At 39.6% G+C, this 245,782-nt stretch overlaps 15 protein-coding genes across 18 annotated transcripts; 7 read left to right on the top strand and 8 right to left on the bottom strand.

Annotated features, from left to right (window-relative positions):
- The first annotated feature begins 4,639 nt into the window (after positions 1-4,639).
- On the top strand, positions 4,640-5,656 carry map1lc3cl (microtubule-associated protein 1 light chain 3 gamma, like). Its single transcript, XM_084718392.1, has 4 exons — positions 4,640-4,824; positions 4,920-4,975; positions 5,085-5,191; positions 5,317-5,656. The coding sequence occupies exons 1-4, from the start codon at positions 4,767-4,769 to the stop codon at positions 5,480-5,482; spliced, it is 387 nt and encodes a 128-aa protein (XP_084574518.1). The 5' UTR covers positions 4,640-4,766; the 3' UTR covers positions 5,483-5,656.
- A 6,051-nt stretch (positions 5,657-11,707) lies between these two features.
- ehd1a (EH-domain containing 1a) lies at positions 11,708-30,489 on the bottom strand. The gene is made up of 6 exons (XM_084719019.1): positions 29,678-30,489; positions 21,655-21,752; positions 15,837-16,078; positions 15,037-15,207; positions 13,141-13,305; positions 11,708-12,802 (listed from the first exon to the last, which is right to left on the bottom strand). The coding sequence occupies exons 1-6, from the start codon at positions 30,064-30,066 to the stop codon at positions 12,269-12,271; spliced, it is 1,599 nt and encodes a 532-aa protein (XP_084575145.1). The 5' UTR covers positions 30,067-30,489; the 3' UTR covers positions 11,708-12,268.
- A 6,141-nt stretch (positions 30,490-36,630) lies between these two features.
- On the top strand, positions 36,631-43,656 carry LOC146326698 (heterogeneous nuclear ribonucleoprotein U-like protein 2). The gene is made up of 11 exons (XM_084719017.1): positions 36,631-37,294; positions 38,544-38,620; positions 38,826-39,068; positions 39,192-39,304; positions 39,418-39,684; positions 40,520-40,642; positions 40,789-40,890; positions 41,013-41,181; positions 41,526-41,753; positions 41,830-41,885; positions 43,217-43,656. Exons 1-11 carry the CDS (start codon positions 36,777-36,779, stop codon positions 43,289-43,291), a joined length of 1,971 nt encoding a protein of 656 aa, XP_084575143.1. The 5' UTR covers positions 36,631-36,776; the 3' UTR covers positions 43,292-43,656.
- nudt22 (nudix (nucleoside diphosphate linked moiety X)-type motif 22) lies at positions 43,488-48,431 on the bottom strand. Its single transcript, XM_084719018.1, has 7 exons — positions 48,310-48,431; positions 47,030-47,178; positions 46,213-46,774; positions 45,277-45,396; positions 44,877-44,974; positions 43,931-44,024; positions 43,488-43,827 (listed from the first exon to the last, which is right to left on the bottom strand). The coding sequence occupies exons 2-7, from the start codon at positions 47,113-47,115 to the stop codon at positions 43,684-43,686; spliced, it is 1,104 nt and encodes a 367-aa protein (XP_084575144.1). The 5' UTR covers positions 47,116-47,178; positions 48,310-48,431; the 3' UTR covers positions 43,488-43,683.
- Positions 48,432-49,640: 1,209 nt separating this feature from the next.
- Positions 49,641-56,074, top strand: dnajc4 (DnaJ (Hsp40) homolog, subfamily C, member 4). The gene is made up of 8 exons (XM_084719016.1): positions 49,641-49,726; positions 50,262-50,331; positions 51,338-51,462; positions 51,574-51,664; positions 52,547-52,728; positions 53,959-54,126; positions 54,584-54,670; positions 54,806-56,074. The coding sequence occupies exons 3-8, from the start codon at positions 51,371-51,373 to the stop codon at positions 54,900-54,902; spliced, it is 717 nt and encodes a 238-aa protein (XP_084575142.1). The 5' UTR covers positions 49,641-49,726; positions 50,262-50,331; positions 51,338-51,370; the 3' UTR covers positions 54,903-56,074.
- Positions 56,075-59,279: 3,205 nt separating this feature from the next.
- Positions 59,280-76,711, top strand: vegfba (vascular endothelial growth factor Ba). The gene is made up of 8 exons (XM_084719015.1): positions 59,280-60,458; positions 65,997-66,048; positions 66,147-66,343; positions 66,434-66,507; positions 66,596-66,631; positions 71,687-71,773; positions 74,767-75,000; positions 75,800-76,711. The coding sequence occupies exons 1-8, from the start codon at positions 60,381-60,383 to the stop codon at positions 75,819-75,821; spliced, it is 780 nt and encodes a 259-aa protein (XP_084575141.1). The 5' UTR covers positions 59,280-60,380; the 3' UTR covers positions 75,822-76,711.
- Positions 76,712-87,351: 10,640 nt separating this feature from the next.
- stx5a (syntaxin 5A) lies at positions 87,352-95,988 on the top strand. Of its 2 annotated transcripts, XM_084719012.1 has the most exons (12): positions 87,352-87,455; positions 88,847-89,076; positions 90,098-90,168; positions 90,587-90,642; positions 90,754-90,824; positions 90,938-91,054; positions 91,689-91,745; positions 91,868-91,949; positions 93,098-93,184; positions 93,334-93,437; positions 93,625-93,746; positions 94,603-95,988. In XM_084719012.1, exons 2-12 carry the CDS (start codon positions 89,014-89,016, stop codon positions 94,760-94,762), a joined length of 990 nt encoding a protein of 329 aa, XP_084575138.1. In that variant the 5' UTR covers positions 87,352-87,455; positions 88,847-89,013; the 3' UTR covers positions 94,763-95,988. The 2 variants fall into 2 exon arrangements, with proteins under 2 accessions (XP_084575138.1, XP_084575140.1); XM_084719014.1 differs by lacking the exon at positions 93,098-93,184.
- Positions 95,989-97,279: 1,291 nt separating this feature from the next.
- Positions 97,280-101,328, bottom strand: LOC146326693 (protein RD3). The gene is made up of 3 exons (XM_084718391.1): positions 100,999-101,328; positions 100,498-100,805; positions 97,280-98,356 (listed from the first exon to the last, which is right to left on the bottom strand). Exons 1-3 carry the CDS (start codon positions 101,002-101,004, stop codon positions 97,993-97,995), a joined length of 678 nt encoding a protein of 225 aa, XP_084574517.1. The 5' UTR covers positions 101,005-101,328; the 3' UTR covers positions 97,280-97,992.
- A 4,293-nt stretch (positions 101,329-105,621) lies between these two features.
- Positions 105,622-131,159, top strand: LOC146326692 (uncharacterized). Its single transcript, XM_084719011.1, has 19 exons — positions 105,622-105,826; positions 107,758-107,848; positions 107,978-108,151; positions 109,586-109,782; positions 110,131-110,231; positions 110,534-110,598; positions 111,913-112,177; positions 115,739-115,932; positions 117,147-117,272; positions 117,422-117,550; positions 119,845-119,967; positions 120,696-120,831; positions 121,478-122,961; positions 123,594-124,451; positions 125,330-125,631; positions 126,656-126,755; positions 127,068-127,662; positions 128,618-128,749; positions 130,115-131,159. Exons 3-18 carry the CDS (start codon positions 107,990-107,992, stop codon positions 128,734-128,736), a joined length of 4,956 nt encoding a protein of 1,651 aa, XP_084575137.1. The 5' UTR covers positions 105,622-105,826; positions 107,758-107,848; positions 107,978-107,989; the 3' UTR covers positions 128,737-128,749; positions 130,115-131,159.
- Positions 131,160-134,447: 3,288 nt separating this feature from the next.
- Positions 134,448-148,622, top strand: kcnk4a (potassium channel, subfamily K, member 4a). Its single transcript, XM_084719010.1, has 8 exons — positions 134,448-134,761; positions 137,329-137,501; positions 139,838-140,121; positions 141,824-141,941; positions 143,368-143,528; positions 144,284-144,470; positions 145,719-145,852; positions 146,775-148,622. Exons 3-8 carry the CDS (start codon positions 139,933-139,935, stop codon positions 147,870-147,872), a joined length of 1,887 nt encoding a protein of 628 aa, XP_084575136.1. The 5' UTR covers positions 134,448-134,761; positions 137,329-137,501; positions 139,838-139,932; the 3' UTR covers positions 147,873-148,622.
- Positions 148,623-160,032: 11,410 nt separating this feature from the next.
- tgfb5 (transforming growth factor, beta 5) lies at positions 160,033-174,378 on the bottom strand. Its single transcript, XM_084719009.1, has 7 exons — positions 172,380-174,378; positions 169,668-169,831; positions 168,005-168,137; positions 167,791-167,901; positions 164,001-164,181; positions 163,382-163,535; positions 160,033-160,497 (listed from the first exon to the last, which is right to left on the bottom strand). Exons 1-7 carry the CDS (start codon positions 172,738-172,740, stop codon positions 160,339-160,341), a joined length of 1,263 nt encoding a protein of 420 aa, XP_084575135.1. The 5' UTR covers positions 172,741-174,378; the 3' UTR covers positions 160,033-160,338.
- Positions 174,379-177,162: 2,784 nt separating this feature from the next.
- On the bottom strand, positions 177,163-184,444 carry trmt112 (tRNA methyltransferase activator subunit 11-2). The gene is made up of 4 exons (XM_084719008.1): positions 184,239-184,444; positions 182,243-182,344; positions 181,279-181,371; positions 177,163-177,553 (listed from the first exon to the last, which is right to left on the bottom strand). The coding sequence occupies exons 1-4, from the start codon at positions 184,311-184,313 to the stop codon at positions 177,452-177,454; spliced, it is 372 nt and encodes a 123-aa protein (XP_084575134.1). The 5' UTR covers positions 184,314-184,444; the 3' UTR covers positions 177,163-177,451.
- A 2,667-nt stretch (positions 184,445-187,111) lies between these two features.
- atg2a (autophagy related 2A) lies at positions 187,112-218,461 on the bottom strand. The gene is made up of 42 exons (XM_084719007.1): positions 217,812-218,461; positions 217,271-217,433; positions 215,800-215,949; positions 214,654-214,756; positions 211,440-211,584; positions 210,659-210,874; positions 210,454-210,553; positions 209,319-209,483; positions 208,485-208,627; positions 207,913-207,991; positions 207,458-207,707; positions 206,744-206,885; positions 206,081-206,179; positions 205,138-205,293; positions 203,697-203,970; positions 203,303-203,375; positions 202,945-203,119; positions 202,705-202,847; positions 202,104-202,216; positions 201,776-201,933; positions 200,423-200,555; positions 200,083-200,267; positions 199,918-199,998; positions 197,751-197,857; positions 197,564-197,656; positions 197,355-197,425; positions 195,953-196,029; positions 194,220-194,390; positions 193,909-194,035; positions 193,266-193,489; positions 192,549-192,778; positions 192,233-192,368; positions 191,246-191,473; positions 191,065-191,166; positions 190,664-190,748; positions 189,647-189,800; positions 189,379-189,448; positions 189,150-189,232; positions 188,857-188,978; positions 188,405-188,559; positions 188,089-188,247; positions 187,112-187,524 (listed from the first exon to the last, which is right to left on the bottom strand). Exons 1-42 carry the CDS (start codon positions 217,980-217,982, stop codon positions 187,288-187,290), a joined length of 6,048 nt encoding a protein of 2,015 aa, XP_084575133.1. The 5' UTR covers positions 217,983-218,461; the 3' UTR covers positions 187,112-187,287.
- Positions 218,462-219,586: 1,125 nt separating this feature from the next.
- nxf1a (nuclear RNA export factor 1a) lies at positions 219,587-233,895 on the bottom strand. 2 transcript variants are annotated; one of them, XM_084719004.1, is made up of 22 exons: positions 233,817-233,895; positions 232,061-232,120; positions 230,739-230,946; positions 229,502-229,679; positions 229,333-229,416; positions 229,064-229,168; positions 228,712-228,792; positions 228,130-228,199; positions 227,692-227,780; positions 227,421-227,528; positions 227,212-227,321; positions 224,757-224,793; positions 223,549-223,617; positions 223,317-223,372; positions 223,080-223,187; positions 221,896-221,954; positions 221,671-221,786; positions 221,523-221,565; positions 221,353-221,431; positions 220,197-220,379; positions 220,052-220,112; positions 219,587-219,957 (listed from the first exon to the last, which is right to left on the bottom strand). In XM_084719004.1, the coding sequence occupies exons 1-22, from the start codon at positions 233,884-233,886 to the stop codon at positions 219,919-219,921; spliced, it is 2,013 nt and encodes a 670-aa protein (XP_084575130.1). In that variant the 5' UTR covers positions 233,887-233,895; the 3' UTR covers positions 219,587-219,918. The 2 variants fall into 2 exon arrangements, with proteins under 2 accessions (XP_084575130.1, XP_084575132.1); XM_084719006.1 differs by lacking the exons at positions 232,061-232,120; positions 233,817-233,895 and adding an exon at positions 232,191-232,460.
- A 3,362-nt stretch (positions 233,896-237,257) lies between these two features.
- LOC146326686 (inositol-trisphosphate 3-kinase A-like) lies at positions 237,258-245,470 on the bottom strand. 2 transcript variants are annotated; one of them, XM_084719003.1, is made up of 8 exons: positions 244,647-245,470; positions 243,572-244,477; positions 241,865-241,949; positions 241,432-241,645; positions 239,871-240,075; positions 239,649-239,750; positions 237,768-237,839; positions 237,258-237,562 (listed from the first exon to the last, which is right to left on the bottom strand). In XM_084719003.1, the coding sequence occupies exons 2-8, from the start codon at positions 244,472-244,474 to the stop codon at positions 237,311-237,313; spliced, it is 1,833 nt and encodes a 610-aa protein (XP_084575129.1). In that variant the 5' UTR covers positions 244,475-244,477; positions 244,647-245,470; the 3' UTR covers positions 237,258-237,310. The 2 variants fall into 2 exon arrangements, with proteins under 2 accessions (XP_084575129.1, XP_084575128.1); XM_084719002.1 differs by having other exon boundaries at positions 243,572-245,470.
- Positions 245,471-245,782: the final 312 nt, after the last annotated feature.

The raw sequence follows: 245,782 nt of genomic DNA, 5'->3' as shown, positions 1-245,782 counted from the left end.
CAGGCACCATGACTTCCTGAAATATTGCATAAACTCAAATAAACTAATTTTAGGATAACTGTGAAGCTGTACTAACTTTCACTTTTCCACCTGTTGTAGCTAACTTGCTAACAGAAGCTAATGGTAGGTTTCGCTAACAGTAGCCAGCGGTAGTGTGAGCTAACAGTAGCTAACATAAGTGTTAATTTAATCCAGCTGTTTTTAATTGCTCTTATTCAATGGATGGCAGATTCTTAGCTCATTTTCTTTTATCCCCCAAATTAGCATTGCTGTAAATTTCCCATAAGAACATCTTTTGCTCTCTCCAAGTGCTGTTGCTAGGTGGCAAAATTTGCTAAGCAATGTTGGATTGATCATTAACAATTTCCTAACCTGAGAGATATGATGAAGTAAGATAAGATTCCTGAAGTTAGTTAGGATTTGCTTCTTTAAAGCCAAATTGAGAAAAATCCTTTCATAGATTCTTCCTCTTTGAACTTGGGACTTAAGATAGGAAGTTTCTATAAAATGGCCTTGATATAGATTTTTTTCATAGCAGACATTTTCACATTACATGGTAAACACAGGTGTTATCAATGATACTAATCAAGGTTCATTCAGGTCATCCGGAGTCAGGATGTTGCTATTGTGCATGTTGGCTCACTGGAAAGGCTCTGCTTCACTACATGGAAAGAGGTTAATTAGTATCACTGGTAACACGTACCCTGCTATTTCATATTATTATGGCTGCCAGTGAAAAAGGTCCATTGTTCACGCTGGTTCACTGTCACATTTTCATGACTTAGGTTACTACACTTGAATAGAATGCAGCCATTGTTCATGGTATTAGTAACACTGTGCTTTTCCTGTTATGACAAGTCAAAAAGGCGTATTTGCAGCATGAGCACATGGGAGTGTTCAAGTGGTCCTGTCTTTCACGATGGGCTAGTGTCTAGATCTAGACCTTTATTATTATGGCACGTGATACCAAACAGAGTTGTAAGTCAAATTGAACTGACACACTGTAAACTCAGGGTGTGCATTACTCAAGAAGCACTGTTTGGTCTCTGTGCAGTCTGGTATGTGAATGAGACTTTCATGATAACTTGGAGGCCAAAGATAAACATGCACATGGTGTACAAAGGGTGGCAGGTTGGGAGGGCAGTGTTTTTTTGTTTTTTTTCCTGAGGCTCCGCAGCAGGTGAATCTGGCCATAATTCTGTAATGTAAGAAGATTCAGATTCTTCTTAACTACTATGAGTTTTTGAATGGTTATGAAATCACAATTTTGTCTTCAATTTTTCTTCTTTAATTATAAATCTGAACTTTACATGTTTGACAGGTGCAGTGCACTTTGCTCTAGTGCCACCTTTCAACCAGCAGAGGGTGGTCTCATCCACTGAGAGCAGCTGTCCCCTGATGAGGTATCTGTAGGCTGGTGGCTCACTGCCTCTGGTTTCCAACTACATGTAGATTCAGTTGCTAGTTTACTAAACGTGAAAAGGGCACATAATTACTGTACAATCACAGCAGTATAATGCAAAACGATTCAACAGCACCACAAACTGCACACCCCAATATGATCATAAAATTGAATCAACTTCTCTCTGTAATTTTAGCAATGATTAACTTGCAACTGAATGTACATACTAAAACACAGTAAGGGACAGTAGTTCCCATAGTAAGGGAAGAAAAAGCACAACAAACAAAACAAAAACAATAGTTGATGTATGTATGATACATGTTTCTAAAAACGTAAACTTTTCATCCACATTTAGTTCAGTTGACAAAATAATCTCAACTTGAGGTTCATGTGGTAGCTGCTCTGAAGCTTTTGACCACATCATCATCCTTATCAGCAGTTAGAGTTTGCCCAGTTCCAGAGGTTGAAGAAGTTCTCAGATATTTTACTTAAGTAAAAGGAGCAATACGACAAAGTAGTACATGTCCTGCATTCAATTTCTCATTATGCAGGAAGGCCCATAATATTATTATTGGATATATTGGATCATCACAGATGCATTATGGACTACACCACTTTGAAACATTTTAATGTTAATTTAAGGCTTCATTTTAACTAATTTATATAATTAGTCTGCTGGGTAGCTCATGAATTTTCCTCATAGATCAGTTAAGTTTAATCTTAATCTATAATATTACATCACAATCTATTTGTTGATTATATTGTGTATTATTAATTTTAAGCTTCAAAATAACAAGTAGCTAAAGTTATGAAATAAATCTAGGGGAGTGAAAAGTACAATTCTTCTTGCTTCTGAAATGTATGAAATAGTAAGTAGCATAAAATTGAATTACTCAACCAAAGTAAAAATACCTCAGAATTGTCCTTCAGTACAGTGTTTGAGTAAATACAGGTTTGCTTATGTTACTTGCTCAACTGCCCACTTCCTATCAAATTTCAAGTACCTACAGTGATCATGAAAAAAAGGAAAATTGTACATCCACAGTCCATAGCTACATCCCATATCACATACTTTTAGACTTTTAGAACATGACTGCAGCTGTCATTTCAAAGTACATACTGTTGCATGCAGTATGCATATAAGTGGGACATACTACTCCATTATAACATTGTGCCTTGAACTTTGCCCCTCTTGCTCATACAGTACATCCATCGCAGACGGTCATCTGTCATTGTGGCTTCTGTCGTCTGTCAATGAGCTGTCATCCGTCTGTGCTCTCTTGGCAGCTCAGTAGATATGAGTGGGGTGAGAATAGCCATTAAAGCATGCTGGCTTGCATTCTGCAAAATGTGACAGGATGTAGTAGTACAGACTGGTATTTTTGGGATACTGCATTTGGCATATTATGTACTGGGACATACTAAACCTTTTTCAGGTATATACTAAATAATATGGCATCATGGAACTACATAAATAAGTAAAGGTGAGTAAGTAAAATTTTATTTGTATAGCACCGTTTTAAACGCAGGTTACAAAGTGTTTTATGTCGACATGAATACAGGAACGCACAAACACAAATCACATACAAGATAAGAACATTTGACAATCAATAAAGTATTGGTTTTGGAATGACAACTGAGTAAACTCCATCAGCTGATGAAGATCATGTGATGTGATCGAAAGCTCAAGCTACTCAATGGACCTAGAATCCAACATAAATCCAACATAAAGGTTTCTACACAGAACCCGTCTATGATGATGGTTCCATCTAGAACCCTCTCTGGGTGTCCATAATCTTTCCCTCTCCTAAGGATGCTAACACCCGCCACCTAGGGGGGTTCTACCAAGAACCCTTTTGTATTGAAAGGATTTTAGCTAGATCCTATCCAGGCAGTTCTTCCAAGAACCCTTTAATATTATGATACGAAGAACCCATGAGGAACCCTTAATAAAGGAGTTCTTCAAGTTCTTCCAAAAGAGGTTCGTTGGATGAAAAGGGTTCTTCATGGACCCCTTAGTCTTACAAAGAACCGATGATGAATCTTTTCTTTGAAAAGGGGTTCTTCACAAGCAAATGGTTCTTAGAACGTCAGCCCTTCAGAAGCGACCCGTTTGGAAGAGTCTGAAGAACTGATCTTACTTTACTGAGCTCCGGTTGGAAAAAAAATGATAACAAAGATCATTTGTTTGCAATCAAAAATAAGTGGCGGTCAACAAATCCTAACTGCAGTTTGCAAAACGTGTGTTTGAAATAACAGACAGAGACACAACCACTTCCAACTTTGTTTGACAGTTGAAGCTGCACAAAGAACTTTAAGTCAAGTCATTAAGTCTGCTCTTGAAATGACAATACACGTGGTGAAGAGTGCATTATGCAGGGCCGACTGCTGGCATAAACACTCATTATGGTTTAGTGCCACAACCTATCACACAATCAGTGGGATTTTTTGTGTTGCTCGTTCCCCTCACTTTGTATGGCTGTAAAATATTTAATATAAGTTATGAACAGTGTATGATATATTTGGTGGTCGCACTGGAAGTGGTTTGGGGCCACAAGCAGAAACCTGTATACAGCCACCAAACTCCTAGGACCAGTCCCGGCAAATGTCAGACTCGGGGCTTGTTTCAGGAGTTGCCTGTCTTGTCTTGTAAAGACTTGAGACTTGCAAAACAATGTGTTGGTTGTCAAGTGAGTGACATGCCTCTCAAGGTGTTAATGATTCCACAAAGGTTAAATACCTGGAACCCCCAACTAGTCAGTCAGAACTGAAGAAGCCTCTTGGATAAGAGGAGAAACGTCTTCTATAACTCTACCAAATCCAGTTTCCTACAACAACCCTTTCAAAGGTCAGGAGTTAAGGTCAGGAATGTGTGTATTGATTGTATTCAGAGTAATCAAGTCTCATGATTAAGGTGGCACCAGGTTAGTCTGGGTCCAAGTTCCTCTGGAGTCCCCCTGAATCATGACTGTCATGAGTTGTTTCTGTTCCTGACATGGTGGACTGCCCTCATTACACTCTTCTCTTCATGCTTGTACCCCTCTGAGTGAATGTGTACGTGACAACAGCACCAACATCGCAGGCAGATGCGAGAATACACTGTGAGATAACCAGTACCTGTGAATCTGAACACACACACGCTGCCCGGCAGGACGAGGAGGACAGTGTCTTTGTTTGTTGGTGTTACATGTTTTGACTCCTCCCAGCTGCTCTGTCTGCTATAAAACAGCAGCAGTCAGAGCAGCTCGGTGGGGTTTGCTGACTTCCACCCAAGGGGACTTCACCGTCAGCCCGGGCAAGACCACCACACCGGCCTCCATCACCACCGCTGGTCTCTGCAAACCACCCTGAGCAACACATAAACATGGCGCCTTTTGAGAAATCCATGGAGACGATGCCTTTCAAGCAGAGGAAATGCCTCGGTAAGTCACATTTTGAGATGATTCTTTTCTACTCCTACATCCGCTCGTATCAACTAATTGGTTTAGAAATTTGGTTGTTCTCTGTTTCTTTTTAGAAACAAGAAAAGATGAAGTGTGCAGCATTCGCTCAAAATTCCCCAACAAACTGCCTGTGAGTTACTTTTTTCTTGGGAAACGCGTATTTAATCACCAAATTTACACTTTATATTGCATGTGATGTGTCTTCCAGCTGATGCAGCTCATGTGTTTTTTATGGTTAGGTGATCGTTGAACGTTACATCCGTGAAAAGACTCTTCCCCTCTTGGACAAAACAAAGTTCCTGGTTCCCTTTGAGCTCACGTTGGGACAGTTCCTCTTCCTGCTCAGGTAAATCATTTATTCATGGACTTTTGGATTTTTCAGGCCTTTTTCCATCCCTTTTCTCCGTTATCTCCTTTATGCGCTCAGATTTTCTGTTCCAACTGTCTCTTTCTTGCCTTTCTTTCTGTTAGGAATAGGATTGCACTGGACTCCACCCAGGCCCTGTTCCTCCTGGTGGCAGAGAAAAGCATGTCCTGCATGTCTTCCAGCATGGGGGAGATTTACTCCCGCTACAGAGACACCGACGGCTTCCTCTACATCACCTACGCCTCGCAGGAGATGTTCGGAGCACCTTGACCAGCAGCCAGGCCACTCTGCTGAGCCCGAAATACCCAGATATCATGAAGTGAACCCTGGACCAATGGTGGTGACACACACCACACAACCAATCTGGGAAAAACAGGACAAACTGAGCCAAGCCCAGACTGTTTCTGTCCAGTTTTTTTTAACAATAAACTGCATATGAGCCTACCTCATGAACTTTTCTGGACTTTTAAACACAGAAATCACTCTGTTCACTGGTTTTCATGATCTGCCGCCTCAGCGAGGTGGAGAGAACTCACTCTGATGATGTCTTTGTTTTGTTTTTTTAACTTAGAAAGCAGTCAAGATGATTCAACAGACTCTAAATAGTGTGATCATCCTCCATTGATCTAAAACTAGGTCAGAAATCTACTTGCCCAAAGACCGCCTTTACTCTCCCCTGTACAAATTGTTTTATTTATTAGCAGTTATCAAATAACAACAAAATGTAACTGTAATTTATTGTGATATGAATCTAAAGCGGCAGTGTGTTTAAAATATTAGAAACTGTCTTGTTTTATCAGCCTAAAAACCCAAAGATACTCAGTTTAATATGATAATAAATGAAGAAACGTGAGAACTCTCCATATTTGAGAGGCTGAAAACAGCTTTTTCTGTCATTTTTGCATGAAAAATTACTTTTGCAATCAATTGATTATCAAGATAGTTGATCTATTTGCCCAGTGTGGCATTTTACTTGCCCCAGTTAAGCAGGCAATCCTTATTGTTGAGCCCTCCCCACTTTTCCTCGCTGCACCACAGGGGTGAATGTCTTGCAGGCAATAAGACTCCCTCTCAGCACTTATCTTTCCTTCCTCCTCCTTTTTCTTTGATTGATTGCCTCTTCATCCTCGTGTTCCCTTTAAAAATGTGAATTTGTGCCCCAGACTCTTGAGGCACTTGCTGAGATCATGTATATGGATTCAATGCTGCTCTGATTTGTTCTGTATCCAGTTGTCGGTGTACCAAACAATAAATTCTTCTCCTTTTAAATGATCGACTTTGTCTGATGTTTAGGGTTTATGATAGATCGTATGCTAAAAGTTACACAGATGCACAATCAACTGTTTGGGTGAGGTAGTTTTGTTACTTCTTACATGACTTTAAAGGTAGGATATGCAGGATTTGTCACAAAAAAGATAATTGATTGTTAAGGTTCAATCCCAGGATGTCAATTACTGATGTTCTGGATTGATAAAGCTCCACGATCAGAGCAAAATAATGAGAAAATAAGAAGGTATGGACAGATTGGAGGAGAGGGATGATTTTTGTGTGCTGTTTTTGGGAAAATCCTGCATTGTGTGCCTTTAAAATTGCTGCAGTTTTCATTTGATGCTAGAAAAAAGTACCTTCAAAAACTTTTTGAGCAACAGTTGTGTTGTTTAGTTTGAATTCCAGATGTTTTGAGATCATTGAATGGAGCTCAAACCGGTTACAAGTTTCAAAAAACTCCAAGGCACTGTCTTTTCAAACAATTAAAAGGCCTGTATCGGCATGGTCATGATGGACCTTAAGACAAAATAATATAATAATATAATAATAATAATACAAATTTATATATATATATATATATAAATATACATACATACATATATACAAATATATATACATGCATTTCAGCATCAAACCTTTGTCAGAGAGATTTTAACTCAGGATTTTGTCTTAACAGAGAGTTTTTGACTCCCTAACAAAGGTTTCACACTGAAATGCATCAGAGTTTGTTTTAAACTTTAACATGACCATGCCATGACCATAAAGCCTTTTAATTGTTTTAAAATAGAGTGCCTTGGAGGTTTTGTGTCCCTATCCAAAGAGCGAATGAAACAAGCACATTTTGGTTCCAGGAAGCACTCCTACCCAAACATTTTTGGGGTTATAAGTCTAGTCAAACAACAGAAAAAGTATTTAATCCATTGTGTTGAGTTAAAAAAAAAAAAAAAAAAATAGACACAATGCTTTATCACTTTCTGGGCTGGTTAAGGATCTGCTATATTAACTCCAGCTCAAAACAGATTTTCCTGTTTGCTCATACAGGTGCCTCATTCCTCACCTTCCTCTCAGAAGTGGCACTCCCTCCACATGACTGTGTTATATAAGCTCGACCCAGTCAACTGTCTGCAGAGGTCAGTGTGTCAGAAGGCCGGAGGAATTATTTTTGGACTTACAGTAGAGTGGAAGGGACAAATGTGACTAAGACAGGGGGTTAGAGAGAGAGTGAGGGGAGTGACAGGAATCCAGATGAAAAACAAAGAAACAGAAGCAGAGAAACAGGGGGACGCTGCTTTCTGTAAACAGTGGAAGAAAAGGAGCGTTAGGGGTAAAAAGATAGTGATGGCCAGACAGAGGACGACAGGAAAAAGGAAGGAGTGTATACGAGAGATATACAGTGGGGGACAGAGGCAGCAGCTATCCAAACACAGTGTACAGAGACGCGGGGACGTGCAGTCATCAAACCTCGTCTCACTTCACACCGCTGAGTGAATTCCAGCAGCTCTCTGTCAATACATTATCATACCAGAACAAGAGGAACCCTGAGGCTGAACTGCAGGCTGCAAATCATCTGTTGTCACCACAGACGCATTTCAGTTTGCAACACTCAGAACATAACATGATGTTCATTTTGGTCTCTTGAGTTATGCTGTGAATAAGTCAGTAGTCTAAAATGTGACTAAAGAGGACAGTTCACCCCAAAATGACTTTTTCCCCTCTTACCTGTAGTGTTATTCATCCATCTAGCTTGTTTTGAATTGCTCCTTTTTGGAGATATCAGCTGTAGAGATGTCTGCCTTCTCTCAAGATCATCCAGAGACCCTGTTCAATTAGGAACTACTTTCTTTCTACCGAACTACACCGGCCAACGGGAAGCGTGCATCTACTCATGGAAGAGAGGCTGTGGAGGACACCAGTCATCTCTATGGCCGATATCTCAAAACTCTGCAACTCACCCCAAAACAATCCAGATAAATAAATAGTGTGACAGGTGAGAGGAAACATATAATATAATTACTTTCCCTTTTAGTCAAACATACATTCCTAAAACGAAAAAGGAGGATTTTGACTGTACTTCAATGCACCGTTTTACTTTTCCTGTTTGTTTTTATTCAAGACACCAAATCTCTGAAAGAAATTGCATATGTAAGATGCTTCAGTTCAGACATATAATTTCAAGATCCTCTTTTCAAGCGGTCTGTGTTTTAAAACATTGTTATATGGTTTGAATATATTGTTAGAGATAGCTCTTATTTATCTGTTTCAGAATTTTATTTATCTACTGTGTATTTATTTTGAAAAACTAAAGCTCCTGTGTATAAAATTTTGGTGGATATATTGGCAGAATATGGCAGAAATAGAATATAATATTCATAAGCATGTTTTCATTGGTGTATATTCACCTGAAAACAAGACACATGGTCTTTTTGTTATCTTAGAATGAGCCGTTTATATCTACAGAGGGTCGGACAAACCAAACACTGCTTCTAGATACAACCTTTTGCGTTTTTAACGGCCACTACAGGTTCTCCTGCATGAAAGAAGGGGAGGGTGTTTGCAATCTGCAAGGTCCAATCCTACACACTGGTCCTTTAATGCTGTTATTTTTAGTAATTTAGCATTTTTTATCCTTCTGATGATACCTCTTTTATTCGGAACTACTACTCTTCTTCTATCTTGAATATTGGAAATATTTTTTTCAATAATACTGTGTGCTTTGGACATTCCCTGACCAATATTTTTTGCACATTCCTGCATAAACCTGCACAGCTCCTTCAGTTCTTTACTTCTTTGTCTTCATCTTCTTCAAAATACTGGGTAATTTCACTTCTTGAGGCCCACAAAATCAAACAAAAACATAAGAATCAAAAGAGGGAAATCACTCTTTGGATGAATTGCCTGCAATCCATGTCTACACTGGGGCGTAAACTTGCGATGATGGATCACCAACGTAGGCCCTTACTGAAAACACTCAAATGGCTGGATCATGTTGCAGGTATCCTCTGTTTTTCCTGAGCTTGGAAAATCCAGTTTTTCCTGTTGTGCACCTGCAGCATGGAATAACACACAAAACAATCTAAGGCTCACCTCATTTGTAACCTTCAAGGCAATTTGAATTCAAATAAAAACAATCTAATTTTACTTGCAGCTGTTCTTGTTTATGATTTGCTTTAAATTTTTTTTATTGCTTTAAGGCTTTATTATTTTAATAATTTGGCTTTTTATGTTCTTTTTTTTACTTTTTAATAGCCAGTTTCATATCGATGTTTCATGGCATGCAGGATCTTCTGTTTATTTTTAACTCAGCTCTACCTCAATGTATTTCCAAGTTAAAATAACAGTTGAAAGAATTATGAAAAAATAAACTTTATCTTCAAGGAGTCACAATTGATAAACGGCAGGAACCACATCATGTTCAAGCAGTGGCCCTGTATACTGTAGCTGCAGCAGAGACATAAGACATACTGTTACACTGGCATTAATATCAGCCTATCCAAACACAAGAGTACCTGTAATAACTTATCAAGACACAAGAGAGCGCCTCTGGACTTCATCGAAGCTGAAACTGCCGGTGAACGTCATGAGAATGTGACTCTGACTGATAATCTACTGAGTTAGTGTGCAGTATCTCAGGAGGCTGAGTGTACCGATGAGGGAGGGACGCATGACTCTGAGTGCAATGTGAAAATGAAACCTAACATTGTGTTTGTGAGAGATAGGTGCTCTCCAAAGTCACAAGAATGGGAAAACAACCAGGTGATGTTTGAAGTTAAGGTTGTGGAAACAATGTGGAGAAATGTAAACATACATGAGCAGACATGTAGTCGAACACAAACAGCAGTAGTGTGGGAATGTGTTTACACAATTCTTGGCTTTGTATCAATCATGTGGTTGCTGTTCTCTTTAGGTTCACATGGGAAAAACATCTAATTGCTTCATATTTACTATCAACTGTTGATGTGCATCTGCTTTACATGTCAGTTTGTTAAACCTGCGTGTGATTTGAATTATGCAAATGTGCCTCAGAACAGATTCTGACTAGTAGGTGAAAGTAAATTGAGGTTATCAGCTTCCAAATTCATCTCTATTCAGGCTCCAGTAAGACTTTAAAAAACGCTGAAGCTTCCTGTCTTTCTGTTTATGATTTGTGTTTGTCTGGATTGAGTTTCCAGCTTTGCAGATTGTCTCCATGTGTCCTTGAAAATGCTCCAGAGAAAGTCACAAGTGTCTGTGTCCACTGCTGCTTTCAATTTGCCCTGAGAAATATGCAGAGGCGACTTCTTTCATGGGCAGATGGCCTTATATGTCCTGTGACAGTGCTGGCAGTGATTCCTTCTGTCCTGCAGAGGGCAGTAGACTGCACTGAAACCATTCAAATGAAGGCATTTCAAAATAAGAGTAGATGACCTCTGGATGACACAGCCCTTGACATGACCCTCTATGACAAATGACTACAAATTAACAGCACAGCAACTCTGAATCAGTTCAGATTTATTGAACAAATCTAATTCATTTCCATATGTTTTTAATTAGCAGCTCTTCCAGTGAGACTCTCTTCTGTTACACTGTTAGTTACACTCAGACCACCCTTTTACACACTTAATAAATGGCTCGTAATTAGGTTATTAATTAGTTGTAAACAATTTATAAATCATTAAACAGCTATGATCAAGGTTTAACAGTTTTCACACATTAGTGTCAGCTCACTTTTTGGCAAAATCCAGTTACTACTTACTACAAACTAATCTTACTAATCTAACATTTACAGCTAGCAAAAGCAGCCTCTCCATAACATGTAAAAAGGTGCATGCTGAGAATGTCAAGGTAAACAATTTTGCCAAAGCTTTAGTGCGTGAATCTGATCATTTGCAATATTAATTTGCCAAATGAATCATTTGATTTTCTATTAAGGCATGCTGACAGTGATTAAATAGTTACTTATTAACAAATACCTGATGAAGCTTACCGGTAAAAATGCTGCAAACGGAGAACACAAAGCTAAGTAAACAATGAGTTTTGAGGATCAACCGTACAGATAATGTGGGCTCACTATTTGGCAAGCAACAGGTCACTGTTGCGCTTTTTATCTAATGTGTTCTAATAGCTTATTAATGATTTATCAAGTGTTTACAACCTAATTAGACACATTTATAAATCATTTATAAAGATATGCTTATAATTTGTTGTGGTACTGAATGGTTCAGTAAAAATCCACAGGACCACTAGTCAGATGGTACAGTATTCCTTTTTATTTATCTGGCAAAATAATAAAAAGGGAAGCATTTGGAAAGAGTCAAAGTTAACAGTCAGGAAATACAAAAATATAGATAAAACAATTGAAACAGCTGTTTTGATTTATTTCCTCTTTCTCTCTCCAAATGGGAAAAAACGATATTTCTTTGGATCAACATATAATAATATGGACTGTATACTTATAAGACATCTTTTACACAGGATGCACAAATCCATGTTCAGCCCGTCACGCGACCTTCAGCTCACACATCAGTTCATGATGCAGTAAAGTCCTTTCATCTGTTTGCAAATCAACCTTCCCTCCCCCCCATTTATTTCTCATAGATATCTAAATATTTTCCCCTAATGCACAAAGATGGACCTCCCCTCCCTCCCACCTCCAGTCTCTCTCTGGTGATCACAGCGACATCTTCTTGTGGTGTGTGAGGACGCCTGGAGACTTGCAGCTCGATGGAGGATGATGCTGTTCATGCTCATGGTCTTAAACATGATGCAAAGCGTTGACTTGGCTCATCTCCACAGGCTCACCCCCCTCCTCTATTCTTCCTGGACTGTCCCACGTTTGGACGGGGGCACCAGGTGAGCTGGCAGCGTGGCAGGCAGCTCATGGCCCTCCAGCTTCACCTTGATAAGGTGGTTGGCCAGGGCGAACTCCTCGTCATCAAGGAGGCCGTCTTTATCCACGTCTGCTAGCTTCCAGATCTTTCCCAGGACTGTGTTGGGCAGCTTAGACTTCACCATCTCCTTCTTTGCAGCGTTGCCGGACACTTTGCCATTAATGGGAGAGAGGGTGTAAAAGATCTCGTCATATGTAGGCTTGTCACGGCCCACCACCCACTCCAGCTCGTCGATGCCTTCACTGGCACCTTCTCCGTAACCGTGACCAAAGGGGCCGCTCATGGTTCCCTCGAAGGCTCCACCCTTGACAGACTGGGTGGGCATGGCGGCCTCTTCCTGGCGTACCATGGCCATGAGACGGGCAATGTCGTTGGCGAGCATGTCTTCCACCGCCTCCAGCAGCTTGGGCTTCAGCGTTGCGAACTTAGAGAAGTCCTGGCCGTTGAGCAGCTCCTGAAGGGATGGGGGGGTTTGGAAGAAAACAGGAATTGGTGATAGAAATAGATCAGTCGTCAATGGCTACCAACAGGAGCAGCGTACAAGAAGCAGGATTTCCTGACAAACCAGGAAAAATAAATCTCATCCCCGTCCTGGCCCATCCTGGAGGGCAAGGGCAGGAAAGAAGGGCAGAGATGTGAAGAGAGTAAAGGTTGGAAGGTCATTCTCCTCCGAACCTTTGTTTCTAACAACTTATATAAGAGTCAAATCTGTTATTTCATCAATTATGTAACTCACAGTCACCTGAGTAGGTGGATAGATTTATCTCTAGGTTCATCTGATTTTAATCTCACCTGCATTTTGTCGAGTTTGGGAAAGTCTCCAGGTGAGATCTGGTGCTCCTTCTCGATCTTATGGTAGATCTCTCCCAGGTTGTTGATCAGCTCCTTCTTCTTGGAGTCCTTTCCAAACACACTCGGCATCTCCTTTTTAAGGGAGCTGATGATGTAGGCATGCACCTGTATGCCATGACAAGAAACAGAGCAGACATATTTTAGTGATTATTGAACAGTGCTGGGAGTTGAATTATTTATACAGTATTTTTTTATGATTTTGAGTTGTTTCTTTGAGGTAAAACTTGAATTTTGAACTAGTTAATAAATTGAATTAACTGAATTTTGTTCTTTAAAGGTAGATATCTTATATGGATCTGATTTATTAGTATATTACACCAAGAGAGATCTGGCTGGACTCCCCACAAATGGTTAAAAGTGCAGTAGCCATTCTGGAGAAAGATGGTTGATTGTTGTGTCACATTCTCAGGATGTCAAATACTTGCCTTTTGGGAATAAGACTCAGCAATCAACTATTTTTCTGACTGTTATCTTTCTCTCAGACCACTTGAATTACATTATCCTCAAAGGTTATTATGGAACTTTTGCCCAATGATGACAAAAATAAACAGCCTATGCCAGCTTTGACAGGTCACAAAATGAACGTCTAAATAATGGGCTTTCTCATATGACCAACAAAAATGTGCAGTCTTGCTCCAATCAAAAAACTGGAACTTTACTGGGAGGTCTGAGCCTCGATGTGCAGGATGAGGCATGTGAGAAACTAGAAGTCCGCAATTTTATGATATTACAACTAGTTTAGAGGCCAATCAGGGCCCAATAAGCAACTTAGACATGTGTGATGTGGAAACTTGAAGCCTCCAGTAAACATACGCTGAGAATGAGGACTAGTTCAACTTTTTTCAATATTTGCATATTTATATATTCTATTCAATTTTTGTGGAAAACCCGTATCGGAACTACATTATTATTCAGAGCAGTGTATTTTCTTGTGTCTTGAGACACGTCTGGGGGGATTTCCGATGTTAGGAACTTACGAAATATATGTATAGACTGATAGAAGAAATAACAAACAACCCCTGTTCTCTTTCTACGTGTGACATGGTCAGTGGTTTATCAAAATACAATAATTATAAAACATGTTGTAGTCACTTCTGCCTTTGGTCTTGAGAAACTGAAAACTAACAAAGTTGCATAAAACTGATTTTTTTCAGAAAATTATTATGTAATCTTCCTCTTGTGGGTCTGAAGGGTGTAGTTGTGAAAGAAAGAGGAAGAAAGAGAGTGAAAATAAGAGTTGATGCAGCTTTTTAATCTGGTGTTTGTTAGGCACCCTAGCAGCGTGACTCAATGGATGGTAATGTCAGTCCGTTCACCTCTTTGGTTCAACAATAATAATAATAATAATAACAATAATGATAATGTTAAGAAGAAGAAGAAGAAGTAGTCTGTTTTATGTGTAAATATGCAGTTGAATTATGGATAACCTATTTTTTTTTTTTTATTTGAAAATACTGCTACTCGTCCTGTTTTTCTTTTATTCTCTCCTGTCTGCTCTGGTTGCTGGTTGTTAGCAGCCACCTGACGCATGGAGGCATGGTGGGTTACAAACCCCCCCAAAACATGGGAACAGGATGGGATGAGACAATAATTCTTTTTACATTGTCATGGAATTGGGACGGGACAGGAGTATTTTGGTGGGAGTGGAATGGGACCGTGCTGAAAATCCACTCTCTAATCAGCATGTTCGCACTGTCACTGTGAGCATGTCAGCATGCTAATATTAGCCTTTAGCTCAAAGAGAGAGATTAAAGAGATTTAAGATTAATTTAATAGTAATAGACAACCAATTCATAAATCATAGCTGCTCTCATTTTGCATCTTGTTAATACTGACCTTTGCAAGGCGAGCTCGTTTGATGAGGTCATTGAGTTTGCGTAGTGCTGCGTTACGTGGCAATGACTGGATGTCCAAGAACAGGTCCAGCTCCTCTGCCTCAAACAACTTCCTGTTGTCTGGGACCAACAGGGGCTGGGCCCAGAATGACCCAATGTATACACGCACCACCTGGAATAAAGTTTACCCAAGTTAATCTCACCAGGTTACTCTTTACTGCCCACACCCACACAAGAGAAACTCTTTCAGGTCACCTTCATACACAGGAAACTACAATCCAGTTGGAATGTGTAAGCAGACACAAAAATATATTTGTACACTCAAAATAGACGTGTGACAATGCAATGCAGGACTGTAAGGTTGACAGTGAAGCAACAATAAAATGTTTAAATGTGTCTGTTCTGTGCTTTGCATCCTGTAGAGAGGCTTCATAATACAATGCACTCTCAAAGTCAATGAATGATTCTCTACATGATCCAAAGGTTCCTCTGGAATTGATTTATGAATATGGCCCCAGATCAAACATTAACTAAAGAGTCAGGGAAAAATCACAAGACGAGCTGGGTCACACGTTATCAGGTAGTACACAGGGTTTAAGACAGATTCACTTTCATTACATTCAGACATTTCGGTTCTTCCTTGTGTCTTTTGTTGCAAAGACAAACTGAGAACATTAGCTAGAGCAATCTTAAAGTCCAACCAGACTGACCTCAAATCGAATGGGACTGAAATGCTGTCCATTTAAATAAATTTGTCAATCACACAAAAGCACAAAATGTGAAAAACAAAGGCTTTTTTACCTCGGGCGTGTTAATGATTTTTCCCAGAGACCACATCAGCGCTCCATAGACCCTCATCAGCTGCTGTGTGCTGATCTGGTCTGCTTTGTTCAGCACCACACGCATTTTGTCCTCGTGGTTCTTCAGGGCTCGGATCACCTCTGAAAACTCATCTGAGATGTCCAGCTTGTGGGCGTCAAAGAGGAGAATGATGCGGTCCACGCGCTCTGCAAACCACTCCAGCACGGCCGCGAAATCGTAACCTGGAGAGAGGAAAGTAGAGAAAGGCAGGAGAATAAAGATGGGAGCTGCACAGACACTATTATACCCCCTAATAACTTGCACTGTTGCCCTTTTACCAGCTTTGTTTACAGTCGATTCACTGGATTCTTTCCCCACTCTGAACTGACAAGGTCAGAATAACATTAAATCTTGTCTGTATTTAGGCTGTGAACATCTGTCAGACATTAGCTTTCCAAAAGGAGCCTGCATTACTGTTGCACATTGTGAGTAAGGACAAGTAGTTTTTTTTTAAGATTCTCTTTGTAGACTTTTACTGATTTTTTGTGGGGAGTTTTAACACTCCGATAACCATATATTGCCTGATAAATATAAACAATCTTAATATGGATCCCATAGATTAGCATTTCACATTTCTAAACTGCTAAAAAGCTGACATCTACACTGATACTCAAATATCTGCTGGAATAAACTAATATACACCAATATATCGATCAAAATACTTTGAGTATTAAGTTTCTTTGAGTATTAATTCTGCCTTTACATGTTTAAATTCTGGCTTTCCAAATACAGGTTATGGCATTGTCTTGATTGATTAGGTAGTGTAATCAACAGCAGTGCATCATATTCTATAAAATCATCATACAGTTTGTCTACACTATTTGAGAATTTACAGTGTGTTATTGTAGAAGAAGCCATATCACTCCAATGATAGCTTGTACCAAAACTCCAGCAGCTGCGTGCTTTATAAGATTTAAGATTTTACCTCTTAGTGTGGAGTTTATTGGATATCTTATATTAGGAATATACAGAACAGAGCTGCAGTTTACTGACCCAGTTACGGAGATCACCCTTGATAAGAAGCTCTTATTGTGAAGTGCCTTACTGTTTGCATATGATCAGATGACAATCACCAGTGAAACATAAATCCCGGAGGCTATTCATAACTGTTGAGGATGATTTAAAGTGAGGCCTAAGAGCATGTTTATTAGCTTACAATGGATTGTAATTGTCTGTTTTCCCACTCATGTCAGAATCAAATATGACAAGACAAAGACAAAACTGTTATGGAGAAATACAAGACTTCAACCTAACAATAATTAGTTAATAAATTGCGTGTTGGAACAACTTTAATTGTGGGTTATCCATTCATATTCCACGTCATGTTGATCCAATAATGTTTAGATAAGAGCTTTGAAGAGGCAGGCCTTTCTCCCCTGGTTACCTATTAACTAAAGACAGCTGGGACCTAAGTTCTTTTGGAAAAACATGACTTGTCACTCTAAAACATATATTAGCCTCAGGCATGAAATGACCTCAGTCAAGGACAGTTTTCAGCAAAGTGTTCTATAAACAACAACTTGTCAGTAGTGACAGATAAAAAGGAAGAAAGCGAGCACACTTTTGAGATAGACAGCAAATACAGGGGTTGAGAAGATAAAATGCTACGTAGTGTTGGTTATGACAATTAAACCAAAAAGTATCAAGCCTGAGCTGGACTGTGCTACCAACACATTTACTGTTAGAATACAGAAACAGACTACACTACTCACTTCCTTCAGTTATTTGAGAAACAGGGAATCTGACTCAAATTACATAAAATGGGCCTTTCTCCTTTCTCTGAGCTCTCCTTTGCCTCGAGGAGCTGCGGAGGAAGTGAGGGAGAGAGAATTATGGTTTTGATTAGTGTCTGTGTATCATCTGATCAGAGAAGAATGCAGTTGCTCTAGAAGCTCATCTCGGCTGTCGCACAATCAGCGCCAGATCTGCTGCACATGCATTCCAACATGGCCGGCTTTTGTCTGTGTCTGAGCACATGTATACAAAAGAGAGTCAGGGCGACATGCCGACAGATGGACAGTTAGACAAAGTGCGACAGTGATACAGATAGATGAAGAGGGAAATGGACAGTAAGAGTAAAATAAGGAAAGAGAAAGGGAGATAAAGATGGGCTGGGGGTGGGGTGTAAAAGTGAAAGTAAATGACAATGAATGTAATAAGAGATGGATATTGAGGACGGACACAGGAAAACACCTTGGTGTTTTTGCATGTTTGAGCTCGTGATTGCATGAGAAAGATGAGGGGATGACAGGGGAATTTTTAAGTCCAAGATCCCTGTGGGAGCCAGCCGCGGACATTTGCGCATTCTCTCTTAAGTCTGCTTTTACCACACACGTAAGGGAACCACACAGAGGGACAGCTGCTCGAGCTTAGACTTACTTATAGCACATAGCATCAACAACTGTTATGTCTCTACCACATGTAGTGATACACACACTCACACATGACATATTTGGACAGGCCTCAAGATCATCTGCTAATCACTGACAGAAAAGTGGGAGGACCAGGCTGTAGATTTTTTTTTCTTTCAAAATCCCTGGATAATTAAAGGAATAGCTCAGCATTTTGGGAAATACATTTGTTAGCTTTCTTGCTGAGAGTTAGATGAGATCAACGCCACTCTCATGATGGTACAATAAATGTGCAAATACAGCCAAGAGATGATTAGCTTAGGTAAGAGATGGCTCTGTCTGAAGGCAACAAACCTGAAGGCAAAAACCCTGTGGCTAATCGCCGTAACGCTTGATAGTGTATGTCTGAATGAGACAGTTTTAGGTTGTGGCTCAGTGACAGTGGTAGACCATGGTGACAATAGCTGGTGAGCAACTCTACTTTTCTGTCCCCTTTTCTACAAAAATAGCTAACAGTTCATGTTGCTGGCTAGCTACCATCATGCTGGGGCTATGGAAGTATGGGTTTTACAAACTCCTACTGGAACCCTTACAGAGGTGTCAAGAACAAAAAAGGCGGACTGAAAAAACAAAAACAACAAAAATTTAGGAGTGAAATGAAGTAGGAATTTAAGTGGCCAGAATTAATATGACACATCTAAGGACGTACAGTGCTGTGCCACCAGTTTCCTCAACTAGCAGAGAAGTCTAACTTGTTTTTCATTAGAAACACTGCTTTCAGGGAAAATCACATCACAACTGATGGGAAATGCAGAGAACACAAGTGTCACAGTTAAATAAGATTGTGTTAAGTTGTGTTAAATAGGCTTTTCTATGTAACTTTCACACAAGTTTACTTCTGAGACAACAAAAATGTACCAATGACCAGTGGCCCATGGTGCCAACTTCAAAATTTTAGTGTCTATCCCTGGAATATGGCTCTGGTATGGACACAAGTTCTAAAAAAATTCAACTAAGCTTCTGAGAAATCTTTCTTTCCTGTCATCTAAATTTGCTTAACAGCATTGAACATGTCAGTATTCCTGTCCAGTCATCAGCAGCAATAATGGGAAAGACGCCAACCAGTTCTGCAAAATCACAGTTTCATTGTAGTTTTCATCACTTCATGGTTCATAAAGGAAGAGGCACTGAGCCACATGTGCTGAGCTCATCAAAAATGAATCCACAATCAAAGTATTATGCAATAAAACGGTTTGGTGTGCATGAATGAACAACACTATTTCGCTGTTTCTGCATGTTAAGCTGTTATACTTATAGAAGACCTTCACACCATGCTGGTCGATCGAGCCGTAATGCTGAGCACTGACACACACACACACACACATACACACACGCCCGTCACACTTCAGCTGCACAATCAAACCCGTCCTGTTTATATATGACACAGTCAGTACAGTATGTCTGGGTAGTACAGTATTATATCCGTGTTTATACAGAAACAGTTGAGAGGTTAACATGCGTGTGAGAGTGCATGACAGCTTGTGTGTGTGAGAGAGAGAGACAGAGAGAGAGAGAGAGTGTGTGTGTGTGTTGCCTTGATGGTAAGAATGCATAAGTATGTATGTATGGAAACAAAACTGTCTGAGGTATGTGGCGTCGGATTTCGTCTGCTTCTCCTCTACTGTCACATGAGCTGGTCTTTTCATTCATAGATACACACTTCCTTTGGTTTATTATCAGATGCCACTCATTTACGCTGGTATGTTTACAGTCGCTTTTTTGGCCTTTTCAGTGTCTCTGCCAACCATCCATACCATTTCCGTCTCTCCTACTGCTTCATATTGCTCTGCATTTAACAGATATTTTACATTTTACAGATATTATAGATATCATATCTAGAATATGTGAGAAAACAGTAAAGAAATGTCCATAAAAACTTCCTAAAGCTCAAACAAATGCTAGTTGTACACACATACAAATCACAAAGATATGTAATTAAAGCTATAACATGCAACATTTCTGCATTAAAATGTCTAAAACTGCTAGACCAATGTTAGATATTTTGTTAAGTTGTACGATGACGTTATCCAAAATGTTTAAAACCCAGAAAGAAATAATATTTTACCATATTAAATTTTTATATTCTATTCTATTCTAACAGCTTACCCGACGCTAATTCTTAGAGTCTTTTGTTGTTGTTTTAATGTGAGCAAGACTCCTAGCAGCAGAATCTACATATTATGCGTTTAACAGTGATATAAAACAGAAAAAAGCTGCACAAATCTTACAGAACAGCTTTCTTCAATGTATTAAAAGATTAATCAGTTATTAAAATAGTTGCATTTTATTTCATTTTCTGGTGACTGAGTGTCATTTAAGCTCTACTTCTTAAAATTTTTCCTGTTTCCTTCTTGTTGTGTCTCATGAGAAATCAGACTCTATAATAAAGAGCAGATTGACTGTGTATCAGCACTCTGCGCAACACAGATGGTGGTGGTAGGAGGGAGAGAGGCAGTCTTGGGAAACACTGCGCTGTTTGCCATTTTACTCCACATCCTTTCCCTAGAGTACACAAAAACTCTATTGCTGTATGTGTGCTTCCTCTTAAAGGGGCTCAAGGCAGGTAGAAAAAGCAGAAGCTGTGTTCAGCCTGACTGTTATCTTCTGCCTGCATTCTGTCAGATCATCAAAAGTAAAACTGTTTGTGTGGCAATTCTGAAATAACCCTGAAGGTCACAGAATTGTTTGAGCACGTGGAGAAATGGATAAAAATATGAATTGATTAATTTCCACAGAGCAGAAGGAAATGACTCAGATATAAAGTGATGAATGATACAGTAAAGGACAAAAAGAGAGGGAACAAAGCTACATAGCGAAAATATTTGCAACTACTGTTGTTAATTCAGCCTTTTGATAAAAATGAAAAGAGAATGACAGAAAAACAAAAAAGTGAGAACATGAAAGGAGACGGGGCTACAGAAAAGCACAGGTACAGAGACAGGAAATGGACTTCAAAGTGCTGTGTGCCCGCTGCTACTGTCAAGCTGTGAGGGCCTCCATTGGATGTACATGACCTATTTACTTCGGATTTGACCTGAGGCCGTTAAGAGTTAAATACGGGTTTGACAGCAGTGTGAGACTGCTGGAGGTGACTCTGTAGAGCACATGCCAAACAGAAATACCAGAAACAGACGTAAGAACAGGAGGGGTATGTAGGTTATTTAAGCATGTTTCCTTTTCATATTTGAACTTGTGACTTCCTGTCGGTTTAATCTGCATGCCTGCGAGGCTCTCTGTTTGTCAGTCTTTCAGAGTTTTTGAGCACGGAGGGTGTGGCTCTGTAAACAGCTGTAGTACTAGTGAGTAAGAGAGTAAGAGAGAGTGGCGGGTGTTTACGTCAGGCAGACCTCTGCTTATCCTCTGTTTCTCCCCAGACAGAATTCCAGGAGTATCGATGATACTGATGCTCTCCAGGACGGGGTTAGGCATCTGGGCACACATGAACCTAGATGAGAGAGGGGACAGTACAGGGCACAGAGGCGAGAAAAAGAAGTAAAAGAGAAAGAGAAACAGGATAGAGAGTATGGGGGCAGAAAGGAAGGGTGGTGCAAAAAAAAAAAAAAAAACAGTTGGGTGAGTGTTTATACATAAGCTTGCCATTAAACAGACATTATTCTGGAGGTTTTCAGTAACAACTTTCAGGCTCTAAGGCACTAACATTAGTGGAATAACATTCCTGGGAAAGATACACAGCTAAAACACAAATTAGCAATGGGCGAAAAGGAAGGTTCAGCCACTATCGCATTTCAGAAGTACTGAATCATTAGGTCTGTAATATGTTAGAGAATAATTTGGAGTTTGACATTAACCATGGCCCAATAAAGTTACTCTGTGGCCACCAAAAAATCTATGCAGGTGGCCCCCTGTGACCATTAAGTTTTATTCCAATACAGCGAGCCTTCCCCAACCCAACAGTTTTAGTTACCATTCCACAGATAGTAGTTTGACATCCCTTCTTAAACAGCCAACATTACTTGTTGCTGGCTATGTACTGACATGTTTAGGCTACTGAGTTATCTGTTTGCCAAGCCTACTCAAACTACTAACATGATCCCTGAAAAAACAAGAGGCAGACTATGTAAAACCAAAACAGAAACAAAAAAAATTAAGAAGTAAATTGAAGCAGGAATTTAAGTGGTTAAGTGGTGTGTGCTGTCAGTTTGCTCAACTAGATGGAAAGTCTATCTTGTTTTTCATCAGAAACAACGTCTTTACGAAGCATCACTTCTCAATTCATAGGTAAAGTGAGAAACACAGGTGTCACAGTTCAGGGATACTAGATATTGGCTTAGATTTTGGACATTGTTATATTTTAATTTGTCATAAGTGCTATTTTTTCCTGGTTTCAAAGGCTGCATTATAGTAAAGTAATATAATTCTGGGAACGTACGTTAACCCGCTTAATTTTTTATATTCACTTTACTGATGATTACTTATCAAAAATCTTGTTGTATATTATGAAAGCACCAATGGTCATCCCTACAATATTGTCATATCTATTAATAACCGTAGACGTGTTTGGTCAAAAATATTGTAAAGTTTGATTTTATCCATATCGCCCAGCCCTATGCCGTTCAGTTTATAATCAAATACAATGAAGAAAAGCAGAAAATGCTTTGTATTGCTGGCACAATTGAACATTTTTGTACCTTTTCTTGAAAAATAACATATTATTACTTTGGACACTTTGGATCTAGTTTAGTATTTTTTCAGTCCACAAAAACAATGAAACTACATGATGATATAGTCAGGTTTTCCAAACAGTGGGGTAGGGGTTGGGGGGCTTTCTTTTAGGAGGGCCACCACTGATGTAAGAATGTTAGGGAAACTCTGGGACAATACATTATGAGTTATGAACTGTAGGTGTGAGTCATTCCCAACGCAACATAATTCACACAATGCACTCCTTCAAGCTGGGACACTGGGGTTTCAACTCAACAGAAATCAAGCCAAGACACACACACTCACACAAATACAGACAGATACACACTATAAAGGGAGAGAGGATGAGTGGTTTTGCATAAACCCACAGCGTCCCACTCAGGACAAAGAAGGGGACTGTTAAGAAACCCCACAGCTCAGAGTACTACTTCTCGCTCTGCTGCCCTTTCACTCAATCTGAACCGATACTCCCAACATGAGCTCGGAGGCACTGGGTCATAAGACCGGGAGAACCGTGCTTTTACATTCCTGCTGCAACCACACTGCGTGCAGACACACATACAGAGCACAAACCCTAACATACCTCACGCAGGGCGGAAAAAGGAAAAAATCCAAGGACAATGAACAAGTCAAAGAAATATGAGAGAAGGGAGATCCTATGCATGCTATTACATTACACTAACAGTGACTGCAAAAAGATAACAAACACGCAGATCTTTCCACTCCCTCTCATAGATGATGGCGTATGATATCCTGTTGGAATTTTGGCAAAGGTTTTCCATTTAACAATCTATCCTCCAGTTTCCACACAGAGCTAGTAGGAAAAAATGCTCCAATGAACTCGAGCTGGAATTCTTAGAAACAAAGCAGACCCTACCAGGGCAGCCCCGGGGGCCTCAAGAGCCTTGAACTATCTCAGATCCTTTGCTGTCTCATGTCTCGAGAAAGTGAGAAACCCACCATCGCTGGCATGAAGGCCTGGGTTAAATCCCCACATCAGACCTCTCATGTGATTGGTGGTCTGGCTCCAGCTCATTCTGGAAGGTCTTCCTCTCTTGCCCCACCTCCTGACCTATGACCTTCCTTCACATCATAACCTCAACTTCCTGTAGAGAAGAGGAAACGGGGAGGCTGTCGCTAGCACTAGGGATGTGGATAGGGAGGTCACAACTGTGTCACTTTTCCATGCTTCCTCTAAAATTTTCCCTTGTGTCTGTGTTTGATTAAATTATCTAGGTTTATATCTAATATAGCTATATCTACACAGATGTCCATATATTTATTTTTCATGTGCTCTGTAAGGCTGTACATATGTCAGGCCCTATCTTTGTAAAGTGCAGAGTCAGTGTCCTGGAATAACAGGCCACAAGCAGGACAGGACGGAGCAGGACAGTGTAGGCCAGGGTGGGCCAGTGCGGAACTTAAACTTTGCTGACTAATGGTTTCACTGACTAATGGCTTACAGAGAGCACACACTCTCACACACACACATACACAGAGGCCCTCTGACTGCAGTGGTATTTTAACTAGAAGGACACAAGAGCTACAAAAAATGCAGGCTTGTCAGGAGGTGGAAAAGAACTTACTTTTACAAAAAGATGTTTGATTTCGGCCTTTGTGCAAATCAGTGCGCATGTGATGCGACTAAGGATGTCAGTTTCAGTTAACTTTTCTTTCGTTAATCTGACACCCATTAACAGATAACCAAATGGTTAATTTTTAAGATAAAAGAAGTGAAAAGACACAAAATACTAGAGCCTGTCTAACATGTGCCAGACAGAGAGGCTCTGAGTGAAGTGTACACTAGACTGCATGTCCCAGTCAGCATTAGTGAAGTGACAGGAAAGTTGGACACCACCTGATGACATCTTTTCCTGGCCGAAAGCAGTCATAAGCAGTCAATACAGTCATAAGTAAGTAACTGAAGGTGTGGGCATCTAGATCAGGAGTCACCAACCTTTACCTTTACATTTTTCCAAAACAGAAAAAAAGACGCAACCATTAAATTCTGTTTTCCTCAGAAACTTCTCTTTTTTTGGATTTGGCATCCATAGCTAAGGGAGACTTAAGACTAGCCACCTGCAAAATTTAGAGGAACAAGTGGCTCATAGGCTAAGTAGTTACATTTTAGTTGATGATAGTAAGATTTTTTATTTGGTGTAAAGACTGTTTTAATTTTGTTTAACAACTGAAGAACATGAGAGACCTACAATAACAAAAAAATAAAAGTAAAATGTTAAATTAACATTAATTTCCATATAATTTTTTGTCAAATTCACAAGAGTCACTGGAGAGGGGCAAAACACCTATATGCAGCTCCAGAGCTGCAGGTTGCTATCCTCTGAGCTAGATGTATTTAACTGTATTTTTAAATGTATTTTCTTTGTGACACCTGTCTAGCAGTCAGTGGTCAGAGCTAGCATCACACAATTCACATTTATAATTTAGATTTAATTTTTACTGTGTTGCCTTTCTGGTATAAATGTTCCCACACTGAGCTTCATTATTACTTCTGAATGTTAGCTGGTGAAACCTCTAACGTGTGTGTACGTAACGAATCAAAAACATTCTTGGTGGTTGGCACGCCTACATGGGACAGTGACACAATTTGTAACCAGGCTGCCACAAAATAGAAGTATGGAAAACTGAAATATTGGTAAGCTAGTACAATACACCAGCTGTTACCTTTGGGTTTCAAATCCAAGAGCAAATTGTAGGTGTGTGAATCATATGATTTCTGTTTACTCTCATCATAAATAACTGATTATACTGAGGCTAAGTCCTATCTGAGGCTGGTAGTTAAAGGCTAATCTGCAGATTGAATGACTATGGTTATGAGCTACACAGTGTAGCTCCCATCACATTGCTGAACAAGATGTTGTGACGTGGTATTTTCTCCTCCACCTATAAACCAGTCAATTAACAGTCTGATTATCTATATCTCCTACCTGCTTTTATGAGCAAAAACACTTTCAACAAACCAACAGCTAAAAGGCCAAATTCAAATACTTTTGGCCTCCTGAGAGGAAAATGGAAAACTTGCACAATGTGAGCCAAAAACAGCCCAGTTCCAAATGTTTGTCTGGATGGAGTTTTGACAGAAGTTTTATCAGATGTAGGCCCGATCTGAGCAATGTGCCATCACAAATGATTATTATGTATCATGCCTAGTACACATACACAGAGTTGTTCAAACAGGTAATCCACCTGCAATATTCTCTCATGTGTGATCACATGAGCCTTTCTTTAAGCCAATGAACGACCCCTCCAGCCTGAATATGCTGAGTGAATTCATAGGGAACAACAAGTCCCATGATATTGCAGGACTGTGTCCAACATCTTGACAAATGATGTTAGAATGGACAATAGCCTTTGTTTATACACAATCTAATCTGGTTTCCCCTCAAGCCTGTAATAAACTCCAGAGAGGTGAATTGTGGCCTATGAAGTCTAATACCCCCCACCTTCTTAAAATGTTATCTGAACTGCATGAGTCAATTTCTCTCACTTTGACTGATTCTGTTTGGCAGACGCTTGCACTCATTTGAGATAACACAAACACTTCATATAATTGAGGGAAGGGATCCCAATGGACAATAGGAACTAGGTCGTGTCAACTGGAGTATTTGTACTCATACAGTATGATAATCTGAACCTAGTAACAGATTAATATCAAGGCTGTCCATAAATTAGTCATTTGTGTATTATTCGTCCACCTGTTTGGCTGGATATTCCTATGGAGGAAGGGTGACGCAACACCAGCCACTGTGGAGGGAAGGGATATACCTACATCCTCTACAGGAAGTGTCACCATCAGCGATTGGATGTTAGTCATCTGATGTCATCACAAATCCACACACAATAGATCGGATAAAGATGTTTCAGCTTTCACCAAGCATCGTCACATTGGCTGTGACTCATAGAAACTTCCTTGTGCTGTCTCACCTTGCACTGTGTTTGAGAGAAGCTCATTTCACAATCTCAGTGAAACACTCAGTTTTTCCACTGTCCTTCTTAGCTCTCATCCTGGTTTAAAATCACACCACTAGAGCCATAACAACTGGATGATCAAAATTAAATTAACTGTCAAATATTCTGATAATCAATTAATAATTTCAGTCATTTTCAAGCAAATATGTCAAACATTTGCTGTTCTAGCTTCTTAAATTTAAGCATTTGCTGCTTTTCTTTGTAATTTATGATAGTAAATGAAGATATTTTGGGTTTTAGACTGTTGGTTGGACAGAAGAAGCCATTTGAAGACATCCCTTTGGACTGTGGGAAATTGTGATGAGAATTTCTCCCAATTTTTGATATCTGAAAAACTTTTGAAGACTTTAATAGCACACTTTAATTCAATTTCATGCCAATTTTCAAAATAAAACTAAATATCAAATATGAATATGTAGGCATATACTCGTCTGAGTAAATACATATATTGTCAGTTCAAAACTATAAATGAGACAAGTGACAATATCTGGCTGAGCTAAAGAACATTTACCCAAATATGTTTAAACAGCCTAAAAGACTGTAACAGGATAACAGAGGCATTCACTTTATACTCTTCTGCTTAATTTAATTAATTTTTAGACTTTAAGGACCTGAATACTCAAAAAATTAATCAATAATTAAAACAATCTAGTTGCAGGCCTATCCACTATCAACCAAGGTTTCCCTCTATACTGTGTGTTTGTTTCAGTTTCTCTTCTGCTTTTATTTTGCTGTTACTGCTGCTTTTGGCAGTTGTTGGTCCCACCTGAGCATTACTTCTGTTCCAGTTCTGACTCACTGGAGGTTTTGTCAAGTTTTTACATCAGCCTGAATAGCAGACTTCAGTATCATTCTGAGTCATTCATAAAACTCTGGGAAGTGCTCTGGGAGTTTCCTCAGAATCTCTGGATCATCAGACATGAGGATCCAACTCCAATGAGATGGATGTCCTGACACCCTAACTATAACCTCAGTACCTGAAATACCTGCTGACTCAATGAAACACTACTACAAGAAGAAAGAGTTGCACCAAAACCTTTAACCCTTTGTGATAAGATTTCACAAGGCCTGGCCCACTCACAGGTAGTGACTAAGGGAGTTGGCTCGTCGGCTTCTACTGATGGAGTAACACTTATATGACCAGGGGATACAAAACTCATGACACTGACATCTGAGGACAGGACAAGGTCAGCTTGTTGCCTAGCAACATCATTACAACTATTTTCTTGCTCAAGGGGCCACACTGACAAAAAGATCTGTCACCAGTGACTCTGCCAGGTGCTTTTTAGAAGAGGTGCCTGATGAGGGGGAGAGGTACAACGTCAACTGGCAGAATTTTAGTCCAAAGTGAAAGCACTTCCTCGTCAATAGAATACAGTGGCGGAAAGCACCTTCCTGTCCTTTGCTTTGACATACACAGAGTGGCTCCTCCACCTAGCTTATTGACACTAAACACCCACATTCTCTCAGGATGATGAAAGAGGGAAAACTCGCACACTCTTAACTCTAAGAATGCTGGTAATATTGTGCAACAGCATATTGTGACTCTACCTTGAAACAGAGTGGTACAAGTAAGGACTTGTAGGCAGGGCATTTAAATCAGGGATGATGTGTTGTTATGGCACGTTTCTTAGCACGGGGGTTCCCAGACCTTTTTTATGTCAAGGAAAAAGGCCCACAATAGATGAACCTTAGACCACAGACCCCAAATCTGAGAGGGTTCGTTTTAAGGAATCCTCTCTGAGTTTTTATTTTAACTTATTGGTTTGAAGATAATAAATAAATCATCATCATCATCATCATTTTAGTGGCTCATTCTAAGGCAATTCTTATTTTCAGGTGATTATTCATTAAACAAAACATACCTAGTATAAATTATTAATATATATTTCTTTTCCACCATATTCTGGCAATAAATACCCATTAATCTTTCACAGTGGACCTTAAAAGTAACTTGTTCTGTTTCTGTTTTTTAATTCTTGGTTATTCATAATTATTAGGCTAAAAATACCTGTAAAAGTTTACTGCTTCAATGCCTTGATGTCATTTTGGATTTCAGATATATATATAAAAAAGCAGAGCTGCAACGATTAATCAATTATTACTAGATTAATCACCAACTATGTTAATAATCAATTAATCATTTTAACTCATTTTTTGATTAAAAAATGTCCACATTTTCTATTTTCAGCTTCACAAATGTTCATATCCTCCAGTTTCTTTAGTCCTCTTGTGAAAGTTAATTTAATATATGTGTGTTTTGGACATAATAAGATATTTGAGAACGTCAACTTGGGCTTTTTGAGAACGTCAACTTGGGCTTTGGAAAACAGCAATCAAGCCCAGAAATCCATTATCAGTTGGGTTCTAATAACAATCAATGAAAACGCCCAACCCTATGTCTTCCCTTGTTCCATCTTCCAAAAAGTCTGATAAAAGTTAATAATATTCTGTTCCTTCTTTTTCAGGGGACCCACTACAATCCACTCAAAGGTCCCTATTAGTCCCAGTGTGAACACCACTGTCTTTTACACACCGCTCTGTTAGGGTAACTAATGATATTTCAGGACAAGCACTGACATGACATATTTATTCAAACATTAACGCTAATGAATACCTGAAGGGCTCAGCTCCTATAATCCTGGTGAATAACATAGTTCACATAGCTCAGTGTAAGCTCTTTAATGTGGTCTGGGGGGGACATGGCACTGGTTTTACCTGTTGAGGAATGCGTTGCCAAAGGCGTTGAGTTTGCGGAAGGGCTTCTTGGGGTCGACAACCAGAGCGTTACCCGGTATCACCCCCTCTTGATCACCGTGCATCACCGCGATGAAAGAGTCCGTGGTCGGCTCGGGGCCAATCCGCATTCCGGGGAAGTCCTGCTCCATGAGGTGCCGGATGAAGGTGGTCTTCCCGGTTGAGTACTGACCCACCAGAAGGACCATGGGCTTGTTGTCGAAGTCGGCATCTTCCAGAGCTGGAGAGTGGAAGTCGTGGAATCGATACGTGTCCTCCAGAGGGAACAGTTTGGTCCGGTAGAGCCGCCGCAGACCCTCCGACACGTTCTGAAACAGCTCCGGGTCTTTCTTCAAGTTTTTCCTGAACATGGTAACTGATTTTTGCCCTTACTTGACACAACTGTGTCGGCCTCCCCTTGAACAATTAGTTAGCTGGCTTGGTGGTGTGGCTCTCTCACACCGATCAAGAGAGTAGCTGCCTGCTGGAATGAAGCAACGGAGCTGGGCGAGGTCTTGGAAGTTTTGTCCCCACCCTCCTCTTCGCTAGCTAGCCACACACACACGGCGACTCCGTCATTCAGGGAGGACTCCCTCTTCAGCTGACGTTGGCGAACCCAAGATAGTCAGATATACTCCACCACAAATATCTAGCCTCAGTCGTAACGTTACGCAGCTTTATATAGTCTAATGCTACAGAACTATGACCGTAAAACCGTTTCAACTTCTCTTAACGGTTGGCTAATTCGGTTAGCAGCCGGCAGGCAGTTGGTCAACCCCACAAAAAGCAAGCTGGCACAGGGTCGTGTCTAGACGGGAATTCTAGATTTGTGCAACTCTCGCGAGATCTGTACGCTGTCTTTATTCATCGTGCACGTTGTGCATACGACTTAGTTTCACCTGTATGTTTAACATCTGTGATAGGCTGAGGGACAAAAACCACAGGCAAACGTTAAAGAAAATCATGATTTGGGTTAAAACTATCATTCTCGCGAGATCTTTCGCGGGTGTAGGGTTCCTTTCAAGACATGACTCTGGCACAGGGATACCGGAAAAAAACTGAAACATTTTTCACAATAAAAGCCTCAACGAGGACAGTCAGTCAATTCTCCCCGATTTTATCTTATTTAATAATAATAACAAAAATTGTTGTTGCTGAAAATGGATAACACACCTCCATTTACTTAAAATTATATAATTAAGATTATGGACAACTTGGATGAGAATATTTCTGACACTCTCAATCTTGCAATTATTCTGGGTAAATATCATAATCATACTTTTAAGTGGACTGAAAATACTCCCTAGTTTGCAGTGCTTTTCTGCTTTTTAATGTCTATTATACCTTTCTTCTTTGTTCTCTCTTTTTGTGTTGTTTTCACCATTGTTGATTGATTGATTGATTCTGTTCCTAACTTTTTAAGCCTATATTTGCTATGACTTTTTCTAAATAGTTTATTTAAAATGGTCTGTTTTTGCCCCCAACTTTATATTTCACTTTTTATCAGCACTGGCCTCAGTTGGAATAGCCCAAACAAAATTACACACATGAATTGGAATCTTATTATAAAAGCGTGAGTAATCATTAATCATTCTCTCAAAAGTACTTTTTTGCAACACTGAAATGTCGGTGCAACTTCCAGTAAGCTTTTACCATTATCATAAAATCCTGCTTTTGTATTCTGTTTCTGTTTTATTTTCAAATGGCTAATGATCACTGATATAGTTAAAGTGATACCTAAATCTATTTTCACTTTTGCTTTTACTTTTGCAGTATTTTATTTCCTGCAGTGTAATTCATTCTTCAATGACACTTGAATAAAAGTATTTAATTCATTCATGCTCTCAGTATAAAAACTGAAAAGATTACTTATCCTCTGGGATGTTGTTATGTCAGTATGAAAACATTTTGTGTTTTAATTTGTTAAATTCATATCTAACACTACATGTTCTGACATACAATCAAAATAAAAATAGAGTTCCATATGTTTTACTTGTTCTCTTTTTAGTTTTATCTTGCTTCAAAATATAATGTAAGTATAGGTTATGACACCTCAGTAATAGCATTCATTCATTCATTCATTTATTCATATCAGTAAAAAAAATCCTGTAAATTTCTACATTTTATTAATATGTTGCTTTTGGTTTTGGCTTTAATTTCAGACTGGTGTGTATGAAACTGTACATGCATAAAGCTCCTTCTAAACTGACGTGTCTCTCAATATCATGTCTGTCTTTTACCTGCACAAAAATGACAATAAAAACATGGAAAGACAATTATGTAGTATGTAAAGGATCGCTTTAATTTTATTTCAAATATCAACCTACACAGAAATGAGCATAAAAAATGCGCAGAATAAGGAAAATTCACAAAATAGACATCAATACTGCACACAACCCAGTGGATTTTGAAAGTCAGATATGTGAACTGTAACCTACAGAGAGCTTTTCCCAGCAGTTTTTCGATGACAAGAGGCGTCCCTCCACAGATAACAGCAGCTCCACTGGAAGCCAAGTTTTTCCATATGGAGATGCTGTTACAGCTGGTGAGACCCACAGAAACAGCACAGCTGACAGCACGTGCAGAGCATGACAGCGTGGTGGTGGTATTCATTTCAACACATGATTGGTTGTACAGTTTCCTGCTGACATCTACCATTCAGTGATACAAATAGACCGAGATTGCTTTGCAAATATTTATTAGGTGTGATTTTATATTTTGACCCCTTATGTGACTGTGTTCATTCAACTAAAATGCACATTAAACATGCACCTCTGGCCTTTGTCATGTGTGTTATATAGAGTGTGAATTATTCCCAGCAGAGACCAGAATCATTAGATTATTGTTATAATGCTTTTAAACTGCTAGACCCAGACAATAGAGCAAAATACTACACATTTGAGCTACATGGCACCAAAGGTTTCACACATATGAAATCATGCTGCCCTCTTTTGGCCGAGCCTCACTTACTACATGACATCATTTTAGTGTTTTTTTTTTTTTTTATCCAAGCCCTCATGTGATAACACCACCCACACCTAATAAAAAGATAGTAAGATATCATCCACCATATTCTTATTTTACTGCTTCTAAGTAACATGTTACCCTTATGACACCAATAAAATCAGCGTCACTCACTCTATCAAAGTGTACGAGGAGTCATATCGATGAATGTTAGCCTTTAGTCTATTAAAATTAATGTTTTACGTACAGGCATTGATAAGGCTTTGGTTTATAAGTTGCAAACAGGACTGTGCAACATTTCCTTGTGTCCCCTCCTTAGTTCCCCATAATCTCTCTTAACTTATCCTGACTGAGCTTTGACCCTTCACCCTCTCCTTCTGTAAAAAAAACAGACCCATAAAGTAATTTAAGGGTAGGCTAAAGAGACCTTCACCCCTATTGTCGCCTTCAACTTTGTCCACCCAGCTATATATTGTTTTACCAGATAATTGAACTGTGAAAATGTTATCAGTGCGCCGTGAATCACAGCTCTCAAATGAGAATGAATGTGTTTATGATGTACTGTAAAAAAAAAACACACACTGAAATTTAGTGGAATCAACTAACCTTGTCTCATTTACTTAATGTGAATATATAAGTTTTGTTTTTTAAGTTGTTTGAAATTTTTAGTTTTCATTTTCAAGACACTTCAGAATCTATAAATATGTTCCTCAAACTTGAAGTCTTTTGACTTAAAATGAATGTACTGTACAGATTTCAATCAACTCATTAAATTAAGTTTCTGAAGAAAAATAATCAGCATATTATCTGATTTCCCACCATGCATAAGTTGTGGTTGCTTGTTTTCACAATAATGCAAACGCTGCAACCCCTGATGAAGGCTAGTATTGACTTCAGTCCCTAACACCTTACACATTTAATTAATTTGCTGAGAGAAATTTCACATATTGTCTTTGTGCAAATACTGGAACAAAGTAGCTCAAATAGGAGCTGAAAAAGTGACTTTTCAAACTGAGAAAATTGTTAAATTATATCAAATTTGTTAATGAGTGTGACTGAAGAGTTGTTTGCTCAACATAATATCCTAGTCTTGTTGAACACCTGCATTAATACCAAGTTTATTTGACTAGAAATCATTACAATATTATATCACCTTCTGTTTTCAAATTCAACCAACTTAAAATTTTAAGACAGCCTGGACACTTACTTTTTTAAAGTTAAAAGAAAGAATAATAACAGACATTCTTACCCATTTGACAGAAGTCATGTTAGTGTCAGGTGTCAAAATCTCCAGAGATGACCTTTTACATCTTAAGACAACATTATTTATGAACAGATATAACAGGGACAGGGATTTTGAAGACTCTTTTACTGATATCAAGTGTAAAAAGTTGATTTTAGCCCCATTACCAGCTGTGCAAATGAATTTTCTTGGTCAACACAATCATCCAACAACTTAATTTACAGCATAGAAGCACATTTGTTGCCTAGCAACCAATAATTCCATCAGGAGTTTATTCAGTTTTCAGTCTTTTCATTAATTTCCTCAACAGCCATTTTGGGTCTCTCTTCACAGCCATTTATTTCACTTCAAATGAGACTGCTCAAATTTGATTGCTTGTTACTGATCAGAGAAACTGAATGCACTCCCAGTGACTCGCTGCTGAAGCTTCTTGTAAAATGGCTGCACAGTTCAAATTCAATCAAAGCAATATAAAAAACATATTACATGATAGTGTTGGTGTGAATGCAAACTGTAGCTGTTTTGTTCACATGTCCCATAGCACAAATTAAATACAAAGTGACTGAAATATGATGAATTAAAACAGCTTCTTTGATTACTCTTTTCCAGTTCATTATCCATATTGAAATGTATTTATAAAGAAAATGTCATACTCACCAAGCAAATATCGCAAAGGTTCATTTCGGTCATTTAATTCTGTGGGAAAAGTCTGAAAATACAAAATAAGACGAAAGATGAAAAGTGCGAGGGAAAGCAAAGCCAGACAAATTAATGTTAAACAGAAGAGAAGAACAGTTCGTGGGTGAGCTTTTAGAAGAGGGTGAGACAGACAGAAGTGAGCTGAGACGGAAGTCTGTCCCTGAGTAATGGTGGACTCTTGAAGCAGAGCTGCTTAAGACTGTGTGGGGGAGAGAAAAAAAATTAATCATTACACTAACTGTAAATATGTAACAGGCCCAACCTGCCCATAAAAGTCAGCAAATTGCATTGTGTTTGAACACCCACAGACACATGAGGATGAGGACCAAATCATACAAGATGGAGAGCAGCCAATAAGAGACACCATCAGAGCACTTCAGCCTCCTCACACTCACTCAGGCCTCTTCATTCACTGTGATTACTTCCTGCCTCTGCTGCCGCATTTTCCAAACACTGCAGAGAGATATACCACTCTCAGGGCCGAATGTAATTATAATTAATCGATCAAATGATTAAATGGAGAGAAAGTTAATCACAGCTGGTGCATCCAAGAAGTAAAAGTCAAAGACTGTCTCGTTTTCTTTCTTTCCCTTGTTAAACACAGAGCCCGTTGGATTTCTGTATAATTGAATAAAGTTCCCTCAAAATCTGATATAAGATCAAAACTTTTATGACATCTATTCTTTTGACCCCACCCTTCTCATTACCTGTCTAAGTATTATTACCCAGGCAAAGAGAGTACATTGAACACTACACGCAGAAAATGATAAATCTATATCCTTGTAAGAAAGAAACTGAAAGGGTTCCAGTTTTGTTCTGGTAATGTCCTGAGATATCTGCACTGGTCTATAAAAACAAGAAACATTCCCAGAATAAATTACATTTCTTTTTGAAGGAAATTAATGGAGCAGCTTAGTGAAATGTTTATTTTTCAAAACATGAATACTGAAACAGTGAATGGTAGTGGAGGAAAGTAACTACACTGCATCAGTTACTTTACTTATATAAACTTTTAAGATATTGTACTTTAGTATACAGTTTGTGATGCTTTATACTTCTACATTTAGGCAAATGTTGTGCGTTTATATTATTGTACATTTTTATGGTTTAGTTTCCGAACAGCACATAAAATCATGAAGATTAGCGCCCTCTCAAATAGCTGCAGAATTAAAATGCTGTTCACACATTCTTTCATCAATGTTGAGCCAATAATATAGAAAATATAATGAAATAACATTTCAGTAATCAGAGTTAGTGTATTAGAAATTTGTATTTGTCATTAGTTTTTAGTTTAGTTTAGTTTCCAGAGCTTGCTTGTTTCAGTTTAGAAATATTTTGTTTTAATTTAGTTTTTATTAGTTTCAGCATGGAGTTATTTCTCAGAGGCAAGATTTAAGAAGTTTGAGTAATGCAATACAAATACAACATTTTGTTAAAGGGCCAGTGCCTCTGCTTTTGTAACACTAACTTTAGACTCACTCCTCCCCCACCTAATCTTACATAAAGAGTAATACATTTTAAACCAAACAATATTTTAAAAGTGGTATATTTTAGACAAATTTGCCTTTTAACAACTTATTTATTACATTCTGAATCATTTCTAATACCTTTGTGAATTCAAACATGGATGAAATTGCGACATAAAATATACAAAGGGTCTCTCAGACAGTTACAAGAATTTTTCTTCACAGTTTTTTTCATTGAGAGTTTCAGGGCGCCTATGGCAGTATATCATATTGATAGAAATGAATGCAACACAGTACAAGTTTACCCAATTTGTTTCACTATTCTGATAAAACCTTCGGCACGATCAATTTTAACAATAGAATAAAATAATTAATGAATAAATGAGAAATATATAAAGTAGAGAGGCAAAAACAAAAAAGAAACTGAGGAGAGAATATTATTATTCTCAGGGTCTACATATCTGAACGGGAAATCAGTTGTAGTAACATTTCTAATCGTATGGTGGCAGTAAAAACTCATCCTGGTGTCTAATCTACCGATAATTACAAGGCAGAAGAAGTAAAGAGCCAATCACAAACCAGGGCTCCATATTGAACCGATATTTTGATCCAAGCTGCGGCTCTTCTCTTTCGAATAGTTTAGTTTGGGTCTGTTTTTGCTAAAGAGAACAAAACTAGAATAAGTACATTTTACACTCGCACGATAACAATGAAACTAGCGGACATTAAAAAGTTAAAAGTGGCCGAGTTGCGGTCCAGACTTCATGATCTGGGGTTGGACATTAAAGGGCTGAAGGCTGAGCTGGTCAGCAGGCTGTGGTCTGCTTTAGAGGCAGGACAGAGTGAAGAGGACGGCGAAGAAGAGATAAAAATACAAACTGACACTTCACCGACACCTCCAGAACCGACCGAAACAGTACAACCCCGCGCTCCAGCCCCATCACCACCCACAGGCGGTGGTGTTACTGCGCCCTGTAAAGTAGACAGCAGCAAAGAGTTGACAGACTCTGCCACACAGACAGAGACAGACACCGGTCTGACAGCACCAAAACAACCGGGCTCTGAGTTTATCCCGGGGAGTGAAACACCAGTGAACCAGGTGGAAAAAGATGGAGAGCCTGACAGACAGCCGGGAGATGGAGAGAGGGGAAGAGCTGAGTCCTCACCGGAGATGATGGGCAGAGGACGAGCTTTCTATGAGTTCAAAGAGGAGATACGATACAAAAGGTAACTTAAAATGCACTGGAGTTAGTAGATCTGTAGAAAAGCATCCACAAATGAGATTAGGACATTTAAATGACTCAGTTTCAGTAAAAAAAAAAAAAGTACTTTAAAGGGATAGTTCACACAAAAATGAAAATTCAGTCATTATCTACTCACCCTGATGCTGATTGAAGGTTGGGTTTAGTTTTTTAGTCCACAAAACAGTGCTAGAGTTTTACAGGAAAACGGCATTGCAGAATCTCCCAAACGCTTTAACTGAAGAGGAGAATGGTGACCAATTTTCAAACAGAAAAAAGCAACCAAAATAAATAAATAAAATGCAAGTCTCCCAAAGACCTGATATGCCTTTTACACGCATGCGTGTGCTGGCACATGTGAGTGTGGCTCCAAACTAAGGATCCACAGTGAAGATTTCGACTAAAAACATGGTGTAAATAACATCTTTCAACTCGGCTGGGCATGTCAAGGCTTTGGGAGACTGGGATTACACCAGACGAGTGGTATTGAGACATTTTATGTTGTTTTTTTTCTGTTGTTTATTGACATTTGAAAACTGGTCACCTTTCTAGGTCCACTAGGTCTTTGGATTATTTTGAATAACTGATGTCTAATCTCTGGAGAGAGTCACTGGTGCTGAGTTCAACAAGTAAAACTTTTTTATGCTTTTAGCACCACAAGCCAAGTGCCATGTTGTGTGTATCACCACCATAGACTATAGCTGTTGTGTTGCTGGACAAAATATAGAGTTTGCTGACAAAGATACCCATCTAGCACCTGAAAATAAGAATTGTTGTATTTTTGTTACCTTAGAATGAGACATTTTATCAACATAGGCAGCAAGCCCTCTTCCACAGAGTCCCCCATGTTGCACCACCGTGTTTGTACAATAGCCTAGAGTGGACAAACCAAACACTGGTTCTAGATGTGGCCTTCAATGTTTTTTGGTTTTTTTTGTGAATTTCACAGCCACCATAGTTTATCCTACACATCTGGCTGGTGAGTTGGTTGCAATATGTTATTCCATTGTGAGATGCCACTAGTCTAGTCACATGATAGGTAGATGTGTCAAAATCTTAAAATGCTAAAAAAAAAAAAAAGGTGTAAACCACATGTTCTATTAGGTTTTATATACTTTATATACTGTATATCTCTTAACTACTCCAGTTAGGATAAGTCTGTCTGGTTGTGGGTTGGAATATAGTGAAATTATCCTAAACTAACCTGAACTATTTATCTCTGTCTCTTCTCTCAGAGCCAAATCACCACGACCTCCAGTGGACAGAGTGGAGACAGAGGAGGACGATGAAGACAAAGTCAGACTGAATCAATGTAAGTCTTTGGCAAACATTCGCTGCTTGTCTAGTGAAGGAACATGAGCCAAATCACATTTAGTTACAGTGTTTTCAGCTATGATTAGTTATGTTTATGTTAATAAAAAAAAACAAAAAACAGAAGTTTCTAAAGATAAAATGTGAAGTCATAAGATCAGTGTAGAGACATTTTGAATCCTTGTCTCTCCTTGTTGTTTGCACAGATGATCGTCACCTCCACTTTGAGGTGAATCCTGACTGTTCGTGTGGTCAGCCACTGTTTTGGGCTCGATTCCCCTCGCTGTGGTCTGGCTGCAGGCTGACCCATGGGGTGCTGCAGGGCAGGGTGGGTTTTGAGGTGAGGCTGGAGAGGAAGTTAATAACTACACACCTGGAGGAACAAGAAGACATGTGTCCTTATGGCCTGAGAGTCGGCTGGTCAATAGCTAACAGCTCTCTGCTGCTGGGTAAGGATGAGGTTCATCATTAGGTTCATTTTAGCTTTTTCACAGGAGAATTTATTGTAACAGAGAAACATTTCTGGAGATGTGTTTATTCGTGTTAAGATCTTTCTATCTGTCTCCTACCAGGTGAGGATGACTTCTCTTTTGCTTATGATGGATGTGGTAAAAAAGTGTCACGTGGGGCAGAAGAAGAGTTTGGAGAATCCTTGTCAGAGGGGGACATCATTGGCTGTTACGCTGTGAGTTTCCTCTTCAAGTGTTGTTGTCTTGTCACATGAAGATCTAGTTTTGTTAGAGTCAGAGGACATTTTTCTTTTCTCCCATCTCTGAACTTTGTGTCTTTATGTGACAGTCTTTCTCTGCAGATGGTGCCGTTGAGCTCTCTTTTCATAAGAATGGTCGTTTCATGGGTGTGGCCTTTTCCCTGGATGCCTCTGTCCTGCAGGGGCGTGCTCTGTTCCCTCATGTCCTCTGTAAAAGCTGCTCAGTCAGGTTCCACTTGGATCCCACAGCTCCTCCCTGGTACCCCTGCCCTCCAGGGTTTACGCTGCTTACTGGTCTCTCTGCTGGGCAGAGGGTGCGAGCCATATTGGGTCGTCCCTGCAGAGCACAGTGTGAGGTGAGACACTGTTCTATTCACGGTGTTTTCTGAAGTAGATAATGGGCCTCCATTTAGCATCAAAAACATTTTGTTTACATCTAAGAATATATGTTATCTTTTCCATTATGTTTGACACCATATCTTTAATCCACGTCTGATTATTGTCCCGTCAACATTTTTCCAATTTAAGAGCAATTACATGTTTAGCTTGTAATATACACGTCTACAACTGTAAACTCTTTGCTTCGTTAGTGTGGGTCGATCGAATATATACCCAGAATAAAAAGCTTAGGATAACACACTGATATTTACCAGGTGTAACACTTACCATGTTCAACATCTTGGCATGTCAGCTTGCTAACATTTGCTAATTAGCTCTAAACCCAAACCACAGCTGAGGCTAATGAAATAGTCATTAGTTTTGCAGCTATTTGGTCCAAAGTATTGGACAGATTTGACAACATTTTAACCGGACGATAGATAGAAGAAATGCCCACGAAAAGTTAGTACAATTCATACCGCAGGGGACAATAATGTATGTGCCAAATGTCATAGCAATCCATTCAATAGTAGTTGAGACATATAACTTAAAACCACAACTGTCAGCCTCATGGTGGTGCAAGAGGAAATGTCAGGGGATCTCCAAAGTCAGTAAGGTTCTTCCTATGTGGCTCACAAATGTATGTATAAAACTTCATGCTGATCTATCCAATAGCTGTTGAGATATTTCAGTCTGGACCAATGTGGTGGACTATCTGACATGGATGTCAGTGTGGCTAAAAATGTTATTTGGTTGTTTTTAGATATTAAAGTAGTCATTACGAACTGAATCTTCTCTTCTCCCTCCGTGCAGGCGTTGTTGATGGTTGGTCTTCCTGGTTCTGGCAAGAGCCACTGGGCCAAGACCCACATGAAGCAGCATCCAGAGAAACAGTACAGACTGCTGAGCACAGAGGAGCTGCTCGTATGTATGATGGTCAGTCAAACCTCCAGTCTTTACTCTCATGTTTTATATTATATATATATGTATATATGCATTCAAAGATGTCTGATCTGCTGATTCAAAAATCTTCAACCTTTGTGTGTGTGTGTGTGTGTGTGTGTGTGTGTGTGTGTGTGTAGAGTGGTGGACAGAGGGACCGCAGGCTGCAGCAGGCCTCTCAGTGTTTAACTGATTTGATCAAGATGGCTGCTCAGACTCCTGGTAACTATATCCTCGACCAGGTAACTCCTCACTGCTGAACACATTTAGATTTAACTGTCCTTGAATTAAATATTCATACATTTATGTTTTGTAATTAACTGGTTAATGACCATATTATCTTTGTGATGTCTCCGTTGTCCAGTGCAACATCCTCTTCTCTGCACGGCGTCACAAGCTGCAGCTGTTCACAGGCTTCAGGCGGCGGGTTGTGGTCGTCTTCCCCTCAGCAGATGAGTGGAAAAGACGATTGTCCCTGCACCACACGAGTGATGGGGAGCAGATCCCTGAGACCGCCTTGCTCAAACTCCAAGGTCTGACTTGCATCTCAGGTCTTATCTACATGTATACTGATATTTTTTAATTGGGTATTTTCCCCTCGCTATTAAAAAAATCTGTCAACACAACCCTCTTTTAACAAAATATCTCTGTACCCTAGACTGAAAAAATTAATTCAGAATGAAGAAACAAACATGCTTGGTCACTGAAAGGCATTTCTATTAGAGATGGAAACTTTTAATCAAAGAATATTGACATCCAAACATAATTTTATCTTTGGAAGTCATCTAATCGACTCACAATATAAAGAAATTAAGACAGAAACAAGGGCATCACTTCTGCCATCCTTCCACAACTTAACTTGCCTTCTCTTGTCCAGTGAGCTGCAGTCTTCCAGAGCAGCAGAGCGGCCTGCTGGAGGAGCTGCAGTACGTCGAGCTGCCTCAGGATCAGGCACAGACGCTGCTGCAGGAGTATAAAGACGAGGCTCGCAGACTTCTGCCCCCCGTCCCCAAACAGGACAAGAAGAAACCCAGACTTCACAAGAAAAGACCCCACCCTCATGGCCCTCCACCCTCATACAGGATGCAGGGGGCTGGACTCAATGGTCAGTGTGAGAAATGATGGGCTGTCATTTGATATGTAAAGATGATGTTAGTTAAATGTCATCGTTGTCTTTGTAGGGTGGAACGACACGAGATACAACATGCAGTCATGGAGGCAGCAGCCAAGATACTATGTGAGTGAAATCCAACATATAAACAAACAAATACTGTGCTGACATTATTTGGAGTTCTTGCTTTGTCATTAATGTCACTTCAGTTAGATCCCCATCACTCAGAAATTTATATTTTGTATGTTTATATCCCCTACAATGTCTGATCTTGACTATACTGACTTGTAATTGTGCAAAGTTTGCCACTAAACAGGTGTTTTCAAAGAAACCTGAAACCTCCAGAGCAGATTTGTAGCAGCACAGAGAGCAGGGATTAGCATTGTCAGTCATTGCTAGTTACAAGCTATCCAACAACATAAGGAAATAAAAGGTGCTAACTACACTAACAATTCTGATACATCTGCTAGTTGCCGATTTTGGAGTAGACTCCTCATCTGAGTCCGTGTCTGTCTATGGCTCAAACATGGATAGCTAAATATCTCGAACGCTAACACTAGCCATCTTATTGCACACTGCTCTTTCACTGGTCCACCTAACACAAGCAGCGATGATGTGTGGTGTTCAAGGCCACATCCAGAATGTCTTGATAAGGAGAAAGAGCAGATGTACTTCACTTTTTAAAAAAGCGATCTGAAATGGCATCATGTTGTGATGTTTACTGACACAAAACAAACCTTCATTGCTGCTGCACCTGTGCCTGGGAGACTATTGCTAACTTTGGTTGATGCTGGACAGAGTTTTTCAAAGCACAGTAATTAGATTTGAAGCATTATTAACTGTCTGAAATTTTATCATGGTTTATCATGAAACCAATTACCTTTTCAAGTATTTTTACATAGTTTAAAAAATGCTTGGAGGGGAACTTTAAGGTTTAAACATTTTTTTAAAGTTATGTTTTTGGGCTTTTCTTGCTAGGATAGCTGAAGAGTAGACAGGAAAGGGGGTGAAGAGAGAGGGGATGACCAAGGTTTAAACATTTTGTCTTGAACTAAATCACCCGAACGCCACTGGAGGTCAAACCTGAGGTTTATCTTAGACCTCTGTCACTTTTATTTATTTAAGAAAATAAAGCTGATTATTTTGTCAAGCCGAAGAGATAATTCATAGTAGCTGTCAGTAGTTCAGGACAGTGAGACACATGTACTGTATCTCACCTGAGGCTGTCACCAAGTCAAAGGAAGATAATAATAAACAAATTAATTCTTTGTCACTTCAGGTTCAGCTGATCCTGAGCTTGTTTCGACATTTAGCAGACACTGTAGCTGCTTTTTAAGTCACTGAAAGTCCTGGTATATAAATCCCTTCTAAACTACAGCTAAGGTTGTCAGAGGCTAAGTGACATCCAGTCCGAGTAAACTAAATCATGTTGTGCGTTTGTGTTATTTACATTTCAGTGGAACATGGCCTATCAGGACCAGAACTACTACTACAGAGACTTTGGTGATGGCAGTTATGAAGGCTACTGGTGAAGAAACCTGGAACGAGGAGAAAGAGATGCCGCTGCACAATCTGTGTTTACAATGACAATAATTCTGCTGATATAATTTAATTTTAAATAAGAGAACTTACTACATCAGTAAGAAATCTTAGATAGAGAACTGCAGAATCACTGCTTTGGTCAATCAGAAATGATCTGTTTAAATAATTTTAACACTGAAAACCAGGTCACTTTTTGGGATTTTTTATTCTAAATAGTTTTACAAATGTATCCTGTTTTTATTGTACAGTGTACAAATGATGAAAATATACAGTATTTTGCACAGTTTTAATATCAGTATTGGTCAGCGAGTGCTTAAAGTCGAAGAGTAATAAAATCTCTGAACTTGAATGAAAAGTTTCTCTATATGATATGTACATTTGATCATCGGGATCCATCCGTGTCACACCGTGTGCTTTGGTCTCTCTCTCCGTCGGGCTTCACTGTCTGATAAAGCAGCACAGCTCCTTTAGCTGACGGACACAGCTCCGCCCACAGAGGGCTGCTTCTGTCCAGCTGCAGCACCTCCTACAAACAACATAATACAGTCTGAACAGTGTTTCTCAAAATTTGGTGCTTTTAGCTATGCAGACAGTCATACATCAATAGTTATAAGTGATTGACTACTCACCGTTCTGCTGAGGAAGACGATATCTGTGGACTCGTGGGCCTCTGCTCCTCCCTTCCAGTACAAATTTCTGACTTCACCAGACGTCAGCGAGCAGCTAAGGGCAGACAAAGATAACGGTCTCTAGATTACAACCTTAAATATAAACAACAAAGCCATTCTAGGCAAACTCCATCATATCTCTGCATCAGATCACAGCAAATCTATCTGCTGTCCGTCCATAACACAGTGACCCATTTTTTAATATTCTTGTGTATGATCTGCCACATGGCAGCTGTTGTGTCAAATCACTCTGAAGGGGTTTATTTCACAATAATGACCTGCTCACCGTATATTATCCCGCTTATTATACGGTTACTTACCAAAATACATTTTTTTTTAAATTGACACAAAATATTGATTTTAAAATGGATTTTGTTGATTTAAAAATGATTTAATTGTTCCTCCAGTCTATGATTGGAACTGTGTCCATAGCAACGGTCTGTTTCACAGAAATAACTAACGCAAAATACTGCAACTGACCGATCAGAATCAAAGCCATGCAATAGGTATGTTTGCATTTTTCAAACCACACCTGTCGCAGGAAGGCACAAGAGCAAGTGTAGGTGACTAATGGGTTTCCTTTAGAAAAGAAATTGAAACCTGACCTCTTATCTAACAATGTAACCGGTGGACATACATTTACTCACAGCCTCCATTTATTATAAACATTGTGACAAATAACTGCAACAGGCTACTCTGCAGCCCGCGTTCCTGGTTAAGCTTTGAAATTAAGGGGCTAAAACAACTAAACAAATAAATAGATACAACAGAATCAAGATAAAAACACAACAGATCAAACAGACAGTGCACATGTGTGTTTCTATGTGTGCATGTAGCCATATAGAGGCTTGATCACTCAAACTGGGGCGTGGGGCACCTAAAGGATAAACACTGAATGAATAAGTACCTGACGTAAAACTCAGCACTCGGTCTGCCAGCGCTCGTGTGATTAAGAGCGACGCCCATCAGGACAGGCTCTCCGAGGGAACTCAGAGGAATATTCACCTGCAGATGGACAGAGAGGAGACGTGAGACATTAAAGTAAATATCACAGATTTTAGTCTCTCTGTTTTTCATCCATTCTAAACATCTGGTTCGTCATGTTCTAACGCTGACTGAGTTCTCCGAGGTGTTGGAATATCCAAATATCCAGAAGTTTTTGTATAAGTGGCTTCCCCTGTCATAAAAAAAATGTGGTTTGGGGACGTGAACCTTTACTGGTTTCTGAAGGGGAGCACGCCAGAAAAAGTTTGAGAACCACTGCTGTAGCTTAACATCAGTTTACAGTGGTTTTCAAAGGAACCCACCTCGTCTCTGATCTCAGCACACACAGATGAGAACAGTTCTGAGACCACGGCCCTCTGCTGCATGATGTCCACGCTGATCTGCTCCTCACGCACCGCCTGGCCCAGACGCTCACACACCACCTGAGGAGGAGGGAAGCCACAGTAGAACCAACACATCAAGCATATTAGTGACTTCACTCACTTGATTTACAGTTAGAAATATAAGTTCTTCCTGAAAAGCTGAGGTTCTACCCAAAACCATTTCCTTCTGAAAACCCCCTTGACATTTTATTAAAAGAAAACCTTGGAATATAAAACGGTTCTCAGTAGAACCTCCTGAGTGGGTTCTACATTAAACCCTTGGAAAATACAATGGTTCTCCATATAACCCTTCAGTATGTTCTTGATAAAACCCCTGGAAAACAAAAAGATTCTGCCTACAACACCCCGACTATGTTCTAGATTAAATATTCTTTGTAGAACCCCCTGGAGAAGCTCTACATTAATCCCTTGGAATATAAAAATGTTCTCAGTAGAACCCCTTGATGGGTTTTAGATAAAACCCTCAGAATATAAAAAGGTTCTCAGTACAACTCCCAGGGTGGGTTCTACATTAAACACTTCGAATATATAAAGGTTCTCGGGAGAACCCCCTGTGTAGGTTCTTGTTGGCACCCTTAGTAGGTGGAAAGGTTCTGGACAGAATCTCCAGAGAGCATTCTGAGTGGAACCATTACACCATAGAAGGGTTCTATGTAGAACTTCTCCTAAGGGCTTCTGGGTGAAACCCTTCATAGGTGGTTCTTGGTATAAACCTTTATGTTGGGTTCTAGGTAGAACTCTCACAAAGGGTCCCAAGTGGAACCTTTAAAAAAACATTGTGATGGGAAACAAAAAGGGTTCTCCCATAGGGACAAGCTGAAGAACCCTCTATGGTTCTAGTTAGAACCTTTCCACCTTTGGCTCTGGGTGTCCTCCGGGGATGTCCAGCAGCCCTCCTGCCTCTGCCACCCTCTGGCTCCTCCTGATCAACACCACCTGACCGTCGTCCGTACACAGGATGGCGCCCACACCCAGAGGCTGAGCCAGCAGCGCCACAGGATCACAGAACTCCACCTCTCCACGCCGTCGGAGCTCCGACACTCCACACGACCAGTTTGTTCCCAGGTAGTCCTTGTAGCACGTCAGGCCGAGTCTCAGAGTGAGGAGCGGTCCGGTCTGTCCGTCATCTGTGTTGCCTGTCTGATTCACAGGTCCGTTCCTTTCATCCAAAGCGTTCTGATCTGTGTGATGCACACAGTTAAATCCCTCCCCCTGGTCCTCCGTAGGGTCTGAGACAGGGATGTGGGGTGAATGAGCGCTGGGTTGGTGTTGAGGAGAAACAGAGGATGATGAGGCCAAGCAGAAAGAGTGCAGTCTGAATTTGGACCCATTGAAAAGCCACGGCTCCTTGGACACCCGCTCTGTCCACACGTGCTCTATCTGACGCTCCAGAGCCGTATCTGTCTGCCTGTTGAATCTGAAAAGAGGGAGAGGGAGTAAAACAAACTTTTCAGATTACTACAATTAGATTTTTCCCCACCATCAAACTACTATATTGAAGAGGCTGGTATTATTCTTATTTTTCATACTGTCAGCAAATTCCAACCCCTGTGCCCACTGGTTCCTATTGAAAATGTAAGTCTTTAAAAAAAATGAGTCACTAAATATCTATCTATCTATCAAATAAGTATTTAGTTTCAACCCATTTCAGAGATTTGATTGATGTTCCTACCTTTCAGAAAGCTCCACCTGTACATGAGACTCCTGCAGCCCCCTCCATGCTGCACAGTGCAGCAGCACAGACACCTCAGAGTCCATCAGCTCTCACCATGGATTATCATTGGTGTCCTCACTTCTCTCCTCGCTCGCTCTGTCAGAGTTCTGTAAAGACATAAAAATAACAATACCAAGTGTTTGAAACTGTGAAAAAAATGCACAGCAAAGAAACAGAAGCTATAAACGTGTTGTAAAGGGATGAATCCTTAGACGTTTAATTGCTGTAAATAACAGCATCAGGATAAAGGACTACTACTGCTGACCTCTCCTTCCACTGCTCAAACACAAACAGACACACCAAGAACACACACAAGCAGGAAGCACGAGTTCTTTTGTTCATACATGTGAAGAAATGATCTCTGACTGTAGCTATTTTTATAAGCTGGTACTGGAATAAGTGCTTGGGAGACTGATCTAGTGATGCGTTCCTGTCTTATGTTGTGTCCTGGAACCAGATCAGTGAGTGTTGGAGACGTAAAAAACCCGTTTGATGTATTTAATATTTTTACAATGTTGAGAACTGAAGTTGAGAACTGAATATCTGGTTTTAACTTTGTCTCTGAAGCCATTTTTAAAACTGGTGAGTGAACACTCTTACAGCTGCTACTGCTGTACAGTTTTCTGTCTGAGTTGAAATTGTGAAAATTGTGCGGTATGCCACACCCGTATGTTGATGTCACAGCAGGTATTTTTTGCCTCTTAACACCTGAAGATTACCTGTTGTGACATCACCAGGTGAGGCTATGGGAAGAAGTGTAATTTACCTTTAAAAAATATTAAATACATCAAACAGGTTTTTGAAAGTTGACATAATATAAACTTGTTTGCCCTCACTACAGCTGATCTGAAGAGTAAGCAAACCCTCAGCCAAATTTCAAAGATGTAGTTAATCTGATTTGACGTGTGTTTGACCCCCACCACTACTCCCCTGGTTGCACGTTAACGTACACTATAACATGGATCACACATAGTTAGCTATGCTAATGCTATGCTAGAGTTACTTCAATTAGCCTAAATGTTGTGAACTGTTCCGACTGATAACTGGTCAAAGTAATTGACAACTTCAGTTTCATCCTGGAGCTAAACACACAGAAGAACCGTTACTAACTACAAATCACACATTATTATGTAACACTATAATGCCGCCGGTATTTCGTAATGTGCAGCGTTACCACAGTAGCTTGGACAGCCGTTTATCTGTTAAATCATTGCTCAAACGTTATGGTTTTATCTTACCTTCCTAGGTGGAAAGAGTCTGCAAAGCTATCCAAGAGTTTCTTCCTCTTTATTTGACAGATGGACAGATGTGCTCATCATCACCACCCAGCGACCAAGAATCAGAACTGTAGGTGAGCATCAGAATAAAACATACATTGATGACAGCGGTGAAAAATATAACTTATTGTGAATTTAAAAAAAAATGGTGCATGTGATATTTTGTATTCAAGATATACTGGTAAGCTTCAGGACACTGTAGAAATCCTGTATTTCATTTCTGTAGGTGAACACGGCAACAACAGGGTTAAAATCCTGGGGAAACAAACACGTGCAGGGGCGTGTCTGTGACGTGTTAAGATACCTAAAATCAACGACAACTTCCGGTCATAATCTAAACAAAAATCCTGGCCCATGTTTTGTTAATTACAGATATAGTACTACAGAAAAATAAAGTATCTCGGTAAAATGTATTATGTTGTTAAACAAAGTACAATTATTAATTATTAATTTAAATGACAGCAATAGAATTTAGGCTTATTCTGTTTAGTCAATTATTCTGTTTAGTCAATGTATTGTCTGGTAAACAGAATCAAAAATCCGAAATATATAAAGAAATTACTCAATAAATAGACAAATATGTCATTAAATTCACCATAAACAATATTATAAATACATATATAATTAATTTGTAAAATGTGACACAAATGGATTTTTCTGTTTTAATTTGTTTCTGTATTTTTCACCTGTGTTAAATCCCCTATTTATTTACTCTATTTAATTTATTTATATTTATTTATTTAGGTAGTATTTTCTCTTTGCATTTCCACCCCTATTTTCTTTTCATATATTTTAATGCATTTATGCAAATGTGGATGCACTGTCATTCAACGTGTGTCATGATGTCAACTTTTTTGGACATCAGAGTCCATCGACTATAGATAAAATAATAAATTAAAAAGTACATAAATCTGAAAATGAATAAGTAATAAATGACATGGGAAATAAAGTAAATAGTGTGAATTAATACAAAAGTAAATACACAGAGAGGCAAATTTTATACACATTTTTATAAATTAATGTCTACATTTGGTTTTAATTTTATATTTAATTTTATATTCGGTGCATTTAATAGCATATCCATTCATTCATTTGTTCATTCATTCGTTCATTTTGGCAGTTTCAGTCTTTTATAGTTGTTTTCTCTGTAAAATATTGTAATTCATCAAAAAAAAAAAAAAAAGAAAAGAAAAGAAAAGAAAAAACAGACACTCTATATGAACAATTGTCCCTCAAATGCCCTGTTGTAGTAATAATCTGGCGCTTTATTTTGAAGGGGATTACTCCGGTGTTCCGGTTTAATTGTAGCTAGCTTGATTCAGTGAATTTATGCAACGGCTCCTCGGCACAGCTACTGTTATGAAACTGAGTTCTGCTGGTATGTTACTTTTCTTTGTTAAAGTGCTGACTTTATATTTTGTGCAATTTTGTATCATAGCTTCGGGTTTGCTCTTAATCTTTCACACAACACCGCTCGCTAAATTAGGTCATTGTTAGCAGGCTAACAGTAGCACAGAATTAGTCGAGCATTTGAAGCCAGTTAGCTTTAGCACTGCTGCTCAGGTAGCAGAACAAAGTGTCCTCATGGAAACTAACTGCCACTGTTTGCTCTTTATTTTGTCAGTTTATTTAATACAATGATTCATGTGCAAACTAAGCAGTCATTCTGTAGCTGGCGGTGTAGCTAACGAAAGTAACTAATTTTTAATTCAAAGTCGTTTGTGCAAAACTAACTTAGGGTACACAGGGACAACACCCCCCCGAAAACCAAGCTTGCGTGGTGTCAAAGTAAATGACAAGTTTCGGCAGATAATCTGAGAGGACCGAGGACCAGCTGATTATGTTGACTGGGTAGTATTTAAACCCACCTTTAAAAATATTTCACTCATCTCGTCCCTTGTTGTTGTCCTCAGTCAGGTCACGTGTGAACAGATGAGGGGACAGCTGCTGACAGCATCACTTTCAATGGAAACACACTGAAAGGTAAAGAAAGGAAGCCTGAATAATAGCAACGTTAACCACTGATTCCACCAACGGTGTTTGTCTTTATTTGAGGCTAATATGTTTTTAAGGTAAATGGTTGGCTTGACATGGGCAACTCTGGAATTAAACTGGATCAGGATCTTTGAATAACAGACAGTTAAACCAATAGGTATATATATAGGCACATAATAACAGCATTAACAACAACACCAATAATAACAGTGACTTTATATATATAGAACATTTTAAAAACAGTTTATAAAGTGGTTTGACAGACAAAGAAAGGCAGGGTAGTCAGAGAGCAATATAACAACAGAAGCCAAACCATAAGACCAAACAAAAGTAAGACAAAATGAAGATAAAGGTAAAACAAGAAGACAGAAATATGCTAAAATGCAAGATGCAGAATGTCAAAATAATAAGTACAGTATAAATCAGTTTACTTGATATGTAGTCAGTGCTGAAGAAAAAACTATAAAGTGCATTTTTGGATGGATGGACAAAACAAAACAACACTGAATGGAAATGTCATTGACTTGTCCAGCCCATATAGAATTCATAAACAGTTACTGATTGGTGTCCTTTACACCCAAACAAATTGCTCCCAAAAAACAAGAATCTGTCCAACTATAATGTGACAAAAAAGCTTTTAAACCAAATAATTAACTTATCTCTTTGGCAGCTTTTTACACATCTGGTCAAATTAACAAACAAGTCTGCAAGATAAAAAAAAGTGATCAGCCATTTTAAGCACTCTGCTTCCACTGAGTTTGTTTGTATACATTTCGACTTCAGTGTTATGAAACACCAGATTATGTCCCTCCAACAGAAGCAGATTTGTAAAATTAGAGTACAACATAAATATATATATAAAATGCTCTAAGGTTTTGGTCTGGAGTCTCCCCACATCAAAGTTAATATTTTGGTTTCAAATGCCTCCTTGCCTCTCCTGTAATTGTTTTTCTTTGTGTGTTTGCTGATGTTAACATCTGCCTTCTCTGCACAGGTTTTCTGTGTGGAAATTTAGGAATTCACCATCATGCAGTTGGAGGCTCAGTTGCGTCTATGTCAGAATTGTCTTTGGTACTGTAAGAGTGGGCTGCGCCTGCTTTCCCAAAGCTACGCACACAGGTAGACTTTGTGTTTAGATGTTTGTGATCAATATAATCAGAATGATTGACCACAACTTAGCGATTGTGTTTATATATACCTGGTTTTGACTTCTTTGCTTTCTTGCCACAGAAAAGCTGTGAACTACTACGATCTGCTGGGAGTCAAATCTGATGCCAGCTTGGAGGAGATAAAAAATGCATTTTTTGACAAATCAAAAAAGGTAAGGTTGTCAAAAGTATCAATACTTAAATAATTTTTCAATAGCACATGTTTAAAGTGATACAATATCAGTTGATTATAATATCAAAAGTGCTCCTTCAAGATCAGAATTTTTTCTCTTGCCTGAAATTTTGCTTGCAGCAAAACCAGTCAGTATTCAGTGACGTCTTCTGTGCCAACACTGTGTGCAGGTTGTTAATTAAAAATAAAAAAAATTCTATTTTCTCTGCCCAGAACTTTCATACTCTTTGCCATAGTATTGAAAAGGGTTTTTAATAACAGTATTGTATTTATCTATACAGAACTCTACCAAAAACAATGCATAGACTCATCAAAATAATCCCTCTCAGTCATCACCCATGTCCCACCAGAAGTGCATGGTGGTGTCTGTATCTGTACAAACACCCACCATCTAGTCCTACCATCTTATTTTAATGCAAATGACACTCGATAATCAACAACTCAATAACTGTCTTTCTGGTGCGTTTACAAACTGACAGATCCTTTGTATTGTACCTCTAACAAGCTGAGCATTTAAAGAAAACGTTTGGCCACATGAGGGCAGCCTTTCACAGCTTTGTTTGTACTTTTCAGCTGTTCCCACAGTGGGCTCCCTGAGTGTTTGTTTTCATGTTGTGGCTCACAGTGTAAATAAGGATGTGCATGTGTATTTACCTTGTGGTTCTGGCATAATTGAGGGGTGACACAAGTCACCCTTTACAGAAAAAACATGGTTGTGAGTGCAGGCTATATATGTCCATGCATTTGTTTCACAGAGAAAGCAGATTTTTTTGTGTTAAGCAACATATCTAGATAAGCACATCTGCACCAGAATGTCTCTTGGTTCACCGATCGGTTTTATCATTACTATAACATCATGTAGCTGCACCCAGACAGCGACCCATCCAACCCAGCACTGCACAGCCAGTTTGTGGAGCTGAACGAGGCCTACCGGGTGCTGAGCAAGGACCTGAGCAGGAAGGAGTATGACTTCAAAATCAGACATCCGTACAGCGGGAGCCAGGCCTTCAGATCTACCTCCAGTCACACCAGCTACAGAGCCAGGTGAACATACACGCTGCTTGTGCTTATTAGTCTTACGTAACCTGACCTTCGTCCAGATGCTTTGACACAGTTGGGGTGGAGATAAAACTATGCAAAAAAGACAATTGGCTGATGTTACACTGCAGCAGGAAGGCACACATAGTAGTTTTAATCCAACTATGGCTCTGCTTGGTATCTTTTGCTTACTGTAACACTATAGGAGGACATGCTAATCTTGTAAAGACTGATTAACTGAAAGCGCTGCTGTAACACTAAATGAAGAATTCATCTAATCAATTTTTGATTAATATTCTAGATAATCCTTGATGGGGGTTCTGTGTAGTTTGATATTTCAGGTTTTACTCAAATTTTAGCACAGGTCTAAAAATTGTGCTTTAAACTTTTGCTTTATTTATTTATTTATTTTTACAAATTATTAAATATCTGTAAAAAACACTTTTAAAACAGTTTTAATATCTCAATTTTTTGAGAAAATGAAACATGATCTATGAGAATTTACTGTCTTCTAACAGCTAAATGGAAGAATCAATTGGAAAAACATTCTTGTCCAACAATTTACTACTTAAATGGACTGTCTGAATTATTTGAAGCGGGCTTGTGTGAATTACTTCTTGATAGTCAGTGTATTACTTACAGTAATGGTGGTGGACGCGTCCCCAGTTAAGAGAAGCAGAGAGGAGAACCTGCACAGAAGCCAAGCGATGAACTGCTGTGAACAGGGTCATCAGCAAAAGGTATTTTAGCCTCTTAAAAAAAACTCCACCTAAAAAAATTAGTTTAAGTGTTCACTATATTCAGAATATTTTCACTGCTTTATTTTAACGTTGGACAATCTTTTTAAATAGGAAACCACCGTTATGTAACCCAGATATTCCTCTCTCCAAAGCAATCGAACTTCATACGCAAGATCAGTGATTTTACCTCTCAGAACACAGAAGCTGCTAGTCCGCCACCTTAATCTGTTAGTTTGTGTAATTGTGTGACTTTGGTGTTTTAAAAGGATAATTTGGATTCACTAAAGTCACTAGGGGCGTGCCAACTGGCATCTACTGCTAATACACTGACTATCCATAAGTACCTCATAAAAACTTACCTCAAATAATCCAAAAGTATCCCTTTAATAACTATTCGTCCCTCACATTTGACGCTTTATTATAGTCTTTATTATCTGTTCTACCTCTATTTTTGATGTCATCTATCATGATCCTTTTAAAACAACTCAACCATCAGTGCGGACACCCAGGAGAGCATGCGTTACTGGGAGCAGTTTCGTCAGCCTCATTCACAGGACATGACGGCAGATGAGTGGCAGAGAAAAAGGAGCAGGAACTTCCGCTTGGTGGGATACTGCATCGTCGCCATGCTGCTCAGCGTCGGAGCCCACATCGTCTTCTTCAGGTAAAAAAATGTCACGACTCTGTGTGTGTGTTTAGGTTTTTTTTGTTTTTTTTTAATGTTATGAAGTTAAGTCTTGGTGTGTTCACTGTGCCACCATTTATACTACATGTTTTAACTGGGCTTCCCACTGCAGCCATCTTGTTTCCTGAGTTCATGTTTTCTTTGCTGCATGTTCACATCCAGATGAATGGGATTGTTTATGGACGCGTCTCCATGCCTTGTGTCTTGGCACAACCTCGGTGCTTGTGTCCTTGTATTTGTTTTCACATACTGACGCGGTGCCACTTGTGTTTGTGGAGATTCATGTCTTTGTGATGTGAAGAGCTGTTATAACAGCTGCACAAACTCATAAATACATCTGAGCATACAGACTGCCTGCAGAGCAGCGAGTTTTTAGGTTAAGTAAAGTTATTCTGTGTAGGGTGTTTTAACTCAAGCATTTCTCCGACTCTCTCAGGAAATTGGAGGAAGTTCACACTAACTTCATGGACGAGAAAGATCGAGTCATCACAGAAATTTACAATGAATCCAAAGAGAGGGCCAAGTGAGTACAAGACCTCTTTTAAATTAATCTGTGATTTTCCTCAGTTTGATGCCACATTGGGCTGGTAACAGTAAATTAATGCTTGATGCTTGATATTGGAGCCGAGTAAGAAAGTGTGTCTGTGCTGTTTTTCAGGGCCAACGGTTTTAAGAAGCAGACAGAAATCCTGCGGCAGAAACACGTCGAGTTTCTGGAGAAATACAAAATCCGCAACACTGGAGAGGACAAGTAGGAGAGCCTCCAGCTGTGCTCAGTGATGATGGAGTTTGAACTGCCAGCAAGGGGACGGCAGAAGTCTGAACGTGGTACAAGTTTTAGGATTTTAAATTTTTTTGTCTGTGTTTGTCCTCACTTGAAGATGAGGGAAGGGTTCCTTGGTTCAGACAGGTGTTTCTTCATGATGAAGAACTGAACTGTACGTCACACTGGACTGGTCTGTTTTAGCATTTATAGTCGGTAGAATATTTGAAGTGATTCAACACTCAAAAGGATCCAACTACAGTATTTCGACAGACCTCGATAAACAGGTATTTGCATATGTATGCAGAACCTGAGGGCAAGGAACAAGAATTTGGTATTAGAAACATTCTGGTTTCCTTTTGTAATCCATTTGTAGTCCGAGTAGTATTGACCAATTACATTTGAATGGGTTTTGGTTGCATGCGGGCAAACGGTCAACGTGGAGAACAAAAGAGGCGTAACGAATTGGCCAAAATATAATCTCAGAACCCATCAGCTATCATTTGACGTTGACTTAGCTTTTTAGTTTTTTTTTTTCTTAATTTATCTGCATTCATGTCTAGATATCTGTTTCTAAATATTAGCTTCCAGCTCCATTCTCACGTCTCAAGTTGCTTATCGGACTGTAAACAGTGACGAGTGCATGGAAGAGGAAGTCTTGGCCTGGATATCCGCTGCCTGCACAAGGAGCCCCGAAACACTGGCTTTTGCCTCCAGAGGTTAGGTTGTTGTGAGAAGATAGCCGATGAGTTCCCAGATTGTATGTAAACAAACCTCTCGCAGCTAAAATACATACTGTTAAACTGCCTCTAATGAACTCACAGAAATGTGTTATTTATTGTCCTCAACCTCATTTCTTTGGTGCACAGCATGCTGGCTGACAGATAACCGTGAATTAAAGGGTGACTTTGGCATTTTGGAACCTGGACCCCATATCTTAATGTCTTTGTGCATAAGTGGCCATTTTTGAAATTGGTACAGTATTGAGGGAGGACGCTGCAGCTGGCAGAATGAACAGAGCTGCAACACTGTCCCTCCAGGCAGCTGTGCACTGTCAAAGTATGTCCACTAAAAGACCTAGTTTTTACCACTGACAGGCTCAGATTGTTATTCTAAGTATCTAACAACATTAAGGAAAGGATCATGACCGAAATAGACCTTTTTTTTTAAATAAAGAGTAAGATGTGTTTTGTTTAACCAGAAACAGTGGTTTTATTGCTCTTGCCAAACAAACCAGACTCCCTTTGCAAAACTGTAATAATACTCTGAGTCAGTGGGGAAAAACAAGCACTTTTATTGGAGTTACTTAATGAGTTGACTGTGGGGATTAAGTTGTAGTTAAGTTTCACTGCTGATGGCTGTGACGCTCCTCATCAATACTGAACAACTTTCAAAAATTATTGTTCCCATTACTAATGTTGACACAAACGTGGGAAAAGAGGGTCCAGGTTAAAGTTATCCTTTAGTGCCAGATGACAGCTGATGAGTTGATCAAGCCAAGATGAGACAGACTACTGTAATGCCAATATGTTTTCCAGCTGGAAGAACCTCATATTGATTAAAATCATGTCTGGGGTTGCATTCAAGAGGACGCTCTGTAATGTCCTCTCAGCTTGGTTGAACATGTTTGGGGGATCAATGAGGAGCGTGCAGTATAACACGTGCAGAGTCAAAGGTTCCAGCAATAATGGGAAGCAAAGTGTTCATAGTAACGGGTCTTAATTCCTCATTGTTCCCTCTGTTCAGTCTGTGTGTTGATGTAGAAATGCAGCTCCAGCATTTCCAGCCAACACATAATAAAAGGTTTATTTATTAGAAATGGATATCAATCAATATTATGACTTGAAATGAGTGAAGCTGACTAATTTATTTACAGCCAAATTATTGTAATAATATTGAAGCTATGAAAATATGGAAATTAAATGAAAAGGTGGTTAAAGTTCTTTCACAGCCAACATTTACCATTTTGCCTCACAGTTTTTAGGATGTTAGGGTTTGTTGTCATTTTTCTGTTTTTGACTGCCTTATCTCTTTGTCAAAGAGAACTTATTAAAAGATCAACTTTTTCTCTCATCACCAATCATTCTCATTTGTTTCGGCTCTCATTCACACACACTTTGGTTCTGGCTTTCTAATGCAGAACAGACTACAGACCCCACTTTTCAAAAATTGAAACTCCTTGCATGTTTTTCTTATTTCTTACAATAAACTTATGATTATTTCTTAAGAAACACCTGTTAAAAGTTTACTAACCAATATTGCAATATCTTTCTACAGTGAAATTCCTTTCCACTAACTGACTGAGTTAGCAACAGGCTCAAACATCCAGATGTCGACTTTTAATGGGCAACCACACAGGCAAGTCAGTATTGTTGTAATTAGATAATTATTTATCTGCTCTGCTTCAGAATTCAAACGTTTATTTTCCATTATCTCACTGGTCGGACTTGAACTGCACTTTTAAACCTAGAATTTCATTTGGAGCTGCAGATGTGATTAAGATTAACTGACTTTGCAGATACAGCACACAGCATATTTATTTGCATATTTACATTCACATGAAAGTTCTGAAACAATTCATAAGAACATCCTGGATACATAACATTTATTTGCTGGTGACATCATGGAAAGCATGCCTGTTTTTTTCAAGTATGAACTGAACTTTCATGGGAATTTTAAGGAAGCTTTTTTCCTTCTCTGTCTTCAGCCCCTGTCCTGAGACTACGGCAGGAGATAACACATCCCTGCATAGCTTACAGACACCCTCACCCTCATATGGCGTGTGAGTGCCCTGTCATAACCCAAACACACCATAAATGACTGAGATTCTGGTGTTGGCATGTCTCTACACACACACACACACATGAACTGATGGGAGACAAGCTTCATGAGAGAGGCAGTTGTAGTCCTACACAGGAAAATTAGCTTTGAAGACAGTTTTGATTGACTTTTATCTTTAGTTTAATGAGCTGCAGGGGAAAAGTGTGTCAAGTCACACACTGAAATAACACTGACATGCATGACCTCTGGTTTATTACTTAGAAAACAACAGATAGTGATATAGAGCGGGTGAGAAATCATAATAACAAATTGACCCAATTGATTTACAAGCTCTTACAGATGGGTATTGTTAGGATTTTATTTATACTGATACTAATGCAAAAATAGATGTGGCATGAAAATAAGTGAAAAGATAAAACAGTTATTACTTTCTTTTTGTAGAAATAAGTTAAATTGTTTCCTGAGTTATTGCATTCAGCTGAATTTTCATTAGATGTAGTAAAATGAGCGCATGCTTTTGAACATTTTGCCCTGTCAGCTGTTTTTCTAGCGTTATGAAAACACTGATAGCAGTATTGTTTGCAGAGGAACTTATCAATATTTATTTATATTTTATTACTGACTACTCAGGAACCAGTTTAGTACCGGTTCTTGATACCATACCATACCACATTAAGTTTTCAAATGTGACATAAGATATTTTGATGTGTCACAGGATGAAAAACACAGGTTAAAATAATAAAATTTATAATGGCTGAATGTATGTTGGAGATTTAGGAAGGTTTATAGAGATTTAAAGGTTAATTTATCATGGCATTCATTAAGATTTATTCTCCACATATGTTAAATGGTAAGCTTAGCCCTAGACAAACTCTGTCTCTGTTTTCCCAAGTAGTGCCACATGAAATGGCCCCTTCCCGAGAAATTATTTAACATTAGGAGAATTTATTAGGTAATTATTAAGAAGTTTTTTTTTGGTTTTTTTTTAAAAAGTATGTTATGACCCAACACGAAGGCTTTGACAACATCTTCTCCACACTGCAACTTTGGTGGATAAATACTGAGTCTTTTATTGTCTTTAAAAATCAGAAGAATTCCTGGTAAAGTAAAGCACGTTCGAATGGCTGTGACCTTAGGGTCAGTCCACAGAACCTGCAGGCTGTGGGTCCATGCATCATCATTTGTTGTGGGATTGTCAATGGGTTTTTAAAGACGTTCTTTCAAAGTAGGGGCCCCGGCCATAAGCTAATGCTATTTGGGGGGCCTTGGCATGGAAAGGTTTGGGAACCCCTGGTCTAATGTGTAGCAACAGCTTATTTAATTCTTTCTTTTTTGCATTCTGTGCACCACAAGCTGAGTTCTGTGTAGTTCCATTATATTTTTAGAGAAGACTCTCCCCAGCTGATATCTTCAAAACTCAGCAGCTCACAGCAAAAAAATGTAGCTAGATAAATAGCACTTTTTGGGGGTGAACTGTCCCTTTAAATACAAGACTCAAGAATATATGCCCATGCGGATAGCCTAAACCTGAAATGTCCAGAAATAATATTGAGAGCATGACCTCGGTGTCCTTAGTGTCCCAGTTCCCCACCTCTTAGTTCCCCCTGACCCCCCTCTCTGGGAGCAGTAGAGACGCTGCACCTGTATCCAGTGCGCCTGTCCTGTTTGGAAAAAGTTGGCAGCGCAATGGTTACGCTGCGTGCGTCTCAAGGGCAAAGGAAATGAGGAAACGGATGACAACAACTAATGAAGACTGCTACCTCTCAGACCTCTCTTGACTGTCCGCGGACTGCTGCTCTGTACCCTCTCTGCGTGTTGTAGCTGTGCTGCCATGTCAGTGTCAGTGGAGGAGGTTATTCCAGTCATGTTTCTAGGAGGATAAAAGATGATGCTCCGGGAGGGGAAACGTCACATTTTCAGGGGGAGCGACAGTGTGGACAGACTGTGACCGAGCCGGGGGGAGAGAGAGAGAGAGGAATATACCGCATACTGTCCCTCTGCACGGCGGACCAAAGCGTCGGATCTGTACCGGATAAACGTCCTGCAGCTGGATGATGTGATTTATTTCGGCCACACGCAGGATTTTATGATCGTTTTCAGCGGGAGTCTGAAGGCTCCTCAAGTCACGCCACCGCGGACCCCGACACCGGCTTCATGGGAGCGGGACCAATAGACTGACGGTGCCCTGAAATGAATAAATACAGGGAGACATCACTCAAAGTTTAAACAAGTATCGTTGAAATGTCAGAATTGGAAGGTTATGATGTCATGTTTGGATATAAATAAGTAGGCTATTTGAGAATGGCACATTTTCTCAGGTCTATATGTTAAATTACTGGAGGGGTTGTTATTTTAGACAGAACAGCCTGCTCCAGTGGCTCACTAATTAAATAGAATATAAAAGTCTGGGCTATAATTAGAGTTTAGGCTGGGGACTGACTCTTGGTATAGTTCAGCAATCATTTGGTCTTAAATGCAACAAGGCAAAGTTAATTTTCCAGCACTGAGGATGCCACCCTGGGTGTCCTTTCAAGGGAGGGAGACTGGAGAATGAAAGCGGGGTTTCTGCCGCTTTAATCGGACTATTAATTAATTGGCGACGCGACTGGACCTGCCACCCTCTTTTTTTTCTTTTTTTGGATTGGTCCAAAAAAATATTTTTTTGCGTGCCCCCTTGGACTCCTGCACAATGGGGATTATGCTTCAAGTTATTCTAGGAATGTTTCAATTCCTGCTGCTCACCAGAATACCGACGTCTCATGCCAAGGTATGTATGTATGCATGTATGTTTAACCCCAAAAGACTGCCTGATATCAGCTACGATCTTATACTGATAGTGATTGGATTGGCATGAAGTCGCCTAATGTCCTTTTTTGAATGAAGCTGGTCTGGTGGAGAACATGTGGGACTTTAAGCTTTGTGGAAGTTATCCCCTGGGTCAATGACACCTGTCACTTTTGGTCCAGTGACTAGAAAATTCACTCTAATACCCCTGTGGTTTATTATATGTTGACTGTGGTTCTCGGTAATGACTTTATAGTGACACTGAGGTATTTATTGACTCCTCTCACTATCATAATTCCCTCTGGTGAGACGCCTTGTACAAAGAGTTTATACACTGTAATAAATAATTCACTAAAAATATGTAGATCAGTTATGAACAGAACAACTTTTGGGTTGCCAGGTTGTGGGAAATCCTCCTCCAGCATGGCACTTACTTTGTCATTTATTTATTCATTTATTTATTTATTAAGATACATCTTAAAATATCAGGAACATTTTTACTCCTTGCCTTTAAATAAAGGGCTGAATGACATTTGGACCCAAAGTCCATTCATTAACAACATTAAAATCAAAGTAAATGACGTTTGTTTTTAGCAAAAAAAGGCTACTAGAAACAGGCGAAACAGCTGGCCTTCCTCTGTCTATAGCTATTAAAATCTGCCTACCAGCACATCCAAAATTCACTTATTAATATGTGTTTTTCTCGTTTTAATCTGTACAAAAAATTTTAAGTGTGAAAACTGCACTTTGGCTGAGAGCAGTTAGGTTTCCTGAATCTCTGATGGTTGCCTAGCAACTGCCCCACCCCACCCCCCAAAAGGAGGTCAGTTTTGTCAGCGAAATTTTGGGGTAATATGCGGGTAAATTCAGAGAAATTCCAAATATGTTGCTTTGTAATTACCACCAACTACATGAAAGTAGTAGTTGGTAGTTAGCACATACTCAACAACCACATAATTTGTGAGTAATTTTCTGAGAAATTTCAAATATGTTGCTTGGTAATTACCGTCTGTTTACCATGAAATGATGGGACCTGGGAATTGAAGGATTACCAACTGTTGTTTTTATTCATTGTTTGAGTGTGTGTGTGTGTGTGTGTGTGTGTGTGTGTGTGTGTGTGTGTAGTTTAGAAATATAACATAAAACAAGTTATTTAAAGGGATTTAGAAGCGCTGGTAGATGGGTCTTTTTAACAGTTGAGCAGAGCTAAGCTAGCTGTAGACAGTTCTTCTGCTACGCTAATTGATGGTTGTCTGTTAGCTTTTGTTTTGTTTTGCAACTGTAACGCAAGAGGCTTTTAACTGATTTATAAAGATTAGTAAATTAGAAATTAAACATCAATAAAGCCATTTATGGCTGTGACTGACCATTACTCTCATTATCGATTCATTCGTGGATCAATTTTTCCTATTAATAGAGTCATTGATTAGATTGTAAAACATCTGAAAATAGCAAAAAAAGCTAATTGGAACTTTTGATAGTCTACAAGTTGCATGTCTGACCCAAGTCTTAAACCCAAAGATATTCAGTTAGGAGTGATATAGACTACAATAAACATGAGATAAAAAAAAAAAAAAAAAAAAAACAGCAGCAAATTCTCACATTGGGAATGATGAAATAGGAGAATTATTGTTAGTTTTGCTTGGTAAATTGCTTGATTTTTGAAAATTGTTGCCAATTAATCTTATGCAAATTGACTAATAGACTAAGTGACTAATCATTTCAGCTCTAAACCATGAATTAACCATTATAAATACTTAACACAGAGAGCCTCATTAGAAAGTGGTGCTTATAATTCTTTATGGACTTGGAAGCTTTGCTTTGTATAATATAAAAACAGTGTTATTAAAGCCCAGTTATCATTCATAAAAAAATGATATAACGATTGTAATGACATGGTCCTGAGTGTGACATATGGGCTCATTTTACGCTCACACACACACACACATACATAAAGCTGCTGGATCACGTACATGAAGCAACCTGCATTTGCTGTTTTTTTATTTATGTCTGGAGACTTGTATCAGGAACAGGCAGTGCTCTGCAGCAGTGTGGGATCCGGCTCTGACTCTCAGCTACTCTATAATGTGGTGTGTTTTAGAGATGCATCATCCCAGACACTACATGGCACAGAGTGTGCACCAAAAGGCCTCCTCACCTGCCCGTAGCTGTTTTCTCTCACCTGAAACTCTTTGCTTTCATGCCGTCTGCTTCTCTGACAGCTCATTTGAAAAAAGGGGTCATCCGTTTCTTCCTTTAATGATGACGTTCAGTGTGGGAGAGATGGTGTATGAGTAGGACACACACGTGATTCTTCTGTACAGTGTGCTCTGGGAGTGGCTGTGAGTAAGACATGTTAGACAGTAGACAGACATCAATACCAGTGCAGATGGCACTGGGATGGCACTCAGGAGTTTGTGTGTGTGTGTGTGTGTGTGTGTGTGTGTGTGTGTGTGTGTGTGTGTGTGTGTGCCAGCTTCTTGCAGATACGGCTGCCAAAAGGAGGTAATCTTATCCTCGTCTCAAAGACTGATAGAGAAAAGACACACTTACTTACACTCACATCCTACCAGTCACAAAATGGCCTCAGTCCCAGCTTAACTCAGAATCAATGTGGGCCAGTGTGTGTGCATGTTTGTGTGTGTGTCTGTGTGTGTGGGTGGGTAGAAGGGGGTGGAACAGTTAAAGGGGGGCAAATGGACAAAGTCTACATTCCCTTACAAGTGGCCTTGGTCTTCACACGAATTGGTCCAATAACGGCAATGTGTGTGTCAGAGAGCTATAAAATTGAGTTTCTCTTTCTGTGTGTTCTTTCAGTAGTATAAAAAGTATTAAAACAATGTAAAAGTCCTGTCTTCAAAAGTCTCAACACTAAAAGTCCTTGTTCTGCAGTTAAATATCCCCTGTCACTGGTGTATAGTTATAAATGACATTAGATTTTACTGTCATAGCTGCTGGAGGTGAATTTTACCTGTTTTATATACAGTTTGGTAGTTCAGTTCTGTGGTTCCCAACCTGGGGGTTAGGCCCCTTCAAAGGGTCACAGGATAAATATGAGGGCTCCTGAGATGATTAATTGGAGGAAAGCAAAGAAACAAGAAAGTTCTGCTACACAAATTTGTTTTAATTTTACATTCTTTTGTCAAATAGTTGCTGTTATTTGTGAGATATTTTACCTCCGTGGGCCTCAAACAGTCTTTAATGAAACCATCTGAGAATTTAAGAGGTGAAATCTGCTCACTGATATCTCAAACATGACAAGAGGCCTCGCTGAGTTTTTTTTTTTTGACAAGCCAGACAGGTTTAATATTTAAAGGTCCAGTGTGTTAGTTACAAGGGTTTATTGTTAGAATAGCACAGAAATGGAATAAAATATCCATAGCTATGTTTTCATTAGTGTATTATCACCTGAAAAAAAGGTGAAAAAAAAGTGTTTTCATTACTTTAGAATGACCTGTTTGTATCTACAAATGGCGGGGGTCCTCTTCCAAGCAGGCTGCCATGTTTCAACAGTAGCCCAGAGCAGGCAAACTAAAACAGTGGCTCAAGGTACAGCAATTTGCATTTTGCACAAGTTTCATAGCCACCATAGCTTCTCCTCAAGTGACGACCTCCAGGCTGAAAACTTAAGCCAAAAACTGTAGTTCCATCCTTGAATCACGACTTGAGGTTCGCTCTAAAAGCACATCAATAGTCTCCACAGCAGAAATAAACATGAAAGCCTGGTGCAAAAACAACACTCTAGTCTCTATGGATAAGTTCCCCGTTCATGACAACTGTACAGGGGGCAAATTTAATTTAACTCAGTCATTTAGATTATATTAAGGCTTAAGGCAGTCTGCAAGAACACCACGAGATGCCAATAAATGCTACTCACTGATACTTTAATACTACATGGTATTTTATAAAGTTAATATACATTTTTAAATGTAAAATCTGCAAACAAGTAACTATAGTTGCAAAATGTGTGTAATGGATATAAAATGTGTAGTTGTTTAAAAATTGTAATATTTGTCTCTGAAATCATGTTGTGAAGAAATAGCAAGTATGTACTCAAGTATGTCAAAACTGTACATAAGTACTTGAATAAATATACACAGTTTGTCTTCACCTGTGATGTTTTTTTCCTAGAGGTGACTGCAGTAAAGTAAACTACACATGGGCAACACGAGGTGACATAAAACAAACTGAAAGAGGTCAGCTCAATTTTATAAAACAGTAATAGGTTTCTTGCTGTTGCATTCATCACTGAGGAGTCCAGTGGCAGATACTCTCTCTATCTAACACTGTGTGGCTACTGAAAGTATTTCCAACACCATAATCAGGTGAATCAGTTGATAGAGCTGAGGACAAAGGTAGCAGCAGGCACACCTCGTTCAAAAACGTAGCACAGAATGGACCAATGGACCCACACGAAATATTTCATAATATGAGCTTAAAATAACGGATGTTTGATGTAGTTGTCATACTCCTGTTGGCTCACTCGTCATACGAACATGCATGTCTGCATATCAGAGTTCAGAGTTTTCACTTTCCCCCTGGCATCTATCACCATGCATTGATGAGCGTTTCATGTTCAGATGCCAGGAGTGAAGTATTGTGGTATTCATTAACAAGAATACTTTGATCTGTTGATATGCACCAACAGATCTCCAAACAGGACATTGCAGGCAGTAGCTCGGTAGGTAGATGACTGGCAATATAATGGTTAGTTCAGAAATAAATCTTGATTGATGCATATATCAAGGTATCAATCAAAGCATCAAGGTATTTTTTTATTGTTATACAACAGAAGGTTGCACAACAGAATTATAGTCCCATACACGTATATGACCAGAAAATAATTCTGTAGAGTGTTTTTTGAATTTGCACCTGGGGGAATGTAAATAGCATCAACAAGATGGTGATGATAACATGGTCGACATTGTCAATCAACTGTGGAAAAGAGCTCTGTTTTTAGGTTTGCATGATTATATATTCGTGGTATAAATCACTGGACACACACTTGAGGATATATGAGGATATTTTAGGTATAAAAAAATATTATTTTTTATTATGACCTACCAAAGTACAAATAAACCCAACTTTGACTAATTAGGCCTGCTATATATCTTTTAAGTAGTTAAAAGTTTTTGCTTATCTAACATTGAAAATATAGTGTATAATATTTATGGGCATTTATTGGCAAAATTGGAATATAATATTCAAAAGTATGTTTTCATCAGTGCATATTCACCTGAAAACTAGAATTGTGTTTTTGTTAACTTAGAAAACCTTTCGTATTCCTTCGTGGCCACCATAGGTTCTCATGCACACTTGGATGGGGAGAATGAGATAAGGTGTCTGCAATCTGCAAGCTCACCAGTAGATTAGTCTAAATCCTACACACTGGTGCTTTAAACCACTGATCATGACTCTAAAGTACAATCCTGAATGTTATCTAACAGGTCAACTTGACCTGGAAACTCTAACGTTATTGAAACAGCACTTTTAACATTAACTTTTTTGTTTCTCTCTCCAGCTTGCTCACTGGCGGCCGGCAGACTCCCCAAAATCCAGGGAGGGTCGAGAAGGTACGCTCCCTGTTTATACAAGTCCTGCTCTACGTCATGGAGCTGATAAATAAAATCATAACTGCACTGATTTGTGTGTGTCTGTGTGTTTCCACCAGTGCGGCGGTGGTTGGAGGTTTATTCGCGAAGCGGCTGTGAGCCTCGGGACACTCTGGTGGAGGTTTGGCGGGAGTTGCCGGGGGAGACCCACCATCTTTTTGTCCCGTCCTGCGTGTCGGTGAGGCGATGTGGCGGTTGCTGTGCTGACGAGGCCCTGGAGTGTGTTCCCTCGCTCACACACACACTCACCATGGAGGTAGACACACAGACACAACAGTAGATAATAATTAAAAACAGTGAGAGGATGATTGTAGTTTAACATGATTTTTTTCTGATCTGTGTGCAGCTGATGAGAACGTCCTTCATGAGACATGAACTCATTGAGCTGCCATTCATCGAGCACAGTCAGTGTGAGTGCAGGTAATAAAACACTGTCAGTGTCTTTAGATGTATAATATACCTGATGTTTAGTGACCTCACTGACCTCATCTGTTTTATCTGTGTGCAGGTTAAAAGAACAATTTCAGCCAATGCCTACTACAAGGTAACTCTTCATTTCCTCCAACTCTTCTCTTCTTATTATTCTGGATTTAATTCCTATTTGTCTGTTCATGTTTAATTGCGTTTAAGTGAGCTGTTATTGTGAAACATCATGTCCCATCATCTCTAATGAGTTTTTAAAACTCCACCCATGTAGCCAAGTTCACTAATGATGCTCTTAGAATTCTGCTGTTGATGTTATTGATGAGGAGCAGGACAGTTCCAGTCAATAACAGCTTTTATTATGTCATTTTGGTTCACCTTATTTTCATTTTGTAAAGGGCATGAGCAATGAGTGCAGACAAAAATGCCTCTGCCAACTGGATTGCCTTACAACTAATCAGAGCAAGAAAACATATGACAAAGCTCTACTTGACACACACAGGTTAGGGTGATGATTGGTCCTTTTTTAAGCGGGAAAAAAATGGTCATGAACTTTCTCGTATTACAGCTCAACAGTGCACTAAAATGTGTTTCTGAGGTGTTTCTTGAGGTGGGAAATAGGCAATGCAGTAACAGAATCTTGATTCATATTTGATTGGCACTGCGTAATTTCACTGTTATATCTAATTTTCATGAACCTGGTGCGTTTCACTTGATCATGCGATGTGTGACTTTTTAAATGTTGACCGGTCACACTCCTCTGTCAGCCAGACCTGGCCCATAGATCAGAGCAACCTGGGCACTTTGCTTCTGCATCATGCTTCATATCCTTTTCAAGTGAAAGTAACTGCTCTAATTTGACGGCTGGTCAAAACACATTTGGGGGTCTTTGCTAGTTTAAACACATAAAATTAGAAAACTGCATCACTGTTGAGTTATTGGGGGCCCAAATCCATTCATGTGATCCATTCATTCAGGTGCACAATGATGCTTTGTCTTTGTCAATCAATGGTCAGCATCTTTACACAGAAAAAAATGAAAGAAATAGAGGTTAATGAGTGTCTGCTTCCATCAAAGTGGAAGAACTTCACTGAGTGGTCGGAGGTGATATATCCTGACATATATGTGTACTTTATTGAATCTCCAGGTAATGTATTTGCCACACTCTGCCACTTTTTAAGACACAATTCAGCTGTTTTAGTAGTCTGTCCTCTGTGGCATTATGATAAACTAATTACATTTCCAACATTAATGTGCATATGAATGACATTAGTCTTCTGTATTTGGCACCGGCACTTTAACACTGCTTGTTTCACCCAAAATCGAGGGGAGTGACATGAGGCTACTCTTATCCATTGTGACTGGCCAGAGGAGATTCAGGGCAGGTCGAAATCTCTCTAAATGGGAGGGTGGCCAGACATATTTGACAGTGCAAATGAAACATGAGCTCGTAGATTCTCAACTTCACCCATTCCGAGTCACGACCCCTTGAAAAATCAGGTTGGTGTTTTGTTCGCACCACTCATGGCCCCCATTTCCCATCATGCTTGCTTGACCGAGTAGTTTAAGTTTGCTACTTTATGCTTGTCTTGTCTTGTGTTTGTCTTTGTTCAGAACAGAGTGGTTGGCACTTGTCATTTTTGTGCTGGTTTATAGTTTTAACCATTGGTTAGGTGGCTGTTACGTGTCTTGAGACCAGCAGAATTTGACATATTTTTGTATGCTCGTCCCTTTATGGTGAATGTCTTTAAGATGCTGATGTTGCTGAGAGTTTCTCGCATTTGTTCCATATTGCTTGCCCCAAAATGTTATTTTATTTTGCTCTCCACTGCCTCTCCATTATGTCACAAGCACTCTGGGGATCCCAGTCCCCAGATTGAGAACCATTTGGCAAGTTGATTGGACCATTTTGAAAACTCTTCCTTGCTGAAAAAATCTAACATGTCAGGCCTGTGTCTCACTTGTTGTATCCAAGACATTACCAAATCAACCCATGAATCATGTCAGTGTTTGCTTTAAATAAATGTCTTGAAAAATCAACTTATTCGCCCTCGTTTGACAATATAAAAATGATAGGAGAGTGAAACACAACAGCGCTTTGGTGCAGCCAATTGTAAAGCGTTTTCCATACTACTTCAATGGAGTTTCCTAAAGAGTTCCTAAAGTCATAAAGTGAACTTGGAACTGCAGCACTTTCATAACCAAAAGAGGATGTTTTCGGAACGTCCCCAGTGTTTACGTTCAACAACATCTGTCACCTTTTGAGAACTTTTAGGGAACGTTACCCAAGGTCCCAAGAACGTCCCCTCTGTGGGTTCACTGTGATGGTTTACTTAATGAAAGGCAAGCAAGTATGATGTTTCAGTGGACTGAAAGATGACGGAAAACTGTTCATTTGAAATCTCTTGACTTCAGGTCAACATGTAGATGCTAAAAGTGAATTGTTCTTGTTGAGGCGGTAGCCACCGTGCTGTTCAGGTTTGGTTGGGGGTCAGTTGGGACTAACAACTGTACACTGTGGAAAGAACATTTCTGTTGGATTCCTGAAGTTTGTTTGTGTACCTCATACTGGCAGGTCAATCATATGATTGCATCTTTAATGTTTATGTCCCCCTGCTTCCTGTTAGGATGTGGACATAAATAAAGGATTCCAATGTATGTGTGTATGAACAATATCTTTTTCCCTGGTCCAGCTTCATGTGTCTATATGTTTGCTTTTGCTGAATCTCTACCTGTATTTACATTTTCTATATTTTATTTTAAATGTGTGTGAAAGTTTTTGTGTGTGTGTGAATATTCGTTTCTGTGTGTTTATGTGTGTGTGCCCCTCAGCGAGTTAGCATCTGTGTGACTCTCTCCCAGCATCCCCTGGGACAGCCCGCATCCTGTTGTCACCATAGTGATGATTTTATCTCCCCTGCCATGTGCGCTCTCACAGACTGACGAAGCACAGTCACGCATCCATGATAGTAAATTATGCCTCCAAAGACAACAGCAGCAGCACAGTCTGTTAATAATGCCAGAGCTAAGCTGGTTAACACGGTGCCCCTAATTTGATATAGTTTAATATAGTTTGCAGCAGATTGGATTAGAACAGAGAGGTGGGGAAGTTAAGCCAAAAAACAAAGCTCGTAGGCAGATGCACTTTGCTATTGAGGACACCAGCAGCATAAATCAAAGTAAAGAGGCTGGACACTCAAAATGATGAGAAGAATAGGGATCCCCAAATTCAGTGGGCAGAGTTTGGTAAACGTCATACAGTGAGGATATGGCTCAAAAATGCAAAGCTAACAAGTATAATGTTTCCAGAACTGTGACCTTTTCTCCATGTTTTTGGAGTTTGTCAAACTCAAATGGGCTTCATTGTCATGAGAAACAGATGTTTACGTAGCCAAAGCAAATGTGAAATAAAAACAAAAGAAAAATGTACATAAACAGAGGAATGTCAATATTTTTCCCTTGTAATTGATTTTTATGCCTCTGTGCTGGTGACAGCCATGGCTGGAGGCATTATGTTTTCGTGATGCCTACATAAATAGTATCTGTATGTCCTGTTGTTGCGAACATGATATCTGAAGGACTCGATGGAATTTTTCCAAAATTGGTACAAACATCTACTTGGACTCAAGGACGAACTGAGTAGAGGTCCAAGATCAATATCACTGTGACTTCATAAAACATGTTTTGCCCACATGCTAATTATTAGAAGATTTCACATACATATCTGATAAAATGACAAAGTGATGACATTTTATATACAAAGGATCAAAGGTCAACATCCTTGTGACATCATAATATTCAGTCCTCTGTACTCCTCTGTAAAACAGTCTCTAAGTAAAGGCAACATGTTTCTCACTGGAAATTATTCACTGGAAACACACGTGTATAGTGATAACATCTATTTTGCCAAAAAATGAAACCACTGAATACCTTTTATTAAGTTGCTTCAAACAAAGTCTTCACTGCATACTGTATATTATATGAGCCTGGACAGACAAACTACAGCTTGACCGTTTGGCAACGCAACACAATCAGGGAATATGATTAAAAGGTGGTTCACAATTATTGGAGCTGAAATAAAGTGTGGACTTGCTGGGAATGAATAACATTAATGTTAGATGGTTCAGGAAATTAAGGAAGTGGATTGATTTCTGGCACACTCTTTAACTAACATACATTTCCATCTTTGGGCTTAGAGGAAAGGTATCAAGTATTTTTAAGTCAAAAGCCTCAACACCAAGTGAGGTCATGAGTCGCTGGTCTTTAAGTACAAGCCGAGTTACATGTCTTTTTTGATTTTGCCTGGTCGAGTCAAAAGTCATCAAATTTATGACTCGAGTCCAAGTTACGTGACTTAAGTCCGTACGTCTGTCAGAATTGCACTTCAAGGCAAACTATGCAGGACTTTCCCAAAGTGCAATGCATAGTATCTTTTAAAGATTAATCCCTCTCAATCATCACCTACAACTCACCAGAAATGTGTGACATGCCTGCACTTGCAGAGACCCAGCCTTTTTCATAATGTTGCTTTTTATGCTAATAATTATGTCACGGGGAAAAAATTTAAAAACTCACTGCTGAGTAATAGAGCCTATGTTGCTGTATGATATGACAAATTAACTTGAATAAAGTTGGAAAAAAGAATATCTAGAGATGACCAAAATAACAAAGGTCACTTGTTGTATTAATGTTAGAAAATATATACAAGAAAATGTAGGGTTTGTGAAACTCACTTGCAATGCTGACTTTGCTGTGGGCTTCCTGTTTTGAAAAGGAGATTTATTGTGTTTTTGAAGGCCTAAATGTTTGTATTAGGGCATTACAAACAACATTTTGAGATGAAATATACAGAGACTTGTGCTGGGTATTGTTTGACATTTTCTGATAACTAAGTGCAGATATGAAACCTGACACAAGCTTGTTTTTTTCCACAAAACCCTTTTATTGTTGGAAAAAAAAAAGAAATTGACCTGTTTTTAAAATGTTAAAAGCAGCTGTAGCAGAACTTTGCCTGAATTGAATACAGACTAAAATTGACAGAATTATGATCAGAAACTGTCTGATCAAAGAATAAGTAAAGAAATACAAATACTAGGAGATATCAAACTGGGACAGGATATTGAGTTAATCTAAGAAGGAACAGGGAGACTGAATTTTGTGTTTCTGATATCCCCAGGCCGTCTCTGAAGCCAGCAAGAAAAGACAAGAAAAAGGAGAAGGCCAGGAAGTCCAGACACAAGACAGCTGGAGCCATCGTAGCTGCGTAAGTTTAATATTCAGGACACAGACCAGATTTTTTTTAAGTCATCTAGAAGCCTTAAGTTGATGTCAGTGTGAGTGTGAATGTTTGGATTAGAAAGAAAACAAGGTTATCTGGTCTACATTATTACTGAAGGACAATTTGTTTTACAGCCACAGCAGCAGTCAAGGTCACACACAGACACACGCACGCACACACACGCACACACACGCACACACACGCTCACAAATCAACAAATCAAGCTCACTTCTGGGACTCACCTTTGTGTAATACAAGACACAAAAGACTAAAAAGCTTTATAACAACAACAACACAGCAAGGCAACTATTCATTCATATTTAACATTTCCTGTGATCAGTTACATGACATGTATTTGTTATATAATTCAGAAATCCGGCTGTTAAAAAAATCTGCTCAAAATTTTCAAGGACAAAAACAACATTTTGAAACTATTAACCTGTTACACTGTGATCTGAGAGCCTGAGACCACATACAAAAACTTCCCATCTTTCCCAATTTGGTATTACAAAGGGAAATTGCAACTAACTTAAGGAATCCTGCCTTGCATCATCCTATACTTACGTCAAGATTGGAAATCCAGCATTGCTTATCAACTTTTATGTCTTTTACCTAACAACACACCTACACTACTTTTCTCATTGGTCAGGCTAAACAACTTTGTAGCTGTTGGTTGTTCTCATTGAAACATACATAAAAAATACATTGCACTGAAATATTAAAAAAACTGAGCAAAAAACAAACAAACAAACAACGAGCACTTAATTTTAAGACGCATGAGTTAGAGGTTTTGGTAACATCTGTAGGGAAATGTACAAATGTTTGTTCTGGCAAAATTACAACGTTAGCTACTGTTAGCTAACACTACTGTTAGCTAGTTAGTAAGTTAGCTACTGCTACTGGTGGAAAAGTGAATGTTAGGACTATTTAATGGTTATCCTAAAGTTAAGAAAGTTTCTTTTAAGTAAACTCTCCTTGTATTTAGAATTTTCTAACCTGAGAAAGGAGAGGATGAAGCAAGATAAAATGGGATTCCTAAATACTCAGTCCAACGTTGCTTATCAACTTTTATGTCTGTTATCAAGCAACCAACACCACTTTTCTCATGTCAAAGAGCTAAACAACCTTGTAACTATTGGCTTTTTTTTTTAAACAGACATTGAAACATGCAGTTAGAGGCATTGGGAACATCTGTAGAGAAATCAAAATAAACTTTGTGAAAAAACAACGCAAACACGGGACATAAAAGAAAGAGAGTGGACTAAGATAGCAGACACAGCATTCATTTTTTAAAAACAATGCAAGAGCAGCCATACAAAATAAGCAAGTTAGCTTATACTGGTGTTAGCTACTGCCATTGAACACTACCATTAGCTATCATTTGCTAGTTAGTAAGTTAGCTACTTCCACAGGCGGAAAAATGAAAATTAGGTACAGATTAACAGTTATCCTAAAGTTAGGAGAGTTTATTTAAAATGTAGGGAAGTAAGGATGCTTCAGTTAAGACCCATTTTCTATCTAAAGTTAGTGTAGAAATACTGATTTAGGAGCTGTGCATGTGTAATGGATAAATCAGGTCCTAACTCTGAATTGCCATGGTCACTAAAAGTTAAGATGAATCTCAATGCCAGGAAGTTTCTGTAATGTGGGACCTGGTGAGTTTTAGGGCATGTGTTTGTTTCTGCTACATGTACCATGATTCAGTCCTGAGTGGTGAAGAATAACACAGTTAGCGCTCTTTTTAGATCCGCTTCCCCTTCACTTTTCTGTCAGTCACTTCTTTCCTCCGGGGGCCAGAGGTGGCTTCGTTTGGGTGTGATGTCCCTCAGCACCCATCCATCACTCAGAACAGGCTTTATTCAGACTCTGGCAGGGGTGAAATCTGTGTAATTTGCTCCCAAATGCCACCTCCTCTGTCCATGCCAGCGGCAGGCGTGGTCATCAGGATGTGAACAAAGATGGCCCCTCTCTGCCTCATTAAGTAACTTCATTAAGACTGCCAGCCTCCAGGCAAGACTGAGGCAGGACCAGCTTCAGTTAATGGACCAACTGACGTAGAGAACTTTCTCAGACTCTGAAAGTACATAGAGCCGTGAGGAGAAACTGAAGACCTCAGAGGCAACAGAGTGACTACAGCCATGGTAACGGTCAGAAAGACAGACCGACAGAAAGACCAGAAAGTTTGTTAGCAGCAAAGGAAACAGTATCCCACATTAGTCACACACATCTCCCACACACTCTATTGTGTGGGTTGGTTTCAGACTGGCAGTGTGCATGTTTAAACAAGTCTTGCAGTTTATTTTTAGCCATGATAGGGTCCTGGTTTGGATCAATAGCAAACTCTTGTAGACTTTGTATTGATCCCATTATGTGGCTCCAGCTATGGCAAATCATATCAATCATAGATGATCTCTTTACCTATAAGCTTTATGGGGACTGAATATAGCAGATATAGAATATGATATTCATAAGTATGTTTTCCTTAGTATACAGAGGACTCCATTTTGAACCACCATGTTTCTACAGTAGCCCAGAATGGACAAACCAAACACTGGCTCTAGATGCGGCCTTTCATGCTTTTCACAAGCTTCGCAGCCACCGTAGTTTCTCCCATACGCTTGGAAGGGGAGGGTGAGGCAAGTGGTATTCAGTTGGTTGCAGTCTGCAACTTCACCACTAGATGCATGATGTAAATCCTAGACACTGGTCCTTTAAATTAATCGTCTTAATTATTATCAACCTAAGGATAAACTAAAAACTTCTGTGACCCCTTAACTTTTTATCTAGCGCTATTATCAAGTCACATTTTTCATTTTGGGTTATGACCAAACCAATGACAATCCCATCAGCCTTAGTTGTGTTTTGTGTTTAGTGCTAATTAGGTGACATTAGCATGCTAACAGGCTAAACTAAGATGGTGAACATGGTAAACATTATTCCAGCTAATCTCACTGTTCTTACACCCCTCTTTCATCCAGGACCCATGCTCCCCCAACTCTTCCTCCCACATCCTCTCCCCCTCCTCCATCACCTCCTCTCACCAGCATCTCTTCCCTTTTTTCGCCATCTCCGTCACCATCTCCGAGGCCTCGTTGCCGTCCCTGCAGAGGGAGAAAGTGGGCACTGGATGAGGAATCTTGTAAGTGCCACTGCACCATCAGAGCTGAGAGCTGCAGTCGGAAAAAACGGAAGCTCAACCCTCATCGCTGCAGGTAAGTGCACACAACCAAAAAATAACTATTTGCACCAGGGTGAGTATAATCACACAGCAGCTATTCAGCTATTTACACCCAGACACCTAGTATAGCTTTAAAGAGCAACGAAGTCCATGTAGGGAGTAGGTTATGGTGGATGAATGGGTCAAACACAGAAATTCACCTGGGAGTCTGGGATTCTGAAGTCCTGTGAGTAACTGAGTAGTTTTTTAGTTTTCAGTTCCATATTTGTTTGGTTTACACACTGAAACTACTTGATTCAGTTGAGGAAAAGGTCATGAATTTGTCTCTGCAAATAGCATAGTTGGCTACTGACACCTGGGTACTAAAGTATCTGCCAAAATAAAAATCTGTTGCTTGGACTTTAAAAAAATCTGTTTATTGTTTTTTGGACATAACAATATGTAACTAAAACACAACAATATGCAGGCATCCATTTCTTACGCAGATTTTAAAATATCAGTTACCTAAACTTTTAAGGAAGCGAGAAGACTTTGCAGGAGAGGCAATAACTCATGTGGTCAGATGGGTTGACCATTAGTTGTAGGGTTGGCACTTCAGTTGCACATGTCCAAGAGTCTGTGAGCAAGACACTGAACTTTAAATTGCTCCCAGTGTGGGTAATTTGATGGAGTAAATGTGAGTTGTTTTGGACAAGAACATCTGCCAAGAAAAAATGTATATAAACTCATTGTGCTCAAAAAATCTATCATATGCGTGAGAATTTATTAGCCCTGTGTCTGTCAAACAAGATTTGATGCTAAAGCCATCCTGTCTCTATTGTGTATTATTTCAGGTGTGATGCCCTGAGGACTTGATGTGTCCACCCACTTTCTTTTCACGTCCTTGTTTCCACCAGTCCCTGCTGATTCATCGCCCACTCTCAGCATCAGTGCCATGGAACATAGAGATACTCGGACATCCAGTACCTTAGACTGAAGGAAATATTAACAGAAGCACACACAAGAACCTGTAGTAGCGCTCTAGTTTAGCAGCAAGCCTGAATATAGATCTACATCTTCCCACGTCCTTGCTTCTGTGGCAAAGCTTCTGTCTGTTCATATAAACATGCATGTACAGACATGTAGAGACACCAAACACACCCCATGAGTGGAAGGTTGAAATGGCAGCGTGGTGGCGACTTTGAAAGATCTGCCTTGCTGTGGTTTGGGTGATAGACTACAAGAAGTTCTCTTGGTCTGCAGTTGAACTTAGGAATACAACAGTTCACTGGAAACATGAATGATCACACTACACAGTAACAATGAACATGAAGTGGAATATGCAGGTGTCCGACATGCTGACGCCTCAGTGGAAGCTGTGATTTGTTGTTCGCAGGGAAACTGCAAATGGAAACAGATTCCAGGGCGAAGTCAAGGCCAATTTTTGCGCAGATGATTTGAAAAACAACTGCAACAGATTATCGATGGACACCTCCACAGTCAGACATACCAGAAGGACACAGGATGTGCACATGAACTGGCACCCCAGTGTGCGTGGACCTATAGTGGGGCTGAATGCTGGGATGGAGTGTATCTGTGTGGTCTCCCCACTGAAAGACCCAGATGGGTTATCCCTGCAGCCGTTCTCTTATTCAAAGCGCATGACCACAGGCTGGCTCTCCAAGCCGCTTTCCAGCATTTGTTTAATTTGAGCCTTTTGTCTCCATCTTTCCTCGGCTCCTCGATTGAAAGCAGCCGCTTTGCCTCTCTTTTAGGCAGTGAGGAGAATGACAATAATGAGGCCTGGCGGCTGTCCACTACTTCACACACAAACATTCACACTTATAATACCAGGAACACAGACGACACTGCTAATGCAGACACACACGGTCTCACTAACTCTGTGCTATTAGCAGGCACACATACATGCATATTTACACACACACACACACACACACACACACACACACACACACACACACACAATGTGAAATGAATGCAGGTAGCCATAAGCTTTTTTTTTGTGCCACACCAAGTGTGCAAATATATGTGAGTTCTTTATATTTGCAATTTACTGCAAAGTCTTCATTTAATATTGTATTATATGCCTCTGGTTTATATTTTATTATAATTCTGTCAAGTTGATTGAAAAGATATTCTATATTGCAGAATGTGTCTTTGTTTTGTTTCTGTTCATCTTTAATCCGTCTACATAAAGAGTCACGCTGGGTGGCCGGCTATGTACTCACCCGGCATCTAAACCGATATCCAAATGTATTGAATTTAAACAGAGACGGCTCACACAGGCCACAGATGGGAGACTATATACATTATAATGTGTAATTCAAACAATCAGTGGGGCAGTGTTGTCTGCCACAGCACACACAAACCAAGCAAATAGCCGTTCCCAGTGCAGTGAAAGGAAAACATGGCTGTTTTTGTTGCATGGTAGAGCCGGGATGGAAAGAGTATTATTCATTTGGAACATAACTTGTTTATATTCTGACTGAATCTCACGGTTTAACTCCGTGTTAGTTCATGACTGCCTGGCTGCTGGGTGGGAACAGGGATTTGAACTGTGACGGTTTCAGAAAGGATGAGGTCTGGAGCAACTTGTCAGTCAGCGTGACGGGCTAAAGCCAGAGATCAGAGGTCCCATAATGCTCTTTGTCCTGTGCTAAATTTTACTGAGAACATTTCACCAGTGACGTCTTAGCTCTATAACAAACAGTAGCTTTGAAACTCCATGATTTATGTCCGTACTCTCCCCGTAGTCCAGAGTCTGAATTATTTGTGTCAGCCTCGAGCAAAAGAACTTGATAAGCTCTGTATTTATACTCTCCTGAGATGAGATTATTTTGTCCATTGTTCATTCAGTGTTTGTTATTATTGTCAATCAATGCTTCAATCACTACCTCTATATCATAACATATTAATGACCAAGTATTAGAGCATTGTTGTTACTTTCTCTGTGTTATTTCAGACCTCTTTTATGATAATGATGTTTTTTATTTACATTTAGCAATAAGCATAGCCTCCAGTGTAGAGATGTGGAGCTGCAGCAGATCTGTTGTGATTATAAACTGGGTTAGAAGAACCTATAGGAGTTTTCTTTGTGTGTTTTAGTAATCTGAAGGGAACCATTTTTCATATGAGGAGAAGTGAACTGGTCCTCTGAGTAACGACCTAGACACTGTGTATGTGGAACAGGGGATGGTTTCCCAAAGGGTTTGTAGCCTGAAAATCCTGGTGAAAGTTTTTGGCTTTTGGAAATACATTTACTCACTTTTTTTTTTGTTGCTGAGAGTTAGATGAGAAGATTAATATCACACATGTATGGGCAGTACATATGAAGCTGGAGCCAGAAGTCAGTCAGCTTATTATAGCATAAAGATGGGAAACAGTTTGCAAGGCTCTGTCTGAGGGTAAAAAAAATCATGCTGCAGCTTCTAAAGCTCTCAAGTCAATCTGTTGTGTTTAACTTATATAAAAACTCAAGAGTGAAAATTACAAGTTGTGGTTTTGCAGGGGGTCATGCACGAAGCTATATTAGGACCAGGTTTAAAAAAAAATGCAGAGCCTGTAGAGGAGGGTAATTCTCATAGAGAAAACTTCCAAGATTAAAATAGTCAATTTATAAGAAAAACATGATTATTCTCTGAGATTCTAGTCATAATTTTACAAGAGAAAATGTGTTTTATCCAGAACAGGATAACTTATGTCTAATAGTTATTACCAACAATTTGAGAACATTTTAGACCAGAACAGACAGCAAACTTGTCGAAAAGGAGCTACAGCAACTACACAGTCAAAAACAGGGAACTAATGCATGAGAGCTGCAAGGAGATGAAGAGGAGAGATGGCAGGCAAAAGAAGTGTGCTCCCTGACCAGTTCTCAGTCTTCATAATAATGCAGCACAGTGAGGATAAAGACGTTTCCTAGAGGAGACGAGCGTGTATAATGTGGATCTATCTGTCTGTCACTGTTAACAGAGACTCCATTCTGCAGTGTAGTTCATATTCATTTCACTGACAAACCACAGAATTGTAGAGCAACAGTAGGCTTAATGATCCCTGCAAAGTGAAGTGATGTAGTTTTTCTGACTTTCTTCTAAGTTTTTATTACAAATTCATGATTTTAATACATCAGAGAATATCTGAGTTTGTTCTCATAAATTTATAACTTTAATCCAGGAATAATTTCTCAGAATATTTCTCCCTCCCCTGGCTCTTTAATTTTCTAAACCCACAATGGCCCTAATACACCTTTGTAGTTATGCGCCAAACTATTTTGCTGAACAACAACAGACAATTCAGGAAGTCACTGTTTTCAGCCAACATTTCGCCACATAAACCTCTGTAAAACATAAAACTGTCAATTTTACACTTTTTATATGGATTTAACAAGTAAGATACAGTGAGATTTACAGGTGCTGAAAGGCAGATTTTGTTACTTTTAGACAGAGCCAGGCTAACTGTTTCCCCTTGTCTCTAGTCTTTATGCTAAGCTAAGCTAACTAGCTGCTTATTTAGCTAGGGTATTTACTGGGCAGACATTAAAGTGGTATCAGTGTCCTCATCTAACTCTCAGCGATAAATTGAAGAATTTCCTTGTCTATTTCTTTACGTTTTTCTTAATAATTTGCAGCTATTTCTGCTTGTGCATTTGTTATTATTTCAATTTTCCGGTCCAGGTTTCAAACAAACTTTTTGGGAAACCTAATAGTCCCTGAATCTCAGTACATATTGCACTTGTGTTCGAAATTGCAAAGCACATACTGTATATTAGTCCACTGGAAACATCAAAACTTATGTTGAAGGCAGAACTGAAGGAGCAAATGGACTCTGGATTGAAAAGCTCCACTCATGAGGATACGTTCAACTTATCAAAGACATTCCGCCTGAAAGAGTTGTGGTGCTCCGATAACTTTTTGAGGGCCTCTGGGGCTCTAGTTGTTCCTGCTTGTGACCAAATTTTCTTTGTTTTAAAGTACTAATTCTGAACAATGAAAGCCCATCAGAAGTCCATCAGAAAGCATTAGTATCATTTCAACATCACAACTCTTTAAGAGATAGAGCTCGAACATATTAATAACCAAATGTCCTGATCCTGTGTACGTAGCCAACATCAGTGTGCTTTGTATCTGCACAGTCTACATCGTACTGTAAAGGTAGCCCTGTTCTAGCCTCCAGCCTATAGAGACCCCTTAAGAAACTATATAACATTTTATAATCTCTAATATCCAGCTGTGACCTTGTGTATGACTTTAGAGATGTATTTGTAACTTCATTTTAGCTGTACTTTGCAATGAATTTCTTCTCTGCAAATACATTGTACTAATGTAGCCTATGTATAAAGAAAAAAACCTACACTCTTTTTTTGCTGCTACACCATTTGTGCCCTATTATGATGTCTTTGTAGAAAACAATGCAGTTTTATGTTGTATTAGTATATAAATGCCAATTAATCGACTCAATGTCCACATAAAAAGTGTATACTGCATCGTCAAATATATTGAAAATGATACCAGGATACAACCGTGATGTTACAGATGTTATTAAAGGAAATGTCTTATTTTTCGTATAAACTTCTCATTTTCTTCCTGTCAGTGTTTATCCACACCGCCGTCCCTGTCTAATGTCCCTCTGCTTTGACCTCGTCTCTTTGTTTTAATCTCTCATTTGACGGTAATGAAAGGTAAACAGACACTTTTGATTACAGTGATACCCTGGGAGTTGGGTACAGAGAAAGTGTGTGTGTGATGTGAGGGGGTGTTATGAGACATAATATTGTTCCCTCTCCTCCTCTCATTTGTACTGCTGAGTCAGAGGCTCGTCCAGTACAAAGGTGTGCAGCCTCACACTGTGTGATGGAAAATTACCAAGTTTGTTTACTCAAGTACAGTCATGACGCACTCGTACATTTAGTTGAATATGACCATTTTATAACACTTTATACTTCTACTCCGCTACATTTCAGAGGCAAATATTGTACTTTTATTTATTTGACAGCTAAAGTTGCTTTTTACTTTGCAGATTAAGATTTCACACACAATACTTTAGCTTCGGCTTTAGTTTTACTTTAAATTAGTCTCAAAGCCAGGTGAAACAGACTTAAACATACGATACATTAAATTAATAATATACATCAAGCATATAGTAAACCTAACCAACCAACAAATGCGACTCTCCTCCACCTCATTCACATCCAGTTCTTCATAACCGGTTCCCAGTTTGAGCTCATCAGAAGTCCACTCTTCATCACATCTTGATCTTCAGCCATCCCTTTTTTCACCACCAGTGTCTAGACTAAATCGGGGGGGGGGTTTCCTACATTAATTGCAGCTTCACAACTCCCTTATTCATGTAGACGTCACAATGGGGGTCTAATCACCAAAGACTTTCCACATTTCTCATACAGGTCGTGCACATGTCAGTTAAATATATTCCATACACTCAGAATGGAGTCTTTCCTGATTGAAATGTGTTTCATCACAGTACAGTGATATAATTTATTTTACAGCTCAAAAAACACATTTAAGTGTGCAGTATCTCTTTAATGCTTCAATAGTAGTAATAGTAATAATATACAATACTTGAACACTTGCAGGTTCCTCTCTGTTGCATCATAATTATTTTTAATTTTGGAACTTTAAAGCTCCAGTGTGTAAGGATTTAGGAATATTTATTGGCAGAACGTTGCAGAATTGGAATATAATATTCATAAGTATGTTTTCATTATTTTATTATCACTTGGAATAAGAATTGTTGTGCTTTGGAGCTGTTTACATATATTGTGGATGCAGGTCCTCTTCCATGGACTCCGCCCTGTTGCCCTGCCTCGTTGTTTTACTGTGGCCTAGAACAGACGAACCAAACACTGGCTCTTGCTCACATTTTTTGAGAATTTTATGGCCAACATAATTTTTCCTTGGAAGCAGAGTGTGAGAGGAAGTGTTTGCAATATGCAAATAGCATTGCAATATTTTAGCATCATGGTACTACTAACTACTAATAACCTATTCAACTTTTGAAAATAAAAAGTTTAATTCATAAGCAGTAAGACACTTGTTCAGCTCTGACTGCCACTTGGTCTGGTATGGCAAACTGCCTGTGATGCTAATGTTAGCAAACTTTGCTGTGTAACCAAGTTGACGACCCTTCTTTACTTGTGCTACTGTCCCAGACCTCAGTATGTTTCAGGAGTTATCCCAGTGAAAGAGAGCGAGAATTGGGGACAGGAGACGTTGTCTGTGTATTCTGTGCACATACAGAACCGGCCTGCACTGGTTGCTGAGCACTGTGTCTTTTATGCCCCTGGGAAGGATGATGATGAATATGACAATGATGATGATGACAATGATGATGAAAGTTGCTGGCAATGTGATGCTCGATCGTCATTTGTTCCCTCATCATCGGCTCTAATTACAGAGCGAACTTAAGACCGAAGGAAGCTGTAAATTTATAAACTTGCATGGCAGTATTCTGGATGATTGATGTACATTAGTGGCAGTTTAATTTGGCCATCATTAGTCTTTACAGAGTGTGAAGGAGAGAGGATGAGAGGATGAGAGGAGAGGATGAAAGAGGAGAGGAGCTAAACGCTGCTGCCAACTTATCTGTCTAGAAGGGCATTATGCCAGGACTAAATATAGCTGCAAGATTAGGGAGACAGAGTGAGAAAAAGGACAGTGAGTCATGCATCTCAGCACAGAGAAGATGCCTTTAGTCCAAAATTTTCTTTTTTTCTTTTTTTTTTTTTTTTTAAAGCACTGCCCTCATCGGAAAACCCCTGAAAATGTGTCATTGTTCTGGTGGAGAATAACAATAATAATGGAGAGGCAGACTTTGACTTTTGACTCTTTTCTGTACGCTCTTTTACATTTCTTGCATTCGTTTCTGTATTTTCAACTAGTAGCTCTCATTTCTGCCTCACTGCCTGCTTCCCTCCATCCCGCTGCATCCCTCGCTGCATCCAACTCTGTCTTTGCACTTGTATCAGGACTTCCTGTATTTTTCCACCTTGCTTTCTGTGCGTTCAGAGTTGTGTTTTTCTAATAACTCCAGCCATGGTTTCCTCCCTGCTTTTGTAGCAGCAGCTGTGTTGAAGCAGGTACTGGACGCTATCTGGCCTGCAAGTGTGTTTTGTTAGATGGTATCAGCACTCCTGTGTGTGTGTGTGTGTGTGTGTGTGTGTGTGTGTGTGTGTGTGTGTGTGTGTGTGTGTGTGTGTGTGTGTGTGTGTGTGACAGAGATAAAAGACTGAGAGAGGACAAGAGAGATTGAGCTCAATATGTTCAGTGTAAAGAAGAGACGTGTTTGCTGGTTTCTGTTAAACTGACAGGATAGTGAGTGTTTTTCAACATCTCTTGTGAATACAAAGAAGTTTTCTTTTTATTTTACAGACCAAACAAACAGCGTTATCTGCAACAGAAACATGGATACACAGGCCTCATCTGTCTCAGCCCATTTAAGGACATCAACTTTGATAAAAGTATCTGCAAACAGGATGAGAATTTAGCGTCAGCATGACAACATTTTATCTGTTTACGTTTATCCAAATTCAAATGTTTTGCTCCACTGGCATGACCATACTTAAGTCTGGTTTTGTCAAAGTTTGTTGCTCAGTGTTTATGATATTAGTGTAATAATTCAGAATGTAAAAAGCTACATGTAGCACAGCAGTGTTTTGAGCTAAATGCTAATGTCAGCAGGCTAACATGCTCACAATGACAATATAGATATAACAGGTATAATGTTTACCATGGCCAAAATGACAATTTAGGGGATTAGCATGCAAACATTTGTTAATCAGCACTAAAGACAACTGAGGAATGTCATTAGTTTTGCAGGTATTTGGTCACAAGCCAAGTACTGACCTGATTGCGGTACATGAAAAGAGGATAGAGGATCATAAAGTGATTGCAATTCATCCTGAAAGAAATTAATGTCTGGGGTCATTCCTATGTTCCCCAGATTTTTATGACAGATGGAAACATGACAAAGGGTCCTATGTTCCCCAGTTATACAGATTTGCTCTCCCAGCATTGTATGTTCCCCAGCTCTATAGAAAGGCAAAATTCCTCCCCTTGGGTACGCCTCATGGGACTTTACTTCAGAAAAAATATGAACAGTAGTTAGTGGCGAGAGAAAAATATTTTTTAAGATCCTGTTTGAGATGTACCATAAATTATACATATGATGTTTGTCAGTTTATAATATAATTTTGCAAGACAAGAGAGTCCCAGTTTGTGGTAGGTTTTATGTATGTCTGTGAAGATTCTCAGTCATTCGGGTCATGGGTTATCGTAGGTTCTGGACTTATTTAGGTTCTTGAATATATTTTGTCTCTCATCCAAGATGCTTCTTCAGTTCTAATTGGTGAGTGGGGAGTTTTTGGACTAAATGCAGCCCAATTTAGTGAGGAATGAACAGACCTGCACAGTAGAGAAACTACACAACTGCTGCACAAGCGCATGGCACAACACAGGAAAGCCAGTTCCTCAGGACAGGACCCAGGAGTCCACCTTCTCCTCAAGGCCAAGGGACACTCCTTGGGAGACAACAGTGTTCGTATTTTGCCTAGGGAAGACACATGGTTTGAAAGAGGAGTAAAAGAAGCCATTTTTGTTCACCTGGAATGACCATCCCTCAACAAAGGAGGAGGTCTATGACACAACCTATCAGCTGCATACAGTGCAGTCCTAAAGTCACTCCCCGGGGAGTTTAACACCCGTCATGCGTGAGTCACATACCTATCGAGGTGTTATCGACCCCACAGAGGTTAAACACCCGAAACTCCCCACTAGTCAGTTACAACTGTAGGTTTGTAGAAAACACAAAGCCAACATAGCTTCGGTGGCTAACATAAACTATACTTCAACAGTTTTACAACAAAAAGCAACTTTATTGACTTGTAAGGTTATATTTTAAATTGACAAAAATCATATGTGTAATTGATACCACACATTAAATAGGAGCAAAATAATATTTGTCTCCCACTGTAGACTACAGTTCATTTTGTTTTTTTTAAGTAAAGTCCCAAGGTGGGCCACTGGAGGGGGAGGGACTTTGCCTCTCTATAGCACACATTTGCCTCTCTATAGCACATAATTGGTTAGGGTTGGGGTTATTGTTTAGTGTAGAACAGAGGACCTTGTAACACCACACAGTGCATTGTTTGTCTAGAATTTGTTGGGTGGCGTGCAGGCTATGGATGGATGCTGTTTACTTTTGCCTTTCAACTCAAGTGTAATGTTTAGGCTATGGGTGACCTCTATTTTGTCTGTGTATATTATAGCAGCTGCACAACCAGGCTTGGTAAAGTTAATGTTAATTAATGACAAGCCTCGTGGAAAACCCCAGTATCATCTTCCGCTCTGCTCTCCAGGCTAATTCAACCAAGAAATACAGACGTAAACTGTTTCAACACTCCCCTTCCAGCTGTTGAGACACTTCACAACCGCAAAGGTGAACTTCATTGTGGTGCCAGAGGAAAAATCAGGGGGGCTACCAATATCACTAGAATGTATCATCTGGGTATGATGAATGTCTATACAAAATTTCATGTCAATCCATCTAAAAATGACATATAGCTGAACAATTGGATGTGATTCATAGAAGAAAAGTGATAAAATCAATAAGAAAAGGGAGATTTTGAAGGAGAAACTTTTCTGTCCTGATGTGGGTAATTCTGCTAAACAGATTAAAACATCAAATAACGCATAGCATAAAGGGGAGTGTAGTTTAGCGTATAAAAGGTGAAGTGGAGTGTAGATGAGGTGGTAGATGAAGGGTGTTGCAGGGCATATGGGGAGGGTGGAGGGCTGATGGGTTTTGTGGTTGGGGGTCTAGCGGGTAAATAGGTGAGGGCATAGTTGTGGTCTGGGCATGCTCGATCCTGTCAGGCGGAGGATGCGGGTACCAGTAGGAGTCGGAGAGGAGATCAGAGAAGCTGCTGGATGTTATCTCTCTGACCGTACCATACCTGAGGGTCGACTCACCCGGGGCAGCAGCCAATCACGTTCTCCTCCTGTCTGCCTGCTCATTCCTCCTCCTCCTCACTTACGGGTTCACTTCTCCTGCATTGGCACAACATCACTAATGACACATCACGTTTTGGTTGCAGCAGGCAGCAGTCTGACATGACGCATTTTTATCTTATCAATATTGTGATTTGAAAGGGTTCATATTACATAACATCACTTTCATGTACTCATATCATTCCACAGTATAATAATTAACTAATCTAAAGGGTTCTTGGTAGAACCCCCTGAGTGGGTTCTAGATTAAACCCTTGGAATATAAAAGGGCTCTCAGAAGAACTCCCTGGGTGGGTTCTTGTAAGCATACTTTGAAGGTGGAATGGTTCTGGATAGAACCCCCAGAGAGAGTTCTGGGTGGAACCATTACACCATGGAAGAGTTCTGAGTGAAACTTTTCAGACATGGTTCTGGGTATAACCCTTTAAGTTGGGTTAGGGTTCCAAGTTGAACATTTATAAAAGGATTTCTAAAAGGTTCTACCAGGAACACCAAAAAGGGGACACTGAATTGTTTTTAGGAGAATCCTGCATAGCATACCTTTATGAAAGATAAGGTCATTTATTTATCATTATACAATACAGGGTTGCACAAAGAAATTAAAGTTGTTTTTTAAAAAAAAAATAAGACAAAACAGTATATACAGTTATATCTATATCTATTTACACCCAAAAATAAAAAAATGTTAATGAGAATCTTGGTAATGTAGAATTTATTTTCTGCTGTTTTATTGAAGTGATTTTATTGATGATCGTTCAGGCATTTGTTTTATTAGTTTGTTGTCAATAGAACACTGCCTATATTTACCTGGACTGGAGTTTTAGACTTTGTCATTTCATCGTATACATTTTGTAGTTGTTTGTGATTTACTGTTCTCCTTCTCATGATGTCAAATAAACTACGCTAAATAATTTGAAGAACTACTGTCCTACAATAGGAATATATAAGATGAGAATATAGTCTTATTTGTAATATTCTTGCATTTTAACACGTGTATTTGTAGACCCCATTTTTCAGAATTATTGTTTATGTACACTGTTGTTGTCTATTGTAGTACACATATTTTAACATATTTTTTTGTTTCTGTTTTTGTTATACATTGGGGTATACATACTTTTACATATTTCTTAGTTTCTATCCGCTCTATATACATATATTGTTGTTATTGTACATACTGACCATTCATATTTAGTATTTTTTCTTATAATTTCTTTATGACCATATATATTTCTATTCTTCCCAGCGAAGACCAGTAAAGTATTTCCGATTGTGATATACACTAAACAGGAGCTATGGCGACGCCTGGTGGTAATATGTGGCGCCTGCAGGGATTTTCTGCCACGGTATAGTAGACGTGGCAGTGACGTCAATTCCGGAAATGACCCGGATCGGAACTTTAACTCCTGGGTAGACTAGTTTTCACCAGAAACATCGAGCTCTCTCGAAGTATGAAGTAATATCGACTCAAGTAAGTTGGAACTGGTCAATTTTTGTCCTCGAAATAAGGTTAAGCCTTACACGGCTAATTTAGGTCGAATTTTACCAACGCAGAGCGGGAGAGACCGCACTTAATGCCCGGTTAGCTTTCTGGAGCTAACAGCTATCGTTAGCCTGTGGTTAGCCGGTCAGGCCGTGATCAGCTGTGCGTCGTGATGGGCGGCCTGTACACACACAGAGCTGGTCCAGACTTAAGATTATCGTTGTTACCTAATTATCATTAGCTGTATATTTAGCTCGCATGTGTCTCTTTTTGTTAGTTGTTGTCAGATGTGCTGTTTATTGTCCGGTTGTTGTGGTTTAGTCGGTCTTTCAGTCGTGTTAACCGTGCTGTTGGCTAACGGTACCGGCTGTTTTTTTTTCCGCTAAGACTTACCTACCTAACTAGGATTGGGCAATATGTCAGTTTTGTGACGATTCTGTGATATGAGAATGGGTATATTCTTAACTTTTGTTTTCCGTGATATGGCCTAAGTGCTGTCTTTTGCTTTGAAGATGGTGTTACAGTAAAGGAATGCAATTTTCTGTTATAGCTGTTATTTCATTTGCCTTTACCCACTTAAACATTATAGACACAGTACTGATGTTTATTTATCAAAGATCTCGTTAATATTTTGTGAAAGGATCGCTGCCCCTATCACCCGGCCCCAACTACTTTATTGATTGATGTTTTTTTTTTTATCTACAGCCATGCATCATATTCTATAAGATCATCATATGTCTGTACTATTTGAGAATTTATGGCATGTTAATTTAGAGAAATTATTTATATTCAGATGTATTTTCTATGTCGCAGGCTGGTTTAAAACAGATGAGATTATTTATAAGTCATATCACCCAGCCTTCATGAAATTGTGTTTTATCAGTTGTCAAGTCTCCAGCTAGAGTTATTCCACATCTGTATTTTAGACGCATGTTTTTCATTTATTTTGTTTTGTTTTTAATTAAGTTTAGTTTCACTTAGTTCCCAGCGCGGGCTTCTCCTTTCAGTTTAGTTTTTACTGTTTAAAATATTTAGTTTCAATTTAGTTTTTTATTGCGCTCAGTGTTTTTTAATCATAATATAGGGAGTATTTCAGTATTATCAGTATTTTACTTTGTGAAGGCTCACAGTCATGTACTATAGACATCCCAGGCTCAATAAACATATGCACCAATGCCTCATTATGCTTGGTTAGTTTTTTAAGTATTTGTTTCAGTTTTTTTTTTTTTTTTTCTAAATGTTGTAATTTTTAATTTAAGTTAACTTAAATGTTTTTCACACCTAGTTTTACTTTTTAGTTTACTTAACTATAATATCCTTTCTGTTATCCTGTTGGCTGAACATTGTTTTGAGTCATCTTTTTTTTTCCTTTACTGCAGACATGTGTGTACATTTGCCCATGAAGGATACTCCACCTTGGATGTGAGTTTGTCCACACACACGGAGGTCTTCCTATTTATTCACCACACAGCAGAGGAGTAGGACCCTCAGTCCTCAAGTGGTTTCTGGTCTACAGTGGGCTGTTGACCCTCTAACTGGCGGCAGGATGACGTGCCGTGACCGGACCCTCGAGTTTCAGTCAGCCTGTAAATCTCTCCAGGGCAGACCGGTATGTTGGCACAACAGGACACCCAACATCACAACACAATAAAAATAATCAGATCCCTTCGTGTCAAATTAGGCATTTGGTCCAACTTTATAACATGTAAATTGCAAGTACACTGTATTTTTTTCTAGTGCTGATAAATTTTGTTTTGGTTACTTTTGGTTTTGGTTCCCTTTTCAAAGTATCAGTGTCTTTTATTATACAACACAGAATTGCATAACAGAATGGAAGTTCTAGTCCTTTTATGCTACACATATAGAACATATATACATATAATTAATACAAAATGTAATAAAATATAAACTAAAACAATGTATACTATTTATATACATTTACACCCAGGAAATAATTTGTAGTTCAATTTTTTAATTTGCATCTAGGGGAATCTAAACAGTAGTAACAAAAAAGTGATGATAACATTACAGACTGATCTGGGAAACATTGTCCATCAGTTGTTTGAGCACCAAGCATCACTGACGTAAAGTCCCCTCTGGGGGTCTAGTTTTGGATCCACTGAGGATGGCAATAATTTGATTGTATTTATGCTGTTTGTTGTTGAAAAAACATATTAGAAAGTAAAGGTAAATTGCTGTCAGTCAACTGTTCCAATACATTCAGCATAATTAGTTATCCAAAACAAATTGATTGGTGTAAATGATGAATGATTATGAAACAACCAATTGCTGTAGGTCAAGGCACAGAAACACTAAAAATCTGTTTGAGGGCATATAGAAACACTGTCTTAGCTGCATCCTGTAGTTTGTCTACAAGAGACCACTAACAAGTTTATTTTTTAACTATAAATATTCCATATTGTGGTTGTAGTTCTTTAAAAGGTAGTTAAACATATTTGTCTGTGTGCTTAAAGGGCAATATTGGCTACTTCATCTTTACCAGATTCCTTTTAAACCCTCAAATATCACTACTGGTAACAGCTTCAACAATCCAGTATTGGATGGACAATAATCATTTCATACTTTTTTTTTTGTTTGTTTTGTTTTGTTTTTTTAACCTTCCCTGGCAGAATGGAGTCCAGCCCAGTAAACCTGCTCTCAATGCCCTCAGGCAGCGCAGTGACTTCACAGTTATGGCCAAGTAAGTTCCTCATAGTCTGTTTTCTTAGCTCAGAAATATTTGCTGAGTGTACTTTGTCTTTTCTGTTGAAGATGGGTGTTGCATTATTTGTATTCCCACATTATTATCAGCTTCATTGTTACTGCATGTGAAGTACGTCTTTAAAACACTTGTATAGCATACTCAAATAGAAATCATGTTTATTGTCTGGCTGCAAGTTAAATGAGAAGATTGATACAGGTTTGTGGTAGAGGGATTTCTCTGGGCCATGTTGGAGTAGCACTGCACAAAGACTGAAAGCAAGAAGAGACATACCACAGAGATAAAACTGATATAATCTAACTCCTGGTTAGGACACAAACATCTGTCCCCATGTTAGAGTTCTCCCTTAGTATTATGACAAAGAAAGTTAAATGGTTGTCTGTTTGTTTCCTTGTAGGAGAATTGGAAAAGACTTGAGCAATACATTCGCCAAACTGGAAAAACTCACTATTTGTAAGTGTTCCTTTAAAGTTATTTTAATGTCATAAAATGTTATAAAAATATTATTTACGTGGCATAAAGTTGAAAGTGCTTATTCTACATACTGTTGCTTTGATGTTTTAGTGGCAAAAAGAAAATCTCTATTTGATGACAAGGCAGTGGAGATCGAGGAGCTCACGTACATCATTAAACAAGTGAGTTAAATTAACATGAAATGTGGTTTTGCAAATAATACAGTGTGTTATGAGTAGACCATGTGTGTGTACATACGTATATATAAATCCACCTCTGCTGTGTTTGTTTACAGGACATCAACAGTCTAAACAAACAGATAGCACAGCTGCAGGACTTGGTGAGGTCCCGCGGAGCTCCGGGCGGCCGACATATCCAAACCCATTCTAACACTATAGTGGTGTCATTACAGGTATCTACAATAAGTTCTAATTCGTTCTATATTATATGTGAGTCCAAGTGCAGTGAACTGTTTTAATTATGGGAAACTTTTATAGTCAGTGTTTTTTTTTTTTCTTTAATCTATTTATTTACCAATTTAAGCAGAAGTTTTGAAATTAATCTGAAAAGCAATAGCAATATTTCAATTTGAAATATTCTTTATTTTCAGCATTGTTACATTATTGAGGGAAGCGTGTAATATGAAAAGATACAGTTTTTTTAATGGAAATAGTATAGAAGATTGTAAGGGCCAGGCATGATTTTTTTAATTTAGCATTTTGAAAATTAAGTTGAAATGTTGATTTTGAATACAATTCTGCCTCTGTTCTTGACATTTTGATTTTATTCTCATTATTTTGAGTCATTCTTCCTGATTTATTTTTTCATATGCCTAGGCATCTCAGAGGAGGTGAAAGCCAAAAGTCTCTCCTCTGTTCTTTAATGTAGCTCTAATACTCCTTTGTAAAATAGTTTTAGATCTCGTATATAATGGCATCAGAAAATGTTTGTAGCATTCTTGTTCACAAATTGGTGCTCTGTAACTAATGTACACAGCTGAATTAAGCTGCACGGTTTAACTTTGCTGTATCTTTTGTTGTCCACAGTCCAAACTGGCTTCAATGTCCAATGACTTCAAATCAGTCCTAGAAGTCAGAACAGAGGTGAGAAACGTTTACTTTTTTATTTAAAGGTATAAGATACTGAAAACTAAAGTTTTGAAATGGGTCACAGGTTTCTTCACAGTCTTGTTTACCTCTTCCATTATTTGTCTCTTTTCCTGCAGAACCTGAAGCAGCAGCGTAGCAGGAGAGAGCAGTTCTCCCAGCCTCCTGTCTCTTCTTCCCCTCTGATGGCCAACAACTTCAGTAAGTCTATCCTCATCTTAGCTTTAGTCTTACACTTATTGTGATTTTTTTTACAAGGGTCTCGCGTTAAAGTAATGGCACAAACATAAACACAGCATGCTGTTCTTGCTTCAAAAGGGCGTGTTCACTCTATTTTTGGCATTTTTTCACCACATATTTTGTGTCAAAAAACGCATCACTTTGTTTGAGCCATAACCTAATAATATAATCTCCTACAGCACAGACAAGGTTATGAGATAACTGTAAGTTTCTGTCATAACATTTTGGTCTCATTCTGTAGTAAAACCTCTACACCTCACAAATTATATCCTCCTCATCCCAGCTTTTGAAATCAAGTGACCTCAAACAAACACAAAACTTGTGCTGGCAGTTTTAAAAAGTGTAATAGAGTGAACACACCTTTATTGTTTCTGTTTTTTTGGCTTTGAGATAATAATCGACATGTCTGGCTCCTGCCGAGCTCACCATTTTGCTAAACAAATAGCTGAACGTTTTGCTAAACAGGCTTCTTACCAGAGACCCTCTAATTAGGGAGCTCAGATGGTTCCTGTGCAGACACATTTACACTGCCAGTCAAATGTTAATGAACAGCTTATATTACAGCCTTTTTGACTAAATCTCAAACATTGTGCTCACATTTAATCATACTATTAATACTAAAGTATTGGTTTTATTTTGCTGAAAATAAAACCAACTAATTGAAAATGACTTTAATTATCATCACTGTAATTAGGCTGCTGTAGCACCGCTGTCCAGTTCTTTTAATAACATACTATTACTATCAAAATGTTAACCAGAAACGGGTGCTTAAATACATTTTTGAAATACTCGTGGAAGCAAATGTGTGCTAATGCAAAAGAAAAGACAAACTTAAATCTTACTTGTTTTTTATTAATAAAGAAACGAAATATCTTTTGTTTTTAAAGTTCTTATATGCCTATTAGTTTTCCTAATAGGCTAATTTACAATGGGCAGTTTGGTTGGAATTTAGGCACAAATGCCATAAATGTACAGAAACATTTGGACTGGCAGTGTACTTTTAAATCAGCTGTTGTAATAGGGAACTGCTCGAAATCCTTGTGAATATGATATATAACGTTATAACTGTATTTGGTCATCTATAATGCAAAAATTAAAAAATATTTTAGGGAGCCGCAAAAAAGGGGCCCAGGAGCCGCATGCAGCTCGCGAGCCGCGCTATGACTACCAGGGCAATACAACCTCAAATTTAAAAGGTATTTCCCTGGAATGTTGACTCTCCCAGCGGGTATAACTAGCTACTGTATGTGCCCGCTGTTCTTTATGCTATTCCCCTCTACCATTGAGGATTTCTGTTTGATCTTATTGAACATGTGTGTGTGTTTTGCTTGTTGTCTCCCTTCAGAGAGCTCGGTCCTGATGCAGGATGAGTCCAGGAGTATGGGGGATGTAGCCATCAATATGGACTCTCAGACCAATCCCCTGCAGCTCCAGCTTATTGATGAGCAGGTAGACTGTCAGTGTATATTTGTCATTGTCTAGGGTAATATTAGTTACCCACTATAAGCAGGAAATGGATCCACCAGAAACTTAACACAAATACTCGCAACTAAAAATGTGACCAGATAGATAAACAGTGGGTTTATGTGTTCCAACGTGATCTAATTTTAAAATTATACTGGCTGTGCTATGACAGGACTCATACATCCAGAGCCGTGCAGACACCATGCAAAACATTGAGAGCACCATCGTGGAGCTGGGCTCTATATTCCAGCAGCTGGCTCACATGGTCAAAGAGCAAGAGGAGACCATCCAGAGGTAAGACAGAGGGTCAAGGGAAATGAGATCTCTCAGAAATGAAGGAAATGATGAGAAACTAGTTAGGAATAGTTTGACATTTTGGGAAATATGTTAGTTTGCTTGCTCACTGAGAGTTAGAGAAGGTTGGTAAAATTGTCTAATGCTGTAAATATGAAGCTCTTGCCAGGTTAGATTAGTACAAAGACTGGAAACAGCTAACCTGGCTCTGTCAGAGGCTAAAAAATCCAAATGCCATGATCTCTTAAACTCACTAATTAATCCATTCGGTACCACTGAAGAAAAAGACTGCTATTATAAAGATTTATAAATGGTTAATAATTACTTTATTAAGTAGGTTGTAAACGCATTATTAATAATTGATAAGCAATTACAAACATGTTATAACACAACTGTCATACATCAGTGTGGGCTCACTATTTTGCAAGATCAATTTACTGCCTGTATAACCTGCAAATGGAGCCATATTATAAAATGTGAAACGCATCACCATTTATTGATCACTAATATTGGGTGATCACCTGAGAATGGTGTTTTCTTTTGTAACTCAGCAAGCGAGCAGACTAGCATGTTTTCCAGGAGGTCAAACTGTTCCTCTAAAGAAACAAGAAACTGGGAGTACAGAAGAAAAATTAAGTACCGACGAGGACTTTTAGAATTCAGATGCTGACTATTTTAAATTATTACATGTGAAATTCAGGTGCTTGTGATCCTTCACATATCATATGTGAACTAAATTAATGAAGATACAACTTGGCATTTATTTCCTGAAGTGACCGATTTGAAAGTAAATTGATCACACATCATTTGAATTGCAGCTGTTTTAAAAGAATTATCTTTTGTGCTTCTCTCACAGGATTGACGCAAACGTGGAGGACACCCAGCTGAATGTGGAGGCTGCCCACACAGAGATCCTCAAATACTTCCAGTCAGTCTCCTCCAACCGCTGGCTGATGATCAAGATCTTTCTTGTGCTCATCATCTTCTTCATCATCTTTGTCGTCTTCTTTGCTTAAAGAAAAGAGGGACGACTAATTCGGGGGGGCGGGGGCAGCGAACGAGGAGAAGTAAAACTAAAGCTGGACTGAGACGACACGTCCAGGCAACACATTTGAAGGACAGACTTCTCTGTCGAAGTGAAAGTTTGATGGAGGCTTGAGACTTTTTTCCATTAACACAGACTTCTCGGGTATTCCCAAGCCACAGACTCTTGATCTTAATTCGACAATTCAATGAAGAATGAAGATGTCGAACTCTGTCAAAATGAAAGAATAAATTATCTAAAATCCCCACTTTGTATAGAGAGAGAGCAAAAGAAAAAATGCTCTGTATTGTACTTTGACCAATTATTCATAAACATTTAATCAAAATGGCTATAATTTAATGGTTTGATTCTGCAAACTGTCTTTTTAATTTTTTTTTATTGTTTACCCCCTTTACCGCATCATCCATTATTATTATTATTATTATTTCAAGGCCAAACAACAGAACTGGAGTTTATCGTAGGATAATTTTTCTTCTTAGTTTACTTACTTTTTATTGAAGAGCATGACTGTGTCACTTGTTTATCAGCAATTCTCCACCATTTAGTAATGATGTGAAATATTTTTTTTATTCACTTATATTCTGTTCTGCTTTCAAAGTTTATTTGCCAAATGGGTACTCTTATAGAACTGTGACACAATACGAAGACACTCGCTGTGGTCCAGCATTTTGTGTCCCGAAGGCAGAAGAGGCCGCTTAAGGGAACTTTGCTGGGATAATTCAGGCAGGAGCTGCACTAAATGTTGATGATAAGCTATGTAAGAACGCTGTTTTATATCAAACTGTTTGGTTGCCGGCCATTTGGCAGGTTTAATGGTTGAAAAAGTGTTGCACCGTCAGTGCTGCAGAGAGACTTGAGCATAGAAGTATCTGAACAGGATCCAGGTTTGACATCAGTGCTTATGAAGGGGTTAGGCTGGTCGTGAAGGCCCACTAATGATTCAATCAGCCGTATTCCCTGAAGTGTCTGGTTGGATGTCACCGTTGTAGTTGCTTTCCCTCCTTATCTCTCTTTAATATACCAGATGTTATTTAAATGACCACAGCTTTTTAAGAAGAAACAAAACATCCTTCCTATTTTTTTCCTGTCTGTTTTTTTTAGCCAAATGCCTTGACTTCAATGTATAAAGTGCAAATAGTGATAATGATGTATTGGTAAGAAAGTGCATATTAATAAAACAATAATGGGGTGCTGGCATTCATGACTGAGATTTTCTTGGGATAAGAGGATTAGTCAGCAGTGATATAATTAGCCATGCTTGGGCTGGGAGGCTAAGGCAATTCAACAGAGGTGTGCTAAGCTGGTGAAGTTTTGTGATTATATTGAACACATGTACACCACAAAGATGCATGGCATATATTTATTAATCACAGCACCGGCCCCAGGCAGATTTACATAGAAATATTTTGCATTTTACAACCACAGTGAGGTGATAGAGGTCCATGAATCTTTTATTTCTTTTGTATAAAAGCTTGAAGGCTACTAGACTTAAAAAATGTACACTTAACAGATATTCAACAGGCCAGAAGTCACATTTAGTCTCTGATACACAGCTGCACCTACATTTAGACAAAAAACAACAGACATCTTTGTAAAAAAAAAAAAAAAAGAAAAAGAAAAAACAGCCGTTTTTACCCATATACAAGTGTACGATCGTTGTATTCATTTCCCCAAATTGAAAGCATTTGCTTGATGGATGCACTATGAGAACACCTGCCAACTGAGCAGGTGATCAGGAGCCAAACTGTGAATGAACTGCTGAATATACAGATGAATGGCCCGAGCCGAACCCTGCAGGAGATTGACCTGTCTGTTACACAACATGTTTTTAAAGAGACAGTGCGTGACACGTGTGTGATTCATCAAGAGTCCTTGCATGAGTTTGTTTTTCAAGGATTTCTGAAGCATGTGAAGGTTAGCAGTGTAAGCAAGATTTTATTCAACAAGATCTCATGCTGCAGATTTAATTTTTTTGCCATGCTGGTGGCGTGGTTCTATGGATGCTGTTGGTTTGCTGGTGAGTCCACCACCTTGGTCCAGACTAAAACCTCTCAGCAACTAGTGGATTGATTGCCATGACATTTTACACAGACCTTCATGGTCCCCAGATGTATCCTAATGTAACATTTTCTGACTGAAATGTCTTGATGCATATTTTAAATAAATATTGGTACACACATTCATGTTCCCTTCAGCCACAGCTGTACCTTGTGGTTAGTGCTAATTAGCAAATGTTAGCACACTGACACATTAAACTAAGATGGCGAACATGGTGAACATGTTAGCACGCTAACATTAGCATCTAGCTCAAAGCACCACAGTATCTCACAGAGCCACTAGCATGAGTGTAGACTCTTAAACCTTGTTTCCACCCACCATACCCAAAATCTTAGTCCAAGGATCTCTTTTCCAAGTAACTAAAAGGTTCCTTTAGCTCATTGTTGTCTCCACTTTTGTCTAAAGACCTGCAAAGATTAGGTAAATTAGTCTGTAGATGTGTGAATATGCAGCAGCTGTTTTTGCGTGTAATTTTTGCTCACGATTATACAACAACAATGACGTCATATTTAGCAACAGACAGGTATCATTTTTATGCAGCATTGCAACAACAGTACGCAATTTCCACCTGATGGCATAAATGCTCAACAAGGCCAGACTTTGTTGTTGGTCCATCTTATGCTGTCTTCTGTGGCTCATATGTCGATGTGTTGAAGAAAAGGGAACAAAAAACAAACTAGTTTGTGGCTGCAGATTATTAAAAGGTTCCGAAGGTTCCTTGTCCCTCTGTAAAGTTCCTGCTGTGGAAACGTGGCTCAAGTTTTTACCCATCAGCATAAAAAATGCTAACCACATGTTTCAGAATCTTAAAAAAAACAAACCGGTAATGCTTTGGGGATGGACTAAAGACTTCAAGTTTCATTTGCAGTTAGACAGTGCTCCTGAAAGTCAATAAATTGTTCTAAGCCCACCCTCTAAACTTTTTCTCTCTTTTTTTCAAATCTATTCTGTCCCTTTTTTTCACTGAATGCTACTCTCCCTTTTTCCTCCTCCCTCCCATATTTACAAAATGACTCATCTTTATTTTGTACTCACTTTCTCTCCTGCTCTTTCTCCTCATTTTCTCCCCCTATCAGAATTCCTCTTCTCTCTCACACCGTTCTCTCTGCATTGTCTCTCCCCCGACCCTCTCGTACCCTTCTCTCACCCATGGGCACTCTGCTCCATAGGACTGATCTCTGGCATACTCCTGCTCCTTCCTTTCCTCGCCCTGGCCTTGATGGCCTCCACCTCCCCTTCTCCATCCTCCTCCTCATCAGACCAATCCAACTGCTGCAGATTACCCCTGGAGCCTCTCATGCCGCCACCCTTGAAGAACTGACCCGTGCGGAACTTGGTGCGGAAAGTATCGAAAGAAAGGCTCTTGCTGCGCTGCTGCTTCTCAATGATGTTGTCGTGCACATCTTCATTGCCGTTCAAGTCGTCTACAAAGTCGTTTAGAACAGAGCGAAACAGTCGAGGAACCTCGTGGACCTCAGGCTCCATCTGTGACACCAATCTCCTGAACCTGTGGGAGGAATAACTGTGATTACTAGGAACAACCTGAGCTAAAATACACATACACTCATACACATTTACAGAAAATGTTAAGGTAAAAAGTAAAATAGAAACAAGTCAGACCAAGCAGCAACCTCCAGGCCTGAAGAGTGAAGCCAACACAGAATTGTCAAATATTTCAGTTCTTCGAGTGGCCACTTGAGGCTGAATCTGAAAGCGAGTCAATCCCCATAGACCCTCATTTTAAAGTGCTCAAATGAACAGCAGAAATAAACATGTTTACACCCTTGTGCAAAAAATAGTTTTCCTCTCTGTAGCTAATTTCCCCCTTCATGACAGCTGTATGGTGGGTGAATTTTTATATAATGCACCTGTTTAAATTAAATTAAGGTTTAAAATTATGCACACTGGACACTTCGAGTGACAGGTGGTTATCCTCCAGGTAGACGCTGTATTCGGGTGACATAGGTCCACCTACGCTCCACCTCTTTGCCCATTTTTGGATTATGTGGGAGTTAGCCGAGTCAGGCCTTAAGAAGATGGCGATGGCCAGAGCCACTACACTGTGAGCTTCAAAATGGCTCCTCAGGAATCTCTTGGTGATGTCACAGACGCTGCGTTCACTATTTATTTTACTGTCTATGGGTCAGACAAGCACATAAGCAACATGCCACTGCCACCGAGTAGGCAATACCATCTTTTAAAGGGATCCAGAACCACTCAGTACTCCACTGGTTGGATACTAAAATATGCTGGAATGTGGATCATATGAAGGTATCAAGAATAATTTGTTCTCATTTTACAACTCGGGGTTGTACAAGACCTTTTTCAGGGCAGCAATATTGATATGAAATAGGCTGTTATGAAAAAGGTCTATTAAATGCCAGTTGTAACCCCTTCATGCTACACACATAGAATAAAATAGAATATATATAATATAAAAAATATATATATTCAAATATATACATCCAGAAAGTATGTACAGTATGTGAAATGCCACTATAAAGTTCCATGTTATTTATTTATAGTGACGTTAAAAAAAAACAAAAAAAAAACAATTTTCTGTTGATCAACTGTGTTTCCATTGCTGAAACTTTCCTGAAGGATTAGGAACCTTTGGAGGAACTCAGTGTGTTTCCACGGCAAGGACCAAGATCTAAATTAAATCCTGGGGAACATCATTTCAAAAAGTTCCTGCTGGGGGGGTACTATTTTACAAATGTGCTGAACTTTGGGGATGTGGCTTGCAGCACTGAACATTTCCGATTAGCCGAGTACTCACAGGATTATATTTCAGCCACCATTTTTATGAATCTGCAGCAGCAAAACAGTTTGTTTTTTTAATTTACTCTTCTTCAACACATTACCATGCCGTTATGGAGGAAAGCATATGACAGATGGAAAAACGACAAAGTCCAGACCTTGTGTTTGTTTGGTCAAACGCAAAAATGACAAGTAAAAGCATCTTTTCACTTTTTCACCATCAGCAGATTAATTTACCTAATCTTGACGGGTCTTTAGATCACAGTGGAAATGCAGACAGCAGCAGGCTGAAGAAAATTTTTAATTCCCAGAAAAGTAGATGCTTTGGACTGAAAGTTCCAGGTACATTCAATAGAAATACGGCTTGATTGATTCACCAACTAATTATATTAGCTTAAACCCTGCCCCTGTAATGCAAAAGTTGGAAAGAACAGGTGTTGAAGCACGGTTTAGGATCTCTGGTTGGGTTTTGATGGAAACTGAATGGGTTAAATGGGCGTTTTGTCCTGCACAAAGTCTTCTGGAGCAAGAATGGGGATGTGAGACTATCAGCTTACTTTCTAGGTTATAGTTAAGGGTGTTAAAGGGATTAGATTGAAATCCTGCAGCTCTCTCTTCTTCTGTTTCTTCTTCATATTCTATGTATGTATTTCATGCTTTTTGTCCCTCGTTGGGTTTGTCCATTTCAACCTTCCTCCTTCAACCAACCTCCCTCTCTCTTTTATTCTCAAATGTTGTCGCTGGTTCGCCAGCTCTTATTTGTCTGCACCTTTCTGCTTGTATCTGCCTCTACATCTCACTCTCTGTTTCAGTCATGCTTTCTCAGTTTCAGTAACAGTTACACACCTCTCTTTGAATCTACAGTATGTGTATCGCCATCTTTCTCACCTGACGATCAAAGGGCCACACTGTGCAGGAGGGATCTTGGCACAGAGGTCCTGCAGTTCCAGCAGGTCGTTGGGCGTCAGCTCATAGGGCTGTGGGGTCGGGGTGTTGGCCAGCCAGCTGTAATCAGCTGTGGAGGAGGAGCTGCGACGGCGACGGCGACCCTCTGTTGCTCTCTCCAAACGGATGCGTTCAGTACGCTTCACCATGGCCCCCAACTCCAGCATCAGAGTGTTGGTCACCAGCTCCTCAGTGCTGCGTTGGCCTGGCACTTTGGGCTCAAGGGAGAAAACAGCAGACCAAGGAAACATCTAGAAAAGAGGGAAAGAATTGGCTGAGAGTTATGTTGCGGTTTAAGAAGTTAAAAGAAAACAACTGGATGTGGCATTCACCATGTAAATGTTTAGATAATTTAAACTTCCATACTTTAAAATACTTTATAACCTTCTCTTGTCACATTTTCTTGCTCTAAAGGCTATCATAGAGATTAAATTATTGTCTTACCTTCATTAAACTGGATAAACAAAACTGCAGTGTATTTTTTTCTTGCAGAGATCCACCTGTTGTCTGTTAAAGCTCCTATTAGCAGCCAGGTGAACAGCAGCAGGCCCCCATGGACACTGAAAAATGATGAAACTCCTGGGACTCCAGCTGGAGGCACACAGCTGCCTGACTGCCTTGCTACCTGTGACGGTCCTAGGCAGACAGCGTGTGTACTTTTGTTTGAAGAGCCCGTGGAGTGAGGTGTGAGTTTGGGATTGAGAATAAACGTAATCCTGTATTAATAAAGAATGACTGACAAGATGAGCTTACCTCACATGACCGTGCACCTGGCAGAGGAGTGTGTGTGTGTGTGTGTGTGTGTGACTGACTTGACTGTGAATTCAGAGGGGTGTTTAAAAACTGTATACACAAACCATACGCTTATACAGATGGATGATTGTACAAGATAACTGCACACATTATAATACACACAAGGTGTGTATTATACACACAAGGTGTGTATTATACAAAGAAAAAATATTAAAACATTTTTTTATATATAAATTGATAAGGCAGCACAGCATCTTTTCACAGTGTAAATAGATATAATCACACACACACACACATATATATATATAAGAATATAGTATGCGATAAATGTAGTGAAAGGATATAAATATGTACATATATTTAAAGGCTAATAGCACAGTATACATTTGAAATTAATAATGTGCATTTGTAATATAGAATATTTATTTATAGTAATATAATATGTATATATATATGTATATTAGTAGATGTGATATACAAAATGAGATAACAAAACAGATCAAAACCATAATGCTAAATGCTAAAGTTGTGGGTGATGTGACAGATAACAACAGTGATACATTATTATATATTGTTTTTATTTAATTTAACTAAAACCATTTTTATTTCCTTCTTATTCAGGAGTTAAAACTGTAAAGAAGGTCATATACACACGAGTGCTAGTCAGAGGTATTTTAAACCACTTCCACAGCGTCCGACAGAGATGTTCCCGGGCAGTCATCAAATTTTAACCAGAGTATTTTCTGATTTTAGTCCACTGCCATGACGCTCAGCACAGCCCCTGAAAATAACACAGTGAATGGTCTCCTAGTTGTCAGACAATAATCCTTCAGGCACATCTGCAATTACCAGACTGTTACGGCCAAGCATTGCACTAAGATTACATAACAGTCAGTTGTTGGTCCCTGTTGCCAGAAAATATGTCAATCAGTGAAGAGCACTTTAAAATCTACTTCTCTGTGATTTATTGAGCTTTAATCTACTCCTTTAATAGCAATTTTCTGCACATTTTGTATTGTAAACACACATAAAATCTTTCATATTCTTCAACTCTCAGATGTTCAGAGTATGTCTCACTTGTATATTGTGTGGAATTATGTGTATGTGAGTTAAGTGGAGGCTAGTTTCTGGGTTTCTGCACCACTCAGCACTGAGCCACCAAATCCCAGATTACATTCAAATCCAGAGCCTACCTGGAAGAATGAGTGATTGTAATGATTATTATAATCTAATTACAGTTGCCTACAGTGGATGCCGCTGTAACTGAACGGGAATAGTTGTCTATTATACTGTAAGAGAGCAACCAGTGTTGACTGATTAATTTAATAAATTTAAATTTTAAAAAAATTTGACCTGCGTTACTAAAATATACATATTGAGGTTGCTCTGTTAAACATATGACACTGTATTTGAGTTTTTCCACTTATATAAACAGGATGGTTGTATCTTACTGTAAGTGAGCAACCACAAGCAGACATTGTTGAACTGTTATTTTAATGAATTTGATTATTAAAAATGCAACACTGTAACAGATTTCGGTATTTTCACAGCATTAGTACTGTGAAATTAATTAATCCTTACTCTATAATATGTATACAGCAATTTCTCTAGTTTCTACAGCATTATTACTGTAAAATGAAGATGTAATTACTGTATAATATGTATATAGTAAGCTGCTGTATACTTACAATTGGCAGGAAAATTTTACAGTAAATAAAATTACTGGAAATCTCAACAGAGTAATTTTTAGCTGTATATGTATATGTATATATGTATATATGTATATATATATATATATATATATATATATATATATATATATATATATATATATATATATATATATATATATATACATAATCATTTGATTTTTTGGGAAAATGTTCTATTAAAATTAAAATATGTTTCTTATGTTTCAGTTTTGGTTTGGTCAGAGCTTTGAAATATCAGATCATCGATCTTTGCTCTCTACATCTTTGCTCTTATTTCCCTCGGCTGTCTGTAAACTACATCTTATACTGTATGCACGATATGGATTTTTTTTCAGCTGATGTGATAATTACCTGCTTCACATGGCTGAACTGATGATTTCACATTGTTAAAAATACTGGTTAAAGTTTATGGTTTCATTGCCCTGATATCATTAAGGACAATAAAGTAAAATATAATGCCGCCATCACTTGTCACAAATGTTAACCACTTTTGAGGAATAATTGTGTGTGGATGTTTACATATATTTGCTGCAATTTAACACACTATCATTTAAGTTTTAGCCTGTACTGCACTATACGCTTGAATGTATGTATATTGCTTGCCTTTTGAATTTTACTTGAAAGTTACAAATTTTAGCTTCCCTTGTGTAATTTTATTTTCTATTCTTAACCACAACTGATTTCATGTTTGGTTCTAACTCTCTGTGCTATTTGTCCTAATGCTGCTGAACATTTGCCCCAAAGGGGGTCAGTATTTTTTTATATTATTATTATTATTATTATTATTATTATTATTATTATTTAACTTAACTTCCTCATGTTCTAGCTAATCAAAGTGAATTATTAAGTGCTTCATGGACAAAAAGAAAATACACAAACTGACAAAATGATCAAGCATTCTGTTGTCATTTATTCAACAAATGCAGCATACTGTATCATAACAACAGTACTGCAATACTACTTACATTTTACGTCATCAGTTGTTGTTCATTTAACATTCAAAATGCAGCTAACACATTCAGGTATGTGTAATTTTCATTATTTCTGATATTTTCTTTTTATTAAATTAAATTAATGTTTCCATTTAAAATTCTTAATTTATTTATTCAAATCACATTTAATAATATATGATGATATTTAATTTCATTCATGCTAATTTAATATTATACACACACACACACTCACACACACACATATATATATGTATGTATATATATATACATATATATTATAATTAATATTGTATCTGTAACTGTTGTCATTGTAACAAATTTTACCAGTCAGAATTATCCAGGACGACATAATATAAATACATAATAGGCTGTAAATAATCAACATAATCTTACATGATAATCTATAATCTATAAATCTGCATATTAATTTGTTTAGTTTGACAAAAGGTCCACTTTGTCCACTAGTCTAGTCCACTAGGCTGCAGACAGACAACTCCACTAAACAAAAATAACTAAGTGGTCCTTTAGTTATTTTCTCTGAGAACCTGGGGCTTCTGTGCCTCACAGGGTTGGAGTCTCAGAGTACCTGCCATCTCTGCAAAACTGGAAACTTAACTAAGTAATGCTAATGCACTGTTTTTCCCCCCCTTCCTACGGAAAGCAACATGGTCCTGTATTGTAAATACCTTTCTTCTGTCTTGATATGAAGGACCGTGACTGCCAAAAATAATTAATAAAATCAATCCGTACATAACTGACTCAAGAAATAATTGAATATAGAATTAAATGCAACAAAAATAATCTTTAAAAATGAAATTAATGTATAAAATGTAACCCAAAAAGATATTTCTGTTTTAATTTGCTTCTGTATTTATTTACCAGTTTCCTTTACTTTCCAATTTCAATTTCCAATTTCACTTATTAATTTATTATTTAAAAATGCATTTATTTGTGTATTTACTTCTGTATTATTTACCTTGCTCTTCCCTATATATGCCCTCAATGTTATTTATCCTTGTATTTTCATGCAAATTAGGGGCTATCATTCAAAGTGTAATTGTCAATGTAAATATATTGATATGTACTTAAGGCAAAATTAAATGGTGGCATTAATTAAATTATAAAACATGACAAAAATTTATATCTCTCTTTTAATTTGACTCTGTGTTTATTTAGCTGTGTATTGATCCCCCATTTATTTACTTTACCATTTAAATAATAATTTTATTAATTTATCTATTAAGTAAAAAATCCCATTGTATTTTCCTCCCTATTATTTCCCCATAACAACAACAACAACAACAACAACAACAACAACAACAACAACAACAACAACAATAATAATAATAATAATAATAATAATTAACTTACCATCTATTCATTAATTAATGTATTAATTAATTAAATGTTTATTCTTTTCCTTATACATTTTCCTCTCTGGTGATATGCAGTAGTAAATATAAAAATAAAGACTTGTTTCGATGAAAAGTGGCCGCATTGCTCACATGTTGCTCGGTTTGTGGTGAAGTATTGTCGCTAGAGGTCATCCGAGGTTCACGCCGCAGCCGCGAGGACTTTTCCCAAAACATTCCCCTGTGACGTCACTAACCCCCGCTCCGCCTCGTGCCACATTTCTGTTGGCTTGTCAGCTGCACGAGACGCGCGGCATATTGTCTGATATGAAAACTGTCAGTTAACGTCAGTCGGTAGCGTCGGTCCTGTTAGAGGCGGTTCGTTATAAAGTGAAGACGTGGAGACGGTTGTTACTTTTAAACAGCGGTATCAGAGCTCCGTCCCCCCGCTCTGTGAGCCTCTCTGGCGGCTGGCGCCCTTTGTAACTCTCTAAAGTGAATGGTAAGTAGCTTTAGTGTGGGGTTAGCTTGTAGCATCACTGCTAGGTTAGTTGTCAATCACTGACCGCTGATGGACCAAACACTAACAGGCGATAAAAAAAAGTCTGTCGGAACTGGTCGGTGTGACTTAGTGTTCAGTTTAACTCACTGGAAGTCTTCATGATAGACTTTAAACTCAAATTCATCTTTTTGCTCTCTGGCTGTTGTCAGTTGTCTCTTGTTCAGTTTGAACCTCGTGATCAGACGTCTGTTCAGCACAGGCCAGGGTCCAACTTCTGGATCTCTGCCTCCTCCATCTGCCACTAAACCTGCTTTAAGCTACCTCACGAACATTTAGTCAGACGGGGAGATTAGTTCCTTTCTTTAGTTTGCTTAAAGGTTAAAAACCATAATACAAGAGCTAGTGTGGCAAACACAAATCAAAACAAGTTGGATAATAATTGTTTTCTGTATGTTGTCATGGAATAAGAAAGCTGCCTCCTTTTTTAGTTATGGAGGTAGAGGTCCTCCTAACTTTTAAGGCAGCAGTGTGAGGTAGGTAGTATTCTTAATTAGAGTGTACATGTTGTGTTATGTTTTAATCAATTGGACATCGTCTTGAACAATAAGGTAGTGGCAACTGTAGTATGGACAAGTGCAATATCCAAATTGCTAAAAGTGCCTTTTTAAATAAGGGAAAATGTGTGACAAAACAACATTTTAATGAAGTAGGGTTGTGGTGTTACAGAGATGCCCTGGTCTATGAATTTAGTTCCCCCAGGTGTAAAAGAAAGTATGTGTCTACTAGTCTGTTAGTCCTCTCTGTATAGCGGACTTTGGAAACACCACTGACAACAATGGAAATACTTTTCTTTTTGTTTACTTTCTGATTATGCCCTCGTCAAAGTCAGTTAATTTATATTTTATCAGTGTATTAACTGTTGTCATTTAACTAGACTGGAGCTGAAACAAAAACACAACCAACATGCTTAACAGCATCTGGTCCAAGCTTCTCAAGTATGAAGATTTGTTGCCTCTGTCTTTGTAATATGGGTGTATGTTAGATATGTTTGGGTTTTTGATTGTTTCTGACAAAATAAGAAATTGCCTAAAGTATAAAGACAGATAGACAAGTATTGGCAGCCTGTTATCCAGCATCTTGTTCTCATTAATGCAGTACTTAGCATGAACCTAATGAAACCACACTTACTTGCAAGACGGCCCCCTGCAAAATTGTAAACAGTCTCTTTAGCCACTCTAGGTGTTACATGAGGTGCATATTTCATGAATACATTTCTGTCAGTTTGGTTGAGTATTTCTGCCATCCTTGTTTTCAGGAATAGTTAAACACAGTGACACAACCTGTGAGCAATGACAGAAGCTATCTGACTACAGTTAATAGCCTTGAGGCAGGAGTGCATGTCAAAACTGAGTTCAGACTTAACCTTTTACAGGTTTGGCCAGGCAGGCTTTTCTTCATTCCAACACTCACTTTTAACACTGTGTACATTTCTTGATATTAACCCTTATATACAGAATAAAAGACTTGTTAATGCAGTGTTGTAAATCTAACTTTAACTTTTAAACAATATCAGTACATGCAATGCAATTTGAGCAAAAAAGTTAAGTTTTTATGTGAACATGTATCTGCTGTTGCAGAAGTTTGAGAGAGAAGGGATTTATTTTCGACTTGAAGTGCTCTTGGAACATTGCAGGCGGTCTGTGTTGGAAAACACTGAGTCACAGCTGCCCAGCGGTGACAACCAGTGTCTCCCTGAGGGATCAAAGCCTTAGCAACATAACATATTCAAGACAGGACACACAGCTAGAGGCACAGATGATTGAAAAATGTTTAGATACACGTGGTACGGACTGGATTCTCTGTCACAACACAAAATGACATAGAACTACCTGCACCTCACTTACCAGGCCTGCACTTCCTCTCTGTTTCAGACAGCGTGTCACAGATTCTTCACCCGAGCTACTGATTCCCATGACTCCAGGAACTGTCTGATTCTGGATCTGTCGAGCAGGAATAGGACAGGTCAGCTGCCACATTGTCTCATGCGTGTCACTTCAAGCTCTCAGAAGTTCCCTTTAGAATATAAAAGAAATGTTTTCACCAGACTCATACTCACACTTATATTTGAATTGTGCTTTCCGTCCCTGGTAGGCCCAGGCAAAAATGAGCTGGGCTGAGGAAGACTGGACAGTGGGGCTGTCTGGACGGGTCCTGCAGAAGGTGAAGGAGCTGCAGGTCCATCAGGAGCGACTGTCCAGAGAGAACAAGCAGAAACAGCTGCAGTTGGACAACATTCATACTAGCCTTGAAAAACAGACTGTGAAGGTACAAGTAGTTGGTTAATGGCTGTCGCTTAAATGATGCTTTTCCCCTCAAAATAAATAACAGTTACTCATTGGTATATTCACCAAATTTATTATTACTGAGAAGAACTAGTGCTGATATCAAGAGTGTTTGGAAGTCAAGTTTGGAAAGGGATGGAGAGGTTGAATTTCTAAAGAATACAAACAAAAAAACCCCAAAAAACATGCATTTTGGTCATGATAATTTAGAGTTGGTTGTTTGGCTTAAATTCTGATTGAAGACACAATGCTATGATGGACAATGATATAGTTGTTATTTGAATGTTCACTGCTAAATAAATAGCTCTTCAAGCTATATTAAGTTGTATGAGGTACTTATCCATAGTCAGTGTATTACCTCCAGTAGCTGATTGGCATGACCCCAGTTTACAGCAGCATTAGGAGTAAAAATGTAGGAAGCTAAGCAATGTACTGCCGTGGACATGGTCAGCAGCCAAACATATTTTAGCCACCTAAAAAAGTTCCACCTAAAAAAAATAATATTACAAGGGAAAGAAAATCATCATTAGTGAACACTGTATTTAGAATGTTTTCACCACCTTACCTTGCCATCAGAGAGCCTTTTCTGACGGGAAACTGCCATTTTATACAGTAAAAAACCCAAATATCATTCTCTAAAAACCAACCAGATTTGCCGGCATGGCAAAAGCAGTCATTTTACCTAGCAGACTACTGGAGTTTCTAATCTAAGATGCCTCAATCTGTTTGTTAATTTGTTTGTATCATTGTGTGACTTTGGTGAATCTGAATTAACCTTTTAAAATACTAAAGTCAAACAATGACATAAACAAACTAACTCAGAAAAGGCTATCTGGTGGCAACCTAAAGCAATGAAAATATTTTAAATATAGCTTATGCCTAAACTTATATACTCTTATGTAAGTCCTCCTAATAAAACATGTATATTTCCATGCTCTTGCTCCTCTCTCCTTCTCCAAAGTAGGGGTGTGTCGATTGGCATCTACTGTAGATAATACACTCATTATAGTGAGTTATCTCATTTAACCCCACTTAAAATAATCCAAAATATCACTGTAAAGTGTGGTTGGTTGTGCCTATTAAGAAGTTATGTTGCACAGTACTGAATGTGCCCTGAGAGCCACATTCCTGTCTCAATATGTCACAAATTCATCACATTCTCAATATGACTATATCATCATGTTTCTGTGACCTCGCTGTATTTTTTTCTTCATCCAACAACTGCATGACCATGTAGAACTGATCTTCATGGCAATGTAGTTAAAAGAGGCAAACTAACTATTATGTTGTATAAACATTTGATAACATGTATAATGCTGCCATACATTGCCATGGTCTGTCTCTTACACGATTTGTTCAGTTTTTGTGATCCTGAAACTTGTACCTTTTCTTTTACTCTTTTTCCTCCCCTGCTTAGTATGAGGAGGTGCGTGGAGAGCTGCAGTTTGTGCAGAGAGAACTCCAGAGTGTTCGAGATGAAGCCAAGGCAGCAGTGACCAGCAGGGAGCGTCTGACCCAGGACCTTCAGACCAAGCAGGCACAAGTGTGCTCTTTCGAGGGCCAGTTAGATGCTGCTCGCACCCTCAACAACAAACTCACCCAGGAAGTTAAAAGGTTAGGACCGATGACAACATTCTGCGACAATCAGCTTCTCTGTCAGTTGTTCTGTTTTTAAATGTGCCTTGAATGGTTGTCTTTTTATGTAGGGGTTTACGTTCTCATTAAAGGGAAAAGTTGTTACTTTTTATATGAATGTCTAATCAGTGTTGATGGTAATCTATAATAGAAATCTATAATAGCAAGTCGGTGAAAGGAACAGATCAGATCAGCATTCTGAACTGGCACTAATGGTATGAAATTGAGATTAGTCAATCTCCAGTGTAAAGGGTTACTCTGGCATCTGTGTTGCCCACACTGAACTCTTTCCCTCTTGTTTCTCCTTCATCCCACTTTCTATGGCAGGCTAGAAGCAGAGCTGGAGAAGCTGCAGAACAGCAGGTCAGCAGATACTACTCTGTTTTCTACACCCTGCTGGAATACAACCTCGCCCTGGGAACACAATGGTACAGTCCTATAACTTTATGACTCCTGTGTTTATCCCCTCCGGTCTTTTCATTAATGCACTGTATAGTTTGGAAAATTAAACATAAAAACCACAAGGCTCCCAAATGAGTAGAGAGGTTATAAATAAACTCCCTCAGCTCCTGTCCTCTCCCAGGCCTTCACTGTCAGGGGACTGGTCTATTTCTCTTTCCTCTTTTGTCAGTAAACCAGTTGGGTTCTTCACTGCTGATGTTCCTGTTGAGCCTTGGTGATTGATTTGCAGTACTAATCTCGATCCATATGTTGTGTTTTTGCCCTGTAGGAAGCAGAAAGGAGGAGAGGTCAGGGCAGAGAGATGAAGGACAGAGCCGGTCGTTTACCAGCCGAGTAAGTACCAATATGTTTCTATGCTGAGCTAGGCAGAGGTTAGTCCAAGACTAAAGTGGGTTTTTTATTAAATGTAATTGTTTAGTCCTAGGACTTGACTTGTCATGTCAGTCAAACAGACATTCTTTTCTTCTTTCTTTAGTTCTTTCTTCCATTGATTAGCCACTGTAATTAATTAACAACAGTGCTGTTATCATGGCTCCTCATACCTTGTCCAGAAAGGTACACCTTTTTCAGTCTACCAGGTCAAATGATAAGGCTGTTTTTTTGTTTTTTGTTTTTTTTTTTATTGTCAATAAATTCCATGAAAAGACTAAACTACAGTGCCCACGCTCTGAACTATTCTATTTTCAGTTGTGTATTTGGTGCGCTTGATTGTTTAGGTAGTAGAAATGCATTTGTAGGTTTGACTTAAATTTAATTATGATGCCCAAGTTCACCTTAATAAAGGAACATGTCACCCTGTGCAATAATGTGGCTCACTGATTGTTTTCAATAGTTTTTGGACAACAATTAAGGACAGAAGACGGGATGAAAATACTGACTGATGTCTGTGTTCTTCATTCTTTCTAAACATCACTCGGTATTGTGATGTCAGGAATATGATTTATTTTATTGACATTTTAGATTTGTTTCCAGTGAGATATTATTGAATTTGTGTAGCGATTTGAAAATATGAAATTATAATCCTGTTCTAATATTTTTTTTCTTCTTGAAAATACGTTTTTTAAAAGCAATTATTAGAAATGAAAAATAACCTAAAAGTGCTGTTTCTAACATGGCCGCAGAATGCAAAATACGAGTGGAGGTGAAAATGAGAATGAAATTAAGATTTTTCCTCCCCCCCATTTAAAAGGTGCATTCTCAAGGTGCATGCCCAAGCTGTGTACAGAGAACATGGCACGCACACCCTCCAGCCTTTGCCACCCTTGTCTCAAAAAAGTCCTGTGAAAACCTTGCTCTCAGCCAAACTATATCATGTTTACAGATCAAACAGCAAATGTTTTAACAATTGTGTGCAGTTTACTTTTACTGTTCACACTTCATCTGTGACTTTTTCCTCCACTTCCACTCTTTTTCTAATTTTCAGAAAGTGTGGTTTCATAATAACAAATGTGCAATGGGGGCTGTACAGAGTCAAAGTTTTAATACTATAGAACAGCAGTGAGTCATTATTCAGTAAAATGCTGCTTGAGTTAAAGAGCGTGGACCCTAGAGCCCCATTGTTTGTAAATTCTACTAAAATATCCTTTCTACTTTGACATCCTGACAACTCCTTTGTCTCTTGATCTAATCCTTCAATCCTCCCTTCAGCAGCGGCTCCAGTTCTCTGAAGTGGGCACAGCCTCGTTACCACGACAACAGCACAAGAACACACCCCACCGCCACCCATCTGACCAATCAGACTGCTTCTCCACACCCTTGGCTGCGTTTCCTTGGGAACGGGATGACTCGAGGGCGGCAGCCAAGAGACGATCCCCGCCCTCTCCCCAGACGCCCTGCACTGATGTCATCAGTCAGGTCCAGTCAGAGCAGGGGGTTTGTGGGAAGGAGAAGGACTACAGGACAGAGACAGACAGTGAGTGTGGATGTCAGATTGTCACCTTGGTGATATGGCAGGACTGGGTGTTGCCCATTTGCAGTTTGACATACAGCTCAGCCTGGCAGCCTGTCTCATAAAGCAGGATTAATGAAAGTTATAAAGTAAGTCTGGAACCCAGCGTGGGCTGAAGTCAACAGATAAGTTCTGGGTTTTGCTCAGTGCTTTCATCAATTTTACTGGGAATTAAGTCCTACTTTGTGAGACAGGCCCTTGATTTAATATTTTAGCCTTTAGGTTTAAGATGCTTGTCAGAGCTCTGATAGAAGGGGTTTACAGACATCAGTAAAAACATTGACAGTACAAATAGGTTTACAGATGCTGTTCACAAAGTCAACATTGTTGACCAACCTAATGTCAACAGCAAGGCTGATCCAGAGCCTGGGGGTGAGAGCAGCAAAAGCTCAGTCACAGCTGGTCTTGAATTTTGACTGATTCCCAACAAACTATGGGAAGAAATACTTAGAGCTGAACGTTGCTTATTAGGCAGTGCATGGTTTCTGAATGCCTGAAATGTGTGCGTCTCTATACACTTGGACTTTCCTACCCTGTCTGTGGGTCTCAGCCCCCAGGGTATTTGTTCACCACTAAAGACTTTAAAAATGGGTCACACATATAGAGCTTCCCTTTTTTTTTTTTTTTTTTTCAAAAAAAGCTCAGTAATTTCCTAAAACAGCTTATTTAGTCTTTTCCAAACAGGAAAAGACTAAATAAACTTTAATATATTATGAAGGAGTGTGTTACCCAGTCTGGACACAGATGTTAGCACCAACCAAGTGCTGGTGGAAAAACATTTGGCTGGTTGGAAAAAATTAAATTAAATCTACATCCTGCACCCAGTACAACATTGTTGCTCATTTTTGATCATGTTTGGACAACAATGAAGGCCTTTGGCACTGACAAATAAGCTATTTTAAGGTTTTGGTGACAAAGTCAGCATTTGTTAGTAGGGGTGGAACCCCCACGGCTCTCCTCACATGTGGTCCATAGACTAAATGAAACCATCATAGTGTGAAATACAGTTGCCGTTGCACTATTGTTGCTGTTGGCAGCAGAGTCTCAAAAAAGGAAGAGTGTCTGATTTAAAAATACATCACATGGCCTCTGTCGAGTGAAATCCTGGCCATAACTTTGGGCATTTTCACTGGTGTAACTGGGGAACTTGTGCATGCTGTTACCATGCAAACAGATCATAAGGCTGTGATGTTTATTTTAACTTTGGTGCACACAGCTCTGCTCAGCTCACCGGTGCAGCTCTGTCTGCCTGTCTGTGTGTGATTTTATTGGCTATTTCTTGTGACTTCTAACCAATCAGATGCTGTGAGTGGGACTTTGAGCAAGACTACAGAGTTTTGTAGTACATTATATATAGAGTGAATAATTATCTCTTGTATGTACTATAGTACAGTAAAATACAGTGAAGAATCTGAAGTATATTGTTTACTACTATTACTATTATTATATGTACAGTACTGTGCAAAAGTTTTAGGCAGGTGTGAAGATGCTGTTTATGGTCCTCAACATTGCCTGTTTCTTTGTGCTTTTTCAAAAGAGCTTGAACAGTGCATCTTGAAACCCCAGTCTGCTATGAAATCTTTGCCTGGGAGAGAGACCTTGCTGATGCAGTATAACCACCTTGTGTTTTGTTGCTGTTGCTGTCTTCCACAACCTCACCTTAGTAGCAGAGTTTTTCTGCTCCTCACTCAGTTTTAAGCCTCATTCACAGCTGTTTCCATTTCAATTAATGGCTGTGTTACAACCTACATATGAAATTGATGATCATTAGCACCTGTTTGGCATAATTGGTTAATCATACATATATAAATATATATAAAACAAATAAACAATTACATTTAATATTTTTGAAAGCATTCTTACTTTACAGCATTTCTTCACACCTGCCTAAAACTTTTGCACAGTACTGTATTTAACATTACTATAGTGATTCTGTAGACAGAGTGATCAAAGTCCACTGCATTATAAAAATAATTTAACCCTAATTCCACCTTTTCTTTCTTTTTTTCTGATTTAAAAAATGATCAAATCCATGACCTTTATACAATCTGAACTGTGAATTTTGTGAACCACCATGCCCCTACTTGTTTGTAGGATCAACATTAGTTTGGGGCTTTTTAATGGTAATTTTTGATAATTAGAAAAGTATGTAAATATAACTATCCTTTACTTTTTAAAAATACTCCAAATTCTATATTTACATCACGACTGATATACTGACAGTTATTCAGCAATTTTAATTTTTTGGGGGTTGTTATTGTGATATCGTCAAATGATGAAATGTTATTTGTTTTGGTTTTTAGCACTGATGGGACTACCTCAGTATAAGTGAAACAATGTGATCATTATGAATCTCATGTAGTGTAGTCTGTATAATCTCAGTTGAGATTCAGCAACACGTGTTACATAAGAGGTGGTGTAGAAATCACTGGCTCAGCCAGAGACTCCTCTGCTCACTCCCAGGCCAGCTTCATGATGCAGAGTGGCTCTTAGTACACTTTATACTTGTGACATAACACTCCTCTTTCTCTCAGCTGAACTCCACTGTGTATGTGCAAGTGTGTTTAAAGGAGGAAGGGGATAGTTCAGCGTGAAACAATAAATGCTTCTTTTAGCTGCTGGCACACAGAGTGAAAGGGGCGGTGCAGTGTTTACATTAGGTGTGCTTTTTGTTGCTGTGGTTTTCATTATGCTCCTCTCCACTGTATTCATTGAAGTTCCACTAGGATTTTATTCAGGTTGGCTGGGATTGTATTATATTCCATTGGTAAATGTAAAAAGTGTAGAAAGCATCAGAAGGTCCTTTATTATACTAGTAGCAACAAATTGTGATTATAATTCTATCTTTAAAAGACAAATATATACTAATGTAGATGTTACAATAGATGGTAAAAAACTAACATTTTTAAAAATAAAGGAACAGGAAAAATATACAGAACAACATATTGGAGAGACAGTAAAATGATTTCATCCCTGGCTTTGGAAATCAACAGCCACAGGCAACAGCTGTTGTTGTCAATAACCCAGTTGGTATGGACTGACCCAGTTTGTGAGGTCCACAAGTGGCTGCTGTGTTGTTGACTGTTGGTGGTCAGTTGTAAGAAATCAGGGTATTCTTACTGATAGTGTCAATGCTCATTTTGGTGAAAAATATGCGTTCCCAGTATTTCCTCTCCCCTGTTGTCTCTCTGTCAGTCTCCACTCACTCAGCAACCTTTCTCCCATTTAACGTTGAAATCCCTCCCACACTCTGATTCAGATATATTTAGAACTCCAATTTACCTCAAAGTTTTTGATTTAAACAATGAAATCAATTCTTTGTGACTATTTTCTTCTGGAAAATTATGAATAGTACAACAAACTGTATATAACTTGTATTAAATAAGGTAAAATTTGAGACACAAGTGATGTGGTGTACTGTACTTAAAAGATGTTGAGATGAATTTAGTTTTTCTGAGACATGGTTTTGTACCCAAATGAGCTTATTAACCAGTGTTATCTCTTTTTGTCTGGCCTATTCAACAGCATCTTTAGCAACAATGCGGAGTCGTGTGTCTGCTCTGGAGGAGGAGCTGTCTGCAAAGGCTGGGTTGTTGAAGTCAGTTCAGAATGAAGTGGCGCAAACCAAGAAGGAGCTCACTGCCAGGGAGCTCAGCATTCAGAGAGCCCGTGACGAGCTCAGTCTGGCACACACACGTATGGCCCAGGAGAGTGAACGGGTAAAAACACACACTACAACGACTGATAACAAACAAATGTTTCATACCAGTGCTAATTCTCTATTATTTCCTGTAAGCACTGATTTTTCCAAAAAATGGGTGTTGGCCTCATTTGTTAAAAACATTTTTCTCTGACGATGACTATGTCAATGACAAATATTTTGGGAATATTTTCTGCAATCACAGTCTTTTATTATCAGGAACTTTAAAAAGTTTGAGCTGGAAAAACAGTGCCCTTGTTCTCTCCTGTGCCGTAAAACAATCCAGCTAATGTTTTGTGAAAATCTAACCTTTAGGCAAACAATGTACAATGCCGAGGAGAGACTGGGAGAGGCTGCCAATTTTCCCAAGCACTCAAAGTGTTAATGTTTCCTTTATGTTTGAATGTCAGATGCAGAGCCTTAAACAGCATTAGAAGATTAAAACAAGGTAAACAAAGCAAAAACAATATAACAAATGCATTGAAACACATCACATGAAAGCAAGCTGATAAAACAGAGTTAGAGAAATTACTTAATTACACAGAGACACAAACATGGCCAAAAAAGTTGACTATACGTGTGCCCTTTAGATCAACTGAATATTTGACTAATTGCTGTGCAGCAATTGTCATAGTTTTGCATGATACACACTCTAAACCAGGCATATTCAACTGTGGGCCTATGGGCAGATTCTGGCCCTTTCACCATTTATAACTATGAAAAAAGTATATAATTTTATCATATCAGTTTATGGGTGTTTACATTGTTTATTAGTGGGCTAATGAGCTCATTGGTTATGTCTGCTGTTGAGCACAGAGACAGTTATAATTTTAAAAAGTTTTAACTTCGGCTGTTTAAGCAGAGGGAATTTAGGAGAATCATACTGAAGAAAAAGATGCTAAATACTACATTGTGTTTTCTAAAACAACATGCTAATTCTAATATAGGATTACAAATGTGCATTGTTTTTCTTCCAATAATGAAAATTGATAACATGGAGAAAAATAGAAAGATGCATTGTTTCACATATTTAAATTCCTAACTTTAAAGGTCAGAGAGGAAATGTAAATGTCCAACCTCCTGTTGCTTGACTTGTTTCAAATCTGGCCTTTTTAAAAGTGTAATTACATAATTGAATTGAACTGGCTTAACCTAAACCCACAATGGTAACGAAGATTATGACCACCAAAGTTGTCTTACTGTCAGTATTGTGTGTGCGTGTTTTTGTGTCAGGCATCTGGAGCTGAGCAAAGAGTGAAGCAGCTACAAGAGGAGCTGAAGTGTCAGAGGCAAAATGCTGAGAGCAGCCGACTGCAACACCAACAACGCTCCAAGGAGATCGAGAAACAACATCAGAGGGTGAGACATAGAGCGATGAAAGACCAAGGGAAGCTAAAATAGATGATTTGAGAAAGGAAAATTCGAGATTTTCAGATTTTTCTCTAGCTTGCTTTTTGTTCCATCCAGTCAATACGGTAAAAGGTAGTTTTGATGTCTGTTGCCTCCAGGATTTGACAGAGATTCAGAAGGAGAGGCAGTGTCTGGAGAAGCAACATCAGCAGGAGGTTAATAAGCTCAACCAGGAGCTCCAGCAGGCCAGGACACTCCACAATGCCCTTCAGGCCCAGGCTGACAAAGTAAGTACACACAAGGTCACAAAATAAGTCCTACACATGAACAAGGCAAACAAGCTGACTAATGGCATGTTCATACAAATGCATTTGCCATGATAAATCAGATCTGCATAAACATGGGAAACTGAGGATCAAAATGATATTCTGCACATATTGTTTGTACTTTGGTTCATATGTCAGCTCTGTTTTTTCAGCTATTTCCTGTTTCTCTTTCCTGCTTTCTCTGTCTCTATCCCTTCTCCTCTCTCTTTCTCCTGGGACTTATATTATTTGTACCAGAGGTCAATAAACTTGTCTCACTTCTTCTCCCAGGCTTGCTTCTTGCCCTTGATGTTTTCTCTCACTCTCTGTTTCACTGTCCTGCTCTCTGTGTTTCTGTTTTCCTTTTTTCCTCCCACCCGCTCTGTTCTCTGCTTGTCCTCCTCTCCTCTCGGTTTCTCCCCAGTGGAAAGGTTGAGCAGCGAAGGTAATGACCGTGTGACTACGCTTCACAGTGCTGAATGCTTTGGTTATGGAAGCGTGAAACAAACTTATAACTTGTGTGTGAGAAATTCTCGGAGTGTCGAGTAAGAGAGGCATGAAGGCATGATTGCAGGATGAGGGTGGATATAGATGGAAGATTTGTACGAAGGTGTGTTGAGGCAAGTTGCATGAATGTAGAGAATGAGGACTATGTTTGTGCTTAAAGATAGTGTTGTCATTTCTTTCTTTTTATTTAGATTTTCTTTATGTGAAGGAATGCTGTGGTGTTTACTTTTTATCAGCAGAACAATTATAAAAGTTTTAACCTCAAGTACAGCGCATACAGAAATATATCCTTGACCTTAATTCCTATGCTTTTAAACAGTGTAAAAAAATCTTAACAATGACCATTCATTTTACCCACAGTGTCCTTATTGTAAACCACAAAGCTGTTATCTTGTTATATCTGATAAGGCGACAGGGAGTAAACACAGTAGAGGCACAGCTGTGTTGAATCGAATCGCATACAAAATCAGGGACATTCAGCTGCTGATTGTGCATGTTATGACAGCCTTGCGTACAGAAGGAACATTTGCATAAATTCTCCCAAGAAACTGGAAAAACAGGTCAACTCCAAGAGGTTTGCTGTCACAAAAAAATTATCTGATTTGATTTGCATGTAAACATTTATGAGTAGTGGTAAGTTGCAGGAAAAAAAACAGAAATTACACTGTTCCTGCTATTTATCCCAACAGCAATAACATTACTTATTGAGAACCCTACATTGTGTCATTAACTTTGCTTTACTCTCTAAAATGCCTGTTGTAAAATGCACAATTATTGGATCAACAAATATTGTAGAACAAGGCACATATTTGTGGCATAAAGAGTCCAATCAATGACCACCCCAGGAGCTTTCTCTTAAGTTTATGTTTAAAAGACAGAATCTAAATGTAACCTTTATTTACCAGGAATGTTCCCACTGAGATTCAGAATCTCTTTTTCAGGGAAGTCCTGGCCACGTTAAAAGTTGTAAGTAAATTACACCAATGAATTAACATTATCCAGTAACAGGACATCATTGTAAAATATTCCCCTGTAATTTTTTTTTAATCAGTCCGTCACGCTAATAAAATAATCTAGTTTTAGGTGACTCTGTAGCTCACACCAAGATGAGGGTGAAAAAACTTTCACCAAAGACTATGTGGGTTATAAGGTTCACATTCTGTCCTTGTGACCAAAGGTTATGACAACTGACTAACTACAGTTTTTGGAGTCAGTAGAGAACATAAATAAGTAAATAAGTTATATAAAGTAACAATTTGGTATACACCATCAGCAGTCTTTACTATGTTTTTATGTACACTATACATGTTACTATTTCCACCATGACATGGAAGCATAAAATACGAGAACCATTTATCTAAAAAGGTTGAGTAGAACAATTAGTTTGATTAGTAAATGTAAAGTGATTAGTAATATTCTTCAGTATTCTACAATAATGTTATCTTTAACACAATTCATGTGTGTCATAACATGAGATAACATACAGAATTGATGAATAATGCAGAATGAGCACTGGTGGGAGACCGATCAGGTTTTCATTAATTTCCCCAGAGAGGTAGATAGTACGTTAGACGCAGCTTATTGATCACTGATCGCTCTTCTGCTCCCCCTTCCCTTCACTGGTCCTGATTCCTGCGTCAACAATAATAGTTATGCCTCTTTGTTGTTTTTACCTCTTCATCTTTTCTTATGTACTTTCTCTTCTGTCCTCTGTGATTTTGTTTTCCCTGTTTTCCAGCAGCTACTGAGTCATAATATCCTTTTACCAGCTGTCTTTACAGAAGCAGGCACTGGACAAAGAATTGGACACTCTGAAAGAGAAACTGAAGTGGACAGAGGGACAGCTGCAGGAGAGCCAGAAGAAAGAGGCTCAGACACAAGCCAAACTGACGGTAACACACACATGCACACACTAGTGATGGTCCTGAGTCTAGTGAGTCAGGGTCTGCGTGTGTCAATTATTCATTAGCTGAGCAGTGGGTATATAATGAACTCTGTAAATTTTTAAACAACATCTTGATGTGCCATATGTTCATCTAAGATTGTGATAATAACTGAACTCTAAATAAATGATAAGTGGTTTCTTCAGTCACCTAGCTGCATTGTTATGTTTTAATAAATGTGCAGCATTAGAGAGCATTTCACAGAGCTAAAAAGATAAGTTGTCTGATATTAATTTCTTTCTCATTGCAACTTTAACGATAAATGAGCCTTTGTATCCTAGTGTATGTTGAACTGCTGAAGTTGGACACAAGAAAAGTCTGTGTCCTTCACATCAGAAAGCTTTTTCTAAAACTGTTTCAAAATACCAGACCAAAGCCCATTACAACCACACTGCAGAGGATGTCTAACTCTCCAGAGTAATTTGTTTGTGGCAGTTCATTACATGTTTATCAGGTTGCAACATCAGCACTAATGTGCCCTTTATACGTGGCTTGTTTGTCTGCTTTGTTGCTATTGTGACTGTGTGTTTATATGTAGCCCCCAGTACATAGCTTTTACACAGTTTTTCCTTGTATGGAGGTCCGGCTGCATAAATACAAACATTTCAGGTGCAAAAACTGAAAATGAAACTTTCAGTTGCATTATAAAAATTTGTACTCTTTTAACCTTGCATTAGGAAGCGGTGCGTGAGGCGGAGGGTGTGGCACTGAGTCTGGAGCAGAGCAGGAAAAAAGAGCGAGCTCTGGAGGAGGAGGGGAGGAGACTGGCTGAGGAGCGAGCCGACGCCCTACGTCTCCTCAAAGAACTGCAGGGTGAGGAGTGCACTGTGGGTGTGAGAGGACTAATGCGTGAGATATATCAATCACGTACTAATAATAATTATGCTAATATGATACGTTTTATAAGCAGATTTCTTATGTAGAGATTTTATTTTCTCTTTCCTTCCTTCACAGGGAGGGCAGGAGTAAATAGGGATTCATCGTCTTGCTTTTTTTTTTCTTTTCTTATTGCAGTGATTGACAATTCATGATTCCAGACAAGTGTTTCAAGTGTTAGTTATACAGGTGGATTTCACTGTTTCCGTGTACTGTTTCCACATCACCTGCTTCAGTGTCTTGCGTAAAGCAGCAGACCAGATAGATTACCCCTGTAATTATACTGTCCTTTTGCTTAATTCATAAACATAAAATTAATTTAGAAATGTGTAAAGAAAAAAATTATAGACCTTAATGAAGTGAATGAGTCCTGCCATGCCATCTTAATTCCCCTTTTACCCCACTGCTGCCTCCTGCTGGTCACTGATAGACCATCCCTTTTCTCAAATCAGAATACAATTAATTATTCCAGTAATGTGTCTGTGTATGTTAAACATATCATCTCTTTCTTTACTGTTCTTCCACCGGCCTGTTTTTTCATATTGCATTTTTTTCTTTTGTGTCACTTTCCTTTTAACTCCAGAGGAAAAAGCTGCTCCAGCACCTGTTGTACAACCTGTCCAGTTTTGCCCTGTTGGACAGAGCTTCTCTCCTCAGCCTTCTCACTCTCCTCATTCTCGACCATCAGCCCACATCAAGAGGCCCACCGCTGCTGAGCAGAAGAGGGATGAGGATGTGCATAAGAGAAAGGGAGACGTTACAGCTTCTTACCCCTCTGACAGAGAGCCAGGAGAGGGCATTGACTCAGAACACATAACTGTCCTTATTTCCCCAGTCTCTGAGTGTTCACAAAAGAGAGGAGACAGAAGAAAAAGTAATGAAGAGGAGAACAAGATTAACAATGAGGTGATAGAAAGTGACAGTGCTGGGACAAACAAACACTCCACATTTGATCATACACTCTCTAGTTCTTCTCACTCTGCTGCTGGTGCGCCCACCAACACCTCTATGGATGGTGATTGTTGTAATATGATGCTTTCTGCTGAAAAGGCACCTTCCAAGCAGGCCCACACCTCTGAAGACCTCAAGGTGGAGAACGCCACTTTGCGTTCAGAACTACATGACGTGCGTGAAGAACTGCAGAGGCGACTTGAGGACCTGGAAGTTCAACGACGGGCCGAGTCAGAAGCTAGGACTCGGCTCAAACAGCTCAGCCGCAAACATGCCAGCCAGTCTGTGGAGAAGGATGAGCAGGGCAAGGAGTGGAAGGCACAGCTGGAGAATGAGAAGGCTGAGACAGAGAGGTTGAGGAAGGCCCTGGCTGCTTTGGAGACAGAAATGAAGAAAAGAAGGGAGGAAAGAGAAAAGACTGAGAGAGAGGAGCAGGAAGAGGAGAAAAAGAAAGCTCTAGAAGACCGGGAGAGTGAAATGATAGAGCTTAATATCCAGCTAAAGAAACAGCTAGCGGAGGTGAAGGCTCAGCTGGCTTTAGAACGAGAAGAGAAAAAGAGAGAGGAAGAGGAGAGGGACCAAAAGACAAACACAGATGCAGATGTCAAGAAGGAGCTGGAAGAACTTAAAGCTGAATTAGAAGAGTTAAAGCGCAGCAGAAAAGAAGACTCGCTAGAAGAGGAGAAACTCTCAGTTGCCAACAGCCCGCTGACATACCTGTCTCTCCATGATGATGAGCTTAACTCCAACATGGTTCACTGCGACAACAAACCTCTCCCTTCCCCAGAGCAGCACCGCCTCTTCTGCCAGTCCACCAACCAACGCAACATAGTTGTATCTCAAGCAACAGCAGATCTCATCCAGGATACCGAATGTTCTCCTCTGTCAGATGAGGAACAAACGAGTCAGATGGCCTCTGACCTGGAAGACACCAGACAAAACTATCTAGTCGGATCTTCCCTGTCAGACCACAGAAAGACACTTTCTGATGTCCAGAAGGATGAGCCTGCCCTGTCAGATTTGGCGAAAGAGGTGAAGCGCCTGCAGAAGGAGAAGGCACAGGAGACGGAACGTGCTAACCAGTACCAGGTTAAACTGGAGGCCCTGCAGAGCCAGGTAAGTAATGGTGGATAGACACATCAGTGCATAAAGTTTGCCCCAAACATAGAGATTGTAAGTTGTGAGCTCACAAAGAAGTAATTATTGCCAAAAAATTAAATTTTACTGTCTGAGAAAGCCGTGAGAAAAAAAGAAGTCAGAAACCAGAGGACCAGGCCAAATTGCACAGTTTACAAATACACTAGCTGATGGAATAAAATACTTTATATATCTGTTATTATCATCTCTAAGGAAGCAAACCTCCATGCTGATGGAAGCAAATAAAACTTGTTATGTAAACAGTGGTGGGAATCCAGTAAGATGACCTGAGCTTTCGGTGTAGCTCTAATTTACAAGTGGCAAAAATCATTTAAATGTACAGCACTGACTCTATGCGATGCGATCACAGTTTTTCCTTGTTAGCTTTTGTTTTTTAGATTGAGATAACCAAATCAACAGATATTAGTAAATGTTAGTACTGACTCAATAAAGGAAACAACTGTCAGCAGAGACTTGTCAACACAGTCGTGATTATTGTTTGGTTTGGCTTTTTAAAATGTGCTATGTGCTTTGTATCTGTAGCTCTGGCTGTAGAGGCATGTTTCGCTTTAACATTTTCCTCTGCCCTGTAATCTTTATTTTCTTCTCAGGTGACACGTCAGACTCAGCAGCTAACCATGGCCTTTGAGAACCAGAGTCAGCACATCTCTGGCCTTTTAGCTGAGCTTCAAGAGAAGGAGAGCGCCCTCCTCAGCCAGGGAGAGGAACTACAGCAGTACAAGCAAGAGCTGGATGGACTCAAGGTCCAAAAAGAGGGAGAAGAGAAGAAAAAAAGAGAGAAGGTAACAGTTAAAGAGGGAGAGGATGGAGAACAAAAAGAAGAGGCACAAGAAGAGAGGTCAGTGCAGATCTCAGAGCTTCAGCCAGACCAGGAAAAGGAGAGAGCTGTCACTTTCTTCACTACAAACTCACCAGCAGACAGTGACTGTAATGCACAGAAAGATGGATCTCAACTAGAGATTGTGACGTCTGATGCTGAGAAACCAACAACTGTTACTAACAATGACACACTCTGTTCAGGGGAGCAGCATCCAGACTCTGTAGACTCGGGCAAGAATAACCATGACACTGCCTGTGTGATGGGAAAGACTGAGAACAATCAAGATGCTGGAACAGCAGAACTGCTCGCTCTCCGACAGGAGAATCAGCTGCTGAAACAAAGAATAGAGAGCTTGACTGTCTCAGACAGCAAAACCCGAGCATTGTGCACTGACAGTGAAAACCATGAGAAACCAGTCCAGCCAACCCAAAGCACAGGAAATGATGCTCTGTCCTGCTTAGCTGAGCAGAGGTCACCAAATGACATCATCACTGAGGCACAACAGTCACAACTGCAGAATGTGAAGAGGAGTCGAGATGAAAAAGGAGATTTTCAAAGGGAAGATAAAAGGACTGAAGAAGAGCTGGAGGCAGTGTGTCAGCTTCAGATCAAACGCCTACAGCAACAGGTACTCATGGTGTACTATGGCTTTATATCACAACAACAATGTGACATATCTTACTGAAGAACAGTAACAAAACTGGGTCGATAAGTTTAAGTTTGTCACTTAGTGAGGAAAATTAAATATGTAATCTTTACTGAGAAACAGAATTCACAACATTAGAATTCAATAGATATACAGTATGTACAATTCATATAACACTTCTGAATGCAAAAATTAATAAGTAATTGACAGAGGATGAAAAACAAAAATGCACACAAAAAAGAAGAGAGGGGTGTTGATTGATCTGTTGTGTCTATGACTACACATTTGAAAGTGACATGAGGAGATTTAAAAGGAGGAAGGGCAGGGCCACAAAATAAAATATAAACGTGAATTTCCATAAAATATAACTATGAGGCTGTGGATTTTTCCAGTTTAGGAGAATTAGTCTCTCTGCTAATTAACATAAAGGTTGCAACTATGTTATTAGCTCCCCTAGGCGGACAACCTTCTTCAGACACACCGCATATGGCAGTCAAGGGATCAGGTTCTATCACCTTCCCAAAAACATCAGATAGAGTTTGGAAAATAGATATCCAGTAGTTAGAGCGTTTAGGGCAGAGCAAGAACATACAGTATGTTTCAGCAGGGAGCAGCCTACATTGGTCACAAATCTACATTAGTCTATAGTCTGTGTTATGGCAAGTTTTACTTTGGAATAACGAGGACAATGTAGTACCAAACTGGTATAACCCCATGCCTAATGCATATCCACCAAATATTTTATAAGTATTCCCAGTTATCTGAATTCCTGTGAAAAGGCTGACTTGTATGCAGCCTTGTATTTTCCCTAATTGAATTTGATTTGACTCAGTCTGTCCTGTCATTCCCTGTCTGTCCAGGTGGTGGAGCTACACATGAAGGTACAGGCTCTCTCTGAGGAGACCCAGCAGCAGGCTGAAGAGCTTGCTGTGTGGAGACTAGCCTCCCAACCAGCCCCAACATTTGACCAGTTCCTTCCCAGTGCAGACAACCAGTCTGAGACCCAGGTCCAGATCTCTGCTGACAGACAGTCCCAGTCAAACCAGCAGCAGACTGATGAGATGGTTCAGGAGAACCCTGGTAATGTGACAGTCATCAGAGAAGATGAGTTACTCCTCTCCTGCTCCGCCAACAAACTGCAGAGCCGCATGTTGTTCTCTAGGTAACACATTTATACCAGAATCAGTGAAAAATATGACAATATTGTGTTGAATGAATATACTAAATGTGAGGTGTGTGTATATATAGGTGATAATGTATATATGTTTAGTTGAATGTATGAGTATAGAGCTTTTCCACAGATTTTTTTGAGACAAAGGCTGGAGAATGTGTGTGGCATATGAGGTTGAACACAGTGTGGGAGTGTTCTGCATTAAAGTGGGAAAAACACAATTTCACATTCTGCTTAGCAACTTGAGGGCAGACAAAGAAACCGGAGGAAAAAAGAACAAAGCGGTGCAGAGCCTGATATTAAAATAAAATCATCACTTTTCTAGTAACATTAATATAAAAAAGAGGAACCACAAAAATCTGATAAAAAGAGGTGTGTCCTGCTTGTGTGGTGTAGTTATAAATTCAGTATTGATTTGGAGTCACTTGGTAACGTGTCTTGAAAGCTATTGAAAAAAAAAGATTATTTTTCTATTCACATATTTATGTAAAATAAATTAATTACACATAAAAATAGGTGTGCTACATGAGACCAGATTAGTATACTTTCTTAATAATAATTGTCCCTAATATGGGCGAATCAGCACAAAGTTATTGAAAATAATATTGGCTGTGTCATTCAAATGGTAATTTTTTGACAGTCTCAAAATGAAATCCTGCTGTTAAGAGTGGGGGCTCTGAGATGAGCTAACAGTCAGCTGAGACTGTTTTTACACGTGTAGTTCAGTTCATTTGGCCTGGAAGTAAAAAAAAGTGATCATCAGTGCATCATCAGGACCAACATGGAGAAATCAAACCAGTGATTGCTGTTTATGAAGTCAGGACAGTAATGAGGTGCCCTGCAGAGTAATGATTCAGGGCTGACTGGGGTCCCTGTCACATGTTTTTGAACAGGCTAAATGAACTGACAAAGTACACAGAATAGGATGCATGGCCAAAAATACCAAGGCCTGCTTCTGTGGTCTTCTTTCCATATATACTTTGAATTAATTTTTTTTCTCATGTTTTACCACAAGGCTGCAGCACAGCAACCTTCCTGAACCAAAGAGTCTCCTCCCCTCGAAAAAGACTGCAGCACCTAAGGAACATAACCAGGACACTGCCAAGATTGACAAGGTGATATTATTTTTTTTTCTTACAAATGAGACCACTTTTTGTGTGATAGGATCTTTTTATCATCCATTTAGAAGGAATAAGGACTGACTTTGTTTTTCCTGTGATGCTGCCTTTTCCCAACAATTTTCTTAGGATTTAATTTTTTGCTACAAAATTACACAGTTCTTTCTAAGAAACTTTTTGTGTGAGGAAGTAGAAGCCCATGTTCATCTTCATTTATGTCAGTGACTTACAATTATTAAGCACAATATTTGTACACATGCAGGATTAGGCCTGTAATTGTTATGTTTTTTGTTTTTTTTTGTGACTCAGGACTCTGAAAAGGAAAACCAGGAGATTAACCTCCTACATCAGTCAAATAGCTGTCAAACACAACACAAAGAGAAGAGAGACATTGAAGTTATCCAGATGTCATCTGAGAAAACGGGTCAACAGCATGTCACCAAAAACTCCCAAAAAGGCTCTGGACCAAAGCAGACCAAATCAACTGAGTGTCACATGGGGAATCCTGCAGCCAAACCAGATGCTTCCAGAGTGACCTGTGAAATAAATACGACCAATGAGTCCTCAGACAGAGATGTCAGGACAGAAATGAAAAGTGCCAGCAGTCAGACAGAGGAGAGTTTGTATCCTCGCAGTGCATCTGAACTCAAGTGTGTATACACACAGACTGAGGAGGAAGAAGAAGTTGAAGAAGACCTGGTGGAGTCCCCTCCTGTCTCTCCTTATCCATTATCTGAGGAGGGGGCAGGATTAGGAGACAGGATGTTGTTTTCAGGTTCCTTCCCCATCCCAGCTGACCCAGCCCGTTTGGCTGAAAGAATCCGCCGCAACAGGACACAGTTGTCAGCCGCCTTTGACGACACCGAGTATGAACCCTACGGACTGCCGGAAGTCGTCATGAAAGGTAACTTTGTTACTTGTAAGCTTGAGGGGTGAAAACAAGGAAAAATGACTGAAAATGAAATCTAATCGCCTTTTACACTGGACAAAAATCCCACTAACATCTGGCTTTTGTCTTAAATGGGAAATGGTACAATGGAAATGGAGGCAATGAAGGCTTTCGCTCCTTTTCCATTCACATGTGCTGCTTGACTTGACTTGGATTAACTCGATGAGTCAGCTCAGCACAGCATTTGCACCTGCTTGAAGGTGTGTATTTAATTAATAAAGCTCTCATCTTTAGTCAAGCATCTGAGCAGTGTATAAACATTTTATTTCCTGTTATTATTTTGTTCAATTGGGAAATGCTGGATTTTCATCAGCAGTAACTTATCATGACTCTTTTACATATGAAAGTGAATATGAAACTGTAAAATTAAGCAGATGCTGTAGAGAAACTAAACTTCAAACCACAGAGATTCAGAGATCATAATGTGGCTCTGATAGTAAACAAGTATTAAATTTAATGCCTGTTTACTGAGAGATGTGGACCTCTATTCAGAGAAATGAGGCAAAAGAAGAGAATATTCAGTATGACCTTATTTGACAACCACCATTAAAATTTCTATGAAAGAAAAAGCTTAAAGTCTGGTTATCAGGCTAGTAAAATTAAAAAATATGGCATTGTTCCCAGACACTGCATAATACTATGACCAACTTCAAAGTTCAGTTCTGCCCAGACAAACAAATTGTGAATTAGAAGGTGGTTGTGTGTCATTAATAGTGTTCATGTGTCTCTGAATGTCTTGGTTGTGACTTTCTGACCCTGTAATGCACAGAAAACAAGATGTTCCTGTCGTTTCCCCTCACCTCGCACCTTGTCTTTTTATGAGCTCTTTTATTTTTGTACTTGTACACCTTCATCTGCTGTCTCCTAATCCTCTGATTTATTCCTCTATCTACCTCTTCCTGTTCTGCAGGTTTTGCAGACATCCCTAGTGGTCCCTCATGTCCTTACATTGTGAGAAGAGGTTTGTTAGGGACGACTGTCGTTCCTGTCGCTCAGAAAAACCAGGCACAGGAGGGGGAGACAGATTAAGACACAGCTACAGGTAACCTCCAGACTTTCTCTAAACACTGAGGAAACTAGTGTAAATTTTAAGTCCCAAGAACTAAGAAATTCAAAAAAACATGTTGAGTGATAAGTTATTTAAACATACATTTTCTGAATAGTCTTATATAATATAAGGGTGTGTAAAGGTTGTGGCAGGGTTTTAGCATTTAAATAATTATTGATGCATATAAATAAATGAAAATAAATGTTTTTATCTGAACCTTGACAGCTAGCACATTTGGAAATGAATGTATTGCTTGTTTGTTTAGTTTACTCACTCACCCTCTTTGTCAATGATAATATTAAGGTTATATGAGAACACAGATGGCAAATTTTAATATGTTTGCTTGGGAGACTCAAAATATTATGAAAAGACAAGGAGTTGAGTATTGTGTGTACAGATTTTGTTTAGATAACCCATTTGGTTTATAAAGCAAATCCAGTTCATTCATTAAATAAAGTGAGGGTTACTAGCCTCCACTGGAGTGATCTGAAATGATAGACTCAGGCCATATTCTGTATTTTTGTTTTTGTCAACAAATCTCATAAAAAGACCAAAACCAGCACTGTGGTAGCTCGCCTCTCAATAGTTTACGACTTTCCCAGACAGTATCTATATAAATCTTTAAAAACAGGCCGCAAATATGGTTTCACTTAAAAAAAAAAAAAAAAAATCTCAATAATAAAATAGTTAGGTATTGTAGTATTCAGCAAACATTACTCAAAGGGGAATATTTTCTCAGCTGCTGAATTTTATACACTAGTAAATATTTACTTCAACAAGACAGAGTGTATGGGATCCACTCAAAATAAAATACAGTGCCCATTGGAGCTGAATGATTAACTGATTACTTGATTAAATAATCTATAAAAACCATTTTGATGATTGCTAAATAATAATTTTTAAGACAGAAAATACTGAATTGTGTTCATTACCTGATTCTCCACTGTGACAATTTGCTGCCTTTCTTAAATCATTGTAAATTAAATCTTTGGTTTTTGACTGTTAGTTGAAAAAACAGGGCGTTTGAAGATGTCACCTTGGGAAATTTTGACATTTCATAGCCTAAACAATTAATGATTAATCAAACAAATCATGAGCACATTAATCAAAAATCATTGTTTGCTGCTCTAGTGCCCATGTTCATCATAATAAATGAACATGTCATCAAGAACAACGGTGTCCCTTGTTGATACTTGTTAGCTGAATCAACTTACAATTCATTTTGGTCTTTTGATTAGATTTGTTGATCGTAAGAAAGAATAAGAATACTTGCCCTTTAAAATAGTTCAGATTTTAACTCTACCCGAGACCTAAATATTGCCTTACCTTTGCATGCATTTGCGTACTTGTTGCCTACAGATGTGATGGAGAGAACTGATTGAAAGACTGTGGCTTAACAGTGAAAATCAGTGATGGATGACAGCAGCTGTAGTGGAAAACTCCAGTCACCAGCAACCTGAAGTACTTCAAACGCAGCACAGGACCAGTTTAAAAAGTGCTGCAATCACTCATGGACTCATGTGCACGTGTGCAGGTAACTGGGCCTGAACTGGCAGAACAAACGCCTCCACTGTGGATCTAAAATGTCTTAATGGTCACCAGTTTATCCTCTAATTGCTGTGTGGAGACTTTGCTAATGCTGTCATTTTACACCCACCTCTATATTTAGCAACAGAGGCAGTGATTTAGTGATGTTTGTTGATGTTTGTTGAAGTTAACAACCACTTTTCCAAAGGGATTGTTTAGTTTTTAGTGACTCAGAATTAACTTCTGAGTCGAGCCTACTAAGAGTGAAACTGTGCCTAGTTGATACTTTTCTAAACAAGCTCTTATCAAGATAGGTTTGACTTGTTTTCCAAAAAGGGTGAAGCCAAGAGAGGCCTGCTGTGAAAATGTGATATATATTCTTTTTAATCCTTGAGGTGGCTTATTTATGGACACTTGAATGTGTTTTAGTGGAGGGCAGGTGTTTACAAAAATGTGTGTAAGCAGAGAGCGTTGAGAGCGCGGGCATGTGAGAGAGACGTTAGTTGTGAATATGAACATGTGTGTCCTCATCTTGATGTTACTGTTTGTATATGTGTGTGTGGGGGAGAGAGAGAGAGAGAGAGAGAGAGAGAGAGACTGTCTATGACTCAGTCTAACCTGCGTTGGTTTCCGCTCCATGTATGGTGATACACACTGCGCTCTCTCTCCTTCTGCTGCTGTGCTTCTCTGTCTTACACTAACGAGCACTCAGTGGTCAGCTCTGCATGAATTTACCAAAAACTAATATTTGAAGCTTTATTTTATTCGCAGAGCATAAAGATAAATTCAATTGGTTTGCTATACTTGATCAAATATAATTTATTTCATTTGTGTAACTGTTTTTGGTTCTTGCACATTTATTACTTAACACTGTAGATTTTGTAGATAGAGTTGGAGTTCATGTACAGTTTGTATTATGCCCTGTATCAGAGGATCTCACCACTTTGCTTGCTTTCAAGGTTTGACCAGTTACTTAAAGGATGGGTTTGCATTTTTTTTTCAAGTCTTATCTTAAAACCAAACTCACATGCCCACATTTCCATTGAGAGAATCGCAGGTTGTTGTAATTGTTTCTCCTGTCCATACTGGACACAAAGACATCTTTTTTCTTAAGCAATTTCAGTGTAAGTGAGGGGGACCAAATCGACAGTCCTCATTCTGTGTAAAAATACATGTCTTCTCTGCAGTATATTTAGTCTAGAAGCAGTAACATATTGACTATAATTGCAGGGCTAGTTGGTGCTGGTCAGTCACAATAGCTCCAGGAGATTTTCTCTGTTCTCCAATTTAGCTTGGTTGCTAAGGAGACAAGAAGTTCACACCGTTTACTCTAAAGACGTATTTGTACCATCAACTCTTGTCTTATACTTTCTGCAAACCATTGCTCCATTGTATACCAGTTTATACTCTGAGATCCACTTCCACTTTTAGTCAACTGACAGGACAAGTGAAAGACAAGTGAGTAGTACAACACAGCCAGTGAGCTACATTAGCTTCATCCACTTTGGATAGTCTGGTCTTCAATCTCAGAACCCATTGGTTAGTTTGACAGCGATTAGCCTCTGGGTGCAATGGCTAGTGCCTTAGGGCTTCTGGTGTAGCCTGCAAATATCTGGATATTGGATATTTGGGCCAAGATTTACTCTTTTGTGCACAAGTGGTCATTGTTTACAGTCCAATTAGCAACTTTAGACGCGAGAATGAACCGGAGTTGAGAGACGTCTACATATCTGCCTATGCATGCAGATCAGTATTAAAAAAAAAAAAAGTTATTCAAACCTAAACTGTTGTCAGATGATAGCTGATGGGCTCTGAGATTGCATTTTGACATATATGTTCTTTTGCTTTCCACATACACTGTTTACCTGCATGCAACCAAAGCCTGTGCAGATGTAACTGGTCAACACTGTTCAGACTACAAACAGACACCAGGACACTTCTGGAAACAAAATCTTATGCCTTCCCTACAGATGCTGCATTCATGCGGATATCTGTTGAGAGATTAGTCCCCTCAAATGTCATTACTCTCACCACAGCTTGCTGTTGGTGAACGGTGTGAATTTGTGGGGCAAAATTCACCAAAGTTGAACTCGACATGAAACAATTTCTCTCATTAACTTAAGAGCAAATCCAATAATTTCAAAATTCCACTGGAATTAATTAGTCAAATCTAGTGTGTATCTTACAGAGCTACAGTCTTTATAGTGCTGCCCATATAAAGTATAGTTTTTTTGTATTTCTACCATACAGTAAAACATAAGGAAACTATACTTGCTTTGTTCTGGTGGAGGAACGGGAACAAAAAGCGTGGATTTCATACTAAAAAGACTAAGTCTTGAAGATACCTGCTGGCTTTATGAAACTGAAGACTGCTGAAGTGTCATATTGGCTTCAAAAATAGGACAGTATGTTTTGTCCCCTACTTGTCCCTTACACCAGAATTGCTTTAAGAAATGTTGTCTTTTGGCCAGTTTGGACAGGGAGAACAATTAAAGTCAGTTAAAGTTATTTCTTTCAATATACATATTGGGATGTGAGTTTTGTTTTATGGTAGGCTTGAAAAATGTGAACATGTCCTTTGAAACATTGCTGAGCTCTCTTTCATTGACTTCTGAGATGATTTCTCATACACACACACACACACACACACACACACACACACACACACACTTACATGCATACATACATTCTCTCCTGGCCTTGGTTTGTTGACTCAGTCAGAACAGTGTGGACTGTTGCTGCCCTGACTCGATGCCATCACTATTCCTTTGCCATGCTGACACACTCCAACACACACACACACACATACACACACTTCACCTCCCTTTCAACTGCCTTCATATCTCTGGGATCTGTAGTCTTTTGGCAGTGAGGTGGGATTTTCGGACTGTGAGCACAGAAGCTCACTGAGTATTTGTTGCCTTGTTTTGGACACTGATGTGAATGTATCTGTGTTGTGTTTGCAGATAGAATAAAAGACTTGCTCTTAATTTAACTGTTGTCTCTCTTTTGGATTCATTTACGTTCGATTGCTTTTGAGTCTGAGAAGTCTGGCTGTAAACTTTCTTAATTTCACATCTTGATGTTCGGTCTGTTTGATCGGCTGTCAGCTGTGTCCGAGGAGGTTTCTACTGCTGGCACACAATCAAGGCTACATGAGTGATATGGTCGAATGAAGAGAGCCTCAAAGTGTTTAAGTGAAATATCTTGGTTTAATCACATAAGTATTTCCGTAATTACCAAAGTCCTCTCCCTTTGCCTCTTGGTCTTGTTGAGAAAGTGTGGAAGCTTTAAAGGGGCTGACTTGAATTAAAGAGTCGATTGAAGAGTTAGGCTCTCGACATTTAGAGTCTGTTTTATTTCACAATGCAACTCCTCAAGCGCAAGAAAAATTGCATGGACCATAACTTTGACTTTGAAGAAACAAGTGTCTCTTTTTACCTTCCAAAAAGACAGGTTGGAAAGGCAAGGATTTAGAGAGCTGTGCCCCCCACGTCCAGCTCAGGAAACTCCGGGCCCTCTGCTCTTCCTCCACAGTGACGGCACTTAATCACACTTGCAAGCAGCACTGTAATGCTCCTCCTCCTCGTCCTCTTACGATCTGTTCTCCTCTGTCAGAGTGATGTAGGGTCAAGAGAATGGGGAAACACCTTCCAAGGAGAAAACACACATGCACACATGCACTTTGACAACACACACACACAGAGGTCCTCGCTGAGTGCTGGATGTTGAGAAAACGGCACATGCTGCATGAGACGAACTTGGATAGCAAGATTTCTCCAAACTGAAGGTAAGACATGCAAAAATTATTTCTTTTAAGGAAGTTACTGAGAGTTATAGCATCAGTATTTTTACTTTTAATACAGTACATACTCTGTTTATTTTCATTTTATAAGAAAAATGTATGTTTTTTATCATGCATGCTACTTGGCCTTCAATTCAGTTTGCATGTGAGCCTCTAAAATTACATTTTTCTTTTTAATTTTAGGGAAATTATCAATCCGCTGCTCTCACATTCTTGCCAAACATAAGTTCTCTCAACCCTGACACTTCTGACAGTAATATATGTCCAAAATTTAGACAAAAAAACTACAGAACAGTATTTAAATCTGTTTCTGCAAGCGTACAAGCATAGCTGCAGTATTTGATAAGCTTGTCTTCTTTTATGTTGTTTTTGTAGCGTCAAAGCAAAACATCAACAAATGTGCCTTCTTTTTTCCTGGTACTTCTGTAGCTTAAAACAGTCCTATGATTATTTTCACTTTCCCTGAGCATGAAACCAGAGAACAAGAGTTGTAACATGTGATCTCCTTCTGACGTCAGTGTTGGCCAACTGAAAAAGAGACAAATACTTTGGGGGTTAATTCCATCTAAAGGAGCTGTATTATCTTCCAGCACTGTGATTGCTCAGTAGAAACTACATCTCCATCCGCAGACGTTCAGATCCATCCCTGGAGGTTTTCAGGCAAAGATAAAGGGGTAGGACTAATTTTTTTTTGTTTCTCTGGCTTTGGTTGACTGTGGAGTTCACAAACAGGTCTTTTTTTGGTAGCTTGTGTACAGTAGAAATAATACAGTCACTAAAATCCAGCAGTGTGTTTTGTTGGCACTAGTTTTACTCCCTAGATGCTGTGAGTTTCTTCTCTTCTGACCTTATTTAACCCAATATGTAGTTTAGAGTTAACCCTTTCCTTTGCCACACGCTGAGATTGCACATTTGATCGAGCTGACAAGATATAGAAATTGCCTTAAAGCTTTATTATTTCACCAAAAGAGGAAGGAGATCATGTTTTATATATTATCAATGCATAAACAAGTGTATGTTCTTTTGTCTGATAAAAAGTAACTTGCAGACAAACAAATGTGCAGCATGTTATCTCAGTACATAGGGATGATAGGTATGTTCTGGGTCAATTAGACCCCTTAGAGACCTAATCATAAACAAAACATTCCACTGACACAATTCATAGACTTATTATTAGGGCTGTACTCAGTAGTTTGATGCTTTATTCATTAAGTGACATTTGAAATCTAAATCAACATTTGAATGCTTTAAATACTTTGTCTTTGCATCTCTCTTCATTCTGTTTAGACCTGATATTTCTGCACACTTGCAGATAAAAATTAGATTCTAGTGGTGGCTGTGTGGGATTGTTTCCGTCTCATGTGAGCCAAATATTTCCAGTAACTCCAGGACAATTATTGACAATAGGTGGATGAAAACATGTTTTGAATTTTGTAAACAATTACATGTAACAAAATATTCGGCTTCAATCTATATTTGTTTGTGTTTAGCCTTTCAAAAACAGCATTTTCACTGCAGTCAAGAAGTTTTTGACCTGCTGCTTGCCACACACAAAGGGAGGCACGCACCTGTATTAACAGGGCGGTCTATTAGCAATCTAACAGCACCGTAAATTATGTTGACAAAGCTGAACACTTACATTAATTCCAGAAAGTTAATTTAATTTAAAAAATAGACTGACTCATTTCATCCAATGAATCACTTTATTGAAGCTGAAGCTCTTGTTTAAAGATTTTTAATTTTCTTCTACATACTTTGTGTTGAACACTGAGACTGAATTTGATGCTTAATCCAGTATTCTAAATTTTAGGCCTTAAAATGTCTTTTTAACGGGTCAAATGTATTGAATTATGAAGTTGATGTAACTTTTATCAAGTTGCAGTCTCAATAACCTCCAACGCAAACTTTACAGCTCAGTCAGAATTTATTGAAGCTCACACAGCTAGCTTCATGCTCCACTGTCAAGTGTGGAAAGGACAAGAATTCTTTCATTACATGATTTGGATTAGCAGATTTCATTAAGAGATTGAGATCAACCTATGTTAACAGGACCACGATTGACTCCAAAGTAGGTGTGATGTCACAAATCATGCTTGTATGTACTCGTGTTCAGTTCAGATTTAAGGGAAGCAAAGACGAACTTTTGTCCTTCAGCAGATGAATGTGAAAGCATACTTGTAGTGTCAGTCTCGGCACATACCGGTCATTCTGCACAGTGAAGCTCAAACGTCCAAATTAAGTAACAATAAGACAAACACATTTTAGTGGAGGGGAAGTGTGTTTGAGTTGTTAAAGAGGGCTTCAGGATCCCAAACTTGACTGTTAAACTAGCGACTAGTCAGGTTGAGAGGAAAGTTTATAACTTTTTTCTGTAGTTCATCTCAGTTTGGTCAGATTTGCCTTATACACCTGGCTTAAATGTAAACCTAAGAATAGCTCATGTACATCTTCTCCCAGTCTCATGCTTCTTTTCAAACAGCTCTGCTCATGATTTATCTCCCCACCTGCCCCGCTGTTTAACTTAAGATTAGCTCACCACCCCTCAGCCACAGTCCTGCTCTTTTCTAAGCCGCCCTCACTCAATATCTTAGCAAAATATCAAAATATGCCAGCGCAGGTTTAGACAGTGATAACTAATAATGTCTGTCAGTGCTGAAGCCAGGGGCAGAGAGCGAGACTGTCCACACAAACCAAAGCCAACAGTCCATTAGCGCAGAATGCTAACAGTCGGCCAGTCTCTGGGAAATTTCAGAACATTGTCAAGGTCCGTGAGGAGACGACCGAGTCCGGCTGACCCAGAACAAGAAGCCCCTAAATGCTCCAGTCCTCTATGTGTGTGTGTCTGTGTGTGTGTGTGTGTGTGTGTGTGTGTGTGTGTGTGTGTGCGTGCATGTGTGTGTCTCAAAGGTAAACACAGTTCAAAGAAAACATTAGAAGCCAAATGAAGATAAGCGATAAATATGTTTTCGATTAATGTCAAGATGTATGTTTGGAGTTTTGGCAGAGTCTAATCGTTTGTGAGACCACTGGCAGGGTGGCCTGGTGTGTGTCAGTCCCTCCCTGGTTATTATGACAAAGTCTCGACAATGTGAACACTCATTTAATGCCACTCATACCCTGCTAAAACAGAACGAGAAACGGGGAAATGTGCCAACTTAAAGCTGTTCTGTTCCATTATGCTCCAATCTACATTTAAACTTTAACATGCATGTGTTTGCCTGTGTTTTATCTTGCCTGAAAGTCTTCAAATGGCTTGAAGGAAAAGGAAATGGACCCACAGTCCTCTGCTCGTGAACACTGAAGACACAGGATAAGCAGAGAGAAAGCGGAACAGGAACACAAGGAAATATTTCTCCATCGCCTGATTTGCTGAGCTTGAACATGGGATGAGCTCCTGACAGTCACTGACTCGAGGTACTCTCTTCATCAACCTCCTAGTTATAAAACTTTATTAATCACACAAGCTTTCATTTAAAAAAAAGAATTTGCAAGTGAAGAATACTTCCTTTCAATGTTGCAGTATTGCTCCATTTGGCTTTGATCACATTGCAAACACTTTGTAACACACATGACATGTTTCCAGATATTTGTTAGATGCTTGTCTCCACTCTGAACCGGGTTAGGTGGGGTTTTTGACATGGGTTGTTCCTGGAATAATTTCCAAAACATTCAAATTGAGCAGCGTGACACAGAAAAGAATCAAAGGGCTGTATCTGGAAATGGAAAAAAGTGAGCGTACCAGACCTCATTAGCCCGTTCCTCATTTCTGTGTGAGGCTAACAGCTCGCTTCAGGCTACATTAGCAGAATCTAGCATAACCAGACTGAACGTCTGACCAAACTGTCAATGGTCAAGTTGCATTATGGGAAATGCAAGATTCAGTGTTTTTGGAGTTGGAACTGCTGCTGTTAATAAGTGTGCTTCTAGAAGTCTACTGACAAGAATGGGAATAGAGCATCATTTCCAGTAAGCTATCTCCTTGAAAAAAACGCAAGGGGCATTAGGTTTGTTAGCACTTGTACTTACCGCCATTGAAGAAACTACCTTGAATGTAGAAATCCCTAGATGATCTGTGGGTGGTGAGATTTTAACCAATAGGTTATCATCAGTGTAGCTGTTGGGGGAAACGCTGAAGATCAAAGTCTGTGTAAGGAATTTCAGAGATTTGTTTCATGTTTCACACATTGTAAGTGTTAGAAAATAGTTACTGAAAATGCAAAAAGACTGAGAACTATGTAGTATTGAAATATGGAGATAGACTAAAAGTGTTTCTGATGGCTCGATGACGCTCTAGAGCCACATGTCTCCTAACACTATATGAACTAGAGCACTTAAGCATTTAACATCAGCAGTGAAAGTGATGAGAAGAACAGTTCTGTAAAAGATACTGTAAAGCAACAATGAATGTGTGTTCTGAGTTTGTCACACCACAGAAACACGTGTTATTAACCACTCAGCCAAATTTGAATGATTAAAGAAATTTTAAAATATGTAAAATTAGTTTTCAAAATTATGAAAAAAAAAAAGAGCAGTTTTCGTGTCTGCTCTGCCGTCACCTTAAAACGACCTGAAAGTCGTCAGGTTGTTGGAACTGAAGTGAGTTGAAGTGAAACAGACATTTATCAATCATAAACTAATGCAACTCATCATGAAATGAAGAGGAAACTTTTGTCTCATCGAAATGGGTTTGCAGGTTCATGAACCTTCAAAAGTCCAAATTAGCCCAGCGGTCGCTGCTCACTTCAGCTCCAACAACCCAACAGCAAAGAAAAAAAAAACTTAAAATCCTGTTGCAGATCGAGAGGAACGAGTTAATTCTCGAATGAGTTGATGGGTCACTGTCGCCCCCAATATTTCAGAGCAGAGAAAAGTTTTTTTTTCTTGATTTTGAAACCTAATGTGTTTTGCCTCAGCAAACTTTGACATCTGAACAAGTGGAGCAATACACTAATTTTGGCAATTTCCTACAAATATTTAATATGATAAAATGACCAATTGATGACATTTCATATCCAAAAGGTCAACGGTCAACTTCACTGTGACATAATGTTCTCTTCATCAGTCCCCCACAAGCTGGCAGAGTCATACAACTTAAAGCCAATAATTCTGGTTGCTTGAAAAATTATGAAGCAACCAATTGATCATCAAACATTTGCTGGTGAGGGCTTATATGCTATTTGCTACTTTTAATTATCACATTACATTACATTTGATGGACTAAACAATTAATCGTGAAAATAATTGGCAGATCAATGTAATATTGTTTAGAGTTTGTGTGTCAAAGTTGTGTGGGTGTAACCACAACTGTTTTAAAAGGAAATTAAAAAACAAATGTCTCCCATTTATTATACTGGAGATGCATTAGGACAGACTCGTGAGTACTGTTTTAAGATAAAAATCAGAAGCTGTCCTTTTAAGGTTGGGGCACACAATCTAATTCATACTGTTTATATCTTATTAACATAAACAAATAACCTTCATTTGTATTGTCCAACTAGTGGGGTGGAAAAATTATATCCATATATATTTATATTAATAAAAAGAATAAATGTTCTTATTTTACACCATGTCAGCTCTTAACTTTTCACTTTTCCTGTCAGGGATTGTCTCTTAGGTTTGACGCACAGATGTATAAATAAAGGTTATTAGCATCTGTCAGCCTTCCAAGAACACTTGTGCTGCTTGTGTATACATTTCTGTGCTCACACATGCATCGCCTCTCCAAAGGAACTTCCTGTTTATATGGTCAGTTGTGCCCCATATCCTGACTGAGCGTCCGACCAGATCCTGGCCTCCGACCTCTGACGCCTAACCCTGAAGGGGCAGGGGAGTCGACGGGGAGAACATGCGGTGCACCACCCTCTTTGCCCTGCTGCTGGGGGTCATGCTGTACCTGGTGATGGGAGCGCTCGTCTTCCGCACCCTGGAGGCCCCCGATGAGGATTTGGCACACCAAGACCTGCTCGCTACCAAGAAGATGTTCCTTGACAACAAGACCTGTGTCACCGAGGTGGATTTCCACAAGCTGGTCAAGGTAACATTACACAAACACCCACACTGACTGAGAAAGAGACTTTACAACAAGCTTAACACACAGAAATTAGAGTATTTCTTGTGCTTTTCTGTTTTTGCTCTGTCTGATCTGACTTGACGGGTGATAATTTTCGAGCCAGTGTGACTCACTACCTGAAGATATTATTATCTACACTGTCCACAGATAGACATCCATAAATCTGCTTAAAATCACAGAAGAAAGACAGTCCTTTCCTGAGAATCATCACATTTTCAAGTCTGTACATCCTTGGGTACACTGAAAACAGGAATTGCTAAAAGCTAACTTGGCATACTGTTTAAGGTCCGGTGTGTAAGATTTATAGGGATTTATTGGCATAAATTCAGTCTTTATACAGTCATCAGTTTTCAAATATGCTGCAGTTGCTACAAAGTGAAAAAAGCGAGTGATATTTTCACTACTGGTTATCTTTCAATGTCACCTAAATACAGATACTATTACAAACAAGTGCAGACAGTCAATCTGAGGGTCTTTAAACAGTATTTCTCATCACATAGAGGCTGTTCTGTCACTTGTATAAACTAGCTGTGGAAAGTAACTGAGCACATTTACTCAATTATTGTATTTAATTGCAATTTTGTAAAGCTCTGTTTCAGAAGCAAATGTTATCCTTTTTCTCCACTGCATTTATTTGATATGATTTCTAGTTACTTTTCATATTAAGAAAAAAATCACGATAAGCTAATAAAATACAAAACATTATTGAAGAGGTACTGCACACAAATGTTTTTTGAGCTATAATGAGATTATATGTCCGTACGTGATGAAACGCTGGTGTTAATATTGAGATTTATTACATTTCTAAGAATAGGCATTTTATGGCTTGAAAATGGCTCAACACATCTACAGTTTTAAATCATCATGAGCCTTGCTATAGAAGCAGCTAGTTCAAACTAATTTATGTCATGAAATTTATAGAAAAAAAAAAAGCTGATGCCCTCTAATCAGAGGTGGGCGTCCCACCTCACTGAGCAACTCCTGTCTCAAACATCCACCACCCAGCTCCTTTCTCAGCCTCTTGCCAAGTTTTTAAGCATTTTTTCAAAATGATGCAGTGGGTGGAGTTAGGCTCAGATCTGGGTGTGTAATTACACTTTGAAGATTAAAGCAGTCGCTTGTGACCTCTTAAAACAGAGCAGCGTTTTCGCGGGGCCACTTGTAATATTTCAGATCGAGTTTTTAACAGTTCCACCAAAGTGTGTATTCCCAACAGATGATTAAGAATAAATCATGTTTTAAGGCACAATGAGATTAAAGTATCCGATAATTCAGATTTTTTTTCTTCTTTCCTCTCCCGTTAATCATCCCATGGCCCCTCAGATTTGTCTGTGACCCCCTCAGATGGGGAACCACTAAATATAAAGAAAATCATTTCCACTTTGATCAACTACAACAGTTAAATTGTCCTTTTTTTCACTGATGGATCATTATTAACAATCTAATATAGTAATTAAAATAATATTGTAATATATAATAATGTTTTAGTCACCGGTGCCGTTTTTTCTGCAGAATGAATAGTGATAGAGAATTAAGTCTTTAGTCAGTGCAACCTGTTTTATTTTCATGCTATAAAATAAATGAGCTGGCTGGGTTCCTGTTGTGTACAGATTTGTGTTGGAGGGTAAATTCACAGTTAGATAAATTATGTCCTCACTCTGCACAGGGAGTGGTGTCTGCGGTGGAGGCAGGCCTGGATGTGAGCAACCTTTCTCCCAACTTCACCAGCCGCTGGGACCTGTCCTCAGCCTTCTTCTTCTGTGGTACCATCATTACCACCATAGGTAGGTGTGACTCACCTTCAGGTTGCACTTTGAAGATCGCACATCTATAAAATTCTGTCTTTAGTTAAGACATCAGTGCTCAGTTAAGTACATACCTGACATGTTCTGGAAATGACAAACAGTCCATGTAATATTCAGGAGATCTGAGCTCAGTTCTGAATATACCTGATCCTTTAATCAGCCTGTCATCTTCACAACCAAAACTTTAATCAATATAAACATTATACTTGTTTGACTGTTAAATGCAGCAAAGCAGTTTATTTAATCGGAGAGCAAATGTGAATACCCAAAAACAGGGACCAAAATTAGCACCAGCCTCCTGCCAAATGCTGGTAAAATATGCAAGTGGCTGATGGGTTTGTTTCTCTCACCAGCCAATAAAACAATGATAATCTATTGAGTGGCTTGTAAAATTTTGAACGGTAACTCACCATCTGGCTGGCAGACAAAAAAGTTTATTTTGGACCCTGAAGGAAAATATATGGCTCTCTTTTTAATAAGACTGTCAAAAGTATTGATGCCTCAGTACTTTTCAATACCACATAGTTTAAAACAATATGATCTGAACAGTCGATTATATTGAATGTACAGAAACTATAAAAAAAAGAGAAGATCTAAATGCTCATTCAAGACCCCACATAAGTCTTTATTTTTCTGCCTGAAATTTGGCCTGCAGCAAAATCAGACAGTGTTGATGACTTTTTCTGTACGAGCACTGTCTGTGTCTGCAGGTTGTTAATTTAACAAAAGAAAAAGTGTCCTGACTTTGTGTGCCTAGGATTTTTTTTTCCCCTTTTTGCTGTGGTATTAAAAGATGTATCAAGTATCTTTTCTTTAATAATAGTATTGTATCAAACTTTAAAATTCTGTCTATTTTAAAGGGAAATTACTCGTAAAAGAAAATGTTCACAAACATCAGGGGCTTAGCTAAAATAGCATAAAAAGCCCTTCAAATAAAAATAACTTCAAAAGGAGTCTTAAAAACTAACGTTCATTAAACATGTAATATTTTTCCACATTAAAATCTCTAAAAGGGCTACATCTATTTTATGTTGTGTTCTTAGATCAAAAGGTCAAAACCAGAGAAATCTAGAATTTATTCAAGGTAATGATGCATTTCTTACTAGCTGCTAGTTCTCCAACTTTGGGGAAAACATGGGATACATCAGATACGTCAGTGAGTGAGGAAGTAAGGCAGTGAACTTGACTAAACATAAAGTGAATAAAACTGTAATATATTACCTGGTCTGTGATAATTTTGCCCAAATCATGTCAGATAGATCTTCATCTGCAGTGGTGGTTGTTTAAGAATAAAGACAACAACTCTCATGATCCCACACAAATTCACAACATCGTGTTTTTGTTTTAGCGTCTTACATGTTGTACGTTGAACATATATAAATGGCTTCTTTTTATTATTTAACAGGTTTTGGGAACCTGTCTCCTCGGACGTGGTACGGCCAGTTGTTCTGTGTGTGCTACGCCCTGGTGGGCATCCCCATGTTTGGCATACTGCTGGCTGGTGTGGGTGACCACATGGGCACAGTGCTGCGGAGAGCTGTGGCCAAGATTGAGACGCTCTTCCTGGTGAGAATGGTCTGTCCTGCTCAGGAACCAAACCTCAGTGGGATTTACACCTGTCTGAATCTCTGGTTCAAACCTTCCAGGGCCAAATCTCTTTTTTTTTACTGCTGCTGTAGCAGGGAATAATTATGATCTTTGTGGCTTTTCTCATTAAAAACCAAGCTAGAACCACCTCCTCCTAAATGTGTTAAGGGGTGCAGCTGATGATTATTTACAATATGGATTAATCTGATGATCATTTCATGTCATAAAAGTAGTGTCTCTCAAAGCCCAAGGTGAGGTCCTCAAATGTTTTGTTTTGTCCTCAACCCAAAGATAGTCAGTTTACTGTCACAGAGAAGTAAAAAAAAAACTACTACAACTATTAATCTATTATTAAATTAGTTTGCAAGTAATTTAACAGTTGACAAATAATCAATTAAAGGCCTAATCGTTGCCTCTCTAAAATGCACATTTGTTTAGTTATGATTTTAAGTTTGCCCTACTGTTTTAAAGGAAATAATAATGTTAAGATGTTAAATAAGGTAAGTGCCTCCACAAAAGTCACAGAAAGGTGATGATTAGAAGTGGTAATTAAAAATTTTGAACACTTGACCCTCATCCTTACATTAAATTTAGATGGATACTGAGGAGATTATTCACAGATAATTGATTCAAAATCTGTTTCATTAAATCCAATTTTAATTTGTTGCCATTATTACAGTCTTAATTCATTATCATTAATTCTTCCACTGTACTTGTGGTTTTCTCTCTCGCAGAAACGTAAGGTCAGGCCGACCACTGTGCGTGTGATCTCAGCGGTTCTCTCCATCCTGGTTGGTTGTCTGATCTTCCTCGCCGTGCCGACAGTCGTGTTTCAGAAAGTGGAGGACTGGTCGTTTCTGGAGTCGCTCTACTTTGTGGTCATCACTCTCACCACTGTCGGCTTTGGAGACTACGTGCCAGGTCTCTCTCTCTCTCTCTCTCACACACACACACACACACACACACACACACACACAAATGCACACAATACACACAATGCACATCAAGTTGCACAGAGTTTTATTTCGTATTTTGAACAGTTTGGACAAGAAACCCGACAAGAAATTGTAAGGTAACTCTAAAGGGTCACAAGATGGTCAGCAGGGTAGGAAACATGAAAATCTAAATTCTGCTAAACGAAATTATGTTAATTTCTTCAGACTTTTCTTGAATCTTTCTTATTATGAAATAAACTGTACAATTCTACTTCATTTGGCCTTTGATATTCATCCAAATTTAACAGCCTGATAGCTGAAAATAAATTGTTGCTTCAACTCAATGACTTTATCAGAGACCAGCAGACTTTAAAAAACATAAACAGCCTTTCTGTGACAAATCTAGCTGGTGATATTTCACCTACCAACCACCAATAATTAATAATTAATTGCAGCAGTCTGAGGTCTGTTAGGGCTGAAACTATTACTCGATTAATCGGTTAGAAAAGTATTTTGATCAATTTAATTGTTTCAGGCATTTTGCAAGAAAAATGCTGCCAATTTTTGCAGGTTCCAGCTTCTTAAATGTAACTAATTGCTACTTCCTGTCCTACTACTACCATCATAAATCTTTAGGGTTTGTTGGTCAGACTAAACAAGCAATCTAAGGACATTTCTTAGGGTACTGGGATATTGTGATGGACAGTTTTTTAATCTTTATTATACAGATGAAATGATTAATTGAAAAAATTATGTGCAGATTAATCGATAATGAAAATAACTGTTAGTTAATAATGGCAGAGGCATATGCAAAAGCTGTTTGTCTGCCATAATGTGAGCGTGGCTTAAAGGTAACTTTCATAAAAAATAACTTCTTGTCATATTTGCAGAAGCTGTCACTATATCCTGACAATAGTACATGAGACGTGTGAAAAAAAAAAAAAGGTTTCTCTGGCTCCTCCTAGTGTTCCTAATGACATTTGCAAGAATCCACCACGTCTGAATGAAAACAACAAATCAGAGCGAGGAGGAGTTTCAAACACTCGTGACTCAAGCAGCTTCCAAAGTCTTGTCTGTAGCTTCTCCGCTGAGGTTTCATTGAACCAGAAACTGCCTCCCTACCTGCTCGAGGACTGTTTCGTATCAGACTCTGACTTCTGACCGTTGTGAGGGGGCAATACTGTATCTATGTGAGGAATTAAAACCATATTAAGTCCACGTTCTCTGTGTCCAGGTGGTGGCGGTGAGGGCATGTTGTTCAAGCCTCTGGTGTGGTTGTGGATAGTGTTTGGTCTTGCCTACTTTGCTTCCATCCTCACCATGATAGGCAACTGGCTGAGGGTGCTGTCCAAAAGGACTCGCGCTGAGGTGAGTGGTACACGGTACTAGATAGCCAGGAGGAGGAACTACACTTACAGAGATAATTTGGATTATGTGATGTGGGGTTGCACGAGGTACATACTGATACTCAGTGTTATTACCTACAGTAGATGATGGTCGGGACACCCACAGTTTGTAGAAGCAGAGAGGCGCACCAGCATGGAAGCTAAGCGATGTGCTGCTGTGGACAGGGTCAGCAGCAAAATGTATTTTAGCCACCCAAAAAATCTATCATTTTAACTGTACACTATATTTAGAATGTTTTCATTGCTTTACCTTGCTGTCAGACAGCCTTTTCTGACAAGAAACAGCTGTTACATAAGCCAAATATCACTTTCTCCAAACCTGCTAAACTACATAGGCGAAATCAGTAATTTAACTTGCAGAACACAGGAGTTCCTGGTTTACTGGTGCCTCAATCTGTTAGTTTGTTTGTGTTGTTGTGTGGGTTCAGTGTTTTAAAAGGATAGTTTGGATTCACCAAAGTCACACAACAACACAAACAAACTATCAGGTCGAGGCGGGAGTAGACTGACACATCCTGTGGTCCGCTTCCCATCAGAAGAGACTGTCCGATAGCAAAGTACAGCAATGAAAATATTACAATATTATTAGCATAGCTTTAAACTGATATTAGTAGGTAGGTAGATCTTTTTTAAGTGGCTAAAATACATTTTGCTGCTGACCCTGTCCACAGCAGTTCATTGCTTAACTTCCGTGCTGGTGCCCCTCTCTGCTTCTCCAAACTGGGGATGTACCTCCCGGCATCTGCTGTAAGTAATACAGAACAATGACCATTGATAAATACCTCATACAACCCCTGATCAAATAATCTGAACTGTCCCTTTTACCTTTTATCATTGTAGAGGTTCATCTTGTCACTGCACATGTTTCTCTCTGTCCCTCTCAGATGGAGGAGTTGAGGGCCCACGCTACAGACTGGACCCAGAACATCCAGAACATGTCCATGGACTTCCGCATCCCAAACCCTTTGGAGTTCAATGACCCTTTCCTCCTGCAGCGCCGGCGCTGGAAGCGCAGTGAGCGTCGCCGCATCCGTCGGGGAGCCCAGGGAACTCTGGGACACTGGGTTCGAGGAGGATCTGTGAACGGACACCTGCCGAACCGCTGGGCCGGCCTCTCCAGCTCCATGAGCCAGCTGGAGGCCCACTCGTCTCTTGAGAGGGCGGTGGTGGCCAAGTCCAGGCCACGAGTCAGTACCCCTGGAGGTGCAGCGGTCCCGAGGGTGGTGCCCGGATTGAGGGTCGACCCCGCTGTGGGTCTGCAGGTGGAGGGCAGGTCGTTTCCTCACCTGATGGCGCGCTCCTTCTCCCTCCCTGTGGCCCGCTCCACCTCAGAGCTGGACTCAGCAGGTGCAGCCCTGCAGGGAGAATCCCTGTATGGATCTGAGTCTCCTTTTGACTCTGCATCAGACGCCTCCTCTGTGTCCTCATCCTTCTTGGCGCCTCAGAGGTTCCAGCCGTGTCATACGATCAGCAATGCAGAGGAGGGAGGAGCCGCAGACATAAACGCAGCACAAAATAAAAAACAATTGATTGCAGCTGAGAATTATGGATCTGTAGCAGTCAAGAGCTACACACAAACATCTCCTGCAGGTTCACTCCCTCGCTCCTCCGCTATTGACCCTTTTATTCCTTCTTCTGTCCACCCAATTCTCTTTCCCTCTTTCCCCATCAACCTCGCTTCCTCAGCCAGCTGCCAGCTGCTGGATTTCTTTGGAGAGAACCTGGCATACATTGACGAGTCCTCAGACACTCTGAGCGACCGCGCCCAGCCAGCAGCGAGCGAGGAGAGGCGGAGACGACCACGAAAACCTAAGAGGAGGAGCATGAGGAAGCAGCTGTCACACAGGTGCAGCCCCCTGCAGGTGAGAAGGCCGCACGGTGACATGCAGCCGCCTTCAAATCCCCCCACACCACCTCCGGACTCTTCTCTTTCAGACCAGCCCCCATCAGACAACCCCACAGATTCAGCTCCGACACTCTGACAGACACAGAGTCCAGGTGTGACAGAACATCACAGTTTACACCAGAGCTGTGGCTTCACAACAAACTGGACACTATTACAACTTAAATACAGTTTATACATAACAGTATACATATATACCACATACAAATCTCACCATCATGAATGTAGCTGATGTTTCAGGATATTTTTAGTATTTATGTCTCAAAGTCAGCCCACAGATTTTGCTTTGTTACTTTGTGATCTGATGTTTAGCAGCTACAGTATTTATCATGTTCATTAACTTCATTTAGCTAGATGAAAAGTCAGGGAGCCACCAAACCTTTTACAGGTCTGTACCGATAACCACACTGTCAGTCTTGAGCACTCATCACCAGAGTGGACAAGTGTGTCCCACATCGGAAAAATACCAACACACAGTACGCTTAATCCACACTAGATGCACACTTTCCCTAATAACCTCTTCAAAGCCGTATTCAAAGTTGAGCGTCGTGTTGTGCTGCTTTCAGGACCGACAATAATCAGCAAACACGAATAAGTTTAATTTTATGTTGAATTCAGCATGAATATTATTAATCATATAATCCACTATGAATTCAGGGCAGAATACTTTGACACAGCATCGTCACAGCTTAACACAAATGTACAGGAAACAGTTAGAGCTGAAACCATCAGACGATTAATGCTTAGCTGATCAATAGAAAAATATTCTGCAACTTTTTTGATAATCAATTAAATATGTTTTAGTCAGTTTTCAAGAAGAATACCCAGACAGAACAGTTGATCTCACTAATAAGAATAATACTGCATATCTGACACTGTTGAGATGAAAATTTAATATTTTACCTTTTTTTTTTAATCAAATATTTTAAGAAATATGTTCCATCTTTAAAGTGTGTAGGTTTTAGTGGCATCTAACAGTAAGCTTGCAGATTGCAAACACCTTGTCTCACCATCCCCTTCCAAGAGTCAAGGAGAAGGCACGGTGGCTGTAAAACTTCCAAAAAACTCAAAAGGCGGTCTCTAGAGCCACTGTTTGGTTTGTCTGTTCTGGGCTACTGTGGAAACATGGCAGTGCCACATGGCGGCCTTCATGGAAGCACACGGGCAAAGTTAGCCTTTGGACTTTGTGCCAGAAAGCGCAGAAGCCTATCTGTAAGAAAGGTTTTAGGAAGTCAGGTGACATAGTGTAAAGAGCGACCAAGTCCTTGCTACGAGTAGGTGGTGACGGATGACAGGATTTCCACTCAAGAGACTGGGGTTTGACTCCTGTGAAGCTTATTATCTCAAGTTTTCTACTGCAGTCTGGTTAGGTTTAGGAAAACAATGGATTGGGCTAAAATAGATGCATAAGCATGTGTTAAAAGGTTTTCTGGCAGGAAGCACTGAGGGCTAACTTCTCCCATGTACCCCGTGGAACAAAAACACAACAGTTCTTATTCTTCTGTGATTCTATACTAATTAAAACATATCTAGGAATATTATATTCAATTTCTACAAATAAATCTCCCTAAGTTTGACGTACTGAAACCATCAAACCAAACCAATCAAAATAATATCATGTTAGGTCTCATACATAGTTCAGTCAAACAATGTGCTTACAATTAACTCAAATTAATTGCTTTGTTAGTTGTATTACTCCTTTCAGCTCCTGAATGTGTGTTTTTCATTTCATTGTAACTGTGACACCGTGTGGTTCAATCATCCAAGCTTGATTGTGCCATTTTCAGTATTTATATTTGATCTTATTAAGTCTCGGTGAGTCCCGATAAACTTCTATATGCTAGTGAGCTTAACAGGAGCTTTGGCACTGCAGCAGTTACCGCAAAATGCGTCACACAGGTCAATATTTGCGTACTTGCAAATACCGCGAGCGTGGTTACTGGGACGGATCTTTCATTTCATTCTGAAGGGAGACATTAACCGTGAATCAATTTCAATCCATGCAACAGTTGTTCAGATATTCAGCCAGGACTAAACTGACTCACATTCCCAGGTTGCTCCCACAAATGAATGATCTCAACACGAATCTAAAGAGAGATAAAGAGGCCTTTCAAATGAAGGAATTAAAATTGGCCTCACCTGGTGTAAACACCCGGTCATAAGTTTGACTGGTTTAACGAGGCTATGAGTCAAATCATTATCCATAATTACACATAATTATCCACTTTGTTGATCTGTCCTTTGGCTGCTGAGCTCAATTGATTCTCGGCAGACGCATTTAACACTAAATCTCAGATTTAAGCAGCTTTATGAGGCTTTGGCGACCGACTAATGGCTTCAGACTGTGGGAGGGTTTCCCACAGGGTTTCATACTGAGGCCGTGCCACCTCGCTTCAAGGAAGACAAGAAAAACTGAACTATAACCTTTTGTAGGAAAAAAAAAAAAGCAGAGGAGACATTTTACAAAACAAACGTCATCTATTTAAAAGTGTGACTCGTTTAGGACGTCATCTTGTAACAACATGCATCACAAGACACGATGCGTCTGGGTGGCCGACCACCTCAGCTAAAAACATTTCCTGGGGAAAACCCTGCAGTGGGTGGAGAACCTGAACCACAACAACAGAACAACAGTATCAAAGCACGGCAGGGCCATCATTCACAGACCGGTGTCAGTCCGCTGTGTGATGTGGTCAGGGGCGGAGGACTAAAGTCTGGACTAGGCTCTCTGCAGTAGTTGGTGTTACATGGTGTTTGGACATACACAATTACATTACTTGCCCACTGCCCCCACTCTCGTTTTGCTTTCTTAAATACACATATATGTAGAAATAAAACAATAAACAAAGCATCGGATGCTTCAAACATAAACTGAAAGTGTCAGAGTCAGATTTCCCTTATCGCATGAACAAAGTGAGGAGAGTTGACCAACAAGATGATGGAGGAGGATTTGGTCTCAAAGCAAAAAGCAAAAGCACCTTAAATTTAAAGTCAAAGCTTAAAGGGAACCTGATAATGATTCCTGGATCAATCTGAATCAAAACTCTGTCTGATGAAGGTGGCAGCATCTGGAGGTAACAACTCTAATCTACCAAAACTTTAAAAGAAACACCACAAAATAGAAAGAAGCTGCCAAAAACTGCCCCAACCGGAGGCTAGAGGGGATAGTATTTACTGTGGGGTTGTATGAGGTACTTATCGATAGTCAGTGTTTTACCTACAGTAGATGGTGAAGCATAAAGGAGCACCAGCACAGAAGCTAAACAATGTCAGCAACAAAACATATTTCAGCCTCTTAAAAAAGGTCCACCTTACTTTAAGAGTACGCTATATTTAGAATATTTTTTTATCACTTTACTTTTCTGCCACCATTATATAAGCCAAATATCACTCTGCAAATCATCCAAACCTCTGAAGCAAAACAGTGATATTAGCTCAGAGAACACAGGAGTTTCTGGGTCAACGCTGCTTTGATCAGTTTGTTTGTTTGTTATTGTGTGACTTTGGTGTTTAAAGGGTTAGTTTGGATTCACCTTAGTCTCGCAATAACATAAACAAACTAAACAGCCTTGGCAGCGGTGAAGATATTTGGTTTACAGAAGGGTTTACCATGAGAAAAGGCTGTCTGACAGTGAGGTGAAGCAGTGAAAATATTTTAAATATAGTGTGGACTTGTAGCTAAAATACTAACCTGCCTCTCCAAACTGAGGCGTGCCTGCTGCAATCTACTGTAGGTAATACACTGACTATGGATAAGTACCTAATACAATCCCCCTTCAAAAAAAATCAGAGGTAAAAATCATAAAAGTAGGTGCTCTATAGATATTGAGCGTTACTGATAAATATCTTTTATGGTAAAATTTAACGGTAAAACTGTCCAGTTAATTCAGGGGTGAAGTGAACTTCTCTGGTTCATAACAGCTGTTTAATGTTTTTAAGGGTTAAAAAGAGTAAAAGTCAGGCCAGGTCACTGTCCATTGCTTCATGTTATAACTTGTGTGCTCCCTACACCATGATTAGCATCTCTGTGTGCTCGCCTCAGATATAACCACTCAGAGGGCTATTAAAGCAACGCTAAGGTTATTTTAAAGTTTGTGGTGTTGACCAACTTTTCTATCAAGTGTCCTTAAATCGCTGATGCAATATTCTGCTTGTGACCACTTTTCCTCTTGGCTGATACTGTTTGTTAGTGTTTTATTATTTTTAAAGGCTCTGCCTTCATAAATAAGCTGCAGGTTTCTCAGCTTGTGCGCACATTTTACTGTACTGTTTGTCCTCAGCTGAACCCTGTTAGGTGCCTTATGATATCTTAAAGTGACGCATTAAAGTGATGAGTATCAGACTTCTTTCAACACACACACACACACACACGCACACACGCACACACACACACAGAGCTATTTGACATTAACCTTAACAAGCCTGTGCAGATGTCTTTGATTTTTTTAATGTATTTTTTTTCCTATGTGGACTTTTTGACCACTAATAATGGAACGTAGTTTTTATGAGTGGCTCCTCCTTTCCACTGATTAACAGGTGGGAGCAACATGCCAGGAAACCCACTAATGTGCCAACACAGGCAGTGAAGAAGAAGACTGCAAGCTAGTAAATATGGATGTATTTAAAAAAAAGTAGGTTTCAAACATTTAAGAGAAATCGGTTTAACAAATATTTGTAAGGAAGAAACAGAAATTCAAGGATTCACGCAATGTGTTTTGGATTATTTGCAGAGGGAGGCACTCATAGTCGGTCGGCTAAGCAATGGACTGGTGTGAACAGGGACAGCAGCAAAATGTAAAATGTAAAGATTTGGAAAACAAACTACAAAAAGATATTTTGGTTTCTCTTTGTGATGTTAAAAAAATGTGTTTGATATATAATTTCTTCAAAATATAAAGGGTAAAGTATGGTAAAAATGTCTAACTACAAAAACAAAATGAAAAACATGAGTGTGTACAGTAGTTCATATTGTACAAAACTGGGACAGAGGCTGTTATTTCCAAGCCTCCGTCCAGTGTAATGACCTGGATGGATTGTGAACTCTGAGAGCCCTGAATGAACTCAGCTCTTGGTGGATTTTGGGATAAACAGTAAGTTCCTGCTTACTCAGAATCAGGAACTATGACAGGAGGCTACCGTGGCATGATGCCCTCCACCAGGGCCAAAATAAGTAACTGACTGAATCCACACTCAAATTCAGGCTCCCACATATTTTGTCATCTGTTGACAGTGAGCTGGAAGGAGAAGGATATTCACATGCCACTGTGCTGGTGTCCTGACCGCGACCCACCAGCAATATCGACGTTTTGAGTCGGACACCTGACCATTTTCCTCTATGTTTAATTTATAAATATATATTTATGCAATCAAAAAGAAGGCGGAGAGTCAGGATATCTAAAAAGAACTTCTTTCACAGCGGCCATTTTGACAAGAAAAAGTAGGACAAACACAGGTGTTACCAATCATACTAATTAATTAGTATGATTGGTAACACCTGTGACCATCTTACTGTTTCATATCATCACAAAAGCTGTGAAAAAGGTCTGTTGTGCCTCATTGCTCAAGACCTCATCAGGTTCAGACTAAATATGGTGCCTTAAAGTCTCAGTCCATTTTATTTCCAAAAAAACCCCCCAGCAAACTGTTACAACAAATTATTTAAAGTCTAATTTAAGACAGTGTGGCTCATTTCTATTTTGATCTACTGAGATGCACAGTACTTTGATAACAGTGTTATTATTTTCTGTTTTAACTGTGGTTCTAACTGTTAAACTGACATTGTTTCCTCTCTTCATGTGCTATATTTCTTAATAAAAAATTAAACAAAATCAGTCACTGATTTACAAGATTTACACTGAGATTTGCAAACTTTTTCATTATCTGTTTACTCACATCAAGGGTTTCAACCAATTTAATACATGTTTTATAGCTCCAACTCGTTATTTTTTGCACGCGCAATTGCTACATATTGCTTGTTTAATCTACGTACATATGTATATCGAACATGTTACGATGGAGTCTTTGGGCCACATTAAGGGTACAATGGGAAGAGAAAGAGTTTTTTAATTTTTAATTTCACAAGTAAAGTAGAAATGTCTAGAATAATATTTAATACCATGTAAAGAATAAAATCAAAATGATGTTTCAACCTTTGATTTGTTCCCTTACGCTCAGCCCTAACACTCTTCCATAACATGTTCATGTGCTAAAATGAAACTACATTGTGCATCAAACAGCAGAACAAAGAACTGCTGCAAGTTGATAAAAGTCTTTTTTGTCAACATGGTCTTTGTGCATAACCCTGTTTAAAAAATAAATTTGTTTTTATTTTACTAACAAAACATTTGCGTTGTTCCTAGTAAAACTGACAAACAAAATGACACTAGAGATGCACACTGAACAAATCTGCTTTTCATCTTCCACTCTGACATCCAGTTTAAGCGCTGCGTGTTAGAATAACAAAGACAGAAATTTGCTTATGATTGCTTTAGCACATTAATTCAAGTTTTACATGTAACATTTACATCACATTTATGGGAAAACAATAGATATAAATGTTGGTAACTCTTATTTTAAAAACTTAAGATTTCTTTTTTTATTAAGCCAAATGTGGTTTTTAATTTGAGCATGTTACACTACATGTTAACAGGTCCTATAATATTACAGATGCACAAAACACTGTTCTTTGTTTGATATCAACTCAACACAGTTTGACCTGCTTAATGTTACTCGTTACTTTGAATCACATCAGTCTGCTGTGAATCCAAAGAGAAACCATAGAAATGTCGCCCTCATCTGTTCAAACAGCACACAGCCTCAGGCCTCTGTGGGTTTGGCCTCCCAGCTGTTTTGTCCCAATAGGGCCTCAAGTGCAGCTGTGGTCTCCAAGTTTGACTGCTCAAAGAAATAATGCTGAGGCCACAGATCGGTATCTTCTGTTTACTCCTGTGTCTCATTACCGCTCTGTCTGCTGCTTGTATAACTCTCTTATTTTGTGTTTACGGTGTCCTGTTGCCCCAAGAGCTGTTTTAATTTAACTGCCAGAAATAAAGAGGAACTATTTCAATCTAGTAGTCTCGAATAAAGTCTTCTTGTCCAAACCTGTGATGCCAGTTATATTTGAGGCAGAAGGTGAGGTGCAACTGCTTTCTGTCATCTTCAAAAACATTTTTTATCAAAGGCTCTCTTACAGTTTTGGTCAGAACAGGAAGGCTGGGTGAGAGTGTGAAGAGCCAGAGTCATGAATCAAGACATATTCTGCTATATGGAGGCCTGACGAGCCGGATGTGTCTGTATGTATGTGGGTGTGTTTTAGATGCCTGTAGGATCTGTGTGTACACTCTGTCTGAAGGTCAAATGCACAGACATGGTTATGATGAGACGTGTGTGTGTGTTAGGGAGAGAGAGAGAGAGAGAGAGAGAGAGAGAGCGGGGGTCGATGTCCACAGCAGACTTCCCCTCCTCTCCAAGGACAGTGGGACCCAGTGTGAGACAGAGCGAGGCGCAGCACCGTGGGATAAGTACAGGTTGGATATAGCAAGGGGTAGTTAAGTGGAAAAGACTAACAGATGCTGGGGCTAGTTTACTCAGGGGGAGGGAGCCTCACCACAGCTCCAGCACTAGCACCCCAAAGACACACACACACACACACACACACACACACACACACACACACGGAGTGAGGCTGCATTCTCACTGTGGCTTAGAAAAACAATTTTACTGCGATGGCTGGAGAACAGTTTGTATCTCTTTAAGCTATTTTAACAGCAGAAGCAGCTCGAATAAAAACCTCTTCGGTTAAGACAGACAGATCTCCTTCTGCTAAATGATTCAAGTTCAGGACATTAAAGGCTCAGTTCACCAAAAAGACAAAATTATCAAAAAAAAAAAAAAAAAAAAAAAAAAGACAGAAAAAAGAAAACAATATAATGTACCTGCAGATAGTTTTGATTTTATTTATAAAAAAAAAAAAATGGTCGGTGTAGTTCCACCTGGCTCCCCTCTGGGGCCTCCTCTGTTCAGCATCTACATGCTCCCAACACCCAGATGACAAAAAACAATATCATATGTTACCATAATTATGCGGACAACACAAAAAAATTACATAACGATATGACAAGGCGACTGTAATCCCATACAAGCACTAAGTAGTTGCACTGAACAAATCAGCGACTGGATGTGCCAGAAGAGTGTTTTTGGAGCCAAGAGAGAATGAATAAAAGTCTCAGCTGATGTTAAAAAAAACAAGCGAGAAATCTTGGGGGCTCATTTATAAAATAGACTTTTGATCATTTTTGAACTTGTGTACGACTTAAGTAGAAAACCAAGTATGAGTAGTTATTTATGAAACCTTACTTTGATGTGGAAGTTATCCCACTGTAGTCCAGTTTTGACTTAAGTGATTCATTCTCAAGCTATGTGTTTGTGTTTGTTTGTCACCCAACTATTTAGTCAACTGAATAATACGTGTTGTCTGGCTTTAGTCTACCATCGCTGTGATCTCATCCTCCAAAAAGTTCACTTTTCTCTTTTGGTTCACTGTAAAAAAGAAAGAAAGAAAGAAAGATGAAAATAATCCATCCCTCTATTTCAGTTTCAAGGAAACTGTCCAGTTTTTGAATTTAAGTAAAACTCAAACCCTTTTTAAAAAAATCTCAAAACAGTTTTGCCAACCTGTAATCATTTATTGATTTAATAATTAACTTTTCAACTTTAGATAAACTTGGAAACCCGAAGTATTATGTATTTAAAAAATTAGAATTGAAAATCTTAAACTATTAACCATTATACACTTTCACTTAAATTTGTTTACTCAACAGTTTTTGAAACACAAAATATTTTGTTTCCAAAACTCAAAGATTCATGTTTTTTTAAGTGGAAAGGTAAATTTTGTCAACAAAAGATAATAAGTTGGAAAAACTTTTGTTAAAAAGTTTATTTCAAACTTAAGAGTTTTAGTTTGATACAAAACTCAGATGTCCAGTGAAGACGGTTGCCATGAAATTATGAGTTTGTTTTTTTACAGTGTTCTGGACTAAACCCTCATCTGTCACTGATTGTGAGGCAGGTGCCGTCAATACGATAAGTTTATAGATCAAAGATGCTTCAGTTGCACATTTTCTTCTCAGAATCTGCTTAAGCAAAATATTTTATTGTCAGTATCTAGACTGTAAGCTCACCATTAGATATTATCTGAAGACTAAGTTCAAGTACAGATCTAAGAACATTTTTTCATAAATGAGGCCTCGGTGTGGTTAAGGACTTGGACATGCATTTATCTTCTATTGGGAGCTTTGTTTGTTTTTGTTATTATAAAGTGACCCTTTAAAAACCCCATAAGTGCAAAGCCCGAACAACCATCTCTTCAGCAGCCTAAAGTAGTTATAACATGCTGCACACATCTACACAAACACCATCAGGCATACATATATTTTACCGATTAGTTACTAATACTAAGGCTGTTGTTTGGTAAAGTAGAGAGGTCAGAGAGAAAAGCTATCAGCACCATGGACAGTGTTCTGGTGGTCAAAGTCATCACATGATCAATTAGAGATTTAACTTTGGAGATCAACAACCATATTACCCAGCAATTATGTTTGCATATCTATATGTGACAAAAAATATCAGAAAATAACAAATTATTGATTTCATTTAATTGATTAAACAGTTTTTTATAGGTTATAGTTTTTTTTAGTTTAGAATCAGTATATAGTTTTCGGAGGTGGATTCAGTACTCAGTCTGTACTCAAGTAGACGTACAAATGCAAATACAATGTACTCAGAGTAAAACAGTAAAAAGTCGCCCTCTGAAGAACATTTTCACCTGCTGTTTCTGTGCAAAGACAACTGAACCTCACTTTTTCTCCGCAGTCGAGTCTCCCTCTCTCATCACGTTTTTGCCTGATGTCTTTTATGTTTTTTTTTTTTTTGTCTTGTTACATCTTTTTCTTCTTGTTACGTCTTTTTTAACTTGTTGCTTCTTTTATGTAATTTTTTTGTCTAGTAATGTTTTTTTCATCTTATGTCCTTTATGTTGTTTTTCATCTTGTTACGTCTTGTTACATCTTTTTCGTCTTGGTCCGTCTTTGAAGTTGTTTTTCATCTTGTCATGTCTTTTTCGTTTTTTTTTATCTCTTTTTTGTCTTGTGTCTGTCTAATAAATATGCTATGCACTGACGGATGAACCAAGAAATAATTTTTCTATGTGTTATTTTCCCATCAGCTTAGGTTTAAATCTGCTTTTTCGATGTTGGGAGGGAAGCACACAATGATGCAAAATAAAAATAATCACTATTTGCACTCAAATGCATTGAAACTAAAGTAACAAGCCTGTTTTGAAAATGTGCTCTCTAAGGGCCTGCTCTCTCTATGGGCCCCAGACCCCAGGGGCGCCGTGCAGCTGTACCGTCTATTTCCAACTGTGGGTTTCTCTGTGGTTGAGTTCAGGAGAAAACAAATCAGACATGAACAACTGGACAAAGAAATAGCGACAGGTGTGTACAGGTGTGTCCTGATGAGGCAGAGGTTAACGCTTCCTGTGACGTTATAATTGTGGCTGAAGCTCATGGGTATTGTAGTATTCAGAGCCAGAGGTGGGATGTACAAATATTTAATTACTGAAAACAACTGAAAGAGAGAGAGAGAGGGAGAGGGAGAGGCTTGAGTGTGGAGAAAAGGTGAGGTTCAGTTAGCTTTCAAGAAACAGCAGGAAAAAAATCAAAATTTCATTTCAGAGCCTGTGCTTTTTCAAAACTTTTACTTGAGTAAAGAAGTTGATCCAGCACTTCTACTTTTGAGTCTTGTTTTACAAAAGTAAGTGTACTTCTACTCGACTAAAGAGTGTGTGTACTGATCAGATCCATCCACCACGCTAACATGACTGATACAGCAAAATAAACAAAGTGACATAATTGAAACTAGTGGCCATAACACAGAACTACACGACTGATCCACTTTTGGGAGAGTTGGGAGATTTTCTATGTGACACAACACTGAGGATATTGTTGAGAGAAAAACACTTCCGGATCCCAGCCACCCCGCCCACTCACTTTTCAGCCAATCAGAGACGAGAATTATCTGCAGCTATAATTTCAGTAAATGCTTGAAAACCACTATAATACATCCATGACCAGATGCTGCTAGGACAAACTTGTGTTTGTCAGACTGGACTGTTTACTATTCGACTAAAACTTTATTGTCAACCAGGTTTTTCAAAATAAAATGCACAAATCCACATTTCACTGTCAGCGGAGAACACCTGCTGTCACAGTCACAATAAAATTCACAATAAAAGCCAGGGAATCATTTCTGTGCTATCACGCATGACCTCACCTTCCACATACACACACACCCAGTCGCTCTCTGGCTGTGTGTCTCATACACGCACACACACACAGACACAAACCACTGGCATACCAGAGAGCCTATATTTAAAATGAGCCCTAGGGATGTTTTTTATTTTCAGCGTTTAGACATTCTATCAAAAGTGGTCAATGTGGATACTTGGGTGTAGAGACAGATTGTGTGTGTGAGTGTGTGTTTATCAGTGAGACATAGGTATGACAGAATATTATCATAACATAGGCAAAGCAATGAGTCGACAGTCTTTCACAATAAGATAACAAATGCACGTTAAGAAAATGAGCAGGAGAGTGTGACGGCTGAATGTTTGAGCCAGACCCAAATAGTTACAAATTTGCTAAGGCTGCAAAATACCACCTTCCAAACTTGTAGCCGTTCCAAATACAGCCCTATCATCCCACGTCTCATTTTCAAAGCCTCTCTTTTCTCTCCCTCTCTCCTCCCACCACAAATCCCAGAACCTCCAGCAACACACAGAGCGAGGAGGGAGAGACAGAGGAGATGAGGGGAGCGTTTAAATCTGGCGTTCCGTGAGTGGTCGGGTCGGTGTCTGGAAATCTTTCACATCCTGTTTACGCCGGGCAGATTTCAGCCCGGGACCGCAGAGAGCTGGCAGGGCCCTCCGCCTGGACACAGCTCCTCTCTCTCTCACTCTCTCTCTCTTTTCTATCTGCTCCCTGCCTCCCTCTTTCGCCCTAAAGATCTCCAGTCTGCAAACCTTTCCACACCGCCGCCGTCCTATCAACACCTTCAAACCTAAAGCAAACAAGCACACGTCTCGCTCGCAGCCGCAGGAATACGACCGGGCTGGAATCAAAATCCTGATAAAAGAATCCTTTTTATGCAGATGAAATGTGGCCAAATCACACAACAGCCCCTTTAATATCCAGGTACAGGTTTAATACAGCTATGTGGTCGTATTTACAGGGTCCTATATCAGACGGAAAGTTCCAGAGAATGAAGAAAGGTGAAGTTTTCATGCCTGTAAAGACTGGGAACAAAATCCTCATATTTGAGTCAAGTAGCTTAAAAATATAACATCTCAAAAGTCTGCTAAAGGTGATCGAACAGCGAAGATTAATGAACAAAAGATCCATCTGTCCTCTGAACGGAGTCAGTTTGTAGTTCTGGTCCTGTAATCACCCTCCTCCACCTCCTCGTCCCCCTCACCTCGTCCTCTGCACTCAGCGGCACTTGCAGGATTTGACGACCATGTTGGAGAGTTGCTCAACACGTGGTGTGCGGCCAATGAAGTACATGATGGTGAGGGGCTCCAGGTCCTGAGGAACGCAGCAGGGTGTGGCCGAGGCCTCTGGGTTCAGCTTGTTGTACAGGGGCAGGATCTGACCAAGGTAAAGACATAAAGGGGTATTAGAGGCCTGAAAGGCCTTCTTACCACGAATTAGGAACAGGGCACAAAATTATCACCAACCACCAGCCAAACGCTGGTAAAATATGTAAGTAGCTGGTAGATTTGTTTCACTCACCAGCCAAAAACACAATGGTAAATTAGTGAGCGGCTAGAAAACTTCACAAGCCATTTGGTTAATTTTGCACCTTGATGACGAGGTTCTTGATGGACACAAGTTTTTGCCAGTGCATGAGTAGTTATTTCACATGAGAGGTTTTCCTCATTTGTGTTTTCTTTGCTCCTCTCTCTGGTATGTAGTGGCTCAGTTGGGAAAAGCTGATGTCACGTACATTTTACACCAATCAGGAGGATTTAGCAACCTTTGAATCAAAATGTGCTGACAGTTGTGGGGTTGTTTGCTCACGTTGCCAGGCCACTTTTCAAGGAATAGTTCAACACAGAAAAATGGGAAGCCACAGGATTTACTTTAAGCACACTTGCACCAAGCCAAGGATAGTTGAAAAGGCTTTACTAGTTAGGGCATGTCAAGGTTAAAAATCATAAAGTAATGCTGACCTTTTCAACCCACTCTGGGTCTTCTTCAGGTTTTGGTTGGAAAAGGAAGTCAACTAGAGGGGAACGTTTTGATTCTTTAAAAGGACAATTAGAGGCTCAGTGATTAAATTACACCAGAATATCACGCAATAAATACACCTACAGTTTGACATACTGGGAAACTATTTTGGTTACGAAGATCGATACCACTCTCACATCTGTCGACTAAATTGGAAGTTAGCTTAGCATAAAGACTGAAAACGCACTCTGTGCAAAGGTGACAACATTTTCCAACTAGCCACTCAAAGTGGGTGATCAGACCCAAGATGTGTTTTAAAAAAGGCCTTGCCAATAAAAAACATTATTTTATTTTCCTATGGCATAGAACACCTGAAATGGTTTTTAGATGCGCATAGTAGAAGCAATAATATTCTCAACCTTTCAGTGCAAGGCGTGAAGTCACACTACTCGTCACACTTTGCCCAGGCAGCCAATTGTATCAATCAATGAGGGGAAATAAGCTGGTACCCTGGTATGGAGTGTGTGAGGGGGAAAGAGGAATCCATAGCTCATGCATGAGTTTCATGTAGGTTACTTGTCTTTGAGAGAGAGAGAGAGATTAACCCAATCCACAGGCGTACCGGCTGTTTTGCCCAATGCACTTTGCCAACGCATTTTCACCTGTGGCAAAGCATCTGTCTGATTGGCCCCTTAAACTCACTAATTAACATGTTGTTTGTTGTGTGTTAAATAAACAAGCTTTGTTTTTTTTTTTTACAGGGCTGTGTGCAGGATTATTTCCCAGGTACGGTAACTGTCTCCACTGGTCCCTGTTACAATCACCTTGACAACCAGACTTCACCCCACATTTCTAGTCTTTGTGCTAAGCTAAGCTAACATGGCTGTCATCTTATATTTACCATACGGACAACTGGTCTTTGAGAGTTGAATTCTTAATAAATAACACCTACTAATGTTTTGTTGTAATGTTTTAATGTTAAACATTAACTTTGATTGCTGTGCATTTACTGTGTTCTATAATCCCTCTCTGTCAGTGTGCTTTCTTCTTTCTCTTTCCGCTTCGACATGTACAACAAAAACTGCCAAACTCCATCAAACTTTGGAACCAACCAAATCAAACAATGTAAAAACCACAGTGGCGTTTGTTGGCCACAACAAAATGTGTCATTGCAAAAATGTAAGTGTCAGATAAATGTGTTACAATAAAAGACATGAAGGAAGAAAAACGAGAAGGTTATGTAAGAGTCAGTGTGGCTGCAGGCCAGCTCATACACTATGAGACAAACAGGCTGTGTTGCGTAAGCCTATATGTCCTGTAACAGGCCTCTGCGAGGTGACAGCCCATTTATGACGCTGGGGTTAACCAATTTTAGCTAACTACGTGTTTAGCAGCCACAAACAATGCACTTAAAGCTCATTTAAAGGCAAACGTCACCCGCTTTTCAAAGTTACTGTACATTGAAGTCAGGCTGGCAGTTGATTTAGTCGAAACCAGAGAGTTTTACTAGAGACAAGAGAGGAGTTACGTAGATTTTTCTGACATTTCAGAAGTTGCTTTTGTTTGGACTGGACAAACTGTTTATAGCTGATCAATCCCAGATGATTTCTATTCATACAACTTGGCTGTTTCGCATGTTGAGAAGTTTCTCACTGTTTCCATTCAAGCTATAAAGGACAAAGAAAAAAGGCCACAAATCTGAAGATTGGAGAAAAACATAATTTGGAAAAAAAAGGAGCACATTTGTCTTTTCTTGACTTTACAAGAGGTTTTAAAACGTCACATGCGCTCTTACACAGTCATGTTTTTTAATATAAAATTCACTGTGTACTATGGACATATGTTCAAAGTGTGTTTACTTAATTTACAATCGCTGTCTACCAATCTGAAACAGGTTTGCATTTGCAGTGATGTATTTATCGATCAACCAAGAAGGATGAAAACTGACTGTTGACAAACACCTATATGTAAGGTGATTTCAATTTTTTATTCAGATAGAACTGCAGGGAACAACTTACAGAACTTCCATGGTGGACCTGAGTCAGTCAACGAAGTGATATTACTGAAGATAAGAGTTACTAAAACAAAGTTATTAAACTTTATTTATTGGGTAGAATGAAAAAAATAACCTGTGACAATGGTTGTTAAAGTTTGGGACAGTTGAAAGCTGAACTCTGGACAGCTGTGGGACACTGAGGGAAAACGTTAATTTTGAGCCCTGCTACGGACACATTCTCGACGGTACCAATAAAGTATTGAGATGCTCATATGTCATCTTACAGAAATAGACGACCTGACTCACCATGTTATAGTGGTTGTTGGCGCTCCAGAGGTAGGGACAGCTGCCGGCACAGAAGTTGGCTTTGTAACCTTTGGGCTCATGGATCCATTTCCAGTTGAGGTCCCGCCTGAAGTCGATGTAGAGCGAGCGCAAGCAGCAGGTCTGGTCTGAACCACTGAGACACAACACACACACACACACAAAAACACACACAGAAATATTTCAACTCCCATCCTGCCGGTCAAGGTCTAGGGCAAGGGCCCAATGTTGGGTCATGGGAAAAGGACAACGGGTCACCATTGAAGATGCAGCCATCACACGGTAATGACCATGCACGGCTGCCAGAGTTTTCCCCTGCAGCGTGAGGTAGTCTAAATAAAACAGTGGCTGCGTGTTGGCCTGCAGTCTAAACACAGGCTCAGTATTGTTAGTTTTCCACACAATAGTCTGCAAAGTGAGATTCTTGGGTCAGAAGGAAAGAATCCACCGCCCACCACAACGAGATCTCAGAATTATAAAACTACAAATCCTGGAAGAATGTCAGTCAGCCAGTCACACACACACACACACACACACACACACACACACACACACACACACACACACACACACACACACAGGCGGGTGGTTGGTGGCCTACCGGGAGCAGGTTGTGGTGTCTGTGGCAGCCGCCCTCTTCTTGCGGTTCTTCTTGGCCGGGTTGTCGACTCGGTCACTGGGCAGCACGGTGAGGATGAGGTGTGGCGTCTTGGTGCTGAAGTCTGCTTGGCCTTTAACCTGACCGGGCTTTCTTATCTGACGAAGCCTCTCATCATCCACACCTACAGAGAGAAGTGTCAAAATTAATGCAGTGTGTCTCACGCTGGTGGTTGGGACCTGCAGGGGGTCACACAATGACAAAAGCAATATCTCACCTCAAAATCCATATTTTTCCTCTTACCTGTAGTGTCATTTATCCATCTAGACAGTTTTGATGTGAGTGTCTAGTAAAAATAAAGTAGTTCCGGTAGATTCTACTGTAGAAAGAAAGTAGTTCCAACATAAAACTGCCACAACACGGTCTGGGGAGTATCTTGACTAATCAGGTCATGACTTCTAAAAAGAGGCATTGCTGTTGAGTTTTTCAGATGTATTTTTTGGCGATTGAGCACCACAGGCAGAGTAACATCTGGTTCCATTATATTCAAGAGAAGTTAGACGTCTCTATTGCCGATATCTCCCAAACCCTGCAACTCACACCAAAACAATATAGATGTATAAATACCACTTCCTGAACTCGCACCACATTTGTTTGAGGTGGAACTCTCTTTTAAAACAACTTAAATGGATTTATTGTGGTCTTGTTAGACCTTAAAACAAACAAACTCTGACATGTTTCAGCATCGAACCTTCATCAGGGAGCAAAAAAACAAAAATATGTATATGTAATTTGGATTTTGTGGTGCTATTTTGTGTGTGTGTGTTTTTTTTTGTTTTTTTTTACATTTCTCTAATCTCGAGTACTAAAATCTCGGTTTCTTTACTTATTGTTGCTGTTTGGCTGAAATCTTGTACATCTAAAACTGTTTTCATGAAATATTTTCAAGAAATTAAAAAAAAAAAGTGTTTGAATGCCACTTGGCCAAAGTTAGTAACTCCTTTTTAAAACTTTGCAATGGTTAAATAATTGTTAACGCCACAGACAGACATAAAGGTTAACCAGTAACATTGATTTATGAAAAACAAGTCAAAATATGGAGATACAAGGTTCCCGCCTGACAGTGATGTTACGCTCTTTTCTCTTTTTCTATCTTTATATCTTTATCAGGAAGGCAAACAAAGAATTCCATTGCACAGAGAAACTGTGAATATGAGGAGAAACGCATAAACTTTGAATAATCTTTGGTTTTCTATTGTGAAATACTGAATACTTTTGTCTCTTTAAGCTCATAAAAAATATTCAAATAAAACAATCCGGGAAGGAAACATCATTCATTAGTGGAACTGTTCACGACTCAAGATATATGCAATCTGTGACAAGGGTTTGTGGGTAAACAATACTTTCTTTTGTGAGGTCACAAGCCAAGAAGACTGGGAACTACTGAGTTACTGCAGGTTGGATACACTAAGAACCACAGAATCACAGATTGAGTTCATGAATTTCTTCTGTGTTTACGCTTCAAGTGTTTTTGCAGCTGTACGATTTTTGATTTTTTAAAAACAAATTTTACAGCACATGGACTGAAATACATACATGATACAGATGTTTCCCAGGCCAGGAACGGCCATGTCTATATGTATATGATTGCATGGTTTTGCGGGGCCTTCATTGCCTATAGTAGCACAGAAGCACAAAACAAGCCCCTGCTTGTCTTACATCAGTATCAAGAGTTTTCCGAGGGGCAAAAAAAACCCCAGACTTGGCTCAGCTGCGTGTAAATCCTGAGGAAAGTGCCGTAATTTAGGGCCTAAATGAAGCAACGCAGACAGTCTGCCACTCAATAGATTCACAGTGTGTGGAGGAACAGTTTCTCCATTATTCCTATAGGAGCGTGAGTAAGTGATTCATAAATCATTGCAGAGGCGCCTCACAGAATAGTCTCCACTTTATGGTCACATTTTGTGACCTGTGGGATTATTGCTGTGTCGATAAATCTCTAAGTAAGTGCTTTTAATGCCCTGGTGAAGACATTTACAACCAACATGATAAATTTCTCATCTCTAAGGCCATCAGGATAAAAGTCAGGTTAAAGAGATGTTTTGGATTTTTTGAAGTGGGGTTATATAGTCGGTGTAGGGCGGACGCCATGCCCACAGTTTATAGGAGGAAGAGTACTGGTGTATACAGGGTCAGCAGCAAAATGTACTTTAACAACCACAAAAAAAAAGAAATCAATATCAATTCCAGTGTACACTATATTTAGAATATTTTCACTGTTTTACTTTTCCTCAGACACCTTTGCTGATGGGAAAATGAAGTTATATTGCTCTTAGTATTTTTCTCTCCAAAGCCACCAGACTCCTTTGACAAATTTTACCTCAGAACATGAGAGCTGCTGGTCTACAGCCGCCTCGATCGGCTGGCTTGTTTTCGTTTTTGTGTTACTTGACAATTACAGATTAAGGCAGCAGTAGACCAGCAACTCTCATGTTCTGTGAGGTAAAATCACTCATATTGAGTGAGTGTGGTTTGTATGGAGAGAGCGATGTTTGGCTCATATAACATCAGAACTCTGTCTGACAGCAAAGTAAAGCAGTGGAAATATTATTAAAATAGTGTATGCTTAAACTGATATTGATTTTCTTCAGTGGCCAAAATACGTTATGTTGCTGACCCCATCCACAGCAGCACGTTGCTTAGATACACAGAGTTTGGATATATGCGTCATACAAACCCACTTCAAATAATCTGAACAATCCCTTTGACCTCATTTTTAGTTAATTAGTTAAATCTTTGACACACTGGTCGTCATCTCTGTTTATTTATTCATGTGTTGCGGTTAGCTCAATGGCTAATTTTCACATGTAGTGTCAATGTAACTACTGTTGTACGCCAACAACAAACAAACAACATGTACAGAAAGCGGCTGCAGCCCTCAGGGAAGTCTAATATCATCATGTTCAGGCCGAATCTAACATCTCAGTCTCTTCCTGAACATCTCTGTTGAGGACATGAAGCAGCTTGTCTCTTGTCTGGAAGAGGAGATTAAGCTGAGCATTTTTTTTTACATTATACATTCTAATTTTGTTTTGAGAACATATTGCACTGCTCACAAATTATTTCTGATGAAAGCCAGACAATCCCTAAATTGCACGCTTTGCCCTCAGGGAGCTTCTGGCACTCTTATGTATATGAGGTATGAGGATTTCCAGAAGTTTTCAGATTTGAGAACTGTGTTTCTTCAAGTCTGACAGAGATGTTGGAATTATCTGTGCCTTGCTCCCTGTTGGTTTTATTGTTGAATGATGATTCTTTATTTAAATTAACGAGTAAAGATGGTTGACATGATTACGCTACTCTTGCTTTGCAGAGACAACAGTGGTTCCTTACTTTTATGGATATTCTCTACACAGAGCAATCTGCAAGGTCTCATGGTGCAAAACAAGACAAAAATAAATGTTTTAGTTAATGCTACTGGAAGCATAAAGGTGCAACTCAAGGTAATATTGCTCAGTTGCAGTACGGATGGATATGGATATGTTGGTCTGTCATATATGTCCCGTTAAAGTCTGTTTCTGTCTGTAAGCATGCTTTTTCCCTTTTTTAAAAATGAACAAAAATTGTTCCAAAAAATCTGTAAGAGGTGTGAAAAATTTCCCTTGAGTCAAAATATAAACACAGTCTAAGGTTTAGTGTCACTGAGGGTTAACCCGAGCGTTGAGCTGCTGTAATTATCCGCTCTGTATATTATAAAGTAGTACGATATGCAGTGAAAAAACCTGCAACAAACCTGCAAAAAGAGCCTCCAGCTCTTCGCTCTTGTTGGGAACAATGTTGTTGGTGGACGGGACAAAGGTGCAGCAGGGACAGTGGACGCCCAGCTTCAGGCCAAGATTATTCTCTGATCGGTAGAAGAGGAGACAGAGGAGGACACACAGTGAGATCAGCGGACGAAGATGAAGTTCACAAACACTGTAAATTGTTTACTGGAGCTGAGGGCTGACCTGGATCTGACACCCAGTCCTTTATGGTTTCGGTGACCTCCACAGAGATCCAGGCTCCCTTCGCCTTCGGCTGAACGGTGCGGGAGTCGATGTAACGCTGAGTGGAGGTGCTTTCTTCATCTGGCCTCAGCAGCTGACGTCACAGAAACGCACACCGGGAGAAAAACACGACAGCGATGGAGCGGAAATCAGTGGTGAAATATAACTAAGTACATCTACACAAATACTGCACAGGACTTTTACTTGTAACTGAGTAGCTTTGACACTATAATATTTTTACTTTCAGATCTGACTACTTCTTCCACCACTGACTGGCGTACAGATACAGTCATATTTTTTTCTTTCCTCTCATCTTCCTGTCAGGATGGTGAGTAAATATCATAATTTCCACTTTGATAAACAGTGAGTTAATTTTCCCTCATTTTTACATGACACATGAATGGCATGGGGCAATTATCATCTTCAGGCATGTAAATTATGTTCACTCACTCTCCTGTGGCTAACATTTTTCTGTAATAGGTGTTTAATGTCTCCCTCAAGCCAAAATATAAATATACTGTAAGTGGTGAAAAATTAGTGTCATAATAGTGACTGCAGGTTGGCGTAGTGTCAGAAATCCTGAACCTCTACACAAGAAACTAATTTTAAACAGATTCATATTCACACCTTACACATATAAACAGTATTTTTCTGTGATGTTGACAACACACAACTTCTGGGAGTGCTGCTTTTATAATGAAAGGGTACAAATAGAGCATGAAGTAACTATAAAGAAGCACACATGATAGTTTGGATATTTGATTTGGGTATATATGAGGTACATGAGCACGCCCCTAGTTTGGAGAAGAATAAAGAATATCAATTTAAGTGTACGCTATATTTTTAAATATTTTTACTGCTTTACCTGTCAATAAAAGAATAGGCCAAATATCGCGCCCTCCAAATGCCACCAAACTCCATTGGCAAAACCAGTTATTTTAACTTGCAGAACACATGAGTTGCTCGTCTACCATGGCCACAATCTATTAGCTTGTTTGGGTTATTGTGTGACTTCAGTGAATCCGAACTAACCATTTAAAACACAAAAGTCACACAGTCATACAAACAATCTAACAGATCGAGGCAATAGTAGAAGACGAAGTCCTGTGTTCTGTGCAGTAAAATTATTGTTTTTGCCAATAGAGTTTGGTTGGTTTGGACAGAGTGATATTTAGTTTATATAATTATGATTTCCTGTTGGAAAAGGATGTCTGATAGCAAAATAAAGCAGTGAAAATATTCTAAATATAGCATGCACTTAAACTGACATTAATTTCTTTTAGGTTTGCCTTTTTTAAGTGGCTAAAATATACTTTTCTGCGGACCCTGTCCACAGCAGTTCATTGCATAGCTGCCTTCCTCAGCACTCCTGGTTCTGCAGAGTGGGAACATGCCGACCGGCCTCCTATTGTAGGTAAAACACTGACTATGGATAAGTACCTCATACAGCTCCATTTCAAATAATCGAAACTAACCCTTGACGCATCTCCTTTGTAACTGCAGGGCCGCAATGTTTAGCTTTATTTGGAAGTTAAACCTTAAAAAAGACTTAGCATTCTAAAAGTCTGTTACTGAATTTTGCTAATTACATCCTAATTTAGAGGCCGTCAAAATGATCTTTTACCTGATAGATCTCTACTCTCTGCTCTGAGGCCCGGGCCTGCGGGTTGGGAGCTCTGAAGATCCTGAACTCAGCCTTGACCAGGGTGCTGTTGGTCAGGTCCACTCCGCTGACGTCAAAGTGGACGACTCTGTAGTGGGGGTTGGGGGCTGCTGGCTGCACCGCATCTGGATAAAGAAACATGAAGGATGACTAATGATCCGACAACATCTCATGCCTTCTGTTGTATTTATACTGCTGGTTAAAACAGCGCTGTGATGCATTGTCTCGGACATAATTACTGCTGATGAGTGTCTCGAGACATAATTATAGGTTAGGGCATGGTGAGTAGATGTGTCTGGTCTTGTGTTTAATATATGGGTGATTGTTGTGTCCATGCTGTGTGAAACATCACCTCCCAGTGAGACAGATGTGTAATTATGCAGCATGTAGTATCCAGCGCCATTAATCTTAAAATCTCCTAAATAAGATCCATGAAGTTCTGTTTCTTTGCGTGAGAGCTGCCTGCGACCAACCACAGCTGACAGTTTATCACCCCGGAGCTGCTCTGAAGTCTGAAGGCATCAGAGAGCAGAGGGTTCATCTCTTGATAACTTGACTTTCTCCACCCCTTTCTTCACCATTTTCAGGCAGGGACACCAATCATCTTAGTTTATAGCCCTCAAAAAGTACTTGAAACTGAAAAACCGGTCTCCCTGCCTGGTCTCTATTTTATGGGCATTTTAATTATTTCGACACGTTTAACCTAGCAAAAAGGAGTTCTGAACCGATTATGAAACAGTCTCAATTTAATACTGATGCCTTTATGTGACCTACATAAACAAACAAGACCGTAAGAGAGAAGATCGGTTATTTCTATATATTTGTTCCTAAAGCCTGCCATCGGGTCGGATTCTCCTCCAGCTCAAATGAGCCTGTGTTGACATTTTCGCAAGTACAGTCACAGTAAGAAGTATGCTGACCAGTTAAAAAGAAGAATGAGGAGATTTATATTTAGATAATTTTATTTTTGATGTTGTATTTTGTGATTATGGCAAAGGAAACACTACTGCTTTTATCGACAGGGGCCTCCAAAATCAACACCATATAAAAGTTCAGTGTAGCCACTTTTAATGTTTATCTTACATGTTTTATTGTGGGTATTGCTGTAACCTTTTCTAAGCTCCTGTCGTGGCCAGGTCCCCCTTGCAAAAGAGACTGTTGATCTCAATGGGTTTCACCTGGTTAAATAAATAAATTAAAAACATGGGGTGGAGACAGGCAGTAGTAGCTCCCAGCAGTATCCCTGGTTTAAACAGGCAATGACAAGCAGTATTTCTGTTGAAGTATTATGTGCGTAAATACCATAATTAAGTGAAATTCTGAGGCAGTTTTACCTTAGATTTCAGAGGTTCTATTTTGTGAAACTTTACACTTTGACTCTTTTCCATCTCAGGGGGGAATTATGCACTTTTTAGTCCATTTACTGAAACTGACAGCTAGAGGTATTAATTACTTTCCAGAACATTTTACACACAACAGCACTTATTAACCCTATAAAGTATGGTGCTTTGCTATAGAGTGAACTGCCCATATATTAAGTAGTCAGAGTTATAACCACCTGGACCAGACACATTAAAGTGGTGCTTATGCATCAAGTTATTCACCAGGTAAGTAATATTTTGAATTTTACTTGTGAACAAGATTTTTCAGTGTTGAAGCAGTGAACTACATGTACTTAAATAAATTACTAGTTTAACTACATTTAAAAGACTACAATATTGGCTTAGAAAATTTTGTGAAGTAGAAGTGTAAAGTAGAATGGGGGATACTGGGGGCAACTGTAACTTTTTTTTTTATTTTTTTACATTTTTCCTTATAACTCAAGGACTACTTGAAATACACTACTCATCTTTTGATATAGGAAACATATGTGTGCTCTAATTAGAAATACAACTGATATATTTTCAATAATAAGGAGAAAACTATGATAATGTTGATGTTGATTGGTTGGGGACAATTGTAACATTGACAAAAAAAACTCTAATTAACTCACATCTCAAAGTAATCGCATTACTGCTGTAGAATGTAATACTGTTCCTTAAGAGTTTTTCAATATTTGGGTTTTTTTTAATGTTACACATTTTATATATCAAAGCAAAAGTGTATTTCCATTTTTGCAGATGATCAGCAACCATGTAGTGGTAGCTAGTTTTTAATTCTTTGAATTGTAATAAAAGTAAAATTACATTTAAATGTAGTGAAAATGTTAATTTTTTAACAGAAAAGTATGTCATCACAGACAAACAATATGATTATATTGGGCCATGTGGATCTTGCAGCCGTAGCAAAATCTTGTATGCTAACTAGCAACACCCATATTAGTACAATTTAGTTTGTTCATGCTAATTTTAAAACAATGACCTCCAGATAGAATTGGCGTTTAAATTTGCAGTGATCCAAAAAGTAACTTCTATACCTCAAAAGTGTTTTTTGTTGAAAACTTCCACTGAGGTGAAATGATTCTGTTTCCACAGGCAGAGAGTGAATCCTACTGAGCATGTGCAGAGTGAGTGTCATCACTCTAGCTTGTTTCTTACCGGAGGAAATAAAGTTGTCACGACTGACTCCTGGTACAATTGACCCCGGTCTCCCCTAATTAGTTACTTTCCATCACTGCTTTATTACTAGTAGGTCTCCTGGACCACACATTGTCGGTGTCAGACATGAACTCACTTGTATCAGTGCGGGGCGGCAGCATGTCAATCCTCTGCACCTCTTTGGCGTAATAATCCTCCTCGCTGCTCTCGCGCTCGCACGCGGACTCTGCCAGACGCGCGCGCTCCTTGAGCAGCTCCCTCGTGCTGTTGTAGAGCAGCATGACTTCCGGCGGCACCGAGCTGGCCGGCGGCTCCTCGTCTTCGTCCGGCGGGCTGCGGATGCGGAGCTTGCTGAGGATCTGGCCGCGGACCGCCTCGATGCGCCGGGACTTCTGCTTGTCCAGGTTGATGGACTGACACGTGTTGATGCCCTCCACCAGGAGCACACCGGAGGACCGGAGCAGGAGCAGGAGCAGGGCCAGGCGGGGGAGCCACATGGTCCGGAGAGGAGGCTCCCTGAACAGCTGAAACAATGACGGTCACTGTGGTGGACTGGAACTAAAGCCGAGTCTCAGAACCACGCATCAAGAGATGTGTGCGTGAAATTTAAAACCGAGTGTAAAATAAACGAATCCAAAAATACTCAACTAAAATAAAAAAACACAAAATAATCAGGCTATTTTGGTCAAAACCACTTTATGTGGAAAAAGAAAACCACATCTGCTCACTTTACATTTATTCTAGGGTAATTTTATAACATTGTTCATACATGCGCCTGCATATTTTAACACCAGACACATAAATATACATTGTTATTTATTCTTTAGAGTATTTATGTATGTTATTAAATCTATTTTTTATGACAAAAGCAGCACTAGAAACATTACAATCTACTCCAACCAAACTCCACTCTAAAATCCTCAAATTTAGTGATTGGAAATTTGCCCGATGCTTTAGAGTCCAAATTTAAATCACTGTAACTATTTTTATGTGAAAAAGGCAAAACTAGAAAAAAAATGTTTCTACATACCAAATGATATCGCACTAAAACCAAAGTCCACTCTAAAAAAAACCCCTCAAATGTAGTGATTGCAAACTTGCCTGATGCTTTGGAGTCCAAATTTAAGTTATTACAACTATTTTGATGGAAAAAGGCTGAACTAGAAAAAAGCTGTTTCTACATGCCAAATGATATCACTCTAAAACCAAAATCCACTGTAAAAAAAAAAAACAAACCCTCAAATTTAGTGTCTGGAAACTTGGCAGACGCGTGAATTCCAGTCCGGTGCGCTCAAAGGCTCCGGTGCAGCCCCGTGCCGGTGTGTGCGCTCTTTTCCGCGTGCAAAGGTGAAGATATCTAATTACAGTCTAACAGATAAGTTGGAGTTTTATCCGTCTCCGTTTTCCGTCGTCCATCCTCGGGTAATATTCAACAGCTTTCAGGAGAAAAGAGTCATCACAGGAGCTCAGCCCATGTCGCAAATCCTCCAAACAAAAAACCTGAGCTGTTTCACTTCATGGTTCCTGTGATTTCACCCCCGAAAGACCCATCTGTGGAGAGAAAAATTGGCCCATAACCGCTTCCAGAAAATCTACTCACAGCTTCTTTTTTTTTTTAAATAAAAAAAAAAAACATATACCCAATGAGATCCTCCCATTCGCTGTTATAGGTAAACAGAAAGCAGGCTGCACTAAAACGTAGGAAAAAGCTGTTGATTTATGTTGGAAAAACCATGGTGGGCCCGTTAATCCCCCTCATATAAACATCAAAACACGGAAAAAGTCAGACGACATAAAAAGACGTGACGCAGAGAAATATGAAAGAAGTCCTTGTGCAGTGAATTAGAAAAAAAAATATAAAAGAGGAAACTTAGTAAATTACAGATCCTCCAGTCTGATGTGTGCAGGGCTCACAGCTCTGCTGAAAACACTGAGACCTGCTGCTGCTGCTGCTGCATGATGCGACTCCATTATTGTGCAGATCCTCAGAGAGAAATGCACGGAGCTCCAGACAGAGAGAGGTGGAGGGAGGGACTGGATGTAAGAGAGGTGGTGGCGGCGGCGGCGGTGGTGGTGGGGCGGGTTGCCACCAAAGTGAAGCGAGTGTGTGATTATGTAGGCAAGAGCCATCTTCCTCTCACCAGAGCGCGCGCGCACACACACACACACACACACACACACACACACACACACACACACACACACATTTTGCAATTTCTTCTCTCCACAAAAATGCTTTCACCACCATGCTTTCTATCTGCAGGTAAACATCCCCCGGGGCATATCAGACAACCTTAAAGGAATAGTTCCACGTTTTGAGAAATGTGCTTACTCACTTTCTGATGGAGAATTGGATAAGAAGACTGATAGCTTTACCACTCTCATGCCTCTACAGTAATCCTGCATTCATGTGGTGTCAGAATAATTGGAAAAAATGAACTCCTGACTGGGAAAATTCACATGAACAGCCCTTCAAGTTGGAGCAAAATCTCTGCAAGTCAGGGAAAATTGTAACACCAGTTGCAGAGTTGTTGTATAGGCAGAAACATGGTGGACAAATTAAATGTTTGGTTTCTAACATTAATTCACATTTTGCATATCAATTTCTAATCACATATCCAGTGAACTGAATTATGGTATCAGACTGAATGTTATTTATTAGGATTAATCCTGATTTAAAAAAAAGTCACATAAAGCGATATTTTAGTGGTTTTAGGGGATGAACTGGTGCAGGATTAGCCTGGGATGAAATTAATTGCAATTCAAACCGTACAAGTACAACAACCCAACCATTTGCAGCATCTGTGTTGTTTCCATATCAAGACTTGAAAGCTCACAAACACACCAAAGTGGCAAATCCAATGTTAATGAGTTAAAAGCCACTTAACACATTAAAGCTTGTTTGTTTATAGAGATAGTGGAGATTATTTTAAGTGGATTTTTATGGATTAGCTTGGAGAAACAGCCAGAGTGCTTGTGCATATTTGTAATATTTTCACCTCTTTACCTTGCCATCAGACAGCCTTTCCTGATGGGAAACCACTGTTATATAAGTCAAATATCTCTACCAGACTCTGTTGGCAAAATCAGTAATTTTACCACACAGAATGCAGAAGTAGCTGGTCTACAGTTCCTCGATCTGTTAGTTTGTTTGTGTTATTGAGTGGCACTGGTGTTTTAAAGGGTTATTTTGCAATCACTAAAGTCACACAATAACATAAACAAAATGACTGGCTGCAGCGGTGGAAGACCAGCAACTCCTGTGTTCTTCGAGGTAAAATGACTGATTTCACCAATGGAGTTTGGTTGAGTGATATTTGGCTCATATAACAGCAGTCTGACATCAAGGGAAAGCAGTGAAAATATTCTAAATATAGTGTACACATACACTGAAATTATTATTATTATTTTTTTTTAGGTGGACCTTTGTAAGGGGTTAAAATACATTTTCCTGCTCACCCTGTCCACAGCAGTACATTGCTAAGCTTCCATGCTGATACGCCCACTGCTTCTCCAAACTGGAGGCACGCTAACTGCCATCTACAATAGGTAATAGGCTGACTATGGGTAAGTACCTCATACAGCCCCACTTCAAAAAAGCCAGACTATCCATTTCAGGGGAGTTGTGCTCCAGACAATATCTGGGCTACTAGCCAGGGCACCAGTTCAGACTCCAGAAAGTTACTGGTCCCGGCCAATAAACAGTCCAGCGCAGATCTGTGCATAAAACAGCAAATTGTTGTTTTTACACTTTGGTTTTTGGTATGATTTACACAAATGAGGTACAACGTGTTAATTACTGATCTTTACAGGTGCTGGTAGGTGGATGTTCCTACCTTTGGCCAGAGCCAGGCAAGCAGTTTCCCCACTCCTAGTCTTTCTGCTAAGCTAAGCTAACAGACGAGAGCGGTAGCAATCCGCGCCAGAAAACCCAGGAGCTTATTTCCCAAAACGCTGAACTAAATCTTCACAAATCAAAATAATTTAATGGAATATGGGGAAATAAGATGTACTGGTTCTTTCTGATGCTTTCAGTACGCAGCTTTAGTAAGGATTTCAGAATAATTTTCAGCTTAAGCCTCTTTCATGCCAATATCTCAAGGCTGATCCTAATTTCATTAAATGACTCCGCTGCCCATCCCTTTTTATCTTTATCTTTTGTAGCTTTCATTCTGGGCCCGTTTCTTTCCTCTCTGTTCCTCTTCGCTCTCATTGTTAATTACAGCTCAGGACTTGGAGAGGACTGTTAATCTGTCAGGGGTGGCTTTTATTGCTGCTCTGCTGCCATCCCATTATACCGTTATTATAGTTGCGGGTGCAGGCCTGTAATTGCTGTAAGTAGAAGGGAAAGGTAGGAGAGACTCAGGCTGCCTCAAGGCTTCTGGTCAGGGCAAACACCCCCCTCTTCATCGTCTATCCTGGCAAGGTTTCTAAAAATGATAACGCCGTCTGCGAACAAACACGCTCCTGTTCCAACTTGACTGCTGCTGCTGCTGCTGCTGCACCATCTCGGACAGACAGAAGCAAATGGAAAGACGCTCAATTTGTCTTTTTGGACCTCAAACTTTTCTTAAAACGATCAGACACACTATGGAGTATCTCAGATCACAACAGCCCGCACAGGTGGGGTGTCATGCGTGCGTGTGTGTGCTGCAATGTGTTGAATAAGAGAGAAAAAAAAGGAGACTTCCTCAAAAACAACTTCTAGCCTGCCTGCTCTTTTTTTCTGCTTCTTTTCCTCAAAGCCAAATATAGACAAGCCACTGCCACGTCATCTGGCCCTCAGCACTTTCTTAAACCCTGAGAGAGGGCGAGATGGGGTTCAGAGCCTGCCGCTCACTCATGGAGCCTCAGGGTTTATATTTTAGCATGTCTGTAATAAAAATGAATCCATATTTTCCACAAAAACCCTAAAACAATTTTGGCTGTCATGGAAATCAGGACCGTTTTATTGAAAAAGAAAAAGAAAGAGCCCAAACAGTTACAAAAATAAATACAGATAAAACCACTGGGGGTTACTCTCGGGGAACATTTTCATCTTTTTTCCTCCATCAGCCGCCTCAGTATCATAACTACAAGCAACCAAACAGCGCGGCCAGTTTTCTCATGCCACTAATTTAAATCAGAGTCTCTCTTCTCTCTCTCTGAATACCCACAAACCCCTCTGAGTGACAGCGTTGTGGGGGGTGAGGTTGTGTTTGGTGCCGTCTACACCTCGTCTTCGTTCAGCAGCATGTTGGGGATTCCTCTGGAGATCGGGAACTCTCGTCCCGACTCAGGACACTGCAGACAGCCCTCTATCACCTCCACCTGCAACACACACACACACACACACACACACACACACACACACACACACACCACAGAGCAGACAGCAGGTGTGAGGCACCACTAGATGTCACCATAGAGCAAAATTCACCATATGGACAAAGGTATATGGACACTGGCTGCAATGCTTTTGGTTTGGGTTTGGTTTGGGCTCAGCCTCTTAAATTACATTTGATGTTACAACATACAACATTTTAGACCAGCGGTTCCCAAACTCTGGGCCGTGGCCCAATACAGGACAATAGAGCATTTGCTACCGGACCATGAAAAAAAGATATGAGTCAGCAGATTCAGATTTAAGCTACTACAGGGAGGGTTTTAGTTGTTATGAAATGGTCTCAATTCAGTAATGACGCCTCTATATGATCTACATAAACAAACGAGACCATCAGCAAGAAGAGCAGCTATCCAGTAAGTTGTTCTTATTACCTGTCGCTAGGACAGATTCTCCATTAAATCAGATTAAATGAGCCCATGTTTACATTTTTCCCAGGCAAAGCAAGAGTGAGTAGTAGGTTAGCATGTTAAAAAGAAGCAGGAGGAGATTTTTCTGTGGACAATTTTATTTTTGACATTTTTTGGTTATGAGGGTGGAAACACTGCTGCTTCTGTCCACAAGGGTTTTCAAAACCAACATAATATGAAAGTTACCTGTAGCCACTTTTGTAAGTATCTAACTGAACAGCTTATTTTTTGCGGTAATTATCTTAACCTCACTTCAGTCTGTGCTTCATTCTTCTTCATCCTTCCCCATGCTCCAAACATAAATGTACTGATCTTTAATTTAAGTAGGTCATCAGTATCCACCAGCACCTTTCAGCATTTCATGAAATCTGCGTGAGGCCACGACCTGAATCTTGCTGAGAACTTTATCCATGTTTCTTAATGCCTGGGCCACACAACGAGAGTTTTTAAGTTGTCAGATCACTGTGCTGTTCACACTACATGACTGATCTGAGACAAGAGGTCACTAACTACTAGATCTTCTACCCAAGGATTTTCCCTGTCTGCTCTCCAAACGGTTTTGTCACAAAAACACACTAAAAGTGACGGTTATTATTAATACCGAAGCATTAGTGTGCAGCCTGTTACTGTGGTGTTCGAGTACCACATTTATATGACCTGGATATGAAGTACTCCTGGCAACCAATTAAGTTTTACAGTGAAGATGGAGCCCCTTTCCTCTCCATTTATACGTTTACTCATAATCATAATTTAACCTTGATACAAAGTGTCCGTAGTGCAAAATAATATAAAATTAGTTCATCCTCCTCCTCTCCTCTTGAAAAAAAGTTATTTTTTAGCATCGCACCATCGCTTCTAGTTGCATATGAAAGAAACCCTTAAACTGTGTTGTCACGAAAACTAGAAGTGACAGTAGATTATTAAAACTGAAGCATCAGTGTGCAGAATGTGTTGTCAGCTCTGCTGTAGGTAAAGCTTGTTTTAACTACTTTATAGCCACCGTGGCTTTATAATTACTGTTTGCTCATTTTTAGATATAAACATGAATAAAAATTGTAGTAGTTCTCTATTTGGGTTTTACTGTCTGCTGCTCTGTTGCTCTTCCATCTCCTCCCTCCTCTGTCTCTTCCTGTCCACTCCTCTCTCAGCCTGTGTCGGCAGCTCATAGCCTCTGTGCTGTGTCTTGCCTTGCTTCTTTAGTTGCCCCGGACATGACCAGATATTAAGCCTGCTTGATAACCGTCCCGGCGTCAGTGAGTCACCAGCGAGCTCTTGCCAAGCCTTGGATCACGTCTTTGAACAGCTCGAAATTACAATTCTGTGATTTTCCTCTGATAAGGGGAAACTTTCATGAACAACAGTCTACCGGTCTAATTTCACACTGCGCTCTTTTTTCAGGTCTTTTGACAACTACTTTCTAAAATATATAATGTGTTTAGAAGAACTCCCTTTTCCCTTTATGTAGACTTAAGAGTTTCTGCTCTGACATTTTAAGTGTCAGAAGTATTCAGTATGGAAATTTCTGGGAAGCGGGCTAATACACAGCAACAGCTTTTAACAATCAGCCTTCTTACTACAGTCATGCTGTTTGTTACTCCAAAACTAACTAACTCCAAAAGTCGCCCTTGTGCAAGATTCATGGTGATGAAAGACTACATCAGATATTATATGTTCAAACATGTTTGCATGTGTTGAGTGATTATTATCACGCCCCTGAACGCCCCAACAACTCATGATCTCAGTATTTCTAAAATCTTGGCTACAGCCCAGAACATGACAATGCCCTCTGTGCACAAAGCCAGGTCCTTAAAGAAACCATTTCGCGTTTGCTGGAGAAGAACTTGACCTGATATCAACACCATTAAAACACTTTTGAGATGAACTGGAACACCGACTGTGAACCAGGCAACATCAGCACAACCTCATTAGAGCTCTCGTGGCTGAATGGGAGAAAATCCCTGCACCAAAATCTGGTGGAAAGTCCAGAGCAATTTGTCATAGCTACACATTTACAATTAACACCAACGGTTTGGGAAGGACGTCCTCAACATGTGTGTAATGTTTGGGAGTGAACATGCTTTTGGCCACGCAGCAAACATATTGGGGTTAGAGTAAGGTCTAAAACTAGAGTATTTTAGTTCCTGTGTTTGATCTCTACAAATAAACTGAATGGAAATGTTGCAGTTTACGAAAAACAAGACACTGTGCCGGAAACGACCACATGAAAGCTTTGCTGCTAATTGCTGTTGCCAGTAATAGAAACAGGATGCCAAGTTCATACCGTATCTTTCTATGTTACTGTGTGAGAGTGAATACTGTAAGCTATAGTTTTAACCAAAAGGTGTACTTAACTGTTCTGCACAAAGATATCCCATAATTATCATCATGATTCACTGTGTTAAGTGAAACAAGAACAGGAAACACGGCTGGGGCCCACGTGGTAAATAATATCAAGAATGGAGAGGTGGCTAAACCTGAAAATCACCAACGCTTCCTGCTGTAAGATGGTTTAAGGCTTGTAATAATGTGTTGGTTTGACGGAAAATTTAGAATTTAAGCTGAGAACACTTGCAAATTTGAATATGTACCCCAAAATGAGACCTTTTTAACCATGGGAAAACATTTTATTTGCAACAGTTACTCAGAAATCAGTCTGAAACCTCTCAGTTCTTTTAATGTTTCCAAGGGACGTTACCAGCAGGTGCAGACCAAAATCCCAATCCAAATTAAGTGAAATTCAATATCCAGTTTGTTTAATACTGATGTGACAGTGAATTCAACAGACACAGTTCCACATCAGCAGCAGCCATCTTGGTTGTTTACAAAAAAAAACTGTCCATATAATGTCCATACAATGGGGTTTAGTCTGTGCAGTCATTGCATATTAGATAAATGGTTGTGATTGGCCACATGGGATCCAGGATGGTTTACATCATTTAAGTAAAAATGCCAAACGTTCTCTGGCTCCAGCTTCTCCAATATGAGGATTTATTTTTTCACCCTCACTCTAAATAATTGGGTTTTTGACAAATCAAGACTTCTGATGATGCCACCAAATCCTCTCAGAGAATATGACGGGCATTTTTAACTTTCTTTCCCAGACGTTTTAGACCAAAACATTGTTCGGATAATATAAGAATATTAGAGTAACAGTAAAAATACAACTACATACCCTAGTAAAGGTACCATTACAAACAAAAAACACAGACCAGTGCCAACAGGAAAGACTGTGGGCTCCTCACCTCCAACAGCACTCTGTGCACTTTCTTCAGGAACTCCTCGTCTTTCTCATAATCTGGCACCAGCTCACCTGGCAGGTCTTGCCGTTGACCCAACTATTGAAGCATAAGAGACAGTAACAAGTGTTCAAACTGGGCAGCTGTCAATTTTTAAGTGGGTGTTACTGGATGGAAGAAGAGGAAATGACATGTTCTCCACCCACTAGAAGGAAAAGACAGTAAAAAAAACAAAACAATAACACAATAGTCAACACAACTGCAATGGAATACCGTACAACAGGGAGCGTACAGTCAAAGGAGAACACATTCTGCAAGTCATTGTTTGATCTGAAACCACTGCTGTTGATACACCCAGTCTGGTCCTATAAAGGATTATAAAGTGGGATGTGTACATTTTTTGCAGTGCAAGTTTTGTAAGCCTTCCAAGATTACAACAGATAAAAAGCACTCCAACACAGGAGGACAAATCACAGTGAATGAATGACGAGAAAGTAAGAAAACGAACAGAAATCTGGGCACATGTTGTAGCTCATCCAAGCAAAATACAACAAACCAATAAACTAATGAAACAATATAAAGGAGTATAAAATATACACAAAATACCACATAGATACAACACAGCACATTTTCATTATAAAAATCTCTCTTCAAATGCTGGAGACTGAAGTACAATCAATGAAGTGCTGATAAAGCCTGACAGCGAAAGCCCAAACTTTTGACCTGCCTCTCCGAATAAAGCAAATTACTAAGTTTCCTGTCATTCGGCATTCAACCGTGAGTCCTTCAGGGTAGTTTTTACCTTGATTGAACTAATGGCTTTTTCCAAATTGAAGACTGTCCTTGATTATGTTGAGACACGTGACAGATTGTAAGCTTTTATCCACGTCTCCCTGGAGTGCTCAAAAATTGGATCGGGACTCATGCTAATGTGATTTCGTCTAAGAGTCCCTGGTGCAGTCTGACTCACCTCCTCTGCAGCCTGGATCAGAGCGCTCCACTCCAGTTTAGGGATCATTCGGCTGACAAACTGAGGGTTGAACTCCACCTCGTTCATCTTCACCTCAGTCGCCTGAAAAAAAACAAACAAGTGTGGACATTCAGGGTCATTAAACAACTGTCTTTTCCAACAGATAGCTGTGTTCAAAATCACTTTCTCTGACAACTGTTCCATTGTACCTCAATACAGTATTAAAAAAAACACAAAACAGGTTGCTCTAGCGACCAGTGAATTCAGATTCTTCACACATTATTTTTTTTCCTTACTGGAAGTGCAGTGCAGTATGGTGTCACATACGTCTAATTTGCACCTAAGTAAAAATGTATTGTATACGCCATGGACAAGTTTTCTTATTCTACTATGGGAGGAAAGCAGAAGGAGGAAGATGAAGGTCAACGAGTTTGAAAGCAACAGTGGGAAGAAATCAAGGAAGAAAAAGCTGAAAAGAAATGACAACGATAACCAAAGAGAAATCCACTTGGCAGGAATAAGACTGTGAGCGAGACCAGATTTGGACAAACATTAAGTAGCGAGTTGGATTAAACTTGGCAAAGTCAATCCAGTACATGTCTAAAGAAGTGGGTTAATCATTGTCAGATGTGTGTCAAAGACACAAACGAAGAAGGCTTTGAAAATATCAGTTAGGTTGTAACCAAGTGTTCTGTTCTCTGCGTTTTGTTGAATCAGATTTCCTGCCAGAAAAACTATTCCTGGAAAACTGTGGAAAAGAACCCATGTTTCATCAGTCAGGGTAGGAGAAAAGAATCAAAAAGCAAAGGAGAAACCAATCAGGGGGCGGCACGGTTAGCACTGCCGCCTCACAGCAAGAGGGTCCTGAGTTCGATCCCCCGGCTTGCCGGGGCGGGGCCTTACTGTGCGGAGTTTGCATGTTTTCCCCGTGTCTGCGTGGGTTCTCTCCGGGTTCTCTGGCCTCCTCCCACAGTCCAAAGACATGCATGCCAGGTTAATTGGTGACTCTAAATTGCCCGTAGATGTGAGTGTGAGTGGTTGTCTGTCTATGTGTCAGCCCTGCGATGAACTGGCGACTTGTCCAGGCTGAACCCCGCCGCTCACCCAGTGTCAGCTGGATGTAAGGAGCATGATGAGAACTGTTTTTTTGTAAGGACAGGATTAAATTCTTAGCATTTCTGGCCATGAAGATTAACTGTGCTGCTGAGGTGGGAAGGAAATCAAGGAGAAAAGAAATAACTGTTGATGCTGTGAGAAAGTTTTGGGATGTCCAGGAAATTACTGGACAGGAAGAGCAGGAACTGTTGAGAGGCTTTCAGGCCGAGATTGAACAGGCTTGTTTATTAGAGAGTGGGATGAGGGTGAAGAAATTTTTCTTTTTATTTTAAGGGAAAAAAAGATAAGATAGGAGAATTTAGTGCTTTTCAGTCAATAGTAGGTGGTAATGCAACATTTTGGATGCAAACTGCCTCGAAAAAAACGAACGAAGACGACAAGAAGTCAAAAGCAAATGGCAGAGAAGTAAAATATTGCATTTGGTAGCAAATAGCGGGTGTGACTTTGACCACAGATGCTTAATTCATATCCTTCATACTGAGTATATGGAGATGATAATGATTGAAAATATATTTCTGTGTGGCAAATAGCACATGATGAGGAAAATATATATATATATATGTCGAGACATACACCTGTAGACTGAAGAGAGTAAGTCAAGTGTCTTTCCTGCTGCTAGCTTGCTAAACTCTCCAAATAAACAACTATCACATGTTCAATACTAACAAGTCAAATTGTAAAGGTAACGCCGGGTGACTGAATGTAGTCTGAAAAACCATTAATTTAGCTTTAAAAAGATCGGACAGACACTCTGACCTAAACAAAGTAACCAAGCGTTTGAAAGTCCTTTCATTTCAGTGAGGCACACAACAAAAAACATCCAGACTGACTGTTGTTTTAATGCTGTTAGCAGTTAGCCACGTTGCTAACATCAGTTTACCTTGATGAGCAGCGGGTATCCTTTAGTGACTCCCTTCACGTGAGACGTCAACATGTTGTGCGTCAGCAGCTTCATCTTTACTGCGAAGTCTCACTGGTTCAAACGTATATTAATGGCAAACGTACACAGATAGTAAACAGTCTGTCATCTACGTGTATGTATATCACGCTGTAGCGATCACATGTGGACCGGAAGTGCCTTTGTTGCGTCGCAAAAACAGTTCCCCGAAGCACACTTTTTTTTTAGTCCCACTACCGTTGGTTCCTCAGTTTATAGGTATTTATTTAATTTAATAATAAAATAAACAAAAAACGAAAAAAACGTAATAATAATAATAATAATAATAATAATAATAATAATAATAATAATTTGTGAGCTTAGTGAAGACTCCTGAACACCCATCTCAATTTTCACTTTCATATCTCACTGCATTCATGAGTTATTACAGATTTTTGACAATGAGCCATTTTGATTTTAAAATTTTGTATGGTGCATAAAATCCAAACAGACTGACAAACGAAAATACCTTTTATAAATTCAAATCAGCAAAGTCTTTAGATGATGCTGACTGATTTGCAGGACGACTGGCCCAACGGTTAAAAAATATCATATAACTGGATTATGTTACTGATGCATTAACATGGAAGCAGTAATTAATGTTGTAGCTTTTAACTATTACATATCATTTTTGTTATTTTTATCTGAAGCGAATCATATCTCAGTCAATCATGTTTTGTATCTGAAATCTAAATTTTCTGCAAAATAACTAGCAACAACAGCTCTTAAACAAAAGTCTACAGTAACATAATATGGAAAGCTCAAGAGGCACAAAACTGTATTTAACTACAATACTTAGTGTACTTAGTTACATTCAACCACTAACTATAACAAAACAGCAGCAAAAACATGTCAGACAAAGATGGTGTTCAGTTTTTATACTCAAATTTTTTTATTTTTTGTATTAATTTTGTATAGTCCTTGTCTTTGTATTATACAGGTCATTCATACAGTTTATGATATAGTAAATAGTAATTACACACAAGAGGTGTAACAAGCATCAACCTGTCATCCTCACAGACATGCATCATGCGCGCACACAAACACACACTCTCTCATTCTTACACACACTCACATACAGAGAAAGGGACACATATCCCTTACACTTATATTAAACGAACAAAAAAAAGATAAAAATGTAAAACTTTTTTTTTAAATCACAACCCCCCCAATTTTTCTATCCTCCACTGTCACCAGATTCACATCCTCTCAACTCTTATCTTGAAAACGAGTATGACAATACTTATGTTTTAACGAAATTTAAAAAAACAAAACAAATAAAGAAACATTAAAAAATGCAGGAAGGCAACTAAAGAAGTGGGCAAAGCGATTCTGAAGACAGAGCAGGTTAATTCAGATCCCAGTCTTAAACTCTTCATTGAAACAGAAGCACAAATGAGCTGCAGACAGAAGAGTCCAACATGACAATGTGCTACAGAGTTAAGAGGCTTTGTGTGATCCGGTGTCTCCGTTCAGTCAGGAAACATGTTCTCAGTCAGGTGTGTATCAATAAGAGCCAGTATGTGTAGTAGGGAGGGTGCAGGATTGAGGCAAGGCAACACAAACTAGTTTAAAAGGGCACTCTGCGAGGTTTATGGCACAAATAACAGCACTGAGAGACGCAGGTGCATAGTGGGGCAAAAGCGGAGCTAATGACATCATATGTTGTGAAGTGGAGGTGAAAACCATCTGCAAACATCTGGAGGGTGTTAGCAAAGGACACTTCATTGAAATATTCTCCCTGTCTCCACTATGAGCATCACTGAACAACAAGGAGACCAAAATGATTTGTCACATACTGCACCCAAAAAACTCATATCTTAATAAATCAGCTGGAACCTCTTTCTGGTGATGATTTTCGCAGTTTGTGATCAGTGACTAAGGATACAAACAGAGTAGGGATTTCTCACGAGTTCACTGATTTCAAAAGTTCAAAAGCTGAAGCACACTGGTTTCACAATTAAGTTGTTCTTTAAAGCTACTACAAGGGAATTTCAGATTGTGTTGATTTTGGAGCCCACTGTGGACAAAACTGGTAGTTTTTCCACCATCATATCCACAAAATACAATGTCAAAAATAAAATTATTTAAATGAAAATCATCTCCTAACTACTACTCACAGTAACTCTGCCTGGGAAAATGTAAACGCAGGCTTGCTTTAACTGATTTCAAGATCTGACCTGGTGGCGAACAGCTATATAGGCATATCCAATCTTCTTGTGGGTGGTCTTGTCAACTTATGTAGGTCATATGGAGGCATCAGTAATAAATTGTGATTTTAGTCTGTCTTTGGCAGTATAGCTTCCTCTGCAGCCCACTAGATGGCGCACTGAGGCCCACCAGAGGGCCACAGCTCAGTGGTCAAGAATGGCTGCTTTACACTTTACTTTTTTCCCATCCACCCTGGAAGCAGGTGTAAATGTGTATGAAATCAATACTCTGTACTCAATACACTATTCTTACTGATCACCAGCTGCAAACAGCATCATCATTCAAATTAAGAGTACAAACAGTTGGAAGCAGCTCTGTTCAGAGTACATGAAGTGCCCACAATCACAATCTGTGTCTATGAACAAGGAAACCTTGAGAGTTATAATCCTACCTGCCCTTTGTTGGACTGAAAATGAAGCCAGCTGAGAGTAATGTTGATATGTTTGCACAGACAGTGAGAAGAATCTGCAGACTAGTGTGTCACGGAGGGGAGGATATACGAGGAGAGCACGGGAACAGAATGAATAGATCTGGTTCAAGTCCAGGTGTGACGGTGCCACATAAAACACTGGGTGTCAGTAACTGCAGTAGTCGTTAGTCGTTGCTTTGTTTTTTTTTTTTTGCATTGGAGCACACACACGACTCTCATTAGTCCGTACACACATGCAAATACACATTCGCTCCCTTAGCTGAGACTTTTCCAAATCATGATCTCACACACACACACGTACACTCACACACACGTTCTCTATCTCACATAGACACACAAAAGAAGCCGTCATCATTCTTGGCCTTCCTCCGTGCGCCACTTCAGGAAATCCTCCTTCCGGGCGTCTGGTTTGATCTGGTTCCGCATGCCACCGAGCAGATTGGAGGTGGCTTCAGAGGCCACTATTAAAGGTCGGACCACGGTGGGCGGGATCTGCCGTAGGACGCCGCCCACAGCACCGGGCAGACCCTTCTGTTCGTGGCCACGGGATGCTACATCGCACAAGGTCTGAGCTGTGTCAATCACTCCCTGGAGAGCAAAGAGTGAAAATATTCAGTGTTTTAGTTTGTGTGTACATGCACACATGAAACCAGGCAACTGAAAGAAATCAGGATATACAAGAATTGTCTATTAATAAATTAACAATAGCTTTTGAGAGATTGTCTTCCTGTAAACTGTCTGACAGCCTTTTTGTTGTGTGTTGCTTGTATTCTATTTAGTGTTAAATTTTCTTTTATTGTTCTGGATGTCCTCTTAATATATTTTGTCATTGTAAATTCGGAATTTGTAAATAGAGAAGCACATTCACTGCTGCATCACTGCATATTATGATCTCTCAGTTCAACCTTCTGCACTGCTGTCACAGCAGAACAATCTTCAGGTTTAGATGTTGTTTCAAATGGCAACAATGAACCTTTCTTCTTCAGGAGAAATCTAGCTGTGGAAATCTAGTTTCTCTCAACCGTAACAGTGATTATGTAAACTGGTTTCTCATACAAGTAGATTGCTACAAGAAAACCAAGAGTACAGTTACTAGTAGCAAGATGAAGGGTCTATAATCAGTTTTGAGGGGGGGTAAGTTTGGGGACGCACTTCTCTGACAGTGTCGTACGCCTTGGCCACGCCTTCTCGGAGGTCTGCGGGCTGAGCAGCTCTGCGGGGCCGGCTGGAGGGGGCCCGGCCCTCTGTGATGGCGAAGCGGTTCAGGGGGGGAGTTGGAGAAAGGATGTCGTACACTGTCTCAGCTGTGGCCTGTAAGAGAAGCAGATAAACATCAACAATGGAGTCACACAAGCATGAAAATTTCAATAATTTAATATCTAGCAGTGCAAACGGTCCAAATTTAGCTCTTGTTTAACTTTAACTCACAGTTATGACCTGTTCTGAAAGTCCTGCATAGACGGAGTACCTGTATGGCCTGAACCAGCCTGTTGCTGAGCTCCAGAGCAGCTGATGCCGTGGAGGTGCCGAAGGATGCCGCCCCCCTCTGGAGACCTCGAATAATGCGCCCATCTTTCCTGTACTGCTCAATGGGCAACCAAAATAGATCTCTCACTCCATGGACTGGAGAAACACATGAAGATGGAAAGAAAGAAGAAGAAAATGAACCAAGAAACAACAGGATAAAGAACGGGTAAGTAGATCCACTCCGTAAAGAGTCATTTGGTGTTTCTGGGCTAACAAATTACGTGGTATCAGATTGGTCGATAGATTCACATACTCACTGATACCCGATCCTGCATTTTAGGCAACATCTGACATATTTTCCAATACTGGTAATGGTATCGGACCAACTTTAATGTTAAGATGACAGTGTGCACAACAGTGTGTTTGGAGCAGAGACAAGAAGTATGAACTCACACAGCTGGACAACTGAGTGCATGGGGCCAACACCTCCCAGAATGCCCGGCAGCTGATTCTTCCTGATGTCTGTCAGCCACTCTGTGACAGCGTACTGGATCACTTTGTCCACACCGAGGAGACTAGAAAGCGTTGCAGAAAAACAGAAACTTAGAACTAAACACTTTACTGATTTGCCAGTCATACATCTTAATCTAGTTTTAAGAAGACACAAACCACTGCTCAGATTTGGGACTTTTTCAGATGACAGAAATGTATGAAGTCCATTGATATGAAGGTTTTTGTATTTGTACCCATGTCTGCAGCAGAGCCTCTTTAGCTTCAACTCAGAACAGTTTAACTGGGCCAGACCGATCAGGATCCCTGCAAACGTTCCCTGTGAGACAAACAGCAGGACAGGAGTGTGAAAATACAATCAGTCTGCACAGTTCTTGATCAAATACACAGAAATCATTCAGATTTATTTATTATAAGATTTTGGTCAGGCTGACTGACAGTCGAGCTGTTTAAGTGACCTCTCACCTGTTCGATGACGACATGCTTGCCATGATAGTCCAGCCAGATAGGCACTTCAGAGGTGAAACGAAACTCCCTGAAAACAGCAGAGGAGGAAGAGAGACCATTTTAACATTTTAATTTATTTTATCAATCACAGTCAAGATGTCAGTGTTTTTTCACAACTTCAATATTCTCACAATTAACATTATTATTATTGGAAACACACAAGACTTTATTCCCTTTTGTTTGTAAACGCACAGTCAGACTTTCTATTGAAACAGCGTTATCATACCGGAAGTAGATCGGCTGGTCCAAGGAGGAGGTGGAGCCGGCAGAGGACGAGCTCTGCTCACTGTAGGTAGTTTCAACAGAAGCTGTGAGGTCAGGGCCCAGACCAGCAGCTGACTCAGCCTCCTCAGACACCTTCTGGGAGGGGTCTGCCTTCACTGAAAAAAAATGGGGAGAATTATAGAAAAATCACAGTGCACCTACATGATAGACGTTGTTAAGTATGACAGATGATTAATGAAAAGTGCAGCAAAGAAGAAACAACATTATCATAATTCAAAAATCACTGAAGCCCTCATAGACAAGTTATACACGGGCCTTACCTCAATGAGTAAATATTCAACCAATTTCATAAGGCAGTGTTGGGAAAACGAAGCTAACATAGTTATATCAGAGGAGACATGGCTTCGAGCATGGGAAACCCCATTTATCTCCACTAACTTCTTGTTTTGGAGAGATTTCTCCTGGAAACACCTGATTTCGTTCTTTATTTCCCCAAGTCAGAAATCAAAATTAAGTGGGTCTCAGCAATCCCGCTGGAGGGAGTGTGGGCATATCATACACATATTTTACCCATATGTTGAGGCTTTTTGGAAAAGAGTGGGCAAAATCAAGGATTCTGGACCTGAAATCTGACTCCTCTTTTACCTTTTTGTACTTATGAAATATTCCTAAAGGTCCAAGTAAAAGCAACACGTGCTCTTTAAAGATACTTATGGCCACAGCGCAAGTGAGAAAACAATGATAGAATGCTGGCTCCAGAGGAAGCCTCCAAACACTGCCTTTTTATAAACATAATTAACTTCAATGGAGAAAATGACTTTTACTCCGACTACAAAAAGGAGAAGAGAGATAAATACTGGGAAAAATGCGATTGTTACAATCATACAGACTTTTAAATGCATCATGAACTGCACCTTTTTTGTCTGTTCTTTTCACTGATTCTGGTGTAATGTCCCAGACCTCATCTGTTCTTTGGTCATACAAAAAAGAAGTGTTCAAAAAAAAATCAGTAGCTCACCCTCAGTCGCAGGGTCCACAGGCAGGTAAGGGTTAACAAAGGAAGCTAGATTACTGAAAAAGTCCTTCAGGAAAAACAGAGCATCCTGGATGGGAGACAGAAAAAAAAGGGCTGGTTAAATGTGCAGAACTATCAGACAAAAACTACTGATCCCTGTCAGGATGAGTGATACCAGCTAATGTCCCATCTTTTATGTTCAACGGCTCACTTTGTAAAGTAAACTACTTGAAACTGAACTAGTGCTGCTATGAATATTTATTTTTGAGGTCTGATTTCCCCATTGATATGCAAAAAACAGAGTTGTTTACATCTCAGAGGACTGTAGTCAGGCTGCAACAATTATTGTCATTGTCAAATCATCTGCTGAGTATTCAGGTCAGTATCTCAGGTGTCAGAGTTACCTGGTCGATGTTAAGTCGTAGAGGCAGCAGGCTGACCCGCAGACAGCACTCGGGACCACCGAGGCCAGACTCTGGACACACCTGCAGGGCCTTCACTGTCAGCTACAAAAACAAAACACACTATCAGTATCATACATGGCAGGATCGACAGTCCCTCTTCCCTACCGGTCTGTGGTCTCACCATGTTGGAGTGGGCTCGGCGCGGCATGCTCTCGCTGGTGTAGAGGTAGAGGAATTTGTTGATCTGTGAGGAGGCCAGTCGGTCTCGAACTTCCAGCTCCTGGACAATAAACACCTGCCTGGAGAGGGGCTGCTCGCCACCAGGACCAACCCCGACCCCCGCTGCCGCTGACCCCTCCCCATCCTGCCCTGCTACTGCCACTGGGTAGGACTCATGCTGGAAGGACACCTGGAGGACAGAACGGGAGGAAGGTGATGATAAAAGATGGTGTTTACATGTTTCTCAGTACTGGTAAAGCTGCATTCTCTGGGGAAGTTGAAACTTAACTTTACTGCTTCACAATTTAAAACTGTTTTAAGTTGAATTTAAAGGAATAGTTTGATATTTGGGGAAATACCCTTACTTGTTTCTTTGCCAAGAGTTAGATGAGAAAATCGAAGCCACTCATGAATCTGTATGATATGAATGTCAAGTCAGCAGCTGGTTAGTTTAGCTCAGCATAAAGACTGGAAGCAGCAGGAAATGACGACCCTGGCTCTGTCCAAAGGTAATAAAATCTGCCTGTGAGAGTGGTATTAATCTTTTCAGCAAGAAAGTGAATAATGAATGTCCTAAAGTGTCAAACTACTCCTTTAACAGTCATATAAAACAAAAATGTACAGCTGAGAGGAAACATTTCTTCTGCAAACACATTTGGTGGACGTGTAGAAATAATGCCAAATTTGCAGCATCATCTGACTATGAAGGAAGTAACCTCTTTCTGTCTATGTGTATGACTGTTCTTCACATATCTCGAGAACCAACGGAGCAAACGGAGTGCTGAGTGTGAAGTTGATCGGATGAGTGGTTCTCAAGAATGCTGCAAGCAGCACAGCAGTCAGGTAATCGTCCCAAATGGCCAGAGTACTAGTTAGGACGAACCCACTGTCGACCACCTCTAGTCTGAGTTCCATCTCAATCCAGCGAATGCACACACTGTATAAATACCTTGGTGAGCTGGATCTCCATCAGCAGCGTGTGCTGACGCCCGCTGCCTCCAGCCCAGCGCCACGAGTTCTGGGGACGAGAGGAGGTCACAGAGCGGGACGGGGACCCACGGACACCAGCAGGGACTGAACGACCTCTGCAGAGAGAAGGAGTTGGTGAGAACAATCCTCAAAGGAAAGGAGAGTGCAGGAGAACAACTATCTTGATGTGTATATTGTGTGTACTGTATGAGAAAGTAAATTCTAGGGATTTGAGAACTGACGTGTGCCCTGTCTGCCTGTGTCTGTGTGTCTCTCTGTGTGTGTGTGCGTGTCACCTGTTTGCGTGCTGGGCATGTATGGACATGGGCTTGCCGCCAAAGTCCTTGCCGCCGTAGAGATGCCAAACCACAGAGATCTCCCGCAGCACCACCCTGCTCTGGGGCACCGGGAAGCGACTGGGGGCCCTGAGGAGGTCTGAGCTGCCCCGAGGCCTGGAGAAGTGACTGTCCTTCACCCTGATGGGCCCCTGAGACAGCACCGTCACCACAGGCTCCCCATCCTTCGGCTGCAACAAATTCCATGTGAGGACGTTTTTGTGAGTAAGTAGAGACATTACTTCTAACAAGCAGACAAACTGTATTTTTCATTTTACAATACATTTTATTTCTATTTTGTTTTCAGTTCAGTTAGATCCCAGAGTGGGTTTGCTCATTTCAGCCAAATTATTTTTGTTTAAAAGTATTCATCATAGGTAAGATTTATGTTCAGAATAGGTATCACAACATAACACTTAATGCAGGCAATTAACACAAAGTCATGTAGGCACCCCAGTCTCAATAAACATTATGCATCAAAGCCTCATCATACTTGTCATGTTGACAAATTTGATCTAAATGACAAACACAAAAACTAAAGACATTTCCTGTATTTTATTTTAGTGAGTTTTGTAAGTGCACAATATCGTTTCAATCCAGTTATTATTTTAGTTTGAATTAACAATAACATTCTTAACAGAGAGAAAGAGGACCGTAAAATCAAGACGAGGGACTCACAGGGATGCCCATGCCAGGAGCCTCCAAGATGCAAAAGTCATCGTTGTCAGTGGAGCCCTCGGAGCCTTCGTCTGACATCATGTCTGCCTGGGCCTCTGTTGCTGTGGCAACCAGTCCGTCAACCTCAGAGTCCTCACCCTGCAGGATGGAGGGACCGCGCTTCGAGGCTTCACCAGGGAACAGGTACACGGAGACAGGCGAGCCTCTCGGCATGGAGGGTGAGCCTGGACAAATGTCATGTTTAAGAAATCAACAACACGCAAAGATTTGTGAGCTACAGAAGCTTGTACTTTAAACACTGAAAACCTTGTGAGCACATGTGCATATAGCAGATATATATTAAAAACTTTTTTCTTGCATCAGATTTTGTTGTTTTGTTGGTAAAATCTAGGAAAGCAGGGGATGACTTTCATGTTTTTTCCTTCTTAAAAGGTCATTTCAGCTCATTAAGACCTCTGTATCTGTCAAGCTTCACCACAGCTTTTTAACACTTATCTAAACCGATTTAAATAAAATGACCCACAATCCTCCCTCCTTTACACAAGGAAACATGGTTCACTGCAGAATTTCACTGAAACGAAACTGCTGGGATGTTCAGATGTGCAAAAAAAAAAAAAAGGGAGAGAGAGAAGCTCTGCAGTACCTGGATCTAAACTCTCTTCTCTGTGGCTCTTCTCTGTGTCAATTAAGGCATCAGCCAGGTCGTACTGGTTGATCTCAGCAGTTTCAGCTGGAGGGCAGGGTGGCAGAGACGCAGGACTTTCTGACAGCTAACAAGACAGAATATTACACTGACATTAGACAATTTTCATTTTGATCATCTTTATAACATTTTTCAATATTTATGGAACCATACTTAAAATTCTGTATTTATTATGTAAGAAATACAATATCAAAAAATATTATTTTCTTCGGTATGTTATTTTAATTCACAAGTGAATCAGTGGTACTTACTGGCAATTTCTGGCCAGCGATTTCGGTGGGTGAGGCGTGTCGCGGTGGGGGGTGCAGGTCACCCTGCGAGACCAGGTACTGCAGCATGTTAACCAGGGCAGCGCAGGAGTCAGCACAGGTGTGAAGGTGGACCACATTGTTGGAGCAGCGGAGCTCGAAGAGAGGCTGAGACTGTGAACAAAGACATGATCACATGATATTTATATTAGTAAGAGGAGAATGAATAAAGCTGGTGACAGAGAGGAAATACATGGAATTATGAAAGGAGATGGGAAGACAGTAAACAGTATACTGTGGATATGACATGTCTACCTTTTAGTAACAGCGCCTGAGGAATTTGTTACTACTTAGGGACTTTGGATCAGTCTTTTCATCTCTCATGAAATGTAGAAAACACTGACAAGATTTTCTCCTAACCCGAGGGTGATAACCAGGGAAGTGCCAACACCAAATCCAAGATATTTATAGCAGTATTAAAAAACAAATAAAAATGACAACTTGAAATAAAAAAAAAAGTTGAGTAATAAATCTGATGTTCATAGCATTTTTTGCTCATATAATTCATTATTCCTTTTAAGTGCTTCTGCTTTTCTTTTCATAGTAAAATAAAATAGCCAGCCATGATCTAAGCATGTGCAATAAAATCGGCACAAATTGCTTTTTGAAATGAATGCTTGAATTAGACATGTTTAATTACAAAACAAAAACAATGCAGCAGTCAGTAGCAGTCCTATTAATAAAATGACAATAATAAAGTAATTAACTATTTAATATCACAGTAGGTATTGTCACAGTCCGACGCAGTACTGAGACATTTTTTATTTGTGTCTTTGCGATAATTGATATATTGTTATATCCTCAGTGGTAAAAGTACTTTTCTACTCATCATTCTCAAAAAGCTGCTTCAGCACCAACAAACCCCATTAGCAGGAGCTGAAGACAGTCATACAAACTGGTGACAGCTTTGTGCAGCTACTCTAAGGCACAACTGTCAAATAATGAAATAAGCCTTAATCAGCCATCTATTACCGTCTGTTGAGTGAAAGGATAAACATTATGTTTTGTCATTTCAAGTTTTGTGATTACAGGAAATAAAGAACCAGGAATCTGTGGCCATGAGAGCCACATAAAAAGAAAGTGTGAAGACATCCATCATAGGGCGAACAAGAATATAGATGGAAGGAGGATTAAACAAAAACAAACAACAAAAAACTATTAAAACAAATATATATAAAATGAAAAAACAGGTAATAAAAGGTTATAAAAAAACACACTACATCGCTGTAAACAGTAAACGGATAGAGAAAATGCCTCAAAGAAAAAGCTAGAAAATGCAGCCAGACCTGCAAAATATCATTTCTCATCGTTACATAACTGACTTTAAACTGACCTTTCTCACAGTTGTACACCTTGCTGCTGATTGGCTAAAAGGATGACTGCATCACTGTTGAGGGATGACATGTTTACTGTCCCCTTGTTTGTTTTGGTTCCATGTCCATCTGAAAAGTGATCCTAGTCTGTCTGAAGCCATTATTACAGTGAAACTTAGAGTAAAATAAATATTTATAAACACGGGCTCTATGCTCGTTAGTGGTTTTTGAAGGAAATTGAACTAAATTACAACGTTTCGTTAACGCTCACATTTTTCTCTGGCAGGGGCGGTCATTTTTGTGCTGTGGCGTTTCATGGCCGCTGAGTGAATATGAAGGAATCACAGGTATGTAAACACTCACCAGTTTGCCCGTATCACTGCCTTTCCATGTGGTGATGGCGAGCTCCAGCAGGTCAATGTCCAGAACGCACACATAGTCTGTGTGACACAAAGAGACATGTGTATGTTTTTATTGGACTGCAACACTGAGTTGTGTTTACATGACTGATACAGACTACTGTGTTGGCCTGAATGTAAGACATCCATGACCTCCTTTTGCAACACCTGTTTTTGTGGAAAAATTACTTTTTGAAGATACAAAATACTTTTTCAAGTATTAAAGTAGCAGAAAACATTAAATATCTTTTACAATTTTTATCTTGATAACACCTCTGATGTCAGCCACACTAGTTTTGCTATTCCAACAATAAGGAGTGTGTGTGTGTGTGTGTGCGTGTGTGTGTGTGTGTGTGTGTCTGTGTGCGTGTGTGTGTGTGTGTGTGTGTGCGTGTGTCTGTGTGCGTGTGTCTGTGTGTGTGTGTGTGTGTGTGTGTGTGTGTGTGTGTGTGTGTGTGTGTGTGTGTGCGTGCGTGTGCGTGTGTGTGTGCGTGTGTCTGTGTGCGTGTGTCTGTGTGCGTGTGTGTGTGTGTGTGTGTGTGTGTGTGTGTTTGTGTGCGTGTGTGCGTGTGTGTGTGTGTAACTGCAGCTGACAAACATTCTTCTATCCTTCACCAGTCATTTTTGGCTGTTTGAGAAATGATTTGGTCCCCCGTGCATTTCTGCAGCTGCAGTGTTGGGAGAATTTTTTTGCCCAAATTTTTCTTTGCCCTTCCCTGGCTTCCTCGCAGGGTCACCGTTTTCCCATTTTTCTTCTGATTTATGACAAACTGTCACACTTTTTCACCTTTTTTTGTTATCACAGCCTGTTTCTGCAACTATTTTCACCTGTTGTCGAAAAAAGCTTAAGCAAAAGTAAAAGTATTTACCATAACATGCTATTGCAGTATGTTCATTGTTTCCGTTCTTTAAAAGTTACCAGAATGCAGGGAACAAAGTCTCTGAAACTAAAAATTAAATGAAAAAATAGGGTTTATAGGGAAAACCCCCAGACCTCCTGCTTTATTTTAAAAATCCTTCCTAGTTTTGAGGTCTCAGGGTTCGCAAGTACGCGTTTCACTTGTTTTCACTCATCAGGGATTTATTATGTCTGTGGCAAAACATGTTGCATGAACAGACTGAAAACTTGGACTTCCTTAATACTTTTTAGTGCTGAATTTCTCACAGAAACACTATAAATGGGAATGAAGAAAGTCTCTTGCAACATTTGGGTTATAACCAAATGCAACACTCCTAAGTAACAGCCTCACTCTGTAAGCAGTAAGAGCCAGTACTAAAAGAGACTGTCTGCAGACGACACAAAAACATATTCTCTACGACTATTCTGCGAGTTTACACAGCGCACACGTGTGTATCGTGAGTCTTACCTCTTCTCAAGTCCACGGTGTCAGTCTCACATTTGTCAGAGAGGTAGAGGGCAGAGTCATCCAGGATGAATCTGACCACGACACAACAAAAACACAACTTATACAGAAATCTTAGACTCTATGATGCGACGCAAACTGAGAGTAACATTTCATTTTCCAGTAAATGTAATATTGTGATTTAAAGGGAGATTTTTTTTTTTCAACTGTACCTGAGGTGGAAGGTGGCAGTGTCTACAATGATATTACTGGACAGAGAGAAGGACTCTGCTGTGAACAACACTCGCAGTGGCAGATACAGAGGTCTGGAAAACAGAAAAAAAACATAAGATGAGCATGAAAAAAAGGGTGCAATGTATACTGTCATTTTCAGACTGTTTATTCAGGTGTATACTGTACCTGTAGTCGACAGCACAGGTAGCGAGGTGTGTGTGGAGGACAGTGATGACGGCAGGTGCTGTGTATCCCAGAATGGGATCATCAATGACATCCAGGAAGTCAACCAGCTGTTACAAACGAACACAGACTCTTTTAGCAAATGACAAACATTTTAAGTGCATCCTCTCAATCTGATCTGGGCCTGGAGTGTGGTTTGTGTTTTTCTGCATAACCCAAATGGTTTTAACAGGGAAATAAAACAGAACAAATTCCTGCCACAGTAACTCAGACTGCAGGTCTGTTTGGTTATGCAATTTGTCATACTGAATCAGACTTTACTAGCTTCAGTGTAATAGTATATACTAATTATCTCTGGAAGCAGGAAAAGGAGAAGAAGGAAAAAAGTTTTTTTTTTTTAATTTTGGCAGGGTTGGTGATTTAGTACTGCTGCGACCTGTGTGGTAAAGCCGGCTGATGTTAACTGCATTTGTTATAATGTTCCTGATCAATATCTGTGTCCAACTCTCTGGATTTTCCTTTAATGTATTTTATTTTCTGGACGGAAAGATTCTGTTCTGTATAATCAGTCTGTAACATCCAGTACCTTTTCAGATTTGCTGTAATTGACCCTCTTTGGTACACTCACTTTCTCTAAACCCTGCATCCAGTCATGGAAAATACAGTTACTAAATACATTTACTCATGTATTGTAATTTTAAGTACGAATTTGAGGTACTTATATTTTATTTTGGTCTTTTCTTTTTGTGCTGCTACATCTATTCCACTACATTTCAGAGGGAAAGTGATATACTCTTTACTGCACTACAGATATCTGACCACTTTAGTTAGTTAGTCAACTGGCCAACTGACAGAATATTTATTACCATTAATTATCTTTCATGCAAAAATATTTCACAAACATGAGGATACTCTGCTTTACCTTGTTGATAATTTTTAATAATCTAATTTTTTTTTTAATGATTCTGAGGTTTGGTCTAGTGGCTGGACAAAAGCATTGTGAGTGTCACGCTGGGCTCTGAGTAATTGTGATGGCATCTGTTTTTGTATTTTCAAAAATTTTCCAAACCAAACAATGAATTAATGGAGGAAAATAGTCATGAGTCATGAATGAGAACAATCATTTGTTGTAGTCCCATACAAAATGGCTCAAAATAAGCTCCACCTCAACCACAGCAGTAAAATCCTGCTTTTATACTAATGCATGAGTCATAATAATGTAATGACAGCATGTGTAACAACATAATAGTCACAGTGAACATTTCTCTGCACTTTCTCAGTACTTTTACTGTTATTACTTCCAGAAACATTTTCAATGTAAGACGCAATTTTTTCAGAGTGGCACTGATATTTTTACTCTGAATACTTTCTCCATCGGTCTACATCACTGATTTACAACAACACCAAATCACCTTCAGTTCAGATCAACCACCTGAATGATGCAGCTGCAGGTAAAACACAATTTATGAAGCTGGAGAAAATGCTTGACGATCAAAATAGCAACAGGATGATGAAGAGTGAGATTTGCTAGTTTAGGAAAAGCAACAGCTACACCCAATATCTCACTACTCCACTGCACTCCGGTCCATGGCTATGACAGAGGCTGGCATCTCGCTCTCTTATACTCCGCATACTCCTCATACATTTCTATTTTTGAAGGGGCTGCTGTGGAATGTCAAAAATGTTGGTCTGGAAAGAGAAGAAGCCATTTTCTGACTCTGAGGGACTGAAACCCAGTCTTTGAATCTGACATCTATCTCTGAGAGAGATGAAAAATGTTCTGTTTCCGATTTGTCATTAGCAAGTAAATGTAAAACAAGAAATTAGAATATAACATGCTTATATTTGATGCTGAAAAAAAATGTTATTACAGCGGATTACTGATAAGGACCCTTCTGTCAACAGTTGGTGTAAAATTATATTTGAGTTGGTTCCTATGGAGTATCTTACAAGTATTCTACATGCCAAAGTATATCAGTCCTACAAAGTCCTGCAGCCCTAACCTGAATTATCTTGGACTTGACTTCTCCTCCGTTATTTCACAAGGCGTCTCCTTTTGTTTTGTTTTTTTTTTTTTGCTTGAATTAAATAAGAACATTGAGAGACAAGAGGAATTGAGAAGACTGCATGATCGGTAAAGGACTTTTAGTTTTCTTGTACCGCTTCTCACCTGCTCATGCCAGCTGTGATTAGTCTGCGTCATGTAATGTCGCATGGTGGCACCCTGAAGTCGAAGGGCAACCAGGAACTCCTGCAAGGATAAACAGAAACAAACATGTTTAATTTCAGGCTTGCACCAGCTGTAAAAATCTGGCGTTTGAGGGGGAGGACACACCTTGACACTCCTCTGTGGGTCCAGTGTGACTTTGATGGCTGTGGACAACATCTGTGGTTCTCCCTCCCTGCCGCTCACACTGCTCACACCCACCTCTGTGGGGTAGATGGTAGGGTCCAAGTGCTTTGGGGGAGTGAAACTAGGCATCTCCAAGCGTTGTGGGATGGGGGTGTCTTTCACCACCGCTGCAGTAGAGAGGGGGGACAAAAAATGAGCTTATTGACCCAGAAAATGAATTTTCTACATTATTTCTACCATCTGTTTACTTCCTCATAATTAAAAGAGGAAAATATGAATTATGCCACAATTAAATGTGTTCTAACAGCGTGAAAATGTGCACCTCGATGGTAGAGCTCCACTCGTTTGCTCTCCAGACACAGGAAATTGAGATTGGGGTCATTTTGGTGCTGCGCCACACTAAATATCTTTCCCCCTTCCAGGTCGAGCACAATTTCCCCATGACTCTGGTCCTCCTGAACCAGTGAGATGACAGTGAGAAAGAAAAACAGTTACTTGTTAAAAATGGATAGGGATGAAATTTGTAAAATGTAAATGAATCAGAGTCAGAACTGTCTTTAATTATTTGAACCAAGATCAAGTCAAGCTTCAAGTCTTCAAAATGTGATAAGTCAACATCACACCAAATATTTATTCTTTAATAGAAATAAGGCATTTAACAGCCACTTGCAAGTAATGAATCAAAACATTAAATGTCCTGGTTGTGTTCATAAGATGCAAGGACTGCTCCCATAGGTGATAAGTATCTAAGTTAAGAGCATTTATTATTAGGAACATTTACTCAAAAACATTTAAGTATTTATTTTTATTTCAAATTCCTCACACAGCAAGCAGCTGACCCCATCAACATCTAAATTAAAACAGTGTAGATGGCATAAAAATATTTCTTATAATTTATAATCTAGACAAAACATATTCATAATTATCTTACATTTTTGACAATAACTAAAAGCAAGAGTAGCACATCATTACTCAGTGCATCAGAATCTTTTTCACTGCTGCAGGAAGGAAAATATGCAATATGCTGGAAATCAGGGGAAACTATTGAGTACTACTGAGTTTTCTCCATTTTATTCTTGTGCCAGCAGCTGGAACTGGAAGTGTGCACTAGACTGTGGTAACGTCTGTTCATCCTGGTGATGTCATCAATTATTCATGTTCCAAAAGGCAAAAACACAAACAATATTGAATTCTTCAGGATTTATGGGGTCTCAAAGTCAAGTTTCCTCAGGTTTTTACCATCAAGTCTAAAGTAATTCGAGTCTCACAACTGACAAAAACACAGTAATATATTAACGGGCTGGCTAATACTCCTGCTTTAATCAGTTCCTGCAACCTCTTACAGAGCTGGTGTCATGTCCATGCACACTGTTACAGAGGTTAACGCCACTTCATAGATGGTAAGAATGTTCTTGCCACATAGTACTCATTGTTCTCATAAAATAAAAATAGTTTTATGTAGTTATACACAGTATATAGTTATATACAGTTTCTAGTTTTATTTCATGGTTCTCGGCTCAAAGTAAAGTAAAAAGGCCCCCATAGAAAATCAGGGTCAGGGTCCCTGTTGTTTAAACCGCGGCCTCATCAAGTAAATCATGGATGAAGGGGCCCAGCCCTCGCCTCCTTAAATTCAGTGTGCTATAACAGTATAATTAGCAGCCCCACTGCTCACCTTCTTGTCTGTTCTGGCTTGGAGGCGACCTTTGTTGATAATCACAGTGAGGGAGAGGAGGCTGAGGTTGTGGTTGGCGCGGGAAGCTGACTGCTGACTCCTTCCATCTGATTCACTGGCCAAGTAGAAGTGAGGCTCGTCCTCCTCTGAATCAGAGTCTGTGACAGAGAGTGAGAGAAGGCAGAGGAAAACATATTAATCTATCTAATCTCTTCCATCCTTTATCAAATATACAAAAGCTGCTTTATTTAAAAAAGATGTTTTGGCAGGCCAGTTGCTCCAATAGATCTACACGTTTAAGTTTTTGCATAAAAGCAGTTAAACTCACCCAGTCTAAAGGCCGACTTGCACAGCTGGAACTCGTCACGCTGATGGCGGCTCTGGTCTGGGCTGTGGGCCGAGGGCGGAGGAGGCTCCCACATCAACAGATCATTATTGATCCTTTTGGACAAAAAGGCAAAAGTGTGGGCGAGGAAAATTAATTGTGATGCAGGATTGGATGCAGGAGAACACTTGACCCTGTTCTGCGTTCATATAGGAGTGAGTTGCAATGCATCGTAGATAAAAATAACATTAACAGAGACAATTATTACTTCTAGACGTGCAATTTTTTTTGATGAGGAGACGCCTCGTACGCCCACACACCACACTGCAGCACACAAGCTGGGTGTGCGCTGACAAATTCTGACCAGGCTGCACAGTTTGCATTAGTGGTTCCATGGTGGTTTTGTTTTGTAGCCTGATCAATACAGTTTTCCCGAGAACACATTTAAAGCTGAGACTGAAGTAAATGTAAATTTATAAAAGTAATGTCAAAATCATATTTAAGACATTTTAAAGCCTACATTTCAGGTTATTGGAGTTTAGGCTTTTTAAGGACTTGCAAAGATCTTGTTGGAAGGAGAAATCATGTGCTTCTGCTGATTTACCTATTATAAATGCTCTGAAAGGCTTGTTTGCTGGGCAGGAGGATGTAGGCCAGCGGCAGACTGATGTCCACAGCACACTGACACTGAGCGACACACTGCGCCTGAAACTGACTCATCTCCTCTGGATCGGCTGGAATCACCATCTGAAACATGGAGAGAGGGAGGAATGAGATTGACCTGGAATATTAATAAGATGGCTCATAAACTGAGTAATTTTCTCTGTGTTTTTCTTCAGCGTACCTCCTCCGTCTCAAACATGGTGCGGTTGGAGGAGAATGGAGAGCTGGTTTTGTCGTTGAGTTCACAGTGACTTTCAAAGAAGGCGGCCCCCAGGTCCCTCATGAGGCCCAGGTTCATCCCATCCAGACCTGCTGCGGGGCCCTGAGCCTCACCTCCACGCACACGCACCGATATCCTGCTCACACAAACAGGAAGTAATCTTCACTGATGGTAGAGTATATCATAGCAAATATTTCTGTCCAATTTAATGAGGAAGAATGACTGAATTTAGGCAGCAGGAACTCCAACTTTCCTCATGGAGAACTTTGCTGGTGTAAAGTGCTGGTTTCTAATTATTCTCATGATCACCACAACTAACCTGGGCAGAGAGTCACGGGTCTTCTTCACTCTGATACAGGGGAAAGAGCCGCCCTCCCAGCCCTCATATGACCCTGGTGAGGCACAACACATCAGCTCTCTGTAACTTCAAAGCAGGGTTGCTTTTACAGGTTGTGATAACTACTTATGGTTTAAATACATTTCCAGGACAGGACTACATGCAACAGCAAAGTCTAACAGAGGTACAATCAGTCTCACATACCATTTTAAGCCTTTAGCACTTTTGTCACTATTGACTGAATGTTACTGTACTGTTTGTTGTTGTTTATTTGCTTCATTTTGAAAATATTAATAAACAGACTGCGGGGAAAAAACACAGAACTCTCTGAAAAGCAATACTGATATCACTGTACGGAGTTTGTGTGTGTTCCCACCGTGCAGGTCGGTGAAGGAGGCCTCCAGCAGCTGGGTAAGACAGGGAGCCCACGGCTGTCCCGGGGCAGTCTGCTCACTCTGGAGGTCCGGGGCCTCCTGGTGCTTCAGCTCTAGTTCTGTCAACTCCAACACCAGGGTCTCCTCCCGCACTGCCTTCTGGGTCGGAGGCCGGCGCTTAGGGAGGGGCCGCAGGTCGGGTATGGGGAATCGAAGCCTGAGGATGGCGTGGGGGGAGAGGAGGGTGAAGGAGGAGCACAGCTCACTGCTCTGGGTCTGAGAGGAAAGAAAGTGAGACACCTTTTAGTATTTATTTATCAATATTGGCTGAATGTGGATTTTCAGAAGTGATTCACAGAGTTACAGACAGTAGTCAGTTGTCTTCTGTCACTGTTAACCACTAAAGAGCGTTAGTGGTTGATCAAGAAGTGGAAGAAGTGCTTATTTACTTTTACGCCTGGCAATTTGGTTCATGTTTCTGTCAGCACAAATATGATCTTTTTGCCAACGCTTCGTCCATTTTTGGTTTCCTAATGTCAAACTGAAATAGAAATCCATGACTCTGCATAATCAAACTGGATTACAAAAGCCCAAATGATATGCTGTGGGGTTTTTTTTAAACATGTTTCTGCTCACTTATGAGCATGTGTGGTTTATAATACAGGCAGGGCACAATACAGAAGAATAGCTAACAAACATAATTGCAATCAGCAGAGGAAAATCACTGTAAAAAACACAATCTGGTATTTATTTTTCTTACTTGTTATTCATCTGTTAAATTCTCTGATATTGTCAGAATTCCTACTTATGTTCAGTGACGTGAAATATAAGCCGGACACATTGTGACCTCTGGGAGAGTGCAGGTCACTGTTCAGTTTGGTTTTTCTTGCATGATTTTGAATCTAAACATAAGCTGCCAACTGCCCCTAATTAAGAGGCTCTGCTTGTGTTAGGTACATATATTTCCTCTGTCATTACAAACTGCCTTTATTGACAGTATAATTAATCATGATGCCCATGTTGTGTCAGGAGCAAATGTACTTGCGCCCATCTGCGCACACATGGGTGTGTTGGTCTAAATATGACGTGTGGTCAGGTGCAACAATGACAGCACCTTTTTTCTTTTTTTTTTTTAAGATATATATGTTTTGGGGGCTTCAATGCCTTTAATTTAGAGGGCAGCGGAAGATATGATAGGAAAAGAGGAGAGGGAGCGGGAGAATGACATGCAGCAAACAGATCTATGACTAATTAAGAGACTATATATAACCCCTTTGTGCCTCACAGCTTACTTTGCACCCAGATTGTGCCCTGGTTAAACAGCAAAGTGGAGCTGGACATGTCCTAAATGCATTTGCAGCAGGAACTTAAGACCATGCACTGTAAATCATCTAAATATGGTCCACAGTCTTTATGATGAAATAAATGAATGTGCGGTTCCACCTGTATGAGTCCAGGTCCAGTCGTCTGTGAGGGACAGTGGCTGAAGGCTTTGGTCAGGCTCCCCAGCCGACTGAGGATATCCAGGTCCAGCTCGGCACTCAGCTCGGCCAGCTCCACCCGCACTACACTATCCCGTCGCACCACCCGCTGTTTACCCTGCAACACACAAACACACACGCACAAAGATAGACTGATTTTTCAATTACATACTTTTGTGTAACTAGTTAATATTACACATAAGGGAAGCCTTTACCTGAAATATCTTGCGAATATATTTTATCAGACAAAATCATGTCTACATGAACATGCTTATGATTACCGGTACCGTCACTGTGCAGAATTTGAGAGCATATTTTTTTTGTGCTAAAGTTATTTCTGAGCAGCCTGCTAAGGACACAATTCTGTAGGTAAAAATTTAAATTTTTTTTTTGGGGGGGGGGGGGGGGGGGCAAGAAAGTTATCACATTGAGGTCATTAAATACCAGCAGAAATACAGGCTTCTAGAGACTTAAATCACAAAGTTTCAGACTAATAATAATATCATAATAGATCTGTTTCACAATTATCATTTTTTTCCTTATGCCTGGCCCTGATACTTTTCTGTTAACTACAATAGTTTCGTAAGAAAACAATAAATAAGTCTGCTTTACTCCCTTCATTTGTAGTCATACTTTATTTTTAGAGTAGGTATTTTTTCCACTTGTCTTTAACGACTCCCAACATCAGTCCTCACAGCCCAACTTCAAACGTCAGTCTCTGTCAGGGCCTGATTTTAACATTACAACACTACACTATGTTACCTACTACACAAATCAAACAAACACTATGTGTACAGCACGTTTTGTATATTTAAATACAAGCCACTTTACATAAAAAATGAAAATGTATTAAAAACAGAGGCCATTACTTTGACATGTGCATGCGAGCGTGTATAAATGCATACCCTGCGCAGGTGTTTTTCGGTGAGGCCGTAGTGTAGTTGGGCACAAGGTCTGGCTGCAGCTCCAACTGTGAACATACCAGCATTCTGGAACTGAAGCAGCTGAAAGAGACACACAGAGACAGACAGTTCTGTGAAGTCCTCTTCATCAGCTTGTTGACAGATTAACAAACATTAACTACTACAAACTCTGATTTGTAGTTTTAAATCTGACACATATTTGTTTTTTTATATTTTCCCTCCAACATGACATTTATCATGACTCCATACTGGCAGTCAAACATACATGATGCTAGTTCTAGTGCAAAAGATAGTTGAAGAACAGCTGTGACAGAGGTGCACGTGGTGTTGCATACTCTGATCATGGACAAGTGGAACAACTGGAGCCATTTTATTTCTTTGCATCAAAATAGTATTTTTTCACAGTTTTCCACTGTGGCAGATTTGTTCAACTGAGAGAACTCAGTCTCCCCCTTGCATTCGTTCAACCACCTCCTTGAAATAGCCAGTGTGTGACATCCAAACAGGACATGCTGTTTACATGACCTGCATCAAATTCAGACTACTGTCATATTTGGAATTAAAGTGCAAAATTTGTGTACATGTAAACACAATCATCGTGAGGACAGCCACAGAGCTACACAGACAGACAAAGAGATTTTCTACCTCACTGTACTGTGGCTTTCCGTCCTCCCAGAGGCACTCTAAGAGCTCCAGTCTGCTGAAGGAGAGGTCAGAGGTCACCGCCCGAGTGTGGCGTCTCCCGCTCCGCATCTCACAAGCAACCTGCACTGCTGCTCCTGTCACTCTGGGAGAGAAGACGAGACAAGATGGGAACTCGACAGTCACTCTCAGCTAAGAGAAGCAAGTAGAAGCCCTCAACAGGAGAGTGTGTGTTTATGTGTTGTGACGGCAGTGAGAGTGGGAGTGTAAGCAAACAAAAAGTCAGAAGGGAGGAGAAACACACAACTTTATGGAAAAAACAAAACAAAACATGCACAAGTAACACTTGCAACATGGCATGGCAATTTACATTATGTAAAATAATACAAAACTTTCAGACATGACACTACTCAAACCTAGAGGCTGTTTAACTTTATCAAGGTTTATTGTATTTCAGAAATCAGTCATTTGAATACTGAGCTGCCTCTTATTAAGGAGGAGACGTACTAGTTTTACAGTGTCGTCAGCTGAAGCTTCTCACCTTTGCATAAAATTTTCAGCTTCCACAAGTCTCATTTTATATCAATAAAAAACTACACCCCCAAAACAAGCACTCCCTGTATGTAATTATACCTTAAAAAGAAATAAGGTTGGAAGCTATGTCCACATGAATTTTAAGTCAAAGATAAACTGCAGTATGTGTCTGTATTTTTCTACCTGAGATGGGAGTGTGGGCAGGCCTTGGCAAAGCCGCCTCTCAGATGGTGGAAGTCTCTCTCACTGAACATGCTGTCCTTGAAGAAGGCCAGCTCCCGGAAGAACACCTGAGACACCTGAGCCAATGATGAAGTTCCATCAGGCCTGGAGGGCGGGTCTTCCTGCAGCAGGGTCAGGGTGAGCCCGCCAAGGGTCAGTCGCATCAAAGCATCGGGCTTCAGCTGCTCTGCCTGGCCGCTGTGTGAGCGTCCTACATGGAAGATGATGAGAGTTCAGCTGTTTTTCTTGGTGAAAAAAGTAAGTAAGGAAATTTTAGATGTAATTGTGTTTAAAAAAAATGCTTTAATCTGCTGAGTATAATTTTGAGGGCAGTGCAGTACTTGATATTTTAGAACTACAGATTCTTTCAAAGTGCTGATATAAAAACCGTTTACTCAGCACTACAGGGATTTTACCTCTGGTCCGGTTGCTCGCCTGGGGTAGACTTGACAGACAGCCCGCTACAGGATATCTCCTGGAACAGTTTACCATGCCCTGGCAGGGAAAAATAAAACGGAAAACAGATTATTTGTGAATTGTAGTACCATTAGAAGTTCCTGTTCTGTGTTCTTTGTTGTTCTCTGTGAGTAAAGAAAGACAGAGCACACATAATTACATAACATATCTTGTGCTAATACCCATTCTACTATTTGTAAACACTTGCACAATATCCTATAAAGAAAATGATCAAATGAGTAACACAAAATGATACCTGTTTGTTAAATTGTGCTGTCAATAACTTTTTAAAATTTTAACCTTATTTAGGTGGAGGCCTCAAATAAGCCTTCTTTATCTCCTTGTCTGTTGTTATCTTTGACATTTTTATTAATTCTTTAAACTGTCCAAAATAAAACTAAGCTAAAAGGCAATCATCTTAGACTTTTTCAGCCTTACAATAGCAGTTCAAATCACCATCTACCAGCTTAAATGCTTAAAACTGTTAACAAACACACAGACAGACAGACACATACAAACAAATAGGCTGTACCTGTGCAGAAAGCGCTGCGGGCTGTGTGAAACTGGCCACACTATGTGTAGAGGACTCCATATCACTGTCTGACAGCTCGCTGCCAGAGCGCACAGACGTCACACTACTGTTCATCCCAGCAGGACCCATGGAGTAAAACATTTCTGCAGGCACACATGCACAGAGTGACAAGTTCAACACTACAATGAACACAAATAACATCATGACACACTGCTGCAAGAAAAAAAAGCAGCAGGAAAGTCATCTCCACACCTCCACCCCACTGAGTTCTCTCATTTAATAGACAACCAAAAACATACTCTAATTGTTTTTGCATTTTATGCAGCCTAGCTACAGGCAAATGTCCTGTACCCTGAGATTAATAAGGCTGCATGTTAACCTACGTTGTGTAGAATTGTACATTTCTATTTTCTCTAATTCTCTCATTTTCTCTTTGTTCTGTAAGGATCTCCCAGCTTTCAGCTTTTAAAACTGTGTGGAAACAATGAGTCTTTAAACAAAACTCCACTGCTGCACCGTTACAAAGTCTTTAGGACAGCCCTTCATATTGGGACGTGACATGCAGAAGTAGTGTACCTATGACTAAGGAGAATGGAGAGAGAGCACTGTGTTCAATAAGGCGTGTCCTTGAGAAAAATGTTGTAATACTCTTCAGTGTTCAAGCAACTACCCTGCATTTAGAAATACCCAGATGATCAGTGGTGGGGAGATCTCCGATTGTTTGGTAATGCAAGACTAAGGTTACAAACTACATGCCTTTAGGAGCAGACCTGCTGCAGTCAGGATGTATCTCAGACAGAGTGTTTATAAGTGGACCTTTGCTGCTTTGCATACCTCCATTCTCCAGGCTGGTGATGTAGGGCTCCAGGTCGGGCTCCGTATCCCACTCCCTGTCTCTGGGACTGGAGCCCAGCTGCTTACTGAGGTCCTCTTCAATCATGCGCAGGTCGTCTGAGTCCAGTGGACGACTATGTACTCCACCACACTTAGTGTCTGGCTCTGGAGGGAAAAGGACAAGGAAACGGTGTGTGTGAGTTAGAGGCAGAGAGAGGTCGAGGCCGGGTGACCTCACATTAATGATGAAGTCTGTGACCTGAACTATAGAGGAAACAGCACAGGCTTATTGTCTGTGTCTGACTGTATCTGTTTAGTGCTCATGCCTCTGAAGAGTTTTACATTATGTGCTACAAAAGCTTGTAAGCACTCAAATACCTTATAGTTGTTCGACGCAGAGAAAATAATTAACAATTAGTGAATTTGTGCTTTTAATTTAATAATTTAATACTGGGCTCACAATGCATTTTTAAATCTGGTTCCCTCACAAACACAAAGAGAAACTTCAGTAGTTTTTCTCTGTAATCTCAAACATGCACAAGACACATTTGAAAATAATGACTCATCATACACTACACGATATTATTAAGATAATCGTGCCAGAGGGAGCATGGTCTCACTTGATCTCCTGGGGTAGCAGATGCAAACAAAATGGAGACTGGCATGGAACAACAACCGTATTAATGCTTTGCAGTGAGAAAAAACAAAAGCAGAAGGCTAAATGAGTCTGGAGGAGAAAATGTTTGGGAAGAACACGGGTTATCTATTCTTCAGCCGAAACTAGAGGTGAGATTTTAAATGTCACTTCTAAAATATCTGTTAACAGTAGCATGCTAGCTAATGTTAGCCATAAGGCCTGCAACGTTTATCGAGGTTTGGTAACACCATCAGCTCCGTCTCAGGTCTATATGACCTGACAATACTGGTTCTTCCCATCAGCCAGTGATCAAAATCACAATTATTTTGAGACACATGACTTATCTTGTTTTATGCCATAACCACCATGATATATTAAATATGACCTATAATGCCAATAACATCCAAGAATACCATACAGATTGTTGAACTGTGGAATTCAAACTGAAATGGCAGGTGTAACCCTGGCCTGGGATTGGTGCTTGGAGTTTTAATATACCAGTGTCGATGCAGAGGGCTGCCAGCAGGTCTGTCAGATGGGTTATTTGATCTGGAGACAGCAGCATGTGGACACAGCCCACCTTCCCATCCAACTCCAACTGATGCACAGACAGAAGCAGACAGGATACAGAAGTCAATATGAGAGAACAGCTGCACAGACTAATCCTTCAACAGCACACATGAGCGTACACACACACACACACCTTTGGTCCAGGCAGCATGTCGTTCTGTTTGATCTTCACGGTGGTCTCAATGAAACCAGAGCAGCTTCCTATGAGCAGTGGCTGAGATGGAGGGGAAGTCTGGGGCTTTGCCTCATCCTCTTCCTCCTCTTCCTCATCTTCTTCTTCCTCCTCCTCTTCATCTTCTTCTCCTTCACTTGCCGTGGCTGAATCTGGGCGTTCCTCCGCAGGAGGACCCTAAAATGAGGAGGAATCTGTGAGGATTTTGGTAGTAAATCATAATAATGCTTTGGTAAGTTTGCCATTTGCCATCTTTCCCTCTGGTCTGCACAGTCAGTACAAGTGGAGACATCATGGAACATTTGCCTTCTATACAATAAACTATTTAAGAAAGGTATTAACACAAAATAACTTCAAAAGGGCAAATAAATCCAAAGATGCAAATCAACACAAGTATGTATATTATGTTTCCACTGTCAAGAAATAAACTTGCATTTTCCATTATTATTTTTACTTGTTATTTTGCAACAGTAGTCCATCTTGTTCAGACTTCACTGTAAGAATAATAAACTTCTCAGCTCAACTGCTGAAAGTTGGAGAATTTCACCAAAAAGTTATAAACTCATTTAATCCACATCAGCCCCTCCTGGACTGTTTGTGCTGTGGTGAAAGAATTTTGAGTTTTCAATTTCTTAAGAATTATTCTGTTGATATATTTTGCTTTCTGTTTGCTGAATCATCCATGGCAGAACAGATATAGAGATTCAACATAAAGAACCATTAGCACTGTAGTGTCCATCACCTGCACTGTGCCAGTGCTGTCGTAGAACAGCTGGACAGCAGTCAGCTGGAGGATCTTGTGCAGGAAGGCGGGCGGCTGGTGGATGTCCACAGGCACGGCAGTCTGGCTGGCTGGATCTCGCACCGCCTCGTCAAAGTACTCCAACCTGAGAGAACGCCATGTAAACAAATGCGCTATTTAGTGCCATAACAAAATTTATACCCAGTACATACAGTAAAAATTAAAATGTGAAGAACTGAGAGGGAACAGTCTGCTTTTCCCCTAAAGCAGATGAAAAAGTAGGTACACCTGCACCCTGACAGCAAACTGATTTTAAAGTAATCTGTGAAGTATGTATTTTGAGGAAAAACTCACAATACCACTGGTACAAAGCAGAGAACCAGGGGCTGACTGGTTATTGGACCTGATAAGCAGCATTTTTATTGGAATCTGTGTTGTTTTTTGTTTTTTAATTAGACTGCTGATAAGATAAATTAATGCACTTCCTTGGCTCTGGTGCAGCCGCCTCTCTCTGTCTGTAGTCAGCATTCTGTGTCTCACTCAATGTCCTGCCCGTCATGAGTAATAGCCCGTGAAGGCTGCTTTGCCACAGACAGACAGTCAGGCGCGGCTGGAGCAGCTCTGTTTCGACAGTAAGGGCAGCAGATATTTCCGAAGTTATAAACATCACAATCTATCTTGAAGTTGCGGCATTCTTGTTTATTCATTAAAAATTTTCAGTTATTTCAAGAAATGCTGCTGACAGGTTGCAGCACATTTTCTTTCAAGATAATGCTGAGAAGTTCTGTTTTAATTAAAGTTTGGTTTTGGAGTTTGTGTCGTTTTAAATTTTGAAACCAAGATTTTAAATTTTACTGCAAATGTATTATTATATCCAAATATCGGTTATTAGTTTCTGTCATTACTAAAAATCTGTATTGACCGAGAAGAAACCATATCAGTCATCCTTGAAAGAGAAATTATACCATGGTTTTAACATGAGTACACCTGACACTGGCATACTGATCAGTGCAAGTATACTTTGTCACTGTTTACTGACTGTCAGCCCTCTTGTTTCACAGAACTCTAAGCAGTTGTTCTGTTAAAAATCAAGCTTTTGAGATGGACAGGGCCCTCAGGCCACTGACCCTAGATCAACACAGCCATTCGGAGCAGCTTTGTCAATAAGCCACAAAAACTAAACAGGTTCAACAGTGTCGCAGTAAAACACAGTCAGGGGACATGTAGCACCAAATAAACACAGAAACCAGCAGTGGCTAACTGGTAATTTACCAAATGAGCGGGTAAATAGCTCAATAACCTTCACTTTGACAATTTAGCTTTAACTATATTGTCACATGAGCACTATTTGCAGTAATTCATTTGATAATGACTGAACACTGCAGCTGAAAATAACAGTGCAATAAAAATCAAAATCAAAATCATTCAGAACAGTAATTGCTAATTGCTAGACATTAGACACCGTTAGAGCCTTGATTTTTAAAGATCAACATATAATTGGTTTTACGCCCTGACAACTGTCATTTACAAAATTATTTTTATATATACAGAAAAGTGCAGCTACAAGTTTTCACAAAGCTAGTCTGTGTCATCTTTGAAGTATTGTTTTGTTTTTCCTTCAGACACGCCTGCAAGTAGGGGGTGCAGAGATAAAAAAAAAATACAGGGAGAATTGCGCATCCTGCTTTTGATTTCGATACATTCTTAACTCACTGCAACCCATTTTTGATGTAGAATTGAAATTGGAACACCCCTATTATTATTTTTTCCACAATCGTACAACCAGTTAACACTCAACTATCTGGCTGCAGCCTCATTACACAAATGCATCAATGTCAAGGTCACACACTCCCCTTGACATCACATATTAATGACACCTGAAGTACAGCCTGCAGTTATTTGTAGCTGCTGATAAAAGCTGTTCAGGTGAATGACCCCGTCAATACTGACCCTGTTTAAAATGAGCTTCACACTGATGTTGTGTGACAACACAAGGCCAAGCAGTGCAAGTTCATAACCGAGCAGGGGCGTCTTCTCCTTATCTGCTGATGAGCAGAGAGAAGATGAAATCTAATTCTCAGCTTCCATTTTGCTGTCCCTTCTCCCCTGACCGTAATATAAGTGCTGATGTGAGAGAGTTACAATATCACTGATCACAGAGAGACATTTTAGCACCTTGTTGTGGGTGATAAAATAGTGTAATACAAGAAGAAAGGAACTGTGGGCATAAATCTGGATGCTTTTAGTAGTAAGAAAGAAATGATGGCCACTATGGTTCAGCTCATCATGTGTAGCTTCTTCTTTGTTTTTGTTGACTTTAGTGTTTCAGTTCGTATCTCCCTGTAAAAAGGGCTGCAGGGCGCTTTTATGTCTTTATGACCTCGTCCCATTTATAAGAACACTTGTTCACACGTGTACTTTGACAAAGGAGGCCAATATCACACAGTGAAATGAGGAGGCACAAATACAAACACTTGCAATGTCAGTTTATGGACAGTGCACATACCTTTCAATGCCTGCAAAGAAATGTGTAAATAAATTTGATGTCATAAATAATGCTTTGATTTCAAATTGTTAGAAAGCTGTAAAGATGTAATATTTTATCATAACCACCTTACATGTTTATGCTCTGATCATGCCTCTGCAGACACAGAAAAATACTCAGTGTTCAGACATCTTTACCAAAGAAAATGGAGCAGAAATGAAGATGAGAGGTGGAGATTATTTTCTTTGTGATTCTACCATACTTTAATACTTTCATGGGTATTAACAGGTAATGGCAGTAGCTGCATAGCTTTTGTAGAATAAATCAAGTGAGTCTTCTGTGCTTATTCTCATCATGTTTCTAGAGCAGTGTAATTAATTAAAAGGCAACTCAGGTAGGCTTTTCTATAAATACATTATTGCCAAATGAACTGTAGAAGTGACCTTTGAAGTTGCACTTCAAAATGCCCCCTGAGCTGCTCTTTATCAGAATGTTTCGGCATGAAAATAGCTGTGTGTTTCTGTGTTTGAGGATGTCTCCAACAGTATTTCAAACAGTGATGAAAATGAATTAACTATAATATGTATAAATCCTAAACTTAAAAATACAAAATAAAGGACACAAAATTATAAAGGAAGAAGGAAAAAAGGAAGGAAAAAAAATCAAGAAATGTTTTAATGGAAAATAATAGTTTTCTTTTTTCTTTGCAGCTCAGTTTTTAGGACTTACCGTTTGATGTGCACCTCTAAGGCAACGCCTGTTTCCAGGTCCAGGGGCTGGTGCTCGATGCGAACGATAGTGTCTATGAAGGTGACTTTAATACGACGGAGGACTGCAGACACAAATGAGGTCAGAGACATGCAAAAGTTCATTAGCACTGATCTTTCAAATGATCCCTTCTTAGCTATGCGTCTTCAGAGAGGTTTTTCATTGGGAGAAATATTCACACAGATTCTGTCAGGGTGCACTTCATTACTGTGGAGAAGTTTTCATTGACATTAGCTGCATGTACAACATCCCACAAATAATGAGAATAACAGCCATACCAGAATAAAAATGCCTGATGTAATGACCTCCATTAGAAGAGGCTGGTCTGATCTGGCCAGATTGGAAGGACTCTATCAGGTTGAGAGTAGTGGTCTAAACCTTTGATTATCCATTATATTAAAAAAAAAATGCTAACCATGCACTTGCTTATTCTGATGGTACTCTCTGGTTGGAATAAATATCTTCTTTCTGTGCATGTGTGACCCATGTAGGGATAGGTGACATATAACAAACAACTTCCCAGGAGGGACAGAAACATGACAGTAGCAGAGATACAACTTTTACAGATTTAGAGGTGCAAATGTTGTTACCAGGATACGATGTGGATACTTGAAAATTACCTAATGGAAACATTTCTTCTTATATTCTGTGGTCATGTTAGGAGTGTGCCATACTGTGTCATTCACAATATAAAAAATAATATTGTGACAATGGCAATATTCCAACTTGGTGATATATTGATGTTATACTGTTACACATAGCAACAGAAAGCATGGCTGAAAGTGAAAATAACATTGCTACCAGCACCAGAGCGGAGGAGTTTGAGCAATTTGACTAGTGTGGAAGTGGTTTGGTTACCAAAGATCAGATGTGCAATAACCCACAGTAATATATGTAAGAAGTGCAAGAAGACTTTTCAGCATGTTGTTACATGGTCAGGAATATCATTATAGCAGAACACTATGATAATATATTGTGATGTTATTTTAGGGCCAGTTGGGATTTCTAATCAGATTTTTTTTCAATCAGATTGAAAGAATACGGTCCGTGTAAACGCTGCTACCATCACTTCTATATAAAGTACAGACGCACACAGGTTTCACTCACCCGTCTCAATGGTTTGTGCAAACATCTCAAGTCCCTCCAGCTGAGCAGGCGGCTCCTCGGATGCCTCCGGGGGGTCCTTCAGGCACTCCTGAGCCAACTGCATGCTGGAGGTCATGCTTGATGACCAGCCTTGGGAGTCCCAACCCCCACCTGAGTGCAAACAAAACCACATGGGGTTCAACAATTTCTGAACTTCATGGCTACTGGGTAAAAGATTTTTTTTTTTTTTGCTGAAGTTCAGGCATCAGGCTTGCCCCTATAATTACTCTGCATTCTGACAGATACAGTGTGCGCTGTCTTTGCAACTGTGACAGTTCATAGTTCCAACTGGTAAACTTTGTTATGTATATTTTTATGTTTGTGTGTTGTTTGAAACACTGTACTGCTGCTCTCTTTGGGGCTCCCTCAAAAAATAAATATTGTAATCTCAATGGGAATAAATATTTTTCTTTTAATTTCAAAAGTATGTGACATAAAATTTACAATTTACACTGGACATGCAGGTTACACCTAAAGCTGAGAGGATTAGATTATTAACTGACTGTCAGGAAATTGATCAGTTATTAAAATAGGTGATGGTTAATGATTCAGTCTTATGAAGGGCTCAGTGCATGGGTAGAATATGAGATCAATCAAAATCGAAAATGCAAACCTTCAAAAATGATCCAAAGGACACTGTAGGTTACTTACAAATGGTTATGTTAAATACATACTGTCATGTAAAATAATGCATTTTAATTTTGCATAAACCTCACAGTGTGCCTTGGACCATTTTTGAAGGAGACTCAGATCATATTCCACCCATGCAATAAGCCCTTCACACAATGGAATAATAACAAAGTACACCTCAATAGCCAAAGACAACCTGCATGAGCAGTGCTTCTTCTCTCTTGTCTTCAGTTGATGGTTAAATGTTTCGCTCATTTTTTAAGCAAACTGCAAAGAATTCTCTGGTTTCTATTACTCAAATGTGAGGATTTTCTGCTGTTCTTCCTAATAAATGACAGCAGACTGATTATTTGGGGATTTATGGGCTGACACTCTTGACAAAACAACTAATTTGAATATGTCAGCTTGAGCTCTAGAAAGAAAGGGGTTCACTATTTTGTAACATTTTTTTTTATTGTGCTTGAATATAATTTTTTACCAAATTGCAGGGGTAGGACCGAATCATTGTTTTGCAAGTCACAAGTAACACCTAAGTCAAGTCTCAAGTCAAGACTGTCAAGTCCAAAATCCTAAACTTTGAGATTCAAGTCATGATGCGTTCTTCACCAAATGTAATGCTGTTTAGTCTTCACAATGATCATGACTTTGGATGCCACTTGTCAAAAATGAGACAGCATGCCTACACCTGATAAACCCCGGAGGATCCCCTCAGTCAACCTGTGGCAGACTGATGCATGTTTACTGTCAGATGAGGAGGTGATGCCACAGCTTGACTCAAGAAGCTGTTTTTCGGTGAACTTACTGGTGCGATACTTGGGTCGACATGTTATCTGGAGCCCAGAAACTTCTAAGGTGCAGTGATCGGTCAGGAGAGCCTGCCAGGGGATGGTCACCGCTATGCTGCTCACAAAGCCATCCACTATCTCCAGTGGAGCTCCAAGAGACTCCAAAAGCTCATTGACGGCCTGCAGTACAGAGGAAGCAGTCAGTAATAAACACAAAGTGAAACACAGAGGATCACTGGTTTCATATGTGTGTCATCACTCTGGGTGAAAGCAAATGAAGTGAGCAGCCAACATGGCAGGTGGACATCTATCTATTCAGCATGTTTAGACACTGAGGAGAGACACATTTAATCTCGAGGGCTGATAATGTGTTTCCCATAAGTGCATTTCCTCGAAGAAATGCGAGCTAGGCTGAGAGCATGACGTTGAGATTGTTGCTGAACTCGAGAGCTGTTGCGAAACAGTCAAGGGTGCACGAGTTCGACAAAAACACACCACGATGACTGCTGCTGAGCTGCCAAGTTTGACAGCCACCAAACTAAAAAGAAAAAAACTCACCCAGACATCGAGGTTGATTTCTTTGATGACACCGCTGCCGTTGTACAGGTCCAAGCCCAGCTGGTCGAGGCTCAGTCGCTCCTGCAGAAAGTGACCGAGGTAGTGCTGTAAGAGGTACCGACAGGCCCGCTTCTTGATTGAGCCTGACCAGGGGAAAAGCCAGCGAGACATAGGGCCAGAGAGAGCGGGGAGAGGGAGCGAAGAGGTGGCGGAGGAGAACGAGTGCGACTACAGTCCTCTGGCAACTGCATAACAGACTAACACAAAGTGTGCAAAAACAAGGAATGAGCCACAGCTAGCTAGAGGGGGCTAAGGAAGGGGCAGACCGTAACTCTAGTTCTCCCCAAGGCTTGACACAAAAACTCGAAAATCCTTTGTGTCAGGACCGAGAGGACTCCCGCGGTACTTGACGAGACGTTACTCCGACTGTCTGCCGCTGTCTCGGCTCATATTTTCGGTTCGTTTGTGTCGAATTCGAGCGACAGGTCCCGTTGGTGCGTATCTCTTGTCTCAGGGTTGTTTATTGTTATCATACGCCAACTGATGGTATGGTGAACGTACGTGCGTCAAGCGTCACAGTGACGAAACACAAAACCCGGAAAGAGGAGACATGACACCACCCAGACGCCATGTTTGTAAGGTCTACGACTTCTGACACTTCTCTTATTTATTTATTCATTTGTTTGTTTGTTTGTTTATAATTTAAAAATCGAAAAATAGTAAGCCCTCAGTTTGGCTTGTACATGATTTACAACTATATATTTGGAAATGTACTCTAGTGAATTAGCACAATTTGTATAATATATTTAATTGTTGTGATGTATTATTTCTGAAGTCTTTATGATTCAAATTTTTTATTTGTTTCTTATGTGTAAAGACACTGTGGATGACTATTTACACCAGTGTGATGGGGGGAAAAAATCCTGTAACTTATGAGAAACATAACATTATTAAAATAATGAGTTCTTATCTCCATAATTTGGTAGATTTTATCAAAATGACTGACTTTTTCTAAACATTCTGAGTTAGTATCTCAAAATAATGACTCACAGTAATGGCTTAGTATCTCTAATTAGAAAATAATGACTGAGACAGAGAAGTCATGTTTGATTAAGTTTCCCAATGTTTTCAAAAACTAGTCAGTCTGATTTAGAAAATGTCTTTTAAATACTGTATTATAGTTAAAAGCTGGCATATCTTATAAAACATATTTTGTTGTTTATCAACCAATGCAGTTTTCTTAAGTGGTGTGGAATTCTTTTCTTTTCTTATTTCATTAAGATTTCTATCAGCATTTCCATGACTTAAGTTTACCTTGTTGACCCAGCAAATAAAAGCTGTTAGGACACCTGACCTATGTCAACAATACAACAGCTTTAAATAATTTGTATTCTGATACTATTGATTGTTTACCTCTGTCTTTAAACATTTTAATTAATGGTACAATATGTTTCACAGATTTTGGGATAAAAGGAGAGTTTAATGTATTAACTATATTACATTTGATTATGTCTACTTACTGCCATTTTCTTTTCATGAGTTTTAAATGCCATCAGTCTTCCTCAGTGAATAGAATCTGCTCAGTTGTCATGGAGACAAGAGCCTAATTTCATGTATTGGCACATATGATGACAAGAGATAGAAAGCTCCAGAAAAAGCTCATAACTAGACCTTGAGTTAGGATCTTTATTTTTTGGTGAAACTAGCATGTCAAAGGTCAAGAATGAACTGTCACACTGAATATTTTGTTCTTATTGTAGGTGAAGTGAAGTGTATCAGGTATGTGACAAAATATTTTATTGTTAAACATAATACAACAAAACATTGTGAACACAAGACAGCCACTGGCCATTTGTCTTTATTCCTATGAAAATGTGTAGTGATTCCTCTACAAATGACCAAAAGCTTAGGTTACAATGACAACTGAACATTGCATCATAACATCAATCTTCAGGTCAAACACTTGACAACTGGCTGTTAAAACAAAACAGTTTACATAAGTAATCTTGAACTACATTATTTTAATAAAAGAAAAGGCAAGGAATAAAACAAAAGCCATAAATAAAATTACTGCAGATTTTATTTCACAGATGTGTGAGTCAATTCTTCATTTTATGAACGCGACGTCAGGGATCTTGCCTTCCGTCTGAAAAGAGAAAGAAGAAAAAACATTTTTAGGGCCTTGCCATAAAAGTGATCATTCCTTCATGATGACACAGAGGTGAAGTAACTCAGGTTACCTTTAACTGAGTGAAGATTTGTGCCGCCCTGTTGAAATCCCACTCATTGTCTTGCAGACACCTGTGACAGAGGATAAGTATTCAGATATTTTAAATTAAGTCACACATAATTGCAAACACAAGATACACAAACAACAAGACTTACTTTTGGGACCACTCCAGGTTCATGCCGGACATCGTTGAGAAGGCTGTGAGCATCTCCTGCTGCGGTGCAGTGAGGGTGGGGACAGGGCTGGAAGAGGGAGTTGGGGCGGGAGCGACAAAGGCTCGGCGGATCTCCTCTGTTGTGGCCATCCGGATGAAAAGCTGGTCGTTCACGATGCACAGACTGTGGAACACAGCAGAAAAACAATAAGATGCAACAGTTTCAGGTATTTCATGAAGACCTGAATTTCTTCCTCTTGCCTTTTTATTTTTTGCACAACCGACTTTTAGGTTCAATTGCCACATAAACTGAAGCGGTAGGTTATTTGCTAAAACCAGTGTAGTAGGACAACTGCTGTGCAATACATCCTACAACGACGACAGCTAAAATATTCAGTTTTTCTTGAAGTCGTTAACACAATGGCAAGCTGCAACTCCCTTTTCCAGTGAGTCTCCCCATAGCCTTGACAAAAAAAGTATATGGAAAGGAATAGCTGTTCTTTTAACATTTTAATTTATCATTGTTGTAGGTTTAAGGTAATTGGTAACATTCTTCATTTGTAAACGTGTGGCCTATAAAAAAAAAAAGTTTTAATATTTCAACTACAACAAGCAGCTTGGCACCTTTTCCTTTAAATTTTGACAGTGGCCTTGAGTCTCCCTAAGCTAGCTATAGATGCCAAATACAAAAAAGTCTGTAGCTGTGGCTATGAATTGGTGACGGGTCAGTGTGTATATCAAATAAATAAAATGAAAAAGGTCCTCAATTTTGTAAGAGCTGTTCTGTTGAGGAAAAAAAAGATCTGGGTGCCTGTGTTTTTGTTTTCATACAACCAGAAACTCAGTTTAAGGCCAATTTTAATAAATCTCTACAAGTGAATTATAGCTAGTTGTAGTTATGAAACTATTAACATGGGCAGCCAAGTGGCCTTGTGGTTAAATGCACCATGAAACAAAAACATAAATGCTCTGCCTTTCCCAGTCTATGTTTACACTGTAAAATAGACTGGGAAAGACAATAAAGGCCAAAAAAAAGTTCATTTTTTGGATGATCCAGAACTGTTTTTAATAATTTAGTACCACTTCTCCTTCCTCGGGGGAAAATATGAAGAGCAAGAGGAAGATGATACAAACCATTGGGAGCTCACTAAACTTACCCAGTATTTCCCGCCGGGACTGTGATGAACACTCGAGAGAAGGCCATGGTGGACTCACGGGATTTACCATCAACAGCAACTGCAAAACAGACACAATACAAATTAGTAACAAAGTCAACACCACTCAAATTTGTGGTGGATGAGAACACAATTTCGAAACAACAACTCACCTTCTTTGAAGACTCCGCTCACTGTGAATGACAGTAGTGTGTTCTGTTAACAGAAAACATTTTTGCAGAATTAATACAGAGAAATTATTCACAGTGAGATGAAAATGCTAATGACAAGTGTTGGCTCACAGAACAAACATGAACTCACTGTGTAGGTGTTTACGTCGACATTAAAGGAGGCGATGTCGTGCTGAGTTTTTGGCAACTCGTTGAGGAAAGCCACAACATTCAGTCGTGTGTGCTTCAGAAGGCGAAACCGTATTGCTAAAGTAGGCAAGAGAGGAAGACATAAGAAATCTCAAATCACATAAGTATTCAGGCTCAATAATTCAGATGTTACGACGGACTACAACAGCTTGGTAGGTGAACTCACTCGAGTCTTTGAGCCTCTTCAGGTTTCGACTGTCTTTGTGATACTCTCCCAGACTGCTCCTAAAACCAGAAGAGAGGGACACACGGGGACAATGATTATGTTTACATGCAAAAAATATTCAAATTGTTCCAATTATTATAAAAAATATAATATTCCTACTAGGTTGTTTACATGGCAAATGAAAATAAATTTACATGACCATGTAAATGGTCAAACATGCTGTATTATGACAGTAACTGCTGTGAAAGCTATAACTCTTAAGCAACAAGACGACCTACCTAAGAGGCTTTATGCAATGCTCTTAAATGAAACCCTTGGGTTCAGCAAATGTTTTGCAAAAAGGGATAGTTCACCCAAAAAGGAAAATTCAGTCATCATCTCAACCTCATGCAGATTTAAGGTTGAGTTTGGTTTTTTAGTCCACAAAGCACTGCTGGAGTTTCACAGGACAACAGTGTTGCAGAATCTCCCAAACCACTGAAGTGAATGGAACCAATTTTCAAACAGAAAAAGCACCCCAAAAAAGCAAACATAAAATGTCTCCATACTGTTCATCTGGTGTAACCCAAGTCTCCTAAAGCCCTGAAATGCTGCTCACTTGCGCTTGCACACCATCACCTACACACACTGAGTTAATACTACATCGCGGACACATGATTCCAAGCTAACGGTCTACAGTGAAGATTTAAGCTAAAAACATGGTGGCTTGTTGGGGTTTTAGGAGACTTGGATTATGCCAGATGAGCACTATGGAGGAATTTTATTCTATTATAATTTTTTGGGGGGGTCGTTTTTTTACATTTGAAAACTGGTCACCATTCACTCAAATTGCTTTGGGAGATTCTGCAACACTATTTCCATGTGAAACTCCAGCAGCATTTTGTGGAGTAAAAAACTAAAACCGACCTTAAACTCCTCAAACTTGTATCAAATTTGGAATGTTGTTATTTTCAGAATAATAGTGGAAAATCAGTGTGCATTAAACCTAATCAATGTAAATACAGCCAAGACTCAGACAGGGACGTGTCAGGAGCAGGATAAGAGCAGCCAATGACAGGTGGAGCTGCATAAATTTTTTTTTAAATGAAATGGAAACTGTGAAAAACTCTACATCCCAGTCCATCCTGTGTGAATCAGCGTTGCTACGTATTTATTCAAGTGTGCGTCTGTGGGTGTGTTCTTACCTGGAGGGGTTCTGGGTGGAGTAAGGTGTTGTGAGGGATAACGACGCTCCATCATGGTACGCATCAAGTAGTTGCTGTCTGTCCCCGGAGTCGTATATACTGTAGTACCTGCAACACAGTCACTTAAGTCAGTTTTCTTGTGTTTCATCCTTTCTTGCCCACATTAACCTCAGAGACCAGGCACTGATGATGTGACGGAGGTGAGAAAATTCTCTACAGAAAAACGGAAAAACTCACTGTTGCAAGAACCGAAGGATGAGAGCCTTGATTTCATCTGAGCCAAAACAGCTGCCCTGCATTGTCAAATGGAAAAAACGTGTCAGCTTGAGCAATCAACATCTCAAATTAACAACTAAAGAATTTGACATATTGAAGAGCTTCTACTGAATGTCACTTACACCGGCAGATATCGTTAATATTCAGTTTGAATAAAAATATACAATTAATCAGATGACAAAAAAGAAATGACCTTGCAGGGGGGAATTGTGGTGGGTGTTTCAACATCGAATCCAATGGGTGGGGGGAGATCAAAACCATCCTGAAAAGAGACAACACATGAAGGAAGAGGCATGAGAATATGACTTGACTGCATTCAGGCACAATTTACAATGCAACTTCCAATTTACGCTGGGTATGCCCTGATGATATTTTTTCGCCACTGATCCCGATTGCCATCTATTCATCTTTGATTTGTTGTAGCAGATTGTATAGAAGAATTCAGTTTGATATTAAACCAAACTGGTACTTATCACTAGATGTCACAGGTTACTGAGCTGCTCTTGAGTGGAACCTTAAAGAGTCCATGAAAGAGTGTCAAGCTTCAAGCTTGTGAATTTTCACACTAGAGAACTTGTAATTTGAAACAGACAAAGAAGGTATTGAGATAGTATTAACAGCATAATGCAGCAAGTTTAAGAAGACAAATGGGAGTGGATCAAAACGAGGGTGCATACTTCTACTACTGACAAACTAGCTGGGTAGCATAGCAAACATATGATAAGCATGAGTAACATGACAACAGGGTTATATTAAAATGTAAAATGTCAAATGTCATTTAACTTTCCAGCAATACAAACAACTTGGCAACTGCTACAAAAGACAAAAGACACTGCTACTACTACCATACACTTGTTATTCTCACTCACACAACTAGATAAATGAAGCTTGGATTAGACTGAACGAATGTGAGGGGTCAAAACGAATGTTTTGATAACGTTTTGTCATTGTAAAAAAGGTTGCACCATCAATTTTAGCAAGTCTGGACAACATGTTTTTGATTCATTCATTCTATGTTAATGTGGAGGCAACACAAGGCAACAAGGGGTGAGTAACTGATATGCAAACCATGTTGGAGGTTGTGCTCCTTTTGGTTAACTAATTTGCATGTGACAATAACACCAACTCAGTTGAATTTTTTGTGTCATCATTGGTTTTCACTAACACAGACTAGAAAGCATTAATCCTGATTTCCCAATAGCACAACTAGAAATAATGATCGGCATCCCATGGATCAGGCATCCCTAATTTATACAATCGTTTAATTAAAAATGTGGGCTAACAGATGTTATAACTGATATCAGTAGAAAATACAACAAAATTTCTGCTTCATAGAGTGATATAGATCAAAATGGTGGAATGTCATCAGGTCTTTGCATGTTGTACTTCTTTTTCACTCACCAGTTTGAGAAGCCGGGGAAACCTCTCCCGCACAGCACTGGTACAGGGACAAAAATCAAGAGCAGGAGAGTTATCATCACAGACCACCCCACACACACACAGATATATCATGCTAAATACTGTAGCAACCACTGTCAGTCACACCTGCTGAACCACTTTGTCATTTTGTGCCTTTCACTTGATGCAATTTTAAGATGCTACACAGTCAAGAACATTTGGGGTGTGATGTATAGATACATGGATACACAAAATGCAGTGTACCTACAATCAGTGCCGTAGGGGTTCAACATTTGTATACCAATAAATCCACAATTGGACTATCATAAACGGCTTTAAGGCTCCCTTCAGTTTCAAGCTGTGCCTTTCAACAATTCTCCCACCCCATAGCGTACTTACCAGCAGGTATACTCACCCTCTCCCCCAATATGGAGATATACACAGATCTGACACAGGAAAGCAACATAAACATACTTCTCTACAAACACACACATACAAACATGCAGAGACCGACGCTCTACCAAACTGCGCTGGAAACCAGTAAAAACATCCATATTGAATTAGTAAAATGAAGAGTTATGCATTGCTGGGAGAGAGGTGGTTACCGCCAGTCTCGTGTTAACTCCCCCCCCAAACTCTGGCCAAGATGCTGCAGAACAGATGACACAACGTCAGCAAAAAACAAAACTGGGTCTGTGTAAAAAAAAATATAAAGTGAACATCACACAAACACACAAGGTGTCACATTTCTTTAGAGGTGTTAATCACTATTCATCAAGTCTGTGCCCCTGATTACTGCAAAGAAAGAAAACCTGAGAACAGGGTGGAACAAAAAGGACAGCCAGCCTCAAAATGAGCTGCACCCAGCAGTCCCACTGTTCACCCTGTAGCTTCCCACTGCCGCACAAACAAAGCACTTATCTGTTACATATCTTAAAGCGACCATCAATTCTGAAGAGATGGGTTTTCATGCACTAGCAGTAACTCGACTTTATGATGTCAGCTTTTAATTTTCTAGTTTAATTTGGTCCCCGAGCCTCTAGTTAAAGAGGGGATGGGAAATCATTAAGCATTCAACTTGAGTGATAATTCTCTACGCTGCTCTCTCTGCTTAATTGTTGAGCTTTTTGTACTGGTCACAGCCAACAGAAACACGTTTCACTGGTGTTTTCACTTTTTTCATTTGGCTTTTTTCAGGAAAAGCTGAACTTCAATTTCCAGTTCAGAACATATTTCCACGGAAGTTAGTTAAGGGTGTTTGCCAAACTCTCCATGTCACTCACTGAACAGCAGAGGCCAGTTTTAGGCCAAAAAGACCCAACATAGTGGAAGAGACGGACTGCTTTTTCTCTCTGGCTCATCACTGGTCACTGATAATGACCAGTATCCCTCTCCGCCTCAGCCCAGCGGCCTTTCCTGTAGAGTCCCAGCTTCACAAGTTCTTCTCATCATGTTCTCAGTGAGTCATTGCTCACAGGGACTGAGGCAGAGTAATCGTGACTGTGCCTGTCTTAGGTTGTCCCGGGGTTTCAAGGTGGGATCTTACCCGTCATGGGCTATCCAGCCTTCCATACTCGCCTGATACAGGGGACCGAGTGGGCAACAGTGCTACAAGGGGAGAGGAAATCATTGGCTGTGGATTTTCTTTGTTTCATCCAAACATTTGTCACGGCGACTGTGGATTGTCATCTCTCTAATAAACAAGCTACACTGTTTTACAGTACTGCTCAAGATTTTGTTTTGTATTTATAATGCTGAAAGCAGTTCACAGTAAATTGTCTTAGAAGGTTGTCACACTAAATGTCTTCTTTAAAAAACAAAACAAAACAAAAAAAGGCTTCTTCTCGGTTATATCTCATCAGCAGCGTGATGGTGTTTTACAGCAGCTTAGAGGATAACTAATCAGGATGTCAGCAGGGGAGAGCTGGGCACAGCATCATTGAGAACCATAAAACAGAACAAAGCTTGAAAAGATGCCCCACAGAGAAGGTGAATAACAGGCGGAGAGAAGATGGCGGTTCAAACTGTGGAGAGCTGAAGCAAGCTGAAAGGAAAACAACTTGGAAATGCATCTCGGGTCTTCTCGGGAACTTTCGGAAGTAAGAAATTATTAGTTTGTAGTGTGAAAAAGAAATGTTAATCATGAAGTGGGAAGAAATGAGTACTGCAAAGTAATTTCTCTAACATAAAAACAGACACACATATAGACAAATACGGGGAGTTAGCACTGAGTCGGCTTGGTCCACAGTTCAACCATGACTGCTGGGAATTGGTTTCAATTTTTGTACACTGTATCTTAAACAAACAGAGGCTTGCTTGATCTCTTTTTGTGGCACACTGCTGCATACACGCCATACAGGAAACACTCCTGGACAAATATCTCCTCACACACAAACAGTCACACCTGTGTCCCCTCCATAAAATCTTCTCCCTTCACCCCCCAAAATCACTGACTGACCTGATGTATGAGGGCTGATCCTTAAAGAGGTCACACAGAGGGTTCCTGTTCAGCCACAGCTCCACCAGCCTCAGGCCTTTCAACTTGTCCAGCTCCCGATCGGACCTCAGCTGTACGACCACACAGACATAAAACAAGTTGGTGTGAGAGAAGGATCTAAAACTAAATCATGTTATTATTCTCTAGATCAACTGATCAGCCAGTTTCACCTCATTGTGGGAAAGGTTGAGGGTCTTCAGATGAGGCACCTTGGTGACCAATTCAGCGAGTTCATCAAGTTTGTGAATGCGGTTGTTACTCAGGTTCAAGCAAGTCAGCTGGACAGAGCCAGGGAGACACATAAGCATATTCACTCAGATGCATCACTTCAGAAATTAGAAAGCAGCAACATTCTGACAACAGCAAATAGTGTGTCGCTCATTTTCTGGCAAACACCATTAAAAAGGACCCACTGTATAACCGATTGTACAAGTGTATTACCTCTGGAATGTTTTCTTCAATGATCTTGATGACAGCTTCCATGCTCGTCTTCCTGTTCAGGATGACTTCAATGTTCTGGGACACCAAGTCTGTTACATAAAAAAAACAAAAAACAAAAAAAAAAACAATCAAAATACTAAACAAATATGCAAAATTGGAAAAGAATTTAATTGCATTTTAAGTGACAAAAAGAAAAGTCTGTTTTAGATGCACCATCAATGGAATCCTCAATGTAAAACATTATAGTAACAAAACATAAAAACTAGATCCCTGTTTAACATAAATAATTAAAAAAAAACTTAAGAATTCAATGTCTGAACAGCAACAACTACAACCTTAGATGTAACAACTAGTCTAGTATGTTCTGTCAGATGCTGGTTGCATCTGTGTTCAAGATCATGACGTACATACAATTTATGTGTGAAAGGGTGTAATTACCTGGGTCTGTTCGAATGTTGTTCAAATCCAGAGCTTGCTGGGAGCCATCGAAACGTTTCGCCATGCATTGCTGTGAAACACAAAACAGCAGACATGAGACTCTTTGTCTGAACAGGGAAAAGCAATATTAATAGAATCTGGAAGCATAAGGAGAAGCAAAGGGGAATCAACTTTTAAAAAAATATGAATGGGTGTTATGAATTAATTCTCAAAACAACAAAAAAGCCAGTTTCTGAGAAAAGCACAAACTCTCTCCCTCATTTACACCAAATTGCTTCATTTCCAAAACCTCTTTTTCACTTGTGTGATTTTCTTTTTTGGTGTGTTTTGTCATTTTATTGGTATTGGAGTTGGTGATTGTTGGAACAGTGGAAAGACTAACCAAGACAGTTACCCTTGTTATTTAAGTGCATGTAAATTAGCTGATGGACCTTATTGCAAAAAACACACATCACTTCATAATCATATTTTTCTGATTAATATCAATCTACCTTTTAGTTAATGTATTATGTTCTGCACTCTAACAAAAGTGCACAAATTCTAACTACAATGTTTGTGAGACTTTTGCTACCTCTAACTCACCTTCAGGTGCTCCAAGTGTTCAGGCTTCAGGTCAGAGAGGAGGAATGATGGTGGATTGCTGGGGTTAACATGTACTTCCACCTTGAAGAGACAAACACCAGATGCATCAAGAGAGGTTAGTTAATAGAGATCTACCACATATCATGAGTTTTAGATGAAGTGTGATTTATGGTTGTTCATTATTTAGAGGTCATGCTTGCACAGCAGAACTTAATGACAGTGTAGCCATGATCTACAAGCTGAAGGTAACATGTTACCATGATCTGATGATATACATAAGAAGACTGATCATTAAGGACAGTAGACTTTCTTCAGCACTAAGTGAGACATTTTCATTATTACCCCAACATACCTTGTAACCATCTGTGTCTGTGATCTTGTGTGAACATTTGTGCAACGCACTGGCAGCAGCTGAATCATCCACAAAGAAATGGCACCTGTTGTGGTCAACATGGTACTGGACAAATGCAAATAAACAGACATAAATCAAACTTCATACACAGTAAGTCCACAAACACCTTTTCCTTAAGATCTTCAGCTTATTAATGTGTCTAGATGGACACTGGAGCCTTATTTAAACGTGTCTATAACTACTATCCATAAGACAATGCTGAACCTCACCTGTACAGGTGTGTAGGTAACTGAACAGATGTTCTGAAGAGCTGTCAGTAACCATTTCTTGTCGTATTTTCTTCCGTGTGGTATCTGTCAAACAAAAGAAGTCAAATATGATCTCTTTTAACAGGTTACAAGGAACAAGAATGCATGCCATAACTGTAATGGTACCCACCGTAACTTTGTACCAGCCTGACCGGTTTTTCCCTCCTCCTCCACTGCCGCCCCCACCACCTCTATCTCCTCTAAAGCCGCCTCCTCCTCCTCGACCACCTCCTCCCCCTTTGCCTGGTCGCCTGTCTCTGTCAAACCGGCCATCTCCTCTTTTCCGAAAAGATCTTCCATATGGGTTGCTAAAGATGACAAAAGCAGGCCATGCATTTAAATTCTTTGTATCCCCCATAAGAATCAAGGAACTTTTTTGGTAACTGTGGATTTTCACCTGAGTTTCACCAAGAGGAACCAGGGTCTAAATTTTGTTTTGACCCCCCCCAAAAGTTCCTGTTGTGTTGGTTTGATTTTCCAGTGGCCAAGGAACAACTGAAGCAGAGTTTCTAAATAGTGTGGTGGTTGTATCCAACTAGCAAGTCTTAAGAATAAATGTTATTATGTTGGGGCACCTGGGTAGTTCAGTTGGTAGACAATGTGCCTCGTGTATGGAGGCTGTGAGTCCTCTGCAGATGCAGCCCTTTGCTGCATGTCATTCCCCAAATCTCTTCAATCAATTCTCTTCTCTCTTTATAGCTCCATTAGTGTCCAAAAACTCCAAAGTGTACCTCAAATACATTTACAAACACTGGGTGCTGATATTTGTTTGCACCTGTTTAGAATCGCTGGTCTTTTCTGTTCCTTTATAATGCCATAATTAGCAATAGGCAGGGATTCCTAAAATGTTACAGTATTTGAAATATGTATAGTATGTGTGTCACCAGTAAGTTCAAATATTTCAAACAGTACAGATAACAACAGCATACAATATTAATGTAATATTTTGCTCAATTTCACTTTCACTTTTGAGGTTGCTCTGAGGTTTTCAAGTCAGACTTGTTTTACTTTCTCTTCTTGGAGTGACTGTAACATGTATCAGAAATACTATATGTGCTTGTTCAAATTAAAACAGCCTACAGGTGGTTGAAGATCAACATCAATGTATTTAGGGCTTACCGTCTGTGTCACTCACATTCTGTACAAAGCATACAAACAAAAAAGTCTTTTCATTTTAAACTTATTATTATTGTTGTTCTTGAAAGTTTTGAACTAACACTCTTAGAACAATTCTTCAAGCCCTCTTTACAAAGGGAGGTGCTTATTTTAGAGCTCATCAATGAGTCCCACTCGCACAAATACTGTATATCTGATGACAGAGTTAACCATTAAACAATACGCTGACTTGGTGAGACAGCCACACTTACAATCTGTGCTGGGAGCTGTCTTGAGAGTTGTCACTCATAGTTACATCTCCATCAGGATCATCAAGCCTCGACCGCGGTCCAGGACCTCCAAAGCCTCCTGAGTGGCTTCCCCGTTGGCGGTCTCTGCGGGACCTGTCATATGACTGACCCTTGTGAGAGCCTCTGCCTTTGCGGTTGCGAAACTGTGGTGCCGTTCTGTCATCATGCTCTGTAAAAGGGAACGTAATTCAAGTGTTAGTCAGGTTGACTTCAGCGGAACCTTTCATTAGGATGTTGAGTCAGTGTTGATGGTAAATGTAGCCAACTGAAGCAATGAATTCCTCAATGTGTGCTATACTGAGTTGCGAGTTCTCCTGCTGCAAAATCTGTTGTTCTTTCTGCATCCAGCAATGTCACATTGAAGTCACTAGTGTAAAGGAAGAACTATGGGCTTTTGGTCTCCACCTCTAGGTAGCCAGGGAGCGTGCTGGTCACCAAACAATACGTTTTGGCAAACAAAGTAAAAGCTACAGGCTAGAGTGGTGATATACTTCAACATGGGTGTGAGCGTCAGAGGCTCGTACACAATGCATTCTCATACACGTGGAAACTGCCAACATAGCTCCACGAGCAGGAGAACACGACTTTTCTCAGTCAATATAACACACACACACTGAGGAATTAATGACATCAATTCACATCACTGACCATCAACAAATGAAAAGTGCCAAAGTTTCACTTGAAATATCACATCACAAAGTCTGAACAAGGTTAAACAATTCTGCCACCACATACATCACAGGATTAAAGTAAAATAATGCACTCTAATGAGACATTGGCAGTGATTTGATGGTATTATGTCTCATACTGCTTGCAGTGTAACATTATAAAATTGTAAAACAACACCTAGACATCTTGGTTACTACTATTTCACATAAAATATCTTAGTTTTAATCAAATTTACAATTAATTTTCTAACATATCTTTCAAGATGCTGAATCGTGGTGAGAAATTAACCTTTAAAATGACATCTTCCACCAGCCACATAATAATAAATTAATATTTTGTGCCTGAAATCTATCAGCCACAAATTTTACCAACATTTGGCTGGTGGCTGGTGGCTGGTGCTAATTTCCCACCCAGTATTTAACAACTAGAAAACGGCTTTCAAGCTAATGCTGAGACAGGGAAGAAAATAGCATGCTAAGGACCTCTGCAGTAACTGTATTCAGTCTTAAGACTATAGCCTCTTCTCAGATTTAGTAATAATATATGAATAAGTACTTCATATATCTATAAAATAGCACAAGTCAACCTCCTGGAGGCCCAGGATATAATTTTACCTCCTGGGACCACGTAACCAGTGCCTCTGACCTCTCTTCTCACCATAAAGTCTCCATGGTCTGGAGAAAAACAGTATACAATAGCACAAAAACATGTCAGTTTAATACTGAAAACAACAGGGCTTCTTACCGTTGTAGTAATGCCCGCCGTCCGCCATATTTCTACAATAGTGTTAAGATGAAAAACAGCACTGGGTGTAAAATAGTATTCACAAGGACTTGTTCCTCTCTTTCATGAAACACTGAGGCCAGGCGGTAGAAGAAGCTTCAACATCCCATTTGTTTCAGAGGGAAAACAAAGGAGACCACGACGTGATGGAGTAACGTTAGCTACTCTTTAACTAGCAAGTAGCTTGGTTAGCTTCTCCTCTCCAACTGCGCGTTGACGAGAAGACAGGAAGTACAACCTCCACACTCCTTCCCTTCCGGTGCAACAAAATAGGGCGGGAAACAAAATAACTTTTGAGTCTGTAGTCGAACAATAAAACATTGGGAAGAGAAAAAAAAACCTAAACGACACACAGCATGAAATGTCGCTTAATTGCTAACGCAAGCTCTTACTTACTGGCTAGCTTAAGTTAGCATATGCTATAACAGTACTGCTTTAGTAAAAACAAAGGCGTGTCATGATACCTGAGCAAAAGATTGTCAGATGTTATCGTTCAGCTCACCACAAACATTCAAAATCAACACGCCCCTTGAGTAATCATATTTTTTTTATGTTCAGCTGCTGTCCTGACCAGGAGTACTTACATCGCTTAAACTTGACCGTTAATATGACTGGAAGATATGGACGAATATGATTGCATCTTTACCAAACACCTCAATATTGTTATTATGACAACACTGTAGGGATGACAAAATATTAACACAATGAGATTTTTTGATAAATAATCATCAGTAATGTGGATATAATGACTAGTGTGTAAAGACAAATAATAGTACAGCCAGAACAGTCTGCAAAGTTAAGAAAATTGCACCGCTTATATTATAATATTGAGCAATACATCGTGCAGGCCTTCCCATTAAAACAATTATTTACACAATGCCAGTGCATGCTCAAAGATCACTCATTTTAGTACTGATGCGGCAAAGGGAAAAATGTGTGACACAACAGCATTATATTGAGTTACTGTAGTGCTAATTACGTCGATTACCGTGCCTCAAAATCTCGTGCTTCCTATAAAAGAAAACGTTTGGTACAGACCACAATAAATATCACCTAATCACGATTTTAATCTTGATCGATAACTAATCAGTAATTTTCTGACATTCTTCATCTCCTGCCTTATTTACAGCAACACTGTTGCCATAATGTATTTTCCGCTATAACGACTTGTTCAGCTACGAAACACCCATTTTTGAGTCTGAAGAAGAAAAAATGAGGTAACAGAGCATGTTGTTAAATCATCTCATGCAAAGAAAGCCTGGCTGTGTTGAGCTTCCTGCTCAGCACAGGTCCCTGGTTACTTCGACAAGCTCAACCCGAGCCAGAAGGTGCACTGATGGAGGGAGCGGAGGTCCGCCACCACGTGACGCGGATAAAATTCTGTCGATTAGAAGCAGGTGCAGACATGCAGCATCACCCTAGTGATTAGGCTCTATTTATTTTTGAATGTTTAAACTATCACCGCCAGTCTTATCCCGGGTCGATGTATATTTAAACACGCGTAATTACTAGACATCAGGAAAGCCTATCCAAACTAGGGCTAAGTCGACTGTCACGTTAGAACGTTGATTAAGGAAGCACACTTACCATCGCTCATCACACGTGCCACCACAGCTAGGTTGGGGTAGCTTCTCTGATAGAAAGGCCTGCGGTCCATCTAGAAAAACTCCTCAACCCCAGCCTTCAGAAAAAATTGTCACCACTTACTTTGTCGTTAGAAAAACAAGTCCAGGAAAAAGTTCCAGATGTTCTGAAAGTTAATCTATATAATGTTGAATTTTAAACTGAGTCAACTTTTTTTTCCCACAACTTATGCTAATTAAGTGGAGGCCAGCTAAAGCTAGCTAGCCGCTAGCTCTTATCGTTAGCCGTCCCGCTGGACTCACAGACATAATCCACCAATATTTACCGATTAATTTATTTTTACCGTGCTGGTATTTTGGGATGATAATGGGGAAAACTGCCCTGCTTACTGTCTCCACCGGTGTCAGTCAGACTGCGCCGCTCAATTTTCTACAGCAATTAACAAAACATGGCGCCACCTGGTGGACAGTTTTCAACCAGCTCCACTGACCCGACTGCAGTTAGTATCAGCTGTTACACCGAGCTGACTGTTCACTTTTGAGTACTTTAATAAAACACACCCAGTTGCCAGTTTGTTAATTCCACATAGTTAAAATTAATACAACAGCAACGAATTAAGTCGTATTTCTTATTTCGTTATCTGTTATCTGTGTGCAATTTCAGTACTTATTTTCACGTGTAATGTGTCACTTCATACTGTGCAATATTTCACTCGTGAATTTTTAATTCCAGTGTGCAATAATCAGATTAATTATTATCAATCTATGTGCAACATGAATATTCCCTCCATACAATGGTGTAAATTCAACTGCTGAGACTCCTTATACTGTTCCTATTTGTATATTCCTGGGTTTATATTGTTCCTATTTTTATATTTCTCCTCTTTATAATATTACTGTGTTTTAATTTGCTCTTATATTTCCTCTTCTGTAATTATTACTGTAAAATGAAGAAATCCTTACAGTATCATATGTATACGGCAATTTCTGTAGTTTTTACTACATAATTACTGTAAATTGAAGACATACTTACCAATATGTATACAGTAAGTTGCTCTATACTTATAATTGGCAGAATTTTACAGTTACTGTAAATCTCAATAGTAATTTTTAGCAGGAGTGTTTTTCCAGCAGTCAGATAATAATCTGCCTTTGCTGTTAGCATATTTTACACTATTTAAAGCACAAACAGTTTATAATTTTGTTATCAAGAAGGCAAAAGAGGGCTTGACTTTCCTTCAGTCCAAGTTAAGGTCACTGGTTTGAAGTTCAAATTAAAATCAGAATAGTGTGTGTACGCTTGCCTGTATGTGTGTGTTGGTGCGCTAGCTTGTTCCATTTAGCAGTGTGTGATAATATATTTCTGTGTGTGACTTGTTTTTTTCTCTTGCTAGGAACCGTCAGGCCTGAGGTCCAAGTGCTGAAGCAGGTCAGGTCGCCACAGACCTTCAAATATAATAGCCAAAGCATTTCATTTGATTTTTTGGGAAATGTTCTATTAAAGCTGAAGGATGTTTCTGAATTTTCATGATGAACTTTACTAGAAAAGATAAACAGTTGAAGAGTCTGCTGTTTGTTTTGGTTCTCATATTGATGTCAGTTTGATTTAGTTCAGTCAGAGCTTTGAAATATCAAATCATCGATCTTTGCTCACTTCATCGTGGGCCTTATTTCCCTTGACTGTCTGTAGTCGAGACGAGTCCAGACGAGTCCAGACAAGACCAGACCAGACGTCGCCTCTTAAGTCCGGGTGGCGTCTGACTGGCACCCAACCTCTTTGTGGCTTGGCCGTCGACTCCTGAGGCCGGCTGGCGTCTCACAGGCGCCTGAGCTTGCCATGACAGGTTTTTTGGGGGGCGTGGCCATGGTGTGGCATGGAATTTTGATGTCTCTCCATGAAACAAATGTCTTGATCGCACCTGTTAAAGTGCAGCCCTGCTGGAATGTCGTGTGGCCGACCTTGCCATGATGGTCACGGCTCGACCGTCGCCTCCTGTGTCTGTCTGGCGTCTGATGGGCTCCCGACCTTGCCACGACGGTCGCGGCATCTCCTCTGTCCAGCTGGTGCCTGACAGGCACCTGACCTTGCCGCGACAGGTTTTTGGTGGGGCGTGGCCATGGTGTGGCATGGAATTTTGATGTCTCACCCTGAAACATGACACCAGACTTCACATGTTTGATAACAGCCCCCACCCTCCGAACGCATCTGCGTGACAATATTCCACAATAGTCATAGCGCCACCTACTAGCAACAGGAAATGACATGTTTTAGACTTTGACATGCTCCTCCAAGCAGGTTGACCATATCCCACTCAAATTTGGTCAGAAAGGCCTTAAGACCTTGGTAATGTTATATTGTGAAAATCTTGACATATCATCAAACAGCGTTGTCATGACAGCATGGCAAGGTTGATATTTTCGCCACAACACAGGAAGTTGCATTAACTTCCATTTACTTGGTCGAATCTGCCTGAAACTTTGCATGTTCATTAGTAGTCCAGGCCTGAACATATGATATGAGTTTTGTCGATGGGCGTGGCCACATGGGTTGGTCACACCCTTTAAAATGAAGCCTTGGTGGCACGTTTCACCGACATGAATGAAAATCAGCACGCACATGTATCATGACCAGTCACACAAAAGAGTCTCCTGAACCCATAGGCTAAACACAACAGGAAGTCAGCCATTTTGAATTTCGTGGTCAATTTTGGTGTTTTGCACACATCGTATTTTAATGAACTCCCCCTACAGAAATAATATGATTAACTTCAAAAGCAGTTTGTGCCATCTAGACCAGTGTTCCCCAACCCTGGTCCTCAGGGCCCACTGTCCTGCACATTTTAGATGTTTCCCTGCTCCAACACACCTGATTCAAATGATCAGGTTGTTGTCAGGCTTCTGCAGAGGCTTGATGACGAGCTGATCACCCTACAAAAACAGGAAAAGACAACAAGACAGCATTCAGCCGCACCATATGAAAATAATTCAAATCCCTGATGAAAATAATACACAACACAACATTTTATCAGTATATCTTCATCTTTATTTTAATCTGTTTTTATAAGCATGGTTAGTCTTTGCGTGTTAGTGTTTCATTATGAGTGTCCTTTGCAGCTGTAAATAAATAAGCTTCGCATGTGCTGCAACACAGGTGAGAACTCTGAGTTTTTACAGACCAACCAAATTTAAAACTGTTGGTAAGAAAGCATCGGCTTATAAAGAATGTGCATTTTTGGTCCTTGATGAATGATAAAAAAAAATGGGGGGGGGGAAGACACAAATCTTGAATTTGTGTTTGTAACAAAACACTTGTCTCTCCACTGTTACAGTATTAAAATTGCAACCACCACATCACATTTTTATGGACTTCAGCTGAATTCCTTTATTCCTCTTCCTCAACCTGTGAGGAAAGATTCCCCCCCTAAAAACAAACCCTCCGCTGTAACAGCAGCCGTTTTGTCCACCAGATCCTGAATTTGAGTGTTGTTTAAGTGTGTTTCATTTAACACTCTTTTCTTCAGCGCAGCCGTCCTCCTGCTGCCAGGAGGCCACACTGATGGCCTGGCTCAGAGAAGTGATGAGGGAGGTCAGACCGATGAGGTAGCCGTCCTCCCTGCTCCCCTCTGTCCACGGGACGTTGTGTAGGAGCTCATACGTGTCGGGCACGGGGGTCGTCTTCCCGAAGTCTATCATCCACACACTGGCCCTGCTGCTGTGGTCATGCACGAAGAGGAGCGAGCTGCCAATCAGCTAATCAGGTCAGACATATAAATAACATTAATATATTTAGATTAATTATATGAATATTAAGCAAGGATGAATTTGAGTGAGCTGAATATAAACTGGATCAGCAAAACAACTATCATGCAGTAGCTTCTATTTCCATCCCGTGTTTTTTACTTTTAGTATTATTTAAAGCAGAATTTAACAAAGGAAGGTTTGTCTGCAAACAAACCTCATGGTTTCTGAAAAATAGTGAATTCTTCAGTGCATCGCTCAGGGCCAGGAGTCTGGAGTGGTACGCTTTCTGAGAACACAGATAGGGAAATATCACAGGGTAAAATATCACAGGTTAAAAGATTAAAGGGAAAGTTCAGCACTTTTCATGTAGATGTTCAGTCAGTGTTGATGGTAAATGTGGTCAGTTGAAGCAATTGATTCATGACACAGTGATGTCAGTGGTGTTAAGGAAGTACTACGAGCTATTTCAACTTGGATTTCCAGGCTGTGTTTCATTAGTTGTTCAACATGCCCTCGTAGACTTGACCCTTAGCACTGCCAGCATGGCTCTGTGAGCAAGAGAACTTGGCTTTATTGATTAATTTTGTACCCACTGAACAAATTATTGCATCAGCTCATCAACACTGACTGGACATCCAAATTTCCCCTTTAATGTAATAAAATAAATGAAAACAAGTCTGTAGATATGAGGAAATATTGGGAAAATAATGGAAGAAAAATAGTGGAATGAGAAAAGGGTTTTGTTTCAAACTTCAATAGTTTAATTGTTTTTATTTAAAGAACCAGTGTGTAAGATTTAGTGGCATCTTGTGGTGAGGACTTCACCTCATTCCTCATGTGTCAGCTGTTTTCCCCCTCCCCTGTGTTTCTTGTGGTTCCTTGTTTGTCTCTCCCTCTCTGTATCTGGGCGTGGCTCTCATCACTCCTGCTGCTAATCAACTCCTGCTGCAAATCTGCCTGCACACCTGAAAGCCATCCACTAATCAACCCCAGCAGTACAAATACCCCGGCTCTGCAGTCTAATCTCTGCCAGTCTACTTTATGGTATCAAACTATGGCCTCCTTGCTGCTTCTCTGCTTTTTTTTTTTTTTTTAATCTTGGATTTGGATTTTTGCCTTAACCCTGTTTCCCTGTGTCTCAGATCCACACTCACCTGTTTGCCTGCCTATCATGTTTCACCCAAGAGCCCTGGATCAGGCCAAACCCCCTGCTTGCTTTCACTGAAAATAAATCCACTTCAAACCGAACTGCTGTCTGAGTGTCACTTTTGGGTCCAGATTTCACTATTCAACGCAACAGTCTCACTCTCCCACTTCCTTCCAAGTGTGTAGGAAAATGCAAAAAGCTTTATCTAGAACCAGTGTTTGGTTTGTCCATTCTGGGCAACTATAGAAACATGGCAGTACACCATGATGGCCTTCATAGAAAATGACTCATTCCCTCAGTAAATATAAAGGCTCATTCTAAGGTAATGAAAACACAATCATTCTTATTTTCAGGTGATTACACACTAATGAAAATATGAATGTTATCTTTAAATTCTGCCAGAATGAGCCAACAAATCCCTATCAATCTTACGCACTGGACCTTTAATCTTCATTCATTCTTTACAGAGTGCTGTGGTACTTCTAGTACACATAAACAAGTGTGTAGAGGTATGCAACTGATTATGTATTGGAAGGTGAATATGGTCCAATATATAATATATATATATATATATGTTGATTTTTTTTTATTCAATTGCAGTTTTTAAGGCTGCTCAGTCTGTTGTAATTAGATTAATCTTTTTTGATGAAATGACTATCCAGCCTATTTTGGAAATTCATTTGGCTTCATTTTTTGGACTGTCAACCAACAGCATGGACTCCCATGAGCTGGGCAGTCACTACTTTTTTTTTTTTTTTCTTTTTTTTTTTTTTTTTTTTTATTCAACTATTGGCCTTGACCTGATTTTTAACTGACCCAGTGCTGGGTTAGATGATTTTGGTTCTAGATTCCAGCACTTGTTTTTACATTTAAGAAACACAACAAAATTGAGCACATCTTTTTTTTAAGTAAGGGTGGTGGGATGTAACTACGACAGAAAGAACTGACCAGGATGTCCAGCTGACTCCTGGCGAAGTAGAGCAATGCCTCTGTGACCTGAGCTAAAGTCTGAATCTTCCTGAAGTCCCGTTGGACGCTGCCGTCCTCCATCTGACCCACAGAGAGAAGAAACAACAGATTAGATGAGGCACATTTGAAGACTTGCAGAGAATGAAATAGTTTCGATGATAGCATGAGTTGTGCACTGATGTTCCTGGCCTTTACTCCTACCATGATTCCCTCTATCCTGAAGCCCAGCGTGGATGTAGAGCTGGTTGTATCCCTCCACTGAAGGTATCGCCACTTGGTCACTCCTTTCTCTGCATGTTCCTCTGCTGACAGAGCTGACGGGTCTATTTTCATTATCTTCTGGTACATGTCACTCCGCAGTGAGGCCTTAACCCGGGCTTTAATCAGTTCCTCCTCCTGGTATGTCCTGAGAAGGAAACTCTCAAGTTGTACATAAAAAAAATATTGCTACAGTTTTCGGAGGTAACTCCTACTGAAATGAGAAATGCTGCTATTTATAATACAGACCCTACAGTCTTTTACACTGTCAGAGTAACAGTCAGATGCACTCAAAGCCACATTATTAAAGGCATAGTTCAGATTTTTTGAAGTCAGGTTATATGAGGTACATACCCATATTCAGTTACCTACAGTAGATGGCGGTCGGCACACACCCAGTTTGGAGAGGCAGTAGACGTGCTGGTGTAGGAAGCTAAACAATGTACTGGTGTGAACAGGGTCTGCAGCAAAATATATTTTAGCCACTTAAAAAAAATCTATATCAGTTTTAGTGCAAGCTAGAATATTTTCACTGCTTTAACTTGCCATCAGACAGCCCTTTCTGACAGAAAACAGCGTTCCAAATATTGCTCTCTCTAAAACAACAAGACTCGACTGGCAAAATTATTAATTTTACCTTGTAGGACACAGGAATTACTGGTGTACCACTGCCTCAATTGGTTAGTTTGTATGTTTTACAGTGTGATTTTGATTAATGTGAACTAATCCTTTAAAACATCAAAGTCACACAAAAACAAACTAACCAATCAAGGCAGCAGTAGACCAGCAACTCCCATGTTATGTGACGTAAAATAACTGTTTTTTTAAGAGGAGTCTGGCTGAGTGAGAGAGAGACAGAGAGAGAGAAAGACAGAACAATATTTGGCTTATTTAAAGGTAATTTCCTATTGGAAAAGGCTTCCTGACAGGAAGATACAGCAATCAAAATGTTCTAAATATAGCATACACTTAAACTGCTATTTAATTTTTTTAGGTTAGCTTTTTTGGTGGCTTAATTTTGTTTTGCAGCCGACCCTATCTGCAGCATAACATTGTTTTTTTCTGTGCTGGTTCTCCTCTCTGCTTCTCCACATTGGGGGTGTGCAGGCCACCATCTATTGTAGGTAATGCACTGACTATTGATGTGTACCTCATACAGCCCCACTTCAAAAAATTCAAACTGTTCCCTTATGGAGCTTTAAACAAAAGCCTGTAGGTTATATTTTCACATGTACAGTAAAAATAGAGCCTACATATAGGCCAGTATGGATTACATTAAATAGTCCCTCAGTGCTTACCTTCTACAGCATTTTACTGCTGTACTTCCACAAATTTTGAGATTTTTATTCCCACAGAAGACAACCACACTGCAGCTTCTCATCTATTCCTAAATTCTTTAATCCCTACAGTGTTTGTTAGTGTATGTACCTGTTTAAATTATCCTGCAGCACAGGACTGGATTGATCACCTCTTGTATAAAGATTAAAAAAAAAAAAAAACTTACCTGACTCCCATCTTGCAGTCCATGATGACAGGTCTCCTCAGGCCACTCAGCAGGTCCTCCAGGCGGAGGTAGCAGCACTCCCCCCTGGTGACCAGGCCGTGGTACTGTGGGACAAAGGGTCTCAGCGGGTCTCTCATCAGGGAGTCCAGGCACTTTGCCTCCACTTCACTGTACAGTTTCAACACCTCCCCTCCGTCACTCAGCTGGAAGTTACCTGGAGATTTTGATTTATCTTTTACTCAAACTGTATGCTGGTCTAACAACAACAAAGACTGTTTTTTTCTTTCTGGAGGTTAAATGTTATAATACCGCAGCAGTGATATTTACACGTGGGGCAGTGTGACCTATCTAATTTTAGTGGTTAGATTCATTTGAAGACTTGATCACAGTAACGCCTGTATGAACTTGTTTGGATGAACTGCAGTACACATGCCTTGATGTCCAGCCAGCTGGACCCAGGAGCTCTGCCGCCGCAGTGACCAGTGCATCATGGTCAGGTAGGTTTTCCAGGAGCGGCACTGAAAAAGAAGAGCAGATTACAATGTTGTCTTCATGCAAAGAAAACTTTGTTAAGGGGACATTCATGCTGTTCCTGTCCTCTGCAGTACAGTCTGAAGTTATCATCCATTTTCTATACAGTTTATTGTGTTCAGGGTCTGGTGCATATCCCAGCATGCTTTGTTTTTTAAGAGGCAGGTTACATCTTTGATAAGTCAACAGGTGTAAAGCATACAGACAAACACATAAATGAAGATCATTCAGAAACTCTAATGTCTCTTCGTTGTATTTTTATGTCTCTGTTGTCCTTTTGTGTCTCTTTGAGGAAGCTTTATGTCTCCTCATGGACCTTGTTACTGCGAGGCAACTTTGCTCAGTCACTCTGCTGACTTATTATACTTATGAACATTACCACTACCTCCTTATGTAATGCTCAAAAGTATGAATTTATTGAGTATTTAGTGAGGCTTGTATGATTTTTCATGTCTGCTAACACTATTTTCCAGAACTTAATGGATTTTTTTTCACAGAAGACATTTCAACTTGTCAGAGTAAGAAGAATTAACAATGGCTCTATTCTATTCAATTCTATTCTATGTCTCTATAACATGTCTGCTGTGACAAACAGACATACATAGACGCCGTAATGCCTGCTTCAGTTGCTGCGATATGTCAATGTTGCCAACGTATTGGACTGGTCAAGGCAGGTGAGTAATTTTTCTGGACAAAAAACAAGATAAGATTTACATTTCTCAACCGATTTCAATATACCATGTTATGTTATGTTCACAGGCCAGTTTTGACCACTCCAGTGTGGTGGTGACATTGACACATGATCCAAAAGCTAATTCGGCGCCTAAGTGTATGTCTATGGTGAAAAAGATGTATAGAGGAGCTGTAGGCCATTTGTTTTGACAGAAGCTTCGGTAAGCCATATATGCAAATGTAATTTCTTCAAGGAAAGTCATCTAAAACATATTAAAGCCCATCACACCCAGAAAACACTGAGAGACATTTGTTAGGGCACATTATACCGTATAAACACCTCATAAGCCAAAAACTGTTATGAGTGTGTTTGCTGTTTACAAACAGCGCATACCTCAACAGGTATTATCTGTTTTGTATATACACAAAACAGCTGCCACCATGTACAGGCATGGCCACTGAAAACAGAAAACCTGAGCATGCTCAGTAGAGGCACTGTTACAAAATGCCAAAGTTTGGAGAAAATGTAATTTGTATCCTAAATGTTAGCATTTTGGTCACAGAGATGGAAGGTTTTGAAGAGGCCAGTGTCTTTTTCAGGCTACTCTTCATTGTCTGATAATGTAAAAGGCTGACTGCACTGAGAAAATCTACTCCCCTGTCCTCCTCCCACTGTCCCGCTCCCCTCCGCTCTCATATCTGTCGCAGCAGCAGCAGCTACAGACAGGCATGCAAACGCCATTCAAATCTGACCTCGTCAAAGTCCTCTTTCAAGCCCATGCAAATCACCAGGACCACAGGTGCAAAGAACAGTTGAGAAATATAGTTTTAAGCCTCTAACATGGAAAACCAGGGCAGCCAAATACACTGGGGTGATGCCACCTGCGTATATAAATGTAATTTTAAGCTGCATCCACTCATTCTGTGTTTGTCTCACCTTCCTGAACGCCCTCCTCTTTGAACCAGCATCCTCTCCCTCACTGAACACCTCATCACTCTCTGCTGAGGAGAGGTTGACGGAGGAGCAGGAGGAGGTAGAGGAGGAGGAGTGCATAAGCTTGGAGAGGATTGGATGTGGGGAAGACCACTGGTGTGCTGTGGAGCCCTCTCTCATCCCTGGCAGCTGCTCGGCCTCTTCTTCCTCTGGGGTCTCTCCGCTCCCCTCGGTCTCTGCCTCCAGTGCTGAAACAGGAAGCGCAGGAGTCTCGTCTTTTTCCTCTGTCTCCAAACTTGAGTTTCTTCCTCTCCAGTGTTTCCACTCGCTGTTTGTCCCCCCTTCCCTCTCCTTGTCATCCTTCTCCCTGTCCCTTCCAGTCTCCTCAACCCTTCTTTTCCCGATCCATCTTGCTCTCTCCCATCCATCTGGATTAACCTCATAGCTCCCCCCTAACCTCTCCCTCCTCCTCATCCTCCATTTTGCCTTCACTTCTTCCCTTGCACATCTTGCCTTCAACTCCTCTTTTCTTTCTGTGCCTTGAACCAACTCATTCCCATCCTCCCTCATCATGTCATCCTGTCTTGGAGAAGGATCTTGAGCTGAACTGAACACATTGTCCTGCTCTCCGTCCTCACCAAGTCCACCTATAGACTGATTGTAAGGGGGGAAACTTTTAGTCGACTGGAGTCTGGGTCTGGATTTCACTCTGACCCTCTTGTAGCTGCTGGAAGGCGTCTCGCTGATACTTAGATGTTGGTGTGTCTTATCTGAGAGTACAGCAGAAAAGTCATTATCCATAGTTTGCTTCTCCTCTACCTCAATCTTCATCCCCTCCATGTGATTTTCATCTGTCATGTCCATCTTTGTATCCAGTGTGGATCGTAAACGGTGAATCTGCAACATGTGCTTGTACAAAACAGGGAAATGTTTACAAGAGATGCACAGTTTTGAATACGTTTGAGGAAATGCATTTACAAGTCCAAACACCACTCTAACATGGCTTCAGCAGCGTGAATTCTTAAAATGATATTAATATACTTTATATCATTACAATTGATCATATGCCTGAACTTACCTGAGCCTACCTGTGTCTTCCACCTGTGATAGAAAGCTCTGCGCCTTTCACCGAGCTACGTCTCTCTATCATTCTCCCCCTGCTGATGCCGTATTTTGCATGCAGTGACGTTATTAAGTTTCCAAAGCTTCATCCAACCAACGGAGCCACAGAGGGCAAGAGGAGATCCAGGAATGACAGGTCAGGTGACTGTGTCGCATAACAGGGTGGAAGTAGAGTAAATGGTGTCCTCCCACCACGTATGAGTGTGTCAGGGTTAACTGTTTTAGGGCAGAGTTTTCTGACTACACAAAAGATTAAACAAATAGTCTGATGAACTTTTTTTTTAAACAGGTTTTATTGTAACAGTTAAACAGAATGTACTGTTGACTGCATTTAGAGCTAAATAATATACATGTTTTTGTTTAAAACTCGATCAATTTAAGATAGTTTTGTGTAGTAAAAAGATGCACAGATTCCCTCACATACTTTAATCATAGTTTTACATTTTGCTCAAAAGGTAACAACATTTTAAAGAGATAGTTCACCCCAAATCAAAAATGCTATTTATCCAAGTCCTGTTTATCCATCTAAATTGTTCAGGTGTGAGTTTCTGACTCTTGGAGATATTGGCTTTCTCTCATTGTAATGGGACTAAATTAGCTTGTGGCTAATGTAGAAGGAAAGTAGCTTCTTATCAAACTTATCAAATTTATCACTACGAAAATCACAAGCAGAGTAGAGTTGTAAGAAAATATTGAAAATACTGAATTTACGATATTGTGTTTTGAGATGCTTGTATCAGTTCTCAAAATCACTGTATCATGATATTATGATACATGAAAAGATTTCTGGCAAAGCATCATTTTGTGCTAAAGTACTCAAATTGTGTGTATATGGTGGTGTATATTCTTTATGTTATGATAGTTTTCCTGACATTAGATTTAAATAAGTATCAATATATCACCTTGCTTACAGTATCACGATATATTGATATATTGAATTTTATTCCCTGATATATATTGTATCACCAGATTCTTTCTAATACACAGTCTAAAGCTGAGTGCCATTTAGTTTAATTAAATTTGAGAGAAAGCAGAAATCTCTATAGTGATATCTTCACAATTTGGCTGCTTTTACCAAAACAATCTAGAAGA

The sequence above is a fragment of the Lutjanus erythropterus genome, chromosome 5 (genome assembly GCF_056507025.1).
Source record: "Lutjanus erythropterus isolate fLutEry1 chromosome 5, fLutEry1.hap2, whole genome shotgun sequence".
In the NCBI taxonomy this organism is placed as follows: Eukaryota; Metazoa; Chordata; class Actinopteri; order Lutjaniformes; family Lutjanidae; genus Lutjanus; species Lutjanus erythropterus.
This window is presented reverse-complemented; position numbering and strand designations above follow the sequence as displayed.

Excerpts from the sequence above, each read along its gene's own strand:
- map1lc3cl (XM_084718392.1), top strand. The coding sequence starts at position 4,767 with ATGGCGCCTTTTGAGAAATCCATGGAGACGATGCCTTTCAAGCAGAGG. Across the intron at positions 4,825-4,919 it reads CAAGCAGAGGAAATGCCTCG|AAACAAGAAAAGATGAAGTG; the intron begins GTAAGTCACATT and ends GTTTCTTTTTAG. Across the intron at positions 4,976-5,084 it reads AATTCCCCAACAAACTGCCT|GTGATCGTTGAACGTTACAT; the intron begins GTGAGTTACTTT and ends TTTTATGGTTAG.
- ehd1a (XM_084719019.1), bottom strand. The coding sequence starts at position 30,066 with ATGTTCAGGAAAAACTTGAAGAAAGACCCGGAGCTGTTTCAGAACGTG. Across the intron at positions 16,079-21,654 it reads GAAACAGAGGATAAGCAGAG|GTTACGATTTCGCGGCCGTG; the intron begins GTCTGCCTGACG and ends TCCTCTCTCCAG. Across the intron at positions 12,803-13,140 it reads CCAAACTCGACAAAATGCAG|GAGCTGCTCAACGGCCAGGA; the intron begins GTGAGATTAAAA and ends CCATCCCTTCAG.
- LOC146326698 (XM_084719017.1), top strand. The coding sequence starts at position 36,777 with ATGAAACTAGCGGACATTAAAAAGTTAAAAGTGGCCGAGTTGCGGTCC. Across the intron at positions 37,295-38,543 it reads GAGGAGATACGATACAAAAG|AGCCAAATCACCACGACCTC; the intron begins GTAACTTAAAAT and ends CTCTTCTCTCAG. Across the intron at positions 39,685-40,519 it reads CCTGCAGAGCACAGTGTGAG|GCGTTGTTGATGGTTGGTCT; the intron begins GTGAGACACTGT and ends CCCTCCGTGCAG.
- nudt22 (XM_084719018.1), bottom strand. The coding sequence starts at position 47,115 with ATGGACTCTGAGGTGTCTGTGCTGCTGCACTGTGCAGCATGGAGGGGG. Across the intron at positions 45,397-46,212 it reads GAGGACACCCAGAGCCAAAG|GTGGTGTGTGAGCGTCTGGG; the intron begins GTGGAAAGGTTC and ends CCTCCTCCTCAG. Across the intron at positions 44,975-45,276 it reads GTGCTGAGATCAGAGACGAG|GTGAATATTCCTCTGAGTTC; the intron begins GTGGGTTCCTTT and ends GTCCATCTGCAG.
- dnajc4 (XM_084719016.1), top strand. The coding sequence starts at position 51,371 with ATGCAGTTGGAGGCTCAGTTGCGTCTATGTCAGAATTGTCTTTGGTAC. Across the intron at positions 51,463-51,573 it reads TCCCAAAGCTACGCACACAG|AAAAGCTGTGAACTACTACG; the intron begins GTAGACTTTGTG and ends TTCTTGCCACAG. Across the intron at positions 52,729-53,958 it reads CACACCAGCTACAGAGCCAG|TGCGGACACCCAGGAGAGCA; the intron begins GTGAACATACAC and ends CTCAACCATCAG.
- vegfba (XM_084719015.1), top strand. The coding sequence starts at position 60,381 with ATGGGGATTATGCTTCAAGTTATTCTAGGAATGTTTCAATTCCTGCTG. Across the intron at positions 66,632-71,686 it reads CAGCCAATGCCTACTACAAG|GCCGTCTCTGAAGCCAGCAA; the intron begins GTAACTCTTCAT and ends TGATATCCCCAG. Across the intron at positions 71,774-74,766 it reads GCTGGAGCCATCGTAGCTGC|GACCCATGCTCCCCCAACTC; the intron begins GTAAGTTTAATA and ends TCTTTCATCCAG.
- stx5a (XM_084719012.1), top strand. The coding sequence starts at position 89,014 with ATGACGTGCCGTGACCGGACCCTCGAGTTTCAGTCAGCCTGTAAATCT. Across the intron at positions 90,169-90,586 it reads GACTTCACAGTTATGGCCAA|GAGAATTGGAAAAGACTTGA; the intron begins GTAAGTTCCTCA and ends GTTTCCTTGTAG. Across the intron at positions 93,438-93,624 it reads TCCAGCTTATTGATGAGCAG|GACTCATACATCCAGAGCCG; the intron begins GTAGACTGTCAG and ends GTGCTATGACAG.
- LOC146326693 (XM_084718391.1), bottom strand. Across the intron at positions 98,357-100,497 it reads TGTGGCCCTTTGATCGTCAG|GTTCAGGAGATTGGTGTCAC; the intron begins GTGAGAAAGATG and ends TTCCTCCCACAG.
- LOC146326692 (XM_084719011.1), top strand. The coding sequence starts at position 107,990 with ATGAGCTGGGCTGAGGAAGACTGGACAGTGGGGCTGTCTGGACGGGTC. Across the intron at positions 115,933-117,146 it reads TGGCCCAGGAGAGTGAACGG|GCATCTGGAGCTGAGCAAAG; the intron begins GTAAAAACACAC and ends TTTTTGTGTCAG. Across the intron at positions 126,756-127,067 it reads ACACTGCCAAGATTGACAAG|GACTCTGAAAAGGAAAACCA; the intron begins GTGATATTATTT and ends TTTGTGACTCAG.
- kcnk4a (XM_084719010.1), top strand. The coding sequence starts at position 139,933 with ATGCGGTGCACCACCCTCTTTGCCCTGCTGCTGGGGGTCATGCTGTAC. Across the intron at positions 143,529-144,283 it reads AGATTGAGACGCTCTTCCTG|AAACGTAAGGTCAGGCCGAC; the intron begins GTGAGAATGGTC and ends TCTCTCTCGCAG. Across the intron at positions 145,853-146,774 it reads CCAAAAGGACTCGCGCTGAG|ATGGAGGAGTTGAGGGCCCA; the intron begins GTGAGTGGTACA and ends TGTCCCTCTCAG.
- tgfb5 (XM_084719009.1), bottom strand. The coding sequence starts at position 172,740 with ATGTGGCTCCCCCGCCTGGCCCTGCTCCTGCTCCTGCTCCGGTCCTCC. Across the intron at positions 169,832-172,379 it reads GCCGCCCCGCACTGATACAA|ATGCGGTGCAGCCAGCAGCC; the intron begins GTGAGTTCATGT and ends TTCTTTATCCAG. Across the intron at positions 168,138-169,667 it reads AGAGAGTAGAGATCTATCAG|CTGCTGAGGCCAGATGAAGA; the intron begins GTAAAAGATCAT and ends CTGTGACGTCAG.
- trmt112 (XM_084719008.1), bottom strand. The coding sequence starts at position 184,313 with ATGAAGCTGCTGACGCACAACATGTTGACGTCTCACGTGAAGGGAGTC. Across the intron at positions 181,372-182,242 it reads TGATCCAGGCTGCAGAGGAG|TTGGGTCAACGGCAAGACCT; the intron begins GTGAGTCAGACT and ends ATGCTTCAATAG. Across the intron at positions 177,554-181,278 it reads TGCACAGAGTGCTGTTGGAG|GTGGAGGTGATAGAGGGCTG; the intron begins GTGAGGAGCCCA and ends TGTGTGTTGCAG.
- atg2a (XM_084719007.1), bottom strand. The coding sequence starts at position 217,982 with ATGTCTCGCTGGCTTTTCCCCTGGTCAGGCTCAATCAAGAAGCGGGCC. Across the intron at positions 191,474-192,232 it reads TGGAGATCCAGCTCACCAAG|GTGTCCTTCCAGCATGAGTC; the intron begins GTATTTATACAG and ends TCTGTCCTCCAG. Across the intron at positions 187,525-188,088 it reads CGTACGACACTGTCAGAGAA|GGAGTGATTGACACAGCTCA; the intron begins GTGCGTCCCCAA and ends TTTGCTCTCCAG.
- nxf1a (XM_084719004.1), bottom strand. The coding sequence starts at position 233,886 with ATGGACCGCAGGCCTTTCTATCAGAGAAGCTACCCCAACCTAGCTGTG. Across the intron at positions 223,188-223,316 it reads ATCCTTCGGTTCTTGCAACA|GTACTACAGTATATACGACT; the intron begins GTGAGTTTTTCC and ends ACTGTGTTGCAG. Across the intron at positions 221,787-221,895 it reads GAAGAGGCTCAAAGACTCGA|CAATACGGTTTCGCCTTCTG; the intron begins GTGAGTTCACCT and ends TGCCTACTTTAG.
- LOC146326686 (XM_084719002.1), bottom strand. The coding sequence starts at position 244,474 with ATGTTGCAGATTCACCGTTTACGATCCACACTGGATACAAAGATGGAC. Across the intron at positions 241,950-243,571 it reads AGAGGAGGGCGTTCAGGAAG|TGCCGCTCCTGGAAAACCTA; the intron begins GTGAGACAAACA and ends CTTCTTTTTCAG. Across the intron at positions 239,751-239,870 it reads TCAGGATAGAGGGAATCATG|ATGGAGGACGGCAGCGTCCA; the intron begins GTAGGAGTAAAG and ends TCTGTGGGTCAG.